Genomic DNA, 269,649 nt, shown 5'->3' with positions numbered 1-269,649 from the left:
TGAGCTCAATAGTTGCCGACAGGGCCGGATTAAGCTGTGTGGATGCCCCTGGGCAACAAACATGTGGGGGCCCTATCAATAAAAGATATATATATACACACACACAAACACGCATATATATACACATATAGTAGTTGTACCCTTTCTGCAAAGCCCCTGTAGTTGTACTCCTGCAATGCCCTCAGTAGTTGTGCCCCTTCTCCAATGCCCCCAGTAGTTGTGCCCTTTCTCCAATGCCCCCTGTATTTGTGCCCCTTCTCCAATGCCTTCAGTAGTTGTGCCCCTTCTCCAATGCTCCCAGTAGTTGTACCCCCTGCAGTGCCCCCAGTAGTTGTGCCTCTTTTTCAACACCCCCTGTAGTTGTGCTCCTTCTCTAATTCCCCCTGTAGTTGTGCCTCGTCAATGCCCCCTGTAGTTGTGCCCCTTCTCTAATGCCCCCTATAGTTGTGCCTCTTCTTCAATGACCTATGTAGTTTTGCCCCTTCTCCGTTGCCCCAGTAGTTGTGCCCACTGCAATTCCCCCAGTAGTTGTGCCTCTTCTTCAATGCTCCCTGTAGTTGTGCCCGTTCTCCGATGCTCCCTCTAGTTGTGCCCCTTCTTCAATGCCCCCTGTAGTCATGCACCCTAAAGTAGTGCCCCCAGTACTAGCTCCCCCTCCACGCCCACACCCCTGACTTACCTGTCTTTGCTCCACGCTGTCAGAGCTCCCGGGCCAGCCGTTGCTGCTGCTGCGTGCTGGATCTAAGTGGATCCAGTAAAGGAACGCAGGCTCCTCTCATCTCGGATGATGTAATGACGTCACCTGCGCAATGCATCACTGGGAAGTGTTCCCAGTTACCTACATGCAGGAGCTCAGTGAGCTTCCAGTAGATCGCGTCCAACCTTTTTAGCCGGACCTGACCAGGGGCATGTGGCCAGGGGTCGGGGACAGTGTGTGCAGGCCCCCTATGTGTGTGGGCCCCGGGACGACCGCCCCTGTCACCTTGCCTTTAATCCGGCTCTGGCTGCCGGGATTAAATGCCAACACCGCAAGCCTGACAGGAGAATCCCGACGAAGGAGGCAAGTCCCCGAACCCTACCCCCCACCTCCACTAACCCTAACCCTCCCTTAGGGGTGCCTAACCCTAAAACTCCCGGGGTGGTACCTAACCCTAAGTCCCCCCCGGGGGTACCTAAACCTAACCCTCTACCCCCTGAACCGTAAACCTAACCCTCCCGGAGGGGGTGCCTAACCCTAACCTCCCCCCCTAGTGACGCTTAACCCCCCCTTCCCCTAGCCTAACCCTTCCCAGGGGTAAGTCCCCCCCTCCCCACGGCTAAGTGCTAAGGATGGACGGACTTGCCTCATCCTTCGGCATTCCGGCGTCGGGATTAAGATAGGCGTCAGTATTTCTACGCCTATCTTAAGTTCCTTATCGGGCTTTTGCTGTTGGGATATAGACCGGCGGCATTTAGTCCGCAAGTCTATAAACTACATCCCGTTTTCACAGCCATTTTTTGCACTAAGATGTTTATTTGTGGAATCCTGCCACCGTGTCATACTTAGTCTACCTACCAAATTTGGTGACATTCTGATTGTTAGATCAAGCTACAGACGGCTCAGAATAGGGAAAGTTTAATTACAGCCACACTGTATATTGGTATAATGCATAATAGTGTGCAGACTTCATATAATATCCACAGCCTAAACACATTTTATTTAATTGAAAGTATAGATGAATAATGATTTTTACCAATATGTAAATTTCTGGTTCACACCTAAAACAGCCTGTGGAGCCCCACACCATGAGGGAAACACTAAATAGCACAGTAAATACCATTCTGACTCATTTCAATATCCTGAACAGGACTTTTTATATCTATTTTTAGTATGATCACACATAACAGAGTGCACCTTGTGTAAGGAATCCTCAGTCTAAACATTTCCTCCTTCTGCAAAACATGAACAGGACTTTTTATATCTATTTTTAGTATGATCACACATAACAGAGTGCACCTTGTGTAAGGAATCCTCAGTCTAAACATTTCCTCCTTCTGCAAAACATGCCTTATGCAGCTGCTGACATTGTGTAGGCCGATAACAAGTGGCTCCATATGTGCTACAAGTAATTTTAATATAGGGTTAGAGCAGAAATGGCTGGCACCGCGGCTTCTAAAGACTGCAGCCGAGGAGATAAACGGAAGCTTCCCAAATGACTTCCAAAGATGGCTATGGAATACAACGTAATCTCAAGGGCTAGCTTTAGTGCATATAAATGTTACTGTGTAAACACATTAAATGTGGATAAACAACAGCCTGCACAACCATGACTTTGTCTGCCATATGAACAACATCCTTCTTTACTCACTTTACATGAGCTGTGCACACAAGAAAATGAGAATTGTCCATTACAATAGCTCAGATGTGAAAGACAATTATTTTATTTTAAATCATACAGGGAGGAGGAACAGCCAGAGGTGTAGCCATGACACCAATTAAACATTAGGGGGTATATTTACTAAAGTGCTGGTTTTTAAAAGGGGAGATGTTGCCCATGACAACCAATCAGATACTACTTAACATTTATCTAACACCTTCTAGAAGACAATAGCTAGAATCTGGTTGCTATGGGCATCAGCTTCACTTCTAAAAACCTGCACTTTAGTAAATATATTTGTAGGAGTAGAATTGGATTATGGGTACGTTATATATTAATCATTAGGGTTAGGTTAGACTTTTATATTTTTTGTTTATAATACCTACTATATGCTAATTACCATTCATTTAAACCTTGTGGGGTAAATTTAATAAGATTCGTGTTGGTCCTGATTTGCATTTTTGGGTGATAATATCACTTTTTTGCAAATCGGGAATATACTATCATTAAAGTCGGGTGATTTCTTCATTTTTTTCAGGTTGAAATTGGGTGGTTTAATGCCCCATTTTGAACAGTAGAAATGATATCACCATCGGCTCAAATCGGAAGTACTTTTCAATTTTTTAATACAAATCGAGAATTTACCATTATTCGTTTTGCTAAAATTGCCCGTTTTACACTCAAATCGGGGACTCAATAGAAGTTTTAAATGCACCACCTCCTGAGCTGCGAGTTGCCATCGAACATACACAAATCAGTGTGATTTGTGTATGTTTCTGAATGGCAAGTGTGTTCTAAGGGTTAATTTAAAAAAAAATAATAATGTGAGGTCCCCCCCAAAAGGCTAACCAGCCCCGGATTTGCCAGCTTGTCCTGGTACCTAAAATTACAAAACGAGTAGAGTTCCACCGTACATTAGGTACCAGTACCAGGCTGCAGGGCAAGTCCTGGTTTTAATTATAGGGGGAAAAAATTGCGTAGGGGTCCCCCTATAATTAAAACCAGCACCGGACCCTTTCTAATGCGGGGCTGATGTCACAGCCAGAGGAGCCCTTTCACCGGGCCCCCCAGCCGTAGCATCAGTCCCAACCACTAGTCAGCCCAGGCCAGGGATCCCTGGAGAGTTGGGGACCTCCCAATAAAGAGGTCCCCCTCTCCTGGGCACTCCAGGCCTAAGCTGATAGTCTGGGACTATCCCTGCCATATTTCTGCACACATTTCACTGATATGTACAGCCTGCTTGTTCGGGAGAGAAATTCAGGTGATGAAATCGAGACTTCAAAACAGACAGGACCAAATACACCATCAATCAAAATGATCTTGTCAAAACCGGGAGCTTGGTAAATTCCCGATTTATTAAGTGTAAAAAATGTCCGTTTTTTTTTTTGATCGGGACCAAATTGAATCTTAGTAATTTTAACCCTGTGTGTCAACTAAGCTGACAAATAGTGCAAAAATTAGATTATCAAGAATCATAATGTGTATGATGCAAAATAATTAGCATTTATGAACTCACACTCTATCCCTCGCTGTGTGATTACATGGGGAGACTTGGAGATGCCGGAATGAAATCAATTGATGATTAGAAGTTTGAGAAGTGAAATGTGGAAGGAATTGGAAACCTGAAGATATGGCGGTAACTGTGACTTGTACACCGCTGGATTAATGACTTGAGAAATTGGGTAGGGACCAATGAATCGAGGGCCAAACTTCATAAAAGAAACCCTTAACCTCAGATTCCATGTGGAGAGCCAGATTTTATCCTTAGGTTTTAACATTGGAATAGTTTGTCTTCTGTCAGCGAACAATTTGTAGTGCTTAGAAGCCTGAAACAAACTGGTACCAACTGTTTTCCAATTTTCAGCAAATAAATGAAGTGCAAACTCAGGAGCTGGGAGCTGCTGTAAGTGGAGAAAATATTGGAACTTGGAGATGGAGCTTATTAAATGGTATAGCCTTGGAAGAGGTTTGATAGTGATTATTGTGGATGAACTCAGCCCGCGGTAACAGCTCAGGAACGGGTAGGATACTAGTTGTACTGGCAATGAGCAGATGCAACAAAAGGGTTTAAAAAGAGTGCTTTGGAATGTCATTGGTGATTCAAGTCATGTGGATTCTAGCCCCTCTACGACTGCAAGGAGTCAGCTGATCAATCAATCATGCAGCGCCCATGTAGGGTTGAATCCAGGAAATGGCACCAAACCACCAGGAGCTAACCAGACTCAGCATGCTTACGTTTACTGTAGTGGCCAATAGAGGCACCACAGCAGATGAAGCGACAGTACTGGGTCCGGTAAGATGGACTCAAAGTCAGTTGTGTGACAGCGCCAAAGATGGAACTTTCATAGTGATGACCAAGCCAGACCTTTCTGCTGCTCTGCCTCCACTCTGTCCCATGGTCGCCTCCTTTGAGTAATCCTTCTGCCTACAGGCCTGATTGGAATCAGTGTGCAGTGGACAGAGCCAGGCAGTTTGGATCATACTGGATTTTTGGTAGTTAAGATAAGTGAAGCATGATGACTTTGGGCTTGCATGAGGCATATAAAGAGACATTTAATGGCTGAGGGAGCTATGAGGCTGTCAGATAATGGGGTATGGCTGAGGGAGCTCTGAGACAGGAATATAAAAGGCTATGACTGAGTAAACTGAGACTGGCATATAAAGGGGCATGACAGGGGGCTCTGAGGCTGTCATATAAAATGAGTGGGCTCTGAGGTATGTAAAGGGGTATGGAATGAGGGTGTTGGCAAATAAAGGGAAACAATGGGGCTTTGGGTGACATAAAAGAGAATGAGGGGGCTTTGAGGCATACAAAGGGCATGTGTGGCTCTTTATTAGTGTGGTAAGAAAATGGCCTAAAAGCTGACAAATTAAATGGCTATATCTCTACTTCAGATATAGTTACGCCCCGTCTGGGAATCTGAAAATTAAAAAGTGGTAACTCTACTGACAGGATACAGATTTCAATGTGTACCACAAATGTTGCTTTTAAATCCATAATAAGTTCAGCAGGGACGCTGGCGCAGGAATCCCGACACCAGTCAGAATCTCAGCACCAGCACCCCGATGGTAAGTATTGGGGTTAAGGGGAGGGTTAGCTTTAGGGTAAGGGTTTGGCACTAGGGGGAGGGCTAGGGTTAGGCCGTGGGGGTGGAAGGTTTAGTTTAGGCTACGGGGAGGGTTAGGTTTAGGGGTAGGGTTAGAGTACTTAACGGCAGCTTTCGGTATGCTAACCCTGTCGGCATGCCGGCATCAGGATTCTGACCACCGGGATCCTGAGCACCGGCATCCCATACCCAACCCTTTCAGTACATGACCAATAATAGTAAAAGTAAAGTAGAAAAAAAAAATTCTCATCACTTTTTACATAATTTTTACATTTCAAACCAACCAAGCAGTTTTTTCTTTTTCAAAATGAAAATATAACTGCGAGAGGTATAACTATTACAGTACTTTTTTCTCTAAAGTCTTCAACATGGAGATTTCATGAAAATAGACACTGTGGCGTGATATAATATAGCAGCCGCACTAATAAATTAAGTCTTGCTGAAGTCAGCTTGAGGGGTCAATCCGCAATCATTCAGTCAGATGGAGATGCAGTCACCATGTCAGCAATCATATTGTCGATAGGCATAGTGGTATATTTACTAAATTGTGGGGTTTTAGAAGTGGGGTTGCTGCCCATAGCGACCAATCAGATTGTACTTATCAATTATCTAGCACCTTCTAGAAGATAATAGCTATAATCTGATTGTTTGCTATGGGCAACAATTCCACTTCTAAAAACCCACACTAAGTAAATATACCTCATAATTTCGATAACACAATGTTGACGGTTATGATATTGACATGTTAATATATCTACATGGAATATGTCGACATCTGCAAAATGTTGACTTGTTCATAATCTCCCCATCGTCTGATATGTGCCCCCTCCTACCAACCTGAGTAAAACATCTTAAACCTTAACCATAATGAAATAAAGATACAGAGACATTACTTAAGGGGAAAGGAAGGTCAGCTTTATTGAATTTATAAACTATTTAACTGTTTAACCTACTGTTAGGTTTTAACTAAGTAAAGGTATAAGAAGGAAAGGATAGACACAGTATGGTGGCGCAGAAAGAATGGCCACACTAAGCAATATCAGCATATGCACACTCACTCAGATCTTCCAAATGGGAGGCGAGCAGCCAGCCCATTACCATCTTCAAGGTATCCACCTCCCACCCCAATGACACAACATAAGGCGGTGGTGGTTAGGTGGTTCCCACTGACCCCAGTAGGGTAGAATCAGCCTAAGCCATGTATTGGAAGGGAGAGCACCTCAAGCTGCAAAGACAGATAGCAACTGCAACCGTTCTTTCCCGCCAACAGCGGTTCCTACAAAACTGCACCGCCACCATATGCTACTCTACAACCCCTTGAATACCCCTAGCTAAATCCTCAATAAAAATAAAGGAACCCTCAGCATTCAAATGCACACCATCTGACCTGAAAGATGGACATCTCAGAACCTGATCAAAGGATGTGGTATAACTACTCCAAAACCCCAGACTGTTCACCCAACCACCACATTGATCCCCCTTCTCACCACATCCAGAGCCCCAGTGGAAACACAACCTCTCCAAACCCGCCGAGGAATGAACTCAGACCACAAAACCCTACAAAAAGGTCACATGCCCACAATTGCCTCCATATCTGCCGAAATGGAACACCTCAGATCCAAAGATACACGGGACGTAAAATCATTGCAGACCAAATGACAAGAACTAATGGAAACCCAAAGCTTCTAACTGACCTAAATAAGAAATCCATCAACGAAGCCCAATGCATGCCCCGTACCTCTAACCATCTAATCCTATCCAACACATGGAATAAATCCAAATGCTGTACAAAAATGGGCCGGCCGGCCCAATAAACAAAGAAATGCCCTACAATCCAAAAAGGACAAACATCAACTTGAGCAACTTTAAATTGAAATAAACAAATCATTAGACAAAATTAAGAAAGAAAGAAGTAGTGAAGAAACAGAAACCTAAGACAGTAAGAGGAGTGTTAGATCCTAACTTGACCTGAGGTAAAACACAAAACATCCTCTAGCTGGCATGCAAACGAAGTTAAAAACTAGTGGTAAAACAAATTTCCTCAAGACCCCCAAATATGACGAGTAGCTAGTCCTCAAATTAGGATCAACAAAAATTTTAGCGAAGTCTGATGTATGATTTATATGCCGCAGACTTCCAGCGGCCGAGGTTCTTAATCCGGTCTACGAAAAAACACAACGCAGCAGCCGACATAGCCATCCCAATTCTGAATGAATGGGTACCAAAATCACCCGTGGACAACCCAATTGTCACCACGCACCACTTTAAAACCCAACCAAATTGGGACCCACTGGGGAACCATCTGCATGCTGTAACCATGCCCCCTTAGTGGCAGGACAATGATCATGATAAAGCTTGGCTCACAACACAGGACAAACCTCCGCAGCAGTGCATGCCCGCATGGAAACCCAGCGACCCCTTCCCAACTGATCTGTCTAAGATCACTGAATGCGACACAGCACAGCCGAATCTTCCACAAAATCATCGGAAGACAAGATGATGGAAGATCTCATTTCGAAGGCGTCACCAATTCTGAAACATGCAATGCTCCATGAAAGGCCATAACAAATGTCAAACTAAATAACTGAGCCTCAAAATCTTAAAAACAAATGGTTATCAAAACACGCAATAACCGCGCCAGAAGACACAAATCAATGGGGCGTCACATGTCGGGAGGAATTGGGGCAAGCCTAGCCCACCCTTTGAAAGCCTTTTTGACCCAAAAAATTCTTTGAAAGATCCTCCAAACTTTTTACCCCAAAAAAATGGGACAAACCTGCTAACACCTGCCTGATTCATACAAGCTCCACACAAAAGTGAGAATTAGCTTCTGACTGGCCTTACCTCGGTTTTCCGTGCAAGCCATGAAACGACGCCATTCCAACCAGGCAGTCTGATAGCTTTGCAAGGTCCTAGGAGCTAACGAACGATGAGTTAGCCCCTCCATATCGGCTCGATAACCTGCCATACATAAGATGGGCAGGACTCACCGTTCTGAGAAGCACCCAAGGCTAACTTATGAAAACGCAACCAGTCAAACTGCGACAATGCGTCAGCAATCTCATTCTTAACCACTGGAATGTGCTGCGCCTGAAACAGGATGTTAAATTGTAGGCAACGCAATACAAATTGGGCAAGTAAATGCAGTGCCGGCAAGGAAGCAGCCTGCTGTCAATTAACAGCGTGAACTACGTCAAGATTATTACACCAAAAAATTATGCTGCGATTACTCAAAAGGGGACCCCAGAGTTTGAGGGAAACCATGATAGGGAAGAGCTTGAGAAGGAGAAGATCCCTTGTCAAACCCCTGTTCACCTATTCAGCGGGCCAAGGGGCTGTGCACCATCGGCCGTCCAAATAAGCCCCAAAGCCCGAGGAGCCACCTGCATTCGTAAATAACTGGAGCACGCAACTGGATTCCCCTGGCGAAATCCAAATGCATACCCCATTAAATGCAGACACAAATTCCACCCAAACCTTGAGCTCCACCGAAAGATGGGGCCCACCAAAATGAAATTGTCCAAGTAGTGAGCCCTCCGCGCTCCCCGTCTGACTTGTTATGCACCAGTGCAGAAACATGCTGAATTTTTTTTTAAATAAGCACACAAAATCGAACACCCATGGGAAGGCATCTATCCACATAGAATCTGTCTCGCAGCCGAAAACCCATGAACCAAAAATAATCCGGATGCAATGGTAACAGCCGAAAGGCAGATTCAACATCGATCTGGCCATGAGGGCCCCAACCTGGAAGGCCCTGACCATATCTAAAGCCTTGTCAAATGACTGATACGTCACCCGACATAGGTCCTCCGGGATCGCATCGTTAACCGAAAAACCCTCAGGCCAAGACAAATGCTGGATAAGTGGAAGTTTTCCTTTAACCTTCTTCGGGACCACCCCCACCGGAGACAACACCAAATCTGTTAGCGGTGGCTCCGAAAAGGGGCCAATCATCCTCACTAAACTTGTCTCCTTCATGACCTTCTCTCGTAAAGCTGCTGGGAATTTGGCCGCGGAACGGAAATTCCGCGGTGAGCACGTGCGCACCTCGACAATGATTGGGAGCTGAAAGCCATGAAGAACACCATCCCGCAACATAGCCACTTCAGTACACCTGGGGTAGATGTCAATCCAACGGGAAATGGTGGCTACATCTACCGGCATAGGAGCCCTACTTCGTACCAGGGCCCCCAGGCTGACTAACCAACAAAGGACCCCACCCCAGGCAGTTGTTGGATGACTGCAGTCTTTCCTTGGATGAGATCCCCCACAGCACAGGCATTGGTGCCAAAAGCAACATTTCGACCCAAAGGGTCCGATGAGGATTCCATGGAGGAAGAAGATGACAATCCCATAAGCCCTTTCTTGGACCTCCGCCCCCTACGCCTGCGTTTCAGAGTGTCCCCCCTCCCTAGAATTGCAACGAGAGATCCTTGAGGACAAATCTGATGACCCCGAATTAGAACTGCCAGCTTCAGCAGAGTTCGCCTCCCTATCTGCATCAGATATAGACCCTGACTCACCAGAACCAATTGCCCGTCCACCATCTCCAGACTCCACGGTCACCACACCATCCCTGGTGGGAACACCAGTCTCCAGAACCGCAGCCCCAGCATCTGAAAGAGGAACCAACAAGGAGCAACCGAACCAGCCACAACAGAGACTGCACTATCCCTAGAGGGGGCAGATGCTACAGCAGTCTCACTAGCCATGGAAACAGGGGCCCACCCTTAAGAGGCCAATGACACACCCCCTGCGGGCACCAGACACCCTTGTAAACTTAAAGTCGGCGCTAAAATCTACAGAAATTGCAAAGCCAGAGGTACAAGCTGAGTCCCCAGCTGCTGTAAATCAACCGCCCGTGCAGATGTCCCAGCCACTGGCACCTGAGAGCCCGCAAGTAAGGGCGCCATGGCAGTAGCCATAGCAGACATTAAAATAGAAAGTGGAGAGGAAGCAGAAAATGCTGTACCCGCAGGATCAGATGTGGGGACCACCACGCCAGGTGCCGGAGGTGGGGGGGGTGCCAAATAGGCTGCCACAGATACACCTGCCATCACCTGGGCATATGTCAGCACCCTCTCCCCCATGAGTCCTGAAGACCCCATCGCAGCTCCAGGGAGTGCAGCACCCCCCTCCCCCATGAGGGCCAGATCCTAATGGAGACTGCCCCACAACATATGGGTCAGATGCCCTTTGACCCCTAAAGCGTGTGTGATGGGACCCCCCTAACGAGTCCCCTGATCCCAACCAGTCCCCTGATCCCAGTGCACTGCAGGACACCCTGCGACGGCTGGGAGCAGCAATTACAGCTGCATCACGGGCCGCTATGCACTGACCGCTGGACCCACGAGACCACCGGGCAGCTTAAGAGGAAGAGCTCCCTTTCTGGTGCATGAACGCGCCTGCCCCCGGACCCGCCGAGCCGATGAACCTGCTTCTTCCCGGTCCGGTGACATGCGGGCATCCTCTGGCCACCGGGACTCCATGGGCACCCTCACCACCATTATCGTCGCCCTCCAGATAATGGGCGGGAAGGGAAACATGGTACTGTGGGTGGGACATCGCACCAACCACAGGATAGGGACAGAATGTAAAGCAGGGAAAGGTTCAGATAAAGAAAGAAGAAAAGAGTGAGGCAAAGAAATAAGATTAGATAAAATAAATCAGAATATAGTGAAGCAAATGAAAGAAAACAGAAACAGCCGAAAAGAGGCAATAAATGATATATAACAATCCACAACTACCAGACCTGCTCCAACCGATTTCACAGTAAAAAAACACATTAAAATCGATGCTGCAGTAATTCTAAAATGGCCATGAAACCCATCCCCCAACACAATTCCATAGGCTGAAAAAATCCTCCTAACCCCACCCCACATTATCTCACTAAAACATTGGCCCTCATTCAGAGCCACTCGTTAACAGCAGTACGCTCGTTGCGTTCCGATGTTCAATAACCGCGCATGCGTCGGAGTAACACTGCGCATGTGCGTACTGCAGATTGCGAGTTTTTTGGGACTCGTTCCTAAAATAGCGTACAGGAAGTGACATGTCAAATGTGATTGACAGAACAGGGCGTTTTAGGGTGTTGACGAGGGTGGAGATGGAAAAACGCAGGCGTGGCGAGGCGTTTTTGGGGCGTACATACATTAGCAGATGCGAGCGTAAAATGTGTACGGACCGACTCCTACGTCACTGGATGATCCTCTTTCCCTTCCAAATGCTCGCACAGCTTAGGGTCTGGATTACTCGACCACATTGGCGATGGCCTTCTCCTCCGTCCCTGGACTCCACGATGTTGTTGCGATTAATCGCGGGCGGGCAGAAAAGCAATTAGTGTTGGATTGAGAACCGGCTTGGTATGTGTTTTGAAATCAGTTTTTTGGGATAGCACAAAACGTACGCAGGTGGAACTCAGAGCTGCTAATGTCAGGATGACACAGTCAATTTGCGTACATTTGGGGGGGTTTATTTGGGCAGCAATTTGGTGGTTAGGGCCTATTGTAACAATAATGTCATCATGTTTTCAGTTTCGCACCATTTTATTTGTGCCTCTTGAATTTGCCGAATTATATGAATTTTTAAACGTTCCTTAAAGCGCCCTTTTTTTTTTTTTTTTTTGGCCGAGTTTTTGCCTTTTGGCCCAGGATTAAATGTAACCCATTTGTACAATAATTTCACAATCCAATGTCATTGTTTAATTTCCAATTTATTGCTCAAACAAAAAAAGTTATTTTTAAAATTTTGGGGACATCTTTTTTGCCCAAAGATGTGTTCCCAAATCAAACAAATTGGCCCAACATAACTGTTGACATAAACATACATCAAAAAAATAAAAACATTTTACAAGAAAGGAGAGGGAAGTTTTGACCCAAAAGGAATATGAGCCAAGCACAGAAGGATTGTGGGAAAAGTCACCATTGCTGTCACCGTTTTTTCACCCGTTTGGATGGGGGAGGGAGGGCGCCAGACCGGGTCCGGGATGTCATCGGGCTGGCCTGTCCAGAGGCAGATGTTGTGGCCTCTGGACTAGGCACAGGGCTAGGCACATTTGGAGGATTGGCTGATGTTGTGCCAGAGGTGGAGGATCCTGATGTTCCGGCAGGAAGGGAGGTCGGCTCCACCATGTGCTGGCGAACGAGCTGCTCCAGGGCATTGGCGATGCGGATGTTGGCCCTGGTATTTTCCGCCAGGGCCTGACCAATGGTCTCGTTGGCCGCAGCATTTTGCTCCAGGGCCTCAGCCACCCGTAGCAGACTGGCGTCCATCCTCTGCAGAATCTCCGTATGGGAATCCGATTTGAAATTGAGTTCTGTGAGGAGGGCCACTGCCTGCGAGGGGGATTGTCCTGGACTGGCTTCTGCAGGGTCCTCAGCCGGATGTACTGGTTCCTCCCCTGCAGAGCCAGCAGAAATTCGGCGGCTAAGGCTCCCCTCTGGAGCAGACTCATCCGCCTGTGTCTCTGTTAGGAAAAAAGAGAAAAGCCTCACATTACAATCTACATATTGGCACAATAACATTTCAGAGTTGATGACATCCAAAGATTTACCTGGGACAACATGAGGAGCCGCAAAGTCTGGCATGTCCGTATCCATGTTGGACACGCCAAACACCTCCACAGGCTGCACACACCCCTGTGCCAGCTCTTCTAAATCCGTCAACTCCAATGACACAGGGGTGGGACCCCCACCTGTCCCCCTTGCATGCCTAGCCCTGTCCGCGAGTTTTTGTTTTAAGCGATATTTGAAGTCGCCCCATCTGTGGGAAAAAATGGAAGCCATTATCCTTTGGTTTAAAATGGGGTTTGTTTTTAGGGGGGGCAAGGGTTTACTTACCGCCGTTTGACATCCCGGGCTAGACGGACATAATCACCCACCCTATTGACAGCAACGGCTACCTCTTCCCACATTCTCCACTTCTGGCTTACACTCATATTCCTGTCTGCCTGTGGCAGGATGTCCACACACTTCTGGATCAAAACCTCCATCTCCTTTCTTGTGAAATGTGGCTGCCTTTTTTTTTTGGCCGCTTTGGCCGGAATACTGGGCCCAGCAGCCTCTTCCATGTCATCCTCCTCACCTATTTGTGTAAATTTACAGAATTCACAAAATCACAACTTCCCTAATCTTATGTTTCAAATTAATCGTTGATAGAAAATGCATGAAAGACTTACCGCCTGACTCTTGGGCATTTTTTCCCTGGTCTGTCGCCATGTCTGAGGTCCAAACAAGAAATACAACAGAATTTGAATGTGTTTTCGTGACGTATTTATACATGCGTCCTTATTTTGCGGCCGCATCATTGATTGTGCGGCCCTATGATCCCTCCTTAATTTGTGCGGGAAACGAAACACTATTTATGGCTTGGTGTGTCTCAAGTCGAGGTGGCGTTTTTGGATTGTTGGAGGTTATCTTGGCTGGAGTTTATTGATTGCGTAGAAAGGAGTTGGCGGTTGTAGATTCGTTTGTTGGTTTGATTTGCGTTTTTTTTTTCCGTTATCTTTGTTGGTTTATATTTTTGGGACCTCGTTTCTTGATTTGGTAAGTTTTGTGAAGTCTAACTTTTGTTCAATTGTTGTTTCATTGTGTTTCTTATTTTTTTTTAATTTTGGATCCATAATTTCTTCTATTTTAGATTTTGTTTATTTTCGACCCAAAAGACCTTTTGTTTTTGACTCTTATATATTTGCTCTTGGTAAGTCCATTTTTTATCTTGTATTTGCGAACTAATTAGCGCATTTTTAGTAGTTACTCTTGTGACTTGTATTAGCGAACTAATTAGCGCATTTTTAGTAGTTACTCTTGTGACTTGTATTAGCGAACTAATTAGCGCATTTTTAGTAGTTACTCTTGTGACTTGTATTAGCAAACTAATTAGCGCATTTTTAGTAGTTACTCTTGTGACTTGTATTAGCGAACTAATTAGCGCATTTTTAGTAGTTACTCTTGTGACTTGTATTAGCGAACTAATTAGCGCATTTTTAGTAGTTACTCTTGTGACTTGTATTAGCGAACTAATTAGCGCATTTTTAGTAGTTACTCTTGTGACTTGTATTAGCGAACTAATTAGCGCATTTTTAACAGCTTAATAATCATTCTAACTTTTTGGTGGTTTCTCTTTCGCTTTTTGGGCCAACATTTCGACCCATTTTGATGTACTGTGTTAAATGTCGCTTTGCTGTTTTGCTAAATGGGTGTTTGGCATATTTTAACTTTGGTCTAGCACAAAATTTGTAAACAAAAAAGCACAGAGTGAAATGTGTCAAGTAATTTTGGTGTTTATTTTCAGTTTGGACGTATCATGACAATACCCCGGCATGTAAGCAGCAATGGATGGTATCATCAAGCTAAGTTGTTTTAATATAGTTTTGGGGTGGGTCAAAAGCCTTACTTTAAAATCTTTGAATTTCAGGTTGATCTGGGGCGGATTGTTCTGGCCATGCTCCCGGAAGCCGACCAACCTCAATCTCGTCCCAGGCGTAGGCATCGTAGGCATGCAAGGCCCCAGATATTTCGAACACGTGTCACCCTTTTTGGAATGCCCGATGATGAGGTTTTAGGACGCTACCGTCTACCTCCCAAAATCATCATAGACACTCTCTCATTAATAGAAAGTGATCTTGAGCGGCAAATTGACAGTCCAACAGCAATACCACCACTTACGCAATTTATGGCGGTGTTACATTTCTGTGCCTCAGGATCGTTTCAAACAACGGTGGGAATAGTGGCGGGCATCTCCCAATCCTCCTTTTCCCGGATCCTGAGGGCAGTGATTGAGGCACTTTTCAAGCACCTCCATCATTTTATTCAAATGCCTTTGGATATGGGTGCCCTTAGTGTGGCCAAGGCCAATTTTTACCAAATAGCTGCCTTCCCACACATCATAGGGGTTGTGGATGGTACTCACATACCACTTCAGCCTCCAGCCCGGCTGGAGGCCATATTTAGAAACAGGAAACACTATCACTCCCTGAATGTAATGGTGGTATGTGATGCCTCCCTCCAGATCCTGTCCCTGAATGCTAAATTACCCGGAAGTGCACATGACTCCTTCGTCATCCAGCAATCAGGGATATGGCACAAATTAACCAACCTACAAGCTGGTGATGCGTGGCTTCTGGGTAAGTGGAGACCTTTAGTACATGTTAAGCTTGATACACAGTGTTCCTGATGTTGTCAATTCTTTTCCAAAGGAGACAGTGGATATCCTTGCATGTCCTGGCTGCTCACTCCTTATTTGGCTCCCACACCAGGGCCACAAAGTGAGTATAATTCCGCACTTACAGCCACCAGGCAAGTGGTGGAGCGCTGTATCGGCCTTGTAAAAGGCCGATTCAGATGCCTCCACCGCTCTGGTGGCGAGCTCATGTATTTGCGGGATATGGTGTCGAAAATTGTGGTCCTGTGTGGGATATTTCACAACATCGCCATAAGGAGTGGTGTCCCAATGCAGCCAGAGGATGCCTTACCTGAGGATGCCCCCTCCGAGGTTGGTCGGAGGTCAGTATGTGGGGGGGGGCCATACGCGATGATGTGGTGGGCAGATTTTTTAGGTAAGTTTGAACAAAACAGTGTTTTAACCTAATGTGTATGTGTTTGTTTGCGAACATCTAATTTTGTTTTCTTTTTTTCAACATCTTCGGTTTGTTCACATAATTTTTGGCCCTACAACGCTCACTACTTCATGCTACCCTTACCAAACCTGGATCTGCTCATTTTGGGAATATATTCTGGAACCTATATCGCAACGCCATGTTTGTGGAATCATTTTGGCATGGTCCTTCCTCAACCAGTTCTTGATTTTTTTTTTTTGGTTTTTTTTTTATTGGGTATGTGTTGTATTTGAGATTCTCACTGTGTGTTTTTTTTGTGAGTGACCACTTTGATTTCTCAGTTATGTGAATAAATGTTTGGAGAGTTAAATGTTCTTCCTTTTTTTGGACGTTACCAGCAAGTTTAACCAGGTTAACACACCTTACATTTGACTAAGGGATAATCCAGTACTGACGCCAGTTGAGCAAAAATGAAATATGTTTTCAGGTTCCCAACCCACACCAAAAGGAAGCCTGTCCAATCATTTGGCTTTGTAAGATTCGCCTAAGCAGCTTGCCCACCAACTAGGAACCTGTAAAATGTAGAAATATCTAATTGCCACTACACACAAAAAGGGAAATGACATTGTTACTGTTATGTGTTTCTTGAGGGTGTTTTACATACAAATACAACACCCACTCTAATTTTTAAAAAATGCAAAACCTTGCAGGAACAGTCTACTTATGTCAGGGTTAACTATCTTTGGTTTTGAAAAAACGAATGAGGCAGAACGTATATTAGAAATAAACAATTTATTTTGAAAAATATAAAAACAAAAAAAAACTACTGGCGAAGGATGCCAGACAGCCGGTCAAGGGCCACAAGCACCCCAATTACATTTTGGCGCATGTGTGCCACACAATGTTCGACCTCTTGCCGACGCCTCTGTTCCTCTGTGGGTGAGAAAAGTGTGTGGATTAATCAAACAATAGGGAATCCACATTAAAAAAACAAAAACACAACGAAATCACTCCAAAACCAAAATTTAAAAAAAAAGGGGTGCTGCAAAAATTACAAGGCCTATGTAGAAATACCCACAGGTGTGATATGTGTATGTTGAAATCAGCAGGAATAGGTAAAGGCAAACTGCTAAATCACCAAAAAAGAACCCAAAAATCACGAATAAAGGAACGACACATGATTACATACAAACAGTTTGTGGTTAAAAAATACGCAAAATAAAAACATACCGGTAGCCAAAACGGCAGATCCCGAAGTCCCTCCATCTTCATCCTCGGAGGAGCCTTCATTCCCCAAAGAACGGGGCGGGGTTATCACGGACTCCGGGGAGGGGGTAATTGGAAGAGGGGTGGTTGGAGGAGAGGGGGAAGGGGGACGGAGGGGAAGGAGGCCCGACAGTTCCGGGAGAGGCTCTTGGAAGGCTTGGGAGGAGGGGGGAATAGGGGAATTATTTGGGGTGGAGTGTTGGCTGGGGGTGGGTGAGAGTGGGCGGGACCGCCGTCTGGCCGGACGGTGACGGCGTAGTCTTGCCTGTCCCCCTAAAAGATGTCAAACAAATTGTGGTTAGTTTCTGGCCAAATCCTGCCCAAATAACATTTTAAAATCACCCACCACCAACAAAAAACATGCAAATATGAGTAGAATGAATATATCAGAAATAGAGGGAAAACATGGTCATGCAGATATGAGGAGAATGAATAAATAGGACAGACATAAAAACATGCACACGCAGATATGATGAGAATGAAAAAATAGGACAGACATGAAAACATGCACACGCAGTTTGCACCACAAAGACAAACATGAAAACCACAATACATAACACTTACTTTCCAATATCTGCATGCGAAAGCATGCCAGCAAGCGGGGCGTTCGCCGTTGCAGGTCAGACCACCTGCGCTCCAGCTGGCCGATGTTGCGGCGTGAGCCGAAGGAGCGCAGGCGGGCCCATGCCTCCGCATACGCGGAACGCTTCTGCCGGTTGGTGATGGGTGGAGGCTGGCCGGTGATACGCCGATCCAGCACCTCCGTTAGCACCAGCAGCTCGCGCCTGGTGAATGCGGAGGCTCTCATGATGGCAATGGTGTTTTTCTTAAAATTCATTTTTGATAAAGTGTGGCAAAAATTTCAGATTGGCTAATGTAGCTTGGAAATTAACAGGAGCAATTTGATTGGTTAGTGTATGAGTCATGTGTTCGACAGGGCCAGAAATCTCTGGAGAGTTATGATAGGCTTGATGCAGTGACATGCGTAAGCAAATTTAAATAAAGAAATGAACCCCGGAAAATATGCGGGGATCCACAGCAATAGAACAATTGTTTAATTGTGGCTAACATGTTTTTTGAGCAATAAAAGCGAATGTTTAAGCCGTACGTATTCTGCGGGTAAACACAAACACGGACAAGAGTAAAGTTTCTTGCATTGTGTTGAAAAAAAAAAAACATTAAGCTAATTGATACATTGATTGGCATGATACGATTGATGGAGGTAGGCAGAATAAAGGAGCAGGTAATCGACATCTGACATGGCCTCTTCCGGTTTATACTTGTGCGTGCGTTCCCTTCAAGCCATTTCGGGGATGTACGCTCGCTATTTCGCACGCTCGTTAGTTAGAGGAGGGGTCGTCTGAGTTTGGGGAGGATTTTTAGATGCGATCGAAAATACGAGCGAGCCCTTGAATTTAAATATTTTTGTACGTACGCCTAACGTACGTGCGCCCGCTTGCGAGTGGCTCTGAATGAGGGCCATTAACCGCTAATTGTCTGGAGGCAGACCAACATACTCGGGGGTTTAATTAACTACTTGCATATAAAATGCATCCAATCTCTCTAAAGTTGATAAGTGAAATATTAGCATTTTGTTTAGGGCGTTACTCACCACCGGAACTCACTCTCATTTAACCGCCAGACACGGAAGACGCCACCAAAGCCATCGGCCAGTGGTGGGGAACCAGCTGTTGTGGAACTACACATCCCAGCATGCCCTGCCACTGGTTTTTACACGCCTTAAGAGCAAAACTGTGACAGGGCATGCTTGGGATGTGTAGTTCTACAGCAGCTGGAGGGACGCAGGTTTCCGACCATTTTTCCGACACTTCATCTATGTCAACATAGTCAGTGTAGACATGGCCAATGTCAACATGCGAAGCATATTGACATTACAACCATATCCACATTCTTATTTCAACATTACGAATGCTGACAAAATATATGGAATCTGTCAGATGGGGTTAGCTTACACTAATGATCATCATCATTGCGTCTCGTTGCACAAGCCTCCAGTACGCGCAACATATACAGGTCTACATTAGACGCAGTTGGACAACCCTGCCCTCGCTGTGCTTATACCACATCTATAGTTGTACAGAGTAGTGAATGTAAAATTAAACAAAATCTGTATACACATTTGTGAAGAGTATGCACAAAATGGAAAAGAATATTTGAAGCTAAAAAATATCAGAAATATGTCTAACTCTATATGAACCAGGTGCATTAGAACATTTTCAGGTTGGGGGGCAAAGATATAATCTCATTTTGGCATCCCCAAAACGTTAAATGTAGCCCTCTCGGGGTTTATGCCTCATCGGTAATTAATTATGTTTTCATCAAATGTGATAAAGTAACCGACAAAAATCGATTTTTATTAGTAACAGAATGACATAATGTACAGTGAACACTTCAAAATATACGTGAAATAATGCATATCAAAATATGTATGCAGCTTTGTAAAATAAGTCGTTAAGGTTTGCCAAAGACTGACACTCTAAATATATTTTTAGATATAAATTCATTAGAATAACGTTCTTTTTCAGTTCTTAAACTTGCAATGGGTAGGGGGTGTAGAAAACAGAGGTGTTCATGATAAATATTAAAAGCCCAGACAGTCGGGGCCCTTGATAAATATTAACAGCCCACACACACGGGGCAATTGAAAAAAATTAACATCCCACACAAACGGGGCACTGTATGAGAGCAGTGTGATGTGTAATGTCACTGCTGGTTCTCTTTAGGAAACTGTCACACTGTCTGAGAGGAATGTGATGTGTGATTCCCCATCACTGCCGGTGCTTTGGAGGCTGTCACACACTGAGAGGGGTTATCTCTAAAGATGTTCGCCGACCCTCGTGTTTTGGTTTTGGATCTCGATCCCCCCTGGTTTTGGATCTGGATTGGTTTTCCCAAAACCTCACCTCCGTGTTTTATTTTCGTGTTTTGGTTTTGGATCTGGATATTTTTCTTAAAAAATCATAAAAACAGCTAAAATCACATAAAATGGGACTGTTTGTATTCCTACAGTATAATTAACCTCAATAACATTTATTTCCAGTAATTTCCAATCAATTTTGACCACCTCACAATATTTAGTTAAGGCCAAAAGGTTGCATCCAGCTAGCTGGCTGACTAAGCTAAGTGACACAGTGGGCGGCACTAACATGTGGCAGTTCAGCTTCTAATTTCCAACTTGGATACAGTGTGTTATACAGTGTGGGTTGGATACACCAATAGTGCACTTACTGTGACAGGAGTGTTGGCAGAGAGGGGTTGCTGACGGTATTCTCAGTTGTACATGGAATGGTAGTGCTGCGGTGCTGGCAGTGTCCTCAGTGAAGGGTACCGGTGATGTCGGCAGTGCGGGGGTGCCAGCGGTGTCTTTAGTGCAGGTTTGCTGGCTGTGTCGGCAGTGCGGGGGTGCCAGCGGTGTCTTCAGTGCATGTGTGCTGACAGTGCCGGCAGTGCAGGGGTGCTGGTGTTGTCCTCAGTTTGGGAGTGTTGGCAGTGTGGGAGTTGTTGACAGTGTCCTCAGTACATTGAGCAGCAGTGCAGGAGTGTCGGCAGTGGTGGTATCGGCAGCGGGGGTTGCTGCCAGTGGGGGTGCCGGCAGTGTCAGCAGCGGGGGGTGCCGGCGGTGTCAGGCGGTGGGGGATGGCGGGCGCCATCTTCTTTTTCCCTCTCTGTATGAATTTTCAATGAGCTTAATGCTGATTGGCTGAGAGCCCTGACAGATGGCTATCTAAGCCAATCAGCGTTAAACCCGCTCAAAACAAAACCTTGCCATCCGACAGCAGGGTCGCGAGGTTTTGCCTCGGGTGAGGCTTTGCTCGGATCGCCCTGGATCCCTGAAATTCAGTGGGTTAGGATCTCTGAGGTCCAAACCAGCTCATCTCTAGTTATCTCCCTTTCACTACTGCTGCAAGCACCCTGCTGGGAATAGAAGAGACTCTTCTAGTTTTTCTGCCAAGCCAGAATGGCTGTGGCAGCGTGGTGGGCTGGAAGACAGTAACGGTCAGTCATAACTAGGGTGGGTTGAGCGGGGCTCATGCCCTGGATGCCGTGGCAAGCCCTGCAGAGGGGGGCACCACTGCCCAGGGCATCGTACCCACATGCACTCCCTCCACCACCATTGTGTCCTCAGTCTAACTTCTTTAACGAGCAGGCAAGAGTGCCTGCTAGCATGGTGCTGGCTGGGCTGCCTGTAGGGGAGCTGCTGAGGAAGCTCTATCCTGACCTGGACTAGAGCTGCCATCTACGCCAGTTGAAGAGTGATTGTTCCTTCCTTGGCGCTCTCTGTCTCCGCTCACTGGAGGTGGGTTATTGGGGGGGGTTTGCTAAGCTGCCGTGTGAGGGCAGGGGTGGGTGGATGGCTAAGCTGCCGCGGGAGGGGTGTGTGTTAATTTTTTATGTGTGGTGCCAGGGGAGGGGGGATGTGGGGGGGCTGCTGGCTGTATTTGTGTGAAAGAAGTGTGTGTGTCTGTATAGGCTCTCAGTGTGTATATGTCAGTGTGTGTGTATATGTGTCAGTGTGTGTGTGTGTGTATATGTGTCAGTGTGTGTGTATATGTGTCAGTGTTTGTGTCAGTGTCTGTGTATATGTGTCAGCATGTATCTATGTCAGTGAGTGTGTGTATATGTGTCAGTGTGTGTATATGTGTCAGTGTGTATGTTTATATGTGTCAGTGTGTATCTATGTCAGTGAGTGTGTGTACATCTGTGTCAGTGTGTGTGTATATGTGTCAGTGTGTATGTACCAGTGTGTGTGTGTATGTGTCAGTGTGTATGTGTATATGTGTCAGTGTGTATGTATGTCAGTGTGTGTAAATGTGTCAGTGTATATGTGTGTTAGTGTGTGTATATGTATCAGTGTGTATGTGTATATGTGTCAGTGTGTATCCATGTCAGTGAGAGTGTGTGTATATGTGTCAGTGTGTGTTTGTATGTGTCAGTGTGTATGTATATGTGTCAGTGTGTGTGTTAGTGTGTATCTATGTCAGTGAGCATGTGTGAATCTGTAAAAGTGTGTTTGTATATGTGTCAGTGTGTATGTGTCAGTGTGTGTGTATATGTGTCAGTGTGCATGTGTCAGTGTGTATATATGTGTCAGTGTGTATGTGTATATGTCAGTGTGTATCTATGTCAGTGAGTTTGTGCATATATGTGTCAATGTGTGTATATATGTGTCAGTGGGTGTGTATGTGTCAGTGTGTGTATATATGTGTCAGTGTATATGTGTACTATATATGTGTCAGTGTGTATATGTGCCAGTGTGTATGTGTCAGTGTGTGTGTGTATGTGTCAGTGTGTATGTACATGTGTCAGTGTGTATGTGTCAGAGTATATAAATGTGTCTGTGTACATGTGTATATGTGTCAGTGTGAATCCAGAGTATATGTATGTCAGTGTGTGTTAGTGTGTGTGTATATGTGTCTGTGTGTATGTGTATATCTTTCAGTGTGTATCCATGTCAGTGAGTGTGTGTATATGTGTCACTGTGTGTATATGTGTCAGTGGGTGTATGTATCAGTGTGTGTACGTGTCAGTGTGTGTATATGTGTCAGTGTGTGTGCCAGTGTGTATTTATGTCAGTGAGCATGTGAGTATCTGTGAAAGTGTGTGTGTATATGTGTCAGTGTGTATGTGTCAGTGTGTGTGTATATGTGTCAGTGTCTATTTCTCAGTGTGTGTGTATATGTGTCAGTGTGTATGTGTATATGTGTCAGTGTGTATCTGTGTCAGTGAGTGTGTGTATATGTGTCAGTGTGTGTGTATATGTGTAAGTGTGTGTGTATATGTGTCAATGTGTATGTGTCAGTGTATATGTGTCAGTGTGTATGTGTAAGTGTGTGTGTATATGTGTCAGTGTGTATGTGTATGTATGTCAGTGTGTATCTATATCAGTGAGTGTGTGTATGTGTCAGTGTGTGTGTATATGTGTCAGTGTGTGTGTATATGTGTCAGTGTGTATGTGTCAGTGTGTATCTATGTCAGTGTGTGTGTATATGTGTCAGCATGTATGTGTAATTTATGTCAGTGAGTGTGTGTATATGTGTCAGTGTGTGTGTATATGTGTCAGTGTGACTGTATGTGTCTGTGTGTATATGTGTCAGTGTGTATGTGTATATGTCGTGTGTATCTATGTCAGTGAGTTTGTGTGTATATGTTTCAGTGTGTATTTGTATATCTGTCAGTTTGTATCTTTGTCAGTGAGTGTATGTGTATCTGTGTCAGTGTGTGTGTATATGTGTCAGTGTGTGTATATGTGTCAATTTGTATGTGTACATGTGTCAGTGTGTGTGTATATGTGTCAGTGTGTATGTGTATATGTGTCAGTGTGTGTGTATATGTGTCAGTGTGTATGTGTATATGTGTCAGTGTGCATGTGTATATGTCAGTGTGTATCTATGTCAGTGTGTGTGTATGTGTCAGTGTGTATGTATATGTGTCGGTGTGTGTGTATATGTGTCAGTGTGTATCTATGTCAGTGAGTTTGTGCATATATGTGTCAGTGTGTGTGTGTATGTGTCAGTGTGTATCTATGTCAGTGAGTGTGTGTATATGTGTCAGTGTGTGTGTATATGTGTCATTGTGTATCTATGTCAGTGAGTGTGTGTATCTGTCAATGTGTGTGTATATGTGTCAGTGTGTATGTGTATATGTGTCAGTGTGTATCTAAGTCAGTGAGTGTGTGTGTATATGTGACAATGTGTGTATATGTGTCAGTGTGTGTGTGTATATGTGTCAGTGTGTATCTATGTCAGTGTGTGTATATGTGTTAGTGTGTATGTGTTGTGACACAGTCAGGATAGGGATCCCTCTCCTGGGGTAGATGGACTCCCTCTTTACACACACACAGCAGCTGCAGAAACAGGCTACAAGTCAGGGGTTCTCATACAAGCTGGTCGGTGCCAGTCTTTATTGTGCCAAATGAATGTAAACATAAACAAAACATAAACATAAGTCCTAGCCCGGCTGGGCACTAGCTACACAGCAGATTCCCTCTCTATAATAATGGTAGGGCCTATTGCCCTCACCATCAACAAAACACGTGCCAGTACTTACAAGGATTATCACCAAGTGTCTCTGAACAGGCTAGTCTGCCTGCTCTCCCACGTGTGAGACACTTAGCCACAAACAAACCCAGCTTACATTAGCCATAACCAGCTGCAAGCCCTAATGAGCCTGTTACCAGGCTGAAAGGCCCAAAACCTGGAGTGGCCTGTGGTTGGAGCCCTCCCTCTCCACACATCCACACCACCAGGACCCAAACCGGCTTTTCTCTAAAGCCGACATTTCTAGTCTGTTTTTCCCAAACAGACTTCTCCTGGGGGTTTCAGAACACATATGACGGGAACCTAGGACATACATATAAGCCATTCCACTCTTCTCCAGTCCTTCTATCACATATCCCCCCCCCCAACAACTGCAGCCCCCAAACAATGGACACGTGACAAAGCATCTGCGTTGGCCAGCTGGCTTCCTGGCCTGTGTTCTACCATTAAATTTAATGGTTTGTAATGCCAAGAACCATCACATTATTCTCGCATTACTGTCCTTGTTTTCTGACATCAACCTCAGAGGGGCATGGTCAGTGATCAATCTGAACTTTCTTCCCACCAAGTACTACCTGAGAGTCTCTAATGCCCACTTTATGGCCAATGCTTCTTTCTCGACCGTAGCATAGTTTCTTTCATGTACATTTAATTTCCGGCTTAAGAAGAAAATCGGCTGTTCTTCACCCTCTTTGCTTTGGGACAGGACCGCTCCGATGCCTACATCTGATGCATCGGTTTGTACAACAAACTCTCTGTCAAAATCAGGGGTCATCAGAACTGATTGGGTATATAACGCTATTTTTAACTCCTGGAAAGCCTTCTCTGCTTCAGGACTCCATTCCACCATGACTTTCTGTTTGCCTTTGGTAAGGTCAGTCAGTGGGACTGCAATGGTGGCAAAATTGGGTATAAACCTCTTATAATACCCAGTGATCCCTAAGAAGGCTCTCACCTGCTTTTTATTCAGGGGTCGTGGCCAGTTTTGGATTGCCTCAATCTTATTGAGCTGTGGCTTTATCAAACCTCTGCCAATGGTGTACCCAAGATATTTTACTTCTTCCATCCCCAGGCAACACTTTTTTGGGTTGGCTGTCAAACCTGCCTTATAGATGGAGTCCAACATTGCTTGTACTCTGGGCAAGTGAGACTGCCAATCAGGACTATGAATGACCACATCATCCAGATAAGCAGCAGCATACTGTCTATGGGGCCTTAGAATCCTATCCATCATTCTTTGAAAGGTAGCAGGTGCCCCATGTAGCCCAAAGGGCAATATTTTGTATTGAAACAACCCCTCTGGTGCAGAAAAAGCTGTCTTTGGTGTTCTCAGTTAACGGCACTTGCCAATACCCTTTGGTTAAGTCAAGAGTAGTTAAATATTTGGCTGTCCCCAGCCTTTCAATTAGTTCGGCCACCCTAGGCATAGGGTAGGCATTGAACTTTGATACACTGTTCAATTTCCGGAAGGCATTGCAGAATCGCACACTCCTGTCGGGTTTTGGAATGAGCACAATGGGACTTGACCACTCACTATGCGATTATTCATTTACACCCAACCCTAAAAAATTTTTAATTTCCTTCGACACTGATTCTCTTTGGGCTTCTGGTAACCTATAGGGCTTTAGGTTAACCTTAACCCCTGGGTCAGTGATTATGACATGTTTGATGACCATGGTTTTCCCTGGTAGGTCAGAAAACAGCACCCTATTTCTGATCAGAAATTCCTTAACTTCCTGCTGTTGACTGGCTGACAGGGTTTTTCCATGGTCACTTCGGGTACCATGGGCCCTGGGTTTACTGGAGGGGCTCAGACCGCTGACAGTGCTGCTTATCCTTCCAGTGTTTAATAAGATTTACATGGTATATCTGTTCTGGCTTTCTTTTCCCCGGCTGGTAAACTTTATAATTGACCTGCCCCACTTTTTCTAAGATTTCAAAGGGTCCTTGCCATTTAGCCAAAAGTTTACTTTCTACTGTGGGAACCAACATCAACACTCTGTACCCAGGAGCAAAGTTAAATAAGCGACCATTGCAGTTGTATACCGTCTGCTGTGCCTGTTGGGCCTGTTCCAACTGCTCTCTTACTATCGGCATCATAGCAGCAATTCTTTTTTGCATTTGAGAAACATGCTCAATAACTGTTTTATACAGACTGGACTGCCCCACCCATGTCTCTTTGGCAATGTCAAGTAAGCCCTTTGGATGTTTTTCCCGTACAACAAATCAAAAGGGGAGAACCCTGTGGAGGACTGGGCAACCTCTCTTATGGCCAACAGCAAATAAGGTAATAAGTAATCCCAATCTCTACCATCTTTGTCCACTACTTTCTTTAGCATGTGTTTTAAAGTTTTATTAAACCTCTCCTCTAGCCCATCTATCTGGGGATGGTACACAGAGGTTCTTCATTGGTCAATTTTAAACAGGCAGCATAACTCCTTCATGATTTTTGACATAAATGGGGTACCTTGGTCAATCAGGATCTCCTTAGGTATTCCCAACCTGCTAAAGACATGGACTAATTCTCCAGCAATGGTCTTGGCTTACGTATTGCATAATGGTATCGCTTCCGGGTACTGGGTAGCATAATCCATTATCACCAGAATATATTGATGGCCCGGCCAGATTTCATTAATGGCCCAACCAAATCCATAGCTATTCTTTCAAACGGAACCTCAATAATGGGTAACGGAACCAGGGGACTTTTGAAATGTGGCCTTGGAGCATGATACTGATATTCAGGGCAGGATGCGCAATAATCAGATAAATTTTTATGGACCCCGGGCCAAAAAAACCTCTGCACAATTCACTTAGTAGTTTTCTCTACCCCTAGGTGGCCTGCCATTATATGACCATGGGCCAGATCTAATACTGTTCTTCTGTATGCTTTGGGAACTATTAATTGTTCCACAATATCTTCCCCCTTCTTAGTCACCTGATACAACAAATCCTGACATACTGTGAGGATATGACAAAGGATTATCAGGGTCTATGGGTTTACCATTGATCACCTTGACATTCTCCCTGGCTTTTACCAGAGTAGGGTCATTCAACTGCTCCAGGGCAAAGACCTCTCTCCTGACCTCAAGATCAGGCAGGCGGTCCACGGGCTCAATAACACTCCCCACCTCAGTGGGAGGCACACCACTTGGCGAGCCACCATCAGGCTCTGCATTCTCTAGTTCACCAATCATACTAGAAAAAGGGAATATCTCTGACTCTGCTACTATGTCAGTAATGCTCTCAAACGAGTCAGGGTGATTTACCTCTGTGCAAAATTGGCTTTCCCACAACTTCCAGAAGTGAGCAAAGTCCCTACCCAATATTGCATCATACATTAAGCCCTGTACCAAACCCACAGAGACTATCGCGGAATCACCTGGTGTTTCTATGTTCACTTCTGCAGTATCATAATACCAGATATCCCCATGTATGCAGGCCACAGAAACAGTTTTCCCCTTACTCTTCAAGAGGTTGTCGAAGCTGGTTTAGTGGCTGAGACAGAATCAGTGTAAAATTAGCTTAGAGCGACGCCATCTTGCGAATGGCAACCAGACTCCATCTTAAAAATAAGAATCTGCAAGACGCGATTTTGCGACCAGCGCCATTTTAAGTTACAACTCACAAGCTAAGTACAGATGGCAATGTTTTTGATAATATTTTTAGAAACCATGACAGGCCCATTCTGGGGACAACCTTGCATAGAGAAAGACCAAAAAAAACACAGTATCAGTTAGCAACTAGAAAAACAGCTTCCTGAGAAAAGGAATTAGAAAACAACTATACACCAGTAACTGTGGGTGTTTTTGCATGTAAATGGAGAGACCCCACATGTGGACAGGCGTAGCTGTGGCAATTGTAATATGGCCCGGACACTTGAATTAAATCTGCTCTTTTAAACTCACTGTCAGACAGGCTGGCACCAGCACGGTTGGGGTCTCCATCCTGTTTGAGAGTGAAGCTCACTGCCCATAACACATTTGCATTGCAGTTTGAAAATGTTAGTAAGAAATTATATATATATATCTATATATTAAATCCATCATAAATAGAATCACATGACGCACATTAGCGAATGCACAATATCCTGCATGCGAACGCTGTTTATTAGCTGCATGCGTGCACATCTGCCCCAAATCAGATAAACCTAACTAGCATCTTTTCCCAAGCTCCTAATACTTACATAATGCACAGTCACATAAAAGGTTCCATAGCTTTAAAGTATAAGATCCAAGTTTTATTCATTTATTACAAATGCTGTGAAATAAAGGCTGTTTTGGTATCTAAGGTTTAATACGTGATAAGTAAGCCGTGTTTGGTATTATACTGATCTGCACTTTCTCAACAGCTTTCCGGTATCATCAGTGTGAAGATCACAACATGCATTCTCAACTTATGGACCGTAGAGCACCAAAATGTATTTTGTGAAACTAACAGTTTAGATTTGCATGCAGGGGGAATAGAGGAGACAATAGGCTGTCGGAGGCTGACCTGTGTCCATTTGAATCGACCTATGAAATATCCTGTAACAAATGCACCCGCACTGGGAACCAATGGGATCAGCAACAAACCTCTCTATTGTGCTGTCTGTTTCTGTAAGGGTATAAATGTGTGTGTTGTGACCCCAGTCTGGAGTCTTTTTGCTGATTGCTGATCGATGGAGGTTTCTTGCTGATGCCGGTATCTGGTCCAGAGCGCGTGCGTATGTATAACTGTATCTTGGGTCTGTATAATTCTTTGCGCTAAATTGTACTTAGATCACAGTGTGTAACTGACTATACTTTACTTGAATAATACTTTGTGCTTTGGAAACACATGTTCAAGGTGTAAAGTCTTTATTTTACTGTATGACTGCGTATGCAAATAGCGTCAATTTTAGAGGATTATCGGCAGGGTGTAGGTAGGTGCGTATAGAGGTTGAAATCCAGTATCCTTAGGGTTCACCAGTTCAGCTTTCATAAGTGTAACCAGGCTACCAGAATCTAACAGAACCTCTACTCGGTTGCCTTCTACAGTGAGTATACACATGTGCTTATCTGTCTCAACCTGCCGGTCAGCAGTACAGGCTGGTTGTGCAAAGAAAGACATCCTACGGTCGACATGAGCAGTATCACATTGCATAGGTTCAGAGGTAAGCAAACAATTAGCCGCAAAATGGCAGAAACCACCACATCGGAAACATTGAATTACATTAACATCTAGTCTTTTACGGGGTAGGAACCTTCCTGGCCTGGCTTGCCCATCTCCAGGTTCCACACCCCCAGTCTTGAGTACATTCCACCGCCCAGCACCCTTCTCCCCTGGAACAGTCTTACCAGTGTCAATGGGAGTTTGCCGATGCACCATCGTGGCTTGGTGGGGCACACTCATCAGCTCCTCAGCCACCACGTACCACTCCACCAGTTTGACTAGCTGGTCTGCGGACTTAGGATCTGCATGGCTCACCCACTTGCGCAGAGACGCAGGTAGCAATCGCAGATACCGGTCCATCACGACTCTTTCCACCATCTGTGGTCCTGTCAGTGTCTCGGGCTGCAGCCATTTTGTGGTTAGATGGACGAGGTCATGCATCTGCGAGCGTGGAGGTTTTTCCATTTGGAACTCCCAGCGGTGGACTTGTTGGGCCCAAACAAATGAGGTGACTCCTAAGCGGGTTAGGATCTCCCATTTTAACTTTGCATAGTCCTTGGCATCATCCAGGTATAAATCATAGTAGGCCTTTTGTGGTTCCCCAGACAGGAAGGGTGCCACAAGGCTTGCCCACTGCTCTTTAAGCCACTTCTCTCTTTCGGCGGTTCTTTCAAAGGCCGTAAGGTATGCCTCCACATCACCACTCTGGGTCATCTTTTGCAGAAAGTGACTGGCCCGTATGGTGTGAGTGTTAATTAGAAGAGCAGGGGAAGCATCTCCAGACTGGACTACAAGCTGTTGTACCACCTATTTTATGGCCTGGCTGTTTTCCGCTATGGCCTGGTGGGTTTCCTTGATGGTGACTTGTTGTTGCCTCTGGGCTGCCTCCAAGGCCAATAGTTGCACCTGGGTGGCTTCCTGCTGAGCCCTGGTAGCTTCCTGCTGAGCACTGGTAGCTTCTTGCTGAGCTCCCGTAGCCTGGAACAAGGCTTTAACCATGTCCTCCATTTTGTCCTGGGGTGTAGGTTGGAAGCAGAATCCAGCTTCCCTAAGCATCTGCGGACGCCACCTCTATGGACTTCAAAGGACACAACTCTATATCCACCCTGATGAATTGGTGTCTGTCCCTTTAAATTTTAATTGAAAATTTTTCCTTGCTGCAAACTTCAGTGTGTGATTGCCTGCATTCTCCACGAAATTTGACACAGTCAGGATAGGGATCCCTCTCCTGGGGTAGATGGACTCCCTCTTTACACACACACAGCATCTGTAGAAACAGGAAACAAGTCAGGGGTTCTCATACAAACTGGTCGGTGCCAGTCTTTATTGTGCCAAATGAATATAGACATAAACAAAACATAAACATAAGTCCTAGCCCGGCAGGGCACTAGCTACACAGCAGATTCTCTCTCTATAACAATGGTAGGGCCTATTGCCCTCACCATCAACAAAACACGTGCCAGTACTTACAAGGAGTATAACCAAGTGTCTCTGAACATGCTAGTTGGCCTGCTCTCCCAGGTGTGAGACACTCAACCACAAACAAACCCAGCTTATATTAGCCATAACCAGCTGCAAGCCCTAATGAGCCTGTTACCAGGCTGAAAGGCCCAAAACCTGGAGTGGCCTGTGGATGGAGCCCTCCCTCTCTCACATCCACACCCCCAGGACCCAAACCAGCTTTTCTCTAAAGCCGACATTTCTAGTCTGTTTTCCCCAAACAGACTTCTCCTGGGGGTTTCAGAACACATATGACAGGAACCTAGGACATGCATATAAGCCATTCCACACTTCTCCAGTCCTTCTATCACAGTGTATATGTGCCAGTGTGTATCTATGTCATTGTGAGTATGTGTGTCAGTGTGTGTCTGTGTGCAGAGAGACAACACAGGGGGGAGATGATGGAGTGACTAAGAGATGACGCGGGGGAGAGCTGAACGTGTGATTGAAAGATGATGCAGTGGGGGAGCTGATCGCGTGACTAAGAGATGAAGCAGGGGGGGAGGTGATGGTGTGCTGAGAGACGACGTAGGTGGAGGAGATGGTGTGCTGAGTTGATGTAGGGGGGAGATGATGGTGTGGCTGAGAGTTGACACAGGGGGGGAGGTGATGGAGCACTGAGAGATGATGCAGTAGGGAGATGAAGGTGTGCTGAGAATTGATGCAGGGGGGGAGATGATGGTGTGCTAAGAGTTGATGCAAGGGGGGAGGTGATGGTGTGCTCAGAGATGAGGTGGGGGGAAGTGATGGTGTGGCTGAGAGACAATGCAGGGAGGGAGATGATGGTGTGGCTATGCGGTGAGATAATGGTATGGCTGAGAGATGCAGGGGGAAGGAAGTTACACAGGGGGCACAAGTCTGGTTGAACCACTGTCGTATGATGATGACCTTGTTAATATTACTACACAAACAGACATCTTCCGGAAGATGTGACCTACATGAATATTGAATACCGACTGAAGACACCGTCATCCTAGGGAGGATATATTTCTTCAGAGGTTCCACATTGTGAGAAACCACCATATAGGTAAGGTGCATATGGAATGGAAAGAAATGTTCCCAGAGTGACAAGAAATGGGTGGCATGTCATACTGGCACGCCCATTTCCAGTAGCAACACCCCTTCCGGCACACCCATCATTTTTACACGTGCCGAAGGCGCGCTAAATATGTTTTGCTGTATTGTGGGGGGTGGGGGTGGAGCCAATCTTAATCTTGCCCTGTAGACCCTAGTTACACCACTGCCATGGGTACACTAATCCATCACCTTACCCGGCCACCTACTTTCTGCCGCCTTAGCAACCAGCCCCAGACTTCTCTGCCTGGCTGATATTGGAAAAAACAGCATGAGTTCCCCCCTATTTTCTTGTGACCAGCACCAGGTTGAACCAGTTGGGGGGATAATGCCATAGCAGGGAGACACAGAGCATGATGTCCCCCTGCCATGACATTACCAGCCCCAAACTGGACAGCCCAGGCCTGGAGTTTCTCGGAAATATGGGATCCCCTAAAAAATAAAATGGGGTGCCCCATCCCGAGCAACAACTAGCCCAGGGCTATTCCTCACACACCTGGTAGCTGTGGGTGTGGGACTAATTAAAATAGTAATATTGTTCTTTACGAGCGACCTACAGGTCCCAGCAAGCCAGCACTTGTGGAACAACATGTGCCAGCATGCCTGGCCATTAAGGGGCTGCTGGCACCTGTAATCCACCTGTAAAGAAAATATTAAAATAAAAACAAAACATAGATACCGAATGTTTAAGTCATTTATTATTCAGGAAACTTCACTTGTTGGGTGGTGACCTTTAAGCTCTTTAGCTTACCGCCGCCCACCAGGACTTCTTTGGCATCCTTGGTATCCTCAGTGTCTTCATCTCTTCCCAGCTCCTCCTCTGTCGGACTGCCTATACCTGCCTCGCACTGGCGAATTTTAGCCCGTTCAAGCCACATTTGGCTCGCAGTACCAACCAAGATTGCTGCAGGCCAGATTCTATGGAGTTTAGTGGGGATTAATTAGATTCTGTTTAGTATTTTAACATGCATTTTGGTATGATTAGTACACTGCAACATAGTAAAGGATGTAAAGTGAATGGATTTCCATTGCTTAGGAGTGAACGTTTGTATAAAGTCTGTTTTCCATGGTAATTGAATTGGAAAGTACTAGCAGAAGATAACGCATCGGGACGAGAAAGTGGTTAGATTGGCCAGTATCTGGTTAGGAGGTGTATAAAAAACAGCTTTGAGAAAGACACTTTGAGAAAGTCTAATCACGTGGATGAAAAGCGTAAGTGAGCTTCTCCCCTTTAGCAGACCAGGCTTCACAAATTCACCTGCAGCCAGCTTTCACCTCTGGTCCTGCATCATGATCTACATGATTGCCCCCGGACATATGCATATGTTCCTGGCTTAGATCAGCGGCCGCACAGCACACTTCAGCACAGTCTATCAGAACTGCTTAGAAATTAAGGCCCTCATTCAGAGCCGCTCGTTAACAGCAGTACGCTCGTTGCGTTCCGATGTTGAGAAACCGCGCATGCGTCGGTGTAACACTGCGCATGTGTGTACGGCAGATTGCGAGCATTTTTTCACTCGTTCGGCAAATTGCGAACAGGAAGTGACATGTCAAATGTGATTGACAGAACAGGCCGTTTTTGGGCGGTGACGGGGGTGGAGATGGAAAAACGCAGGCGTGGCGAGGCGTTTTTGGGGCGTACATAAATTTGCTCATGCGAACGTCCAATGTGTTCGTACCAACTCATACGTCACTGGCTGATCCTCTACGTTCAAACTGCTCGCACAGCTTAGGGTCTGGATTACTCGACCACAATGGCGATGGCCTTGTCCTTTTGCCCGGGCCTCCACGATGTTTAATCGATTTATCACGGCTTGTCAGATAAACAATCAACTTTGGATTGAAAACCAGCTTGTTTTTTTGTTTTTTTTAATTTTGGAATAGCACAAAACCGTACGCAGCTGAAAATCTCGCCTGCTAATTCCAGGATTACACAATCAATTAGCGTTTTTTGGTAGTAATGTATTTTACAATTTGGTTAGTATTTTTGCATTTTGTAACAAGATTGTATTCATCTTTGTGTGTATTGTAACCTTTTGCCTTTTTTTGGCTTTTTTGAAAACATTTCTTCCAAAGTGTTTTTTAAAGTAACAGTTTGTTTTAACCCTTGATTTTTTGTAAGTCCCAAACTCAGATTTCGTTTTTACCTTGTGTGCCAGAATTAACTATAAAACAATTGACAATTAATGTCACAATACAGTTGAGTACAATTTGTATGCTTTATTTGCCAAACACATTTTGAAACAAATCATGTGCATTGTCATGTACATTTTTGGGGTCCTTGTTACCCACTAATATTGGACACATTTTTTCGAAAGAAATTATATTTTTGGCACACAATCGAATTAAAAAAATAAAAACAATTCACAAGAAAGGAGAGGGAAGTTTTGGCCAGAAAGGAATATGGGGCAAGCACAGAAGGTGTGTGGGCAAAGTAGCCAGTGCTGTCATCGTTTCTTTCCCCGTTTGGCTGGGGTAGGGTGGGCGCCAGACCGGCTCCGGGATGTCCTCTGGCTGGCCTGTCCAGAGGCAGATGCTGTGGCCTCTGGACTAGGCACAGGGCTAGGCACATTTGGAGGAATGGCTGTTGTTGTGCCAGAGGTGGAGGATCCTGATGTTCCGGCAGGAAGGGAGGTCGGCTCCACCATGTGCTGACGAACGAGCTGCTCCAGGGCATTGGCGATTCGGATGTTGGCCCTGGTATTTTCAGCCAGGGCCTGACCAATGGTCACGTTGGCCGCCGCATTTTGCTCCAGGGCCTCAGCCACCCGTACCAGACTGGCGTCCATCCTCTGCAGAATCTCCGTATGGGAATCTGATTTAAAATTGAGTTCTGTGAGGAGTGCCACTGCCTGCGAGGGGGATTGCCCAGGACTGGCTTCTGCAGGGTCCTCAGGCGGATGTACTGGTTGCTCCCCTGCAGAGCCAGCAGAAATTCGCCTGCCAATGCTCCCCTCTGGAGCAGACTCATCCGCCTGTGTCTCTGTGAGAAAAAAGAGAAAAGAGGCACATTACAATCTACATATTGTCACAATAACATTTCAGAGTTGGTTACATCACAACATTTACCTGGGACAACATGAGGAGCCGCAAAGTCTGGCATGTCCGTATCCATGTTGGACACGCCAAACACCTCCACAGCCTGCACACACCCCTGTGCCAGCTCTTCCAAATCATTCAACTCCAATGACACAGGGGTGGGACCCCCACCTGTCCCCCTTGCATGCCTAGCCCTGTCCGCCATTTTTTGTTTCAGGCGATATTTGAAGTCTTGCCATCTGTGGGTGAAAAAGTAACCATTATTCCTGCATTTTGTATTTTTTGGGTTTTAGGGGGGTCAAGTTTTTACTTACCGCCGTTTGACATCCCGGACAGACATAATCACCCACCCTATTGACAGCACTGGCTATCTCCTCCCACATTTTCCACTTCTGGCTTACACCCATATTCCTGTCTGCCTGTGGCAGGATGTCCACACACTTCTGAACCAAAACCTCCATCTCTTTTCTTGTTAATTGTGGCTGCCTTTTCTTTTTCCCTGCTTTGCCCGGAATAATGGGCCCAGCAGCCTCTTCCATGTCATCCTCCTCACTTATTTTTTTAAACGTTGAGAAATTTTAGCTTGCAAACCTTCACTATATTATGTTTTAAAATTATCCTTGTTTGGAAATGCCTGAAAAACTTACCGGCCGCCTCTTGGCCATTGTTTGCCTGGTCTGTAGCCATTTCTTAGAGCAAAACAAGAAATACACCAGACCGTTTTTTTTGGGTCGTGACGTATTTATACATGCGTCCTTATTTTTCGTCCGCATCATTGATTGTGCGATCCTATGATCCCTCCTTAATTTGAGCGGGAAAATAAACACTATTTATGGCTTTGGCCGTCTCAAGTCTAGGTGGCGGGTGTTGGTTGTTGGAGGTTACGTTGGTTGGAGTGGATTGTTGGCGGGAATTGTATTTGGCGGTGTTTGGCGTTTTTTTCTGTGTTTTTTTGGAGTTTATCTTTCCGTTCGCTTTTTTTGGTGTGGTTCTTTTATTTGTCGTGTCTTTTTTTGGTAAGTTTTTGGCCGTCTTCCTTTTGTTCAATTTGTGTATCCTTCTTTTTGTAAAATTTTGTTCTCTAATTTTTTAACAATTATCCTTTGGTAGGTTTCTTTTGGCTCTGCCCCAACGACCTTTTTATCCGGTGACTTATATATCCTGTATTGGTAAGTTTGGATTTTCACTTGTTTATTAAATGTTCATGTCATTTATATCGCAACTTTGTTTCACCTTACAGTTTTTACCTTTGGTTTTGTGTTTCCTAAATGTCTGAACTAATTAGCGCATTTTTCTCTGCTTCTTTTCTGTATTGTAATTGCGTACTAATTAGCGCATTTTTGGCTGGTTATTTTCTGTATTGTAATTGCGAACTAATTAGCGCATTTTTGGCTGCTTCTTTTCTGTATTGTAATTGCGAACTAATTAGCGCATTTTTGACTTCTTCTTTTTTGTATTGTAATTGCGAACTAATTAGCGCATTTTTGGCTGCTTCTTTTCTGTATTGTAATTGCGTACTAAGTAGCGCATTTTTGGCTGCTTCTTTTCTGTATTGTAATTGCATACTAATTAGCGCATTTTTGGCTGGTTATTTTCTTTAGTTAAATTGGTTGAGATTTACCGTTAGCAATTTTTATTTTTTGGGGGGCCCAAATTGTGGTAGTCTGCGCACTGTCATTTTGCTCTTTGGAGAAATGTGTGTTTATCCCCTTTTATGTTTTGTATTGTACCCAATTTAGAATCCTAAATGGCCACCCTTAATTTTTGCATTGTTCTTTTTTTTTTTTTTAGACTTGGTAAATCATGACAATACCCCGGCATGTAAGCATCATTGGATTGTATCGTAAAGATAAGTATTTTTTCTTTTTTGGGGGGGCCAAAAAACCTTACATTCAATTCTTGCCATTTCAGGTTGATCTTGGTCGGATTGTTGTGGCCATGCTCCCGGAAGCCGACCAACCTCAATCTCGTCCCAGGCGTAGGCATCGTAGGTGTGCAAGGCCCCAGATATATCGAACACGTGTCACCCTTTTTGGAATGCCCGATGATGAGGTGTTAAGACGCTACCGTCTTCCGCCCCAAATCATCATAGACACTCTCTCATTAATAGAGAGTGATCTTGAGCGGCAAATTGACAGTCCTACAGCAATACCACCACTTACGCAATTTATGGCTGTGTTACATTTCTGTGCCTCAGGATCGTTTCAAACCACGGTGGGAATAGTTGCGGGAATCTCCCAATCCTCCTTTTCCAGTATCCTGAGGGCAGTGATGGAGGCCCTTTTCAAGCACCTCCATGATTTTATTCAAATGCCTTTGGATATGGGTGCCCTTAGTGTGGCCAAGGCCAATTTTTACCAAATAGCTGGCTTCCCACACATCATAGGGGTTGTGGATGGTACTCACATACCACTTCAGCCTCCAGCATGGCTGGAGGCCATTTTTAGGAACCGCAAACACTATCACTCCCTGAATGTAATGGTGGTATGTGATGCCTCCCTCCAGATCCTGTCCCTGAATGCAAAATTACCCGGGAGTGCACATGACTCATTCGTCATCCGGCAATCAGGGATATGGCAAAAATTAGACAACCTACAAGCTGGTGATGCGTGGCTTCTGGGTCGATTCAGATGCCTCCACCACTCTGGTGGCGAGCTCATGTATTTGCCGGATATGGTTTTGAAAATTGTGGTCCTGTGTGGGATATTTCACAACATCGCCATAAGGAGTGGTGTCCCAATGCAGCCAGAGGATGACTTGCCTGAGGATGGCCCCCCTGAGGTTGGTCAGAGGTCAGTATGTGAGGGGGCCATACGCGATGATGTGGTGGCCAGATATTTTAGGTAATTATTGGCACAAAAGAAGTTCTTTGACACAATGTGGTAAGGATTTTGGGATACCATCTAATTAATTTGTTTATTATTTCCCATCTTCTGTTTGATTTCATAATCTTTTGGACTGAAACGATGACTACTTCCTGCTACCCAAAACAAACCTTCATAGGGACACATTGGATATATATTCTGGACCCAATATTGCAACGCCACATTTGTGGAATCATGTTGGCATGCTCATTCATCAACCAGTTCTTGATTTTTCTTTACTTTTTTCATATGGTGTTTGAAGGTTTTTACATTTTTTTTATCACTGTGTGTATTGTTTGTGAGCCAACACTTTGATTTTCTTGTTATGTGGTGAATAAAATTTTTGAATTTGGCAAGCCCTATATTTTCTTGAACATTACAAGCAAGTGTAACCAGGTTCACCCACGTTAAATTTGCTTAAGGGTTAATCCTGTAATGTCGCAATTTGCTCAATATTTAACTATGCTTTCTGGGTCCAAACCAACACCAAAAGGTATTATGTAGAATCTGTATGCTTTGGAATCTCGGGCTAAGCAGGTTTCCCCCAAAAATGGAACATGTAAAATGTACTAAGTGAAAAAATTTTAAACAAAAAAATGCCCCAAGCCGATTGTTAGTGTTAGCTGTTTCATGTGCCTGTTTTCTAAAAATCAACAACACACAATCTTAGTGACCATTAGTTGCAAATACTTTCTGCAAGAGTCTACTTATGTAAGTGTAAACAATCTAAGATTTGGAGACAAGGAATGAGCCTGAACTCAAATTTTAACTTTTTAATTATGAAAAATAATTTGGCTCTAAAATAAAAAAATTATGGACGCAGGATCCCTGCCATACGATCCAGGACCACCAGCAGGCCGATCACGTGGCCCCGCATCACTTGGATGCACCCGGCTAGGTCCGCCAAACGCCTCTGGTCCTCTGTGGGTTAGAAAATTGTGGGGCTTACTACATAATTTAAGAATCACCAAAAAAAAACAAGCAAAAGAGAGCTATCAAAAAATGACAATAGTGTGACCAAAAGCACATTTTTCTGAAAAAAAACCCCCACAAAAAATGGTCAGAAAAAACCCCCCAAAAAAACAAAAATAAAACAAAAAAAGACAAGTTGGACTGTTTTGCCATGTGGGATATGTGTATGGGGAAATCAGCAGTAAAAGGTAAAGACAAACAGAGATATAACAAAACTTTTGTCAAACCAAAAAAAGGAAAAGGCACAGACACAGGATTAGATCAACACATTTTAAACAACAAAAAAGGATAAAAGGGAAACATACCGTTCAGAATGACGGCTGGCACAGAACCAACTCCCTCGTCCTCCTCGGAGGTGGCCAAATATCCCAACAAGGTGGGAGGGGTGATGACCGATTCCGGCGATGTGGTAGTCACGAGAGGGGTGGTTTGAGGGGAGGGGGAATTGGGATGGAGGGGAAGTAGCACAGAGGGATGTGCGACAGGGTCTGGGCAGGCTGGGGAGGAGGGGGAATTTAGGGTATTTTGGGGAGAGGATGTTTGGCTGGGGGTTGGGGAGAGGGGACGAGAGCGCCGTCTTTGACGGCGATGACGCCGGAGTCTTCGCTCTGCCCCTAAATGATGGAAAACAAATTGAGGTTAGTTTAGAACATCACCTTGTTAAACGCTAATTGTTTAAGCCCAAAAAATTAAAACATGCACATGCAGATATGAGTACAAAGAATAAACAGGCCATACATGAAAACATGCACATGCAGATATGAGTACAAAGAATAAACAGGCCATACATGAAAACATGCACATGCAGATATGAGTACAAAGAATAAACAGGCCATACATGAAAACATGCACATGCAGTTAGGGCCACAAAGATAAACATGAAAAACAAAGTAAAAAAAACGTACTTTCCGCTATCTGCATGCGAAAGCATGCCAGCAAGCGGGGCGTCCGCCGTTGCAGGTCGGACCACCTGCACTCCAGCTGGCCGATCTGGCGGCGTGAGCCGAAGGAACGCAGGCGGCCACGTACCTCCGCATATGCGGAACGCTTTTCCCGATTGGTTATGGGGGGAGGCTGGCTGGTGATCCGCCTGTCCATCACCTCGGTTAATACCATGAGCTCGCGCTTGGTGAATGCCGAGGCTCTCATGATGGCAATGGTGTATTTTTATTAAAACAATTTTAATAAAGACCAGAAAAAAATTTTGATTGGCTAATGTATTTGGGTAATTAACAGGACCAATTCTATTGGTTAGTGTATGAGTCATGTGTTCGACAGGGCCACAAATCTTATTGAGAGTTATGATAGGCTTGATGCAGTGACATGCGTAAGCTAATTTAAATAAAGAAATGAACCCAGTAAAATATGCGTGGGGAAAAACACAGAAAACAAATGGATAATTGCCTCAAACATGTATTTTGACAAATAAAAGCGAATGTTTAAGCCGTACGTATTCTGCGGGTAAACACAAACACGGACAAGAGTAAAGTTTATTGCATGTCAAAATAAAAAATAAAAAAACTTGTGACGAGCAATTAAGCTCATTGATATATTGATTGGCATGATACGATTGAGGGAGGTACGCTGAATAAACGAGCAGGTAATCGGAATCTGACAGGCCCACTTCCGGTTTGTACTTGTGCGTGCGTTCCCTGCAAGCCACATTGGGGATGTACGCTCGCTATTTGGCTCGCTCGTTAGCTAGAGGAGGGGTCGGTAGACTTTGGGGAGGAAGTTTAGCTGCGTTTGAAATTACGAGCGAGCGCTTAAATTAACATATTTCGGTACGTACGCCGAACGTACGAACGGCCACTTGCGTCCGGGTCTGAATGAGGGCCTAAGATCACTACACTGACCTCTACACTGACCTGCCTGGTGCTGTAACTCACAGGTGGCCCTGCAGTACATTACACCAGGGCCGGATTAAGGTCTGTGGGGGCCCCTGGGCGCCCCTATATACCACCGTTTCTCGTCACCCTAGGATTTTTTTTTCTTTCTATTCACCTTAATTCCCCACTTGCAATGCCCACTGTAGAAGTGCCCCTTATGCAATGTCCCCAGTAATGGTCCCCCCTATGCAGTGCTCCTTATGCAGTGCCCCCTGTAGTAGTCCTCCCTATGCAGTGCCCCCTGTAGTAGTGCCCCTTATGAAGTGCCCCCAGTAGTGGTCTTCCCTATGCAATGCCCCTTATATAATGCCCACAATAGTGGTCCCCCCTATACAGTGCCCCCAGTAGTTGTCCACCTATGCATTGCCCTCAGTAGTATTTCCCTCTATGCAATGCCCTTAGTAGTAGTTGTCCCCTATGCATTGCCCCCAGTAGTATATCTCCCCTATGCAGTGTCCTTTATATAGTGCCCCAGTAGTATTCCCCCGAAAGCATTGCCCCCAGTAGTAGTAGTCCCCTATACAGTGCCCCCAGTAGTAGTCCCCCCATGCTCTGCCCCCAGTAGTAGTCCCCCGGTATACAGTGCCCCCAATAGTTGCCCCCCCTATGCACTGCCCCTAGTAGCACACCCCCCCCTATACAGTGCCCTCATGAAGTGGCCTCCCTATACAGGGACGCCTGTAGCGCTCCCCCCTATGCAGTGACAGTGCTGCCCCACATGCACACGCACACAAAAAAACCCAAAACTTACCTGAATCCCCGCTCCTGACGCGAGTCCCGGCTCTTTTGTTGCACAGATGGGAGAGACATCAGCGTCATGACGTCTCTCCCATCATCACCAGCTGCGGGGGGTAGCCGGAAGGTGGAGCTCATGAGTGAGCTCCAGCCGGCTCCCTCCGTTGAAGCAGCAGCCAATGAGAGTCTGTGTGACTCTCATTGGCTGCTGTAATATACACACAGCTGCTGCCGCCGGCTGTGTGTATGTCACTGTGTAGTGTGGCCGCGCTCACTGCGCGATCTACTCTACACTAGTGGAGGGGACACTAGCGGTGGCCGCAGACAGCGCACCGCTGCTAGTGGGGGCCCCTCCGTGTGTGGGGCCCAGGGACGACCGCCCCTGTCGCCTCCCCCTTAATCCAGCCCTGCATCACACCACCGCATAACCAAGCCGCACACCACCAGCCCGGCTATTTAGAAGAGCGGCACATATATCATCCAGGTGACTGTGGAAGACCTCATGCATCCGGGTTTACTATTGCAATCTGGAAACCTACCTCAAGGATAAGCTAAGTCCTTTAGAGACCGGACTCAGAAAGATCATCCTAGGATGGCCAGCTTTTTTATGTCAAGCATTATTTGAGTCCTATATGCCATAATACTAATCGACTGTGCTCTCTGAGCAGAGTTATATGTAGTGTACGAATATCAGGCTGTCACATTTTTACCTGCCTTTATTTTATCCAGATCACTTCTGGAAGGTTTTTTTTTTTCGGTATTGCTGCATCCTCTGATTTTATAATTTTTATTTCTTTATATTATATGTATTGGTGGTTTTTTTTGTCAGTAAGGGGTCCGGACCACACATGTATGCATAGATAGAGCCCACTTCAAGTTCAAATAACCTTTGCAACATCTAGTTACACTGTAGCAATTGCTACAGTGTGATTGCGGTCATTGGGACATATACAATTATCTGCACTTGTTCCTATGAGGTTTTATAAGGTGTACATTTTTTTTGCGCATGTATATTTTTTTATTGGTGAACTAGTACAAATAAAATATGCAAGAATTATATATTATACACTCGATGGGCCTGATTCAGAGCGCTTGCTCTGAATCAGGGCGGCCGCTTTTGTTTGAAAACCACCCACCGCTTTTGTTTGTTACCACCCACAGCTTTAGCGAGCGGCCAGGTAATGGTCGTGATGGTCGCGACCATCACGACTAGCGGGGCTTGCGACGAGACCCTTGCGGTAGGGTCTCGTCTGCCACAAGCCCCAGTGAGCTTCTGGCTCTAATAGAGCCGGAAGCTCACTACTGGCATCACTCGTGATGTCAGTAGGGAAGCCCACAAATGGCAGGTGTTCCTTCAGGAACACCTCCATATGGCCAGCCACCCCCCCTCCCCGCCTACAAAATGGGGCGAGCTATCGATCAACATCGACAGCTGCCCCCGTTTGTAGCGAACCCCGGAGCAAGTGAAGTTCTCACTCGCTCTGGGGCTTGCCCGACAATCAACCCACTTGCGAGCGCATAGCGCTTGCGAGCGGATCTGAATCAGGCCCAATGTCTGATTGAGAATATTACTATCCCTTACTACGATCCAGCTCTGATATTCTATTCTTTGAAAAAGTATGAAAAACAGCAGCAGTGGTATTTGTAGTCTTCACTCAATGTCGGATCTGGAAGTACTGAATTAGGTGGAAGGCTCCAGGCCAAATTTTATGCAGAGATCAAGAAAAGGGAGAAACAAAGCAGGAGAAAACAGGTTCATAAGACCATACAGATCCACTAGGAAACATGGAGGTGTAGGAGCAATTTATTCTAAGATCTTAAGAGAGAGCTTTCTAGTAGGTAAAGTGATGTCAAATTGGGTCAGGTTGGCACCCCACAGCTTCAGGGTACCCGAGATGGCCATAGGAAGGAGACAATACTTTAGTCTAAGCTATCTAGGGGTTCAAAGCAAGTCTGGGATAGAAAAACCTGAAGTGAGAGCACACCCCAGGTCCACCCAGGGCTTCAAATGGTGGGAGCGGAGGGGGGACCAATTCCTCAATTAAGAAAGAAGAGCAGCTTTGCAGTATCAGGTAAGGTCAGGGAGGGTTTTGCCACCTTGTTAATTAGAGCGCACTATGCATCCAAATGCAAGATGATGAGGTTTACATTTCCAAAACTATAAAAGCATACATTTTATCAGAGAATCTAGAGTTTATGAGGTATTACATAGGGAATAGCACAAAATAAGTAGATACATTTGGAAAGTCTAAGCGTGTCCCCAAAAGCCATCTTCTTGAAGCAGGGGTGTCTTTAGAGAGGAGGGGGTCCGTGTGCATTTTCCATCATGGGCCCCCTCCCCTCACCCCGGTGGCCGGCAGCCGACTGACACGTCTGGACGGCCACTGTAGAACCAGTAGACTCTGGGCACTAGAGTGTGCCCAGAGTCTACTGTGCATGCGCAGATCGCTGTATTCCCGCCGATTACCTCACAGCGCATGCGCAAAATGCCGGAACAATGGCTACGGAAGCAGTTTCTGCTAATCACACTACACGTCAGACAGGCAGTCCCAGAGGGAGGTGTCTACCCCCCCCCTGGGACTGCCATTGCTTTTATTATGTGAACTTTATTCAGTTGCTTGGAGCTGCAGTAGATGCAGCCCCTAGCCGATGCAGTTTTTTGCGCATGCATGTTTTTTTCTTTTGTGTGTTTTTTTCTTTTTCTCTTTCTCGCGCATGCTCAAAGGAAAAGGAGGACCATGCATAGCCACTGCAGCACAAAAATGAGGTGTGGACTGCAGCCCAGGCAGCCCCCCCGTAAAAAAAAGGTAGGAGCCGCCGCTGCTTCTACGTCTCTTCACTCTCCAACCTCCTTCCAGAATGTAACGGCCCACTCTCCTTATGTAGGTACAAGTTATTTATGTAAATGACAGGTTCATTATTAATTATGTGTAATTTATGGTCTATAACCATCCTGTGTGTCACCTTTATACTTTTATAATGTTATTGTCCCCTTTAAACGGCATATAGAAACAGTGATGTGCGGTGAGATTGAGAAGGCACTGACCAGCATCAAAGCCAGATTTACAGATACATAAATTAAGTTGAGGGTTCCTGTGGGCATATACATATGTGCAGGAGTATATAGTGGTGGACATTTGGTGAGTTTTGATTAGGGATGTGCAGAAAAAGTAGACAGGGGAGGCAGTGCCTCACCTGTCATACACTTTTTACTCCAGATCTTTGACTATAAAAATTATTAGAATAATATAAAAAATATATTTTTTATATTTTCTTTATTTTTTCTTTATTATTTTTATAGTTAAAACTTTGGTGTATACTGAAGTATGACAGCACATCAAAGCTTAGAAATCCTTGTTGTGTCATAAAAATAATAAAAAATAAAGAACTCAAGATTCACATAACAAATAATTAGTATAACTTGTAGATTTTTACAAATATATATTAGTGAAATTTAGAGATGTGCGCCTACTCCCGTGTTTTGGTTTTGGATCTGTATCTCCTCTGGTTTTGGATCTGGATTGGTTTTGCCAAAACCATCCTTCCCTGTTTTGTTTTGGTTTTGGAACTGGATTTTTTTCTAAAAAATTCCTACAGTATTATTAACCTCAATAACATTCATTTCCACTAGTTTCCAGTCAATTTTCATCACCTCACAGCTCACAATATTGATTTTTTCTTCTAGTTAAGGGCCAAAAGGTTGCATCCAGCTAGCTGGCTGTCACGATTCCTAGGCGGAATCAATACTGAGTGATAAATAGAGTTGACTACTATGCAAAGATAATGGTTGGGGTACCGCCTGAGGATTGAAGAATTGATAGTTGATAATTGATAGTCACTGACTGAAGGAGGGATTGATAGTTGATAATTGGTGCAGCCATTGGCTGAAGTAAGAATTGATAGTTGATAGTTGGCGCAGCCACTGGAGGAAGTAAGAATAGTTGATACTTGATAATTGGTGGAGCCACTGGCTGAAGTAAGAATAGTTGATTCTTAATAATTGGTGCAGCCACTGGCTGAAGTAAGAATTGATAGTTGATAGTTGGCGCAGCCACTGGCTGAAGTAAGAATATTTGATACTTGATAATTGGTGCAGCCACTGGCTGAATTAAGAATAGTTGATACTTGATAATTGGTGCAGCCACTGGCTGAAGTAAGAATAGTTGATAATTGATAATTGGTGCAGCCATTGGCTGAAGTAAGAATAGTTGATACTTGATAATTGGTGCAGCCACTGGCTGAAGTAAGAATTGATAGTTGAAAGTTGGTGCAGCCACTGGCTGAAGTAAGAATAGTTGATACTTGATAAGTGGTGCAGCCACTGGCTAAAGTAAGAATTCATAGTTGATAGTTAATTGTTGATGCAGCCTCCGGGCTGAGTAGTAGTGGAATAGAGGGCTATGATTAGGAACCAGCCCTGCAACAGCCATGAGGCCTGAAACTCTTGGCAAGTCGCAGCCGTTACAGCCTTGTGGGCTGGTGAGAAGTGACAATAGTTTGCCTTTGGGCCATGAAGCAGGATGCGGCCTTTGGACCATGTTGCAGCCTTAATGGTTGAGAACTCTTGGCGGGATGTGGCCTTCGGGCCATGTAGTAGGATGCGGCCTTTGGGCCCTTTAGCAGCCTTGTGGGCTGAGAACCCTTGGCTGAATGTCACTGTTGTGCAACTTGTGCCACTGGGTTGACAGAAGCACCAGTCCACTTGATTGTGCACACTTCATGCTGATGTGCGCCTTGTGCCGCCAGGTTGACACAAGCAGTAGTACGCTGGCTTGCGTACACTTGACGCTGATGTGCGGCTTGTGCCGCCGGATTGACACATGCAGCAGTACACTGGCTTGCGTACACTTGACGCTTATGTGCAGCTTGTGCCGCCGGGTTGACACACGCAGCAGTACACTGGCTTGCGTACACTTGATGCTAATGTAAGGCTTGTGCCAGCGGGTTGACACAAGCAACAGCACACTGGATTGCAAACACTGGGTGCCGAGGTGCAGCTTGTGCAGCCTGGATGACACAAACAGCAAGTGACTGAAGTGCGGAACGTGCCGCCTGGATGACACAAATGGCAGGAGCAAAACAATGCAGGCTGGGGGAACTGGATACTTGACTTGAACAGGAGACTCACAGTAGAACCGGAAACACATGTGAACGCTTTCACCGGAACCTAAGCAATGCATCAGCAAGGTAGAAAAAGGAGGATGGCCACCCCATCAATTTGGTGGTTCCGAAATTTCTTTAAAAAAAATGAAAGGGGCATGCAGGAGATGCTGTCTGTGACAATACAATTTATGGACATTCATAAACCATAAAATTAAAAATGTCAGGCAGCAATGCCCCAAACAGCACATAATACAAAGAAAAGAGGTGCAAGATGGAATTGTCCTTGGGCCCTCCAACCCAACCTTATGTTGTATATATGAAACAGGACATTCACAGTTTAACAAACCAATCACTTCAGCGACAGGGACTGCCATATGTGGCTAAAATTATTGGTTTGTTTGGAACTCCCACAAAACAAGCTGCCAATTCGCAGTGGACATTGATGGCAATGATCCCATACACAAAATGGCTTTACAACATAGGTAAGATCAGATGTTGTCATCGTCATCCCCATCAGTGTGTGCATCCTCCTCTTCTTCACACAATATTAATTCATCCCCACTGGAATCCACAGTTACAGATGCTTCTGTATTTTTTTTTACTTAATTGCTGGTAAAGGTCTTCCTCGTGGAATTTGTAATTTATTTTGATGAACATCATCTTTTCCACATTTTGGGGAAGTAACCTACTACGCTGATCACTGACAAAGTTCCCAGCTTTGCTGAAAACTCTTTCAGAGTACACACTGGAGGGTGGGCAACTTAAGTACAGCAAAGCCAGTTTGTGTAAGGGACTCCAAATTGCCTTTTTCCTGCCAGTAGTAAAATGGACTTTCTGACATGCCTATTTGGATGCTATCCCTAAAATAATCTCTGAATGGTGACCGTATCAGACAAAGTCACGGTAGACATGTCACTCAATGTAGGCAGTTCTTTCAGACCCAACAAGATGTCATTAGGTTTTGTAGACTGATCTGCATCACCACCAGCAGTGGGTCTCTTAAGAAAATTAAATTTTTTCCTGGCAGCCGCAGAAAATGAAAGAGGAGATGCTGCCGTGTCAGCTGCCGCTTGAGTTGACAATTTTTTTCACCAACAGCTCTTTGCATCTTTTCAGAGTTATGTCCATCAGAAAGAAAGACACAAGGTATGACTTAAACCTAGGATCAAGTATGGTCGCCAAAATATAGTGATCTGATTTTAAGAGATTGACGACCCTTGGAAGTGAATGATCTACAAGTCTGACATACGAAGCAGAATCACTCCATTTCAGCTCCTCCTTCAGTTTCTCTAGCTGCTTTTGCAAAAGTCTGATTAGGGGAATGACCTGACTCAAGCTGGCAGTGTCTGAACTAACTTCACATGTGGCAAGTTCAATGGGTTTGAGAACCTTGCACAACACAGAAATTATTCTCCACTGCACTTGACTAAGGTGCATTCCTGCTCCTTTCCTATGTCATATGCTGTAGTGTAGCCTTGGATGGCCTTTTTCTACTCCTCCATCCGCTGAAGCATATAGAGGGTAGAATTCCACCTAGTTACTATTTCTTGTTTCAGCTGATGACAGTGCAAATTCAACAGTTCTTGTTGGTGCTGCAATCTTCAACACGCAGTTGCTGAATGTCGAAAATTTCCAGTATCTTATGGGCCACCGAGAGCATGTCCTGCACACCCCTGTCATTTTTTTTAAAATGTTGTACCAACAGATTAATTGTGTGAGCAAAACATGGGATGTGATCAAATTCACCCACATGTAATGCTCACACAATATTGCTGGCATTGTCAGAAATCACAAATCCCGAGGAGAGTCCAAGTGGGGTAAGCCATTTTGCAATCATTTCCCTGAGTTTCTCTAAGAGGTTCTCAGTGGTATGCCTCTTACTGAAACCGGTGATACACAGAGTAGCCTGCCTCTGAATGAGCTGGCATTTATTAACTGCTACTGCTGTTTGCACTGTTGGAGGCAATACACCCACCCAGTGAGTTGTCACAGTCATGTAATCTTTAGTTGGCCCTGTCCCACTTGTCCACATATCTGTGGTTAAATGGACAGTGGGCACAATGGCAATTCGGCGGACATTAATAAGATTTTTTTTAATGCCCTTGTAGAATTGCTATTCTAGAGAAGTGGAATCTAGAAGGCACATTGTAGCGGGGACGCAGGACCTCCATTAACTGTCTAAAACACACTGCATTAATGGTGGACATTGGACACACATCTAATACCAGCATAGCTGTTATGGCATCAGTAATTCACTGTGCAGCTGGGTATTTGCTGTCATACTTGTTCGCCAATGCAAAGGACTTTGTGACAGTCAATTGTTTGGTTGAACTCTCTGAACTACTAAAAGTAGTCTTCTTCCTGGTCCCCTTCTGGGATAAAGATCTACTTATAGCAACTGCAGCAGCAAGCGTAACACTCAAGGCTTCTTCTCAAGAACAATGGATAGGAAAGGAGTCAGTCCTTATGATATTGGATGCAGGACTACTTCTGATCATGAATGAGGATGTTGATGATGATGATGCAGGTATTGGTGGTGGATATTGCAGGCACTTGGATCCAGATAGAAGGGAGCAGCTTGGTGACACTGGACTGATTGTTGCTTTTTTGTCCCCAAAGTTTCAATACCCTTTCCAATTTGATGAATTCACTGCAAGTGACGTAACAGGGAGGAGGTTCCAAAATGGTTAAGGTCCTTACCTCTACTCACTGTTACTTGGCAACGGTCACAAATGGCTTGGCAAAGGTTGTCTGGATTTGGATGGAAATGATTCCACACATGAGAAGTGGGATTTTTTGGTCCTTTGCCCAGGCATGGCAACAATGGGATTTTTCCCACCATGGGCAACAACTGTTGCCTGATTTATAGTTTTTACACAAACATCCTCGCCATCAACATCCTCATCATCCTCGTTTTCGCCAACTAGATAGATATCCTCCTCATCCTCCTCATGCAATTCCACAGAAGCAGCCTCGATTTCTACATCAGAAGGCACACAATGGTGGAAGGAGGATCCTCTTCAAGTACAGGCTCACACATGGCAACAGCAGACACACTTAGATTCTCCTCTGGGATTTGTGATTTTTCAGAGCGCACAGTTTGTTCCGGTGTCTTACTCGTCTGAACAATTTACTTTTTTTTGTACCTCTCCTACAAGAAGAGGGGCTTAAATTATCATTAGAACCATCAGTCATACATACAGGCCAATGCCCTATCCTTTCCTTGCCACTTCGTGTAGTGAATGGCATATTGCCAGTTTTTGTTTCTCTAAAGCTGACTTAGCTTTAATTTTTTTTGCTTTAACACGGTAAAAGTTTATTTTTTTAGCCTGACTTTTTGGCCTGACTTAAGCCCTGGTACATTGGCCTTCATAGTGTCACGATTGGTGTCTGTGAGTTACCTGTCTCAGGTAATGAGCGGGATTCAACAGAGACCGGCATGACTGGAACCACAGATGCTGTAGATAGCTCTGTTGCAAGATTTATGTGGCAGTGAGAACTGCCTTTGATGATAAATGACAGGAACTTGGAACTTGACTCTGGACTGCAATAACGTGGATTGAACTGATGAACTTGGAACTTGACTCTGGACTGGAATAACGTGGATTGAATTAATGAACTTGGAACTTGACTCTGGACTGGAATAACGTGGAGCGAACTGATGAACTTGGAACTTGACTCTGGGCTGGAATAACGTAGATTGAACTGAAGAACTTTGGAACTTGACTCTGGACTGGAATAACATGACAATGGCTGAAGGGAAATCAGCTAATGCTGAGACAAGGGCTAAACAGGGTAATCCGGAAATGCTGTGACAAAGGCTGGAACTCAGGTGCAGGCTGGATTGGGTAATTGGGAATAACAGGTTCAGGAAGGAAAGGGTAGGTCTGGGAGTTTAGGCTCAGGGAGGGAGTGGGTAGGTAGAAGGAGCAGGAGTTGATCCACAGCAGGAAGCAAGGCAGGGTAACACGATGCAGGTTTGCAGGGTGCCAGGGATCAACCAGGAGTAGGGCTAGCAGCAGAGCACAGGACTAAGGTCAGGAGCACAGAAACTCACCTTATAGCTGATGCTGAAAATACAGGAGTTGCACTGGCCTGGGAACTAGCAGGATTACTGGATTGCCAGGTATTGCTGTAGCAGGATGTCTGGATTGCCAGGTATTGCTGTAGCAGGTTTTCTGGATTGCCAGATATTTCTGCAGCAGGTTTTCTGGATTGCCAGGTATTGCTGTAGCAGGTTTTCGGGATGCACCAGGGGTTGCTGTCAGCAGGAGACAGGGATACACTTGTACACAGAAACAGCACGAACCATACACCACGAGAAGTAACGAGATGTTCAGGCCCAGAATGCTATCAGGGGAGGATATATATATTATTCGTAAAGGGAAAGGGGAAGTGGGAGGAATCGAAGCACCGACAATAGTATAACTGTACCGATAAAAGGGACCGCTATTGTATTGTAATCTATTATGAACAAATGATAAATGTATATATATCTCAGGTTGCGGTGGTGCTCACTAGAGTAGAACAGTAATATCAAAAATAAAGAAAAAAATAAACTCTATTTTGTGAGCACTCTTATATCAGATATTATTACTTAAAACATAGCTTTAATTGGCATATTAATGCCTACATAACTCACAGTATGGACAAACAACAATAAACAAAATAGTACAACATAAAACATATATTACCGATTACTAATGTGTTAAACAATTAATCGGGAGAGAAAAAACATGTGCCTCTTTTTGATATGCTTCAGTGAGATAATGAATATGATTTCAGATTAGCATAAGAGCAAGGTATGTTCCTAATAGTGGCAAAATATAACAATCATTCATAACTATCATATACAGCTATAATAGCTAAATTGAGCTAGTACTAGTTTGTATAATGACATCATATAAGATAAACAACATATATCACCGTATTGGCCGAATATCCAATAATGCCTATAGGTGTAAGTAACACCTTGGAATATCAGGAAAGTCAGGGGTAGAGACACTGTTACACTAAAATCTACTGCTCCTCACTTAGCATATAGCCATCAATGAGGAGTGAGAGATTATTCGGGAGCAGTTGCCCCCTAGAAACAACAATGTAACCGCAACGTTACTCAATATTTCACTTCTGCTGTTATGGGTCTTACATAATGCATAGGACCCCTAATGAGAGAGTTACTCTGATTGAGATAGTCATCAGTTAATAGAGTGAACATATATAGACAACAGATATCAGCATTATTTGGAGAAATATTCATATAGTAATCTATTATTTTGTGGTAGTTAATATTATATAGCCCATGCTAATGAACCAAGAAATTGCCATTAAAAATCAAGATGTCTCCATTCTCAAGTAATTAATCTACATTAATTAGTTTAATTAGATCAGCGAGAGATATGATCATGCATTTGCAATAATATATTAGGACAATTTTCTGCTTATATATAATAACAGAATAAAATGCAAGTGTGAGTACTGTTGCAAAACATCCATCCAACCCTGCTTTATAAATTCAACAGGTCCGTAATTAGAAATAATTTATAGACTATGCTAATAATCCAAGGGTTTGTCACTACATATCAAAATATATCCTTTCTCAAATGATTAATCCACATTAAATGGTATAACTAGAACAGCAAGAGATATGATCATACATTTGCAATACTATGTTAAAACAGATGTCTGCTTATACATTTATGACAGAATAAGTGCAAATGTAAATGCTATTGTAGTTTAGAAATAGCCTAGTTGAAAAATAGAGAAGTAATGGTCATATAAATAATTGCTGAACACAGGTCAAAAGCCTGTCAGTAATACATTTAAGATGATATGCATAATTCCGGATCAATAGAGATAGATATAATATCTAAATAGCGAACTATAGGCTAACATATATGGGCCACTAGACAAAATGAAAGCACCTGTCAGACAACAGTGTGCAGTCGTGCCGAGTGGTCCGCCTATGCAGATATTGCGTCCGGACCAACATACAATAAAGTGTGAAAGATAAGTATACAAACTAGAAGAAGGGGTGTCCTGTGCTGCGCAGACACAGGCACCCGTCTGTCCCGTCCAACGCGCGTTTCGCCAACCAGGCTTGTTCACGGAGGTGAGAGCACAGTGCTAACACGCACGCAAAAAACATTATTTTTTTTATTTGAACATTGTTTAAGAGACCTGGTGTATCAGCAATGAATTGTCTTAAGCGGCTGCTCTAAGACGGGGTGTCCCTGTTCCTTAACACGTTTCTCCGCTGTTTAAGGTAGCGGTTTCCTCAGAAGGCAAGAAAATAGGTGTAGAGTATCACAGATCTACTCTGTAGGAGCAGCAGACAATTATTATTATAACTAAATTGCAGATTACTTTTATTTATGTTAAATATATAATATATATGTGCCTGAAATGTATTTGTTTTGTTTGTAACAATGGAACTCGACTGTGAACAGAAACAGGAAACACATGAAATGCTATCACCGTCATGGAGTGAAGGGCTGGCTGAAATTTAATAGAAACAGGGCCCAACCAGAGCAAGCCTCCCTAATGGGAGACTATTGAGAAACTGGGCTGTGCACAGACAGGAGAATCAATTAGTGCGCACCTGATACTGCACACAGACAGGCAGTAATTAGTGCAGAGCCTCAGCAGCAACCAAGACTGGAACTGCAAACAATATGCTGCTACCACAGATCTTAACAGGGGGAAGGAGGAGACTTCAGCTAACACTTGCCCGGCATTCACCCCGCACAGCATAGGCAGCGGGACTGCTTGTGGCACCTGCTGTCCAGCCTTTTTTTTCACCACCTCACTCCCCTGTTAATAAATCCAGTGTTGCACCCTACTGCTCAGCCTTTTATTCCTATCACCCCACTCCCCCCCTGTTATTAATTACAGTCTTGCATCCTGCTGCCCAGACTTTTTTCCCCATCACCTCACTCCCCCAGTTATTATCTCCAGTCTTGCACCTTGCTGCCCAGCATTTTTTTCCATCACCTCACTCCCCAAGTCCAGTCTTGCACCCGGCTGCCAAGCTATTTTTTTCCCATCACCTCACTCCCCCCCGTTATTAGTTTTGCACCCTGCTGCCCAGCCTTTTTTTTCATCACCTCACTCCCCCGTTATTAAATCCACTCTTGCACCCTGCTGACCAGCCTTTTTTTCCATCACCACACTCCCCCCCATTATTAAATCAACACTTGCACCCTGCTGCCCAGCCTTTTTTTTAATCCACCTCACTCCCCCCTCCCCCTGGTTATTAATTCCAGTGTCTGCGCAACTTTTTTTTCCCACTCACCCCCCCCTTATTGAATCCAGTCTGTGCACCCTGCCTTTTTTATCACCTCACCCCCCATTATTGAATCCAGTCTGTGCACCATGCCTTTTATTTTTTATTACCTCACCCACCCCCCCCTGTTATTGAATCCAGTTTGTGCACCGCCTGCTGACCAGCCATTTTCCCACTTACCTTAGTTACATTAAGAAGGATCCGGCTACTTCCTCCACGGTCCACCAGCACTGCAGATTTGGCTGCTCCTCTTGATACGTGGCTCCACCAACATCAACCTCACCTCTAGCGGCGCACCGTGATGTCATGACGGCGCGCCGTGACATTATGATGTCATGCGGGCTGACTGTAAAACAGGCTTTATTGTTTTGAAGTCTGTCACTGTAAGCTTGTGGAGGATCAGCCCGAGCGGGCCCTGGCTGCTTCCTCCAGCTCCCTCTGATGTGATCTGCTAATGGGGACTGGGTTGGCGGGCGGTAGCAGTGGCGGCCGGGCCCCTTTCTTCTCTTCAAGGGGGTAGTTCAGGCTGCAGGCTCTGCAGTGGTGGCAGTAGTGGGCATTCAGCCAGAGGCCGGGCCCAGGACTTCACCCAGCAGGCAGCAATTAGAGATGGTTGTAGCTTAGATTATCTCTGCACCCAGATGCCCTGCAGCAGAATTCTGGTGAGAACAGAATAATCGGGGCTCATGAGATGGCACTAAAACTCGATGCAGGTAAAGACTGAAGCTCTAGAGGCGGCCTGGGCCCAATTGCAGCCCCATTCACGGCACCTACTATAGCTTCGCTCTTGCCTGTAAGTGGCATTTGGTCTGCCAAAGATTGGAGGAGTGTATACAGTGAGACAATACTTTCAGTACATTGTTTCAGCAGATGCCGATCTGAGATCTGGTGCAAAATTGGACAGGTGTTTAGGTATACATTGAGTTTGAAAACTGCATCCAGGTGTAGAAAAGGATTGTGTCAAGAATCTAGTCTGGATTTGGATCCCCAAAGAATTGGAAAAGTATGTACTTATCGTACATCATACAGTGTCTAGAGATGAGCCGGTCCAGTTCCCCGAGAACCTGGGATCCGGGGTGAGAACAGAGTCTGGTTCGGGTTTTCCCGCCAGACTCGGATCTCAAAACGAGGCGAAACATCATCCTCCCAGTCGGTTTCTCGTGGGGTTTTGGATCCTATAAAGGTACATGCGCTCACCGCCATTTTCATTCCGGCTGTGGAGAGTGAAAAGGAAGCTAGGGAGGGGCTGTGCTGTTGTATTCTATAGCAGCTGTGCTGTTGCTTAGCATAGGGGCTGGCTGCTGTTGTCATAGGGGCTGGCTGCTGTTGTCTATAGAGCCTGGCTGCTGGCATTGTCTATAGGGGCTGGCTGAGCTGTTCTGTTGTCCATAAGGGCTGTGGTGTTGTCTATAGGAGCTGTGCTGAAGACAGAAGAAGAGGTGGGATTTAGTGGCTGCTGTGTCACTGCAGTCCATAAAAAGGTGCTGCTGTGCTCTGTCCATCAGGGGTGCTCTTAAACCCCAGTGTGAAAAAAAAGGTGTTCTTTTATTATGTGTGTGTGTGCGCGTTAGCCACACTTATCAACAATGTAGCTGTGCCAAGCGTGCTGCCTGCGTTGTTAATCAAGGGGCTGCTACCTTGTACAGGAGTGCTCTAACCCCACCCCCCCCAAGTGCAAAAAAATTATTGATAAAAGTGGTTTTTTTTCTGTGTGTGTGTTTGCACTAGCCACACTTATCAGCAACGTAGCTGCGCAGACATGCTGCTTGTGTTGTTTATCAAGGGGCTGCTGCCTTGTTCAGGGGTGCTCTCCCCCCAGTGTAAAAAAAATAAAAAATACATTTCTGTGTGTATGTATGCCTTAGCCACACTTATCAACAATGTAGCTGTGCCAAGTGTGCTGCCTGTGTCGTTAATCAAGGGGCTGCTGCCTTGTTCAGGGGTGCTCTCCCCTCCCGAAGTGCAATTTTTTTTTTAAATAAAAGTGTTTGTTTTTTTCTGTGTGTGATTGCATTAGCCACACTTATCAGCAATGTCACTGTGCAGGGGTGCTGCCTGTGTCATTTACCAAGAGGCTGCTGCCTCATTCAGAGATGCTCTTCCCCAGTTTTAAACAATGTTTTTTTGTGTGGTTGTGTTCATTAGCTGCACTATAATTGCTTGGGGACACTGCTGTGTATGGAGGACAATCACATGACAGGAGAGCAGGAACCACATACCAGTCTTGTAACTGCCGGCATGCTCCTGTAGAATTGCACCAGGAGGATGAGGATGATATTCCTGTAGTAATTGGCGCTGCCGCTAATAAGGATGATGGGGATGTTGCTGATGAGGATGTTGATGCCGAGGTGGATGTTGTTTGTGCAAATCAGACAACAGTTGTGACCCATGGTTTGAAAAAGCCCATTGTCATGCAGGGGCAAAAAGACAAAAAAATCCACCTCTCATGTGTGGAATTATTTCCACCCAAATTCGGACAACTGCCAGCCATCGGTAAGGTTTGCAAAGCAAGAGTGAGTAGAGGTGAGGACCTTAACCATCTAGGAACCTCCTCCCTCTTGTGTCACTTGCAGCACATTCATCAAAACTGTTTGCAAAATGTAGACAGATTGGCTAACAAAAATGTAACAATGAGCAGTCCAGTGTCACCTAACTGCTCCCTCCTCTCTGTTACATCCAATCTCCACCACCAACACCTGCATCATCAACATCCTCAATCTTTATCGGAAGTAGTCCTGCATCCAATTTCTGAAGATGAATGACTGACTCAACTCCTATCCGCGATTCCTCAGAAGTATCCTTGACTGCTACACCTGTTGCTGCTGTTGCTGTGAGTGGATCTTCATCCCAGAAGGGGACTAGGAGGAAGACTACTTGTAGTACTTTAACAAAAAGAGAGCATTACAGAGCTGGCGAATTCCAGCACGTCCCATGTTTTGCTCATACAATAAATTTGGTGGTGCAACATTTTTAAATAAATAATAGGGGCGTACAGGATATGCTCTCGGTGGCCGGAATAATTTCGGGGCATTTTCGACATTTAGTGACTGTATGTCGAAGATTGCAGCACCAGCAAGTACTGTTGAATTTGCCCTGCCTCAGCTAAAGCAAGAGGTAGTAACTAGGTGGAATTCTACCCTCTATTTGCTTCAGCGGATGGTGGAGCAGCAAAAGGCCATCCAGGGCTACACAATGGCCTATGACATAGGCCGTGGAGCGGGAATGCACCTTACTCCAGCGCAGTGGAGGATAATTTCCGTGTTGTGCAAGGTTCTCAAACCCTTTGAACTTGCCACACGTGAAGTTAGTTCAGACACTGCCAGCTTGAGTCAAGTCATTCCCCTAAGTATGTCAGACTTGTGGATCAAGCCCTTAATTCACTTCGCCAGGATCCAAGGGTCGTGAGTCTCTTGAAATCAGATCACTATATTTTGGTGACCATACTTGATCCTAGGATTAAGTCATACATTGTGTCTTTTTTTCCGATGGACATAAATCTTAAAAGATGCAAAGAGCTGTTGGTGAAAAAATTGGCAGCTGACACGGCATCATCTCCTCCTTCAGTTTCTGAGGCTGTCAGGAAAAAACTATATTTTAATAGGAGACCCACTGCTGGTGGTGATGCAGATCATTCAGCAAAACATGATGATGACATCTGGTCAGATCTGAAAGAACTGCCTACATTTACTGACATGTCTACCTGGTCACCATTCAGAGTATGGTTTACAACTATTTTAGGGATAACATCCAAATAGGCATGTCAGAATGTTCGTTTCATTTCTGGCAGGAAAAAGAGGCAATTTGGAGGACATTACACAAACTGAGCTTGCTTTACTTAAGTTGACCACCCTCCAGTGTGTACTCCGAAGGAGTTTTCAGCGCAGTGAGGAACCTTGTCATCTATCGGCGAAGGAGATTACTTACCCAAAATTTGGAAAAGATGGTGTTCATTAAAAAGAATTACAAGTTCCACGAGGAAGACCTCTACCAGCAATTCACTCAATAAAATACAGAGGCGCCTGTAATGGTGGATTCCAGTGAGGACGAATTAATATTGTGTGAAGAAGAGGATGTATACACTGATGGGGGTGATGATGACGATGACGATAATGACATCTGATCCACCTTACCTATATTGTAAAGCCAGTTTGTGTATGGAGATCATTGTTGCCAATACCCATTGTGCATTGGCAGCTTGGATCATTTCTGTTAATGTCCACTGCGCATTGGCAGCTTGTTTTGTGGGGGCCCAAACAAACCAATCATTTCAGCCACAAGTGGCAGTCCCTGTCGCTGAACTGTGAATCGGAGGGCCTAAACGACAATTCCATCTTGCACATCTTTTCTTTGCATTATGTGCTGTTTGGGGCATTGCTTCCTGATATTTTCAATTTTATAGTTTCTGAAACTGACATTCTGTCAACCACTGCAGTGCCACTCTGTGACATGTTGAACTGCCACATATTAGTGCTGTCCCCTGCTGTCGCTTAGCTTAGTCAGCCAGCTAGTTGGATGCAACCTTTTGGCCTAAACTGGATGAAATCAATATTGTGAGCTGTGAGGTCATCAAAATTTACTATAAATGACTGGAAATATAGGTTATTGAGGTTAATATTACTGTAGGAACAAAAAAAGACCCAAATTATGTGATTTTAGCTGTTTTCATGATTTTGTAGAAAAAAATCCAGATCCAAAACCAAAACCCCAAGGGTGGTTTTGCAAAAACCAAATCAAGATCCAAAACAAGAGGTAGATACAGATCCAAAACCAAAACACGGTGGTCCGCGCACATCTCTAGTTTGTAAGCTGGGTACACACTTGTTCTATCCTCCAGGGACTCAAGACCAGACTGTTGACACAATCCTTTTGTACACTTGGATGCAGTTTTCACACCCAATGTATACCTAAACACCTGTCCAATTTTGCAGTAGATCTCAGATCGGCATCTGCTTAAACAATGTAATGATAGTATTGTCTCACTGTACACACTCTTCCAATCTTTGGCAGACCAGCTGCCACTTAAGCTCCCATTGACAGATACATTGGCTGATCAATTGATCGGCCAATGTATCTGCTGCCCATCGGCCAGTGTGTACCTGCGATATGTCGGTGAACGTCGCCGTTCACCAACATCGCATTGGCTGTGCTGCACAGCCGATAAACAGATATGTCTGCAGACCGTCCGTATACTCACAGTGGCAGCCGCGAGGAGGGGGGTGGGACATACCCTCGACATGCCCCCCGGCTGCTGGGTCCCACCCCCCCCAGCCACCGGGACCCGAGGGCACAAGCAGATGATGGCCATTCAGTGTGTATGAACGACCATCATTTGCAGATATATCTGCAGATCACTCTATCTGCAGATATATCTGTCAGGTGTGTAACCACCTTTACAGGCAAGGGCATATTTATAATAGGTGCAGAGAATGGGGCTGCAATTGGGCCCAGGCCGCCTCTAGGGCTTGAGTTTGTACCTGCACCGAGTTTCAGTGCCATCTCAATGTATAACTAAACACCTGTCCAATTTTGCAGCAGATGTCAGATTGGCATTTACTTAAACACTGTACTGAAAGTATTGTCTGACTGTACATCTTTGGCAGACCAGCTGCCAGTTACAGGCAAGGGAGTATTTATAAAAGGTGCAGAGAATGTGGCTGTAATTGAGCCCAGGCTGCCTCTAGAGCTTCAGTCTGTACCTGCATCGAGTTTCACTGCCATCTAATGAGCCCTGGCTCTTCTATTCTCACCATAATTCTGCTGCAGGGCATCTGGGTGCAGAGATAATCTAAGCTACAATCTTCTCTGGCTGCTGCCTGCATGCATAGTGATGTCACAATGCAGGTCACAGTCCAATGTAAAGGATGCCCAGCTACTGGCAGCCATTTTATGGTGACATTTAGTCTTGCATCGATACTGTCTGAATAGTTCCAGCTATATTTAAGCGACTTTTGATAATAACTACAAATATAGACTTTGGATTACATCTTTCAATAAGGTCCTGAACAGCAACATATTTGGAAAAAGAATCTGAATAACATCTTTAGGTAAAGACTATGGGGCCTATTCATCATTACTGAAAATTTGACAGAGGTAATAAGGTTTAGAACTCGCATGGAGTTCTACCTAATTACCGGAGGAATTCATCATTTCTCCTCTCCATAAATATTGATTCAGAAAAACTGTCATTTTTGATGAATAGCCTAATTTCTACATCCCCATACTAATGTATGGGGAGTGTAGAAATTAACGCAGGTGGACTTAATCAGGAGATATCAGTGATATCTCCTGTGTTAAGTGTGTTAATGAATACTAAAATAACTGTAATTAAGGAAAATGTCCTTAAAACGTTATTTTGGTGTTGATGAATAGTCCCCTATATAACAAATTTTGTATTGTCACCCTTACCACTTCAGAAACCTGCTTCCATTATATCTGCAGCTTTTAATTTAGAAACAATGGATAAAGCAAATTATACTTCACATATGACACTGCATGACGTAAGATAAGTACATACTTGTCCAATCCTCTGGGGATCCAACTCCAAACTAGACTCTTGACACAATCCTTTTCTACACCTGGATGCAGTTTTCACACCTAATGTATACTAGAGATGAGCAGGGGATTCCAGGGCGATCCGAGGCACCCCTCGGATCTCTCCTCCTGCCGCGGATCCCTAATCGAGGCAAAACCTGACGATCCTCTGTGTCAGATCTCGAGGTTTTGCCTCGAGCGGCCATTTTTAAAATGCCTTTGCCTTCAATGGGTAAAGCGCTGATTGGCTGACAGAGCCGTCTGTCACGGCTCTCAGCCAATCAGCGTTATGGTGGCCATTTGCATAGATCATGTACAGATGCATGTAGCACGTACCCGGGAGATCCGTGCTACATGCATCTGTGTGATTGACACAGAGCATGGTGGGTCAGAGAAACCCGTCTGTGCTGCTGTGTATGTCAATGACACAGATGCACGCATGGACCAGGAGATCCGTGCTACTTGCATCTGTGTCATTGACACAGAGCACTGACGGGTCCGCGAGACCTGTCTGTGCTGTCGGGGTAAAAAAAAAGAAAAAAAATGGCATGCCCTCCCCCCCAAAAGAGCAACCAGGTCCCCTGTACTTTAGCACAACCAGCACCGGGCTAGTCAGAATCAGCCCTGGTTGCCAAAATACGGGGGACAAACGATGTAGGGGTCCCCCGTATTCTGCACGACCAGCACTGGACTCTGATCTGGTCCTGGAAATACAGGGGAAATAAATGAGTACGGTTCACCTGTATCTTTCAGAACCAGCACCGAACTTTTTCTAGCGGATGGCTGATGCCACAGCCATGGGAGCCCTTTCACTGGGCCCCCCAGCTGCAGCTTCAGCCCTGACCACTAGTCAGCCCAGGCTGGGGATCCCTGGGGAGCTGGGGACCCCCCGCCCTGGATCCCCGAAGTTTTGGTGGGTCCAGTTCTCAGGGAACCGGATCCGCTCATCTCTAGTCCAAACAAACCAATAATTTCAGCCACAATTGGCAGTCCCTGTCGCTGAAATTATGTGTTTGTTAAACTATGAATGTCCTGTTTCATATACAACATAAGAGTGGGTGGGAGGGCCCAAGGACAATTCCATCTTGCACCTTTTTTTTTTCATTGCATTATGTACTGTTTGGGGCCTAGTTTTTCAAACTGCCATCCTATCTGCCACTCCTAGATGGGCCACGTGTTTGTGCCACCCATTTGTGTCGCTTAGCATAGTCATACAGCTACCTCGGTGCAACCTTTTAGCCTAAAAACAATATTGTGAGGTATGAGGTGTTCAGAATAGACTGGAAATGAGTGGAAATTAATGTTATTGAGGTTAATAATAGCGTAGAAACAAAAAAAACTCAAAATTCTGTGATTTTAGCTGTTTTTATGCTTTTTTCCAAAAAAATACAGATCCAAAAGAAAAACCTGGAAGGGTGGTTTTGGCAAAACCAATCCAGAACACAAAAAGTGGCCGGTGCACACTTACAGGCAAGGGCGTCGCTATAGTAGGTGCAGAGAATGGGGCTGCAAGTGGGCCCAGGCCACCTCTAGGGTTTGAGTCTGTACCCGCATGGAGTTTCAGTGCCATCTCCTGAGCCCCAGCTATTCTGTTCTAACCAGTGCTCGATGTGTGCCGGTATGCAACAGTATGACATACCGGCACTTCATTCAAGCACTAAATTTTTTTTTTCACAGTTTCAGGGTGGTGGAGTGGCTTGAGCGCTGGCATGTCAGGGGACCAATCAGCGGCCTCCCGCTGGCAGCCAATCAGCAGCCGGCAGCAGTTGCACGCTGATTGACCACCGTGACCGGACATGCTGCAGGAAGCTGAACAGGAGAGGAGTGGTGGTTAGCAAGGACCGTGCGCAGCCGCAGAGCTATGCTGCGGCTGCGTTACCTGATGCTCCTGCCCGGTATATACTGCTCCTAGTGGAGTACGTGATGTGCAGCTCTGTGCTGAAGCTGCTGAACACCCGGCATGACGTCTGGCATACAGACGTTATGCCGGGTGTTCAGCAACTTCAGCACAGAGCAGCAAGTCACGACCAGCATCCCAGTACCCAGGGGCGTAAGGATGGCGGAGCAAATGGAGCAGGTGCTCCGGGTTGTAAAGGGCACTGTCCGGACGGCTGGGGACCACACACATACTGACTGTTGTCAGTGTATCCACAACACGCCTATAGACCACTTCTGAGTACTGATTACTCCATACAAGTTCGGACTAGCCAGGGGCGGAGCCAGAACAGGATATCCCCAGAGGATCCCACAAGCCTAGATCCATAACCCCACCCTCCACTGCAGAGGAATAGGGCTGTGCCATCCATAAATTTATTATTATTAGGCAGGTGGTCTGTAGATTGTCTGTCTTTGGACAGTGCTGCTGGCTGGATAGATAATTTATTTGTAATGCACTGCAGGAGTCAGACTGCAATTGATGGCCCCTCCTCCCATAATGCAGCAGGACCCTCCTCCACACACAGTGGCCATGACATGCTGTATGGGGAACACCAAAGGAAAATAAAGCAGCTCAGCAATAGGTAAGTGACCCTCTTGACTCTTGTAAATGTCTTCTTCCCTATCTTATGTTTTTACAGTACTGTATGTTTTTTTTTGTATTTGTAATAATTTATAAACAATTTACAATAGAGAAAAAAGATGCCATCCTATTAAGCATCTTTTTTTGCTTGTATCATACTTGCCGACATTCTACTGGAGGGAATATCCAGGTTGGCACAGCAGGAGCGTGGTGGTGACATGATGCTGCATTGGGGGCAGAGTGGGGGGGTATGACCGCGCGATCACATCATTGTGTCTCCCTCCCCACTACGCAATGCAGAGATTACCGGCATTGTGAAACAAGGGGTGGGGCACCATGACACGATTTGGCCTCCCTGCTGCGGGGATGTGTGTGGGGTGGGTGCAGGGGGTCCAGGGGTATACAGGTGGGCGGCACATTTTTGGAGCCTCCCGGCTGTTCTAGGAGACTAAGCAAGTATGGCTTGTATGTAACGGGTTGGCTACAGGATCCCGACAGTCAGGATGCCAATGGTCAGAATACCGAGAGCGGAATCCCAACTGCAAAAATTCAGATGGATTTAGGTAAGTATTGTAACCCTTATCCTAATCCTCCCCCTAGTCCTAAACCTCCCCTCCCACTACCTAACCCTCCCACTAGTGCATAACCCTCCCCCTGACCGTAAACCTAACGCTAAGCTCCCCTGGACCCTAATACTTACCTCTGCAGTCAGTCAGGATTGTCAGCTGTCGGTATTTCGACCATCGTCATCCTGATCATCGGGATCCTGACCACATCCAGTGTGGAACATTTATTTGATAATCTGTTTATAAACTTTTTTTTAATTATAGCTTTTTATTACATTTTAGTTAACAAATAATTATTGTTTCTTTCTCCTAGGGAAAAAAGTGGAGGAATTAAATTTTTATGTTCTTTAAAAAATGACTTGCTGATAGCTGATATTTAAAATATTCATTTCTATGCATATCCTAGAAGGAATAAATATGCAGAGCACCTATAGCACCCAGCACCTCTGACAAAGGGTCATATTTTTTAATTATCGGGTTTTATGGATCGCTGGACTGTATTAAAAAAATACACACACAGGGACAGAGGAACAAGTCCCTTCAGTGTAAAAGTAAAGTGATCATTAATGCGATCACTTTACATTCTGCTTCTAGGGCCTCCAACTTTAGTAAAACTCCGTACTGGGTGGGGCGCCAAAGCGTAGGCATGCTCCGCTTGATGTGGCTCCACGCTACACCTCTGCCAGTACCCAGCCTCTGGCTGCACTCACACGCTGTGAAGCACAGCTCAGGTGAGGGCGCTCGGTTGTGCTGTGTACAGAAGCAGTATGTGTGTGAATGGGGGGAGAGAGACGGCCTATTAGATATTTGGTAGTATGTGGTGTGTGGATGGGACACGGAGCAAGACGTTGCATATAGTAGTTCTCATATACTGGTATCATTACCCCAGTGGGAGACTCCCGTGACCCATCCCCTGCTAGACTGCACCTGTCCTGGAACACAAAGTAAATGTAACCTTCTTACAGAGCAGGTGTCAGTGAGCTGTGATTCTGCAGCAGAGCAGGAACCAGCACTCCCAGACAGCTTCCTTATTCCATTAAATGCACGAATTGTATTTAGAGAGGAATGCTCCAGGACATTCGGGTGACCTGTCATGCTGACATGCACTTGTTTGAAGTGGCCATGCCAATTTGTTTGCGCAGCAGAGGCGGGCACTAATTTTCATACTAGTCACTTTTAGATATTCCATACCCCCACTTCAAAATTCCCACTTCGACCACTGATTCTAACCATAATTCTGCTGCAGGGCATATGGGTGCAGAGATGTCCAATCTGTCTGGTGGGAAGGAAAATCTGGAAATGTATGGTAGCAAATACCAATAGAAATTGGCTCCAAAACCCTGGAAGACAGACCAGATTTTCCTTTCACTGTTGCCCCTTCAGAAACCTCCTTCCATTATATCTGCAGTTTTTAATTTAGAAACAATGGATAAAGCAAATTATACATCAGATATGACACTGCATGACGAACTATGGGTACACACTTGTTCAATCCTCTGGGGATCCAACTCCAGACCAGACTGTTCACAAAATCTTTTTTGTATAACTAGTAGAGATGAGCGATCTCAGAGATCCGAACCCACCCGAATTTTGAGATCCGGGGCAAGAACCGAACATGCGTTCGGTTCCTCCGCCGGCCCCGGATCTGAAACAGAGGCAAAACCATAGAGACGAAATCTTGCGGCTCGCGAGCTTTCGTCTCTATGTGTATAAGGGACCACGCAGCGGCCGCCATTTCACTCCGGCTGTGGAGACTGAACAGGGAGGGTGGGTAGTGTAGAGCTGAGAGAGGTAGTACTTACCTGTGCTGGTGCTGTGCTGTCTGCTGTGTCCTGGGCTAGTGCACTGCTGATCCATTTGGTGCTGCCACTGCTCTGCTGTCTGCTGTGTCCATCTGGGCTGGTGCTGTTGCTGATCCATCTGGGCTGGTGCTGTGCTGTATGCTGTGTCCATCTGGGCTGGTGCTGTGCTGTCTGCTGTGTCCATCTGGGCTGGTGCTGTTGCTCATCCATCTGGGCTGGTGCTGTGCTGCCTGCTGCATTCATCTGGGCCCAAGTTCTGGACCCGAAAAACAAAAAATATTGGCCCTCATTCAGAGCCGTACGCTCTGAGCAGAGCGCACGCTCTGCATGAGGGCCGGGCTCCATTTTCATGGAGCGTCCTCCTGGACGCTCGTATAGCTGTGGGTCACCACCCACAGGCTATACGAGCGTGCCTTTTGATGGCCGCGATGGTCGTGACCATCGCGACCATCGAAATTGCGAGCCGGAGCCTGCGGTTGAGGTTTTCAACCGCAAGCTCCGGAGTGATTTTGGCTCTATCAGAGCCAAAATCACTCCCACTGACATCACTAGTGATGTCAGTGGGCCGGCTTCTGACGGGAGGCGTTCCCGTGGGAACGCCCCCGTCAGGGAGGCACGCCCCCGGCACGCCCACCAAAGGGGGCGTGCTGTCAATCAACATTGACAGCACGCCCCCTTTGATCGGACACAACGAGCGAAGGAAAGTCCTTCGCTCGTCGTGTCTGGCGCATGCGCACGACGGAGCTCCCTCCGTCGTGCGCATGCTCAGTGCAGACCATCGACCCACTTGCGAGCGGACAGTTTTTTGGGGTAAAAGTAGGTACCTCGGCTTATATCCACAAACTGGCTTTGTATTACTTAAGTTGCTCACCCTCCAGTGTGTACTCCGAAAGAGTTTTCAGTGCAGCTGGCAACCTTGTCAGTGATCGGCGTAGGAGGTTACTTCCTCAAAATGTGGAAAAGATGATGTTCATTAAAATTAATTACAAATTCCACGAGGAAGACCTCTACCAACAATTACATAAAAAAAATACAGAGGCGCCTATGGTGGATTCCAGCAGGGATGAATTAATATTGTGTGAAGAAGAGGAGGTACACACTGATGGGGAGGATGAGGATGACAACTTGTAATGTAAAGCCAGTTTGTGTATGGGATCATTTTCATTTCCATGTCCAATGCACATTGGCAGCTTGTTTTATGGGGGTCCAAACAAACCAATCATTTCAGCCACAATTGGCAGTCCTTGTTGCTGAAATGATTGGTTTGTTAAACTGCGAATGTCCTGTTTCATATACAAAATAAGGGTGGATCAGAGGGCCCAAGGACTATTCCATCTTGCACCTTTTTCCTTTCCATTATGTGCTGGTTGGGGCATTGCTGTCTCACATTTTAAATTAATGCTATGATTGGTTTAGGAACCAATGATTTGTTTTTAAATTAATTATTCAGCCAGGGGCTGCACCCAATGAATTGTTTTTACTTTTTTAATTAAATTATTAATTATTCAGCCTGGAGCTGCACCAATGTATTGTTTTTTAATTAATTTATTATCAATTTAACAGCCAAGGGCTGCACCAATGAATTTATTTTTATTATTAATTATTCAGCCCGGGGCTCCACCAATGAATTGTTTTTTAATCAAGTTATTATCAATTTTACAGCCAGGGGCTACACCAATTATTTTCTTTTTATTAATAATTATTCAGCCCGGGGCTGCACCCAATGAATTGTTTTTTAATTAATTAATTTATTTTACAGCCAGGGGCTGCACCAATTATTTTCTTTTTATTAATAATTATTCAGCCCGCGGCTGCACCAATGAATTGTTTTTTTAATTTATTATCAATTTTACAGCCAGGGGCTGCACCAACTATCAATTCTTCAATCCTCAAGGGTATCCCAACCATCATCTTTGCACAGTCCTCAACTCTATTAATAATAATATAAATCAGTTTTGAGCCAGCAAGCTGGATGCAACCTTTTTGCCCTTTAACTAGATGAAAAAAATCAATATTGTGAGCTTTGAGGTGGTCAAAATTGACTGTAACTGAGTGGAAATAAATGTTATTGAGGTCATTAATACTGTAGGAACAAAAAAAGGCCCATTTTATGTGATTTTAGCTGTTTTTTTTTTTTTTAAGAAAAAATCCAGATCCAAAACCAAAACCCGAAAACAAAACACGGAGGTGAGGTTTTGGCAAAACCAATCCAGATCCAAAACCAGGGGAGATCCAGATCTAAAACCAAAACACGGGGGTCGGCGCACAGCCCTAATTTGAACTAAATCTCAGAGGTGCTCTGCCAGAATTCCAAACAGCAACTTTCCAGCTTCCTACTCCTAGACTTAAGTGGTAATTATTAGGTCATTTTACAATCATTGAACAGTCTAAGCCTCTCTATCTTAGCTTAACAAATTTGTCTTCTCTGGAGAAGGTGAACAAGAGTTATGGGGTGACATAAAACTATTACTCATACATAGCGGTCTAGTTTTGAAAGGTGAAGTGGCAAGTAACAATCTGAGGACAACGAAGAGGAGTGCCTGGACATCAGAACCTGCCCTTTTAGTATTTGCCAGTACCTTACATACCTGAAAGTCTCACTCAGTGGGGGTGATGCAGAGGTGGACGAAGCTGCAGTAGCAGCTTCGACTTTTGTCACAGCCACTACTGCGTCTTTATGGTAATGCCATGGCTGATGGGCATCCAATTGAGATGCCCACCAGCTGCATCGCAATTCTTCTGATGTGTGCACACAGATCTCCATGCAATTTTGATCTGTCTCTCCCAGCGGCAAACATCAGGGCGCATGTGCAATGTGTCTTGGATGCAGAGGTGGCCGAGTCTTTACCTGGGCCACCTCTGAATTACCCAGTGTCTATTGAAACTCAGGGGTAAATTTACTAAAGAAGAGATGTTGCCCATAGCAACCATTCAGATTCTACTTAACATTTAACTAGCACCTTCTAGAAGATAATAGCTAGGCTTTGATTGGTTGTAGTGGGCAACATCTCTTCTAAAACTCACTTCTAAAAAACTCTCACTTTAGTAAATTTACTCCTCAGTCTTTTTATTTAGTATCTGAACTAAGGGCCTGATTTATTGACGGATGCAATGGCATTTTTTAAGCAGATCGAGTGATTTTTTGCTAATGTGCATGCGCAGTGATTGCACTGTGATCACACACGCACAGCGGACCCACTCGCAAAGTGAGTGACAGGTAGTCTGCCTTTGGGGAAGGTAACAGGGAAGGGGGGTTAGAAAAATGCAGGCGTGTCTGACCATTTAACGTTATTGCGTGGGTGTGCATAAGTTAGCCATTGGGATCTCCTGTGCAGCCTATGAGCCCTCTGTGTGCAGCCTGAGAGCCCTCTGCGTGTCAAGAGGACTGCAGCGTTTGCGGCTGGTCAGACTTGACTTGCATGCTGCGTGACTGCCCAATGTGCGTCGATGGTACCGATGTTTACGCTGTTGCACATCGTCGGATGGATGTGAGAAGGCAGCAGTGGGCATCCCTATGCTCGGCTGTGCTTTGGAAGACATTAGCCCATTTTAGCAATTGCGATCCATGAGCGACTACAGGGCCTGATTCAGACCCGGTCGCAAGCGCTGAACGCTCGCAACCGGGTCGTTGGTGGCCCAGAGCGCATGCGCATGACGGAGCCGGCGCCGTCGTGCGAATGCGTGAGACCCGGATAGCGACGGGTACTCCGTCGCTCCGGGTCTCGCACCAAGGGGACGAGCTGTCGATGTTGAGTGACATCTCGCCCCCTTTGGGGGGCGGCTGCCCAAATGGAGGCATTCCCATGAGAACGCCTGTCATTTGGGGGCGGCCCCACTGACATCACGAGTGATGTCAGTGGAGAGATTCCGGCTCTTTTAGAGCCGAAATCTCTCTGAGGCTTGCGGCCACGAGACCCTACCACAAGGGTCTCGTCGCAAGCCCAATGGTTGCGATGGTCTTGACCATCGCGACCATCATCATGGCTGCTCGCTGCAGCTTTGCGAGTGGCCAGGAGGCCGTTCTAAAAAAAAAAAAAACGGCCCTGATTCAGAGCTTTTGCATTACCGTCAGTCTTTGAATCAGGCCCTAAGCTTGTGCAGCTGCTTGCAGGTTCAGGACTGCTTTTTGCAGGGTTCCATGAGCCTGGTCGAATCCTCAGAGAAGTCCAATGAGGATTTTCATTACAAGAGCATGTATGGGCACAGTAAAATCATTACAAGACAATATAATGGCAGTATAAAGATTTATTCCCCATTAATGACACTCCTTTTCTCTTTGTTATGTATGTGTTCTCATTGTTGTTCTAAGGAACCAATGAAGTATGGGGTCCAATCACTGTAAATGTCATTTGTCTGCATACTTTTTTTTTTTAAACTAAACTTTTTTTTTGACAATATTTTTTTTATTGACGTATAATGTAAACAGTTTAAAATGTCTCATTGCTACAAAATAGGAAGACTTATTTACAGGACATGACTCAGGAAACATGAATAACTGTTTACCCTCTGACAACATTTCCTTTCCAAGTTCATGTAAAGCAGCAGTTACTGTAGGAAGACACCACAGCATGTTGCAATGATGGGATTCAGCTTTCTGCTGCTAAGTATTATTAGTACCATTTTGTGTTAGGGGACTTTCCATATGCCAAAGAAACAGAATTTGCAAGAAGGCAAAGACTGAAAAAAGACAAATAAGTCTTTATGGGGCACTCTTGAAACAAATGTCAATATTGAAAATATTAAAATATACTTTAATTAATTGCCTTAGCTAAAATAAAGTCTAATTCACAACAAACTTAATTAAAGACAAACATATACAGTAAATGTGTGACACGCAAATGCACACAATAAACAAACAATAATCAGGATCGCATGGTCTGTGGTAGCATGAACATGAGGTTGGTATATCCTGTGAATAGGTAAATCGTAATTACGATCATATGCTCTGTAATAGTATATATGCAAGGTTAATATATCCTATTAAATTACATAACTCATAGTACTATGTCTACCTCTAGGAAAATCTGAGTATCAGTAACACAAATTGTGTTATTATGTACTGATAATTAGATCAATATAAATAGGCGAAAATATAATGATTTATAGGGTCCTAATAAGTTACCCACGAGATAAATTTCTGTAAGGTACAAGTAAAAATATATCACACACAATAAATAGAATGATGATCAATAAGTCAATAAATTGCACAATAGAAATCAAAAATTACTTGTTTACCATGATCACATCTATTAGCATAACAGAAAAACTGTTAATCATGCAGCATATCCTAAGATCTAAAATTCCATAATCAATAAGTACATCTGATTTATTTTGGTCCGATGAAAATTCCAATGGTAAGGGAAGGTAACCAGTTTACAAGTAGGTATGAGATATCATACAATAGTCAGATCATAATTAGTGCAGTATGTATCCACGATCTCAAAATAATAAAGGCATAACATTACACTTAATAATGCACATAATCCTGAACCCAATAAAATCACAGGTTATATCCTGGCATTGTCAATAATTCATAGAGACACCAACCTTATATAATACCAATATTAGTTAAACAAACAATTTTATAATCTGCACGAGGAAAAATAATCCCTTGATGGGTCAGTGCAAAGAAATTAATTATAATGTAATAACGTTGTATGTATGGTCTACAAGTTATTATTAATGCACTGTTATAGTGAATTCAGAGTAATCACATTAGATGAAGGTCCAGTATCACATGGAGATTATACTGGTGTATGTGCCAAGGGATATGACTGATGTATAGGGTCAGGGATGAAAAAAGTAAGATCTGTGGTACTGGGAACGCATACCCACTTCTGCTTTCCCTGGTCTGGTTCTGACAAGAGATGAGAGAGTGGGACAGCGTGACACACAGATGAAGTAAAAGTTATGCACTTCTGCTGTTTGAGGAGAAGCTGTGTCTCTCCCCTGTTACCATAGGCATTGCAGGGGGAGTCACACGCAGGGAACTCAAATGAGAGAGTGCTTTGAAAGGATGGTGAAGTACCTGGTTAGGAAAGGAGGAAGGACCACGGCTGCAAGTGCTGTGTGTGAGGACCCTGGTGCTGTACACTGTTCAGACGCGTGTTTCGCCGGTATGGCTTGGTCACCTGATCAGACTTTCCATATGCATTAGGTATAAAGAAACACATACATCACTAACTTATAATTCACCTCTATCCAGTGGTCGAAGTGGAAATTTTGAAGTGGGGTTATGGAAATATCAGGGGGGCTTTACTTAGGCAGGCCCAATCCTGAGTCTCCCAGCTCACCTGCCCTCCCAGCTCACATCACAGCTCACCTGCCCTCACACCTCCCAGCTCACCTGCCCTCCCAGCTCACATCACAGCTCCCAGCTCACCTGCCCTCACACCTCCCAGCTCCCCTGCCCTCCTATCTCCCAGCTCACCTGCCCTCCCATCTCACAGCACAGCTCCCAGCTTACCTGCCCTCACAGCTCTCAGCTCACCTGCCCTCCCACCTCCCAGCACAGCTCCCAGCTCACCTGCCCTCCCAACACAGCTCCCAGCACATCTGCCCTCCGACCTCACAGCACAGCTACCAGCTAACCTGCCCTCCCACCTCCCAACACAGCTCTAGGCTCACCTGCCCTCCCACCTCCCAACACAGCTCCCAGCTCACTTGCCCTCACACCTCACAGCACAGCTCTAGGCTCACCTGCCCTCCCACCTCCCAGCTTACCTGCCCTCCCAGCACAGCCCCAGCTCACCCGCCCTCCCAGCTCACATCACAGCTCCCAGCTCACCTGCCCTCACACCTCCCAGCTCACCTGCCCTCACACCTCCCAGCTCCCCTGCCCTCCCATCTCACAGCACAGCTCCCAGCTTACCTGCCCTCCTATCTCACAGCTCACCTGCCCTCCCACCTCCCAACACAGCTCCCAGCTCACTTGCCCTCACACCTCACAGCACAGCTCTAGGCTCACCTGCCCTCCCAGCTCACATCACAGCTCCCAGCTCACCTGCCCTCACACCTCCCAGCTCCCCTGCCCTCCCATCTCACAGCACAGCTCCCAGCTTACCTGCCCTCCCATCTCACAGCTCACCTGCCCTCCCACCTCCCAACACAGTTCCGAGCTCACCTGCCCTCCCAACACAGCTCCCAGCACATCTGCCCTCCCACCTCACAGCACAGCTCCCAGCTCACCTGCCCTCCCACCTCCCAACACAGCTCTAGGCTCACCTGCCCTCCCACCTCCCAACACAGCTCCCAGCTCACCTGCCCTCACACCTCACAGCACAGCTCTAGGCTCACCTGCCCTCCCACCTCCCAACACAGCTCCCAGGTCACCTGCCCTCACACCTCACAGCACAGCTCTAGGCTCACCTGCCCTCCCACCTCCCAACACAGCTCTAGGCTCACCTGCCCTCCCACCTCCCAACACAGCTCCCAGCTCACCTGCCCTCACACCTCTCAACACAGCTCTAGGCTCACCTGCCGTCCCACCTCCCAACACAGCTCCCAGCTCACCTGCCCTCACACCTCACAGCACAGCTCTAGGCTCACCTGCCCTCCCACCACAGCTCCCAGTTTACCTGCCCTCCCACCTCACAGCACAGCTCCCCAGCCCTCACATCTCAACTGCCCTTATACCTCCCATTACAGCTCCCCTGCCCTCCCATTACAGCTACCCGCTCACCTGCCCTCGCACCACAGCTACCAGATCAGCTCCAAGTACCTCCCAGGTCATCTTCCAGCACACATCACTCCACACTGCACCCTGCTTACCAGTGCCGCGTTGCACTCTTCTGACCGGCACTGTTCCCGCCTCTTCTCTTCACTCCTCGGCAGTGGCGCAGCATGATTGGCTCGTGGCCGTAGCAAAGTGTAAACAGGCAGTGCAGCCGCTTGTTAACTGGCGGTGGGACAGTGACAGTCCCAGCGCTGGGTGCCGAAGTGAAGTGCCGGTATGACATACTGGGAATCAGGAGACCACTTGCAGCTGGGAATCAGGAGACCGCTTGCAGACCTGGGTGTCGGACGGACACCGGTCACCTCACAGTTGCCTTCTGGCCTCGTGTGCTAAGAGGTAATTGCGGCTCCGCTGGTCGTTTCCACGCTGCAGTGGGGGACTCCCACACAGCCACATGCTGGTTCCAGCACAAGCTCCGGCGCTCTACAAGTGGCAGCCAGACGTCCCCTATACACCACACCACTGCTGGACACTTTTTATCATCTATGTGGAAATATGGTGGTGAGCATTTGAATCCTATTTTACCTTTTGACTCCAATTAATATTCAAGGATATTAGTGGAACTATTATATGCCATGAAAATCTTTTAATGGTCCTTAGAGTTGTTGCAAAAATATTGTGATTTTATTTGTATTCAAGAGATACATTCTAACTAATTATATGTTATTGTTTGTTCAATAAATGTTTCATATGATTCAGAGAGGCTTAGGTGTTTTTTCAAATCAATCAAGTACTTACCAATTATACAGCCACAGCAGCGCAACTTTTTCTTTCTTTTGTTCACTAGGTGTAGTTATGGCAGAATAGCAACTGACACAAGTTTTGCAGCGCTGTGACCTGTATTATTTTACAAATATTCATTTATTTTTTATTCTTTAATAATTCAATCATTTACCTTATTGGTGTTCTTCTGAGCGCCAGGAAACTGAGGGTGTCTGGTTGACTCACCTCAATCTATTTATACTGTTTCATACCGGCACACTTCGACCACTGCCTCTATCTTTATACTGTACAGCCATGGCCAAGAGTTTTGAGAATGACACAAGTATTGGTTTTCGAAAGTTTGCTGCGGCAGTGTTCTTAGGCCTTTTTGTCAGATGTTACTATGGTATACTGAAGTAAAATTACAAGCATTGAAAAAGTGTCAAATGATTTTATTGGCATTTACATTAAGTATATGCAAAGAGTCAATATTTGCAGTGTTGACCCTTCTTATTTAAGACCTCTGCAATTCACCCTGGAATGCTGTCAATCAACTTCTGGGCCACATACTGACAGATGGCCACCCATTCTTGCCTAATCAATGCTTGGAGTTGGTCAGAATTTGTGGGTTTTTCTTTGTCCACCCGCCTCTTGAGTGTTGACCACAAGTTCTCAATGGGATTAACGTCTGGGGAGTTTCCTGGCCATGGACCAAAAATTTTGATGTTTTGTTCCCCGATCCACTTAGTTATCACTTTTGCCTTATGGCAAGGTGCTCCATCATGCTAGAAAAGGAATTGTTCATAACCAAACTGTTCTTGGATGGTTGGGAGAAGTTGCTTTTGGAGGATGTTTTGGTACCATTCTTTATTCATGGCTGTGTTCTTAGGCAAATTTGTGAGTGAGCCCACCCCCTTGGCTGAGAAGCAACCCCACACATGAATGGTCTCAGGATGCTTTACTGTTGGCATGACACAGGACTGATGGTAGCGCTCACTTTTCTTTCTCCGGACAATTGTTTTTCCAGATGCCACAAACAATCTGAAAGCGGATTCATCAGAGAAAGTAACTTTACCCCAGTCCTCAGCAGTCCAATCCCTGTACCTTTTGCACAATGTCAGTCTGTCTCTGATGTTTTTCTTGGACAGAAGTGGCTTCTCTGCTGCCCTTCTTGACACCAGACCATCCTCCAAAAGTCTTCGCCTCACTTTGCGTGAAGATGCACTCACACCTGCCTGCTGCCATTCCTGAACAAGCTGTGCACTGGTGGTGTCCCAATCCAGCAGCTGAATCAACTTTAGAAGACAGTCCTGGCACTTGCTGGACTTTCTTGGGCGCCCTGAAGCCTTCTTCACAACTATTGTAGCTCTCTCCTTGAAGTTCTTGATGATCCGCTAAATGGTTGATTTAGGTGCAATATTACTAGCAGCAATATCCTTGCCTGTGAAGCCCTTTTTGTGCAAAGCAATGATGACTGCACATGTTTCCTTGCAGGTAACCATGGTTAACAGAGGAAGAACAATGATTTCAAGCTCCGCCTTCCTTTTAAAGCTTCCAGTCTGTTATTCTAACACAATCTGCATGACAGAATGATCTCCAGCCTTGTCCTCGTCAACACTCTCACCTGTGTTAACGAGAGAATCACTGACATGATGTCAGCTGATCCTTTTGTGGCAGGGCTGAACTGCAGTGGAAATGTTGTTAATGGTATTAAGGGGCTGATTCAGACCCGGTCGCTAGATGCATTCACACGCAGCCAAAGTATGCAAATCTCGCGATCGCACGGCAAGGCATTAGCACACCCACTATGTCTTGGCGTGCGATCACGGTGTTTATTTAGACGCCCACCAGCCTGTCACAAGACTCCCACTTTCCGTGAGTGTTACACGTCATCTCCAGAAAGTGTAGGCAACAATTGGTAACATTGAGTAACATCTGATCCATACGCAGCACTTGTGGCTGACCATACCCTACCGCAAGCGCTGCGAGTGCTTCAGTGTGTAATTCAGCCAGGTCATGTGTATTATGATGCTGCGTCTTAATTATGCATGCCTCTAAAACGGCGTCAAGACTCTCAGACACACCTGCGTTCGCACCACCACACCCCAGTTTAAATCGACCATTCCCAGTCACCACCCACAAACGGCTCGTCCTGTCACACATTCTAGCAAGGTGGCTATGCACTGCGAGCGAACGCTTCCCGATCGCATGGACTAGTTCACGCACGCGCACTGCATCTTATATGCATGCGCACATTGCAAACATCGGCAGGCTACGTGTGAACACAGCCTAGCGAGCGGGTCTGAATCAGGTCCTAAATTCATTGCCATGGCAAAGAGGGACTTTGCAATTAATCTGATTACTCCAGGCTTGCCGACTTTCTGGCTGCTCCATCCAGGAGCCCCCCCCCCCCTTCTCCACTGCGGTGATTTCAAAGGTAATTGTGTGGGGGATAAGGGAGGTGGGCGGCAGCCGGGAGGATTGCCTGCCTTCCCGGGAGGTCGGGAGCGCCACCCGATATTCGGGAGGCTCCCGACCAAATCGGGAGGGTAGGCAGATATGGATTACTCTTCATGAAATTCTGGAGTATATGCAAATTGCCATCATAAAAACTGAAGCAGCAGACTTTGTGAAAACCAATACTTGTGTCATTCTCAAAACTTTTGGCCAAGGCTGTATATCTTTGATATAGCAAAAAAAACAGATCAGGCTGTTCTACATGATGAGAATAGAAAAACTTGCTGTGATTTATTGCAACCATTTAAACTGTAAGCGTGTAATCTGAACCAGCAGACTTTCCTATTGGCAGAGTGGAGGGCAACAATGGTCAGACAGTCCTGGGCAGAATAATTTGCACACAGCAGTCCTATTCTGATTTAGCTAATGCAGACCATTATTGCTCATTATGGTGCAATGTGTACTGAGAAATAATGTATAGGAAAATACATACATCACAAAATATAGATATGTGAAATCCCAAATTACAAAACCCGCCCCAATATGCCCACTTTGGATAACACTCCATCCATTTTGAATTTTAGCTCCGCATCCTTAGAAGCATTTAATTGGGTCTGTCCAGCCAAAATTGGGACAGGTGAGAGGTATGGAGGATGTTACGTTCCACAAGTAATTCTATTTATTTTACAGGGTGGTCATTTATTTTGTCTTTTTTAACACAAATATAAGGCTGTTTGTAATTTACTTCATACAGTCAAACTTTAATAACATTGTATACAATTTATAGATTATGACAGAAATAGAGGGAATATGTATTTTACAAGTAACATTGTACATAAAAATCAGTTTTGCTTGCTAGACAGAACGCACCTATATACTGTACATCTTCCTTGCTTTCAGTGATTTTTCCATTTGTAGGTAGTTGTATTATAAATAGTTAGGTGATGGTACCTATAGATCAAACAATTTTCCATAGATATGTCTAAAAACCAGCGTTTATAGATAGCAATTTATATAGAAAAATAAAATAAACATTCAGAGAAACGGATGCATACAATGTCATATCACATTTATTACATATAAATAAATATAAAAAATAAATGTCTCATAGGAGCATAAATGTTAATAAATTAGTGTTTATTAGCTTTTCAGCTGCTAGGAGGGCTACTGATTAGATGGTGAATTAGACACTAGCTGTGTTCAGGACTTAATTTCAGGAAAAAGTAATTGCAAAGTTCATGCACAGCAAATATGTACCAAGTGGAATATTCTTTGTATAGCAGTCCAATTAGCAGATAACCGCAAAGAAGAGTCCACTTGTAGCTGTATCTTGAGTCCCATAGGACATTTAATTGTCCTAACAGCATGTATAGTGTGTCCAAAGTCCACAAAGCAACAATGGGAATCGCTTAACACGTTTCGCTGAATAATGTGCGTCCAGCTTTATCATGCTGTTCGGACAATTCCCTTTCCTATTGGACTCAAGATACAGCTACAAGTGGACCATTGAATTCAACTCTTCTTTGCGGTTATCTGCTAATTGGACTGCTATACAAAGAATGTTCCACTTGGTAAATATTTGCAATTACTTTTTCCTGAAATTAAGTCCTGAACACAGCTAGTGTCTAATTTACCATCTAATTAGGAGTCCTCCTTGCAGATGAAAAACTAATAAACACTGATTTAACATTTATGCTCCTATGAGAGTAATTTTTTATATTTATATTTGTATATGTAATAAATGTGATATATGACATTTTATACATCCGTTCTCTATAAATGTTTTTATATATATATATATATATATATATATATATATATAGCTGTCTATAAGCGCTGGTTTTTAGACATATCTATTTGCATATCCCAGGGGCTGACAACCTCTAACTGGCTGCTGATTGACAGCGCACTTGGGGGTAAATTTACTAAAGTGAGAGTTTTTAGAAGTGATGTTGCCCATAGCAACCAATCACATTCTACTTAACATTTAACTAGCACCTTCTAGAAGATAATAGCTAGAATCTGATTGGTTGCTATGGGCTACATCACTTTTAAAACTCACTTCTAAAAACTCTCACTTTAGTAAATTTACCCCTTGGTGTTTCATTATATAATTTTCCATAGATACCTTCAGTGAATAGGCAACAGATGTCTTCTAGGCAAGTCTTTTGCAGACTTTACACACATTCATTAATAAAGCACAAAAATATTGGAGTTTATGTAATAATTGATTACACAATGTTATAATATATTTTAAAACTTAAAACTAGCTCCAGATACTTTATTGTTCCTGTTATGTTAGACTATTAATTGTCCAATTATGTTTATGAGAAAAAGCCCATCAGCCATGCTTTACTAGGGCCCAGGCTAGATATTAACATCTGCTGGATTGGATAAACACATATCTGTCAACAGTCCTACTTTTTGGCAGCCAAAATAGTCGTCATATCACTTGAAATGGGTGTGGCCTATTTTGTCTATTGCGGAAGATATGCATATATTTATTACATGTCAAAATATTGTTGAAATAATAAGAAGAAAATTAAAGCACTAATGTGTTTATTGGAATTTACCTTAATGCATACATCTTATTTCACTTATCTGGCTTTGGAGTCACATGATAAAGATTGTTACTGGTTTCCTAAAGTTGCTAAACTTTTTTTTTTTCTTTTTAACTACCTGGTGTAAAAGATACATATGTACAATCAGTGAGACTCATTTGTCTGTCTGATGAATAGCTTCCCAAACCTCTAACACAAACTCAGCAGGGAAGGCAAATTCTCCCAGCACAGTGTCCAGTCCCCGGCTAAATTCCTCAGGGCTCTGCTTCTCCTTGGCTGTCTCCACAAGAGTCGTAGCTAGAAAAAAGACGAAGAAATGCTGCATTCAAATCCAAGCCAAAGAACAGTGTCTGTGTTTTGTTATATCCTCCGCATAAACATACAATACCATTGCCCAGAGAATAAAGTGCAAATAAAAACCTCAAAGCATAAAAAACACCAAGTGACTAACTTAGAGAGTCTATGGCCTGCAGTGTGGGATAAAGAGATGAACGTAACATAGTAATGCGGAAATCTATCTGTCACAGCAATTGTGCTCCTGGTTTGCAGAATTGTAAGCATCTGTAACTAACTAAAGCTGGGAGCACAGCTTCCCAGAGAAAAATACAGTGAAACAGCATGCTAAAATACACATACAGAGCTGGCTTACACCTTTTCTTCCATCTCAGTAAAATATTTATTTCACTTATTTATACATTTTTATATAATAGTGACGGCATATATGTCAGCATTTTAGAAGTGGGTATAAATACATTAATAAAACAAGACCGGTATTAAGACAAAGTGGTAAGAGACACCTGCTCTCATGCCTGCAATCTACATGAAAGTAGGAGTTTTACCCATGGAGTTAAGTCTCGTTACATCAAGGAGACTACTGAATGGGTGGGACAGGGGTGTGATGGTGCCTTACTCTGCCAATTACATCATCGTAGTGCCAAATCTTCTATGCGATAACTAATTAGAAGTATTGTGCAATGGGGCCATTGTCAGGGAGCTCAATAGGTATCCCTAAGTATGCACTGATTATTCTCAATACCAATTATTTTATTCACTTTGACTGCAACACACTGGCATCAGAACTGTGATAGCATTGATCCCCAAGTCCTGATGTAACAAGGGCAGAGTCGAATATAATATACTGAATATTCCAACTCTCTGCCCTTTGCACTCTACATCTCTCTTCTGCCACTACCCTTGGTAATCAAAGGAGCCACAGGTACCCAAAACATAGACAAACATGTGTTGCAATTTCAAATAAAAAGAAAAAAACTTACAGAATATAGCACACAGCTTATCCTGCCTGGGAGGAATGGCAGGAAATTTAGGTACAGGCTACAACATAGCATTGATCCCTTGGTCTGACATAGGATACCTTTTATCACCTGTTCCTACCTCCTAGTGACATGACCAAGTCTCTGATGACTGGCTGACCAGCTAATTAAATCAGGGTCCATCCCAGGACTGCCCACATATTTATTTTAACTTTAGTACAAATAACTGTATTATTACCCTGTGTAATAACTACATAAAATATGGTATGCTCAAATTGAGCCCCACTATTTAAGCTATGAGTGCAAGCACAACGGCAATCTGATGTGGGATTGGTTATATACGTAATTTTCCTGAAACCATAAATCCTAGTGATTCCCAAATCACACCTAACCTGTGTATAGACTTCAGGTATATTTCTATCCTAGCTATTGTGGAAATACCAATTTTCTGTCAAAAGAGATAACATGGTTGGGGTATTTTTTCTCTGTTTAAAGTCTGAATACATCTTTTGGTAGACAGCTGAGAGTTAATTCCTGCATAACCCAGCAGTTTTCAGTGCCAGCGTTACAGATACTAATATGCGAGCATGGACAAAAGGCTGTGTTTACTCATCCTTTTTCAGATAATTGCTTTACCTGGTCACAGGTTTCCTTAATTAAATGTACATTTTAATTAAACTAGACAGGATCACCTCAAGATTGAAACTTCCTATTTATCTGTTTGGACAATAATGATATATAACATAACAAAACCTCATAAAAGGACTTAAATGATTAAATGCCCTCAATGACCTACAGTTACAAAAACCTGCTCATAAATATAGTTATCATTTGAGCAATGTGTGAATTATTAATGGAAAATATTTCCCTCTCTATGCCTATTTTCTCTACAGCAATGATGACACAATTTTCATAACCCCCCAACACTGGCAACCTCCCTCTCCCCTCGTGAGATACAGAAAGTTGCCAGTCTTGGTTAAGTCATCAAAGAAAAAGTATAATACCCCTAAGTGCGCAAAATAACATGTCTGTTAATTTTTTATCTTTGTTATACAGTATATATGTTTTTTCATGTATGTTTATTACTAATTAAAATGTAATACTTATTTCCCCAATAATTTGTGGGTAATTCTTGTCAAATTGACCTATTTAAGTTACTAACAAGCGCCAACCGAATAACACGTTATATATATTTTCGAGTCTTGGTTAAGTGTCATACAGTATATTGCATATGGGTCCAGCCAGATTGTAAGAATAAAAGTGCTTCGTATGTAAAAACTTACATTCTAAAAATGATAGTAATAGAAAAAAGAATAATAGTGAACTATATGATTAAGTTACACAGCAATGTTGTTTGGGCTACAGATGGTTGTTTCATTATAGAAAGATAATACATGTAAGCTTTGCTTCAACTGTATATAGGTGTGATAGGGCGGTTAAGGGATTAGTTTTGGAAATGGATAATTTTTTCTGAAAATGCTTGGTTTTTGGCTAGAGGAAAGTCTTGTGGTTTGAGTAAGGGAATTCAACAGACTGTGTGCAGCCCTAAAAAATAAGATTTTTGCTCACCGTAAAATCTCTTCCTTGGAGTCCATAAAGGGGTTTCCATTACTTCTGGTTTAGGCGTAGTGAGCTGTGCAGTCGGACACTAGCTCAATAAAACTGGCTCCCCCCCCCCCAAAGCCGGTCCTAACCAATGAGGTGCCCTAGGCAAGATTTTGGCTGGTGCCCCCATCAGATAATCCCAGGTTTTCCCATCACAGCACCCCTCTCACCTTACAGCACACTGCTATAACTAAAGCAAAAAGGGACAGGTGTTAGGGGAAATTTCCTTATACCCCCACCAGGCATTCTGTAGGGCACATTCTCCCCTCACAGCACTCCTCTTCCCTCACTGCACAGCACCCGCCACCCAACACAGTACCTCTAACAGCACAGATTACAGCACAGCACCCCTCACCCAGTACCTCTCTGCCAGCACAGCACCCCTCACAGCACAGATTACAGCACAACACCCTCACCCATCACAGCACCCAGCAAAGTACCCCTCACAGTTCAGATTGCAGCACATCACCTGTCACCCAGCACAGCACCCCTCACCCAGCACAGCACCTGTCACCCAGCACAGTATCCCTCACAATACAGATTACAGCACAGCACCCCTCACCCAGTATAGCACCACTCTCCCAGCAAAGCACCCCTCACACAGCACAGATCACAACAACTATCACCCCTTACCCAATATCACTCAGCACAAAACCCCTCTCCCAGTATAACACCCCTCACCCAGCACAGTACAGATCACAGCACATCATCCATCACCCCTCACCCAGCACAGTACCCCTCACACACAGCACCCATCAACCCTTGGCCAGAACAGCACTCCTCACAACACAGATTACAGCATAGCACCCATCACCCCTCAGCCAGCACAGCACCCCTCACAGAGCACAGTCAGCACCCATCACTCACAGTACAGGCTGACCCCCACACCACACTCGCTGCATATAATTTTGCAGGGAACCCATATAGGCTGTTGTAGCACATCAGTAGAATAGTAGCCGATGATTGCAGCTTGTTGTTACCCCCTACCTCCTATCTTGGTGACCATCATCATTACCAGTCCAGTCCACACACTGAGTTCCTTCTTAGCAATGTGGATGATGGGAGTCTACCCATGCCCATGCCCCCTGGGCCCTCACTCCTAATATATCTCCCCTTCCCCACCCATAGCAGAGTCATAAACACCCTGAGCCCCCACTCGCCATATGCCTCTGCCTCCTACCCTCCCCCAATAGCAGTGTCATCAGCCCTGAGCTCCCACACCCCCTTATCTCTGCCACCTCTTTCCCCCATAAGTGTTATCAGCTCCCAGAGCCCCACTCCACATATATATCTGCCTCCCCTATAGCAGTACCACTACCTCTCATTTACCCCACTCCCCATATGTCTGTTTCCCCCTCCCACAGCAGTGTCATCAGTCCCCACTCCCCATATGTATCTGCATCCCCTCATCCAGCTCTTACATTTTTTTATGTGTGGCTGGGGCAGGGTCCTGCAGCTCCACGCATGTTGTATGGCTTCCTCTGCAGCTGCTCAGTGCTCAACCTTGGCTCAGGCAGAAGTGAAAGTAAACACACTTCCTGCCTGTCTAAGACTGAGCTCCGGCTCTGTGTTCAGCCACTGCAGCCTCCTGACTTCTCCTCCTGGCTGGCTCAGAACGCTGAGATAGCAATCAGCACCCGAGCCAGCTCAAAGACAAAATATTCTACCGCTGGCTCTAGGCTTGGGATGTCCCTAGGCATTCCAGGTGCCCCTAGGCATTTGCCTAAAATGCCTATGCCTAGGGCCGGCCCTGCCCCCCCTATATAACCCTTCCCCTTCTGCAATAAGCTCAGTCTATGTTTAACAAAGCCAGAGAAAGACCCACGGAAGAACTGAGAGATCTCGGCATCCCCCAGATGGACTCCAAGGAAGAGATTTTATGGTGAGTAAAAATCATGTTTCCTTTTTCATCCATCTGGGGGATGACATTACTTCTGGGATATACCAAAGTAAACCAATTAAGGGGGGGCAGGGCGCTTTTGAACCGACTGCTCTAAGAATTTTCCGCCCAACACTGGCATCCCTTGCGCCAAATGTATGGAAGTGGTAACATTTTGTAAAAGTGCGTACAGATGACCAGGTAGCTGCTTTGCACAGCTGCTCAACAGAGGCACCATGCCATACAGCAAGAAGCCCCGAAAGCATGAGTTGAGTGGGCCTGAAATGAGGCTAGAACCTTCACATTCAAAAACAAATATGCCTGCCGGATGGCAGAAGTGACCCGTCTAGCGATGGATCCTTTCGAGGCTGGCCAGCCTCTTTTTGGTGTATCAATCAACACCAACAGGAAATCCATACACCTCAAAGACGCAGTACAGTCTAAGTAAATGATTAACGCACATATCACATCCAACAGTGCTAAGGAAGAAAGCTTCACTAGTTACTGAATCCTGGGGAAAATCCGACAGGACAATATCCTGGTAAATGTTTAAAGCCGATACCACCTTCGGAAGAAAGGAAGGTTTAGTGCATAACACTACCCTATCATCATGAAAAATGAGAAGCGGAGATTTACAAGAGCTGCTAACTCAGATACCCTTCTGGCCGAGGCAATGGCCAAAGGTAAAAATAACCTTTAAAGTAAGATATCGCAATTCTACAGATTTCAAAGGCTCAAACAGTGCCTTTTGAAGTGCCTCAAAAAACTAAATTCAAGTCTCAAGGAGGAACCGGCAAGAAGATCTGAACTTCAGGAATGGTGGCCAATTTCCTTTGAAACAGGATCAATAGGTCCGAAATTTGTACTTTAAGAGAAAACAATCTAAGACCCTTAACCAACCCCTCTTGCAGAAAAAACAAGAGACAAGAAACTCAGAACCTTTCACGTTTGAACTTGTGTTGTTCACACCAAGAATATATATATCTTCCATATTCGATGATAAATCTGGGAAGCATACTGGTTTGCAAGCCTATATCATGGTTTTCACCACAGATTCTGAAAACCCTTTGGCCCTCAAAATATTTGATTCAAGATCCATGCAGTCAAAGCCAAGCAAGGCAAATTATGGTAATACAAAATGTAATTGATGTAGATCACCTTCTAGCGCTCCCCTATTCCCAGGTACACATCAGTGACATATAAATGAAAAGCAATAATCACCATAGATAGACTCCACTTGATAATCGGAAATCAAATGGATTCACCGACTAAGGGCCCTTGTACCCAGGGGATTAAATGGTGATTTCGAATTGAAATGTTTTTTAAATTAATAGTACTGCCCTGGTATTTTGCCTGTTTATTTATTCTGTTAGGTATTTATTTATGTGATCATTTATTTTTAAACCTGTAATTTTAATACATATTTATTGATTTGTTTTATGTCACCTATGAATGGACATTTTATGTGGACTTGATTCGATCCGCTGCTGCTAATTATGATTGCCAATTTCTGGATGACACTATGGAGATATTCCCCACTATGACATGTGGCAACCAGGTGGAACATAATATCGATTGGACAGCGGGTAATGGACTTGAGAGGACCTTAAAGCGTAGAGGGCACGCTGTTTCCGGGTCTGCGGAGGTTGTGGAATGCACAGCCATGTTACCTCTTGCTTAGTGGACCTGAGAGGACTTTTGAAACGCAGGAATTATGTTGCTTCCGGGTTCGCGAAGGCTGTGGAACGCACAGCAATGCTACTTCCTGGTCTGGGGAACGCACGGCCATTGAACTTCCGGGACTGCGACTACAATGCGAATGTGCAGGCCCCAGTTAATGGTGATTAGTGGAGAATGGTTCTAGGTGTGTTGTCTATTAGATAGGGTATATATACTGCATGAAAAGAGCCTCAAACACGCTTCTGACTAAGGACTATTAGGTCGGAAACGCGTTAAGCGTGGGCTCTGAGGACTACATTTGTTTCTGAGTGGTGGAGCACCTGCTTAACTTGCTTTATCCTGTGGCATATCACTGCATCCGGAGCTGGGGGTTTTGCCTTTCTTATACCATCCAAAGGAATATCAGGAGAGAGCTCGTATTAGTGCTGCGGCTGTGCCACTTTGAATCGATTGTTAATGCCTGATTTTTTTCTAAATTTTGTGAGTGCAACTTATCATTAAAATTTATTGTGTTTTAGTTTGATCTACACTATGTTTATATTTCTTTCTTCCTGTATCTGGGTTGCTGTGATCAGCGCATAGAAACTGGAGGCTAAGAGAATCCACTTCCATATGCTATTAAAGACCGCAAGATACTCTATATGGTTATTCTTGGATGACCTATTATCAAGTGGAGTCTATCTATGGTGATTATTGCTTTTCATTTATATGTCACTGATGTGTACCTGGGAATAGGGGAGCGCTAGAAGGTGATCTACATCAATTAAATTTTGTATGCTCTTTTGAGTAGTGGATGTTTACTCTATTGTATTTCTACCTCTTGTTGCACCTCCTATTTTTACTGCACACTAATTCTCAATATTTCTTCTATCAAATTAGGGTAATGGCATGGACCCTGAAGTAACAGATCTGGATGCAGGGGCAGACGATACGGAACATCTACCAATATGGTCTGAAGAATTGTGTACCAATGACAGCATGGCCAGTCCGAAGCCAACAGAATGACCGGCCGTGCCACTGATCGAATCCACTGAATTACCTTTGGTAACATTACCAGAGGGGGAAAGATGTATCCCAGCTGGAACACTCAAGATGCTGTCATGACATCCACCAGAGATGCCTGAGAATCCCGGCACCGACATCCGTACCTTGGAAGCTTTTTGTTGAGAAGAGAAGCCATTAGATCTATGTCTGGAGATCCCCATCTGGCAAATATTTCCGTAAACACCTCCTGGTTGCACACTGGGTCTTAAGAAGTCCGCCTCCCAGTTGTCCACCCCCAGAATGTAAATTTCCGAAATAGCTGAACCCAATTTTCTGCCCAATGAAGGATGTGAGATACCTCCCTCATTGCTTGCCAGCTGTGTGTGCCACCCTTCTTGTTTATATAAGCAACTGCTGTGGCATAGTCTGATTGGATTTGCACTGGTAGGTTCTTTTGATGGCATTGAGCCTGAACCAATGCATATCAAATTGCCCTGAATTCCAATATATTGATGGAAAGTGAGGCTTCCTGGACAGACCAAAGACCCTTTAGGTGTCTGTCTAGAACCACTGCCCATAATGTTAGGGACGCCGGTATAGAGGAGCCTTGACATTGGCCCGGCGCTTATTCATATATTTGCAAATGTATGTAACCAATACCTCTGAATTTCTATCATTATGTAGGATTCAAGTATTTTTGATATTGCTGCAGTGTGCTTGAGGGAAAATCCCATTTTTCTGTAGAACCACTGACCCCAGCCTGTGAGGCTGGCATCTGTGGTGACAATTGTCCAATTTGTTACTGACAATTGGCAACCCCTGTTCAGATTTGAATCCTCTAGCCATGACCTGAGAGACTGCCGGGTCTGCAGAAATAATCTGAACATCTACTTGTTTAATCGAGGGTCTGGCTTCACCCATTGATGAAGCAATTGGTTTTGTAGTGGATGGGCATGAAATCAGGCGAAAGGAACGGCTTCGAATGAAACCACCATTTTTCTCAGTATCTGCATAGCCCTGAGAACTGAGATATGAGACATCTGTAAAATGGCCCTTATTCTGGATTGAAGATCCTTAATCTTTGATTGCAGAAGAAACACTCTGAGACATATGGTATTGAAGAGAAGACCCATAAATACCATCCTCTGAGATGGAATTAAATTTGATTTGGAAAAATTGATGATCCAGCCGAATCTCTGGACATGCCAAATGTAATCTGAAGATGTTGCAATAGGGCTATTGCCCTTAGCAACAAATCATCCAGATAAGCCAACACATTTATCCCCCCACTAGTGAGTAGGGAGATCATGTGTGCCATAACCTTTGTAAAGACTCTGGGAGTGGCAGCCAAACCGAATGGCAGAGCCTGGAACTGAAAATGCCGATGCCCCACTGCAAACCGCAAAGATGTGGAGGACCCCTCCCCATATAGGAATATGGAGGTAGGCATCCTTGATATCTATGGAGGCCATTAATTCCTTAACCTCCATGGAACAAATTACTGACCTTATTGACTCCATTTTAAATTTTTAGAAATGGAGATAAGCATTTAACCCCCTGAGGTTGAGAATGGGGTGAAACGACCTGTCTGGTTTATATACCAAGAAAATACTGGAGTAGAACCCCAGGCCTTGCTTTAGTACTGGAACCAGAATAATAACTCTGGAATCGGAAAGCACGGAAATTGTCTGTATGAGAGCCGCCCTTCTGCAACCATCCACAGGGAGAGGCATGGAAAACAATATTTTTGGAACTGGACCCTCCAAATCCAAAATGTAACCCCTGGTTACTAGTTGGCATGCCCAAAAATCTCTGGGAACCCCTAGACACACCCCAAGAGACCTGAAAGCTTCAACTGCCTTGAGTCCAAAAAGGAACGACACATAGGGAATTTTGTTTTTGGTGTAGTTAAAGGAAGGTAAGGACTTTTTCCTCCTGTAACCTGAGAAATAATTTTAGTTAATTCTGGACCAAGCAAAGCACCTCCTTTAAAAGGCAATGCCTCTAAGGCATTCTATGTCTTCCTTCCATATTTTAAGCTACAACGAACGCTTGGTGGAAATGGCCAAAAAAGATACTATTCAGGTACAGTCTCAAATTTCTATTAAAGCATCACATATAGGTTAGAGCTTGCAAAATCTGATCAGCTAAAGAGCTAGCTTCAGATACATCCCCTGATTGAAAACCAGTAATTATCTGGTTCATCCAGGAATAGATAGCCTATCACCCATGCACTGGCCAGAATTGGGTGCAGCGAGACTCCTGATAAAGTGAATAAAGATTTAAGTACAGCCTCATTCTTCCTATACATAGGATCTTTAGGAGTTAGACTGCTTTGTGGAAATAACAGTATTCCTAACCATTTTAGCAATAGGAGCATCCACCGTGGTTGGAATTTCCCAAAGCTTGGTAAAAACACTTAATTTTTTTCATATTACATTTGGAATCGGGTTTTAACCAGGCTTCTTTTAATATTTCCTCAAAATTTGAAAATTCTAGGAAAACAGATACATGTTTCGTCTTACGTTTAAAAAAAGAAACTGAACTAGTCTCTGGAATAGCTGTTTCCTACAGATGCAAAGTCTCCCTGACCGCATCTATCAACATAGAAACTCCTGAATCAGAATGGGAGTCACCCTCCCAGTTTGAGGTGTCTTCACAGTCATAATCCAAATCCCCTTCTTCCTGGGAAGAGGTTGTTGAATGTCTCTTAGCGGCTGTGGTCCCTGCAGATGTTACCTTTTTTTTAGGGACGTTGCCATCTGAGCGAGACATCGTCCCATATTCTGGGCCCATCTAGGCTCTACCAAGGGATCAGACAAAGTAGGAGCTTGAGCACAGGGTATCATATAATTTGCCTGAGAGTGACGTAATTCACCTATGGCCTTCAATCATAGATCTGGCCCAATCAGGCATCACTGGCTGCTCAGCTGAACCTCCCGGTAATGAATCCCCCTGTGAACAACAAGCACAGAGCGACCCTGAGTAAACAGTAACTGATCCCTGTTTTTTGGAACCCTTGTCTGGCTTCAGGGCCGGCTCTAGGCACATTCCACCTGAGCAGCCACGCAGGGGCGCCACCCACAGTGAGCGCACCAATTTCCTGATGCTATTTTCCCTCTGCTTGGCCCTTTAACTTAAGTGCGCTGCTGTCTGAATCCCTTTTGGGCTTTGCGTGCCTCCCGATGCACGCCCCCTTCCTGGCTTGATGACACACCAAGCATATTGTCAGCCAGCTAGGATTGGACATCGCTAGGCAAGGCGGGAGTGACATCACATGCTGTCCCTGCCTGCGCAAAGTGACTGATCCACCTAAGGCGTGGATGGTGGTCCGGGCGGGGGGGTCAGACAGTGTCATAGTGCAGGCGGCAGCGGGAGCTGTCTGTAACTTCGGCTACGGCAGCTAACGGCCGGTGTGGTGCGGCCCGCGGGAACTGTAGAATGTGGACTGGGGAGTTTGGCTGCAAAGTGCCTGACTGGTGACTATGCCTAAGCTGCTGAAATCCAACTGGAGAGGGACCCGGATGAGTCAAGAGACAGTCTTAGAGACTCTGTGAACCAAGGAGGGGGAATTAATGGAGGCTAGTGTGGTGGTGGTCACTGGAAACTGGTGAGAGGTGCCTGCAGGGTGAGCCTGGGTGTGTAAGTGAACAGATAGCGTGCAACAGCAGTGATTGAAGTGTGCAGTGAGCTCAGCTAGTCAGCAGGTGCTGAGCCTGTGGGAGGAAGGGGGCTAGCTGAGCACTGTCTGTTACTGACTGCAGTGAGCATTTGCTGAGTCTGAGGGTGGGGGGCTGAAGAATGGCTGAGGGAGGGCTGGCTGAGGAGCAGTGTGTGTGACTGCAGTGAGCAAGTGGAGTGTGTGCACTGGCGGATCCAGGGGAGGGCGATTGTGGCAATCTCCCCCCCCTAGAAGTCACCTCCTAGCAGCACAGACTCCGCTGCCGCTGGACAGTGCTCCGCGTCCCCATAGAATCCAGCAGCTGGTCATGTCACGCTGCTGTAGGCACTAGGGGGAGGTCTGGGCACTAGAGTGTGAATATGTATAGTAGCAGGTGTCCCCTTTCTGTGTGCAAGAGTTAAGGAGCAGTGGCCATTTTCCCGAGGACCATCTCCCATCAGGGTAGCATGCCCGGCTCCCGAGTCCCGCATGCTGAACACACCAATCCCCCTTCCTTCCTCTCTGTTAGGTGAGGTCCAGGAGCTGTGGGAATCGAGCTACTAGTGAGACTGAAAGAGGGAACTGATTGGGGAGAGTGCTGGGGAGGAGACAGGAAGAGTGCAGGCTGTGGAGGTAGTTAAGTACATCACAGGAGAGCACGCGGCTCAGGGATAACGTGGTACCATAACAAGGTAATAACAGCACATTTCAGTGTTGGTATGTGGCTGTGTGTATATATGTGGCTGTGTGTATATGGTTATCTGTGTATATATTAGGGATGAGCTGGTTCGGATTTCTGAAATCCGAACCCCCTCGAGCCCCCCCGATCCGAGTCGTATCCGAGTCAGGCTCGACTTTTCCCGCCTGACTCGGATCTGAAATCGAGGCAAAAACGTCATCATCCCACCTTTCGGATCTCGCAGGTTTTGGATTCTATAAAAGGTCCCCGCGTCGGCGCCATTTCTCACTCCAGCTGTGGACAGTGAAGAGGGAGGGTGGGAGCTAGGGCTGGCTGGGCTGTGTTGTGCTGCTGTTGTCCATAGGGGCTGACTGGGCTGTGTTGTGCTGCTGTTGTCCATAGGTGCTGGCTGGACTGTGTTGTGCTGCTGTCATAGGGGCTGGCTGGGCTGTATTGTGCAGTCAGCTGTCCATAGGGGCTGTGTCCACTCCAAAGTCTATAGGGGCTGGCTGGATTGTGTTGTGCAGTGTCCCATAAAGGCTGTAGTCCTAGAGGGGTGCTGTAGTGTTGTCCAGGGGGTGATCTGTGCATCAGGGGTGCTCCCCCAAAGTGCACTCCGAAAAAAATTATTATTTTTTCTGTGTTTGTGAATTGTGTGCGCAGTAGCCGCACGTGCATCAACAAAGTAGCGCCAACCGTGCGCCTGTGTCATAAATCAAGGGCCGGCTGGCTTGTCCGTTAAAGGGTGCTGTAACTCTCAAAGTGCACTTCAAAAAAAAAAAAAATTATTTTCCATGTTTGTGAATTTTGTGCACGTGCATCAACAAAGGAGCAGCGCCAAGCGTGCGCCTGTGTCCCATAAGTAAAGGGCCAGCTGATCCTTCTCTTAAAGGGAGGTGTAAGCCCCCGAAGTGCACTCCAACAAAAATAAAAAAATATTTTCTGTGTTTGTGAATTGTGTGCGCTGTACCCGCACGTCCATCAACAAAGGAGCAGCGCCAAGCGTGCGCCTGTGTCATAAATCAAGGGCCAGTTGGCTCGTCCGTTAAAGGGTGCTGTAACCCCCAAAGTGCACTCCAAAAATCTTTGTGATTTGTGTGCACTGTATGTGCATCCTCAAAGCAGCAGCGCCAAGCGTGCGTCTGTCTATTAAAGGGTGGTGTAATCCCCAAAGTGCACTCCATCAAAAATAAAACATTTTTTCCTTCTGTGTTTGTGACTTGTGTGCACTGTACGTGCATCAACAAAGGAGCAGCGCCAAGTGTGCGCCTGTGTCCCATAAGTCTGTTAAAGGGTGGTGTAACCCCCAAAGTGCGCTCCACAAAAAATAAACAATTCTTTTTTTCTGTGTTTGTGTGCGAGATGTATGCGCAGTAGCCACACGTGCATCAACACAGCAGCAGCGCCAAGCGTGCGCTTGTGTCATAAGTCAAGGGGCCAGTTTGGACATCTGGTCCGGACTGAAGGACGTGCCAACAATTTCTGACATGTCTACTGTTACTGCATATGATACTGTCACCACTGACAGAATGGTGGAGGATTACATTGGTGACAGCATCCAAGTAGGTATGTCAGACAGTCCGTACCTGTACTGGCAGGAAAAAGAGGCAATTTGGAGGCCCCTGTACAAACTGGCTCTATTTTACCTGAGTTGCCCCCCTCCAGTGTGTACTCCGAAAGAGTGTTTAGTGCAGCCGGGAACCTTGTCAGCGAAAGGCGTAGGAGGTTGCTTCCATAAAATGCGGAGAAGATGATGTTCATAAAAATTAATTATCAACTCTTCCAGGGAGACCAGCCTCCAGAACGTACAGGGGGACCTTTGGTGGTGGATTCCAGTGGGGACGAATTAATACTCTATGAGGATGAGGATGTACACAACACTGAAGAGGGTGAGGAATCGGTGGATGAGGACGACATCTTGCCTCCGTAGGGCCAGTTTGTGCAGGGACAAATTAATTGCCAGCTTGTTTTGTGGGGGCCCAAACGAACCAATAATTTCAGCCACAGTCGTGCGGCAGACCATGGCGCTGAAATGATTGGTTTGTTAAAGTGTGCATGTCCTGTTTATAGTACAACATAAGGGTGGGTGGGAGGGCCCAAGGACAATTCCATCTTGCACCTCTTTTTTTTCTTTGCATTATGTACTGTTTGGGGCCTAGTTTTTCAAACTGCCATCCTGTCTGCCACTGCAGTGTCACTCCTAGATAGGCCACGTGTTTGTGCCGCCCACTCGTGTCGCTTAGCATAGTCATCCAGCTACCTCGGTGCAACCTTTTGGACATAGAAACACTATTGTGAGGTGTTCAGAATAGACTGGAAATGAGTGGAAATTAAGGTTATTGAGGTTAATAATAGAATAGGAGCAGAAAAACTCACAGATTCTGTGATTTTAGCTGTTTTTATGCTTTTTTTAAAAAAAATACAGATCCAAAACACTAAACCCAGAACCCAAAACACGGAAGGGTGGTTTTGACAAAACCAATCCAGATCCAAAACACAAAAAAACAAAAGTGGCCGGTGCACACCCCTAGTATATATGTGGCTGTGGGTGCACATGTGGCTGTGTGTATATATGTATACCTCCCAACTGTCCCGCTTCCAGCGGGACAGTCCCATTTTTCTGGGACTGTCCCGCTGTCCCGCCCGTGGGCCGCAGTATCCCGCGGTGGGGGGGAAGTTGGGAGAGCACAAACCGCTGCCCTGCATAGCAGAACAGCGGGTGTGCAGGAGGAAAACAGATGCTGTGCGCATCTGTTAGTACACAGCCATCCCCCTGTATCTGCTGTGAAACTCTTCCAAGCATAACTCCAGTCGCTCTCATCAGCTGTACTGTTGCGTGGCTCTGAAGCCGCGTGAGCTGCTGCAACTGAAATACCTAGGGGAGACGTGTCTGGGCACACTGTCGGCATCCTGTTTCACCCAGGACACCTGATGTAATCCTAGTCTCTGGCGTTCAGATCAAGCCTCTCCCACAAAAGCCAGCAGCATGTTGCTGCTCTGTAATACCCTCCAGCGGTCCTCTAAGTGAGTCAGTCATGTGAGTAATAACATACCCGGCTGCTCTGCTCAAAAGCAGTGTGCTGGGAAGCAGTACATAGAGGCAACAAGGTCTTCTACATATATCTGTAAAGAAAAAAAAAAAAAAAAAAGTTACCTTCTCTTTGCCAGCGGCCCACTCAGATGTGTGTCTGGTATGGAGAGAGGCCCAGGGACTATGTAGTTTGGTGACTCTCTCAGGGGCTGTCTTTAGAGTGGGATACACGGTTCACACATACCTCTATCTACTCCCACTCTGCTAGTGCTTGTAGCCTGTTGCCAGGAACTACGTACCCAAACAAAACAGTAAAATAAGGGATTAAACCCAGAGGAGTAGCGTGGAACCATGGTGCCCGGAGAAAGTGCATGTCACTCTGGGCATTGAGGTCCCATTGGGGAAATAGAATGCTTCGGTGATGCATCTGACATTATGGAGTAGCTCCTTTGGCACTGCTTTATTTATGTATAGCACCTAGGATCTGACTTTTGCTCCTTTGAATCATTGTTATTAGTCAATAGAGGAGATTGTATTATAATATTCTGATCATTTAACTTAAATTGACAGAATACATGGGCTACAGTGAGATTCCACAGGGTGCACATCTTATTACTGCAATTACTGCCCCAAGCAGCTGTCACTGGAGTGGGAACACCTATGGGAAGCTCCATTCTCAGCTATGCTCCTACTTCGCAAATATACATTGCACCTATATTAATGTGAATACTACTAACTATGGCCCTCATTCAGAGCCGTACGCAAACAGCAGTACGCTCGTTGCGTTCCGATGTTGACTAACCGCGCATGCGTCAGTGTAACACTGCGCATGTACGTACGGCAGATTGCAAGCTTATTTTGTCTCGTTCGTAAAAAAGCGTACAGGAAGTGACATGTCCAATGTGATTGACAGAACAGGGCGTTTTTGGGTGTTGACGGGGGTGAAGATGGAAAAACGCAGGCGTGTCGAGGCGTTTTTGGGGCGTACATACATTAGCAGATTAATCTGGATTAATTAATTAGTCTGGATTAATCGACCACATTGGCGATGGCCTTCTCCTCCATCCCGGCACTCCACGATGTTGCAGCGATTAATCGCGGGTGGTCAGAACAGCAATTAGTGTTGGATTGAAAACCGGCTTGGTATGTGTTTTGAAAGCAGTTTTTTGGGTTAGCACAAAAGCGTACGCAGGTGGAAATCATAGCTGCTAATGTCATGATTACACAATCAATTTGCGTACATTTGTGGGGGTTTCTTTTGGGCTCAATTTGTTGGTTAGGGCCTATTGTAACAATAATGTCATCATGTTTTTTTTGTTTTTACCTTTTTCTTTTGGCCTGTTGAATTTGCATCGTTATGTTAAATTTTAAACGTTCCTTAAAGAGCCCTTTTTTTTTTCATGTAAAATGTGGTTTTTGCCAGTTTTTGCCTTTTGGCCCAGGATTAAATGTAACCCATTTTGACAATAATGTGAGAATACAATGTCAGACTTTTTTTTTATTTTTATTGCTCAAACAAAAACTAAAATAAATAACTGATTTTTGGCAAAGTTTTTTTGCAGGGTTCATTCCCAAAGTTACAATAACTGGGCCAACATAAAGAAAGGAGAGGGAAGTTTTTACCAGAAAGGAATATGAGCCAAGAACAGAAGGAGTGTGGGAAAAGTCGCCATTGCTGTCACCGTTTTTTCACCCGTTTGGCTGGGGGAGGGAGGGCACCAGACCGGGTCCGGGATGTCATCTGGCTGGCCTGTCCAGAGGCAGATGTTGTGGCCTCTGGACTAGGCACAGGGCTAGGCACATTTGGAGGATTGGCTGATGATGTGCCAGAGGTGGAGGATCCTGATGTTCCGGCAGGAAGGGAGGTCGGCTCCATGTGCTGGCGAACGAGCTGCTCCAGGGCATTGGCGATGCGGATGTTGGCCCTGGTATTTTCCGCCAGGGCCTGACCAATGGTCACGTTGGCCGCAGCATTTTGCTCCAGGGCCTCAGCCACCCGTATCAGACTGGCGTCCATCCTCTGCAGAATCTCCGTATGGAAATCCGATTTGAAATTGAGTTCTGTGAGGAGGGCCACTGCCTGCGAGGGGGATTGCCCTGGACTGGCTTCAGCAGGGTCCTCAGCCGGATGTACTGGTTCCTCCCCTGCAGAGCCAGCAGAAATTCTGCAGCCAAGGCTCCCCTCTGGAGCAGATTCATCCGCCTGTGTCTCTGTTTGGAAAAATGAGAAAAGACTCACATTAGAATCTACATATTCGCACAATAACATTTCAGAGTTGGTGACATCACAAGATTTACCTGGGACAACATGAGGAGCCGCAAAGTCTGGCATGTCCGTATCCATGTTGGACACGCCAAACACCTCCACAGGCTGCACACACCCCTGTGCCAGCTCTTCTAAATCCGTCAACTCCAATGACACAGGGGTGGGACCCCCACCTGTCCCCCTTGCATGCCTAGCCCTGTCCGCCAGTATTTGCTTTAGGCGATATTTGAAGTTGCCCCATCTGTGGGATAAAATTGGAACCATTATCCTTTTGTTTAAAATGGGGTTTGTTTATAGGGGGGGCAAGTGTTTACTTACCGCCGTTTGACATCCCGGGCTAGACGGACATAATCACCCACCCTATTGACAGCAACGGCTACCTCTTCCCACATTCTCCACTTCTGGCTTGTACTCATATTCCTGTCTGCCTGTGGCAGGATGTCCACACACTTCTGAATCAAAACCTCCATCTCCTTTCTTGTGAAATGTGGCTGCCTTTTCTTTTTGGCAGCTTTGCCCGGAATACTGGGCCCAGCAGCCTCTTCCATGTCATCCTCCTCACCTATTTGTGTAAATATGCAGATTTCTCAACTTCACAACTTGCACAATATTATGTTTCAAATTAATCATTGAGACAAAATGCATGAAAGACTTACCGCCTGACTGTTGTCCATTGTTTCCCTGGTCTGTAGCCATGTCTGAGCTCCAAACAAGAAATACACCAGAATTTAAATGTTGTTTCGTGACGTATTTATACATGCGTCCTTATTTTGCGGCCGCATCATTGATTGTGCGTTCCTATGATCCCTCCTTAATTTTTGCGGGAAACTAAACACTATTTATGGCTTGGTGTGTCTCGAGTCGAGGTGGCGTTTTTGGATTGTTGGAGGTTACCTTGGTTGGAGTTTCTTGTTTGCGGATTAAGGAGTTGGCGTTTGGAGTTTATTTTGTTTGCTAAAGTTGCATTTTTATTTTCCGGTCGCTTTTTTTTTGGATTTTTTTTTTCCTCGTTTCTTGATTTGGTAAGTTTTGTGAAGTCTAACTTTGGTTCAATTGGTGTCTCCTTCTGTTTGTTATTGTTCTTAATTTTTTTACCCCTAATTTCATCTCTTTTAGGTTTTTTTTTCTTTCGGCCCCAAAGACCTTTTGATTGGGAATCTTATATATTTGCTCTTGGTAAGTCCATTTTTTTACTTGTATTGGTGAACTAATTAGCGCATTTTTCTCTGTTTGTATAGTGACTTGTATTGGCGAACTAATTAGCGCATTTTTCTCTGTTTGTATAGTGACTTGTATTGGCGAACTAATTAGCGCATTTTTCTCTGTTTGTATAGTGACTTGCATTGGCGAACTAATTAGCGCATTTTTAAATGCTTATTCATCCTGTAAAATTGTTTGTGTTTTCCCTTTAGCATTTTTGGCTTACATTTGACCCCAATTTGACGTACTGTGTGCAATGTCGTTTTGCTCGTTGCCCAAATGTGTGTTTTGCCTATTTTATGTTTTGTCTTGCACCAAATTTAGAAACATAAATGCACAGACTAAACTTTTTTTTTTTTAATATTGGGAATATTTTCCGTTTGGACGTATCATGACAATACCCCGGCATGTAAGCAGCAATGGATGGTATCATCAAGCTAAGTTGTTTTAATTTTCTTTTGGGGTGGGTAAAAAGCCTTACATTCAAATCTTGCCATTTCAGGTTGATCTGGGGCGGATTGTTCTGGCCATGCTCCCGGAAGCCGACCAACCTCAATCTCGTCCCAGGCGTAGGCATCGTAGGCGTGCAAGGCCCCAGATATTTCGAACACGTGTCACCCTTTTTGGAATGCCCGATGATGAGGTTTTAAGATGCTACCGTCTTCCTCCCAAAATCATCATAGACACTCTCTCATTAATAGAGAGTGATCTTGAGCGGCAAATTGACAGTCCAACAGCAATACCACCACTTACGCAATTTATGGCGGTGTTACATTTCTGTGCCTCAGGATCATTTCAAACAACGGTGGGAATAGTGGCGGGCATCTCACAATCCTCCTTTTCCAGGATCCTGAGGGCAGTGATGGAGGCACTTTTCAAGCACCTCCATCATTTTATTAAAATGCCTTTGGATATGGGTGCCCTTAGTGTGGCCAAAGCCAATTTTTACCAAATAGCTGGCTTCCCACACATCATAGGGGTTGTGGATGGTACTCACATACCACTTCAGCCTCCAGCACGGCTGGAGGCCATATTTCGCAACCGTAAACACTATCACTCCCTGAATGTAATGGTGGTATGTGATGCCTCCCTCCAGATCCTGTCCCTGAATGCAAAATTACCAGGAAGTGCACATGACTCCTTCGTCATCCGGCAATCAGGGATATGGCACAAATTAACCAACCTACAAGCTGGTGATGCGTGGCTTCTGGGTAAGTGGAGACCTTTAGTACATAACAATGTTAAGCTTGATACACAGTGATCCTGATGTTGTCTATTCTTTTTCACAGGAGACAGTGGCTACCCTTGCATGCCCTGGCTGCTCACTCCTTATTTGGCTCCCACACCAGGCCCACAAAGTGAGTTTAATACCGCACTTACAGCCACCAGGCAAGTGGTGGAGCGCTGTATCGGCCTTTTAAAAGGCCGATTCAGATGCCTCCACCGCTCTGGTGGCGAGCTCATGTATTTGCCGGATATGGTTTTGAAAATTGTGGTCCTGTGTGGGATATTTCACAACATCGCCATAAGGAGTGGTGTCCCAATGCAGCCAGAGGATTGCCTACCTGAGGATGGCCCCCCCGAGGTTGGTCAGAGGTCAGTATGTGGGGGGGCCATACGCGATGATGTGGTGGCCCGATATTTTAGGTAATTATTGACCAAACAACAGTGTTTATACCCAATGTGTTACGGTTTGTTTGCGTTCATCTTTTTTTTAATTAATTTTTGCCCCATCTTCTGTTTGTTTGCATAATCTTTGGCACTCCCACGATGACTACTTCCTGCTACCCTTCAAAAACCTTTATGTGGAAACTTGTGGAATATATTATGTCACCCATATTGCAACGCCATATTTGTTGAATCATGTGGGCATGGACCTTTGTCAACCAGTTCTTGATTTGTTGTGTGTTTGTTTCCTGTTTTTGGTATGTGGTGTATTTCTGATTATCACTGTGTATTTTGTTTGAGAGTGACCACTTTGTTTTTTGATTTCTGTTGTGAATAAATATTTGGAGAGTGTAATTTGTTTCCATTTTGGGCACGTTAGAAGCAAGTGTAACCAAACTCACAAACGTTAAATTTGCCTAAGGGGTAACCCAGTAATGAAGCAAGTTGAGATAAAATGTAATATGTTTTCGGGGTACAAACCAACACACCAAGGAATCCTGTACAATCAGTTGGCTTCGTAAGATCGGCCTAAGCAGATTGCCCACCAAATAGGAACCTGTAAAATGTTGTAAACTATAATGCTGCCCACCCCAAAAAAGGAAAATGACATTGGTACTGGTAGGTGTTTCTTGTGCCTGTTTGCATTCAAAATACAACACACAATCTGTTGTGAGATTAATTGGCAATCCTTGCTTGAAGAGTCTACTTATGTCAGTGTAAAGAATCTTGGATTTACAAAAAACGCATGAGACAGAGTGTTAATTAAAACTGATTTATTTTTAAACAATTTGTAAAAAAAAAAAAAAAAAAACTAATTCCTAAGGAGGACCGCCAGATGGTCAAGGCCCTGCAGCAGCCCGGTGACTTGCTCCCGCATACGGGCCACACACTGACAGATTTCTGCCCGACGCCAAAAACCAACATTACACGGATAAAACCCAGCACCCCAAAATGTCGTAGGCCAAAAAATACAAGGGCCCAAAAAAAATGCACACAGGTGTGATATGTGTATGGTGAAATCAGCAGGAACAGGTAAAGACAACCCCCAAAAATTCAAAAAAGGCGACAGAAAGCCCACAGAAATGGGGACGACACATGATTACATACAGTTTGTGGTGCACAAAAAAAAAAAAAAAAACATACCGTTCTGCAAAACGCCAGAGCGAGAAGCCACTCCCTCGACCTCCTCGGAGGTGGCTACATTCCCAAACCTAGGGGCAGGGTGTTTGCAGAATCCTGGGAGGGGGTATTTGGAGGAGGGGCGGTTGGAGGAGAGGGGGAATTGGGCTGGAGGGGAAGTAGCCCCAAAATCTCAGCCACAGGGTCTGGGGAGGAGGGGGTAATTGAGGAATTGGGGGTTGGCGAGAGGGGCCGTGACCGGCGTCTTGTCTGCCGATGACGCAGTAGTCTTTGCTGTGCCCCTAAAAGATGTAAAAAATATTGTGGTTAGTTTCAACATGAATCCAAAAAAAAAAAAAAAAAGAATACATGCACATGCAGATATGAGTACAATGAATAAATAGGACAGACATGAAAACATGCACATGCAGATATGACTACAATGAATAAATAGGACAGACATGAAAACATGCACATGCAGATATGACTACAATGAATAAATAGGACAGACATGAAAACATGCACATGCAGATATGAGTACAATGAATAAATAGGACAGACATGAAAACATGCACATGCAGATATGAGTACAATGAATAAATAGGACAGACATGAAAACATGCACATGCAGATATGAGTACAATGAATAAATAGGACAGACATGAAAACATGCACACGCAGTTAGGGCCCACAAGATAAACATGAAAACCACAGTCCATAAAACTTACTTTCCGCGATCTGCATGCGAAAGCATGCCAGCAAGCGGGGCGTCCGCCGGTGCAGGTCCGACCACCTGCGCTCCAGCTGGCCAATATGTCGGCGTGAGCCGAAGGAGCGCAGGCGGCGACGTACCTCCGCATATGCGGAACGCTTTCTTTGATTTGTGATGGGTGGAGGCTGCCTGGTGATCCGCCTGTCCATCACCTCCGTGAGCACCAGCAGCTCGCGCCTGGTGAATGCGGCGGCTCTCATGATGGCAATGGTGTATTTTAAAAAAATTAATTTTAATAAAGCACCAAAAAAAAATTTGATTGGCTAATGTATTTGGGAAATTAACAGGACAAATTCTATTGGGTAGTGTATGAGTCATGTGTTCGACAGGGCCAGAAATCTCTTGAGAGTTATGATAGGCTTGATGCAGTGACATGCGTGAGCAAATTAAAATAAAGAAATGAACCACAGAAAATTTGCGGGGATCCAAAAAAAATGGAACAATTGTTTAATTGGGGCTAACATGTCTTTTGAACAATAAAAGCGAATGTTTAAGCCATACGTATTCTGCGGGTAAACACAAACACGGACAAGATTAAAGTTTATTGCATTGTGTTGAAAAAAAAAAAAAAATTAAGCTAATTGATACATTGATTGCCATGATACGATTGAGGGAGGTAGGCAGAATAAACGAGCAGGTAATCGGAATCTGACAGGCCCACTTCCGGTTTGTACTTGTGCGTGCGTTCCCTTCAAGCCATTTCGGGAATGTACGCTCGCTATTTGGCACGCTCGTTAGTTAGAGGAGGGGTCGCCTGAGATTGGGGCGGATTTTTAGCTGCGTACGAAAATACGAGCGAGTGCTTGAATTTAAATATTTTTTTACGTACGCCGAACGTACGTACGCCCACTTGCGAGTGGGTCTGAATCAGGGCCTATGTTCTGTATACCACCATTATTATTATTATTTCAGGTCTCCTAATATTTTTTAAAAGACCTTTCAAATAACACTTTGTGGCCATGTCTGGGAGCACCTCATTACTTTATATAGCAAATCAGTGACTTTTTTTAAACTCATACCTTATAATTGAAGTTTAGGATTTTACCTCAGATGTGTCACTTTTAAACCCATTGAAGCACAGAATGAGGAGAGAAGGATGGAGGGGAACATAGAGGAGAGGGGAGAGGAAAGTGCCGATCAGAGAGGGAAGGATACAGAGGCCAATAAGAAAGGAGTGGACAGGGGCAAAGAGCCAAACACAGGGTAGAGGGGAGGGAATTAAAGAGGTGAGAAGTGAATGTAATCAATCTGACAGGAAAGGGGAGGTGACAGAAGATGATCACAGAGGAGGGAGGGCCTGAGGGGAGGCAATCACGGCAATTTGAAGGAGTACAAAATGTAGAAATGGATCTCATATCCGTAACTTACTTAGGATATAGAGCAAGCAAACCGAGATAAAACTTACAGGCGGCCGTCATTCTGTGCAGTGCCCCATGAATTCCGGGACCCTGGATGGTGCCCTCCATCCATTTTGGTGCCCGGTGCTCGTGTTCCACTGGAACCGCCCTCGCTACTCCCCTGATTAAACCGAACTAAAACCTAGGACCTAGCCAGTGCCTTACTCCAAGGCACTAAAACAAGACTAAGCTTAGGGTGGAAGGGGAGGGATTATATAGGGGTAGGAGCCAGTTTCAGTTAGCTAGTGTCCAACTCCACACCTCACTACACATAACCCAGAAGAATTGTCATCCCCCACCTTTCATTAAATTTATACATTGAGGGGGATTATCTAAAATTGAAGGGTTTTCAAGTTTTATTAATACAGATTTATTAAAGCACAATGATGAAATCCCACCAACACAATATTATTACATGTGAAAAAAATACAAATTAAAACGCGGTTTGATATTTTGTAGGAAAACCTGTTGGCAAAAAGACAGATGCGGGTAGTTCCAGTTGCAGTATCCCCCTTTTCAACATGTGATAAAAAAAAAAAAAATCCTCCTCTCTCCTTCATTACTGGGCTATTTAGCATAGGTTCCAGTCTTCCAGGGGCAGGTTCATATTAATTTGTCATTTATTAGAGAGGATATGCACAAAAAGAGAGACCAAAAATCATATCTCCATGTTGATAAGGCTTCCCCTGTACAGGTTCATTTGACATCTTGGGAGACCCAAATGGTGGACTGCTAGCAGGAAGCTTGTAGATATTGAGGGGCGACTATGTGAGAACAACATTTGCTTGGTAGATTTGAGTGAAGATTGCAGGCTCTGATCCTAAACCATTCCTAGAACCCTGGTTGATTGCCTCAATTGAATAGGCTTGTTACTATATTTCGATTTTTTTTTACATTTGGCTATTCACCTTACTGTTGCACACAGAATTACTTGAACTACGTGAGAGGTTGGAGGGACATCTACCGGCAAGCTGTTTATACTGTATGTTTTCAGTGGAGAAATAGAATGTAATATCCTGGTTTATTTGTTATTCCCCATATGTTAAATGTATCATTGTGCATGGGCTCAATGATACGGTTAAAAAGTCCTTGGTCCTACGACAACTCAAGGCTTAGGCCCCTGGTATAGTTGGTCTCCTAGAGATTCATCTGATGGGAGGTAGAATTGTGTTTTGTATCTCATAATTTGCAAGTGGACCCCTTGAACGCTTTATTTTCCCTATCGGCTCAATACATGCCTCCACCTTTGTCTTGGTAATGGTGTATATTCTCCCACATCAGAACTCTGAGATACTTGCCTAAGGCTGTGAGTTCCTATATGAATTCCCCTCGATTCCTGTAATTTGTGTGGGTAATTTCACCACAGTATTAGATGAAACTTTTAATAGATGGTGGAAAGGCCCACACCTCTGTTGTGATGACCCCTCCACCTTCACCCAGCTTGTTACAGAGATGGGGTTAGTGGACGCTTGGAAGCAAAACTATCTAGAACACATTGCTACTCCTGCTTTTCTTCCTCACGCCACGCATTTTCGAAGCTTCTAGCAGCTTCCGATTTTTTTTTACTGATAAACCTACTGTAGATAATCCTCCTTTAGTTTAGGACGCTTTTAAGATGTTTCTACGAGGCACTTTATTTTCTAGAGCTGCTAAAATTAAAGTTTTCCACAGGAAGTAGGAGGTGGTGCTGGAACAGAGGAGTTGAGCCTTGGAACAAAAGTATATAGTTAATCACCTTGAAAGTCATAGAAACTAATGGCTTGTCATTCACAGGGAGTGGACTGACTTCCTAAAAGCTAAATTAAAATGCAGGCTCCTCTTTTCTGCTCAAAATTATTACACACAGGCGGACAGGGCAAGTAATTTTATGGCCTTTATGGCTAGAGCTGAATCTACTCTTCCAACTGTGCGCGAGCTGATTTATACCAGTTACCCATACTTCTACACAACCCCTAGCTTTGGCGTTTTATAATTATTTTTGCAGTTGTGTTCCCAGTTGCCAGGGTCACTATTCTCTGACAGACTCAACTTCTTATCTGGATCAGATCTCTTTGCCTACCCTGACAGCTGCTAGTTGGGCTTACTTGGACTCCCCCCATCTTGCCTGAGGTGGAGGACGATGCTATTAAGTTGTTCTTTGGTGGTTAGGCATTAGGGATTTATGGATTTCCTATTGAGCTATATAAGAACTATCTTGGATTTTTTTTATACCCAAACTTAGGGAAATCTTTGTTGCGTTATCTGATACTGGATCACGGTCATTCTCTATGGCGGAAGTTTCGATAGTGGTTCTCCCCAAGCCTGGTAAGGACATTGCTTATGCCTCTAATCGCTCTAATTCCTTATTGTCCACGGATGTTAAAATTCTAGCTAAATCCTAGCATACACTTAGATGGGGTTATTCTACAAATTGCCCTTATCATACCGGTTTTATGCCGGGAAAGTCCAGGTCCTTTGCCCATGTTAGAGCCTGATTTAGAGATGGACGCAATGCTGATGTTTATGTAGTTGAGCGATTAACGGTGGTCTGCACATGTGTCAAGTATCATTACCAATCTGGCTCGCAGAGGATTGACAGGCAGGGACAATTTGTGGGCAGCAACAGGGGGTGGTAACTCAAACTCAAGTTTGTCACACTTGTTTTGGGGGGTGTCTCTGAGACTGAGACTGCAAGCCTGTAGGCAGTATAAATGGCTCTGTTGTCTCAGTTCTAGGTGCCAACATGCGCCACAATAAGGTTACTCACAAGTCCAATAATCAACTGGTCTGTGACAGATGCTGATCTTTGTATGCAGATGCTTTGGATTGCGGAGCCAGAGTACACAAGTGCCTCAATACAATTCCTGGCAGTTGCGACATTTGCATATTTTTGCACAGCCACAGCTCTGGTGGCATTAGCGTACATCTCTGAATCAGGGCCTTAGTTCTGATTTTGATCTTCGTAAAACCATGCTTTATAGATTATCGCAGCTTTATCATGCGCTATGGGCACAAAGGAACGGGAGAGCCCCTACCTTGATAAAATCACTACTTCTTGCGTTAGTGCAAAACCTCCCCTTTAAAAAATGCACCTCCAGTAACTATACATCCATTCTGTTCGCAGCTGGGGGTGGGGGACTGCAGCTCTGGCGGCATAAGTGGGAGTATGATTTTGGTCACCTCTCAGATGAGGAGTGTGGCTTTATGATGGTCTCTCCCATTATATATACTCCACAGAGTGTATTGGACACTGGTGCATCTTGGGAAACTTGTAGGGCTGGCTTCAGCTTTCTGTAGTAAATGTGGTGCACCTACTGCTGGCTTCTGGCATCTGCTGTAGTGCTGTCCTGCCTTTGGTCCCATGTGTTGGGTTGCTTGACTGAAACTGGGGTCAGAATGTCACTCTATGGGCCTGACTCAGAGGTGGACGCAATGCCGATTTTTGCGCAGTTGGATGATGTTTTCTGTATTGAGCATGCTTCTGAGTCACGCCGCGCATGCACCCTGCTGGCTTGGAGATAGCAGTCACAGTGTGGATTTGGATGCAGATTGATTGACAGTCAGTGACTATATGTGGGAGGTACCGGAGGTGGGTGGAGGGGGTTAGTTATCGAAGGTATTTGTTGGGCCTATCATAGTCAATGACTGCGTCTTTGTGTCTTTTACTGGCCCCACTGGCTTAGTTCCGATGGACATTCTGAGCAACCATAGGGCTGCTCAGAAGATCAATGGTGCGACTTTACATGCAAGTGGCAGATCAGAAATGCCAGCGGTGTGCGTTTCTGTACAAATCCCGGTGGTTCTGGCATAGTCACAAGCCATCATAGCATCTTGTTGGACTTCAGTGTAACAGGCGGCTCTCGTGCGCTTGTTACTAGGAGACGAGGACACTGGGCTGCTACCTGCAGGTCCTTCCTTCAGATTGCTCCGTCACCTCCGCCTTGCTCCGATTGGATCCTCTTCCTTTTTCACCACTGCTGGTTTTCTCCTCTGATGCCGGCTACAGCATCTAGAGCGTGTCTTCCGTTTCCTGTGTGTGGAAATCACCCTCGTGCATTTTATTAGATCAAGCGGGTGTTCCAGCAATGTCAGTCACACTCCAGTGTCAGAGTGTATCATCTGTTACTAGCAATAGCGGCAGCTCTGCCACACTACAGCGTCTGAGCGGGTAGCTGTTACCAACATCACGGCAGTCTCAGCCGTACTACAGCAATAGAGTGGACTTTTATTTTACTTCTACAGTCTCAGTCGCATTTCAGCATCAGAGTGCCTTAATCTGTTTCTACATCACGGCTATCTCTGTCATCCACCAGCAGCAACAAAGTCTCTTGTTATTTAGACCCTCGCTGCATCAGGCCGCAAGGCTGCAACCAGCAAAGTATACTTCAGCCCTCAAGGCTACTACCAGTCAAGTACACATCAGCCCTCATGGCTGCAACCAGCTAAGTATACATCAGCCTTCAAGGCTGCAACCAGCCAAGTACATATCAGCTCTCAAGGCTGCAACCAGCCAAGTACACATCAGCCCTCAAGGCTGTCACCAGCCAAGTTCATGTCAGCCCTCCAGGCTGCCAAAGTTGCACAACTAGCTAGCTCTCACCCAGTGTCCTGGAGCTCTACTACCTCTACATGTGAATCTTCCCAGGGATTCATAACAGGCATTAGTATATGTTCTTAGTACCACTGAGTACAAAGACATTGCGGCGGCGGAATTTGCGTCCACCTTTAAATCAGGCCCTCTGACCCAAAAATATGCTTATATTGTTTTGGGTCTTACAAATTCATCAAATCACTAGATACAAACTTATATTGCTTTTTTTAAAAAAAAAAAAAGCACCAGTTTCATTTTCATAAGTATTTGTGCCCCTATATCTATTTTCATGAGTAATAGTCCCCCTTATTATTTTTTGTAAGTGATAGTATTGCCCCTAAATGTTTCTGTAGTGTAGTGGTATCATTAATTACTTACCTACCTACAATTCTTGATCCAATGTAATACATTGGGTTTAAAAAGAAAACACCACTGAAGCAAGATGGACCACTCACAAGGAGCCCCCCACACAACTTGAGTTAATGCCTGCTGTGACTGCCTACTTAGATGGCCAGCCAATCTGTTTTAACTACAAGATCTACTGAGGCACTCTTTTTTACTTGGATAGGTGACTTCATAAAAAATAGTAATCATATGCGGGACATCAGGTCTAAAGATAATTCCAGTATTTCCACAGCATAAAAACACCACTTCACTGTATTCTTCTTTTAACGCCACTTAGGTATGAAATCCACATGTAGGCAAAAGAGAAGCATCTCATAGTGTAAGAACTTAAACACAATTTATTTGTACATTTGTAAAAACAACAACACAGGTAAAAAATGGCCTCGTACCGCAATGGACCGTTTGAGAAAGGCACATGAAATAGTGTCATGCCTTCAACCTAGGGTTTGTGATGTTACACTAATTCACATTAGCAGCCCCACCTAGTGGTCAGGACAGCAGCAGTTTAAATCTGATCTATTTTGTCCTTCTTATCATTCCATAGCAGTCTAGCAATGCATTCTGGGCTAAAGGAGCTTTAAGCAGCCATTTGTTTTTTCACATGGTCCCAGACAGTCATAATTACATATGCTCAACCTGGTACAGCATCCGATGGTGAGTTCTAAGCTTCAACTGTGCCATAGATCTGCTTAGCCATGTTATGTTATGCATGTTAGCTGTACTATGTGACACTACAGCCTATAATTTGCATACTGTATGTTTCATGTTGTCTGCATATCCCATGTTATGTATATGTTTGCCTTGCATTCCCATGTACATACAGCAATTGCTTTTCATTATTTGTTTACAGTTTTACCATTATCATCACATCACACATGCGCACACACATGCACACTTGTTTATACGCATCGATCTGTGTACATCCACGCAAGTTCCTCTATCGAATAATAAACTCAGTTCTTCAGATCACATCTGACTGGTTTATTGGAAGATAGAGTATTGGTTATGCTGGCTGCTCCAAATTTGTCAGACACTTAGGGCCTCATTCAGAGGTGGTTGGAGGATGCAAGCGGTCGCTCAGAAACTGGGCGGCCACTTGCATCCTGACCGCCCGCCTCTGTTGCGGTCGTTAGGCTGTGGGTTAACACCCACAGCTCTAACGACCGCTCGGGTGATGGTCGCGATGGTCAGAGACCATCGCGGCTTACGAAGAGAGTAGGTCTCACTTGTCGTAAGCCCTGGAGAGCTTCTGGCTCTGTCAGAGCCGGAAGCTCTCCACTGACATCACTAGTGATGTCAGTGGGGCCTCCCCCAAACAGGCCTCCATTTGGGCTGCCACCCCCCCGGCCCGCCTTCCAAACGGGGTGAGCTGTCAATCAACATCGACAGCTTGCCCCCTTTGGAAAGAGACCCGCTACGACCAGCGCTGTTGGTCGTAGCGGGTCTCACGCATGCGCACGAGGGAGCCGGCTCCCTCATGCGCATGCGCACTGGCAAAACATCGAGGCGGCCGTGCGGTCGCCTCTGAATAAGGTCCTTAGTGCGGGGCAGTACAGTAAAACATCGGGCTCCCAGCGTGTGATGCATATATCTGACTTCATCAGCAACATTTTCTGTCAGCAAGTGGGACACATACTGACTCACAGATCTGTTACACTGCCAGCCAGAGCTATCTGCATATGACAGCACAAGAGTTTCTATACAGTCTAACCGTGGCAGCTCAGCAATAGGAGTACCGCCATTGACTACACAGGAATTTCACACTGTCAGTACAGCCACCTGCATATGGCAAGACAACAGTCCCTGCACAGTCAAACAGCCTAACAACAGTCCCAAGACCCTGACTACTCAGAGACCTGCTATAGTGTCAGCTCAGTTATCTGCACATTACAATACAGCAGCCTCTACACAGTCAAGCATTTCCATTCCATCATCATGTCACAGAAAATGACATCTTCATACAAAACAAAGTCCCAAGTCTCTAATTCCTCCAAATCTTTATCTGTCAGCAATGCAGCCATAATGGCACGCGCAAAAGCGGAAGCCGCAAAAGTGCGGGCCACCTTTGCTGAACAAGAGATGCAATTAAAAATAGAAAAATCACGTTTAGAAGCAGAGAAAGGAATAGAGAGATCACATCTGGAAGCAGAAAGATCACATCTGGAAGCAGAAAGAGATATGGAGAAACAGCGCTTAGAAGCAATAAGTGAGAAGCTCACTGCAGAGAAGGAAGCGGCAGCTGCCATGGCTGAAGCAGATTTCTTAGAGTCTGCAAAACTTCTTAATATAAGGAGGATCAATGTGCTTGACGCAGAGCTTGGATCGCAGAATTCATTGCAACGCACATCAGAATATGTCAATCAAGCATCCAAAATGAGCAGCAAACCTCAATCAGTACAAAGCATGCATTCAGACTGTCAGTGAAACAAGCCAAACACACTATGCAGTGCCTCCACTAGTCAACAGTGAACTGCAAACTTGCAAACAAGAGAATTCTAGACACAGGGAACCCATGAGGGACAACCTTCCCCCACACCAGGTGTCTGAATCTGCAAACTACAACAAAGACACAACTACCCGCACACAAAAGTGGTATGATACAAGCCAACAGGAACCATACAATCCTAACAGGTATGACCACGCACCATTTACTCACCATGTTAATGCACAAACATCTCCTAGAGCCAATCAAGTCACATTAGACTTTGTCAAGTTTCTTGCTCGCCGAGAGCTGATCACAGAAGGACTCTCAAAATTCAATGATCATCCCGAGAGCTTCAGAGCCTGGCAATCCTCTTTCAAAAATGTAATTAGAGGGTTAGGCCTTTTATATAGCGAAGAGTTAGACCTTTTAATTAAATGGCTTGGGAATTAATCCACTGAACATGCAAGAAGGATAAGAGTGATCAATATTAACCACCCTGAGAATGGCCTTAACAAGATCTGGGATAGATTAAATGAGTGCTATGGCTCACCAGAGATAATAGAAAGTACACTATTCAAATGAATTGATGATTTCCCTAGGTTACCTAACAAAAGCTACCAGAGAGAATTAAGTGACTTACTAATGGAGCTTCAAGTAGCCAAGTGTGAGGGTGACTTACCAGGACTTGCCTTCCTCGACACAGCCAGAGGCATTAACCCTATAGTGCAAAAGCTACCTTACAATCTGCAGGAGCAATGGCTCACCCATGGTTCCAAATATAAGCAGCGGCACAACGTGCCATTTCCACCATTCTCTGTTTTTGTGGAATTCGTGCACCTATAAGCTAAGACCAGGAATGATCCTAGTTTCGCCTTTACACTGACCAGCTCATCCCCTATTCTAACCCCCGCAAAATGTCAGTCGCAGTTCACAACACTAATGTGCATTATACAAATTCTTCCCACAGGTCTACCTATTCTACTCATCAAGAGAACAAAGACAAAGATCCTGCCAAGCAGTGTCCCCTTCATAACAAACCGCATCATCTCCTGAAATGTAGAGCCTTCAGAGAAAAGTCCCTGGAGAACCGCAAAGCATTCCTAAGAGAAAACGACATCTGCTACAAGTGCTGCTCTTCTACAACCCACCTTGCCAAGGATTGTAAGGTTAGAGTTAACTGCATAGAATGTCACAGCACAGAATACAACACAGCTCTACACCCTGGACCTTCCCTATTGACTTTACAACACAGTTATGGTGATACAGAGCATGGCGGAGAGCTCAGTGTGGAGCAAAGAGACACTACTGCAGTCATACCAGAGATAACTTCAAAATGTACTGAAGTCTGCAAAGACACTATTAGTGGCAGATCTTGTTCCAAAATCTGTTTAGTCAGAGTCTACCCTAACGGCCAACCAGAGAAAGCCGTCAAACTTTATGCAATCCTAGATGATCAAAGTAACAAGTCTCTAGCCAGATCAACCTTCTTTGAGACCTTTAACATAAAAGGACCCAGCACTCCATACTCCTTAAGGACTTGTGCAGGGAGTTTTGAGACAATGGGGAGAAGAGCAATCGGCTATCAAGTCGAGTCCTTAGACGGAAAGACATGCCTTCCCTTACCCACTATCACTGAATGCAATGAGATCCCTGATAATAGGTCTGAAATCCCTACACCAGATGCAGCTATCCATCATGCACATTTGAAATGTATAGCACATCTGATTTCAGAACTGGACCAACTAGCTCAGATAATTCTACTCATTGGGAGAGATGTCTTACGAGTCCACAAAGTCAGAAGTCAGATTAACGGTCCACACTATGCTCCTTATGCTCAAAGATTAGACCTAGGATGGGTCATAATAGAAGAAGTATGTCTTGGAAAAGTGCATAAACCAGTTACTGTCAACAGCATGCTTACCTGTACTTTAGAAAACGGACGCCCTTCTCTATTTAAACCATGTCACAATCACTTCCTCATAAAGGAACTACCACACTGTCATAGACTCTCCTAGTGACAACCACATCTGTGACAGCTACCAAGAACATTTGGGGTCCACAGTCTTCCAAAGAACAAAAAGGGATGATCAAGTCGCAATGTCCATAGAGGACAATCTATACCTGGAAATAATGAAAAAGGGACTAGTCAAAGATGATGCCAACAGCAGGGTTGCACCTCTACCCTTTAAAACACACAGACAGCGCCTACCTAACAACAGAGAACAAGTATTTAAGCGCTTCTCTTCACTAAAATGCAACTTCCACAGGAAGCCAGAAATGAAAGATCACTTCTTCTCTTACATGGACAAAATATTTCAGATTGGTCATGCTGAGATAGCTCCCATTCTTAAAGACACAGATGAATGCTGGTACTTACCAATGTTTGGAGTATACCACCCAAAGAAACCAAGTCAGATCAGAGTCGGGTTTGATTCCAGTGCCAAGTTCGAAGGCATCTCCTTAAATGATGTTCTCCTGACAGGACCAGACCTTAACAACAAACTCCTCGGAGTACTCATACGTTTCCGTAAGGACTCTATTGCCTTCACAGCTGATATTCAACAAATGTTTAATTGCTTCCTCGTGAGGGAAAGTAACAGGAATTTCCTAAGATTCCTTTGGTTCAGAGACAACGACCCCTCTAAAGATATTGCAGAGTACCGCATGAGGGTACACATCTTTGGTAACAGCCCTTCCCCTGCAGTTGCCATCTACGGACTCAGACGTTCAGCTCAAGAGGGTGAGCTAGAGTATGGTTCTGATGTTAGACAACTTGTCGAAAAAAAATTCTATGTAGATGACTGTTTAAAATCTATGCCAATGGATGAGACAGCAATCAGCCTCCTCAAGAGAGCTCAGGACATGCTTGCCTGCTCTAATCTCAGGCTTCATAAAATAGCTTCCAACAGCAAAAGAGTCATGGAAGCCTTCCATTCTCAAGATCATACCAGTGACTTAAGGGATTTAGATTTAGGAACTGATTCTCCACCAGCTCAACGCAGTCTTGGACACCGATGGGACTTAAAATCTGACTCCTTCACCTTCCAAGTAAACAGTGAGGAAAGACCCTACACCCGCAGAGGTGTCTTGTCTGTTATAAACAGCTTGTATGACCCCTTAGGATTTGCTGCTTCTGTCACTATCCAAGGTAGCCTTGCTCAGAGACCTAACCTGCAAGTCATCCGACTGGGACGCATCACTGTCTCCTCAGAAAAGAGATTTGTGGGAGGAGTGGAAAAGTTCTCTGTCCACCTTAACCAACCTTTATATTACACGTTCATATGCTCCTGTGCCTTCTACAGAAGTACAAAACCAGAGACTATGTGTATTTTCTGATGCTTCAATCCAAGCAATTGCCGCTGTTGCATATCTTAAAACTGTGGATATTAGAGGCCAGTGTCATATTGGGTTTGTCATGGGCAAAGAGAAGTTAGCACCACTTCCAGAGCATACCATACTCAGGCTAGAACTTTGTGCTGCAGTGCGAGCAGTGACAACGATCCATACCATGATCTCAAATTGTCAACTTGAGCCACACAGATTCCAAAGATTCTCTACTTGGAAGTCACTTCTTAGAGCAATTACCTGCCTAACTCATATAGCCCGTTCATTTAAACGTGTCAAATTTCTAAGAGTGACTGAATGTATAGGTTGGCATCACTGTCAAAATATTTACGCAACCAAAGAGCTACAAATTCACTCAAACATCAACACTAAAGGTGTAGAGAGATACCTCAGTGAGCAAAGTTGTACATGGACTTTCAACTCGCCTCATTCTTCTCATATGGGAGGTACATGGGAAAGGATGATTGGCATTATATGCAGAATCCCTGATCCCATATTCCTACAAGTAGGTACTGCAAGACTTACTCACAAGAGTTTAACAACTTTCATGGCTGAAGTCTCAGCTATCGTCAATGCTAGACCTTTGACTTCAGTTTCTAAAGACCCAGAAAATCCGCTTCTACTTACTCCTGCTACTCTTCTTACTCAGAAGACCGGGACTATCTATGCTCCTTCTGGAGAGTTCACCAACAAAGACTTATTCAAATGATAATGGAGGCAAGTTCAAAGCCTAGCAACACCTTTTGGGACAGGTGGAAAAGACAATATATTTCTACCCTGCAGCCAAGGACCAAGTGGCAAGTTGCCAAACTCAACCTAAAACCTGGTGACATTGTGCTTGTCAGAGATTGTCAGTCACAACGTAACGAGTGGCCTTTGAGTATTGTCACCAAGACGTTCCCAAGCAAGGATGGGATAGTTCGTAAGGTCGAAGTCAAGATCTGTAAGCAAGGAGAGACTAAGTTGTTTCTCAGACCAGTGTCTGAACTGTTCTTATTGTTACCTAGTTAGAGTTTAAATTTGTGGTATCAACGATACCAGACGGGGAGTGTCATGCCTTCAGCATAGGGTTTGTTATGTTACACTTATTCACATTAGCAGCTCCACCTAGTGGTCAGGACAGCAGCAGTTTAAATCTGATCTATTTTGTCCTTCTTAACATTCCATAGCAGTCTAGCAATGCATTCTGGGCTAAAGGAGCTGTAAGCAGCCATTTCTTTTTTCTAATGGTCCCAGACAGTCATCATTACATATGCTCAACCTGGTACAGCATCCGATGGTGAGTTCTAAGCTTCAACTGTGGCATAGATCTGCTTAGCCATATTATGTTATGCATGTTAGCTGTACTATGTGACACTACAGCCTATAATTTGCATACTGTGTTTCATGTTGTTTGCATATTGCATGTTATGTATATGTTTGCCTTGCATTCCCATGTACATATAGTAATTGCTTTTCATTGTTTGTTTACAGCATCACTCATCACATCACATCACACATTAGCACACACGTGCACACTTGTTTATACACATCGATCTGTGTACATCCACGCAAGTTCCTCTATCGACTAATAAACTCAGTTCTTCAGATCACATCTGACTGGATTATTGGAAGATGGAATATTGGTTATGCTGGCTGCTTCAAATTTGTCAGACACTTAGGGCCTGATTCAGAGCCGGACGCTCTGACAGAGCGCTCACTATGAATCAGGGCCGGCCCTCTGATTTTTTTGAGCGGCCTCCTGGCCGCTCGCATAGCTGTGGGTGACCAACCACAGCTATAGCGAGCGGCCATGATGATGGTCGCGATGGTCAAGACCATCGTGACCATCGGGCTTGCGACGAGACCCTTGTGGTAGGGTCTCTTTGCCGCAAGCCCGAGAGTGCTTTCGGCTCTAACAGAGCCGAAAGCACTCCCACTGACATCACTTGTGATATCAGTGGGGCCGGCCCCAGCCTCCGTCTGGGCAGCCACGCCCCCGGCCCGCCCAGCAAAGGGGGCGTGCTGTCACTCAACATCGACAGCACGCCCCCTTTGGTACGAGACCCGGAGCGACGGTTTGCCCATCGCTATCCGGGTCTCGCGCATGTGCACGAAGGAGCCAGCTCTGTCGTGCGCATGTGCACTGGGCCACCATCGACCCGCTTGCGAGCAGGTCTGAATCAGGCCCTTAGTGCGGGGCAGTACAAATAGCATAAGAAATTAATGGAGCCCTGGTGCCCTTCACTCCCTTCTGCCTGTACTCAGCTCCTTCCAAGGTCCCTGCAGCACAGAGCCATTTTTCCAACCACCATGTCATTTTAAGAGAGGAGGTGGGCCCGTAAGCAGCCTACATTTGGGCCCCCTCCTCTCTGTCAGCGCACTGAGCGAGGTAAATTCTGGCTTCATGCTACTATGCATGCGCGGATCTCCAAGAAAATGGCACCCACGCCTACTTTCCCAGGGACATTTTTTCTGCGCATGCGCAGATTACTGGGAAAATGGCTGCCACCATTTTCCCAGTGATTTTTTTCTGCTCTGCAGCACCAGTCTGGCGCTGCGGCGCAGCACATTGGACTCTGCGGAGAGATCAGTATATAAACTATGGGTGCAGGATGTGCGATGTGGGCAGGGCCGGTGCAAGGTTTCTTGGCACCCTAGGCATAGCTTCAGCTTAGCTCCCCAACCGCCCCCCCCCCACCTCACATACACAGCAACCTCTTCAGTTGTAAGGGTCCAAAGTGCAGATGCACTTTGACCCTTGGACAGATGCAAGTGCAGATGCATTTGCGCATGCTTATTTTCTGAGCATACACAGTGTAAATTCACACAACATATTCTAAACAGGTGTACATTTAACCCCACATCAGCACCATAGTTCATATTGATTATTAGATAGATCATAAAGTTATGATTCATCCATTGTTCAATGCAGGGGCTGGCTGGCAACTTTTAGTCTGGGGGGCACATGCAATCAAGTGGCCCGGGCGGGGGGCGTAGACTTAGGCCTGGCACCGTAGATGCAGATGGAGGGCCGGGCCCTGGGATGGTCCGGGCCCCATAGAATCTGCAGTTACTGCACCTACGTATTGTCCAGCATGCCCGTCCGATGCGATATTTCCCGGTAAACTGTCGGCCGCATCGGGCAGTGTATGCCCAGTGCAGCCGACAGACAGACATTTCCTGTGTTCCTTCCTACGGAAGGAACAGGGAAGTCTCCTCCCCCGGGGGCGGAGCGCGGATGTCTGCCAAATACACTGTGAGAGAAATCTCACAGTGTATGCCGGCGACTTCTGCGGCTGGCAGCCGGTCTGACAGACATTTTATCTGGTAGTGTATGCCCAGCATTATACCCTGTGATTGTGTTCTCTGTTACTCTATCTGCTACTTTGTGGCAGGTCACTAGGTGAGGGGTCGCCCAGTGGACCTGGTCTGTTCACTCCAGTTCCAGTGCAGTATCCATGCATATCACAAGTATGTGGTTCCTACACCATCACTAGTGTACCTATACTCCTGTTATGTCCATGCACAAGAGTTACATTAAGCTTCCTCATTTCATCTGCACCTACGTTCAGTCCAAGGGTTACAGAACCGGATCAACAGAATGCTCAGACCGTGACTTCATGACATTGGAATGTGAAAATTGTGGCACCTGTGAGTATGCAGTGTTTTATACTGATGAGGGGATCTGGATGGATCATCGCTAGTCATGTTTGCCCACTCTTTCTGATTGTCAGGGAGACTCCCTGAAGCAATCACCATGACTCCCTGAAGAGTCTAGCAGTCCCCCTGATTGCACCTTATCCCCATTATAAAGCTGTTATATACTTGGGGGGAAAAGAATTTAAAGATATATACATTCAAATGGTATAATCATTGTCATTTCCTTGCATTGGTTATAAGGTACTATGGGCCTGATTCAGCTGATCACAAATTCCCGATTATCGAGAATCTGCACATGCACAGAACGGTTCTGCAATCCCAAAGATTGTCAGTGACTGACAGTCTGCTGCCGTTTTGGGCAGGAAGGGGGCGGCAACAGTCTCTGTTTCCCTAAATAGAGGCGTCTTGCCACCGTTGGTGGGGAGTAAAGAGGCCAGGATCTCCTTCAGCTGACTGAGATTTCCTGGCCTCTTTTGTACATCTGCGGTGGCCGGCTTGCGTCCACTTTACCACCGCTCTCATAGGTGTTGCTTTCACATCTCCATGAAGTGCTTTTTCAAAAGTAGGTAAGTATGTCACTAGTAGGATTCATTTACCTCATTTTATTCACACATTAAAAATGCCACATAGGGCCTTATTCAGATTCAGAAGTAATTTGCGATTAGCTTCTGGAATAAATCATGTTGAATCAAATGCAAGGTGACAACTTGATGTTCATGACTGCTGTTTAAGAATATTAAATTCTCTGCTCATGTATAGACCACAAGTAGGCTATGAATCAACTCAATTGATACAGTGTAGTTCAATCACTGTGAATGTGTGGTTTTCTCCTTCATCCACTAGGGGACACTGGAGGACTTCAAGACAGAGGGGTATAGACGGTGCTGAGTGGAGCTGGCACTTTAAATTTAAATGAAGTGTGACTAGCTCCTCCCCTCTATAGGCCAGTATTAGTTTGTGCCCGAGTGGGAGCAGGTCACGAAAAAGACTTCTCCTACTCTAAGGGCTAGGATAGTTTTTAATAAATAGAATCTGAGGACAGACGAGCAGTAGCTGCAACTGCCTGTCTGCTACGCGGGACGCTGCCGGAGGGAACCCACTTGCAAGTGCATGCACTCAGCCTGGGGTCTCCGACACCCGAGACCTCAGTCTTCAGGGGGGGGGCCACATGCCGCTGCGTGCAGCGCACATCGCGGACCCCCCACAGTGAGAGCTGCACCGGCAGCAGCAGCACGAAGCCTCCTCAGCATCTCCTTGTGAGTACAGCTGGCTCCCTGATTAGCAGGGCAGCCAGCTTATTACTACATGAGGCAGCCCCACAGTCAGATCTGCGCCGGCGGCACAGCCACCAGCGCGTGAAGTGCAGCTGGCTCCCTGATTAGCAGGGCAGCCAGCTTAGGGCAGACAGAGGCGGGCTCACAGGACCTCCCAAAGAGCGCGCCGACGGCAATAGAGCTAGTGCGTCTCTCGCTCTGTGTACAGCTGGCTCCCTGATTAGCAGGGCAGCCAGCTTAGCCTTGTCAGAGGCGGCTGCATAGACCCCCCACAGAGCACGCCAGCGGCAGCTCAGCCGCCAGCGCATCTCTATGTACAGCTGGCAGGGAAGCCAGCTTATGGCTAACAAAGGCGGCATCACAGATCTCCAGAGAGCGCGCCGACGACAGTACAGCCAGCGCGTCTCTCTCTCTATTTACTGCTGGCTCCCTGATTAGCAGGGAAGCCAGCTTAAGGCTATCAGAGGCGGCTTCCTGTGCGCTCCGGCTCCTTGACTAGCAGGGTAGCCGGTATTATCCCTGCATTAGGCGGCTCAGCAGAATACTGCACAGAGGCAGTATATACATATAAATGAATATACTGGGTAAAGCGCCAGTTTACAGAACGGCACTAGAATGCAGGGGGCAGAGCTTAGCTCCGACTTCCCTCTCCTGCCTCCCATCATCCCCAGCGTTTCTCTGCAGACTGCTGGCGGCCATTACAGGGTGAGGCAGCGCTGAACAGCCTACGGACCTGTATGTATCACAGCAGGGGTTTAGGCTGATGTAAAGTGAGTTTTGGAGCAGAATAGTAATTAAGCCTTTGCCTGGCATTCTGGCTCTGCTAGGAGCACTGTTGTGGGCAAGTGTGGCTTGTCTCCAATCTCTCTGTACCCCAGTATATTCTGTTTTTTCTTACCCTGTCACTTAACCTCTTGTGGTTTGTCTGGGGTCTGTATGTAGCATGACTGGCAGGTCTAAGGCTTCGCAAAAGTTATTTAACTGCAAAAAGTGCGGAGTAAAATTTACACAGGGACAGTCATCTACCTCCAGATTGTGTGACAGTTGTTATACGGATCAACAATCTGCAGAGATGTCAGAACCACAGTCTTGGACGCAGGTTACATCTGTTATGTCCTCTCTCTCGGCTGAACTGGAGGCTTCTCGTAGAGAAAGTGAGGCTTATAGATCAGCTGCTACAGAGGAACCAGCATGGGCGAGATCCCTAGCTGTTTCTATGGAGGGGATTTCCAAAGCCATGACAATGGCGTCCGCTCCGCAGGTCTCTAAAAAGAGACTGTTACCCTCAGTCCTCCATTGGGATGACCCAGAGGAGGAGGAGGAGGATATGCCCGAATTAGAAGAGGGTGAATATGCCCCAGATGCCCTAAAGAGTCTCTGGAGTCTGATCCTGAACAGGTATCAGAGGGAATAGAAGCCTTGATTGGTGCAATACGACAGGTATTGCATATACAGGAAGAGGACTCAGGTCCTGCAAAACAGTCTTTCTTTCTTAAGAAACAAAGACCAGCTACGGCTTTCCCTATATCGGAAGAGCTGAATTCCCTTCTAACGACAGCCTGGGAACATCCAGATAAAAAATTTCAGATGTCCCGGCGTTTATTATCTTTTTACCCTTTTCCAGCAGATAATAGAAAGGCTTGTGAAACTTCCCTTATGGTAGATTCATCTGTATCGCGATTGTCAAAAAAGACTTTGCTCCCTGTTCCTGGAGTCACGTCTTTAAACGACACGTCCGATCGGAGACTGGCGAGCACTCTTAAGTCCATTTACACCGCTGCAGGGGTGACTCTTCGTCCAGCGATAGTTAGCTACTGGACTAACAAGGCTATCGAAATTTGGGCTAAGCAATTGGCGGACGGAATGAAAGATCAACTACCTATGGAGGAACGCATTCCATTAGCAGAACATATAGGTGAAGCGGCAGCTTACCTTGTAGAACCGTCTAAGGATGTTTGTTCTATTGCCTCCAGAGCTTCAGCTCTGGCAATTTCAGCACGGCAGGCGCTGTGGCTCAAAACTTGGCAGGCTGATGCGGAATCCAAAAGGCTGTGGAAGCACTTCCTTTCACTGGACATGTACTATTCGGGGCGGAACTAGATAAATGGATATCTCAGGCTACTGGAGGTAAATCCACTTTTCTACCATCTGCAGCTCCTCCACCTAGACGATCTTACTCAGGACCTTCGTTTCGGTCCTTTCGGGCCCCGGGTCGTTCACGTGGTCGTTTCAGAGGATCATCAACGTCCCGTGGTACCAGAGGTCGTTGTTTCGGTTCATGCATGTATCCGACTTCTGGGGAAGATGGTGGCAGCCTTCGAGGCTGTCCAGTGCGGTTGTTTTCACTCCAGACCTTTTCAGCTAGATCTCCTATCACAATGGTCGGGTTCCCACCTGTTTCTTCACAAAAGAGTCAGATTACAACCCAAGACTCGGATTTCCCTACTGTGGTGGCTAAACTCAGTTCACCTTGCGGAGGGAAAGAGATTCGGAGAGTGGGATTGGACGCTTCTTACCACGGATGCGAGTCTAAGAGGCTGGGGGGCAGTAATTCTGGAGCATCACTTCCAGGGACGCTGGACAGCACAGGAATCGAGTCTTCCAATCAACATATTGGAGTTAAGAGCAGTTTTCTATGCATTACAGACAGCAGCTCACTTTCTGAGGGGCCGAGCAGTCAGGGTCCAGTCCGACAATGCCACAGCAGTGGCATACATAAACAAACAAGGAGGCACCAGAAGTCGTGCGGCCATGAAGGAAGTCAGCAGGATTCTGATCTGGCCGGAAAGCTACGCAAGGTCGATTTCGGCAATCTTCATTCCGGGCGTCGAAAATTGGGAGGCAGATTACCTCAGTCATCAGGATGTACATCCAGGAGAATGGGCTCTACATCCACAGGTGTTTCAGCAGCTGATCCAACGGTGGGGTCTTCCGCAGGTCGACCTCATGGCATCCAGGCAGAACCATCAACTGCCCCTTTACTGCTCTCGAACAAGGGATCCACAAGCGGTGGCTGTGGATGCACTGTCAACACCATGGCGGTTCCAATTTATTTATCTGTTTCCTCCATTTCCCCTTCTCCCTCGAATCCTTCAACGCATCAAGAGGGAACAGGCCAAGGTCCTGCTGATAGCTCCGGACTGGCCTCGCAGAGCTTGGTACTCCAACATTCAGCTCCTGTTGGTAGACAATCCGTGGCCCTTACCACTCAGAGAGGATCTGCTCCTTCAGGGTCCTTTACTCTATCCAAACTTAAAGCAGCTACATTTGACGGCCTGGTTGTTGAAAGGGCCATCTTAAGACGTAAAGGGATACCCTTCCAAGGTGATTCCTACGATGCTTAGAGCCAGGAAGGAAGTTACTTCCAAGCATTACCATCGTATTTGGAAGGCATATGTAACCTGATGTGAACGTAGAGTTCTGCCTTCTACGGGGTTCAGTCTTCCCAGATTTCTGCTTTTTCTGCAAGCAGGTCTCTCAGCAGGCCTTCGGTTGGGATCTGTGAAGGTACAAATTTCAGCACTCTCTGTTTTCTTCTAAAAGAAATTGGCCTTATTACCGGACGTGCAAACTTTTCTGCAGGGTGTGGTTAGATTACAACCACCCTTTTTTCCTCCTACAGCGCCATGGGACTTGGACTTCATCCTGTCTTTCTTGCAGTCTTTGCTGTTCGAGCCTTTGGAGTCGGTGGAATTGAAGTATCTTTCATGGAAGTTGATACTTCTGCTGGCTCTAGCTTCCGCCAGGAGGGTGTCGGAGCTGGGAGCTTTATCATGTCATCCACCATATTTGGTATTTTATGAGGATAGAGCTGAGCTACGCACCAGAATGGATTTTCTGCCTAAGGTGGTTTCGGCCTTCCACATCAATCAACCTATTGTGGTTCCGGTTCTTCCACAGGATTCTCCTTCTTCTAGATCCTTGGATGTGGTTAGAGCTCTTCGCATATATGTAGACAGGACGGCAGGCGTTCGCAAGACAGATACTCTCTTTGTTTTGTATGATGCTGCTCGTCCGGGTTGGCCAGCTTTCAAACAGACACTGGCTCGATGGATTAGTCTGACCATATGACAGGCGTATTTGGCCTCGTCTAGAGAACCTCCATCTTCCATTACTGCACATTCCACTCGCTCAGTGGGTGCCTCGTGGGCGGCTGCTCGAGGTGTTTCTATGGAATCTCTATGCCGGGCAGCTACTTGGTCAGGTCGGCATACTTTTGTTCGGTTTTACAGATTTGATACCTTTGCGACTTCTGCAGCGCAATATGGTCGGTCTGTTTTGCAGGGTTCTCAGCGCTTTCCCACCCGTGATGGGAGCTCTGGGACATCCCCACTGTCTTGAAGTCTTCCAGTGTCCCCTAGTGGATGAAGGAGAAAACAGGATTTTGGTACTTACCGATAAATCCCTTTCTCTGATTCCACAGGGGACACTGGACGCCCACCCTGCGCTGTTCTTCCTGCCACACCTGTTATGCCTGTTGGCGACATGTTTGTTGTCTAGGGTGATGTTATGAATGTTAGAGACATGTTTGTCGTCTCTTGTTTCATTCTATTTTGCTTTGTTTTCACCTTTCAGTTGTTATGTGTAATTTCGCCTCCTCCTCTTCTGTCAATCTTTTTTCTCTGCTCCCCTCGGGCTCGGTTCTAATACTGGCCTATAGGGGGGTATAGAGGGGAGGAGCTAGTCACACTTCATTTAAATTTAAAGTGCCAGCTCCACTCAGCACCGTGTATACCCCACTGTCTTGAAGTCCTCCAGTGTCCCCTGTGGAATCGGAGAAAGGGATTTATCGGTAAGCACCAAAATCCTGTTTTTATAAGCAAACAGCCAATGGTAATTAAAGCCATGCTGATCTGATTTGCTACTTTCAGACAGGTCGAATATCTTTCATTTGTTTGTCTGCTCTGTTACTAGAAACCAACAGGGTTATATATATATATATATATATATATATATATACATACATATTATAAAAAAATTATACAGCAATTACTCACTATTAGTTCATGCTAGAACTGCTGGTTCTGGTACACTTTAAAATGAAAGGCACATTTGTATAATTAATTTATATACTATTATTATTTTTATTAGTAAAGATGCATATCATCAACCATAAATTTACAATACAATTTGGGATGCAGCAAGTTTTAAGTCTCCTAATGGGGCAGCATCTCAAGAGGGCATGTAATTACTGTAAAAAAGTTTCAGTTACTCATCCCTGACCTTCATTTCCAAGAGTAGTAGCTGCATGTTAGAAACAGCAGCGATTGTTGCCCAGCAACAGTTTGCTGCGTGTGTACGTATTGTGAGACCACTTTCATCGCTCAATTCCGTAACACTTCTCTGATGCATTGTGCAACCATTTGCACTTCTGGGTTACATACAGACACATCTCATTTGTGCATGCAATTTGACCGCTTATTCCTATTGTTTCAGCGCTTATTATACTGCCTATCTATCTATTATCTGACTGCTGTTGACCTAGTTTTTGGATTTTGTTACATTCTGGCTTTCTGACTTGTTCATTCTCGTCTGCCTCCTGCAATGAACCCGGATTGTTACCTGAGGACTGATTTCTGCCTGCCCTGACTACCTGCCTGTCTCTGAATCTTGTTTGTCACCTGCATTTCAGTTATCTGTTCTATCTTGGTGTCCTTAACTATTCTCACTGGTCATGCTAGTTACTGGAGTGCCACAACGTATGGGGTGCCAGCAGCAAAGTTTCAACCTCATTGCAGGGGTTCCTGGTGAACCCTCTGCTCCTCTGGCTTAGTTGTTCTAAACTGTACTGTCCTCAACAGAATCTACTGACCACTGGAGAGATTCATAACACTGCAACTACAACTTTCACTAAAATGAGGCTTTCATCTTGTTTTTCTTCACATGCATGGTAAAATTATGCAGTATATTGCACCTGGTCTCCCATCCAACTCTTGATGAGGAGTATACCATTTCCAAATGTACAGTAGGCTAATTCAAAAATTGTGCAGACTTAATTATACTGCAATAGCGTATTTTGTATGGTTCATAAATTATCTTCCCTACTATTAAAATAAATGCAAACAGCCCTCCCCAGACCAACCCAACAAAAAAAGAAAACCAATCTTTTAAAGACTACAAAAAAATGTCATCAATATTATTTGGCAGCAGAATTTCTCCTACAGAGCATTGGGTTTTCCGATTTCACTAGCGTAATAAAGTTGTTTAAAAATGCAGATAGCTCTTTAAGTCTGTATTTCTAAACAGCGATTACAACACTGGTAAAACGACTTCATATGTTCATAGCTGGGAAAACGCTCACCATGAATCATGTCAAAAACGCATTAGACATGAAACTACCATCAAGAACTAGGAAAGATCTATTTTTTTAGCATAATTATTTTTCAGCATAATATAACTTTAGGGACATAATTGACACATATGTTTGTGTATCACTGTGAGCTGGAAAAATAAATGACTTGTTTTCTCTGCATTAACATGTTACTTACTGTATCTACTTTGTAAAAGGTCACTAGCCTCTGCTTCCTATCACTTGTTTATTGTTGTTAAATCTAAATAAGTGAAATTACAGAAATCCTGTAACATGGAGTGGTGTGCATAGACATTAGACTGGAAAAGTATTTAATTGAACCTGACACCAAAATGTCATTTACTTTTTTTTTCCTGGAAAGTATGGTCAGTTGTGCAATTTCTCCATACAAAAATAGATTAACTGCATCCCCATTTCCTGTAATGTTGAAGTCAAGGAAACTTTGTTGCATAATAATACTAATGCACCACTTGACCAGTCACTGAATTGATCTGCATAAAAATACAATCAATTTTGAGGATTAGTTAAATAAGGGGCCTTATGTATTTATGATTTGCTATAAGGACTCAAAAAGCAACATTCCAGGGGGGGGCTGTTAAAAAATTAACACTTTAGGGCAGGGGTGGGGAACCTTTTTCCCGCCAAGGGCCATTTTGATATATGTGGGTAGGGGGGGTAAGGTGCGCTCTCCCTGCTAGTAGTGGTGATGGTGATGACTTGTGTGTGTTTGTGAGTGGGGTTAATTGGAATGTTTCTTCTGGTGGTGGTGGTGTTTAGGGAGTGAGAAAGAGGGTGTGATTGGGTATGGAGTGTAGTTTGGAGTAATGTGAAAAGGGGAATAACATCAAAATGAGGCCAGCGAGACACAGTAGTTTGGGGCAAAATCTTTTATTGAGTAGTCACAATGCTGCTCTGTTGAGATCCCGGCAGGTGGGTAGGGTTCAGTGCCTTGAAAAAGGCACCTGTGCCGAAACGCATTGGGGACCCTCACATCAAACCTGACACCGATCCAGGCTGACCTCCACTAAAGATCACCGTCCCCACCAGGGACCGCCAGTGCAGAAAGCCACCCACCCGCTGGTTCGCACCGCTCACACCTCCAGTGACCGGCTCCACACCGGACCAGCCTCTCTCCCCCCCCTCCCCCTTTCCAATCGTGCTCAACAACTGACTCCTGGCCAGGGTTGTCTCCACCGTCAATCCCCATTTCCACGAGGGACCGTCAGTGCAGAGAGCACCCCGCACATCTGGTCGCAAGTCCGCACAGCCAACATCGCCAGTGACCAGCTTCATCCCGGTCACACCTTCCATATCCCCCCCTCCTCCCCGGCTTTCATCCAATCAGTATCCCGGGCAGACCACCCCACCTCCCAGGGGTCGTCCTGCACACACGCTGCAACCCAACCATGTGTGCTCCGGTCGTTGACCTCCGCAGACCAATCAGAACAGCCGTGCACCTGCAGCATTCCAGCAACACGTTGATCCAGCTCACCAAATAACCTGTAGCTTCCAACCTACCTGCAACGGCCACGACGTCGACCTACATCACCATAACAAAAAACCTACCAGTAGGTAAGTGCTGCCAATTCTCGCACCAACACGCGGGATGCCGCACAGGTGTTCCAACCTACTCTGCAAATCCCCCCACCCCCCGAGACTTCCTAGACTGTCGACCATAGGTCCAGCAGGGGTGACGTGCAAGGTCACTGAACTGCACGGGAAGAAGCCCCCTGAAAGGGTCCACCTACCTCCCCAGTCTCACCACCACTCTACCCACCTGCCCGGGATCTCAACAGAGCAGCATTGTGACTACTCAATAAAAGATTTTTCCCCAAACTACTGTGTCTCGCTGGCCTCATTTTGATCCTATCTTATTCCCCTTTTCACATTACTCCAAACTACACTCCATACCCAATCACACCCTCCTTCTCAGTCCCAAAACACCACCACAAACAACATTACAATTAACCCCACTCACAAACACACACAAGTCATCACCATCACCACTACTAGCAGGGAGAGCGCACCTTACCCCCCCTACCCCATTATGTATTCAGTGCGGGAAAGGTACTCCCACACAAAGGTGCAGCACCCCAAAACCACAACACATCACCCCCTGGTCAACGAGAGCGCAGTTCTACTGCCCATCTCCATTTTGATATATGTAACAGTATTCGCTGGCCAAGTGCAGGCCACGCCCCCTCTGTGTGATGTCGCACAGGGGCGGGGCCACAATCGCTGGTGATTACAGCAATGCCCGGAGCATCCTGACGATGCATCGGGGAGCTGTAAGGGTAGCAGTGTGACTGTCTGAAGCGTCCTAAGGACGCCTAATGAGGCTACCATAAAAAAGCTCAGAGGGCCAGACCAAATGATTCCGGAGGCATTACATGGCCCCCAGGCCTGAGGTTCCCCATCTCTGCTCTAGGTGCTGATGCTGGACACGAGTACTGAGAAGAGCCTTCCCCGGCGATGATTAAAATGTAAAGTGACAGCTAACACTAAAAACTTTATTTCTGGGTTCGGACCCTGCCACACATCTGCAAAGCGATATCTACCTGCAATGTTCAGCCCACCCTGGAGGAATCAGAAGATCCCTTTCCAGCTGGGTTTCCCCATAGAGATAAGCAGGCTAACACACACAAGCTCTGAAAAGCCAATATTTTCGGAGCTTTTGTAATAGTCCAGGTAATTCCTTTCCCAAAGAAAACGATAGGGACTACTGCAGTGTGAGCGCTTTAATTTGCAAAGCAGAAGATATCTTTGGTTTATAGCCTTCATAAATAGCTGTAATACTTAACTCTACCATAAATATGTGGAAAAATATATTTCTTCATGGTTTAAGGACATAATTAGTTTCTGGCTGAGAAATGTTAGCCTGGGGGCAGGTACACAGCAATTGGCCCATGAGCACTGCTACAAAATTAAAAGTTGGCTTAGGTATAAAACACAGGTTGTATATATTTAAATATGAAAAGCCCTTTTTACTGGAGAAAGCGATCATTGTTGCCATCAAAAGGTATTGGTTTAATTTCACCCTATATATCAAGGATGAGGAACCTCCTGCCCAGTTGCCGTATAAGCCCTCGGGAATCATTTGGTCTGGCCCTCTGAGCTTTTTTCTGCTACCCTCATCTGGCTAGCAGGGTGCCTAGAATGGCACCGTGCAGCCAGAATCTATGCAGCAGTGCCGCCTGGACCGTCCTTAGGATGCTTGACGGTTACACCGCTGCCCTTACAGCTCCCCCCAGCATCCTCAGAAAGTTCCGGGCATGCTGTAATCACCGGCAATTGTGGCCCCACCACCGTGTGATGTCACGCGGAGAGGCATGGCCTGCACCGGGCCCGCGATTAATGTTATATATATCAAAATGGCCCTAGGCAGAAAAAAAGTCCCCCACCCCTACTATATATGAATATGTTATGGTGAAGCCTATTGTATTTATTAAGCATCGAGGCGTACACCCTGTTCTGCTACCTTCATCAGATATTTTTACAAGAGCAGAAATGTTTAAAAAAAAAAAAAAAAAACATTTCTCCTAATGCAATACAGTTTACACTACTTATAGCGATTTATTACAAAAAAGGTACTTGTTAAATATATGGTCATTTATATAAAAATATTCTCATCTTGCATCTCCAGGAGTTCCGTAATGCAATTACAGCAGTACTATCTCCAGAAAAGACTGAATTACTGTCTTACAGTATGTTGTATACATACATCTTCATGTAATAAATTTAGTTGTTCTTTTTAAAAACATACTACGTCTAATTTTTACATTCTATCAACAAGAAATATTGGTATTAAGTGGAGGTGATTTCCCCATGCTTGCACCAATCACAGTGATTTAACAGATAAACCCTTAATTATTTTTTTATGATATGTATTGTACCTTTAGTATATACCATTGCTTACACAAATTACTGCACATTTTGGCACCTTATGTTTACCTATTTACTGACTGCACAAACTAGTGTGAACGACTGGCTTCTTATGAAAACAAATATTAACTTTTGGTGCTCAGCGCCATTATATGAGACAATATATTGTGAATATATATTTCCAGGTAACCATAGGCGAAACTAGACATTTGGTAATGGGTGGTCCCAGTTCCAACCCCTCGCCAGAACTTGTGCTACCTTGGAAGTAGTGTTCATTGTAGGTCCAACGCCGGACCTAGAAAGAGGGACTCCTATGCACCCCGAAAAAAGGGGAGTGGCCACAGGAACAGGGGGCGTGTCTGTAAGGCACATCCCCTTTTCTTCGCTCTTGGGTGCCGCCGGGCTGCCCCCAAGCGCTGCTGTGTGTCCGGGATCCATACACCTGCGGTGACCGCGGCACCGCTATTTTCCGCACCCGCGGGACACTGCAGAACGCTGGTGGGGACAGCACCCGCAGGCTGTTTTAATGGGGCACCGCTAAGAGGGGCAGAGCGCATTCTGCCCTTTAGAAATCAGGCAGGGCGTCCCACTAAAACAGCCTTCCAGAAACGCTATTGGAAGTATGGCACTTTGTTTCATGACAATTAGTTAGGCAGCAAAGAGATGTGCCTGTTTAGTGGTGGAGGCGGGTACACTGTGCCTGTGCAGGGATGGAGGTGGGAGAGATGTGTAGTGGAAGAGGGGGTACAGTGTGCCTGTGCAGGGATGGAGGTGGGAGAGATGTGTAGTGGAAGAGGGGGTACAGTGTGCCTGTGCAGGGGCGGAGGGGGGAGAGATGTCTATGTAGTAGAGGAGGGGGTACAGTGTGCCTTTGCAGAGGCGGAGGGGGGAGAGATGTCTGTGTAGTGGTGGAGAGGGGTACAATGTGCCTGTGCAGGGGAGGAGGGGGGAGAGATGTCTGTGTAGTGGTGGAGAGGGGTACAATGTGCTTGTGTAGGGACAGAGGGGGGGAGAGATGTCTGTGTAGTGGAGGAGGGGGTACAGTGTGCCTGTGCAGGGGCAGAGAGGGGAGAGATGTCTGTGTAGTGGAGGAGGGGGTACAGTGTGCCTGTACAGAGGCGGAGAGGGGAGAGATGTCTGTGTAGTGGAGGAGGGGGTACAGTGTGCCTGTGCAGGGGCGGAGAGGGGAGAGATGTCTGTGTAGTGGAGGAGGGGGTACAGTGTGCCTTTGCAGAGGCGGAGGGGGGAGAGATGTCTGTGTAGTGGTGGAGAGGGGTACAATGTGCCTGTGCAGGGGAGGAGGGGGGAGAGATGTCTGTGTAGTGGTGGAGAGGGGTACAATGTGCTTGTGTAGGGACAGAGGGGGGGAGAGATGTCTGTGTAGTGGAGGAGGGGGTACAGTGTGCCTGTGCAGGGGCAGAGAGGGGAGAGATATCTGTGTAGTGGAGGAGGGGGTACAGTGTGCCTGTACAGAGGCGGAGAGGGGAGAGATGTCTGTGTAGTGGAGGAGGGGGTACAGTGTGCCTGTGCAGGGGCGGAGAGGGGAGAGATGTCTGTGTAGTGGAGGAGGGGGTACAGTGTGCTTGTGTAGGGACAGAGGGGGGGAGAGATGTCTGTGTAGTGGAGGAGGGGGTACAGTGTGCCTGTGCAGGGGCAGAGAGGGGAGAGATGTCTGTGTAGTGGAGGAGGGGGTACAGTGTGCCTTTGCAGAGGCGGAGAGGGGAGAGATGTCTGTGTAGTGGTGGAGAGGGGTACAATGTGCTTGTGTAGGGACAGAGGGGGGGAGAGATGTCTGTGTAGTGGAGGAGGGGGTACAGTGTGCCTGTGCAGAGGCGGAGAGGGTAGAGATGTCTGTGTAGTGGAGGAGGGGGTACAGTGTGCCTGTGCAGAGGCGGAGAGGGGAGAGATGTCTGTGTAGTGGAGGAGGGGGTACAGTGTGCCTGTGCAGGGGCGGAGAGGGGAGAGATGTCTGTGTAGTGGAGGAGGGGGTACAGTGTGCCTTTGCAGAGGCGGAGAGGGGAGAGATGTCTGTGTAGTGGAGGAGGGGGTACAGTGTGCCTGTGCAGGGGCGGAGAGGGGAGAGATGTCTGTGTAGTGGAGGAGGGGGTACAGTGTGCCTTTGCAGAGGTGGAGAGGGGAGAGATGTCTGTGTAGTGGTGGAGAGGGATACAATGTGCTTGTGTAGGGACAGAGGGGGGGAGTGATGTGTCTGTGTAGTGGTAGAGGAGGTACAGTGTGTCTGTGTAGGGACAGAGGGGGGGAGTGATGTGTCTGTGTAGTGGTAGAGGAGGTACAGTGTGTCTGTGTAGGGACAGAGGGGGGGAGTGATGTGTCTGTGTAGTAGTGAAGGGGGTACAGTGTGCCTGTGCAGGGGAGGAGGGGGAAGAGTTGTCTGTGTGGTGGTAGTGGGGATTTGTCTGTGTAGTTGTGGAGGGAGGGATCTGTGATTGTAGTGGTGGATCTGTGATTGTAGTGTACCTGTGTGTGGGGGGAAGGGATGTGTATGTGTAGTAGTATTGGGGTGAGTATAATGTGTCTGGGAAGAGGAGAGTATAATGTATGTATGGGGATGTATAATACAGAGGTGGAAGGGAGGTGTATAATTTGTGTATGGGGGTGTATAATCTTTGAGGAGAAATGAGGTGTATAATGTGTGTATGGGTGGGGGGAGGGGGTATATAAAGTGTGTATGGGTGGGGGAAGGGGTATATAATGTGTGTATGGGTGGGGGGAGGGGGTATAATGTGTGTATGGGTGGGGGAAAGGAGGTGTATAATGTGTGTTTGGGTGGGGGGAGGGGGGTATAATGTGTGTATGGGTGGGGGAAAGGAGGTGTATAATGTGTGTTTGGGTGGGGGAGGGGGGTATAATGTGTGTATGGGTGGGGGAAAGGAGGTGTATAATGTGTGTTTGGGTGGGGGAGGGGGGTATAATGGGTGTATGGGTGGGGGAAAGGAGGTGTATAATGTATCCTTATGTGGGGGAAGGGGGTATAATGGGGAGGGGGTATGAATGTGTGTGTGGGAGAGGGGGGTATAATGTGTGTATTGGTGGGAGAGGAGGGGTATAATGGGTGCTGGAGGTGTTAGGATCAGTGTACTGTGTCACCAGGGTCTCGCTGCTCCTCCCACCCGATTACTGACTAGTGCAGGTCTCAGACTCTCTCACACCACTCACTTGTCACCTGTCTCTGTCTGTGCCGTGTGTGGAGGTGAGAGGGAGCCGGCTGCTGCTCTGCTGCTGGTAAGTCCCCTTCACTGCAAGCTGCAGTGTTGGTAAGGCAGCTGGGATCGGGTACTCCTCCAGGTGTAGGACATCTCAGTAGCTCCTCACTACTAGAGCGGCCCAACGTCATGATGTCACCGCGCGCTCTGCAGCATGGAGGATGAATGTGATTGGTGCCAACACAGGGGAGGCGGAGATGCAAAAAATGTCCTCCCGGTCTGGGGAGCGCTGTGTGTAGTGCATTCTGAGTGGCGTTAACGCCTTCCTGACCGGGAGCAGACAAATTACATTTTAAAAATTGCGATTTGGCGGCAGAGGCTATTAGGTGGTCCTGTGCACCCCCGGACCACCCCTTAGTTTCGCCTATGCAGGTAACCTGTATTGTCAGCATATGTAAAGCTATAAACTTAGTTTGACTGAAGATATGCTTAGCCAGAATCACTGAGCTTTAAACTGTAGTAGCAGAGCTTTAGTATATGCACTGCAGTTGTTTTCTCGCCAAGAACTGGCCACTCATCATATTTACTCTAAAGGTGCATACACACTAGACGATATGCTCCCTGAGCGATATCGTCTAGTGTGTCCCCGGCAGGCTGTGCTCAATGTCGTTCATGACATTGAGCACAGCCGCTGAACGATATCATTAACGATATTGTTCAGTGCCGGGCTCTCTCCCCCATTCCCTGACATGCAGCAACCTGACGAGATCGTCAGGTTGGCCTGCATGTGAGCCCGATGAACGATGATGACGAACGACCCGCGGGAACGTGCGTCGTCGTCATCGTTCATCTTTTTGGGCTTAAAAATGGACGATAAAGTGGACGACTGAACGATAGCAATATCGTTATCGTTCAGTCGTCCACTTTATCGCCCAGTGTGTACGCACCTTAACACTTGACCTCTGTTTACACAACAACTATTTTATTAATGGTTAATTCCACCTTTGTGGGCTTAATTTAAATGTAAGGGGACAATTCTAGTCTGAGGGATGTGCCGTCCACCGGACGCCACTGTGATGTTGAGCTGCACACATACCACAAACACATGATTCTGTCTAAACACTTATGGTTGGCTCAGCCTGGCTACATAGAGTTAGCAGCACTATAACATACAGTAGATTTTAGGAATCTCTTACCAAGCTCCATATCCCGGATTCCCATGTAACTTTCAAGCAAGTCATCCACCTTACGTGACGCTTCCTCTTCCCCATCGCTCGGCTGCAAAACAAATAATGCTGAAACATTAGCGTGTGCTATAGTTTGCCATACTAATATGCTGCTGAATAATGCAAAAACATTTGTAGTGAATATAATAAATCTGCAATAACATGTGACCACTTAGAGGTTCCTTTACAAGGTTCACTGGTTGCGCCCTACAAAATGTTTTGGGATTAGACTTGTGCATGTAGATACTCCACCCAGGGCACTTTACTAAGCTCCGCTCTTAGGCCTGTCTTCAATTAGGCAGCGATAGTCCATGCTGGACTTTTTGCTCCACATCAGAGCTTTTCCTGGGATAAAGTATGAGGCGCGTGCCCGCTTTATCCCCGTATTCAATTAGGATGCAGCAAAAACGGGAGCCTGCGAAAAGGTATCAACAAAAATTCGGCATTTTTCGGGTTTTGTTCCTAGGACCCCCCTAAAGATGTCCAGACATGGGGGTTCACTCTGGGAAACCCTGTTTAGCCCTGCAGAATGTGTTCTGCATCTTTAAATAGCAGCGGCAGGTGTTTTTTCCCGACATTAGAACAAGTGATGCAGAAGAGCACTTAGGTTTATTTTTTATTTTTTTTAAGTGGTGACATCAAATTTGGGGTACATGAAAATGGGTACTAGCATATTTTTAAGTCTCTAAACTAATTTTTTTAAAATTCTGCAGCTAATAGCCTATTCTAGAAAACACCTGCCGCATACTTACAGAATACCCCTGAACCTATTGGACTATTTTTAAACACTGTTCCCCAATTATTATTTTTTTTTGTCCCAAAATTTAAATAATTTTTTTGGGGTGTCCCTATTTTATTAAACTTTTTTTGACACAGTTCGTTTTTAGAGGCTATTCCCAGGGGTGCAGGCTATTTTTTTTAAGCTTGCACCCCTAAACCCCAATTCTGCACTGTAAAACATGGTGAAAAGTTATTCCCGTTTTTTTTCAAAGACTTTTCGAACCTGCAAAAAGTCTTTGAAATTGAATACGGGGATACTTGAAATAGGCGAAAATTACATCATCGGCGACAGATTATCGCCGATTAAGAGTTTTCGCAGCCTAATTGAATACCCCCCTTAGGGACTGATTCAGCAGCGGATGCTAATGCAATTGCACCTGCGATTTGGCATGGAACGGAGCTGCAAAAATATGCTAATGGTTCCAAAGATTACCCGACCATAGGGACGCCCACTGTTACTCGGTAACATCGGCCAGTTATGCAGCATTTTAGACGAGTCTAACCAGCCACAAACACTGCAGCTCTCTTCACACAGAGACGCTACCATGCTGCGAGTACAATCACAATAGCTAATATATGCACGCCCATGAAACAGCGTTCAAACTGTCATACGCTTGCCCTTACCTAACCACTCCCCATTACCTCCTCCAAATGCTGACCACATGACACTTGCTTTGCGAATGGATCCTCTGTGTGTACGGAATTGCAAAGCAATTGCGATGGGTACGCATGCGCAATGGCAAATAATCGCTCGGTCTGCATAAATATCAGCATTGCATCCGCTGCTGAATCAAGCCTTTAGCACATGCCTCCATAAGCTAGAAATATGGCATGGTTTGCAAGGAGGTGGGAAAATCTCAAGTGGCATAACTGTGCAATAGTGGAAACATCACAGTGAATCCAACTGTTCACCTTAGAATCATAACTTTAATTAGATAAAACTTTTTAGTTTATTATTGTGTGTTTAAAGTTTTCCTTGCAGGGGCCTGGGCCAGCTATGGAGGAGGAGTAATGCCCCCCTTCATGGCATGCATATTATTTTTCATAAGTTTTTTTCGTAGCCACATCTCAGCTTTTGGTCATGCCCCCTTGTATCATATGGGCTCATTGCATGTCTCAGCGACCCTGCTTCCCAACCTCCGACCAATCCCAAAAGCAGGTTAGTTGGGAATTATGGATAATAATTATTTATAACAAGTTAACAACATATGTAGTTACAACAATGTGATTAACATATTATGGAGAAATCCTTTCGCTCTATATACAATCATTCATGTAGATATTGATAACATCTCAATGCTCTCACTCCACTAACAGTAACATGTTAAGTTTCAGATAGAGGGGGAGATGTATCAAACCTTTGAAAGAGGTAAAGTGGAGAAGTTGCCCATAGCAACCAATCAGCTTCTGTCATTGACTGTGCTTTTTAAATGAGAGCTAGAAGCTGATTAGTTGTAATGCTGAAATTATCACCTTTATCTCTTTTAAAGTTTTGCTACATCTCCCCTTAAAGTTCATAGGGGATGTTTGCAACACTAGCATTTTAGAAACGATCAGCTGAAGGAATAAAATAAAACAAAACTCATATACAAAAATGAATTACATACATAGAAGCAAAAATAAGAGTTATGGTATAACATACCTTTGTTAACTCTTTTTCTTCAAGGTCCATAGGGTCCACAGGAATTACCTTGGGGTATGTGGTTGGAGTGATCCATGCACCAAACAGTTACAAGCTTTAGCTCCCAGGATGCACTAGGCCCTCCTCCATATAGACCCCACCCCTGGCTACAGGCACTCAGTTTGTTACCAAGTCCAAGGCAGGAGAAGGCAAGAGGAGAAGGAAGGACAATTGTACCACAGAAATAAACACTCTCTAAGAGGAGGGAATCATTGAAATACAAAAGAAAAAGTATACCCAATAGCACCAGGTGCATTAGGGTGGGTGCCCTGTGAACCCTATGGACCTTGAAGAAAAAGAGTTAAAGGTATGTTATACTATTATTCTTATTTTCTTCTTCGGGGTCCATAGGGTCCACAGGAATTACCTTGGGGATGTCCTTAAGCAGTTCCCTTAAGGGTGGGGATGCTCCTGTTTAGTAAAAAGGAGTGTCTATGGAGAGACTCTGAAGGTCGGTGAACCAATGGCGTCTGAGCCAAGCAGGGGCTGTCAGTATTACTGCTCCGCCCTCCTGCTTGAATTTCCTGATGACCCTTGGGAGGAGGGAGAAAGGAGGAAAGAGATACGCTAGCTTGAAGTTCCACTTCACTGATAGAGCATCCACAAAATCGGCTGAGGGATCCTTGGTTCTGGACCCGTACCTGGGGAACCTGTGGTTGTGGCCTGAGGCCATGAAGTCTACCTCTGGAAGACCCCATCTGCCCACAAGGCTCTGAAATACATCGGTATGAAGAGTCCACTCCCCGGCGTGTATATCCTGCCGACTTAGGAAGTCCGCTTCCCAGTTGAGGACTCCTGGTATGAATACTGCTGAGATTGCGGTAAGATGACATTCTGCTCAGACCAGAATGTTTGTCACTTCCGCCATGGCAGCCCGACTTCACGTGCCTCCCTGATGGTTGAGGTAGGCTACTGCGGTGGCGTTGTCATACTGTATTTGGACAGGCCTGTCCTTCAGTATATCCTGTGCCTAAATGAGTGCTCTGAATACTGCATGCAGTTCCAGGATGTTTATGGACAGGAGACCCTCCTGGGTTTTCCATCTTCCTTGAAATGTGTGCCGACCTGTCACTGCTCTCCATCTGTGGAGGCTGGCATTGGTAGTGAGAAGCACCCAATCTGGAATCCAGGAGGGGTTTCCCCTGTTCAGACAAAACATCTGCAACCACCATGAGAGGGACAGCGGAACCTCTGGAGAAAGACAGATCATCTGTGACCTTAACTGGTACTCGCCGTTCCACCGGGAGAGGATCAACTGTTGCAGTGGTCTGGAGTGGAACTAAGCATATTCCACCATGTTGAAAGTGGACCCCATGGACTCCAGAATCTGCATCACTAAATGGTCAGAAACTGACTGACTGCAGAGCAATTGAAGGGCCACAATCTTGTCTTCTGGGAGAAATATCCTTTGTGCCAGAGAATCCAGGCGTGCACCTAAATGCACCATCATCAGTCTGAGATGATGCTGCAATACCTGTGGAGATTGTGCCAATATCAGGAGATCGTCCAAGTATGGCAGTATCCTAACTCCCTGAGGCCTGAGGTAGGCCGTCATTACTGCCATTATCTTGGTAAACACTGCAGGGCTGTTGACAAACCAAAAGGCAGCATCTGAAATTGGAAATGTTTCTGCAGTACTGCAAACCGCAGAAACCTTTGGTGGGAAGGTGTGATTGGCACATGCAGATATACGTCCTGAATGTCCAAAGACAGCGTAAAATCCCCCGGTTCCATTGCCAAAACAATTGACCAAAGGGTTTCCATACCGAACTTGGGCAACCGGATAAATGTGTTGAGACCTTTCAGATTCAGAATAGGCTGGTGGGACCCATTGGGATTTTGGATCAAAAATAGGTTGGAATAATAACCCCTTCTTTGTTGAACCACCGGAATCTGGATTATTACCCCCTGAATCCAGCAGGGAACGAATGGTCTGCTGGAGGGCCAAGGCCTTTGCAGACTCCGTTGGAGGAGTTGTGCAGAAAAACCTTTGCGGGGACTTCTCCAGAAAGTAAGGGCATACCCTCGAGAGACCACCTCCCTAACCCAGGCGTCTGTTGTTGTGAGATGCTAGGTATCTGAAAACTGAAGAAGTTGGCCTCCCACCCTGGGATTCCCTGGGGGAGGCCTGCCCCATCAGGCCATGGGTTTATCGTTTGATTTGGAAGTCGGATGTCTGTTTCCCCATGATCTCTTAGTTTGCAGTCTCTTACGAGAACTGTTTCTAGAAAAAGACTGACCTTTTGCTTTTCCTTGCAGCCAAAAGGCTCGAAAAGGATGACTGCCTAGGTCTAGGGGTAGACATTGAAGGCAGACCAGTCGCTTTGGAAGCTACCAACGTAGCTACAATTTTATCCAATTCTGTGCCAACTGGATGCCTCCCATAAATGGCAGGGTTTCCAGAGCCTTCTTGGACCCTGCATCTGCTTTCCAGTCCCTTAACCAAAGGGCTCTGCGGCCAACAACTGAGGCAGCTGACGCCTTAGAAGTCAGAATACTGGCGCCTAATGCCACCTCTCCCAGGTAGGAGGCTGCCTTCTTGATATAGGAGATAATTCTCAGCTGTTCTCTGGAAGCCTCTGGAAGAGTATTTTACAGTGCCCCTGTCCATTCTTCAATGGCCTTAGATACCCAGGCCATGGCCATAGCCAGGCGGATAACAGCCCTCAACAGAGAAAAGACAGCCTTGAGACAGGCTCCAAGTGTTCTATCTGTGGAATCTTTAAGGGAGGATGCAGATGGTATGGGCAATGTGGTGCTCCTGACCAGATGTGCCATATGAGCATCTACCATCGGTGGAACTTCCCACCTTGCGCATTCATCCGGCGGGAGGGGGTATAAAGCTGTAACCTTTTTTGTAACATGGAATAGTCTATCCGGAGAACTCCATGCTTCCCCCATAAGTTCAGAGAGATGCTCAGATTTAGGAAACTCAGCCTTAACAACCTTCTGGTGTTTGAACACCGAAGCCTTCTTAAGTTCTGGCTTTTCATTATCCAAGTTTAAAACAGCTTTGACCACCCTAATCAAGGAGGGAACATATGCTGTTGGAAAATGGTCCTCCTCTACTGAGAGAGACTCTTGAGAGGAGCCCTGTATGTCCTTACACTCATCCGAAGATGCATGAGAGTCTGCAGGCTGGGCGGAGTGATAGGAGGAAGCTGACCGCCTTCTAGTTTTAGGCTGTACCAGCCTGGCTGGTTGCAGTGTTTGATGATATGTAGCAGGGATCGGAGCCATACTCGGAGTTGAGTGGGCAAAAACATCCATCCAGGACGGATGCATAGAAGGCATAAAATATAGCAGGTTGTAGCTGCTGATGGTACCCCATAGTAGGGACCGGCATAAGAGCAGATAACCGGTTTACAAACTGCGCCATGAGCTGGGAAAAAGAAGCCCAAGGGGGTTCCTGCCAAGGAACTGGTAGACTTGACTGATGTGGTGACTCTTTGTAACAGTGACCACATAATCCATTTTGTATGAAATCCTGAGAGGACAATCCCGCCTGACAGGCCATACATGAAACCAGCACAGAGGCATTCGCCTCCTGCTTTTCATTTTCCTTGGACATAACAATACACACAATCAGGGGTATTCAATATGAAACGTTAACCTCGCTGTTGAAGTTTTCACCGCACATCGGAGCTTTTGCCGGCGAAAAAGTATCGCGGCGCCCCCGCTTATACCCGTATTCAATATGAAATCGGCAAAAAACGGCACCCGGCGAATGTGAAATCTGCGAAAACTTCGCTGATTTTTGGGGAAATCACCCTAACACCTCCAAAAAGATGCTCTGACAATGGGGATCACTCTGGATACCCCCAATTAGCCCTGTTGAAGGTTTTTGGGGTCTTTAAACGGGCTCAATAGCTGCTTTTTGGGGATTTGGGAAGGTGGTGAAGAATAGTATTTAGAAGATTTTTTGGCTGAAAATAAGTAGTCCCAGCAAATTTGGGGTACTTGAAAATGGGGGTGAGCATATTTAAAAGTTGCTCAAGTAAAATTTTTAAAAAGGTGAAAAATCCACCTGCAGCAAACACCTGCAATGAAAAAAACACCTGGGGCATACTTGGGGACCCCCCTAGATTGTAGTTCGCTAGTTTTTAACTTTGTACCCCCCAATTTTTTTTTTCGCCCCCCAAAATTAAAGTGCTTTTTTTGGGGTCCTCTGAGGTATTTTTCAAGAAATTATTTACACAGTTTACCTTTGGGGGACTGTCTGAAGGTTGCAGGGTGGTTTCCAAAATGTTGCACCCCAAAACCCCCATTCTGCACTTTTTTTCGCCACCCATTCCTTGGTGATACTTTTTTGCAGGGTCGAATGCAAAATACTTTTCGCACCAGCGAACAGTTTTCAAATTGAATACTTTGTAAAAGTAAAACCGTCGAAAATTACATAATCTGAGCGAAAACCTCGCAGAAACTGCGTTTTCGCTCCATATTGAATACTCCTATTTGTCATGCAAAGTAATATAATATGTAACAGTGTTCACCCCCAAAGTAACCCACACACCTGTAGCAGAGGGTTATGAGAAACAGCAGTGATCGTTATAACTGACAGTTATTCACACAGCAGACTTACACAAGTCACATACAATGCAAAATATAAAAATAGAAATGGAAGAGAGGGGGTACACCTTTGGTGCGCTACAACTTTGAATATTAATTGAATAGGAGCAATTTCCACCACTTAGGGGGATTTATTGCAATATTAGCTGTTGGTCAAACACAACCTTCTAGTTACTCTTCACATCACCATTTGTTTATGTTTTGAATATTATTCATAAAATAAAAGCCCTATGGTAGCCTATAATTCTTATACCTGAATATTTTATTCTTGGTATATCAACAGAAGTAAAAATATATAAAATAATTTACAATACAAATCAATACATAAATAGCATAAAACATCTTTTAGTAAACCTGCCCCAGTACAGAAGGATAGATGTTATCTGCCACCTACACCCTTACAGGTGTGAGCTCTTAGGTGGACCTCTTATGTGGTAGGTGCAGGTTTTTCAAAGCGATGACCCTACGTGTTTTGTCCACATACAGGACTTCATCAGGGGTAAACATAAAAATGGAACTGGTCTGAATAAACACTTGATGATATGGAACTGGTTAGAACACTCAGTGGTATAAGCTTATTTTCCGTCCCTTGATAGGGAGAAATTCCTAGAAAGGCTCTTAGAATCCAAGTAGTTCTTATAACGATTTTACTGGAACAATTAGGTGGATGTTTCTCAACCAGTAAATGTAACCAGATTCCTTAATAACAATTTAAATATGAAGACGTATCATATACTCCCAATGTGTAAAAACGATGAGACCCGGGACCTCATTCAGAGTCAGTCGAAGCGGCCGCACGGTCGTACGGGAAAAGTGGCCGGATATGCAAATGATTCCCTCGCAAGTTGCGTCCCTAAGTTCGGATTGTTAGCTGGCCAACCAAGGGGAGGAAGCGGCCGGAATTAAAAAAAATACGCCCCCTTCTCGTACGCATTACACGTCATCTCCGGGCATATAAGGATTAATCGAGGCCATCGGGAACCCTCGGAACTGGTCGTAGAGCTTAAGGTTGACCATACCCTCTCTTAAGCTCTACGATCATGTCAGTGTAAAAGCCTCCCATGTCACATGTGCCATGACGCTACTTTGTTAATTATGCACTCCCATAAACCGTATGCACTCCCATAAAACGCTGTTCGCATAATTAGGCACGCCTGTGTTCGGATCTCCACTCCCCCGTTTTCAAGCATCTTCCCGTTACCACCCACAAACGCCTCAATCTGTCACTCAAACTACCGACCTGGCTGTGTTCAAGGAGAGAGAAATTTCTGATCGTAGCGGCTAGTTTGCGCACGTGCAATGCGAACTTTACGCATGCGCAGTATAGCGAACATCAGTGGCGTACGACCGTGCGGCCGCTTCGACCGACTGAATGAGGTCCCCAGTGCCAAGCAAGTGGTAAAACTCTATTCAGTCCAATGAAGTGGATGTCTCCCTCTGTTAGCAGTATATATACAGGGGTTAAAGTGGGCAGGAACAGGGTGGAACTGAGTTCCGTCACCTCTAATGGTAGGTGGAACTAGTTCCACCTCCACCAAGTCCCTGCACATTAGTCCCACAGACAGAGCCACTCACTGTCTGCTTAGGGAGGCTCAATTTCTTCAGAGGTCCCTCATTTCAGAGAAACCAGCATATAGGCAAGGAAAGAATCAAGCGAAGGCAATACATAGGGGTTGCAAAAAAATATTAGGCATCCAAGTGACATAGACTAGACACGGCAGAAAAATAACACTGATGATATAGAACTTTTTTTTCCTTTTTAAGTGATCTAACATTGTAGTCTCAGCTGATGGCAGGAGTGCTAAAAAAAAGCATTGAAAATGTATTTCACACTGTCATAGCCCCAAAAGCTTCTGGGGCCTAGGTGGCCACCAGGCCCCCCTCCATACACTTTACAGCTACCTATACACAATAGTGTTTGTGTAAAGAACAGTTTTCACACTTGTTTTGGCCAGTCATACTAGTGTGGCTGGGGGGGGGGGGGGGGGAGATGAGTTTATATATGCTAAACTCTTAGTCAGCTACAAACAGCACAAAGGCCAAGTAGGATATCGAGCTCTGTCTGGCTGTCTCATATACAGGGAGGCAGGAAGGAGCAAACCCAGATGCGGGAAACCTAGTTTCTGGACCAGTGTCTGGGGTGGGGAAGGGGCTGCCGGGGAGAGCCTACCTCCCCTAGGCTGTATGGATCCACAGGGCATACTGACTTATACATGGCCACTGCTATTAACATCCCCGGCTTCCAGATTTCAAGCCCCGGTGGTCTAGTGGGGGAAGCAGTCTACCCTGGTTCCTCACAACAGCGGCCTCCGGCAGGTCTCCACCGCCAGAGGTACGGACTGCCACATGGTTCCCTGACGTCAGCGGCTAGCGGGGAACCACCTTACCTGCATCCCCAATGTCTCCAGCTGCAGTCCTGGGCTCAGCGCTCACTCCGCTGACGCCCGCTAAAATCACTGGTGTTGCGGTGCTGGCAGGGATAGATGGAGCAAAAGCATGGGCGTCCATCTGGACGCCTAGTGCTGCTTACTCATAGGAAAAAAAACTTTCTTGGGACTGCCAAGGTAGTCCACTGTTCACAAGGTGCACTCCTGCGCACCAAACAAAAAACTGAGCGCCTGTAGCCAGGGGCGGGGTATATAGAAGGAGGACCCAGTGCATCCTGGGCGTTAAAGCTTGTAACTGTTTGGTGCCTGGATCACTCCAACCACATACCCCAAGGTAATTCCTGTGGATCCTATGGACCCTGAAGAAAAAATTATGCCTTCACAATTGCATTACTTTGTCTGTATTTTAAATTTCTACTTCAGGGTCCATAGGGTATCCACAGGATACCTTGGGGTATAGGTGTGACGTCAGTCGCAGGGCACCAAAGAGTTAAGCTTTCAGCCTCCCAGGATGCACTAGGTCCCCCTCCTATACCCCGCCCCCGGGTCAAGGCACCTCAGTTTAGTTTGGTGCCCGGCCGGAGTCGGGTGCACCTGTTGGAGTGGGGGCTAGAAGAGCCCCTGAAGCTTTTTCTTCATGCAGCTGTGGCTGCACATCTGGATGAACAGCATGGACAGTCAGTCCTGACGTCCATGCTGTCTCCCCTACACCCCGCCGGTACCAGAACGCCGGTACTGATCCGGGGATGCTGGTGGGCGTCTGGGGTCACAGCTAGCGGTGACCCCAGATGCTCCGGACCATGGCCGGATTCAAGGGGGACAGAGGTAAGCAGCGGGGTCCCGCGGTGGGTCCCCGCTGATCACATGGTCCTAAGTCCCCAGGCAGGGGGCTCCCTGGGGACTGGCTGCAGCGTGGAGCCAGGCGACCAACCTGCGCTTCCACTACCCCCTGGGACAGCGGACCGCAGCAGAGCGGTAGCGCTGCGGCGTCCCAGGGGTTAAATGCATGCCAGGGGAGCGCGCCTTCCCTGTCTCACAGCCGGCGCCTCCCCCGCTGCACACAGCCCTCTCTGCATGCTGCCGACTGGTCCTGTGGCAGCGCTCCTCCCCCAGGCCAGCCTCCTCTCTGCTCCTCGGCGGCCATCTTCTCCAGAACGCATGGTGAACGCTGCTGGAAGCGCTGGACGGAAGCATCGTGGTCTGGGTCCCCCCGCATACCTCTCCTCCGCTGTGGCTCAGGTCTGTGTATGCAGCGCTGTGTCCTACCAGGCCCTGTGTCTGTGTAGTTGAGTAATCAGCGCTGTTAGTGCAGGAATTGTTATTTCTCTGCATTGTATGTGACTGTGCTAGCGCTGCTGCCTGTAACTTTTCTTCTCTAAACTGTCAGCTTTATTACTGTCTCTGTTCTTCTGCTAAAGCCCTTGCGGTGCGGTGCTGCAGGGTGGTCTCTCGCCTATTTAATACTTAATTGGTGAGAGAGGTCACATACGTGGTGCCATCATGTCTGAAAGTGATTTTCCCCTCCGGCTACAGTGTACCACGTGCAAAGTACCGTTAGCGGAGGGGGAGGGTAGCGCGGAGGGCCTTTGCCGGCAGTGTTTGTCCATGGCGCGGCCTATTACGGTTACAGCACCGGTACAGGAGCCGCCCTGGGCTTGTTTCGCTCAGGCGTTAACAGCTTTAGTGGGCCAGTTAGCTCCGCAGCCCGCGTTTACTCCGAGGGGTTTGTCCCAGCAGTCTGTGGTGTCGTCACCCATGCAGGGGTTCCCACGACAATTGGTGGTACCCCACAGTCTCCCTATTTCCCCGCTCCCGGGTTCTCAGGAGCCAGCGTGGGTTAACTCCCTGACGAGTTCTGTACAGCACTTGTCGGATGTGTTGCAAGGGGAGTCTGTGATGCGGCCTCATAAAAGGCCGGTGGCGTCTCTGTCCGCTCCTTATGAGGATGACGAAGGGACGTCTGATGATGGGGAGATTCTGGATCCTTACGATCAGGAACCTCTCCATACTAAGGACGCTGATGCTAAGTCCAAAGTATATATTCCTGGACTTATTCGGGCGGTCCGCACAGCCTTGGTGATTGAGGACGAAGTTCCCCCAGCGGCTAAATCTAAGTATGCCTTTTTCAAAGATGTGAAGGGCGATGCCACAGTCTTTCCTCTTTCGGGTCAGTTGGTGGACCATTTAGAGGAGGCGTGGAAACAACCTGGCAAAAGATACCAGCCGCAGAGACGCCTGGCGGTGGCTTATCCGTTCGCGGATAATTATTTTGCTAAGTGGGAATCCCCTCCACAGGTGGATTCTCACGTGACCCGTCTTGTCCGTAGTGCCACATTGCCGATGCCATCCATGTCCTCCCTTAAGGATGCTACGGACCGCAAGGTAGAAATCTGCCTGAAGTCCGCTTATTCCCTTGCAGGGGGGGCAGCACGGCCGGCTATGGCCATTTGCTGGGTTGCCAGAGCGATGGAGCGCTGGGCGGATTCATTAGAGGCTTCTTTTGAATCCGACTGTCCGGCCGAACAGGCGGAGTTGATTGGCAATCTCCGTGATTCGGCCACCTACATCAACGAGGCGGCTCTAGACATTAGTACTCTGGTGTCTAGAATTTCTTCAGCAGCGGTAGCTGCTCGTCGCACCTTGTGGCTGCGATCCTGGAAGGCGGACGCAGATTCCAAGAAAGGTCTGGAAGCGTTGCCGTTTACCGGAGAAGTTCTCTTCGGTCCGGATCTGGATAAGATTGTGGCCACGCTGGCGGCAGCCAAATCTGCTTGTCTCCCGTCGGCCGCTGCTCCTTCTGGTTCGGGACCATCGTCCTTTCGGTCATCTAGGGCCCAGGGCAGGCCCAAACCACAGTCGTTTCCTCGACAGGCTGGCCCTAAGAAATCGGTCAAGCCCCGGAAGCAGGCATGGAGTACCAGACGTCCGGCCCCCAAGCCAGATGACAAGCCTGCGGCCTGACGGTCCGGGCCTCCCTTTGGGGGATCCCAGGGTGGGAGGCCGCCTGCTACAGTTCGCCCAGTGTTGGTCGACCACTACGACAGACACTTGGGTTCTGGAGGTGGTTTCCCACGGATACGCCCTCTCCTTCCGGCACAGACCCCCGGCTCGCTTCTTCACCACGGGTCTCCCATCAGACCGGAACAAGGCTACGGAGCTGCGGAAGGTATTGCACACTATGCTCCAGGCTGGAGTTATAGTGGCTGTTCCATTCTCCCAGAGGGGCCAGGGTTTCTATTCAAATCTATTTTTGGTACAGAAACCCAATGGGTCATATCGTCCGATTCTCAACCTCAAAGCACTCAACAAGTCTTTGCGGGTCCCGAAGTTTCGGATGGAGACCCTACGGTCCATCATTCTGGCGCTGGAACCTGGGGACTACTTGGTGTCATTGGACATACAGGACGCTTACCTGCATGTCCCTATTCTTTGGCGCCATCAACAGTTCCTCAGGTTTGCAATCCGCAGCGACCACTTCCAGTTTCGGGCGTTACCTTTTGGCCTGGCAACAGCACCACGTGTTTTCACCAAGGTGATGGCGGTCATGGCGGCTTCTCTGCGGCTGCAGGGAGTCCGCATGTTGCCGTATTTGGACGACCTGTTATTGGTGGCAGGATCTCCAGAGCTCCTGTTACGCCACTTGGACCTGACCATTGCACTGCTGCAATGGCACGGCTGGCTAATCAACTGGCAGAAGTCCACTCTAATCCCGTCTCGGAGGATTCTGCATCTTGGAGCCTTATTGGACTCGGGACAGCAAAGGATCTTCGTGACGGAGGACAAGATCTCTGCTTTACAGTCAAGGGTGCGCAGTTGCCTGCACAGCCGCCGGGTGTCCTTACACTCGGCGATGAGGTTACTGGGCTCCATGGTGTCGGTGTTCGACATGGTGGAATACGCCCAGTTTCACTCCAGACCTCTGCAGCACCTGATCCTGTCCAAGTGGAACGGGCTGACTCAGTCTTTGAAGTCCCAGACGATTGTGCTCACCCAGGAGGTTCGCCTGTCCCTTGCGTGGTGGTTACAGACGACCCACCTCAACAAGGGACGTCCGTTCTGGGTTCCAAATTGGGTCCTGTTGACAACGGACGCCAGTCTTCGGGGCTGGGGAGCAGTTTCGGGTCCACACTTGTTCCAGGGCAGGTGGACGCCGACAGAAGCGGAGCTTCCAATAAATATCTTGGAACTGCGTGCGGTCTTCAATGCTCTCCAGCAGGCACAGCGGTTTCTCCAGGGTCGCCCGGTGCAGGTCCAGTCGGACAACGCTACCACCGTGGCCTACATAAACAGGCAAGGAGGAACTCGCAGTCGGACGGCTCTCGTAGAGGTCTCTCGGATCCTGGTTTGGGCGGAGCGCAATCTTCCGGCCATATCAGCGGTCTTCATCCCGGGAGTGCTAAATTGGGAGGCGGACTTTCTAAGTCGCCAGGACGTTCATCCGGGGGAATGGTCCCTGCACCCGGACGTTTTTCAACTACTGGTGGACAGGTGGGGTCTTCCAGAAATCGACCTCATGGCGTCCCGGCACAACAACAAGTTGCCGGTGTACGGGTCTCGCACAAGAGACGAAGGGGCGTCTCTGGTGGATGCTCTGTCCGTCCGGTGGACGTTCCGGTTCGCATACCTGTTCCCTCCGGTCTCCCTTCTTCCACGGGTAATCCGGAAATTCAAACAGGAAGGAGGGACGCTCCTGTTGATAGCTCCCGCGTGGCCCAGACGGCACTGGTTCTCAGACCTTCAGGGTCTGTCCGTGGACAGTCCTCTGCGGTTGCCGCTACGACCGGACCTTCTGTCTCAGGGTCCTTGCCTTCACCCGGACCTGACTCGGCTGTCTTTGACGGCGTGGCTGTTGAGACGGCCATGCTGAGGTCCCGGGGGTTTTCCAGCTCTGTGGTGCGTACCATGTTACGAGCTCGGAAACCGTCTTCCGCGAGGATATACCATCGCGTGTGGCATACGTTCTTCCAGTGTTGTCGACCGAGAGGTTATGCACCGCGGGAGTTTCGTCTGTCTCGGATTCTCGCCTTCCTGCAAGCGGGACTAGATCATGGGCTTCGCCTTGCTTCTTTGAAGGTACAGGTTTCGGCCCTATCTGTCTGGTTTCACCGTAGGATTGCTACAATCCCGGATGTGCGCACCTTTATGCAGGGTGTTCTCCGCATTCAGCCGCCCTTTGTTCCACCTGTGGCGCCTTGGGATTTGGCTGTGGTCCTGAGGGCTCTCCAAGGACCGCCGTTTGAACCACTGGGCTCAGTGGATCTTAAATGGCTAACAGCTAAGACTGTTTTCCTTCTGGCCATTGCTTCGGCCAGACGTGTTTCTGAGTTAGGGGCTCTTTCTTGTAGACCCCCTTTCTTGGTTTTTTATGGGAACAGGGCAGTGCTCCGCACTCGGCCCGAGTTTCTTCCCAAAGTTGTTTCCCAGTTTCATGTTAACGAGGAAATAGTTGTTCCGGCCTTTAACTCACCGGGTCTTTCCGTGGGTGAGGCCTCTTTGGATGTTGTGCGGGCCTTAAGGACTTATTTTGACCGCACTTCTTCGTTTAGGAAGTCGGACGCTTTGTTTGTCCTCTATGGCTTCCGTAAAAAGGGTTGGCCTGCTTCAAAGCAAACTTTGGCAGCCTGGATCCGTATGGCTATTTCTGGAGCTTATCTTCATGAAGGCCTACCGGTCCCTCCTTCTCTGAAGGCTCATTCCACTAGGTCTGTGGGTCCTTCGTGGGCAGCTCGACGTGGTGCCTCGGCAGTTCAGATCTGCAAGGCTGCTACGTGGTCTTCTGTCCATACCTTCGTGAGGTATTACAGGTTTGACACCTTCGCCTCTCAGGATGCTTCCTTCGGGCGGCGGATTCTCCTTTCTGCACAGGAGCGTCCCCACCCTTAAAGGATACTGCTTTGGGACATCCCCAAGGTATCCTGTGGATACCCTATGGACCCTGAAGTAGAAAATATGAGATATGGTAAGAACTTACCCTTGTTATCTCTATTTCTACGAAGTCCATAGGGTTCCACAGGACTCCCGCCATGTCGCACCTGTGCTGCAGATGGGCTTTGCTCTGGTCACCGGTTTTCCGTCTCCCTCTGGTGAGAATGTGATTCTTGTATGTGTCCAGATCTTTGTTCTCTCTCTTCCTTCTCCTCCTCCGGCCTATGGCTTGGTAACTAACTGAGGTGCCTTGGCCCGGGGGCGGGGTATAGGAGGGGGACCTAGTGCATCCTGGGAGGCTGAAAGCTTAACTCTTTGGTGCCCTGCGACTGACGTCACACCTATACCCCAAGGTATCCTGTGGAACCCTATGGACTTCGTAGAAATAGAGATAACAAGGGTAAGTTCTTACCATATCTCATATTTTTTTACATCTAAAGAATTATCTGAAGCATGTGGCAAGAGTGTTAGTGGTCTGTATTTTCCTTGTATTGCATTGCATCAGGGATGAATACTATGTAGAGAATGCCTGTAAACTGCAAAAAAAGCAATGTTATTTACTAAAGTGGTGAAAGCAGGGATTTGATTGTCTTTATTTATAAAAAAAAATTAACTTTGTGTATGCCACAGGGGGGGTTGTGCACAGGGTGACTGTCTCTGGCAGGGAGTGCGCGCTCACTCATTATATGTGAGCCTTCCCTCAGATGCTCCAGTTCCGTGCTGACAAGGTTATGACTGATTCCACGAAGATGCAGGGTCCCATGTTATAAAGGGACCAGTCCCATCTTTCCCACCCTGGTGCAGGGTACATATTATATATATATATATATATATATATATATATATATATATATATATATATATATATATATATGAAAACTTTTATCGTTTAGTTGTGGAAAAGATACACCTTCTTAGAGGCACATCTAAAGATACTATAACTCATAATTAAGTGCATCTCCAGGAACATGCTTAACTTCTCTAAGTACCTCCTTACTTAACTATTCACCTCCCCCTTACTGTATCTATGCAAACCCTTAATTATCTATTTACCTCCCCCTTACTTACTGTATCTGTGCAAACCCTTACTTATATATGCACCCCCCTACTTACAGTATCTATAACCAACCCTACTTATCTTTTCCCTCTCCTACGTATTTATGAACTCCCCTACTTATCTATGCCCACCCCTACTTATGTATGCCCACCCCTACTTATGTATGCACTCCCCTACTTATCTTTACACTCCCCTACTTATCTATGCATACCCCTATATATCTATGCACACCTTTTACTTATCTGTGCACACCTTTTACTTATCTGTGCACACCCCTAAGTATCTGTGCATACCCTTACTTAGCTATGCATGCTCACCCTTATCTATGCACTCCCCTACTTATCTATGCACTCTCATACCACCTATGCACACCCTTACTTATCTATGCTATACTGTACTCTAATTGCATGTGAATGCCAGTATCTGCCGCTTCTGGTGCAAGTTACATGTAACGCTAAATACGGATGCAATTTTTTGGCACATGTGCAGTACATCCAAGCACTTATGTCCAGTTCTAAATTAGGCCATATGTAAACTATGGAAACTGTTGTGGTCTAGAAAGAGGATTTAAACTGGAATCTATAGTGTGAAGACTAGCTTCTGCCATTCTGTCAGCAGAATTAGTCATATCCTAAAAAAGCAGCACACCTATCCTGTAGTACTGTACAGCTCATGAAAATTAAAGAATGTAACAGATGTACTAAGCTCTGGAAAGTAATAATTTGGAGGGTGATAAACTACGAACCAATCAGCTCCTAACGGTCAATTTTCAAACACAGCCTGTAACATGATAGTTAGGAGCTGAGTGGCTGGTAGTTTATCACTTTCCAATTTATCACTTTCCAGAGCTTAGTACATCTCCCCCAGTCATAAACTTGTATAAATGATTAAGAAACATAATTACCAATTCCTCCACAGTAGCCATGCCTGTATTCCGTAGACGTAGAGTTTCTTTCCCACTGGACATTTTCCCTTCACTGGGACTTTTGTTTGGTCTGCCTCTTTGTCCAATCATATCTAGGGAAACACAAAGAAACTACTAAGAGCTGTTTAACCATACACTGAAGTTTTAGGGTTGTTAAAGTGATGCCATTTTATATATTTGTGGATATAACAATTTACTATACTAATAGTACAATTATTGTATTTTCAGAAAAAAATTATTATAGAGACAGTAATGACTGTCCTGCAGATACCATATTGCATATCTTCTTCATTATTGGTCACATTACTTAATTTCACCCTATCTCTGGGCTTCCTTCATATAATGTGGATGGATTATATATGAGCAGGACTGATCAGTACGGCCTTACAACAGCTTCTAGGGGTAGACTACACAAGATCTTCCAACAGATCCTAATACAACATGTATTAAGAAAAGAAAATGGTAGCATACCCTGGGCGCTATTCAACATGCAAGATAAAAAAATATAGGATAAAAAATACTTCCCTTAGCAGATGGTCATTTGTACTACTTCCAGTGCATATGGAAATCTCCTATAAGAACCGGACTTTACAAATGACATACATCGCCTTGAAAAAGAGCTAGACGAGCTCGAAATGCGTCGGAGACTGCCAAATGCCACACCGTGACTGTGCACCCCACCATTACTAACAAAGTTACATTTGTTCATTCTAGTCCATTGGTATATGTGGGAAAATAAAATTTAAAATACTGTGATACCATAATAATCTTGTGTAAAGCAGTATGATAAAATGTGAAGGCACGAGGGTTAATAATATTCAAGATCTTCAAGCCATGTGCAATTGGTAGAAACCTACGATACCACTAAGGATTTGGCAACCAATACAGACTTTAAAATAAAAAGTAATTTTTATTTTACCCTAAAATAATGGAACATACAATGTAAATAGCAATATAGTCCACAATGGAGCATGAAAAACAGATGTACCCATACCAGAAGGTGGGTGGAAATCAGAGTGGGGATGCAAGCAAGATAGCTCAGAAACCAGCTCTGCGTTTCTCACAAGCTGTTAACGATCTTGGTGATGGTGTAGCATATGGGAGCCTCCAACGCATTTCCAGCTTCTCTAGCTCTTTTTCAAGATGATGTATGTCCTTTTTAAAGTCCAGTTCTTAATTCTTATAGATTTCCACGTGTACTGGAAATAGTGCAAATTAAGAAATGACCATGTGCTAAGGGAAGTATGTTTTTTCGTATATTTTTTTATCTCACATGTTGAATAGCGCCAGGGCACGCTACCATTTGCTTTCCTCATATAATATTTTCAAAACACACTGCTAAGTGGACAAAATAAAATCAAATTAATGCTTTTTTTTCGCAATGAAATCCACAAACACTTTTTTATTATTCACTGTTTATGTATTATGATTGTGTGTAAATGCTGTATAATAATGGATTTTTCTTCCTCCGAAGAAACCATATTAGTGCAATTTACATATCTGTTCATTGACCCTGTATAGAAAACAAGTTAGACTTCCTCTATACTGTACTATAGTATCCTCTATGCTGATGTGACAGTGGAAATGTCAATACTGTATGAAAGGAGGCATTGACAGCTATGTTCTGGCCAATTGCAATATGACAAAAAAAGGTCATTGAATAGCGCCATGAACAGGTTTGCCAGGATTGACCTATTACATTGTATGTTCATGCTGGCTGTAGCACTTTTATATGAATCCACAGGATTATCACTTGCAACAAGGGTAAAACTATTTTCTTGAAGTTTTACCACAATAAATACATTTTTCTTACATATCCAGAATTCATACCGTTTATGCACTTAGACTATACACATTAGTAGGACTATCGGTAGTTTGCACAGAAAGAAAAGATTATGTTGTACGAGTTCTTTTTAAAAATGGCAGATCAGCAACAAAGGATCCCTGCAATTTAATTTGCTATGTTGTTCTAGTTGCATAATAAGCAAGACTACTCCTACCATAAAGCTGGAGGGGAATGAAAACAACAACTTTGTTTGTAACTGATCATATAAACATTGGTACACAGCCATCAGGATAAATTGCAGTATTATTCTCTCACACTGATGCTTCATTTTGAATATTTGAAAAGCAAACAAACTCTGTAAGTCAAAGTACTTCTCTTTAAACTATATAAATAAATCTGAATTATTAACCAGTGTGCCTCCAAACCCAATCCATGCAGCATATTTTCCAGGGTACTTTTGTGATTCCTGGAGGGAATCGACTGTATAAATGTAGAGCCAACTGATGACAGCCTTGAAGGCTGGAATGTGAAGTACTAGTCGAGGCCAAGGGTTAAGGATTTGATGCAGCCTGTGGGCTGTAGGAGCAGCCTTGAGGGCTGTTTGTGGCCTTTATAGTCATGGCCAAGGGACTGATGATGTGAAGCAGTCTTTAGGCTGTTGCAGCAGCCTTGAGGGCTGATTGTGGCCTTTATATTCGTGGCCAAGGGACTGATGATGTGAAGCAGCCTTTGGGCTGTTGCAACAGCCTTGAGGGCTGATAGTGACCTGGGGCTCCAGGACCGTTGCAGCTTTTGGGCTGATGAGACTCAGGGGAGATATGCAACAAGAACGTGGAGCTGCTACCAGTGCTGCGAAGATGACACTGGCGACGGTGTGCTTAATAGCGCACCTGGAACGCAGAGTTGCTACCAGTGTTGCAGGGATGAGACTGGCGACGGTGTGCTGAATTGCGCACCTGGAACGCAGTGTAGCTACCAGTGCCGCCAGGATGACACTGGCGGTGGTGTGCTAGATTTCGCACCTGGAGCGCTAAATTGCGACTAGTGCCGCCGGGGTTGACACAAGCCGCTGGATGGCGACAGATGCTTCTGAGGTTGGAAACGCACTGTGCTACCCAGATAGTACAAGCAGCACGCTTGGATGAGATGCAGGTGAAGCCACTTGGATGGGAAAAACGGCACCAACAAAACACAGCTGGACTGGCTCAGGAACTCGACTGACAAGCAGGAGACTGGAAACCGGAAGTACAAAAACTATCACTGGCATGGAGTGAAGGGCTGACTGGAATTTAACTGAAAGAGGGCCCAACCAGAGCAAGCCTCCCTTAACGATGCACCTGTGCTGTGCACAGACAGGAGAATCAATTAGCATGCACCTGACACTGCACACAGATAGGCAGTAATTAATGCAGTGCCTCAGGCTGGAAGCTGCAAACAACATGATCTGCTTAACCGCAGATCCTGACAGGTACATAAAATAAGTGATAAAGGAACTTGTTAGATGTGCTGTTTAGTAAATACTCTACACTATACCAGTGGTTCCCAAACTTTTTTGAATTGCGGCACCCTAGTGCAGTGATTCCCAACCTCGGTCCTCAAGGCACACTAACAGTCCTGTTTTTAGTGATATCCATGCTTAAGCACAGATGGTTAAATCAAAATAACTAAGGTACCTATTAAGTCACCTGTGCTCAGTTATGGCTATCCTTAAAGCCTGGACTGTAAGTGTGCCTTGAGGACCGTGGTTGGGAACCCCTGTCCTAGTGCATCAGAATTGTTTTCACGGCACCCCTAAGCCAAATGTTTGTTATTGAGAAATTCAGTAAAAAAAATATAGTGAAGTAGTAAAGTGAAGTAACTTGTGTTCCCCTGTCATCCTTAGGTTAATTTATGTAGTGGGTGACAAGGTTTGTGCTTCTGTTTGTCCACATATTTATATTACATTGGCCATAAATAATTTAATTTGGTGCTGGACCATCAACCTGAGGCACCCCTGCAGGTGTCCCGAGGCACCCCAGGGTTCCGCGGCGCCCAGTTTGGGAACCAATGCCCTATACCCTAATTTAAATTCCTCAAATCACTATGACAATACTGACAATAGCAATAAGTCACTAAGTTCGCTTTAAATGACTGTCTACTTCAGGCCTGGCCAACGTAAGGCTCTCCAGTTGTTGTGAAACTACAAGTCCCAGCTTGTTTTCCGATGGTGTATCTGATCGTTCCTACCAGTGTTTCCTGCCTGTGTTTCCCTTCTGAACAAGCAGCCTGCACATAATGTATCTGTGAGATATGTGCAGGCTGCTTGTGTGTAATAATGTGTATTAAAGGGTTCATTTAAAAAAAATAATAATTTCATGGGGTTCCCCCCCAAAGCATAAAAAAGCCAGTCCTGGTTATAAAAATATGGGGGACAAAATGTGTAGGGGTCCCCCATATTTTATGAACTAGCACTGGGCTCTGTGAGGCAGTCCTGGTTTTCAAAATAGGGGGAAAAAAAGCCGTGGGGGGCCTCGTATTTTTAAAACCAGTACCAGACTATAACTTTCACCGGGTCACCCCATTAACACCTCAAACTAGTCAACTCAGGCCAGGGATCCCGGGGAGGTGCGTACCCCCAATAAAAAGGGATCCCCAATCCTCCTAAGCACTCCAGGCCTAGGCGGATACCCAGGTCTCTTCCCTGCACCCCTGGCCAATGAGTGCAGGGGTAATAATGTTGGTGATAGATATGTACTATTGTTTTTTTACAGTGGGACTACAGGTGCCAGCGTGCCTGTCTTTTGGCACTTGTGAAACTACAAGTGCCATCTTTCTGGAGGGACATGAGGAGGAGAGTTGCTGGGGGGAGTAATGTGTAAAGGGCACTACTATTGTGTGTAATAGTGTGTTATATGGGGCACTACTACTGTGTGTGGCATAATCTGTAAAGGCCATTATTATGTGGTATAATGAGTAAGGGGAATTACTGTGTGGCATAATGTATAAGGGGCACTAGTGTTGCATGGCATAATGTATATAAGGGGTACTACTGTGCAGGGGCAGATCTAGACTGTTCTTTTAGGGGGGGGGGGGCAATTTAATGATTAATTATGACTCCTCCTCTTTCCTGTACTGCCATCTCCCCTTTCTGGTCCCCTTTACAGGTTTTTTTTGTGGCCACATTGTAATAATCAATGTATATGTTTATGTATTCACTATGTGTGAATACACAGTGTTAGCACCAGCAGCCATCTCCCTGCTAATCCCTCCCTCAGCCATCTCCCTGCTAATCCCTCCCCCAGCCATCTCCCTGCTAATCCCTCCCCCAGCCATCTCCCTGCTAATCCCTCCCCCAGCCATCTCACTGCTAATCCCTCCCCCAGCCATCTCCCTGCTAATCCCTCCCCCAGCCATCTCCCTGCTCCCCCCCTCCCTCTGTCCAAGATCAGCAGAAGCCATGCCCCCCTCATCTGTGCAGGGGCAGAAGCAGCAGGGGCTGGCTGGCAACTTTTAGCCTGGCAGACACAAGTAAGTTGTCCGGTTTCTCCACCAGTGCATTGCAATGGGGAAAAGACACATGATAATAGCCTCTATAGGTAAGGTTTGCTTAATGGGGTGTGCTTAAAATACTCAATTAAATGTATAAAAAATTGTTATGTCAAAGAACTATAAACACGGACTACGACCAGCCCCATCCCAAACCAGAAACCAGGGGCTACCAGATAATGTAGAGAGGTTCACAGTGACAGCCAGATAAGAGAGCATCGCAGAGACTGCCATATAATACAGAGAGGCTCGCAGTGACCGTCAGATCAGAGAGCGTCGCAGAGATGTGCCATATAATGCAGAGAGGTTTGAAGTGACCGTCAGAACAGAGAGCGTCGCAGAGATGTGCCATATAATACAGAGAGTTTCACAGTGACAGCCAGACCAGAGAGCGTCGCAGAGATGTGCCATATAATACAGAGAGTTTCACAGTGACAGCCAGACCAGAGAGCGTCGCAGAGGTGTGCCCTATAATGCAGAGAGGTTCGCAGTGACAGTCAGATCAGGGAGTATCACAGTGACTGCCCTATAATGCAGAGAGGTTCGCAGTGACTGCCATATCAGGGAGCGTCACAATGGGTGCCAGATAATGCCAGATAACTCAGTAATTGCCAATTAATGCAGAGACCATCAGTGACCCGCATATAACACAGATATTATGAATATACCCCTCACACACAATCTTAATACCCCCCCATACACACACACCTCCCTCAGCACCTACATTATTAAAACAACTCCCTCCCTCCCTCCCCAAAATAAAAAAAACAACACCCCCCCATTGCATAAGTATTCCAACCCCCCTACCCCCCCTCAAATATAATTTAAACATTTTCACACCTCCCCTGGCACTTACCTGTCTTAAAGCTGTTCAGTCTCTGGTCCCTGCAGAGCTCCATGGTAAAGGAAGAGATGATACAGGATAGACTAGTGAAGGGGTGGAGATTCGGGGTGAGGGGGATCTGCAGACCGCCCGTATACACACAGCGGCAGCCGCGAGGAGGGGGGCGGGTCATGTCCCTGACCCGCCCACCGGGTCCCACCCCCTGGCCGCCGGGACCCGAGGGCACAAGCAGATGATGGCAGTTTACTGTGTATGAACGACCATCATCTGCAGATATACAGTATCTGCAGATCACGCGATCTGCAGATATATCCGTCAGGTGTGTACCCAGCTTTACTCACAAGAGATTTGATTTATCTCCGCTTCTTAAATAAACTCACAACTGTGGGTTTCAAAGGAATGTGAATTACAAACATCATAAGGTTAGTGTATTTTACATCAGGATCCACTTCAAACACCTGTTGTTTTGAAATAAATATTGTGGACTTCAAAGTTGAGGGTAACAGATAGAACCATATGTGAATATTCTTTACAAGAATTTCTGTAACATTCTTTGTCCACTTACATCTGGATGAAACTAGTTTATACACACTGTAGGTGCATGACTACAACATGCACACATTTGTGTGCATTTTTCTGTTGTACAAGATAAGTTTGAAGCCCTTAACCTTACCTGAGCACCTATATTTGTCTCTATGAAATATCCTCTTTGCTTTACCTCATTCTGATTAATGACTATGAGAATACGGAAATAAAAGGGAAGTTTATCTTTCATGTGTTTGCATAACATTACAATTCTCTGTGTGCCAAACCTCAAGCCACACAAGCACACTTATTGCAAATCCATCTTACACCACCTAAAGGAAGAATTAAGTCTGACTCTGGACTCGTTCCAAATAAAGTTGGGTACACACTAAACGATGTGTACCCAGCACAATATCGCGAGCGATGGGACATGGCAGTGGTGCCGGCATTTGGTAAGTGCATACACACTTGCAGGTGCCAGCAGCTATGGTACGATGGCGGGGGCCATGCTGCATTCGAAAGCATGTCCCCCGCTGACGATATTGCCCGTCGGACCAGCATGCATGTGCAACAGGTGATGTTGCCGATGACACTTGGGAGCGCACATAGTCAGCGACATAGCAGATACACACTGGCCGATGTGCCCAATATGTCGTCCAATCCACCGGATCGGACGACATATTGTCTAGTGTGTACCCAGCATAAGTCCTATGCTGGGTACAAAGAAACAATATAACAGACAAGCCTTCATGTCCACCTAGTTAATGCACTCGCTTTTTGCAGTGCCAAATTAAGGTCCACATGGGCCTGGAGCTGATATTTATGAAGGGCCTATTGTGTGCTGCCGCAAGGGGTATGACCAACATGGCAGGGATATGACTACTGTTGTGGGAGGATGGATCTGTACAGGGGATGTGGTCTGTGCCGTGGGGTGTGACTAATACCATGGAGGGAAAAGCTGCCGTCTATCGTCAACCACCACATTCTCTAATATACATTTTATATATACACATATCTATATAAGATATGTTATTAACATTAATGGTTAATAACAATACTAACACATTATGGTCCTCATTCAGACCCGGGCGCAAGCGCTGAGCGCTCGCAACCAGGTCGATGTTTATCCCCTGCGCACGCGCAGCGGCTGCACTGCGCGTGCGCAAGCCCCGGTGCGAAAGAGAAACTCTCTTGCTCTGGAGCTCAATACAAAAGGGCCGGCTGTCGATGTTGAACGACAGCTCGGCCCGTTTTGTAGGAGGGGCGGGGGGGGGTTTCACAAACAGAGGCCATTTTGTGGGCGGCTGCATTGACATCAGCAGTGATGTCAGTGGGGAGCCTCCTGCTCAATCAAAGCAGGAAGCTCCCTGGGGCTTGAGGCTGCCGAGACCCTTACGGTCTCGTCACAAGCCCCGATGGTCGCGATGGTCTTGACCATCGCGACCATCAACCTGGTCGGTCGCTAAAGCTGTGGGTGGTCAACCCACAGCTTAGCTAGCGACCAGGAGGCCGCACTAAGAAAAAGAAGTGGCCGCCCTCATTCAGAGAGAGCGATCACTTCTTGCGACCACCTCTGAATGAGGGCCATTGCACCATAATGAGCAATACTGGTCTGCATTAGCTAAATCAGAATTACTGGGAATAGGACTGCTGTGTGCAAATTATTCTGCCCAGGACTGCCTGACCATTGTTGCCCTCCACTCTGCTGGTTCAGATTACACGCTTACAGTTAAAATGGTTGCAATAAATCACAGCTTAGTTAGCGACCAGGAGGCTGCACTTAAAAAAAGAAGCGGCCGTCCTCATTCAGAACGAGCACTCGCTTCTCGCGAGCGCCTCTGAATGAGGGCCTATATCTATCTGGCATAGGCTTTATTCAATAAGTGCACATAATTTTTAACAAACATTCCAGAACTTTTATTCTAAACATATTGGCAGTGTACCTTAAGACACAAGGGGCCAAATGTAATAGGATGAGAGGTTAGAAAATGTGAGAGATTAGCAGTAAGCTCTCACACTCTTTAAACTTGGCCAATGTAAGTCTGAGAACAGAAAACTCATGTTTTTAGACTCAAAAAACGCTCACGATTTAAATTCTCAACCAGATGATTTCCCAGTTTGAAGATAAATATGGCCTAATGTGAGAGCTTACTGCTAAACTCTCAGATTTTCTAAACTCTCATCCTATTACATTTGGCCCAAGGGGTATGTTCAGTGGGTGCGTATTGGGAGTGTTATGGGCGTATCAAGGAAAGCACCTGCATACACAGATGCACAGCCACAGGCATAGGAGGCCATAGTCAGATGTAGACACTGCACCTGACATAGGGGTGGTGGAAGTTTAGAAGGTGCGACTGATGGTGGCATTTGGTATTAATGTACGGACGCTGAAAGTGGGTGTCTCAGTCCTTGTACATGGGTGCGCACTGATGTATACAAAGGAAGGAGCTTGTAGTAGCATTTGCATAGAGTCACAGATGAACCTATGGCACATCATAATGCCCCCAAGTACACATTGTGCCAAATAGTCATGCCCCAATACACAATACGCCACATAGTAGTGCCCCAAAATACAGTGTACCACATTGTAGTGCTCAGGGTACACACTATGCCACATCGTAGTGCTACCCCAATACACATTATTTCACATTTTTGTGCCCCCGATACACATTATGCCACATTGAAAAGCAAAAGCCACTTTATTAGGGGATTTTGCTTTATCAATCCAAGTTGGAATCCCTAGCCTGTGGCACACATCTCAGCCATTGACAGAAGTGTGTATTTGTTGGGCAATAAAAGTTTAAAAGCTTGACCCTGTATGTGCCCTTGAAGATACCTTACTCCTCATACCCCTTGGGAACATTTGCCACTGGGGAACAAGTGATCCCTGCCTGGGCTGTTCACAGATTCCGGGGCAAGTGGCGGAGGATTCAAGAGTCTCCCATCCCTACTGAATATTAAAGCTGTAGGCAACTATTGGGAGGTTACCCTGCCAGCACTACACCATCCTCTCCACTTAGGAAGCAGCCAGCGCTTGCACCTTGCAATGACTGATGTGGGGCAGGGAGATGGCTAGTAAAGAGCACTGCAGCAGGTAGATGCCCTTCAGCAAGCGCGCCCCCCCCCCCCTTACTTATATCTAGAGATGTGCACGGACCCGTGTTTTGGTTTTAGCAAACCCACCCTCAAATGTAACGGTTTTGCCAAAACCACCCTCAAGTGTTTTGGATTTCTATAAAATGTATAAAACAGCTAAAATCATGTAATTTGGACCTGTTTACATACTATCCAAAACCCAAGATTCGGTTTTAAATCAGAGTTCCAAACTTAAAGAAGACCTGCAAACATAAAGCGGAAGCTGCTCAATTTGCCAATATTCTTCAGGTGCATGAGAGGGAGGGAGTCATACTAAACAAAAAAAACAGAAAGAGGGGTATCCCCAAGATGTCCCCCAGTACACTTATTTCAGGCAAGTGAACTAAAAGCAAATGTTTTATTTTAATCCACCTTTTCCAAAATACACGAAAAAATAAAAATTCTATGGCAAGGTTTTCACAGACAAATCTAGACATTTTTTTTTTGTTTGCTTATAATTTTCACCAGTTTAAATGCTTACAGTATGTATGGATAATATGGTAGTCCAACAAGGTAAAAAAATATTGCTTTAAATAACACCAAACATTTAGCTTTTATGGAGACTCCCTTCTTTAAAATGAGTGGTCTCTTATCTATGTGACAAGATGGGGGAAATATAGGGACTTAAATTCCTCTCCACTCCTTTTTCCAATTTGGTTTTTTTCCACAAAAGTGATGATTTTCCCACCAGTCACCTGGACTGGTGGGAGACGGGTCATTTCTTTTTTATTTGGGAGGTGCCAGTTGCTGTGGAGGACAAGCAGGGCTCGTCCTCTGCCTTGAAGGTTTTTTTTTTTGTTGTTTCTCATTATATTGCATAATTATATTTTAATGTGTCTGAAAATGTGCACCTACTTAAAAAAGGTGTATATATCCAAATTCTTAATATTTTGAATGTTTTACTGTACTTAAGAAATATATACTAATTTCAGCTGCAGTGATTCTGTAACACAAACATTTTGTTTGTTCTAAAGATCTGCTACTATATGCCATTTAAAATGGTTATAAATCCATAATATTCTTGGCATTTCACAAGTTCCCATATTTTGTCTGCAGAATTTGGCCTTACGTGTTCTCATTTAACAGTGGCACACATTCAAATCAATTGACTATTATAGTCCCAGTTCTATTGTGGGAGTTGTGGGTGATGAAGACAAGAAGGAGGTGATGGGGGAAGTGGCACATAATCACGCCATCTTGGCTCTTCCTCATGCTATACAAAGCAGAGATACCTATAATTACAAAGTTGGGGGGCAGAATGACGCAATACAGTGCAAATCGCATAATTAAGCCACCCATCCTGCCCACTTCACTCAGGAAGTGGGCGATGTCTACGGGTCTGTGGGAGACTTGTCTATTCTTCCAGGTGTCCAGAAGAGCAATCTGGTATGATTCATAGGCTATAAATTTAGCAAAATGCAAACATACAAATATAGTGCAAAACGCCATTCTTCGGTGTGAACTCAAAATTTGTTTACCCAAAGCATTATACCTCTGTAACATGGGTACTCTGCCACAACATTGTATTTATGTGAAAACATTTTGCCACAACTTCACTCTTATCTTTGATCTGTGGGATAGGTCATCATGGTTGACTTGTCTAGTGCAACATTCCTCCCATTTCTCCTAGTTTCAGCAGGACAGCCAAAATTTGTGGGGAGTGTCCTTCTGTCCCACAATCAGCGTATTCATCCCAAATTGCAGGAAATTGTGAGGTATCTACTGTACAGTGTGTGCTGCAATAACATGGAGCTTCTGTGTAGGGGAGTGACTTTGATCAATACGATGCGGTCACACCACAAGATCACACGTGTCCCGATTCCAAGTTACTAATGTTTGGAGCTTTGTAGTGTAAACTCTTGCCTTCACTGCCATATAGGCTGTCATTACAGAATTACTTGAGCAATGAGCAGTGTATTGTACTGTGTACAGTGAAAGTAATCACACAAAACTAGCCATACATTCTTCATACTCAGTATTTCAATATCTTTCACAAGGTAAGTGCTCCACCTAGTGGCTTTGATTAATACATTTTACAGAACTTCACAAATAAATTACTTATATGACATTTGAATTTGTTTAGAACTTGCCAACAATAAAGTACTACTAATTGAAACATACAACAAACTTTATGTATTGTATACAGTAAATACAGAATATGGTATGAACATACCTGTTGATAATTATTTTTCTTCGAGGTCCATAGGGTCAACAGGAATTACCTTGGGATATATAGTTGGACAGCGTCCATTGCACCAGACAGCAAAGCTTTGAAGCTCCCCGCATGCACTGGTCGTCCTCCCTATATCCCTCGCCCCCAGCTACAGGCATTCAGTTCGTGACTAATCCTCACGACAAGGAGACAGAGGATGGAGAAGGAAGAAACATTTCACCAGAAACACTCTACATATGAAGAGGGAATCTTATGATATATAGTTTAAGAATAGGATCCCTCTGAGGCCAGGTGCGTCAGGGAGGGTGGCCTGTGGACCCTATGGACCTTGAAGAAAAAGAATTATCAACAGGTATGTTCATACCATAATTCTGTATTTCTTCTTCGGGTTCCATAGGGCCCACAGGAATTACCTTGGGACGTCCTAAAGCAGTCCTTAGGGGTGGGGACACTCCTGAGAAGATAGGAGAATCTGCTGCTCAAAGGAAGCATCCTGGGATGCTTAGAACTTTATATACGTACTAACAGAAGACCAGGTGGCCGCCTTGCTCAGTTGTTCAGCAGAGGCGCCCTTGTCTTACTGCCCATGACGGTCATACGAAGCCAGCGAGACAACGCCTGCTTGTTGGCTGGCCAGCCTCTTTTGTGGAATCCATATAACACAAACAATGATTCTGTTCTCCTGACGGACTTAGTTCAGTCCACATCAAGTAGAGCTTCGCCTGTAGACAGGCCTGAAGTCTGGAAGGCCGGCACCACAATTTCCTCATTAATATGGAAACAGGAAACTACCTTTGGGAGACAGCCCACCTTGGTACGGAGGACAGCTCTATTCGGATGAAATACCAAGTAGGGGAGCTACATGACAAAGCTGCCAGATCAAACACCCTACGAGCTGACGTGATGGCCAGGAGAAAGTGTTTTCGCCGCCAGCCATCTCAAATCTACTTTATCCAAGGGTTCAAAGGGATGTGTCTGAAGCATCCTGAGAACCAGAGACAAATCCCACGGTGCAACGGTGGGATAAATGGAGGTTGCAGTCGCAGTACCCCCTGCATGAATGTTCTGACATCCGACAGAGAAGCATTTTTGCACTGAAACCACTCCGTCAAAGCCGACTCTTGAACTCTCAAGGTGGCCAGGTGGAGACCCAAGGCCAATCCGACCTGGAGAAACCCCAGCACTCTAGCCACCTTAAATATTTTAGGGTTATATTTCCTGTTATGACACCACAGGAAAAATGACCGCCAAACCCTGTGATATATGCGCGCAGAGGCCGGTCTTAAGCATTGTCTGCATCACAGATGAAAAAAAAACCCTGGCTTTTAACACGGAAGACTCAAGAGCCAAGCCGTCAAAGCCAGTTGGAGTAAATCCTGGTAACGACATGGACCCTGCTTTAGCAGGTCTTGTCGCAGAGGCAGTGGAAACGGACTGTCTAATGATAGACACTTCAGGTCCGCAAACCAATGCCTCCTGGGCCAGGCAGGAGCTATTAGCACTACCCTGCCACCTTCCTGCTTGAACTTTCTGACCACCCTTGCGAGGAGGGAGATCGGAGGAAACAGGTATGCCAGTTTGAAGTTCCATCTTACTGATAGAGCGTACACAAAGGCTGCTGAGGAGTCTCTTGTCCTGGACCCGTACTTGGGGACCTTGTAATTGTGAAATGATGCCATCAGGTCTACCTCTGGTAGACCCCATTTGTCCACCAGAGTTTGAAACACCTCCGGATGAAGAGCCCATTCTCCAGCGTGTATATCCTGGTGACTTAGGAAGTCTGCTTCCCAATTGAGCACTGCTGGGATGAACACAGCTGTTATCGCTGGAAGATGGCTCTTTGCCCACAACAGAATCCCTGCCACCTCTCTCATAGCCGCTGGTCTTCGTGTGCCTCCCTGATGGTTTATATAGGCCACTGTCGTCATGTTGTCGGACTGAATCTGGACATGTCTGCCCCGAAGAAGGTCCTACGCCTGAAGAAGTGCCCTGTGCACTGCCCGGAGCTCTAATACATTTATTGGCAGATGGCTTTCTAGGTTTGTTAATATTCCCTGGAAAGTGTGCTGACCTATGACTGCTCCCCATCCTCTGAGGCTTGCGTCTGTGGTGAGGAGCACCCATCCCGGGATCCACAACGGATGACCCCTGTTTAAATGAGTCACTTCCAGCCACCAGGCTAAGGAGAGACGAACCTCTGGCAAGATCAGAATCATCTGTCATTTTATATGATGATGCTGACCATCCCACTGCGCCAAGATCCACCGTTGTAGGACTCTGGAGTGGAATTGCTCATAAGCCACCATGTCGAACGTGGCTACTATGGAGCCCAGCAACTGTATGCCAGCTAGACAGATACTACCTGGTTGCTCAGTAGACTGTGTACTCGTGCCTGTAGGATCACAATTTTGTCCTCCGGCAGAAAGACCCTCTATTGCCCAGAGTCTAGTATTGCTCCCAGGTGCACCATCCGCTGGGTTGGTGATAGAGAAGAATTCTTCCAGTTGATCACCCACCGTGCTCTTGTAGGCAAGCTACCGTCATTCGTAGATGACACAGTAATGTCTCCTGCGACTGAGCAATTATTAGAAGGTCGTCCAGGTATGGCAGGATTCTGATTCCCTGACGCCTGACATAGGCCGTCATGATCGCCATTATTTTCGTAAAAACCCTTGGAGCTGTGGCTAGCCCGAAAGATAGTGCCTGGAACTGCAAATGCTGTTGATTTACTGCAAACCTGAGAAATATCTGGTGGGATTTTGTGATTGGGACATGCAGGTATGTCTGAATATCTAGTGAAACCATGAAGTCCCCTGGTTCCATTGCCAGCATGATTGACCGTAAAATCTCCATGCAAAATTTTGGTGTCCTGACAAACCTGTTGAAGGATTTCATATTTAGAATAGGTCTGTACGACCCATTGGGCTTTTGGATAAAAAATAAGGTTGAATAGTAACCCATTCCCTGTTCCGTCACAGGGACTGGGAAAACAACCCCTGCCTTCAGAAGGGCATCCACTGAATCCTGGAAGGCCTGAACTCTGACTGGGTCCCCCGATAAATCCGTAACCACGAACCTCCAAGGGGGGCGGCATCTGAATGATATGGCATAGCAGCGAACTACCATTTCCCATACCCTGGCATCCGTGGTCGTCCGATGCCAGGCCCGGGAGAACTGTAGCAGTCAGCCTCCAACCCTGACATCCTCCAGTGGGAGGCCTGCCCCATCAGCCAGGAGGCTTACCGTCTGGTTTAGAAGTTGGATGCTTGCTTGCCCAGGACTTTCTGGGCGGTCCCTTTCTCTGAGACTGCTCTTAGCTGAGGACTGTTTCTTTGCCTCTTGTGACCAAAAGGACCGGGACAGCCACTGTCTTCTGGACATAGAGGTAGTCGGTAATTCTGCCAACCTTGGTGTAGCCAGTGATGTCATAATCTCATCTAATGCTCGACCAAAGAGCACCTTACCTGTGAATGGCAAGGATTCTAGCGCCTTTTTAGACCCTGGATCCGCTCTCCAGGGTTTCAACCATATGGTCCTTCGGGCTGCCACTGAATTAGCAGACACTCTCGATGCCACTATACCTACATCAATGCCTGCTTTACCCAAGTATACAGAAGTCTCCTGTATCTGACCCAGCAAAAACTCTTGTTGGGTCTACAATCGTCTCAGCCAAAGATTTAGTCCAATCTTCCATTGCCTTAGCCACCCAGGCTATCGCCGTGGCTGGTCTGGTAATTGCCCATGATAAGGAAAATATTGTCTTCAGATAACTGTCCAGCCTCCGATCCACACCGTCCTTTAGGGAAGTCGCCGTTGGGATAGGCAATATAGCGCTCCTAACCACTCTAGTAATATGAGCGTCTATTGTGGGGGAAACCTCCCAGTGCAAATGGGTACCTAGCTGCAATCTTTTTAGTAGACGAAAAAGACTTGCAAGGGGTCTCCCATGCCTCAGAAAAAAGATTTGTTAATTGCCCTGAGTGCGGAAAATAATCTTTCGCCACAGCCTGACATCTAAAGACCACTTCTTTAGAGGCCGGTATATTGAAAACAGACCTCACTGCCTTCACCAAGGCAGGTACATCCATCCGGATGGTAATTATCATTCAACGAGCCTGACTCAGAAACCAGAGAATCCAGTTCTGATGAATCAACCGGGTCTGACTCTTGAGGAGACATATGATGACTCTTATGCCCTCTTTTCCTAGGCCCCTGAGAGGACCAAACCCCTTGATTGGGGCCACCCACCCCAGGCCAACCAACATTCATCGGTGGTATCCCCATAGGGAGAGCCCGCTGTGAGAACCCCATAGCCTGAGGTAACTCCATAGCTGGAGTCCGCCCCTCTGTGACCTTGATTATTAAGAAAGACAGTACCTCTGGAGTGACAGCCACCCAAGAAGGTTCCGCAGTAGTAACAGACCCACCAGGCACCTGTTTACTGCAATTTTTACAGAACCCTTCCAGATTCACATCCTGTTCTGATAAGCCTGTAACAGATGACTTACAAAACACCAGTACTGAAGAACTTAGGCCCTCATACAGAGGCGGTCGCAAAAAGCGAGCGCTCGCTCTGAATGAGGGCGGCCGCTTGTTTTTTTAAGTGCGGCCTCCTGGTCGCTAGCTAAGCTGTGGGTTAACACCAACAAGCTTTAGCGACCGACCAGGTTGATGGTCGCGATGGTCAAGACCATCGCGACCATCGGGGCTTGCGACGAGACCCTAAGGTTGGGTCTTGGCAACCGCAAGCTCCAGGGAGCTTCCTGCTCTGATCGAGCAGGAAGCTCTCCACTGACATCACTGCTGATGTCAGTGCGGCCGCCCACAAAACGGCAGGCGTTTCCGTTTGTGAAACCCCCCCCCGCCACTCCTACAAAACGGGTCGAGCTGTCGATCAACATCAACAGCCGCCCCTTTTGTAGTGAGCTCCGGAGCGAGAGAAATTCTCTCTCGCTCCGGGGCTTGTGCACGCGCAGTGCGGCCGCTGCGCGTGCGCAGGGCCTAAACATCGACCCGGTTGTGAGCGCTCAGCGCTTGCAACCGGGTCTGAATGAGGTCCTTAGTTCTTTATCAACTGACATAATTGAAAGAACAATGCAATACAAAGTAATGTGATTGTTTACTATCAGTGATGCACCATACCTTCAAACGGACAAGGGGAAACAAAGGAATAGTAATAACGCGGACAGTTTGTGAAACATAGGCAGTGTACATACAGCAGCTGACACACAGTCACATTCAATGCATGAAGACGCGCAACTGCGTCAGCAATGTGTACTCAATCAACTAAACCAACCCCAGAAGGAGGAAGGTAGGATATAAAGTATGCTATATACCAAACCCAAGGGAGAGGTATAAAGAGAGAAGACCCAAACCTCTGAGAACTCCGCTGCAGCCGCCGGGCAAACGCTAATCTGCGCACTTCTCATGCTTCTTATGAGTTTGCCCTTCTGCTCCACGGGAGGTTTCTGTCCTCCCTGAGGTCCTTTATACCAGACGCTGGAATCCTAGCCGGAAGTTAGCATCTGGTGGGAGGAGCGGCTGGGGGAGCGCCAGTCTGCCATAAGCTGCGTCTTTGACGGCCGGGTACGCTGCACTACAAAGTGGCTAGACGCCGATCAGTGCGCACTAGTGCATATTGCCACCCATCCCTGGCAACAGACGATAAGGCCCTGGCCGCCGAAGTGAGGAATCGGTTTTTCAGAACGTCTTTCACATGCAGCGGCCTCTGATGCGTCCCAACACCCGAGGCTGGGGACTGCTCGCGCATGATGCCCAGAAGGGAATCCTTACCTGACATCTCCGTTTCCCCGACTGCAGTCCAGGACCTCAGCGTCTTCCGGCCGCCAGCTAAGCCATGCTGAGGCCGGCCGAAAAAACACTGAGGGCACACAGCGATCTGGTGTATTGGCCATCGGCGGAGGTAGATGGAACCGCAGTAGAGCATCAATCCTGGCGTCGGTACTGCTAAACTCATGAAGTTTCATAACTTAAGGTAAGAAAAAAATAAAAATAGCTTAGGACTGTCTAGCAGCACCACTGTATAACAGGTGCGTCTTGCCGCGCGCCAAACAAAACAACTGAATGTCTGTGGCTAGGGGATATAGGGAGGAGGACCAGTGCATGCTGGGAGCTCCAAAGCTTTGCTGTTTGGTGCATTGGACGCCGTCCAACTACATATCCCAAGGTAATTCCTATGGACCCTATGGAACCCGAAGAAGAAATCTTAATTTCCATCAACACCTTCATAATATATTTCAAAAAGCTGTAGCTATTTTGTCATTTTTATGATCAACTAAGTGTAATGTGTATAAATTTTTACTATGCTTAACTCTCATGAAGCAAAAGCACCTAAATACTTTCCAACGCTCGAAGGTAGAAACTCTGAAAAACTTAGGCCATGTCTCAAACTCATTGAGTTTCCCTCTGATCCACCAAGACCCTGCCCCTTGAATGGTGGTTAATGCCACTTTTGGGTGCTAAAAAGTTGGACTCTTGTCAGGTACTCATGTGTTAATTTTTGTTAATGCAAATAAGGTGTATGCTCTGTGAACAGTGACTGTTTCCATAATATTTCCAGAAAAGAAAATGTTACTTTAAAAGATGTATTTTCAATTTAAAAGATGTTCAGATCCTTCAACATGACTTGTGTACTTGGTGGTGAATATGCTATATTCTCTCTACAATTACTATTGTAATGACCTTTTTTCAAACAGTTTATTCTAAAAAATAAAATCACCATTTACATTATTTCAGCAATAAAAAATCTAGCTGGATGATCGGAAGCAGAACATTTGTTCTGGTTGGAAGATTTCATTATAGAGGATATGTTTCTGGTCCCATTTGTATTGTACTATAAACACAGACATAGGTGGGACCTTATATAACAGAGATTTTGGTGATATATTATATTTGCTAAAGACAGAATTTACCTCCAAAGTAAGTAGCAACACCCATGGGGTAAGCTGGGATTATCATGGCATGTTCTGAATAATTAATGACACACAAAGCACCGTTAATGCTGTGAGGGCAATCCAGCAAGTTGAATACACTGTCAACATCTGAGGTCAAAACTTTCCACCTATGGGCATTGGACATTAACACACATAGGAGAATAACACACCTGCGGTATAACATGAAATTAAACGCAATGATTAGTAGTTGTAGTTTCACTCTTCTATTTATGGATCCTTGTTAAAATTCACTTAGAAACATTGGAGTTTTGAACTCTTCCTAAAGATACAAAAATTAAAATACATTTTTTTTAAATAATACTATTTACCCCCAAAAGAATGCTGATTATATACTACTAAGGGGCCATTGTATCAAGCTATTTGTTACAGAAAATTATGCAAAAGCTGCAGTTTCTGCATCAGTTTATGTATTGATTATATGTATATGGTGCGTTTGCACATTGTCATATGCCAGGGATATAACTCGCAGGGACAGAGGTTACTGCAACATAGCGGGGTTATTTTCATTAAAAATGAAAATATCCCTCTCCTCATACGTCTCTTCCCAAACTCTTTCAGATCTTGGCTGATTACGGTTCTCTATGGGCTACAAGATCAAGTTTTCTAAAAGTGAGTCTCTTGCCTTCAATATCTCACCCATGGCCTTGGATCTCTTAAAATAAAATATCTGGGAGTTTATATAACAAGTAGATATGACACCCTATATTCAGCTGATTTTCCCCCTATGCTTAAAACATTTAAACTGGACCTCCTAGATGACAGGATCTAATAATTTCCTGGTTGGGCAGGATAGTGGCAATTAAGATGAACCTTATGCCTAGACTACTCTACCTCTTCCAGACCCTCCCTGTTACTGTTCCTAAATCTACTTTTATTAATATTACACAGGTGGTTTGTCTAATGTGTATGGAATTCTAAACCTCCCTGTATCAGTTTTCTTACTCTTCGTTGCCCTACTACAAATGGAGGCAATGGGTTCCCTGATGTTAATCTTTATTATTATGCTACCCATCTAAGTCAGGTAATAGTTGGTTTGCATCTTCCCAGATACCTAGGTGGGTAAACATTGAAGCTAATTCTTGTGGTACCCCCTTCAGGGCAGCCATCAGAAATTGTAGGGCCCGATACTGACAAATTAGGCATGCCCACCCCCCTCCTCGGACTTCCACCTCCCCCTCCCTCCCCCTCTTTCTCCACTGCCTTTTCCTAGAAAAAAAAAAGGTTTTGGCCAAAAATTTTAAAGCCTGTCACCACGTTAACGTGGCATCTGCCCTGCCCAGCTTGTTCCCACCTACTTACCTTAAGTTATCTCCTTCTTTGAAGAGTCCACACCTTTCTTCTTACTTCTTCTCTACCTTTCTGGCAGCTCGCGCCGTGGCACCCACCCTCCAGTGACGTGGCGTGACGTCACGCGCACCTTTAACAGCGTGTCCTGTAGGTTAGTGGAGCGGCCCGGGTGGGCCCTCCTCCTTTAATGGGGAGCGGGTAGGAGGAAGTGCTGGTCGGCGGCAGGTCAGAACGCCTCCCTCTTTAACTCAAAGAAGCAGTACTGGTTGTGGGCTGTTCAGCGGCAGTAGAGCCGGGCGCCCTCCCCCGCACCCCCTCTATTTTCTCCTTAATCAAGGAAAGTGCATACAAGGTTTAGATGGTACCTGCCCATCTGCACAGAATGTATCATTCGCCTCTGACCGATGTTAGAAAGGTTGTGACGTGAGGGGTACCTACTTACACATATGGTGGACGTGCCCTAAAATAGCCCAATTCTGGGATGGGGTTGCCAGGCTCCTATCAGAAGTTCTTAAAAGTACCACTGACCAAGTCTCCCTGGTCTTTCCTCCTTGGCTGTCCACTTGAGGGCCTTCACAAACATGCTGATAAACTCTCGTCACATATTTTAAATGCAGCTCGATGTCTAATTGCTAAAGAATGGAAAGGCATTGACCCTCCTCGCCAAAAACTGATAAATAAAATTTGGCACGTGGCGGCCATGGAGAAGATATTGGCTCATCTGCACAATACCACTCATAAGTTTCTTATGGTTTGGTGTGACTGGTTCTTATATAATAGCAGCACACCACATGGGACCCTGCCCTCACGCTTCTCGGATCTCCTGCTTTAACGAATACAATGTATCCATTTCATTTTATTTTATTTATTTATTCTACTTATTTTTTCTTTTTCTTCATTCTGCCATGGTGAATTTCGTTTAGGTTTTTTCAAAGTGTAATATGGACCCGGATTCAGCCTCCTTTGTACTTACCATGCCCCACCCCCACCATCCTCTTCTCTTCCTTTTATTCTTCCTCTCTTTTTCTTCTCTCTCCTATCCTCTTTTCTATGCTCCTTCAATTTAGATTTGCTCTCTTCCTATGTTTTTTTATTTTCAGATCAATATATTGATAGATATACACGTATCTATATGTTACTATGCAATTCCGTATTTTGAATATTCCCAATATCTTTTTTGCCTATGGATGTATTGTTGTACTATTTTATCTTTGTAAACTCTAAAATAAATTTGTTAAAAAAAAAAAAAAAAAAAGAAAATATCCCCGGCAATATGGATAGAGAATAATCGCAGCTGGACCAAGATTATTAGTACATAGATCCCTGAGAACATTCACCATGCATATTTTTACCTACTCACCGAATGCTCGTTTTGGTTGAACCAGACGAAGTGTGAATGTCTCAGATTTCGGGAGCTCTCTCAGCATCTTTGCCACTTCATAGTGTCGGCATCCAACAATTGTCTGATCATTTATGGCTTCAATATTGTCCCCGACATTGACAGTCTTCAGTCGGTCAGTAATACTGTCCTCCTTGATTCTCTAATTAGAGCAACAGTAAGGAGGTCATAAAGCAGAAATTCAAGAGTACTTTTCATCCATTCAACCCAACCATTGGCATGATAGATGTTCTGATGTACCCTTCTATTACAGATATACTGTATAAATAAATAATTCACTTCCAGGGCTAAATTTCATAAATCTCTTCTAGCAAGGAAAAGTTTGTGTTTGGTGATGCCATGAACATACATTATTATTTTCACGGTTGCTTGTTACTATAGAGGATATTTACATTACTTGAGCATAACGGGATGTAGTCAGCATCCTGGTGTGCGGGATGCCGATGGGTGAAATAGCAGCGTCGGGAGCCCGTACCAGAATCCCGACCGTCGGCACCCCGAAAGCAAGTATCGGGAGTTAGGAGGAGGATTAGGGTGCGGGGTTGGGCATTAAGGGGAGGGTTAAGTTTAGGGTGCAGGGAGGGGGAGGTTAGGTTTAGGCATTCTGACTGTCGGGATGCCGCTGTCGGTATTCTGACCAACAGCATCCCGACCGATTGGATCTCATACCCAACCCGAGCATAACCAATAACTAGCAGCTGGTTAGTTCTAGATCTTATTCATATAAAACCTCCTTACATAACTAATGCAGACCCATTATACTGTATATTTGTACACAAAATGTTACAAAATGAGGTTACTTTAGCATCTACAACAAACAATCATATGATTACCTTTGCTATTTAATAATTATAACACATTATATAGGTCAGGGATGTGCAGTCTCCCCTGTCATACTCCCTCCCCTATTATACTCAGGGCCAGATTAGCAATGGGGCGGATGGAGCTACAGCTCCAGGCCTCCATATAAAAATAGGCCCATTGTCATGACAACATGATGTTGACTGGTCATCTGCTCTACACACAGTCGGCCATAAATCATAAGTATAAAAACTGTATTTCTATTTACCTCACAAAATTAAGCATTTTTTTTCTTTTACATATTTAGGGAGACATTGGGTCTGAGAGTATAGGGGTGTACATGCCCACATGGCACTGGCCACACCCACACACACCTCCTCTGCTTCTCATAAAAGGCCCTTGGTAATTTTCAGCTCCAGGCCCATGTGGCCCTCAATCCGGCCCTGATTATACTCCCTGTCATGCTCCAGAGTTTTGATTTAAAAACTGTGTTATCCCCAGCCATTGACCTAAAGTACATAAACACATAGCATATATACAAGTACATAGTAAATGAAGATCTTTGCAGATGCTATTACAGTATACAAATTTTACACTTTGAAGAAAATGTATCAAGCGGTGAAAAACACTTTTTTCTGCATTATCATCCAAAAAATGGGTTATTACTGCTTCTCAAAAATGTATTAAAATGCAGTCCATGGAAATATCAGAGATTTCTCCAGCGGCACCTTCTGGTTCTCTTAATTATTAAGTACCAAAAAGCTGAACTTTTCATTGCTTGTCTAATTACACATAGTGCCATCTGATGATGGTGCTATGGTTACTTACATGTTCCGCCACCGCATGTCCTCGTGTATGCATGGTTTACTTGTACTGAGATCTCATTCGGTTTTTCGAGATCCTACTTATGTGCAGTGAGGCTGCCCAGGAGACATTACGTATTATAGCAACACTAGATTGATGTGATACGGGCGGAACAGAGATCGTCAGACGGGTGATTTACCGCGACACCTCTCCGTGGCTTTCTTTTAAATATATTGCTGCACTAAGACATCCTACATCGCTGGCTACACACCCGCCCGATCTATATGCCGACCTGCCATCGCACCTACAGTGCGGCCAATCAGGTAAGCGACACACACTTACTGATCGGTCACTTGATGTGTCTGCGCTGACATCACAACTGGGCGGGCAATTTCACGAGCGGACCCTGCAGCAAGTGTATGGGCGGTCGGCGGGTCGCCTGCACACACAGCAAGATGAGATGAAATATATGTGCAGATATATCTGACATCGGCTGTGCTGCAGGAATAATATATTGTCCAGTGTGTACCCGACATAAGACATAACTAACATTTTAATACATCTCCCTTACTTAGCTATTGCTGAAAAAAAGAGGTAAAATATTGGAGCTACCCATGATCCCACTCTGTGGTCTCAAAACACAAACCTGTGAAGAGCTATACAGATGACCTCACTGAGACAGTGGCGTCACTGGGGTTGGTGACAACTGGAGTGCAAAATAGACCCCCCCTTACCCTTTGCCCGAAAAGGGGGCGTCCCTTCACGGGAAAAGGCGTGACATTGCGGCACGTCCCCAGTTTCATCCCTCTGGGGAAGATGCCAGGCTGCCCCCCAGAGGCTCTTCCCGCACTGCCGGCTCCTCTTGACCAGGTGCAGAGTGCTGCACAATAACATCACAGTGCAGCTCCCGGTCTCTGAAGAGGAGCCAACATTTTGGTGTTACCCCCTTGGAGGGTGACACCCGGTGAGATCCGCACCCCTAGTGGCGCCACTGACTAAGGAAGGTGAAATAATGACATGTTTTGGCATATTCTCCTGGGGTATAAAGAGAAAGCCTGAGGAAGGTGTTTTAGGAAGCATCTGTTTGGGAAACTACAAAAAAATGCTAATTAATGCTATTAATTAAAAAAATTTAAATAAATCGGTATACACCATTTCAGCTATGCCACCCATGGGAATATGTTGCCATTATATACTGTATTTTATTGAATCTTCTACCTTTACATATATTTTTACATTTATCACTTTAAACAATTTATTTATATAAACATTTATGACCTCATGTTTAGATAAAAAGTATGTAATGTAATACATTTGCAACATCTTACCTTTATAAAAGCATATCCTGCTCCATTATCAGTGATGGTAAGGCCCAGAGCATCTTCTGTCTTGGTTATCTCCACTTCTTTGGTTTCCCCTCTAACATGTGCAAAGATAAAATCTTCCAGACCAATCTGACCTCCAAGAAGCTTCTGCATATCCACTTTATGTGTGTTCAATGTGCAAAACAAGATCTGCGAGGGAGAAAATCCATAGCTTACTGACTTAGGCTCAGGGGACAAATTTGTTTCTACAAATTTCTCGTGAAATCTTCCCGATGAGTATAAGCGTAAGAGAAATCAATAGACAACCTGCTTCTTCCAAAATTCACCAAATCCACAGGTTTAACCTCAATCTTTAACACAAACATTCTGGCCCTGATGTAATAGCCTGCTATTAGTGGATAGTGGCGAAATTGATTTATAGTGGGCTTTTTTTTTGTTTTGTTTTTTTAAGGCAAAGCCAGGCTAGTTTTACCATTAAAAAAGAATAATTACTGCACATCGAGGAGAATAAATTATGTGAAACATAATTTCATTAATCTTGATTCAGTATATTACAATTAACTTTACTAATTAATGCTTCTATTATCCCATTAATTATTAATTACTAAGTGAGAATTGCCGTGCTCTGCTTAATTTACTACTTGTGTTTCATAAACGTAAAGGGTGTCTGTGGTCTGTCGCACTTTTACATTACTGGGCATTCATCATCAATGTCTCAGTTGGAGACTCCAAGGGATGTAGTCAGGATCCCAGTGGTGATGATCCTGACGGCCACAATACCGGCAGCAGAATCCCGACGGGCAAAATACAGATGAATCCCAACGTGAGTATGGTTATGGTTAGAGACTAGGGGGAGGGTTATGTTAGGTTGAGGTAAGGAATGGTTAGGGTAAGGCTGGGGGAGTGGTGAGTTATGGTTGGAATAGTCAATAAAATTTGTTGCCATTTTGCCCGTCTGAATTCTGTTGCCAGTATTGTGACCGTCGGGATGGTTATCGCCGGGATATTGTACCCAACCTGCTCAGTATATATCACTTCATTAGTATTTCCAGTTCACAGCATTAGTACAACAGCTTAAATTAATATAATTGATCTTCATTTGGTTTAACAGAAAAAATATTATAGAGGATATTAATTTTTTGCCATGGATAGTGACTAACATATCTCGATTGTTGCTATGTACTAATAGCACAATGCATGAGATTTCACAGAAATCTCTGGCAGAGTACCAATTAAAACTGCATATTGCAGTCCCCATTATTATCAATGGGGACTACGATCTTACCCCTATGTACCAAACTCCGAAAGCGTGTTTGCCCCTGTTGGTTTGCACCTTCTTCAGATGGCGTAAACCGCTTTAAGCCTATGGAGGCTAACAAGCAGCAGAGAGATCTTCTACAAAATGACGGGGATACAACACGCAAGGACAGCGATTACCAAAACCTGAAAAGACTCAGTTTATACTTGCATACTTCTTGTTTTTCAAACCCAGGAGAAGCCCAGGGAAGAGAAGCAGATGGGCGGTGATGGGGTGCAGTGCCAGACTTTTCGCGTCATTAATCCCTGCACCTTGGAGGTAAATTGCTGTGAATACCGCATATTTATTCATACTTGCTGAATATAAAAGAAAAGTACAAAGCTGTAAAAAGCAAAGACTTGCTCTCTACAGTGCGAGCTGGGTATACATTATGTTGCAGAAACGCTCATTACCACATTATTTAAGTAGAAATTTGATTGCTGAATAGGGCCCAAAATATCTTGTCAGTATGTATCATAGTGTTATCTTGTATTAATATCTAGGTATTTCTATCTCAGGCTGGCTGCTTAGAGAGAGCACAGAACAATGTAATTGCCACAGAAAAAATGGGAGATCAGAACAGATGGAACTAGGTCACGTTTTTATTGATGCCCACATTTTTGCCATGTTCACAGTGATAAATTAATTTATGTGCCCTTTTATCATGTAAGACATGCTGGGATAGTGCGTTCAATAGGAGGCTGTCCCAGCAATGACTTGTCCCCATCACAATATTCTTTACTGTATGCTTATCGCAGTGGTGAAGGAGATTTGTGTCCTGAGCATACATATGAAGATATCTCCCCGAGGAAACGCTAGCTTTCCAGAGCTTGGTAAATTGTCAATGACTGCAGTTCCTATTGAAAAAATTCTATCCTGTGTTACCAGAATTCAGTTTTCGTAAATAGAAAGTAAATTTAAATTATCACTACTGTTTCTGCATGATTTGCACGGAGAATAGGCATAAAAATAAATAGACCCCTATACAAGCTGGCAACTTAGCTCTTCCGTTTGAAGATATCTACCAAGCACACAGATGCTTCCTAAAGTCTTTCTATAGCGGTGCTCCGGAATCACGGAGCTGTCCCAAAAGCTGCATCTACAGTGCAGCTTCAGGAACAACGCTGCACATTCAGTGATACCACCTATAACTACCAATCAAATGACCTGTATATTGCTTATATTATATACTGTACGCCACGGGTGGCCAACCAGTCAGAGGCAAAGAGCCCCAAAATATCTGTAGTCAAGTTAAAGAGCAAATAGCATGCGCACGCTGAAGGCCACGGCCCATTTATGTGCGCACGCCTTTGGTATGACATGTGCAGGAGCATGACCTTGTGTCACACCCCCGTTTTTAGTCACAGTGGGGACGAGCCCAGCAAATTGAAAATACTGCATTCGTACCCCCTAAAGTAGTGCTCCCTGTATTTGTGCCCCTTATGCAGGACCCCCTGTATTTATGCCCCTTATGCAGTGCCCCCAGCCCATTACTTACCTGACCACGCTGGCTTTGGCTCTGGCTCCCGCTGCCTCTGACTGGATCTAACTAGGTCCAGCAGATGCGCAGGGCAGGCTCCTCACATCGTGGGTGACGATCTTTAGCCAGCGTTCACAGTTCCAGTGAGGGGAGCTGCATCACATAACCTCATATTTGCCTACCTTTTGCTTGTCCTCCCCAGGAGAAGCCTGGGGAGGACAAGCAGGTGGGCTGTGATGGGGGCGGGGCCTGACGGGTCACATCATTAAGCATAATCGCGTCATTAAGCCCAGTCCCCTATACGGGGACCCGCGATCGCCGCGAAAATTCTCCCCATTCTGCCCACTTCACTAGGAAGTGGGAAGAATGCAGGAAAAATGCCTACCCTTCCGGGGGTGCAGGGGGTTACCCGAAAAATTGGGAGCCTCCCGCGAAAACCGGGAGGGTAGGCATGTATGCATAACCTTAAGAGACGCGGGTTGGCCAACCATGCTGTACACCAACAAACAAGGAGCAATTTTAGACCCTAAGAACGGATTACTTATTGGGCCATGATCACAAATCACTGACTATTGCAGTAAAGCAAGGGTGGGCAATAAGCGGCCCTCCAGCTGCTGTTGAACTACAAATCCCAGTATGCATTGCAACATTTTTAGCATGGCCAAATATCAAAACTGTGGTAGGGCATGCTGGGATGTGTAGTTTTACAACATCTGGGGGGCCGTTTATTGCCCACCCCTACATTAAAGGATTGTCGTAAACACACAAAATTACAAGAATTCTTCTTTAGAAGAAAAACAGATTATTCCAAAAACTTGGATTCATTTATTGTTTTTCAGTGAAATAGCTCTCTCCTCAGAACTATCTGCCAAAGACTGCAACAGATTGATAATTGAAATGTTCTAATCCGCACAGATGGACAATATTGCAATCGTATGGTTTAGTGCACTTGTTTATGCGAATACAGTATAAGGTTTTATCTCTTCAACTTATACAGTTTGAGAATATTGCAAATGAATGGTGTATTAAACACTTGTGAATGTGGATTTTAATACAAACTTTAATATAAGCTTTAATTTTTTTGTAAAACAATTACCAAGTTATACCATTTATCAGAAAGGAAATGTGTTTTTGTGACTGAAGTGCACCCATTCACACCATTGTGCTTCACATTCTTAAAATTATAAAATTATTAGCCTGTGCAGGGAAGATCCACACAACTAGAGCTGCAACTATGCTCTGATTCTGCAAATGCAGTAATACTATCCATAAAGAAAACCCAGGGTAAACGCAGCTCTTTACAGCTTTTACTCAGGTTTTAACACAAAAGCTATAAATATGAGTAAATGTACAAAGCCTTGGAGAAAGATAAAGTACCAACCAATCAGCAGCCTGTAAAATAACAGTTAGAAGCTGATTGGTTGGTACTTAATCTTTCTCCAAGGCTTAGTACATCTACCCCATAGTACTCACGGGAACCTTATTTATTTATGTACTTGGTAACGAGCAAAGTCCGATTTTGCTTGAATCAATCTCACACAGCACTGAAAAGATTACTCAAACAGCTGGGTGGGACTAGAATTAGGAAGAAATTGACAAACTGAATATCTAGGTCCCCACAGATGGAATAACAACTATGTCAGCATTTCAGGCTGCTGGTTGGGGCCTATGAACATGTTGGGCATAGGTAAATCATGGATGGTTTATGTCAGCTGCGTGCGTCCTTTTTAGAAGATGCCAGTATCAGGGATGTGTGCAATGGGAACCGGATGAAAGGTCGTCAGTCAACACGTCAACATCAGATGGTCGACATACAATAGGTCAACAGGGACAAAATGTTGACAGTACAAAAGTTAGACAGGTTAAAATGGTCGCCACAAATAAATGGTTGACATGTCTTTTTTTCAACATTTTTAAGGTTAGGGTGAGGGATAGGCACATGGGTGTGGGTTAGGCTACAATTAGGTTTAGGCACTAGAGGGAGGGTTAGGCACCAGGGGTATAGGGTTAAAAGAAAAATAAACGTGTCAACCAATTTTGTGTTGACCATATGTGTGTCAACAATTTGAATCTGTCAACATTTAGTCCATGTCGACCTTCTTACTGTCAATCTTTTATACCACACCCGTGTGCAATAAATGAAGAATGTTCTATAGCCATAAGCATGATCAAATAAACAGGGATCCTCGGATTGAGACATAAAACAACTTATCTTATATTTAGTTAAATTGTCTTTAAAACCATTAATTTTATAAAAACATCTTTTCTTTTTCAGTTACAGTTGCAAATAAATATTGCTGGGTTGGAAAGTTGATTATGCAGGTTGACTGGTAAGTTTCAGAATTACTAATTTTAAATTGTTAACTTAATGCTCTGTGTTACTTTTCACATTACTATAGGTGTCCATATCGAGGTTCCAACCAAGGGCCTGATTCAGCAAGGATCGCAGTTGCTAATACACACGCAATCGGCCGATTGTTGTTTTCTGCGCATGTGTATGCATCGCAGTGCGCGACCTGGCCACTGCGATCGGGACTGCGCAGAGTGATTGACAGGATGTGCAGTTTGTGGGTGGTAATGGGGGGTTGGCCGAACGCAGGTGTGCCAGTGCGTTCGCACGCCGTTTCAGTGGCGTGCATATATTATTCACTGCGAAGCCATACGCAGTATGAGGTCTCATAGCGTGCGTGGCTGTTAGCAATTTCTGAGTAAGGTCAGGACTTGTGCAAGAGTGCGTTGGGGTCCGATGGTACTAGATTGTACCGATGGTTTCGCTCTTCTTCTACACATATTACGGATATGTGTATGGTAAAGTGGGCGTCCTTATGTGGTGCTGAGTTTGCATTGCGATCGCAGTGGTTTGGCTTGCTATCCCAGTTGAAATGCGTGCGTACGCAGTATTTTGATCCGTAGTGAATCAGGCCCTAGAATGGTTAGATATATTGGTTCACTTCCCCCCCGATGGCATGAGAAGAGCAAATGACGTGGCAGGATGTTAAAACTAGTTACAGTTATAAAACTATAACAAACTATTATGGAGCAATAAAAAAGGCACTATAAAACAAGTGGTGATAGTCAAACTGGTGATAGACAATAGGCCAACATAACATAATAAAATGTTGCATATCACACCACAAAGTCTACAAATCTGTCCATTATGAACTACTGGAGCAGTCCACTTCAGTTTCCCAGCTTCGCTTATGCCCACTGCTCTGTCATCATACAGTGTGTTAATAGGCACATAAACCTTATGTCTGAGTAGGACACAAAGTGGCTGTATTTGTGGGTAGTAGTGGAAGCTAGATAGACATCATTATATTAATGGGAGATTCCGTGCGGCTAATACGAGAAACTGTGTGTCTGCAAGAGGGGAGCCGGGCTGCCAGCTGATTTTAGGCCAAACATAGCAGCTGTCACCATTAGGATCTGCATTATCATCAGCCCAATGATAGGTGTCACAATCGTGGGATTTTGAGGCTCTGTTCCCGAGCTGGGCCTTGGACCTGTATTACTCGGCTCAGATGCTCGCTGGAGGAGACTTGGCTTGATAAAGTTTCTCCGCATGAGAGGGTGCAGAAGACTGTTAAGAGGATTTGGGTAATGCGGAAGGATATTGGTGCGGCTAAGGAGCCGTATCGGGACGTTGATAGCGTGGTAGTTGCTTGGAGCGGCTGCATAGCCGTGGGGAGAAGGTGGTAGTGTGGACGCTACTTGGAGCGGCTGGATAGCCGTGTAGAGAAGCTGGTAGCGTGGGAGCTACTTGGAGCGGCTGGATAGCCGTATGGAGAAGCTGGTAGCGTGAAAGATACTTGGAGCGGCTGGATAGCCGTGTAGAGGAGCTGGTAGCGTGGAAGCTACTTGGAGCGGCTGGATAAGCATGTGGAGAAGCTGGTAGCCTGGGAGCTACTTGGAGCGGCTGGACTGCAGTGTGTAGAAGCTGGTAGTGTGGGAGCTACTTGGAGCGGCTGCAACACCTACAGAGCGCAGTGGGGAGGCTCACTTAGTTGGACTAAGGGGCTTGTTGCACTGGCAAGTTGTGTCAGCAGTGGGGATCCTTTTATAGTGAATGCTGGGAGCTGGTAGGCTGAGAGAGAAGGAGAAGGCTCCTCATTGGTGGTAGTGGAGTCACATGGGCAAATCCAAGATGGCTGCGCCCATGGACCAGGATGTGAGCAGTGGGGACCAAGCAGTCAGCAGGAGCCGGCGTGGAGGTAGAACAGCAGCGGGACCCATCAGAGGACAACAGCGGGACCCGTCCCGAGGAGGAAGCAGAGCACAGCGCGGGAGCCGGAAGATACCGCGGGTCAGCGCCCACAAAGGTAAGTGACGGGGTCTGATTCTGGTGTCTCTGGAGCGACGTGTGACAGTAGGTGTAAGGGATCCGATTGAAACAGCCTTCCCTTCTCTGTACACATGACTCACAGGGAACTCCAGCTATACCCCTACCACAAGTCAGGACAGTTCCATGCAATTGCATTGACACCTCACAGTTCCCACCCAGAAACGCCCAATTTACTGACAGAAAAATTGGATGCCCAAGTTCCCTCTGGCTCATAAAAGGACATACATACGTAAAATGCGTAAATTCGCATCTGCGCATGAGCTGTATGCTAGAACTTGTCATTTGTGTTGGAATAACTCAGAATCAGCCCCAAAGCCTCATATTCTAGAGTGTCCATGCAACAATGAAATCAAAATCAGCACTGCGCAATAGCGAATCAGCTGATTCGCTAGTACTAGCAACGTCATAATCCTTTCTGTCATCTGGGATTTGCGCCTACCCCTGACCACAGCTTATGAGTACGTGACTGGCTCTCGTCCCACTCTCCAGCAATCTGATTCCCTTGCAGCAGATCCACTTTAGACTTGTCCATTAAAGCATTGTTACAAATCTGATCCCTTATCAGTTCATTACACCAGCACTGATTTTAGATAAGTTGTTTTTAATCTACATTTTTATATGCTATATTATTAAAGTTATTAAAATGTATGTTTAGCAACTTATCTGTAATACAAATTTTCTTATACACATTATTGCCTTGTATTAGCGCAATTATCACTACATACCATTTTTCTGCTGAGGGCCATTTTGATATATATAACATTATTCGCGGGCCTGGTGCAGGCTACTTGTGATATCACGCAGGGCTGGGGCCACAACTGCAGTGATTACAGCAATGCCCGAAGCATCCCGAAGATGTTCCGGGGAGCTGTAAGGGCAGCGGTGTGACCGTCTGCAACCGGCGGCACTGCTGCATAGATTCTGGCTGCAGGGTGCCATTCTAGGCACCCTGGTAGCCAGATGAGGCTAGCAGAAAAAAGCTCAGAGGGCCGAACCAAATGCTTCCGGGGGCCTTATACGGCCCCCGGGCCTGAAGTTCCTCATCCCTGCTTTAATGGGTCAATTTGTTTGCTGCATCAGGTACAAATGACAGCAGCACAGTACTGTAAATGTGTATGAAAGGCTAAAATGAAGTTTCCCAAGTTCTTCATCCTGCAATCCTATTCATTTATCCACAAGAGTGCTACTTCCAGATACAGAAACTATTGCAAGTGAGGTTGAAGAACTCCTCCAAGCTGCAATCAACATGGTTCCCTAGATAACTCTTGTAGCAGCAACTGCCTACCTGCAAGATACAGTGCCACAATACAGTGAACATCTGCCAATGACATTTATCCAGTTATCCAAGTCCATTTTTAAGATTTTCTTTTTACCAGCTTCTAATTCTTTTACTCTAAAGCAGACAGCACTTCAGTCCCCATTACACACCAAAAATGTGTGGTATGTGTGTCCATCGGCCTGTGACGATGCCAGGGAGCACACATTTGCAGTCATTGCAGGGGAGTAGTCACAGAGCATTACTGCATTTGGGCATTGAGGTCAGTATTTACACGTCAACTCGTGCTTCAATTCAATTAGCCGTGAGGGGGTAAGGGGTGGTTGCTGTTGCAACGGCACCTCCTCTCGCCATCCTCGCTACCCGATCTCGCCCTGGACTGAATAAGTTTTGCATGCAGCCCTATGGGTGAGACCGGAGCTACCGTAAGTATATATAGCCACACTTGGACCTGATTCAGAGATGAACGCAAATGCCATCGCTGCTGCAATCCCGTCCACAGCTGTTGTGCCAAAGTATGCAAATGTAACAGACGCTTAGGCATGTACTGGGATGCCAACCTGCGACTTTGCAAATCCAAGCAACTGCACACAAAGACGTAGAATCAATCACAGATTATGTGAATATCGGTCTTCTGAGTAACCCTATGGTCACGCAGAACGGCCACAGGAACTGCGACGCCTGAACCATTTTTATTGCATAAGGAATCGCAGATACAGGCTGTGACACACCCCGAAAATGGACGCGACACACCTGCGTTTTTTATTTCCACTGCCCGTTACCTCCCCCAAATGCTCCCTGCCTGTCAATCACACTGCGAGTAAATAGTTGCAGCGAGCAACTACTGTAATGTTCAGAATTGTGGCTCTTTCCTACACTGTAAAAGATATTCACTATGGGCCGCATTCAATTGCTGGCGAAAAGTCCTTGACTTTTTGCATGCCGGAGTTTTCGCCATCATCGCTTGTTTTGCTTCCGGAAAAGTATTGCGCTCGTCACCGCTTTTCGCCCTATTCAATTGCAAAGGACGCGAGAACGCGTCCCGGCGAAACTCAAATCGGCGAAAAGTCCTGTCAGAAATGGGGAAATCATCCTGACACCCCCAAAAGATGCACTGACATGGGGGATCACTATGGATACCCCCGGATACCCCTGCTGAAGGTATTTGGGGTGCTTAAATGATCTCAATTGGGGCTGTTTAGCGTCTTTGCAAAAGTGGTGAAGAATAGCATTTAGCAGTTTTTTTTTTTGGCAAAAATAAGTAGTCCCAAAATTTGGGGTACATGAAAATGGGTGCAAACATGGTTAAAAATCACTAAAGTGATGTTTTAAAAAACGTAAAAAACGCAACTTCAGCAAACACCTGCAATCCCCAAAAAAACTTGGGCATACTTGGGGGACCCACTGGAGTCTATTTCGCTAGTTTTTAACTTTGTCCCCCAACTTTGTTTTTTTCGCCCCAAAAACGAAATAACTTTTTTGGGTGGGGATCTTAAGTAAATTTTTTACTTTTTTTGACGCAGTTTACCTTTGGAGGACTGTACCAAGGCTGCAGGCGCTGGTTACAAGGCGCAGACTTTTCGCTCCAGCGAAAAGTCTTTGCAATTGAATACGGTGGACAGTTTCCGACAGGAAATGACGTCATCAGCGAAAACTTTTCGCCGGCAATTGAATACGGCCCTATGTCTTAAAAATACTATCAGAGCACAATATTGGTACAGGGGAACTTGCATTTGTTAACTGTGAGGGTTGTTTATTATCAGTGGTAAAAAGACTGGAGAGGGAGTTATAAATAATGCTGCATATGTAACTGTATACTGCAAAAGAGATGGTGTAGATTTGGAAGGAGTAGGTCACTAAAATTCTTGAAATAGGAATTGATGCATACAGTAGTTGCTTATTCTCCTGGAATGTTCGGGAGATTCCTGAAACTTGGGGAGCTCTCCCAGACTCCAGAGTGTAGCCCAGCATCCTGGATACACTCACTTGTCCAGAGAAATGTGCGATCCAGTGGCTCAATGATGTGATTCCCAGTGAATCAAATCATCGTGGTCCTACACACTGCTGCAAAATGCATCAATTAAATAATTCACAGCACCTTGCCTCCTTCACCTCCTACCTGGGACTCCCCCTTTGGCAACTCCCGGACCAGGTAAATAGTTAGCTAGTATGAATTGATGGGTTCACTTAAGGAACTGCAAATGCACCCTCTGAAGAATAAAATAAAGCAAACATACCAGTAAACATGACCTTCCTATTTTGCTTGGTCATACAGTGCTCTCAAGTTATACTGATTTCAACATAGCCCGGTCTCCCTCTGTCTATATTCTCTCTATGGGGGAAATGTATCAAGCCTTGGATAAAGTACCAACCAATCAGCTTGTCTTTTTTTCAAGCACAGCCTGTAAAATGACAATTAGAAGCGGATTGATTGGTACTTTGTCTCTCCACTTTATCTCTTTCCAAGGATTAGTACATCTACCCCTATGTGTAGCCCTCCACCCCTCCCCTCCCATTTGTCTCATCATCTTCATTCCTGTCCATTAGATTCTAAGCTATTACAAGCAGTCCTCTTCTCCTCTCCTATTCATTTACCTATGATTCCTTGCATCACACCTCATACCTCTTGCATGCGTTGTCACTTTGTCCTGTACCTTGCCTATTATGCCTTGTATATGAATTTGCTATTTTACAGAATTTCAATAATACCAATAAAAACTGCCATGGTAGGCAGCACTGTAAGTCCACTAGAATGTGCATGTAATGGAAAAGGATATAATGTCCTGTGAGATAGTTTATTTAAAGTTCTATTTACTATGTACTGCTTATGTGAGGATAATCTGATGCTTCTTTAAAACTGGTTACTTCTAACCTCCACTTAAAAGCACTCATTGTTCTGTTTAAAATGAGCTGCCAATAAATTTGGATTCAGAATATTAATGATAAATAATAGTAAAATTGCAAATGACTAAAAAGGCTAATGTTTCCTGTGTTGTTATACATTTCCTAATTTAAAAATTGTTCTTGCATAAATGAACGAAAATCTCACCTCTGTTGGGGAGATGTTAAAAACCTCTGCAATTTTGGCATAAAGCTCCTTGACGTTTGTGAAGCCCTCGATTCTGCCAGTTGAGCTGCCATGAGCCAGCTGAGTATGGAATACCAGCCTTGGTCTCACTCTTGGAGGGTGAGGAGGTCCTTGCTGGCCTTGTGCTGCTGAATCAGCCGGCACACTTTGTCTAGATTCTTTTGCCTTGTGTATTGTTTCTTTTGGCGCACTGCATTCTTTCTGGTCAGGGTCCACTCCGTTCTCCATGAATTCAGTTTCCGATTGCTCTCTTTCTTTTTTTACTCTTCTTCCTGCGCAACTTCCCCTCTTTGCCAAAAAGGTGTGTGAAGGAAACAATGACATAGCTAGGGAGGGAGAGATAAATAATTGATGCTGGGCTGCTCTTTTTGGAGCGTACACCTTGTAAAAGGATCCCTGGCTGAATATAAAAAAACCTAGTAACTGAAAACCACAGCTCAAGTTGTTCAGCAAAGGCTCCACCAGCTTAAAACTCATGGGTAAAAGAACACTGAGGCATGACTAAAAACTAATCCAGCTGGGGATGTACATGGAAAATTGCTCTCTCTGGAGACATGTCACCTTATTTTCAATTAGACGAACACTAATTAACTCTTTCAATGGTGGATACAGCTGCTTAAGGTGTGTCCTACATTGTGTACAAGTTTTTGTGTATCTTCTTTCTGTGAAATAGAAGATGCCCTCTGGGTGTTTACTTATGAACAACAAATCCTATCAGAAAGTCATATATTGAAGAAACCAGATAAAAAAAAAATATACAAAAAAAAATAATCATACATGTACAATATATGGTCAGGCTCAGAAACCTATAGGCCTATCTATAATACAGACAAAAGTGAGTACAGCAACCAGAAGAGCAGGTTGGTCACTAGTAAATTACAGTTATAAAAGCACAAAGTAAAAAATATATACGTGGAGAAACATGAAAGGCCAGGTAGAAAAAAAAAAATGCAAGACAGAACTATATCAGAAGCACCATGATTCCAAGACACACAGACATTATTTATATGTATAACGACACAGTGAACATAAGTAATATTACGATAAACCTTTATTAGTTTTGCATCTATACAATGTGATGTTTTCTATAAAATTACATTTAAACGTTAATATCATTCCCACTTAAACTCTGAGGGAGAGAATTAAATACACTTCATTAAACGTTTGATGGCTTTGATGTGCAATTACTAAAAGCTTATTTGAAAAATTTGTTCTTGTTGGGGAGATCAGGAATGCCCAAATACCCCATTAAGGGGAGTAATATTTTGCAGAATAGGATGGATTTATCCATGAATTTACATGTATGAATGGGAACCAAAAACACAATAATTTGCCGATCACAAAATGAGAAGCAATAGCATTTGTGCTGTTCACCTACGTCTACTATTAATGGCTTACTACGATAATTTTTATTATAAACCTGACTCCCCTCCCCCTCTCCCAACATTTGCTAATCCATCTTGTGTGCTGGGTTCTCCTTACAAAACAGCAGTGTCATTATGGTCAACAATGCTGGTGCAAACCATTGCAGCTTAAATTACATGATCGCTGCAGCAGTTTGCTTAACTGATGTAATGACCTTCTATAGTACTGCCTCTGTTGGAGGCACTATGTTAAGGCCCCCATACATCAGAGATTGATTCTGCAATCGATTGAAAAAGGGAAAGATTTTTATACACAATCGATTGCAAATTGCACGATTACTGCAATCAATCTCTGATGTATGGGGGCCTTTAGAGTACATTGTGACTTGACATTTTATCTGCAGATGTAAATACACTTGGAAATTTGTTTTATCAGCTCATTGAGTTTTTTTTTTTTTAATATACTCAAATTCCCAAACCTTTTAGCCAAGACTTAGGTTCCCTCTCTATTGATTCCAGCTTTGTATCAGTATAACTGCCCTCTCTGCTTGAATCCATACTTTTTGCTGCTAAACTGTTGAAGTCCATTTGGTTCATGGGGAGTTGGGCATACGCCAGACATGCCCAACTAATATTAAGTGCAAAACACACTACTATGCTTTATTACACTTATTATTAGTGGCACTTTAAATATTGAGGTAAAACCGGCCAAGAAGTTGCAGCTTTCATCGTAAATATAACCACTAAGAACTCATTGCTGTGTGTGTCCTGGAATCTATCTTGCCTGTATTTCTGGTCCTATTATCCCTTATCCCTACAGTTTGCATTGCAAGACTGCTGTTACGCTCTTGCGTTTCTCTAATTATTTGTTTTTATTATCATGTGCCTTGTTTATTTTGTTGTTGCTTTGTGCTTCTGGTGTTCTTTTAATTGTTCTTTTGGCTTTGCTTTTTTGGTTCATTAAAGTGCTAGTTTATCTATATTTGTGTTTGTCTAATGCTAGCACTGGTCTCTATGCTGAAAGAAGGCACACTGACGTTTTCTGTATGGTTTATAACTTGGGAGTAAAGTAACAGCAAATGATCAGTTCAAAGAATCATATCTTTGGAATATTCAGGATGCGGGACTCCGGTGTTCAGAATACCGACACCGGCATCCCGACCGCTGGGATCCCCAAAGGCAAGTACTGGGGTTACTGGGAGTTTTAGGGCTAGGTGCTAGGGGGAGGGTTAGGTTTAGGCTGCGTGGAGGGAGTGTTAGAGGTTCGGCTTACTTATCTGGAGGCGTTGGGATTGTATCCTGGACGGGATATGGAATCCTGTACCCATACCTATATATTCATATCGTTTTTACAAATCCCTGGTCTTTAACCACAATTAAAGCCAATTACCATATCTCACAGTGATCAGCCAGGAGACACTGAAAAGAGCTGTCCAGTCTGACTTAACAGAGACATCCAAAACAGGGTCATATGTTTCGAACATGAGTGACTCATTGGTTGAATAGAGCTCTCATCAATTTTAGACACATGATGTTGTATATTGTTATTTACACTCTTATTTAGGGTACCCTCTTTTCTGTTTGTGTCTATATGAGCTCCTTGAAGTTCAGGCCATAGGCATCTTCTATATAAGAGATTGCAGCCTGGTAGCTGTTCAATTTGGTGAGAGGCAACACACCATTCTGTTGGTGTAAGGTGTAAGATCTTTTCACAATAGTTGTAGCTGTTGGACAGAGAACAAATGGAAGAGGATTACCATCTTAGTTGAAACTAACGATTCTACAAAATACTGAGGAAGACCTAGCTTGAAAGGACCTTGCTGTCCCATGTCACAGCAGAGATGAACACTTTGACCTGATAGAGAGTTTGGACTGGCATTTTTTCAGGTCAACTTACTTACGGTAGAAAAAGCAACCAGGTGCGCTGTCAGCCAGAAAACAACCCCTTGAATAAACAGAGCATCTCACACATGCAGGATCTGCACCTGCTAAAATGGACAAGAGAAAAAAAGTGGAGTGGAGTGCTGGTTTAATCAAGTGACCACACTAATTAATGCAAATAATTTATTGCAAAAATAGAACAGTAAAATACATAAAATACATACAATTCAAGTATCTACACTGGCACGATATTGTAATGTGGATGAGCAGGTAAAAAGTGGAATTGTTGTAACATAGGACCACTCCAGGGTCCAATAGCTGGTAATGTCCACAAGCAAGCTCTGTGTATGTCCACTGTAATAGTATGCTGTCAGCAAGAACATGTAAAGCAATAATGCCAAAACGAATCCAAATGACCGGAGAACTGTAGTCACCTGTAATGTGAAGCCGGTACTCACACTGTATCGATAGCGTCAGGCCAGTGTCTGGAGTGCACCAGGATCCGTTCCAGACAGGGACCGGGCTCACCACGCTGGCGTAGCTAGTTCTGGGTGTGATGAAGGGAGCCGCTGGTAGTGGTCCTATTTGGCTTGTATCTCCATTGTCAGACTGGGGCATGAAGGGCCCACCGGGGGAATGCAGTGGTAGGGGCCCATGCTCAAGGGATGTGGTCATCCACCAGAGAGGGTGTGACCAGTCACCACAGATGCTTGGCTAACCATTAGGCAAATCTTGGTGTAGTTTCAATAGAAGGGAACCAAGCCCCCATGTTGGTAAGTGGTTCTTTACTACCAGGTAACTAAGCATCTAACAATATATAATTTGATGTCTGGAACCTAACACCTAAATGAGGGAGGAGGGCTCACAGGCATTGGGCTCACCAGGGATTTTCCCTGTACCGCTGTGGGCCAGTTCAACCCTGTGGATCTCAATATGCTTTTAAGTGTCTCTGACCTATCACTTTCTTAATTGTGGTTCTGTTCATCTCCTGTAAGGAGTGTCACAGTATTTGCAAGGACTCTTGCCGTGTTTTACATTTTATATAAACTTGTTCTTTTTAAACATCCTGCATGCATTATATGTATACAGCCTATATTTAGGTCAGTTTAAGCAGTGAAGCTAGTCATACTAGTGAATCAGTGGGCTAGCCCTGTTTTGGATTAAAAAGATCTCTTTGATTAGTGGCACAAGGGCACTTTCTGCCTTCATAGTAAACACTGCTGGCAGCTCTTACCAAGCCTATCAGTGCTCTCTAAGCTTACATTGTCTGTTATATGCAGGCAAATATAACGTAGTGTTAACACTCAGTCATCACACAAAGCAGTCATGCAACAACAATCTAACTTTAACCCTAAAATAAAAAACAGAAGTCACATCATAGCCATACTAGCAAACAATCATTCAGTATTATACAAATTAGCAGCAAAAGAAACACATTGGTCAATGTTACATACAGATAAGACAACGTTATTTGTCTAACAATATATTTTAATGCAATACATAACATTTGTAGACAAAACAATTTAGAGGAACAGCAATTAATAACTATTTGTCAAAATCACAATTCTCAGCTTTAAGTCCTGTAGCAAAAATTGCTGAGAAATACAAAACTAAAGGTTTTATGTAAGGTGCAAGGCACAATTTTCTATTGGTCCAAATTCCACTTTATATCTATGTCCGATTCCCACGAAGCTCCTCAATGTATTTAACATATAAAATAAAAATAGGGACTCGGCCTGATTTATCAGTGAATTTTATCACTCACTGTGGGGGAATGTATGAAGCTCTGAAAAGTGATATAGTGGAGAGTGATAAACGACCAGCCACTCAGCTCCCAACTGTCATGTTACAGGCTGTTTTTGAAAAATGACAGTTTGGAGCGGATTGGCTGGTGGTTTATCACTTTTCAGAGCTTAATACATCTGGCCCAGAGAGTGATAAAACTTGTTGCGTATGATAATGGTGCTCCAGCCAATCAGCTCCTAACTGTCATCTGACAGTTGTAAGCTGTCCAGACTCCCAAGAGTATACAAGAGAAGACTATAGTGTAATAATGGGGTTGGGTATGGAATCACAGCAGTCGGGATGCAGCTGGTCAGAATACCGACAGTGGCATCCCGACAGTCAGAATCCTGACACCCTTAGGCAAGTAAGGTAAGACTAACCCTTACCCCTAACCCTCCTTCTCCGGTGCCTAACCCTAACCTCTCGTCTTAGTGCCTAACCCTAACTTCCCCCTCAACGGAACCTAACCCTCCCTGCTTAGTGCCTAACTCTAACCTCCCGTCTTAGTGCCCAACCCTAACCTCCCCCTGACCGATGCCTAAGCCTAACTCTTCCCTTATACCTTCGGGATGCCGGAGGTCGGGTTTCTGGTGCTGGGATCCTGACGCTGTCGGTATTTCGGCACCGGTATTTTAACCCTCAACATCCCGCACACCGGGATGCTGACTAGATCCTGTAATAATGTATTTACATTTACACTGACATATTGTAGGTACATAAAGAAAAAAGTTATTGCACATAGTATCGCCAGCTGCCTAACGGTTGATATTAGAAGCGTTTAAAACAATGATGGACTGTTTCTGGACACATTCGTCCCACTGTCCACTTTAGTAGGTAGTCATCATTCCATCTATGTCTGCAGGAGACAGCCCGTGCTGGAGCAAGAGTGATCTCACTGACATGCTACCATTTGTACTTAAAATCTTTCTAAAAGTGGAATGTAAAAATGTTAATAAACTATTTTAGTCTTTTCTCTTTCAAACTATTGGGAGTCCTCGTTTCCAATATGGGAAGGTGATAAAGAGAAAAAGGAACCCTGACTATGGATCATTTAACACATGATTTGATATGCCTGTTATATATTCATGTAAGAGTACAACCAAAATGGGGAACATCTGATTCTTGTAGGTGTGGAACTCTGGATTTATGCTTAAAAGGACATTTCTCTCTCTTTATTACTGTACAGAAATATATTTCAGCATTTTTTTTTTCTTTATATGTGAAATACATTGAGGAGCTTGAATGGAATCAAACGTGGATAAAAAGTAGAATGTGGACCAAGGTTGTACCTTATGTAAAACATTTTACGTTATTTTACCTTATTCTAATGAGGTCGTATTAGAGGACCTTTTAGGTTCATCAGAGGCTGCTTACTAAAGAGTGTCCTTATACTACCATCTTTTATACACTACTATATATATATATATATATATATATATATATATATATATATAGCTGAGTACCTGCGATTTTCACAAAGTGATGTTCATTACATTGTCCCTTAGCTATTTCAAAACATCATCAGATTATATCATTTTGTATAAAACATTCACATGTATAATTCTGGAAAATGAATGCTGAGAGATATTGTGTCCTACCTGTGATTACTGGTCATTAGATGGTAGTGCTTAGTCATTTATGAGAATCAAGCACCTTCATTTTACAAACAATTGTGTTTACAATATTCAAGTGAAATGAAGTGTAAAATAAAACTGCTGACAATCATGTAAAAGTGATCTCACTAATATTAAACTGACTAATAGCGGAGTTTTGAGAAATTATTTTTCTAAAAATATAAAAAAAAAAAAAACAATATTCTATCATGTGCATACTAAAAGTTTATCCAAAATGAATTACAGTATTTTGCACACTACAAGGTATAGACAAATTAGACCGACAATTATCTCCTATGGAGCAGTAGCTTACATTATCATAGAACCACCACTGCTTGCTGGAGAGGCAGGGAGACGCAGTTTGTTGGCAGAGAAAGAGGCAGCGTCACTACTAGAATAACTATGAAACAGCTGCTTTCTCCTCTGATTTGCCAGTGAGACTGAGATGCAAGCAGTGACATCACTCCTCCACATCCTCTTAAAATAGATGCCACTGGCAGAATAAAGTAAGAAGCAAAATCAGTGCCACCTAAGCTTGTAACAGTAATATGCCGCCTGCATCTGTATTTGGAAGAATGAGGTCGACTACTTGCATCTCTCGAGCAGGGGGATATGGGTTGCAAATAGTGAAAGAGAGAACATTAAATAAGGTTTGCAAAAATAGAGAAGAAAAGTGAACAACAGAGAAAGGAATAAACCTGGGTGGCACACGTGACAGAGCCAAATGGAGATAAGTCTAACTGGTTGCTATGTTTTACAGATTCTTTGTATTTGCACAAATATTTTAAATAAATCATTTAGATACATTACTGAACGGTGCAATATCATTATAACTCCCTACACCAGCATTTTCATCAATAGGCACAATGTTAAAACTTATACTACCAAAGTAATCAGAAACTATGAAACTAGGTTATATATTTATCCAAATACATCCTTCAGAAACCAAACTGAACTTTCTTTTACATCGACTCACAAAATGCCATCATACATTTCTGCAGCTGCTGGGAATGTCCTCTGTTACAATTCGCTGGGTTTTCACCAGATGTGTTACATCTTGCTGAGCAGTCACTGTACATTTCTGGTCAGATCAGAGTGGGAAAGAGCTGTTTTTACAGGTGTTCACTGTAACATAACATACATGCGCTAATATTGGTTTAAGCAAACAAAAAAATATCTAAAAGTTAAATTTTATGGTAAAATAAAATTGGGAGCTACAGGATATAGTAAATTAAAAGGTTAATACAAATAATAGTAATATTTACATTGACATCATTTATAAATAGTCACACAAACAACATGTGTTTCTGTAAAGGTGCAGGCGACATACAACAATATTACTAATAGAAGCATTAAAAATTGATTCAGAAAGGAATGGGCTTTATTCGAGACTTAATTTTTTTGTAGCCTTTTTATTCACTTTCTTCCACAACAAAATGTGGGGGATGTTAAATACTGGACTTGATGGGTCTCTGATGAAGCATTGAACTTATAAAGATCTGAAGTTCTTTTTTTTACTAGTGTCCATAAATGTGGACTTGTAAATGTATAATTAAAATGTATTAACAATTCAATGGAGTCTCAGGGGTATATTTACCTAAGTGAGAGTTTTTAGAAATGGAGATGTTGGCCATAGCAACCAATCATTTTACTTAACATTTAACTAGCACCTTCTAGAAGATAAAAGCTAGACTCTGATTGGTTGCTATGGGCAACATCTCCACTTCTAAAACTCTCACTTTAGTAAATATACCCCTCAGACTGCTTCTCTGAAGGAGAGATAGGAAAGAAGATGATGTTATTCAACGTATACACTTACAGTATTCACAGCCAACCATGTTTCACTAAATCAAGAGATACAGACAGGGCTAGATCAACAATGGTGTGGATGGGACTACTGCTCCAGCTCTCCATATAAACATTGGCCTAATTTCATGACTGCATGATGATGAACAGCCATCCAGCTTGCTACATGGTTGGCCATAAACCATATAATCAAAAAGTATTAAAATTGTATTTATATTTTCCTCACAATAGTATGAATTTCTTTGTTTATCATTTAGGGAAACATAGGGGCTGATAGTGTAGGAGGTATGCACACCCACATACAGCTCCTCTGTGTGTCATAATAGGCCCTTTGATAATTTTCAGTCCCAGGCCCATGTGGTCTTTAATCGAGGCTACAGGCAAATTTAGTCATAACAAGTTGGATTAAATGCATCTTCTTAGTGTGGGTTCTTCTTTGCTCAATTAAAGAGTATTAACTGATATTAAGTCATAAATAAGCAAACTGACCTGTTAATTCTGGATAAAATCTCCTTTATCCGGATCACCAGTTTCTCATGCTGAGCTGGGTTACCCTCAATCACATTGTGAAGTTTAGCCATGTACAAATCGAGATTTCCCATTGTAGGAGTCTCCCCTGTACCTGCAGCGTTGGAAAAAAAAAAAAGTATAAGATGTCTAATTTAAAGTATTGCAAGGCAGAAAGGGTCATTTATGAACGATGATAAGCATGCTCCCTCAAAGCACAATCACTGTGTAATATTATGTGCCTAGTTTTGCACCAATGTGCCCCTTTATTCTAGAAGTCCATGTTAAAATGGATGCATATGTGGGATGATACAAATGTTTGCATCATCTGCTAGAGGGAGCTGGGCAGACAATTGCGGAAGACAATTATTCAGTTGAAGATCCCCAACAACTGACAACTTCTAAAATAATTGCATTACTTTAAGCTTTCTTTCATGCTCAAACCCCCCTCCTTGGTGACATCACAGAGGAATGCTTGTATGCAAAATTTCATTTAGAACGCTTTTATTGCCCTTCTGCCAGGTAATGGATTCATAAAATATATTACAACTTCTCTGGACATAGCAGAGATAAAGCACTACTTCCACTAAAGATATTATTTTTCATACTATACTGTACATAGGAAAAAAATGACATATCAATTTATTGGGGAGATACACTCAGAGATCACGTTATTATGTATACATTTCTAGCACTGTGACGGACACCCATTTCCTCCAGAACAGCCTGAATTCTTTGTAGCATGGATTCAACAAGGTGCTGGAAACATATCACACAGTTTCTACATATTTGTTGGCTGCACTTTCATGCGGCAAATCTCTTCCAGCACATCCCAAAGGTGCTCTACTGAATTGAGACCTGGCGACTGGGCCATTGGAGTGCACTGAACTCATTGTCATGTCCATGGAACCAGCATGAGATGAGGAGTGCTTTGTGACATGGCGCATTACACTACTAGAGGTAGACTTTATAAAATGGGTAGACTGTGGACATCAAGGAATGCACATGGGCAGCAACAATATTCAGGTAAGCTGTGGCATTTAAACAATGCTCAATTGGTATTACGGGACCTAATGAGTGCCAAGAAATCATTCACCTCACCATGACATTATCACTACCCCAAGGCACAATGGATTCATGTTGTTGACTCCAAATTCTGACCCTACCATTTGAATGTTGCAGCAGAAATATAGATGTCAGCCCAGGCCACATTTATCCAAACTTCAACTGTCCAGTGTTGAGGAGCTTGTATCCACTGCAGTCTCAATTTCCTGTTCTTAGCTGAAAGTAATGGAGCACAGGAGTGGTCTTCTACTGTAACAGACCAACCATTTCAACGATCAACTTGCTGTGCAGTCAGAGATGCTTTTCTGCATACCACTGATATTTATTTATTTTTTAAAAACTCAGTATTTAAAAAGTCAGACACAAATAACTGGTACAAACCAATCTATAGCGAATAGATACACAAGGTCTTTTTTATTTTTAAAAAACTGCAAATATGTGAGTCAATGGACCAAACAAAATCTGTACAGCAAAACTGAGACAGGAGGATAGGTAGGCTAGGTGTGACAAAAGGGGTGTTTGTTACATGTGGGATCTACAGTTCTACACCTCGCAGAAGAGGCAGGGTGCCCACACTTGAGAGGAGAACCGGTCTGTCACAGAGAGAGTAATTTATACCATGCAACATGTCAGATGTTTTTAACTTAATTCACATGCTTCCTTAATCCATTTAGCCTCTCCTTAGCAGAGTTAGGAGCGGGAGTTTCCCGGACGCTTGGGACAATTGTTGATCTGATGAGAAGGAGCAGCACAGTATAGACAGAGATTCTCAGATTGTAGCCTTCGGCGTTCTTCCTGTGATAGGCGATAACAGTTGATTTTCATCGGTTCCTCTTTAGGAGGAGAAACTGACTGAGGTAAGACTATCGCCTGAAGCTTAGGCATCTCAATAGCCTGTTCTTTAAAATGTAAGTCAACCTTGATGCACAGGAAGATCAAGTCCTCTAACTTGTCTGGGAGATCACAGGTAACAAGAACATCTTTAATTTTGTCGGATAAGCCGTTCCAGAAGGCTGAATAGAATGCTCCATCATTCCAAGAGAGTTCTGATGCCAGTATTTGAAACTGCACCAGATACTGGCCTACAGAATTTTAACCCTGACGCAGGCGTAGAAGGTCCGCAGATGCAGATTACACTCTCCCAGGCACGTCAAAGATTTGGCGGAATGCCGTGGCAAATTCTTTGTAAGATGTCAGGATGGGATCCGATCTTTCCCATAAGGGTGAAGCCCAGTCTAAGGCAGATCCCGATAATAGGGAGATGATATATGCCACACGGGTAGGGTCAGTAGGAAAATTGCTGGGTTGGAGCTTGCACTGTATTTGGCATTGATTTAGGAAACCTCTGCAATTTTTAGGATTTCCATCAAATTTTGAAGGAGTAGGAATGTGCAGACGAGGTGCCACTGAGAAAACTGTAACTGGAGGAATTGGATATAGTGGCAGTTTCTGAGCCTCTAAGAGTGGATTGGATGTTATCCAGACAGTTAGAGGAACTGACCCACCTGACCCTCTGCCGCCTCTTGGTGTTCTAGGCGAGCAAATAGATCAGGTGTAAACCCAGCAGCTTGTGCCTGATTCTCAGTTGAATCCAAAGGGCCAGTACAAATTGTCACACCTGAGGTTTGGAATTGGTCAGAACAGGCGTGGGAGCCAGGACTTCCTCATGTGTAATGTGAGGAGGTAGATGAACTGAAGAGGATGATGGGCCCGAAGGTGAGGATAGCAATGTAAATGTCTTCATTAAACAGCAGGTTGGAGTGAGAACTGGAGATGATGATACTGAAGAGATGTGCAGAATTGGATTGGGACAGATGATGCTGGATTACTGAGTAGAGGTGGTATGAGAACAGTGATGCTGAATTGAAGAGCTGGATCGGTTTGAGACAGATGTTGAATATATTGGATGAGACCGACGTTTGGAGATGTGGGACGGAACTGATGGCGGTAGATATGAACAAGTCTTTGTTATAAAACCACACTGGAGTACTAGATGGAATTGGAGACTTGACTACCAGACTTTGAACTGGAATGTTACGGACTGGAATCGTTCAGATACAGAGTACCTAGGAGCGCAGCGCAGAGCTGTAACTTCAGCAGAAGAGATGTTGTACTGGCAGCAGGAGCCAGTCAGGAAATTTTATTTATACGGATGGATCCCCAGGGATTGGATGCTGCGATCAGTTGGCCTGGTAGCAGCGTTCTGAGTGGAGGAAGAGCATCAGGTGACAGAGTCCAACATGGCTGCACCCATACTGTGGTTTTGGAGGGAACTCTTGGGCGTGCAGCTTGTGTACCATCATATAAATAGTAGAGACATCTGCACTTGTCTAATTAGGAACTTATTAAATGTAAATAAAGCTAAGTTTTTGTTGGTCAAATGATACATATGTATTGAAGATCAGGAATAATAATAAAAAAAACAAATGTTGTGTTGAGGTTACTATCACTTGTGCTTTATTATTTAAAATCAACTGTTTACGTGCTATTAATGGTATTAGAAATAGTTCAAGCTCTGTATTCTGAGAGTGGGAGAAGGATTGGTGGTATCTGTGCAATAATCTTTGCCAGTACCAATTTCAGTCTCTGATATAGGTCACTGTAAACAGTGATGTGAACTGTTACGCAGAAATTAAGTAAAGTCTTACTTAAACAAGATGCATCGTCCCGCACGTGTGGTCTAATCTTCCTGCGTTCTTTGTGTCCGTGACAGAGTCCTTCAATGGGAGCTCAGGAGTGATGATGTTAGATGCAGAGAATTATAGATGGTATCCCGTAGAGTCCGGACCTCTTCCGTGGCCCTGCATTCCGGTGGAGCGCAGACAGACGCTTACTGACTTGGTGCCAGAATGACCCGCGCTGAACCCTTAAGACTTCCGACTTGCAAGTCCCGCGGGATTGCGCTGTGTGCTTAGTAACAGATGGCCGTCTGGTAATTGACGTTTCTGTAGTGTCTACACCAGTAGATTTATAGCTGTCTCACCGTCCAACGCATAGCGGCCTTATGGCCTTCCTCAGGGACATAATGTTTATGCATTTCCTCTCCTCTTTAAGTATATACAGTTTTGGTGACGTCATCCACCCCCTGGAGTCCCGGTTGCTATGGTGATGTGACGTAGTTCATAAACAATGCCTCTGATTCGTGAATGTGAATCCTCCCACTAAAGCCGCATACACACTAGACCAGGCCTGGTCAACCTGTGGCTCTCCAGCTGTTGTGAAACTACAAGTCCCAGCATGCCTTGCCACAGTTTTGCTATTAGGGAATGCTAAAACTCTGGCAAGGCATGCTTGGACTTGTAGTTTCACAACAGCTGGAGAGCCACAGGTTGGCCAGGCCTGCACTAGACCACTCGGTCCTCTCCCGACTCCAAACAGTGCATGTTTCCCAGGTCTCCTCACAGAATCAAAAGCGAAATAATTAGCTCCACTTGTGGATCTTTTAAAATGTGTCAGTGAGTAATGACTACACCTGTGCACCTGCTGGGTGACCTAGAAAACGTGACCTGTGTGGTGCCCTGAGGACCGAGTTTGAGAACCACTGCACTAGACGATCTGGCAGGATGACTTCACTGAAAGATTCTTTAAAGATATATTTCAGTGTGTACACCGAATATAGTTTGTCCTGTACTACAGAAAGTTCAAGGGAAATCTTTCACCAATATCGTTCATACAGCACATAGTCTAGTCCAGTGGTGGAGAACCCTGACATTCCAGCTGCTGTGGGACTACATATCCCAGCCTGCACTGCCAGAGTATTGCCATCAGGGTATGCTAAAACTGTGGCAGTGCATGCTGGGATATGTAGTCCCACAGCAGATGGAGTGCCAGGGTTCACCACCACTGGTCTAGTCATACTTGCCTACTTTTTTTTTTTTCTCTCCTCCCTGGGAGAAGCTCGGGGAGGAGAAGCAGGTGGGTTGCGACGGGGGTGGGGCCTGATGGTTCGCGTAAAAAACCCCACCCTTCGTGGTAAATTGCTGCGAATGGCGCAAATTTAAATAGGGGCGGGGCTAAATTATGCAATTCTTGAAGAATCGCAGCATTAAGACTCTATGGACCCCGAAGAAGGAACACACTTTTTAGCTCCCATCTGCAAGTTCTAAAACCCCTTTCCCATTAACAACAATATCACTGTAATAATTAAATGCATTTTTATTTTCTATGAAACATTTTTTTTCATCATCATTATATGGCCTTCAATTGTTCGGTTATGAGCCAGAATTTTTTTTTCTACAATTTTAGTAGCTCTTCAGGAGGTTTCATTTTTGTAAAGTAGCTCACACTTCAATTAACGTTGGAGACCACTGCAATAAATCATCCACACCATTCATTCACTTTTCGTTCTAGGTCAGTGGTTCCCAAACTGTGCACCGCAGCACCCTGGGATGCCTCGGCACACTTGCAGGGGTGCCTCAGGTTGATGGTCCAGCACCAAATCAAATTATGTATGGTCAATATAATGTAAATATGTGGACAAATAGAAGTGCAAACCTGTCAACCACCACATAACTTGAGCATAAGGATGACAGGTAAGCACAATTTACTTAATTTTACTACTTCACTACATCTTTTTCTGAATAACAAAACATCCCACTTAGGGGTGCCGTGAAAACAATGCTGATACAGTGGGGTGCCGTGATTCAGAAAAGTTTGGGAACCACTGTTCTAGGTTAATATTCCCTCTAGTGGTTGAAGGTAAATATGACGTGCCAATACTAAATTCAATGATACAAGGTATATGTAATTTTAAAATTGTTGGGGTTAGTAACCTTTCATATAGTGAACAAATTTAATAGCACTACTTGTGTTTAATTTTCAAATTCTGCGCTTCAACACATCTTGTTTACCTTTCATATAGTGCCTTTAATGCTTGTAGAAATAGTAATATAGTTGCTGCAGCAGACAACAAATGTAATCACATAATTGCTTTTCTTTCGTCTAGGCTGGGGGGACACTGGACCATGGCTTGTAGGTGGGAAGGCGTGGATTTGGCACTAACCCTGAAATCTATAACTCCTCCCCTCTGCAACCCCTGATTTCAATGTAAATTTAGTACCTGTATAAAGAGGCACGTTGTTTCAGGGCTGCTCTGCAGCCCTGGTTTAGCTTAGGGATTTTTTCCCCTTAAATTGGGGAACTCAGAAATCGGGGAGAGCCACATCTAAGGGGGGGATGGCGCAGAGTTCCCCCATTTCACACACTCCGGTCTCTGAAGAGACCGTCTGGGCTGGGCATAGCGCGCTGCTGTTACCTGGTAGATGTGCAGGCAGTCAGCGTGGTCCTGGATGGCGGGCGCCATCTTGCCGGGTTTCTTGTCGGCGTCTCCTGTGGGGAGAGCGCCGACTACAGACCGACCGCAGGTGAGATCTACAGCAACACTACACTGGACAAGCTGATCTTGGAAGCTATGCAGTGTTGGGCCTGATTAGTGCTTGGATGGAAAAACTACCTGGGATACCAGGTGCTGTAGGAAAATGCGGGTCAGTCCAAGTGCTTTCCCCACTGAGGGGAGTAACACTTGAAGGAAGGAGCAGTGAGGCTCGCTTCAGTATGACGGGGGGAGGAGCCATGGCTGCTGGTTCCCCCCGCTTTCCAGTGGCAAAATGCAGGCTCCCAGGAAGTCTGATCACAGCATTTTAAAGGACACAAGCCTGAACAGCATGGAGGGAGGACAGAGCAAGCTCCTTTCCCTCTGCAGTATACAGCTAAGTAGTTTTCAGTATTACTGTAATCTGTTCTTGTGCCTGCTTGGAGTGTTTGCATATTCATTGCCACTTTTTTTATTTTTTTTTATTTAAATATAACAAGTTTTTTTGTTTTTTTTACCGGGATGACTGCTGCGGCAGGGCAGTGCAGTAAGGGGGTGCTCTAATGACGTATAAAAAGTGCACAAAGGGCCAGAACCCCACTCTGGCTATATTTTTTACATGTGCCCAGTGTCAAGCTAAATTGGCGTGTGGACAACTGGATGCAGGGGCTTTGTGTATGGACTGTCAGATGGGGCCCACGTGTGCACAGCCCTCTGGGGGAGCAACTCCGCTTAGGGAGGAGCCGGCATGGGCTCAGGCTATGAGCCGTTCACTCTCTGACTTGGTGACGTTGCTCTGCCGTAGAGAGGAATTAGCCCAAGCAGCGCCAGCGCTTGCTTTGCCCTCACCGCCTGCTGTTGCAGGGGGTGGTTACCAGGGTCCTGATCCTCCTTAGGTCCTTACCATGGAGCGCTCGGCAGTAGGGGTCGAGAAATTATCGGCCTTTATGGAACGCTTCTTTAGGAGTCTAAACTACGCACTACGCATAAGTGTCCTCCTCCATCCAGTGTCTTGTTGGAGTCAGATCCCGAGGGTGAGGAAGAAGAGGCGGAGGGGGAACTCCAAGAGGAGGTTCTGCCCGACGAGGAAGGTTCAGACTCTGCGTCAAGTCAGGGCGTAGAGGACCTTATTATGGCAGTATGACAGTCTTTGGACTGTCTGGACCTTGATGCCTCAGCTAGGGCGGAAGGGCCATTTAAGCGGAGGCGTAAGAGGCTCGTGTGTTTCCCAGTGTCTCAGGATCTTTCAGATCTGGTAGAGGAAGCCTGGAAGACCCCAGATAAAAAGTATGCTACTCCTCGTAAATTTGCAGCCCTTTATCCCTTTCCATAGGAGCAGGTCGCTAAGTGGGAGCTGCCTCCAAGAGTGGATGCGGCTGTGGCTCGTTTAGCAAAGTACACGGCTCTGTCGGTCCAAGGGGCGGCCTCCTTTAAGGATCCGCTGGACAAAAAAATCGGAGGGATGCCTTAGGAGTATTTTTATGGGCGCCGGAGTGGTTATTCGCCCATTATTGGCATCTGCATGGGTCTCTTAAGCCATGGAGAAGTGGGATGACAAATTAGTGGCAGGCCTTGCCGATGGACTCATCCAGAGAGGACTTACTGGTACTGGCGGAACAGATACGTGCGGCTGCAGACTATGTGTGTGAGGCCGCACAAGATGGAGCACAGATTTCCTCTATAGTCTCAGCCATGGCAGTTGCGACACGCAGAGCACTCTGGCTTCGCGCCTGGGAGGCGGACACCGAATCTAAACATGCTTTAGAGTCTCTGCCTTTTGGTGGAGGCATCCTGTTCGGCTCTGAGCTTGATACTATTATATCCCAGGCGACGGGTGGAAAGAGCACTTTTCTGCCTGTGGTGCCCCAGAAACTAAAGGGCTCACGTTTCCGAGTCTTCCTTTTGAAAAAGGGGAACGATTATAGGTCAGGGGGCCAGAGGACGCTCTTTTCGCAGTAGGGGTTCTGACCCCAGGGTAGATTCTCCGGCACATTCAGGCGCCCGGGTGCTAGGGCATCTGAGAAGCGGAGTACCTGACTGCATCTCAGCCCATCCGGTCTCAGGGAAGGTAGGGGGCCATCTCTTTTTCCGACAGGTGGGTAGCTTAGGGAGTAGATGCCTGTGTAAGGGGCATTGTCTCCCGAGGTTATGTGATCGAGCTAAGGGGGAAGCCGCCAGAACATTTCTTTGCTACAGCATTACCCAGGGAGCCGGAGAAGAGACGGGCCTTAAACCAGGCTATCAGTTCCCTCTGTTCAGAAGGGGTTATAGTTCCTGTTCCACAGTCTCAACAGGAACAGGGGTTTTACTCCAACTTGTTCCTAGTCCAGAAACCCAATGGCACTTATCTGCCAATTTTGAATCTACGAGCTTTGAATGCCAGCCTGTGGGTAGATCGGTTTCGCATGGAGTCGCTCCGATCAGTGATCCAGGCAAACGAGTTTCTGGCGTCTATTGACATCAGAGATGCATATCACCACATACCGATTTGGGCGGGGCATCAGTCTCTATTCAGGTTTGCGGTCGGAAGAGCCCCATTACCAGTTCCAGGCTCTGCCGTTCGGTTTGGCTACAGCTCTGCAGGTCTTCACAAAGATCATGGCAGCAATGGCAAGCTTACTGCATTCCAAGGGAATAACGGTGATTCCCTATTTGGACGATTTGCTAGTAAAGACTGATTCCGCTGCCCAACTTCAGCTCCACCTGGATCACACAGTGCAGGTGTTACAGCATCATTGGGGATACTGATTCTCGAGAAGAGTCGTGCCAACATCTTCGATACAGCACTGGAAAGGGTTTTCTTGCCCGAACCAAAAGCCCGGGCCCTTCAGGACTTAGTCGCTTCCATTCACCGATTCTCCAGTGAGAGATTCTCCGGAATTGGACGGGCCGCTCAGACGACCTTTCTTCTCAGTTGCTGGTTCTGTCAGACAGCACTCGTCAGTCACTTTGCTGGTGGCTGATTACCGATCACCTCCTCCAGGGTCTGTCCCAACTGGATTATTGTCATCACAGACGCAAGTCTCAGAGGTTGGGGAGCGGTGACTGAGAACCTCTGTCTTCAGGGGACCTGGTCGTCATCAGAGATAGGTTTCCCAATATATATACTGGAGCTCCGGGCCATTATTGGGCAATGTGCGGGGCTCAGACCCTTCTGGTGGGCCGACCAGTGAGGATCCAATCAGACAACGCCACGGCAGTGGCATACGTAAACAAGCAGGGCGGAACCAAAAGCGCACTTGCCATGGCAGAGGCAAGTCTCATTCTCTCTTGGGCGGAGACGTTCCTCCCAGCAATTTCAGCAGTCTTCATACCGGGGGTGGAGAATTGGGAGGCAGACTACCTCAGAAGGACTACGTTCCTGCCAGGGGAGTGGTCTCTCCACCAGGAGGTTTTCCAGCAGCTGGTTCAGAGATGGGGGCTGCTGGAGGTGGACCTGATGGCGTCTTGCCACAATTGCAAGCTCCCTCGATTTTGTGCAAGGTCCAGAGATCCTTTGGCATTTGCAGTGGATGCCATGACAGTCCCTGGAACTTCCGTTTGGCCTACATTTTTCCTCCAATTCCCATGTTACCAAGAGTACTCTGTTGAGTCAGGGAGCAGCAGGTTTCAGTCATCCTAGTGGCTCCAAACTGGCTGCGCCAGTCGTGGTTCGCCATGATTCTCAGGCTAGCTGCAGGGCCAGGTTGGAGTCTGCCTCTGCGTCCAGATCTTCTGCTACAGGGGCCATTCTGTCACGAGGGCCTACCTCAGTTGGCTAAAATGGCCTGATTGTTGAGACCGGGCTCTTGAGGGCCAGGGGTTTTTCCCTTTCAGTCATCAGGACCATGCTCTGGGCACGGAAGCAGGTTTCCGCGCAGAACTACCACAGGGTTTGGAAAAATCTATATTGTGTGGTGTGAGCAGTGGAGAGTACATACTGCCCAGTTCTGCCTGCCAAGGTTTTTAGCATTTCTGCAGGGCGGTCTTACGGCTTCAATCTTTAAATGGAAAGAGTCGAAATCTGTACCTTCACTTTCAGCAGCGTCTGGCTCTCCTTCCAGAGGTGCAGACTTTTTACAGGGAGTCTTGCGAATACAGCCTCCGGTTCAACCACCAGTAGCGCCATGGGATTTGCCCCTGGTTCTGTCGGCTCTTAAGCAGGCTCCGTTTGAACCTTTGTAATCCGTGGACCTTCGGTTCGTAACGTGGAAAGTGTTTTTTTCTTATGGCCATTGCCTCGGCGGGTCTCTGAGTTGGGGGCCTTGTCGTGCAAATCACCTTTTCTTGTTTTCCATGACGATAGGGCTGTGCTCAGAACGGTTCCTTCTTTTCAACCAAAAGTGGTTTCATCTTTCCACTTAAACCAGGAGATTGATTTTCCTGTTTTCTCATCTTCAGAGTCCTCAGGGGACCAGGACGATCTATCACTGTTTTCCGGGCCCTACGCATTTATTTAGACAGAACTTCGATCTTACGTAAGACGGACTCTCTATTGGTTCTCTACGACGCCCATAGACGGGGCTGGCCAGCCACAAAGCAGACCATTGCAAAATGGCTCCGCTCAGTGATTTCAATGGCTTACTCAGAGGCGGGGCGCCCGGCACCAGCTAGGGTGTTGGCTAATTCCACTAGGGCTGTGGCGGCCTCCTGGGCGGCGCGTCACGGGCCTCGGGTGAACAGGTTTGTCGCGCATCTACCTGGTCCTCTGTCCACACGTTTGTGCGGTTCTACAGGTTTCCAGCCTAGACAAAAGAGAAAATAGGATTTTTGGGTACTTACCGTTGAATCCTTTTCTCTGAGTCCGGCTGGGGGACACTGCGTTCCCTCCCTCACACTCAGCGGTATTGAGTATGAGTTATGATTTTGGGTCGTACTGACCGTCAATTTCATTTTTATTTTTCAGAGTGACGGCGTCACTGAGTATTGCATCTCCTTACCAGGCACTTTTGAAGTTGTACAAAAGTCAGGGGTTGCAGAGGGGAGGAGTTATAGATATCAGTGTAAGTGTCAAATCCACCTACAACCCATGGTCCAGTGTCCACAAGCCTTACTCAGAGAAAAGGATTCAACGGTAAGTACCCAAAAATCCTATTTTCTTAGACACCCATTTTCTTTTAATATTTTGCTTTGATTGAAAGTATTTCAAGACTTGTATGTACAACGTATTGTATTTTAATGCTAATAAGGACTTGAAATTAATACTAATAAGGATTTGGCATATATGAATTTTTTTAGTGCAAAATATCTATATTGGCTTATAACAATAGGGGAAAAAAATAGGGCAAGTAACGAGAGCAGGTGAGGTACAATAAGGACATCACAAAATACAAATGACAGATAAACATAATGATGATCTCAGTAAAAATCAAAATACACTATCAATGAACCTGCATAAGGTGTATGAACCTACATGTAAGATGGGGAGACAGGAGGAAGGGGAGAAGACACACAAGGAGAAGAAATGAGAAAGGAGGAAAATGAAAGAAGAAAAAGAAAAAAGAGGAAAAGAAGAAAAAAAAAAGAATGCGTCTAGAATCCAATTGAACATCACTGGAGATATCTGAAAATGGCTGTGCAACGACGCTTCCCATCCAACCTGATGGAGCTTGAGAGGTGCTGCAAAGAGGAATGGGGGCGAAACTGCCCAAAGATAGGTGTGCCAAGCTTGTGGCATCATATTCAAAAGGACTTGAGGCTGTAATTGCTGCCAAAGGTGCATCAACAAAGTATTGAGCAAAGGTTGTGAATACTTATGTACATGTGATTTCTTAGTTTGTTTTTATTAAATTTGCAAAAATCGCAAAAAAACTTTTTACACGTTGTCATTATGGGGTATTGTGTGTAGAATTTTGAGGACAAAAATGTATTTATTCCATTTTGGAATAATGCTGTAACATAACAAAATGTGGAAAAAGTGAAGCGTTGTGAATACTTTCCTGATGCACTGTATGCAAATAGGGACAACCAGTGCCTGTTTTCAATTTGTACCCAATATTTGGTTGTGTCCACTCTGGATCATTCTAGGACTCTAGTGAGAATACAAGCGTGGTAATACCCCTGAATATTAGGGAGCCGTAGCCACCCCCACAATGAGTCAGTGGATGATCCGCTTATTCTGAACAAATTTAGGATGGGAATAGGTAAGATTGGCTTCAGTGCGAAGTTTTCTCCTCCTTTTGCTTGGTGCAACATTGTAGATGCAATAGATATGATGTAAATATTGATAAATGTTGATCACTATCATACTAGCCAAGTTCCAGATGTTCATTAACAGGTTTGTAGGACATAACATTATTGGTGTAATTAAATTATTATTATGTACCTAATATGGGTTGGGTACGGGATCCCGGCGTTTGGGATGCCGGCAGTCAGAATACCGACAGCGGCATTCTGACAGTCAGAATCCCGACGCCAGAATGTGAGTAGCCTAACCCTAACCCCCCACACATCCGCAGCTTAACCCTTCCTCTAATGCCTAACCGCCTAACCCTCCCCTAATCCTAATACTTGCCATTGGGATGCCGGTGGTCGGTCTTCTGGAGCCGGGATCTGCTCTCCGGGGTTCCGGAGCTGGTATTCTGAGTGCAGACATCCCGCCTAATATTACAGTACTAGTGTACGAGTTTTTGCTACCCATGGAAGGAAACAAGTGGGAGGAAACAAGTAACAAAACGTCATGCCTCCAATACTCTATTCCGACTTTAGGTATTCAATTAATTGTATATATTTGTCAAAATATGCATAGTATTATGATTACTCCCTTTATAATTTAAAAGCTTGCAATGGAGAAAAAGTTTAAATACTGCGAAGAATGCGTTAAATAACACTTCACTGGCTAATTCTCCCCACACTGGTATTGATTTTCTTTAGAGCTAAACAGAAGAACTCAATCACTTAAAAAAGCTCGAGGCATTTGGAGAATTAAAAAACAAAGATAAAAATCTGGATATCATGAACAGTGCAGACAGAGGTCGAAATAGGCTTTATTCATATATAATTCTAATTGTAAGACAATTATTATTTCAAATTTCACACTTGAACATTTTAATACTACCGATTATTAAACTTTAAATGAGATTACCTTGCCCTGTAAATAGGTGATTGTCTGAGGCATTGATTGAAACAAAGTCAAAAAGGTTAAAGAATGTGTACTTTTATATCACTATTTTTAGAATAATTATTGTATATGTGTGTATATATATATATATATATATATTTTAAAGGTCCTATTCAGCTATAGTCACATAATATGAGCATTATTCATTCATGGCCCAGAAACTAGTTTGGTCGATTAGCATTTGAAGACATGTAGTCAGTGACTCTCACACTCAGACCACATTCTGCCTAAGGCAAAATATTACCATATCTACAGATGTAGCCATCTCACAAACAAAGCTTTTGGTTACCATCAACTGATTCAAAAGGCCATGAGCTTCTTGGCGTTTACAGTTAGGATACCTAACACTATAAGGTTTGAAACACCCCTTTCACAGCCACACCCCACAGGAACGAACACTCTCACAGGGACAGATCTCAGAACACTCTCTCTCACAAAGCAGCAAAGATGCAACTTTGATCACCAGGAGGCCTGAAAATGTCTCTTCTCAATCTATGCTAAGTATCAAACTATAGAAGGATAGATAATGGATTAATGACTAGATTGTTTATATGTGGTAGATTGTATGTAGCAAGTCTGTAGTACTTTGGTAGTGATTCATAGTGGAATCTTTGTATACACAGCAAGGTTATGCTGTAATGCTTTGGTTATGAGTTAAGAGTAATGGTTATTCTGTGAAACAGCACTGTGATAGTTTGTGAATAAACAGCAAGTAGATGCTGTTTATTGTGAAGTTCTGTAGTGGTCAATTATAATGTAATAGGCTCATAAGTACTATACACGGTCTGGTACCTCCCTTAGGCATTGATCCATGCACTTGATTCAAAAAGGGTTGTGAATTACTTGCCATATAATGATAGTATTGTGATCATAGTTATAATACTAGGGTATAATTGGTGTAATCGATTGTATAGTTCAAGTAGGTTTGTTATAATTAATAACCGTGTGGAATGGAGTCTGCAGTTTGTTAAGATGGCCGATTCCATGTGCTTTTTCACCCTCCCCCCCATTGAACCATGTGCTTGGAACAATAGCACAGCCTGGGAAGCATAAATTTGAGAATACTGGCTATATTCTGATAACATTGTGTGGTTTGTATTAAGATGGAATTGTTAGATATTGGAATCAACTTATATGTTATGCATTCTGGAATAATATATATATATTATAATAGTATTGCAAGGAATGCCTGATGAAGTTGGTGTAATGCAGGAGGTGAAAACCTTAGCTGGATAGATATGTGAATTACTGGAGGCATTACGTTGGTATAATGATAGTATTGTGATCATGTTATAATACTAGGTTTTAATTGGTGTAATCGATTGTATAGTTCAAATAGGGTTGTTATAGTTATGATCAATGATGGATATCAGTGTTGTAGGATGATTTACAGAGCTATAGCCTCATGGGAGTTTCCTCACATTCAAAAAGGAGTTTATCTTTGAACCATGAGACTTGGAAACAAAGGAATCCATGCTGTCTCCCATCCCCCTTACATTTCTCTGCGTGTGTGCGTGTGGCGAAAATAACTCTTATCCCCTGTAAACATACATCATATAGCACAACATGGACACACACCTCCCACCATGCTTTCTAGCAACAATCTTGAATTCTCTTTGTTCTCTTTTCCTACTTGACTCTCACACTTTCTTACATTGTATTCAACTTACTGTATGTGAACTTTATGAGCATCAATTTGTTTATATAAATACATTTTTACTTTAGTACATCTGGTGTGCAAATGTTTTATTGAAATTAATTTATCCTAATGATTTAAAGATATTAATTATGATCTGTTAGTAAAGAATAAATATAGAATATTTGCTTCAGACATATGAGATTAAAACAAGCAGCAATAGGAACAAACTGATAAAAAAAAAAAAACGTAACAGTCACAAATATTTAAAAATGACCAACCTGGAATTGGTAATGAGGAGAAACTTGTCAGTAAGATCTGTCGAATTGTTTGCAGCTGTTGCTGAAGGACCATTGTTTGCCTTTCTTCCAGTGCCAGCTCTTGCTCCAGCCTCTCTTTAGCACTATTCATACTCTCAGTGTGCCGCTGTAAGATGGTATTCTGCTCCTCAAACTCCATGTTCATTTTGCGCAATCTCCTCAGCTCTGCTTCACGGACTTTAAGTAGAATATTCATGCACACTTTAGACTTTTTATTAGGGAATAAAACATTTAAATACTGTACTTCTTTTAGGAATGATCATGAAACAAATAGGCTCAGAGGTTTTAAAAAAACAAAAATACAGTGTGGGCCATTTAGCAACACAAGTGTGCTGCCTTCTTGACTGAATTACAGGTTTCAAATGAGAAAATTAAGAGTTATGGTAAACTTATCTTTGTTAACGCTATTTCCATAGGATCCACAGGGATACCATGTGGTGTGTGTGGTTGGAGTGATCCAGGCACCAAACAGTTAAGCTGTAGCTCCCAGGATGCCTCGGTCCACCCCCAGCCACAGGCAGACCGTTTTGTAAACAAGCCCAAAGCAGAAGCAGGAAAGAGGAGAAGGAAGAACATTACTCTCCCAGAAGATGAAGGAATCAGTGATCAAGAGAAAAAATGCCCAATGAGGCTACTGTAGGTGTGTCAGGGTGGGCGTCCTGTGAATCCTACAGACTTAGAAGAAATAGAGTTAACAAAGGTAAGTCTACCATAACTCCTAATTTCTTCTTCAGGGTCCATAGGGGATCCACAGGGATACCATGGGGATGTCCCATAGCAGTTTCCCTAAGGGTGGGGATGCTCCTGAGCAGAAAGGAGAATCAGACGCCCAAAAGAAGCATCCTGAGAGGAAAAGGTATCAAAGGTGTAGAACCTGAGAAAGGTGTAGATGGAAGACCACGTGGCCACCTTGCACAATTGTTCAGAAGTGCCACGTCAAACCACCCCACGAGGGTCCCACAGACCGAGTAGAACGAGTTGTAACCCTGTTTGGAACAGGAAGATTAGCTTGCATGTAGGCCTGAGAGATTGTCATGCGGAGCAGTCATGCCAGAGTCTCTTTGTTAGCTGGCCAGCCTCGCTTGTGAAAGCCGTACAACACAAAAAGAGAATCTGATTTCCTCAAGGAATTTGTATGATTCACGTAGATCAGAAGAGCACGAACCACATCCAAGGAAGCTTCACCTGCAGAAAGATCAGAGGACTGGTAGGCTGGAACCACAATCTCTTCATTCAAATGGAAACGGGATACCACTTTAGGGAGGTACCCAGCTCTGGTACGAAGAACAGATCAAAAATGGGGAGCGACAGGAGAGCGCTGCCAAATCACATACCAAGGAGAAAGATCATCTTCGCTGTCAGCCACTTGAGGTCTACTGAGTCCAGAGGTTCAAACGGAGGAGCCTGTAGAGCCATGAGTACCAAGGACAAATCCCACAGAGCCAGCAGAGGGACAAAAGGAGGGTGAATGCGGAGAACACCCTGCAAAAATGTTCTAACATCAGGCAGGAGAGCAATCCTTCGCTGGAACCAGATTGACAGAGCAGAAACCAGAACTCTAAGGGAGGCCAGGCAGAGACCAAGGTCTAACCCAGCCTTGAGAAAGGCAAGCACCCGGGACACCCTATAAACTGTATGATCATAGCCTCTGGGGGAGCACCATTGAAAGTAAGAGTGCCAAACTCTGTAATAGATGCGGGCTGAGGCAGGCTTATGCGCTCGGAGCATCATTTGGACCACAGAGTGAGTGAAAGCCTTAGCCTTTTAGAGGGATGACGCAAGAGCCATGCCGTCAAAGACAGACGAGGTAGGTCTGGGCAAGGGCACTGTGTCAACAGGTCCTGCTGTGGAAAGGGAGTGTCTATGGAGAGACTCCATAGGTCGTTGAACCAATGTCGCCTGGCCTAGGCTGGGGCTATTATCATCACCGTGCCGCCTTCTTGCTTGAACTTTCTAAGTACTCTCGGAAGGAGGGAGATCGGAGGAATGTGGTATGCGAGATTGAATTCCCAACTCACTGACAGAGTGCCCATGAAGGAGGCTGAGGGGTCTCTGATCCTGTACCAATACCTGGGGACCTTGTAGTTGTGACGTGAGGCCATGGGGTCTACGTCTGGTAAGCCCCATTTGTCCACCAGGAGTTGAAAGACTGCCGGGTGGAAAGCCCACTCTCCGGCGTGTATGTCCTGGTGGCTTAGAAAGTCCGCTTTCCAGTTGAGGACTCTGGGAATGAACACTGCCGAGATTGCCGTGAGATGACATTCGGCCCAGACCAGGATGTTTGCCACTTCTAGCATGGCTACCCGACTTTGCGTGCCTCCCTGATGGTTGAGGTTCACTACCGCAGTTGCGTTGTAGGACTGGATCTGGACCGGCCTGCCCTGTAGAAGGTCTTGCGCCTGAGTGAGTGCTCTGTACACTGCTCGAAGCTCCAGAATGTTTATGGGCAGACTACTTTCCTGGGATGTCCACTGACCCTGAAAGGTCTGATGTCAGGTTACCGTGTCCCATCCGCAAAGGCTGGCAACTGTTCCCAATTTGGAATCCAGAAGGGGCGTCCTTTGTCCAGATGGGACGTCTGTAGCTACCATGTGAGGGAAAGTCGAACGTCTGGAGAGAGGAGGATCGTCTGGGACTGGATCAGATGATACTGTCCATTCCACCGGGAGAGAATCAGCTATTGAAGGGGCCTGGACAAGAACTAGGCGTATGCCACCATATCGAAGGTGGACACCATTAACCCCAGGACCTGCATTGCTGAGTGAATGGATGCCCTTTGATTGTGGAGTAAGCTGCACACATGCAAGTGTTTTGTCAAAATCTTGTCTGCTGGCAGAAAGATCCTCTGTAATAGAGAATCCAGGAGTGCCCCCAGATGTACCATCCGCTGTGTTGGAGATAGGGAGGACTTTTCCAATTGATGAGCCAGCAGTATCTTTGCAGACAGTCCACGGTCAGCTGGAGATGGCGTTGTAACACAACCAGTGAGTCTGCCAAGATTAAGAAGGTGTCTAGGTATGGCAGGATGCTGACTCCTGCCATCTGATGTGTGCCACCATAACTGCCATTATTTTGGTAAAGACCCGAGGGGCTGTTGACAGACCAAAGGGCAGTGCCAGAAACTGGTAATGTTGCTGCAGATCAGCAAACTGCAGGAAATGCTGGTGGGTTGGAGGAATAGGTAAATGCAGGTATGCATCCTGAATGTCCAGAGAAACCATGATATCTCCAGGCTCCACTGCCAGGACAATTGATCGTAAAGTTTCCATGCGGAACTTGGGCACTCTGATAAACCAGTTGAGGGATCTGAGATTCAGAATAGGCCGATGAGACCCATTCTGAATCAAAAAGAGAATGGATTAAAAACCAGTTCCTCTCTGAACCGAAGGAACCGGTATTATCACCTCTGAATGCAGCAGGGAGTGAATGGCCTCCTGGAGGGCAGGGCCTTGATAGGGTCTGGTCAGGGCATACCCCTGAGAGACCACTTCTCGGACCCAGTCGCGTCTGTTATTGTTTGACGCCGAGAGTCAGCGTATAGAAGTCGGCCTCCCACCCTGGGATTCCCCAGGCGGAGGCCCGCCCCATCAGACGGAAGGGTTGTTGTCAGGCTTGGAAGCTGGACGTCTGGCCGACCAAGGCTGCTTGACTCACAGCTTGGTGGTCTTGAGCTGCCTGGGAAAAGACTGTCCTCTCTCCTTACTCTGGGGGCGAAAGGACAGATAAGAGAACAGTCTAGGCTTAGGGGCAGTTCCTGCCACAGTAGCCACAATCTTGTCCAATTCTGCACCGAACAGCCTGTCTCCAGAGAAGGGTAAGGATTAGAGTGCCTTCTTGGATCCCATGTCCACCTTCCAGGACCGTAGGCCAAAAGGACCCAGTGTGCGACTACCGAGGCCGCAGATGCCTTAGAGGCAAGGAGTCCAGTATCTTCTCCCAAATAAGAGGCTGCTTCCTGAATATGGGAGATATAGGCCAGTTGTTCCCTGGTAGCGTCTGATGGCAGGCTGTCTTCCGGGGCACCTGCCCATCCTTCGATAGCCTTAGCCACCCAGGCCGCAGCCATAGCTGGCCTAGTGATAGTGCCAGAAAACGAATAGAATGGATTGAGGCAAGTTTCTAGTTTTCTATCCGTGGCCTCCTTGAGGGAGGATATAGACGGTAAAGGAACGTAGAGCTTCTGACTAAGCGTGCCACATGCGAATCCATAGTGGGAGGGACCATTTAGTACACTCCCTAGTAAGGAGAGGGTAAAAAGACGGTAGTCTTTTTGGGACCTGGAAGCTGCTTGCCAGGAGTACCCCAAGCTTCTCCCATAAGCTCAGGGAGATGTTCTGATTGAGGGAATTCCACCTTAACCACCTTCTGATGTTTAAACATCAGGGTTTTATGTTTAGGGGCCAGTTCATCATCCTCTATATTCAGGATTAATTTAACCACCATCACTATTGCAGGAACATCCACTGTTTATGGATGGTGTTCCTCGCCCGAGTGCAACTTGGCGAGAGAACCTTGTGCGTCATCTGCCTCCTCAGATGATGCGTCAGAATCCGAAAGCTGGGTGGACTGAGAGGATGACACAGTCCGCCTGTGTGCTTTGGTGGCTAATGGTTTGTCCGTCTGTAACTTTTGCTGAGACGTTTGAGCCATATTCTTATTGGCATAAACATCCATCCAAAGAGAATCCATAGGTGGTACAGACATAGTAGGTTGTAATAGCTGTGGGTACCCCATGGTAGGAGGCAGCATGGGAGTTGATAAACAATCCACTAGCTGCATCATAACCTAAAATAAGGAGGACACCCAAGGTGGATCATATACAGGGGCTGGTAAGGTGTATTGGTGAGCAGATTTATAGCAATTAGCACATAGACCCTCCTGCTGAAATCCTGAGAGGGCAAGCCCGCAAAACAGGATTTACATATAACCAGCACGGGGGCCTCAGCCTGCTGTTTATCCTTGCCTTTGGAAGACATAGATATAGCCAATAAGTAGCACACAATAAGTGCCTAGTTAATAATACAATGTGACACTTCACAAATACAAGTAAATGTGAAGTACTAATGCCCCTAAACACCTGGTAGTTGAGAGTTTTGAGAAAGAGCAGCAGGGATAGATATAACTGACAGTTAGAAAGTATAAGATATGGTAGGACTTGTGCGCTGTATTAACCTGGCCCCAGGGAGAGGTATACAGGGAGACTGGACCCAACACTCCTGAGACCTGTAGCTTCAGAAAAGCATTGATTAATGGCTACTGAGCATCATATATAGGAGGGTGAGTAGGAGGAGCAGCCCAGAAGCGAGAAAACTCTTGTGAGGGATTGCGCTCTGGGCTGGGGGAGGGGCTGCCGGGGGAGTGCTTACCTCCCCATTGCTGCATCAACCACCGGGGGGCCGCTGGCTTCTGTCTGGTCCCCGACGACAGCTTTTAACCTCCCCGGTGCTCTAGTGGGGGAGTGGACGCATCAGTCGCCCCACTACAGCGCCTTCCGGCGGGTCTCCACCGCCGGAAGGACTGCCAACAAGCGTGGAATCGCCTTATCTGATCTTCTCCATTGCCCGGCTGCAGCCCCGGGTTCCAGTGGAGCGGCTAGCAAAGTCCCGCTGGCGCCTGCCGAAATCACCAGACCGCTTACTGGTGTTGCGGTGCCGGCAGAGGTAGTTGGAGCAGTGGCACAGGCGCCCATTAGGACGCCTTGCTGCTTGCTCAGATGACAGAATTTTTTTTTAAATAAAATTAAAAGCTTGGGACTGCTAAAGCAGTCCCCGTTATAAAAAGGTGTGACTGATCCTGTCCAGCACCAAATGAAACACTGTCTGCCTGTGGCTGGGTATATGTGGAGGTGGACTGAGGCATACTGGGAGCTAAAGCTTAACTGTTTGGTGCCTGGATCACTCCAACCACACACACCCCATAGTATCCCCTGTGGATCCCCTATGGACCCTGAAGAAGAAAAAATACAACAATTAGCTTGCTCTGTGCATTACTTATTGTGTCTAACGTGACTCTGGAGTAATTGCTATATGGACAGAACTGTACCTCACATTAACCTACTTCCCACTAGTCTAGAGCACTGAGAGCACTGCCATAGAGGAAACAAGCCAGAAAGACTGCTGTCCAACTCCATGCCATTAAGAGTGTGCTACCTTCAGATCCTCTTCTAGGCAATCTTTTTCTAGCATTTTTAGCAGTGAATAAAGAGAGTTATGGTAAAACTTACCCTTGTTAACTCTCTTTCTTCGAAGTCCATAGGGTCCACAGGGAAGACAATGGGGTGTAGGTGGGACCTGGAGGACCGGATACCAACAGCAAAGCTTTTCAATCCCAGGATGCTCCGGTCCTTTCCCCTATACCCCGCCCACAGCCTGAGAGGGCAATTCAGCTTTATTAACAAGCCCAAGGCAGGAGCAGGTTAGGCGAGAAAGAAAACCGGTAAACTGAAGAATCACACTCTCACACAGAGAAGGAAACAAGTGACCAAGAGAAAAACCCATAGAAGCCAGGTGCGTCAGGGTGGGTGCCCTGTGGACTTCGAAGAAAGAGTTAACAAGGGTAAGTTTTACCATAACTCTCCTTTTCTTCTTCAGAGTCCATAGCTCCACATGGGAGACAATGGGGATGTCCCAAAGCAGTTGTTAAAGGGCGGGAACGCTCATGAGCTGAGAGGAGAACCCTACATACTGAGAGGCAAATGTATCAAAGGTATACGTAGAACACCTTGCAAGAAGGTGTGAACATCCGGTATAGGAGCAATTCTGCGCTGAAACCAGATGGACAAAGCAGAGACCTGCACTTTCAGAGATGCTAGATGGAGGCCTAGATCCATCCAGCCTGAAGAAAGACAAGAATTCTAGAAACTAAAGACTTGAGAGTCATCGTTTATTGGAGCACACCATTGGAAATATGTATGCCATATTCTGTGGTAAATTCTAGCTGAAGCCGGTTTACATGCTCTGAGCACGGTCTGGACCACAGAGCTGGAGAAACCCTTAGGCCGTTAGGAGGGATGTCTCAAGAGCCAAGCCGTTCAAGACAGATGGGCTAGGTCCGGATGTACAGTCAGGTGCATAAATATTGGGACAGTGACAGAATTTTCATATTTTGGCCTCTATTCACCACCACTATGGCTTTGAAATGAAACAAACAAGATGTGCTTTAACTGCAGACTTTCAGATTTAATTTGAGGGTAATTACATCCAAATCAGGTGAACGGTGTAGGAATTACAACGGTTTCTATATGTGCCTCCCACTTTTTAAGGGGCCAAAAGTAATGGGACAAACTAAACAATCCTAAATTTAACTTTCACTTTTTAATACTTTGTTGCAAATCCTTTGCAGGCAATTACAGCCTGAAGTCTGGAACGCATAGACATCACCAGATGCTGGGTTTCATCCCTGGTGATGCTCTGCCAGGCCTCTACTGCAAATGTCTTCAGTTCCTGCTTGTTCTTGGGGCATTTTCCCTTCAGTTTGGTCTTCATCAAGTGAAATGCATGCTCAATCGGATTCAGGTCAGGGGATTGACTTTGCCATTGCATAACATTCCACTTTTTAGCCTTAAAAAACTCTTTGGTTGCTTTTGCAGCATTGTCCATCTGCACTGTGAAGCGCCGTCCAATGAGTTCTGAAGCATTTGACTGAATATGAGCATATAATATTGCCTGAAACACTTCAGAATCCATTCTGCTGCTTTTGTAAGCAGTCACATCATCAATAAATACAAGGGAACCAGTTCCATTGGCAGCCATACATGCCCACGCCATGACACTACCACCACCATGCTTCACTGATGAGGTGGTGTGTTTTGGATCATGAGCAATTAATTTCCTTCTCCATACTCTTCTCTTCCCATCACTCTGGTACAAGTTGATATTTGTCTCATCTGTCCATAGGATCTTGTTCCAGAACTGTAATGGCTTTTTTAGATGTTGTTTGGCAAACTCTAATCTGGTCTTCCTGTTTTTGAGGCTCACCAATGGTTTACATCTTGTGGTGAAGTCTTCTCTTGATTGTTGACTTTGACACATATACACCTTCCTCCGGAAGAGTGTTCTTGATTTGGCCAACTGTTGTGAAGGGGTTTTTCTTCACCAGGGAAATAATTCTTCTGTCATCCACCACAGTTGTTTTCCGTGGTCTTCCGGGTCTTTTGGTGTTGCTGAGCTCTCCGATGCGTTCTTTCTTTTTAAGAATGTTCCAAACAGTTGATTTTGCCACACCTAATGTTTTTGCTATCTCTCTGATGGGTTTGTTTTGATTTTTCAGCCTAATGATGGCCTGCTTCAAAGTGACAGCTCTTTGGATCTCATATTGAGAGTCGACAGCAACTGATTCCAAATGCAAATGTCACACCTAGAATCAACTCCAAACCTTTTACCTGCTTAATTGATAATGAAATAACGAGGGAATAGCCCACACCTGTCCATGAAATAGCTTTTGAGTTGATAGTCCCATTACTTTTGGCCCCTTAAAAAGTGGGAGGCACATATAGAAATCGTTGTAATTCCTACACCGTTCACCTGATTTAGATGTAATTACCCTCAAATTAAATCTGCAGTTAAAGCACATCTTGTTTGTTTCATTTCAAAGCCATTGTGGTGGTGAATAGAGGCCAAAATATGAAAATTCTGTCAATGTCCCAATATTTATGCACCGGACTGTAGACATGGACCCTGAGACAATAGGTCCACTTGAGAGGAAGATGAAGAGGAACGTCTATGGAGACACTTTGAAGTACCAATAGAGTCTGGGCCAAGCCGGAGCTATTGACAGGACTGTGCCCCCCCCCTTGTCTGAACTTTCGAAGCACTCGAGGAAGCAGGATTATTGGAGGGAAGAGATATGCCTAATGGAAGTTCCATTTCACCAACAATGTGTCTATGAAGGCTGCATCAAGGTCCCTGGTCCTGGCTCCATAAACTGGAAGTTTGTTGTTGTGTCTTGAGGCCATGAGATCCACTTCCGGTAGACCCCATCTGTCCACCAGAAGCTGAAAGACTTCTGGATGTAGAGACCTGCATGCACGTCGTGACAGCTGAGGAAATCCGCTTCTCAATTGAGAATCCCCAGGATGAATACTGTGGGACACTTCTGTCATTGCGGACTGACTTCGAGTGTCCCCTTGGTAATTGAGGTAGGCCACTGCCGTGGCGTTGTCGGACTGTACTTGTACTAGGCTGTTCTTCAGAATATCCTGAGCCAGAGTGAGAGCTCTGTAGATGGCTCGAAGTTCTAGGACGTTGATTGGCAACACTGCCTCGACTGGGGTCCATTATCCCTGGAAGGAGTGCTGGCCTGTTACTGCGCCCCACCCTCGGAGGCTTGCGTCCGTGATGAGGAGAGCCCAGTCCGGTATCCAAAAGGGATGACCCTTGAACAAATGGGATGTCTGTAGCCACCAGGCTAGGGACTGGTGAACCTCTGGGGGGAGGCCCATCGTCTGGGATCTGAGCAGATGGGATAGCCCGTTCCAAATGGAGAGGATCAGTTGTTGTAGGGGCCTGGGACCATTGATCCCAAGGCCTGCATTGCAGAGTGAATTGACACACTGCAATTGTGGAGCAGTCTGCGCACCGTGCTGTATTGCTGAAATCTTGTCCTCTGTTAAGAAGATTCTCTGAATGCGAGAGTTCAGGAGGGCTCCCAAATGGACCATCCTTTGAGAGGTGTCAGGGAAGACTTTTCCCAGTTGATCAGCCAACCGTGCATTTGTAGAAATGCAATGGTTACCTGCAGAGGGCAGTGAAGAATCTCTGGGGAGCTGGCCAGCAGCAAGAGATCACCTAAGTATGGGAGTAGTCTGATCCCTTGACGACAAAGAGAGGCCATCATAACTGCCATGATCTTGATAAAGACCCGAGGGGCCATTGAAAGGCCGAATGGCAGAGCCTGAAATTGTATAATGGGGATGGGGAAGTAGGGAAAAGTTGATTGCACAGGAATAATCAGGTCGTGAGAGTAGTCGATTTGCAAAATATATAGACAAAAGAGGTGCACCCTGGGAGTAGACTGTATGTATCAAACAAAGAAGAGAAAAGAGAAATACTCCATATTTGGGGCACACTCCTATCACAGTTTAGGAGATAATGTATATATTAAAACTCAAAATGTTATTAATATTCATTAAAAGATAATGGCTTGAATAAACACCTATCAGATTATATAATTTTACAATATAAAACAGACAATTCTCCATTCATAGGAGATCTACTGAGACATTCCTAAAGATATCGTTGTTCATAATTATTATTACCCTTTGGAAATTCATGCAGTATCTACATATACAAATCTTAATCTGCAGTATTTATCAGATTCCAATGAAAAACAACAGATGATATAGTGAATAGTCGCAGTTTTACATGTATTTCACCAGGGCTTTGTCCTATTTATTTGACCATTATTATTATTTTGCCCTTTTTTCACTTCAGAGTGTTATTCCTTTTCCTGAGAAATATGCATACGATGATGCATATACTCATATGCAGTTTTGAAAACCTTTGACTAAAGAAGCTTTGTACACAGGGTAAAACTGCGAATATTCAGTAGATCATCTGGTTTAAACGATAAAAGGTAGTTTTACCAGAGTTTCCTCACTCTGATCACATGAGAGAGGCATGGAAATGCCCAGTAAAGGTTTCAGGTACCAAAACGTTCTCCCCGTTGCTGATTGCACTATATGAGAAGTTCCCCCAGCAGTGGATTCTCAAGTAACTTGTCTGGTCAAGAATGCTACCTTACCCATACATACTGCAACCTCTTTGAAAGAAACTACAGATAGAAGGATAGATGCTTGCCATAATTCTATATACTCTTACAAGAGCTATTACTCGTCCTGCTAGGGCTACGGCCTGGGTGGTAAAAGCCATTGAGAGTTGAGCAGAGGCCCGAGAAGAGACATTTCCCCCTAATGCTTCGAGTGAACAGCTGTCCTACATAGCTTACAATAGGGTTGCAGCCTCCTACTTAGGTGAAGCAGCTATGGATATGGCTCTTATAGCCTCCAGGGTATCTGCCACTTCGGTAGTGGCCCATCGTATTGTCTGGCTCAGTTCCTGGAAAGCAGATTCAGATTCTAAGAAGGCTCTGGAATCTCTGCCGTATTCTGGAGATATCCTGTGTGGCCCGGAATTGGATAAAATTGTGACTACCTTGGCAGCTTTCAAGACGGCGTTCCTGCCATCTGCATATAATGCAAAGCCTCGGACGTAATCCTTTCGCCCTCAAGGAAAAGCGAAGGGTCAGTCCTTTCCGAGGCATCAGGCATCAACGGAGGCCTCCAAGCCTAGGACTAAACAGACCTGGGCTACTAGACGTCCATCTGCCAAATCTGCTGACAAGCCTACAGTCTGACGGGATGGGCCACTCCCTGGGGGCTCCCAGGGTGGGAGGCTGACTTCTTCAATTCGCCCAGTTTTGGCATCAAACCACGTCAGATGCCCAGGTAAGGGAAGTGGTCTCTCACGGATACGACCTCTCATTCCTGAGGCGCCCCTCCCAACAGTTTTTTTGCGCAGGACCACCATTGGACCCAACCAAGGCCCTGCTGCTCCAAAAAGCCATTCAGGTCCCCTCCTCACAACGGGCAATGGCTATTATTCTACCCTTTTCCTAGTTCAGAAGCCCAATGGGTCTCATTGGCCTATCCTCAACCTCAAATCAGGTGGTTAAATCAAATTGATTGAGGTACTAATTAAGTCACCTGTGCTCAACCATGGATATCTCTAAAACCTGAACTGTTGGGGAGCCTTGAGGACCGCGTTTGGGAACCTCTAGTTTAAACAGTGGCTGTTTCGGCTTAGGAGCGGGATGCGCCTCTTCTATTTGTAAAATAGACTTTACAGCTCTCACCAGGGCCAGTATATTTAATGTAGAGGGTTGCTCTTCGTGATAAGGAGTCAGAGTGAGAGAGGTCTGCGTCTTCTGCCTCCCCAGAGGATACATGAGAATAAGATAACTGGGTAGACTGGGAATATAACACAGCACGCTTAGTAAGTTTACTAGGGAGAGGCTTCTCTTTTTGCAGCATTTGCTGAAAAACTGTAGAGGTATTGGGCAAACACTGTACTGATGTAGAAAGTACATCAACCCATGGGGAAGGCAAAGGATTTGCAGGGAGCACCGTTGTGGCCATCCCATAGGGGGAGCTACCACAGGGACCGCTAGGTGGTCCACAATTTTTGCCAGCACCTGTGAAAAGGTAGCCCGCAGTGGTGGTATAGCAATTTGTACAAAAAACATCTTGAATGAGGTCCTCTGGAGCTAAGGGCCTGATTCAGGTTTTTTCGTAAGGCTGCGTTCACACGTAGCCAGCCGATGTTTGCATTCTGCGCATATGTGTATAAGACGCAGTCCGCCTGTGAGAACCAGCCACAGCGATCGGGTAGCGATCGCATTGAGCACGCAGAGTCTTCATACAGTGATTGACATGAAGTGACCTTTTGAGGGTGCTGACGGGAGGTTGTCAGAGAAACGCAGGAGTGCCTGGGCGTATAAACGCCATTACAGGGGCGTGCATAATTAAGCCCCTGCGATGGCATACGCTGGCAGAAGTCTAAATGGCGACAGGAAGTTTAGCAGTTTCTGTGGTAGGGTCAGGTCAACCACAACTGTGTTTGGTTCCGATGTTACCGATTGTTTCGCTGACTTGCAGATGCATGTCATGGGAAGTGGGTAGGCTTTATACAGTGATGGGCGTCTTGGTATAGTGCTGTGGTTGCCATGCGATTGCATTCATTAGCATATTTTCGCAGTGAGCGGGGTGCGTGCGAACGCAGCCTTGCAAACCAACCTGAATCAGGCCCTAAGCCCGCTGAGCAGGACTTACAAGACACCAAAGTAGGAGCAGCAGCATCAGCAGCGTGCTTGTTATTCTTTCCTCTGACAGCCATAGCCACAGGGATAATAAAATATACAAACCCACACAGTGCAGTGAGCAACAATATGGCACAGTGTAGTGAGCAACCGCGTAATATAGTATGTGATAGCCCTCCCAAATCTATGGGAGATGTGAGGGACAATTAGTACCTTAGTATGCCAGGGTTATAGTAGAATAAAAGGAAAGGTATAAGTTTGACAGTATAGAAAGTAAAGATCAGCGCTAGCACAAGTCACATACAAACACAGAAAAACGCTGTATAACCTGGCCTTTGGGAGAGGCATACAGGGAGACTGGACCCAGCGTTCCCGGAGATCTGCTTGCCGAAAATGGCTTCCGCGCGTCTCTGAGGGGGCGGAGGATGAGAGAGGAGCAGCTCAGGGCACATCAAGATCACAGTGGAATGGTCGCCCTGAGGTGGGTGAGGGACTGCAGGGGGAGCGCTTTATTACTCTTGCTAACGTTAACCACCAGGTCCCCTAGCCTGTAAAATATGCTTCTGCGCCAGTATTATAAATTCCCTGGTGGTGTAGTGGAGTCGTGGGCGAACCAGTGTCCAATCAGCGCCTCCGGTCTGTCTCCTGAGATCGGAGGCAAGACTGCACCAAGACACGGGATCCGCCTTACCTGTCCCCTTGATTCTGGGCTGCAGTCTGGGGAGCCTGCTAGCTAATCCCCCTCAGAGCCCCGCCTGGAGTACCTAGCCAAGGGCTGGTGTCACGGCGTACCGTAGGGGTGATGGAGCAGCAGTGCAGACGTCCAAGAGACTGTCTCGTGCTGCTGCTTAGTAAAAAAATACTAGAATTAAAAAATCAATCATAAAAATAAGCCTGGGCTGCGTAGAGCAGCCCCACTGTTAGAAATGGTGATCAAGCTCCTGCCAGACACCAACAAAACAGAGTTGCCCTCAGGCTGTGGGAGGGGTATAGGGAGAAGGACCAGAGCATCCTGGAATTGAAAAGCTTTGCTGTTGGTGTACGGTCCTCCAGGTCCCACCTACACCCCATTGTCTTCCCTGTGGAGCCCTATGGACCCTGAAGAAGAAAAGTGAATTATAAATGAATGAAAACCCTATGTTCTACTGTATACGGATTGTCTTTAGGGATAACACCTACATTAACATCAACATTTACAAGGAGTCACCTTTGTTTTGATCCAAAAATTCCTCCGTAAATATAGGAACATCAAAAGTTGAAAATCCATCACTCTGGGAATCACCAGCCTGTCGAGATAAATGGACAATGTTTCATTTTGGCCAGGAACAATCCAAGTGAGGAGTGGGAAAATAGAAAATAATAAAAAAAAAAAAAAAAGTGTGTTACAATAATAAAGTTTTATTAGAATCCTATAGGAAAGCACATGTTGCAACTTTAACTTAAAACTGCTTGTATGAGGGGTGACCTGGAAGTAGTTTTAGCTTGATCAATCGGATGCTTTACTTGGACTTTAATAGGTTTCTCCTGTAAAAAATATATTGCCCATTGTCCCACAAATTTATGACAGACTTATAAATTGGAAATTACTGCCAATATGCTTTGAACTAGGAGAACAGTCTGTTTTTCAAAGTTAATTGCAGAAACTGTAAAGCCAATCTTTCTCCTGGACAGCAGGAAAGGCACTTTTAGAATAGACAGACAACAAAGATCAAAACCGGTTTATAATGGTGTATAATTCAACTAGGTCATTCCATGTGACTCACATTACATTTCATGTTAATATTTAGGGCTGTATTCAATTTGAGGCGGAAAGTCAGTTTCCGCGCAGCTTTTTCGCCGATGACGCCTAGGCGGAAAGTCAATGCAATGTACTAGGCGAAAAAGTTTCGCCTATAAATAGCAGGCGGAAAAAAGTGCAGAATTGCGGTTTTGGGGTACAACATTGCGGGAACCCCTGTGCAGCCCCTAAAGGTAAACTGCATCAACAAAAGTTTAAAAATATTCGGGACACCCCAAAAAAATATGTTTAATTTTGGGGTAAAAAAAAAAAAAGTGCCAAACTATCTAAATTAATTCAGGTCGGGTCCCCATGTTGCGGCAGGTGTTTTCTTCATTGCGGGGACAAGCGGCAGGTGCAATTTTGCAGATTTGTAAAAATAACTTTAGGTACTTAAAAAAATGCTTACCCCCAATTTTGATAGGAATAGTTATTTTCCCCAAAAAAATAATCTAAGTGCTATTCTTTACCACTTCTTCATAGCCGCAAAATTGCACCTTGCGCGGCTATTACAAACCCCGACTTCCTTCAGCAGGCAAAAATGGGGGTACACAGTGATCCCCCATGTCTGGACATCTTTAGGGGGGTATATAGAAAGACACACAGAAAAAATGGGCGCTCCAGAAAAGAAAAACTGAGAACTGCAGATATAATTGCAGCTCACCACTTAAGGGATAGGCAAATCCCTCATGTAACTAATTGAAGAGAAAGACAAAACACAGGTGTGGGAGCGCTAACAATATATCATAGAATGAATCTAATAAAATGTTATGAATGGATAAATACACATTTAATAATACAAATACACAAATATAAATCAAAAAGAATTCTGTTCATGAACATCGGATAAAAATAAAAAATAAATGCGCATATTGTCCTAATAGAAAAAGGATATCATAACAAGTAAAAAACAAATACTGAATAATGAATAAAACAATTAGTCCTCGAGATGGACAAATAAAGAGTGCTGTATGGAATGGAGATATTGAAGCAAAAATAATATAAGTAATAGTCCAGAATCCAAATAGCCAGATATTGTTATAAAAATAAAGCCAAGTGAACGTGGTGGATATTTCCAGTGGCTTACCCGTTCGATGCAGTTTATAATGTGGGTAATCGGTAGCAAAGGATCTGGGTGAAGTCTCTGCTCGTGAGTCTCGGCAAGGAGAGCAGCTGATTGTGGAGTCTCGTAGTGTAGATAAGCAGTGCGGCTCTGTGACACCGAGCGGCTAGTAAGTGTGCCGCTCTTGCAGCTAGCGACGTCTCGCTAAGCTGTTATTAACCATCTGGAGTCACCTCTTAGTTAGCCGCGGCATGTGGAGCCGGAATCAGTAAGATTTAAACAGGGCATATGCAGAGAAAAGCCACTGGTTGATGTAGTAACCGCTTCTTGGGGCAAGCTTCTTAGCCGTGGTCAGTGGGACCTTGAGCAGAAAAAAGTGTGTATAGATGGGAGCACCTAACGCGTTCTCGGCACTGGTAATCTGGCCGTTTCGACAGAGGTATGACAGACGGTGTCACAGAGCCGCACTGCTTATCTACACTACGAGACTCCACAATCAGCTGCTCTCCTTGCCGAGACTCACGAGCAGAGACTTCACCCAGATCCTTTGCTACCGATTACCCACATTATAAACTGCATCGAACGGGTAAGCCACTGGAAATATCCACCACGTTCACTTGGCTTTATTTTTATAACAATATCTGGCTATTTGGATTCTGGACTATTACTTATATTATTTTTGCTTCAATATCTCCATTCCATACAGCACTCTTTATTTGTCCATCTCGAGGACTAATTGTTTTATTCATTATTCAGTATTTGTTTTTTACTTGTTATGATATCCTTTTTCTATTAGCACAATATGCGCATTTTTTATTTTTATCCGATGTTCATGAACAGAATTCTTTTTGATTTATATTTGTGTATTAGTATTATTAAATGTGTATTTATCCATTCATAACATTTTATTAGATTCATTCTATGATATATCTTTAGGGGGGGTTCCAGGCATATTTCCCGAAAATTCCCGGATTTTTTCGCCGATCCAAGTTTCGCCTGTTCCCGATTTTTCAGGCGAAGGAGGTGAAAAGTCTGGACTTTTCGCCTCAAATTGAATACGGGCCTATGACGTTTAAATGCACCACACAGAAAAATGAAGCTGAAAGTCGACATTTTAAATATGACTACCTACCCCTTATATTATTGTCATAATGCTTAGCAGCAGAAAAAAAATGTACACTCATAGTTTTGTTTAAATGTGTGACTCACGTTGCAATGGAATAGACATAGCAACTGATATTTATATTTATTTAAACCTGTTCTCCTAATTAATATGATTGTCATACTATACAATTATAAGACCCTAAACTTATGATTGACACACAAACAAGAAACTGAATGTTAACCAAACTATACTTAAAATCAGACTCATGTTACATATGAATGTGACTCACGTTATATTTCTGTACCCAGTCAAAGGCCTCTGATACAAATTACTCAAACTTACAGAATCCACGTGAATGAATCAATGTAGGCCTGTTTATCTTCCTGATTAACTGATGATGGGCATTTCCAGTTGCTGCCAGCTTGCTCCATTAATGCCGTGTAGTGTGCACCGACCTCTGCTAGCGACGGGACCAGGGGTGGGTGCTGGCATCGGCAAGTGCATACACACTTGCCGATTCCGGCAGCGACGGAATGACAGTGGGGACTATTTAGCAGCATGACCCCTGCTGACGATACTGCCCGTTGGACCTACATGTAGGTCCGACAGACTAGGTCACTGAAGATGCGCGTGAGCACGCATAGTCAGTGACATAGTGCGTACACACTGGACGACTTAAATAATTTGTCATAATAAACGGTCATCGTCAAATTCATTTAAAATGTCGTCTAGTGTGTACCTGCCTTTAGTATTCATCATATCTGATGTCCTTGATCTCACCTGGGTAGCTCTTTCCATCATATTAAACATAGAACCAGTCACCAACATTAACTACATCATCTGAAGTCACTGTGACAGTTACATTAAGTTAATCAGTAGAAATAAATGAAGTTGAAAAGGTCTTGGCATCTGCTGTGATACAATATAATTTTCATCCATTGTGTACTATATTTCATGGAATGACCCATCTGATGCTCACCTTTCCTAGCTCTTTAACAGATCCTGCTGGCTCCCAGATTTGAATAAATCTACATTAATTTGTCCACCTCTGAATTCATGTTTTGGAGAAACCACATAAACAGCCACTGTTCATAGGACTGAGATGTACGATATGATTGAAGTATCCCCTTTTTCTACTCTGATGAATACACAGCATTGACACACCAAATGCATCTAATTCTCCCACAGACAAGAAGTTTTAGCAATGTCCACTAATATTTAGAAAATGTGTTGCCTTTGCACTCCTTTATCAAATATTGATTAGCACCCTATTAGGTTTTCCTTTTTTTGTGTGTTAGAGAAATGATCCAGTCATTATTGTTTCCTCAGTTGTTACTTTGGACTTGACTTCCAGTGTTAAATATTACTTGTTTTAATACAGCAATCAAATGACATACATGAAACTATTCTACTTTGGATTTAAGGCTTATGTATTATTTTAAGCTTTGGGTGGGATGGAGACAGATTGAGGGACATGTTTTTCAAATGTGCTTGTTTATGTGATTTTTTTTTTATTTTGTTAGGCTTTTCCCCAAACATTAGTATTCTTTAGCTATAATATATAGGGTGATATGTACTAAGCTTCAAAATGCAGACAAACCTCAGAAAACTGCAGTTTTCAGAGGTTTGCCTCAAGCCCCATATGTATTAAATGAAACCAAAGAAAATAAAACGAGGCTGCGTAATAGCAGCCCCTATAAAACCGTGCCCACTCCTTGAAAAACTGTTCATCTAGTGCTGGAGGCAGGGTATAGGGGAGATGGAGTCTGTGCTGCTGGGAAAATAAGAGTTATGGTAGACTTACCTTTGTTAACTCTTTTTCTTTGAAGTCCATAGGGCCCCCAGGGATACCATGGGGATAATGTGGTTGGAGTGATCCAGACACCAAACAGTCAAGCTCTTCAGCTCCCAGGGTGCCCCAGGTCCTCCTCTACATATTCCCAGCCCCTGGCCACAGACATTCAGTTTTGTAAACAAGCCGAAGGCAGGAGAAGGAAAGAGGAGAAGGAAGAACAATCGTACACCAGAAACACTCACAGAAAAAGAGGTAATCCATGACCAAAAGAAAAATTACCCAATGCAGCCAGGTGAGTCAGGGTGGACATGGGGATGTCCTAAAGCAGTTCCCCTAAGGATGGGGACGCTCCTGAGCAGAAAGGAGAATCCGCCGGCCAAAGGAAGCATCCTGAGAGGCAAAAGTGTCAAAGGCGTAAAACCTAAGAAAAGTGTGGACAGAAGACCTTGTGGCTGCCTTGCACAATTGTTCAGAAGCACCATGACGGAACGCCCACAGACCGGGTAGAATGTGCTGTCGCCATATTTGGGACAGGGAGATCAGCTTGTGTGTAAGTCTGAGTGATAGTCATACGTAATCATCGAGCCAGAGTTTGTTTTGTTAGCTGGCCATCCTCGTTTGTGAAAACCATATAACACAAAAAGAGAGTCTGATTTTCTGAAAGAGTCTGTACGATCCACATAGATACGGAGAGCACAAACCACATCCAGGGAGGCTTCACCTACAGAAAGGTCTGAAGACTGAAAAACTGGAACCACAATCTCTTCATTCACATGAAAAAGGGACACTGCCTTAGGAAGCTAACATGCCCGTGTACAGAGAACAGCTCTATCCTGGTGAAAAACCAAAAAGGGGGTGCGACAAGAGAGCGCTGCCAAATCAGAGACTCTGCGTGTAGAAGAGAAAGCAAGGAGAAAGTGTGTCTTCGCTGTCAACCATTTCATATCTTCCGATTCCAGAGGTTCAAATGGGGGAACTTGCATCTCTTGAGAACCAAGGACAAATCCCACAGTGCCACCGGTGGAACAAAGGGTGGCTGAACTCAGAGAACACCATGTAAAAAATTTCTAACATCCGGCAAGGAAGCAATCCTTCGCTGGAACCAAATTGACAACGCAGAAACCTGTACTTTCAGGATGGCCAGGCGGAGACAGAGGTCTAACCCAGTCTGGAGAAAAGAAAGTACCTGAGAAATCCTTAAAACCATAGGGTCATACTTTCTGTGGGAATACCATTGACCAAAAGAATGCCAAACTCTACTAGATATGGGCAGAGGAAAGTTTTCGAGCCCTTAGTATCGTTTGACTCACAGAGCTGGATAAATATTTGGCTCTAAAGATGGAAGATTCAAGAGCCACGCCGTCAAAGACAGACGGGGTAAGTCCGGATGCAGACAGGGACCCTGCACTAACAGATCCGGTCGTAGAGGAAGAGGAAATGGAGTGTCTATGGATAAATTCCATATGTGTAGTTTTTTTTTTACCCCCACACGCTGGTGCACCCGGGACTATCATCTACATCATGATCCCACTGAATCTTCAGCTGACCGTGGCTCCACCACAGGATGAGACTGCTGATTTTCTAGTCAGCACGCGGCATGCAATTATGGCAATAATATTGCCACGCTGCTGGTACCATGTATGATATGGATAAAACTGAGTGCAGTCATATTCCTTTTCTGTTTAGATTCTATATGTCGGTGAACCAATGGCATCTGGGCCAAGCAGGAGCTACTAGTATCACTGTTCCGCCTTCCTGCTTGAATTTCCTGAGGACCCTTGGAAGGAGGGAAATCGGAGGAAAGAGATACGCCAGCCTGAATTCCCATCTCACTGCCAGTGCATCCACGAATGCTGCTGAGGGGTCTCTGGTCCTGGACCCATACCTGGGAGCCTTGTGATTGTGACGTGAGGCCATGAGTTCTACATCTGGTAGGTCCCATTTGTTCACCAGGATATGAAACACCCACGTGTGGAGAGCCCACTCTCTGGTGGTGTTCTGACGACTTAGGAAGTCCGCTTCCCAGTTGAGGACTCCCGGGATGAATATTGCAGAGATAGCCGGAAGATGACGTTCTACCCAGATCAGAATGTTTGTCACTTCCCTCATGGCTGTGTGACTTTGCGTGCCTCCTTGATGATTGAGATAGGCTACTGTAGTCCCGTTGTCGGACTGGATCTGGACAGGCCTGCCCTGGAGCAGGTCCTGTGCCATGATAAGTGCTTTGTATACTGCTCGAAGTTCCAAAATGTTTTTGGGCAGATGACTTTCCCGATTTGTCCATCTTCCCTGAAAGGTGCAACGACCTGTCATCACCCCAATCCGCGAAGACTGGCGTCCGTGGTGAGGAGCACCCAATTTGGAATTCAGATAATCCTTTGGTAGCCACCACGAGAGAGAGAGACGAACCTCTGGAGTGAGAAGGATCCTCCGGGACCGTATTCTCTCCAACGGGAATCAATTGATGCAGAGGCCTGGAGTCCAACTGAACATATTTCACCATGTCAAAGGTGGATACCATTGACCCGAAGACTTGCATTGCTTATAGAATGGATACCCTTCGATTGAGTAGCAATTTGCATACTCGCAATCATAGGGCAGCAATCTTGTCCCTTGGTAGAAACACCTTTTGTGCCTGAGAATCCAGAAGTGCCCCCAGATGTACCATCCGCTGTGTTGGAGAAAGAGAGAATTTCTTCCAATTGATGATCCAGCCGTGCGTCTGTAGGCAGACAATGGTCAGTTGGAGATGGTGTTGTAAAACAACTGGAGACTCTGCCAATATCAGAAGGTCGTCCAGGTATGGCAGTATTCTGAGGTAGGCCGTCTTAACCGCCATTATTTTGGTGAAGACACGAGGGACCGTAGATAGACCAAAGGGCAGTGCCTGAATTTGGTAATGTTGTTGCAGGACAGCAAACCGTAGAAATTGTTGATGGGATGGTGTAATAGGTACATGCAGGTACGCAACATGAATGTCCAAGGAAGCCATAAAATCTCCAGGTTCCATTGCCAAAATAATTGATCGGAGAGTCTCCATACGGAACTTGGGTACACGGATAAACTTGTTGAGGGTTTTCAGATTCAGAATAGGGCGCTAAGACACATTTGGTTTCTGAACCAAAAATAGATTGGAATAATAACCCTTTCCTTGTTGAACCGGGATTATCACCCCTGCCTGCAGCAGGGAGTAAATGGCCTCATGTAGGGCCCAGGCCTTGATAGGTTCCGATGGGAGAGTTGTACAAAAAACTTCTGGGGAGAATGCCTCCAGAAAGTGAGAGCATAACCCTGAGCGACCCAGGCATCTGTTGTTGTTTGATGCCAGTAGTCCGCAAATTGAAGAAGTCTGCCTCTCACCCGGGGAGGAGGAGGCTCACTCCATCAGGCAGAGTGTTTTCACCCGGCTTAGAAACTGGCCGGCATGGACCTTTTAGTTTGCTCTTGATAGTCCTGCGAGAACTAGACGGCCTGGATGAAGACTGTCCTTTTGCTCGTCCCTGAGGACGAAAAGGACCAAAAAACAAGAGATATGGTAAGAACTTACCTTTGTTATCTCTGTTTCTACGAAGTCCATAGGGTCCACAGGGTTGACCTTGGGGTATAGCTGGATCTGGATCCATGGGAACCACGCAGTTAAAGCTTTAGCTGCTCCCAGGATGCACTTGGGTCCGTCCTCCTCTATACCCCGCCCCCGAGCCGCAGCACCTCAGTTGGTAAGCAGCCAAAGCCGGAGGAGGAGACTAAACAGAGAGAAGGAAGACTGGAACACACAAGAAACCATACTCACAGAAATGGGAGACGGAAAACCGGTGACCAGCCACACAGTCCATTTGAAGCCAGGTGCCTCAGGGCGGGCGCCCTGTGGACCCTATGGACTTCGTAGAAACAGAGATAACAAAGGTAAGTTCTTACCATGTCTCTTGTTTTCTACTTCAGGGTCCATAGGGGGTCCACAGGGTTGACCTTGGGGATGTCCCAAAGCAGATCAACTAAGGGCGGGGATGCTCCTGTGCTGAAAGGAGCACCCGGCGCCCAAAGGATGCATCCTGAGAGGCGAAGGAAGCAAACGCATAGAACCTCAAAAACTTTTGAACTGAAGACCAAGTGGCTGCCTTACACAGCTGAACAGCAGAAGCGCCACGTCTAGCAGCCCAAGAAGGACCCACAGAACGAGTGGAATGAGCCTTAACAGAGGCTGGCACAGGTAAACCCTCCTGTGCATAAGCCTCACAAATAACGGAACGAAGCCAATGGGCTAACGTTTGTTTGTTGGCAGGCCAACCCCTCTTGTGAAAACCAAAGAGGATAAACAAGGAATCAGACTTCCTAACCGAAGCCGTCCGGTCCACATAGATTCTAAGTGCCCGGACCACATCTAAGGAAGTCTCACCAGCTGAAAGATCAGGGGACTGAAAAGCTGGCACAACAAGTTCCTGATTAATGTGGAACTTCGAGACCACTTTGGGCAAAAACTCAGGACGAGTGCGGAGCACCGCTCTGTCCTGGTGAAAAATCAGGAAAGGAGGGAGACAGGAAAGCGCCCCCAATTCAGACACCCTCCTGGCCGAAGCAATTGCCAGGAGAAAAACAGTCTTAAATGTCAGCCACTTGAGCTCCACCGACTCAAGAGGCTCAAACGGAGGACCCTGCAGGACCCGTAGAACCACCGCCAAGTCCCAAAGAGCCACAGGAGGCACAAAGGGAGGCTGGATCCTGAGAACACCTTGGAAAAAGGTGTGAACATCCGGCAGTATTGCAATCCGCCATTGAAACCACACGGCGGACACATGAAGCTTCAGAGATGCAAGGCGTAAGCAGAGGTCCAATCCTGATTGAAGAAATTCCAAGATCCTAGAAACTTGGAACACCTGAGGATCATAATGTCTGGACTCACATACTGAAAGTAAGTGTGCCACACCCTGTGATAAATCCGTGCTGAAGCAGGCTTGCGTGCCCTGAGCATGGTACCAATAACCGAACTGGAGAAGCCCCAAGACCTCAAGACGGCTGTCTCAAGAGCCATGCCGTCAAAGACAGCCGACCCAGATCTGGGTAAAGGCAGGGCCCTTGAGACAACAGGTCCCGACGCTGAGGAAGAAGGTACAGCGCGTCGATGGAGACACTCCTGAGATCGGAGTACCAAGGACGTCTGGGCCACACCGGAGCCACCAGCACGAGCGTGCCGCCGTCCTGCTTGAATTTCCGCAGAAGCCGAGGAAGTAGGGATATCGGAGGAAACAGATACGCCAGGTGAAAAGTCCATTTCACCGACAGCGCATCCACCACACTTGCGCCTGCGTCTCTTGTCCTTGAACCCGTAAACGGGCAACTTGTGATTGTGACGGGAGGCCATCAAGTCCAGCTCCGGCAGCCCCCACCTGTCCACAAATAGCTGAACCACCTCTGGGTGAAGCGACCATTCCCCGGGATGCACGTCGTGACGGCTGAGGAAGTCCGCTTCCCAAATGAGGACTCTGGGGATGAAGACCGCTGAGATCGCTGGAATGTGACACTCCGCCCAAGTCAGGATGCGAGACACCTCCGACATCGCTGCCCGACTGCGAGTTCCTCCTTGGTGGTTGATATACGCCACCGTGGTGGCGTTGTCGGACTGCACCTGTACCGCCCTTCCGTGAAGAGCGGGACCGGACGACTGCAGGGCCCTGTATACTGCCCGCAGTTCCAGGATGTTGATGGGGAGAAGTGCTTCTTCCGCAGACCAACGACCCTGTAGAGACAATGAGCCGGTCACTGCCCCCCAACCCCGGAGACTGGCATCAGTCGTGATCAGGACCCAGTCCGGGATCCAAAAGGGGCGCCCCTCGACCAGATGAGCTGTCTGAAGCCACCAAGCCAAAGATTGCTGAACCTCCGGAGACAACACCAGCACCTGAGAGCGGATCCGGTGAGGTAACCCGTTCCATTCCGATAGAATCAGCCCCTGCAGGGGCCAGGAATGGAACTGGGCAAATTCCACCATGTCGAATGTCGACACCATGGACTCCAGAACTCTCATAGCCGAATGGACCGACAGGCGGCAACTGCTCAGGCAACTGCGTATCCGCAGCTGTAGGGAGGCGACCTTCTCCAGAGTCAGGAAGATCCTTTGCTGACGCGAATCCAGCAGGGCTCCCAAATGAACCATCCGCTGTGATGGAATCAGGGAGGACTTTTTCCAATTTATCAACCACCCGTGTGCTTGCAGGCAAGCGATCGTCAGGTGGAGATGTTGAAGCAGTACCTCCGGGGAGCTCGCCAGCAACAGGAGGTCGTCCAGATACGGCGGTAGCCGTACATTCTGGTTCCGAAGATGTGCGGCCATGACCGCCATAATCTTCGTGAACACCCTCGGTGCCGTGGAGAGACTAAAGGGTAGCGCCCGGAACTGATAGTGGTGTTGAAGGATAGCGAACCTCAGATACCGCTGGTGCGAAGGTGCTATCGGAACATGGATATCCAGGGACACCATGTAATCCCCCGGTTCCATCGCCAGAATGATGGAACGCAACGTCTCCATCCTGAACTTGGGAACTCTGAGGAATTGGTTCAGAGACTTCAAGTTGAGGATAGGGCGATGAGAACCATTGGGTTTCTGCACCAGAAACAGAGACGAATAATACCCCGTCCCTCGTTGTGATTGAGGAATGGGAACAATGACCCCTGCTTTCAGCAAGGACTCTATAGCCTCCTGAATCTGTAACGCCTTGGTCTTGTCCTGAGAAGGACTCGTGCAGAAAAACTGATCGGGTGGTCTGTGCCGAAAAGACAGGGTGTACCCCTGGGAGACCACTTCTCGAACCCAGGCATCCGTGGTGGTATTGTGCCAGCACTGGGCAAATAGAAGTCGGCCTCCCACTCTGAGGTCCCCCAGAGGGAGGCCCGTCCCATCAGGCTGCAGGTTTATCTTCCTGCTTGGAAGAAGGGCGCCGAGCACTCCAGGCTTGCTTCTTGGGTTTAGAGGCAGTCTTACTCGCCGACTGTCTCGGGAAGGACTGACCTTTTGCCTTACCCTGAACCCGAAAGGAATGAAAAGCCGAACTCCGAACCTTAGCAGGCAGTGCTGCCGAAGGGAGGAAAGCCGACTTGGATTTAGCCAGGGTATCCACTATTTTGTCCAAGTCCGGACCAAATAGTAATTCCCCATTGAAAGGTAAGGCCTCCAGGCCTTTCTTTGAATCAGAGTCCGCTCTCCAGGACCGCAACCATAAGGATCGGCGGGCAGACACCGCTGCAGCCGATACCCGCGAAGTCAGCAGACTAGCATCTAAAGAGGCTTCCCCAATGTAAGAAGCAGCGTCCCTCATCTGTCCCAACAACGCCCTCTGGACATCCGGAGCGTCGTCCAGGAAGGTATCTTCCAATGCATTGGCCCACCCCTCAATGGCCTTGGCCACCCAGGAGATGGCCATGGACGGTCGGGCCACCGCCCCGGAGAGGGAGTAAATAGACTTTAAGCAAGTCTCAACTTTCCTGTCCGTGGGATCCTTCAGCGAGGATATAGACGGTAATGGTAAGGTAGCGCCCCGAGTTAAACGGGTGACATGGGAATCCACCGCCGGTGGAGCTTCCCATTTTTTACAATGTGCCTCAGGGAAGGGATAATTAGAAGCCAACCGCTCTTACTGGGCGCCTGCCAAGCTACCGCCATATGATCCGTCATCTGATCCGACAGGGGAAACACCGCAGAAGCCACCTTAGTTTTTTTTAAACTAGGATACTTCGACTTAGGAGCCGGTGCCTCATCCTCTATAAGAAGAATGGCTCGCACCGCCCTAACCAGTGCTCGCACATTAATGGACAACTTGGTATCCATTTCCTGGACCAAGGCGACCGAGTCAGTGACATCAGGGACCTCCCCATCATCTGAGGAACCCTCTGACTCCGATACCTGAGCCGCCCGCGCCATGAGTAGGCGCTTTGAAACCCTAGAAGGCATGTCAGTCTGCAACATTGACTGAAAAGTCGAGGATGCGGCCGCCAAATTTTGCACGGAGTTGGAGAGCACATCCACCCAGGGTGGAGGAGTCGCCATAGGGGCCTGAAAAGGTACCACAAGCTGCTGCGGCACCGGGGAAGCCTGTATATACATAGGCAACCCCGTATATGGACCCACAGACTGAGACCCAAGAGGACTCCGCAATAACTGCGGGACACCCGGGGAATGGGGGATGGTCGGCTGGGGTAACACCCTAGTAGGGAGAGCAGTCAGGACCGACAGACGGTCCGCAATAGACACCAGCACTTGAGAAAACATCGCCCACGGTGGTTCCTGCATCAGAGAAGGTCTGGATGGGCCAGGAGCCACCTGGCACCGACTACACAGGCCATCCTGTGACAAATCCTCCCTATCCACTCCTGCAGAACAGCGTCCACAGGAGGCCAACACCGGAGCCACTGAGCGCTCAACCTCCTCGTCTGACATGACAGAATATATTATATAGACAAAAAAAATATATCTGGCAACAGGGCAGAAGTAAACGCACTCACCGGAGTGTTGAACAACAGCCCACAATATGGCACTGTGTAGCACACAACTGTATGTGACGAACCTCACAAATACGTGATTTATATAGGTGAGGTCTGTAGAAACGCCCCTCCCCCACACACCTGTAGGGCTTGTAGGTGAAGTAAAGGGACAGGTATAAGCTGACAGTAAGCGGAAAATAAGCACAGACAGGCAGCACTAGCAAAAGTCACATACCATGCAGAGAAGATATACTCACTGCACCTTCCCACCACAATCAACCTGCCCAGATTGAGTGTCTGGGAGGGCTATAGTGCTGTGTACGCTGTCCTTAAATCGGGGGAGAGGTACACAGGGGGACCGGTCCGCGTGCTCTCTGAGATCTGCGTTGCCACAGAGAAAATGGCCACCAGAGACCTCAGAGGCGGAGTGGCCGAAGAGTCTGCAGCTCAGCGACACCAGACTGCGTGCTGAAAGGCGCGCTGAGCTGAGGGGAGGAGCCGCAAGACAGGGAAGGCTTCCTCCCCTGGCTAGCCTATTAACCCCAGGGCTTGCCGGCTTGCCAATATATCCCTGGTGGTCTAGTGGTCCCACGGGGTATTCCTCCTCAGAGGGGGAGCCCACCACCACTGCTAGCAGCCCCCGGTCTGTCCCCTAGGACCGGGGGCAAAGGACTGCATTTGCAGGCTTACCTTATCCCCGGCGACTCCGGCAGCAGTCCAGGGAGGTACCCAGAGTCCGGCTAGTACGGACTCTGGCCCCCACACCGCGATCCCCAGTGCAGTACTGGCATCGCGGCGCCAGCGGAGAAGGAGATTGGCAGCGTGGGCGTCTGCATAGACAGCCCGTCGCTGCCACACTAGAGAGCCTCTGTTTAAAAAAAAAAAAATCTAACAGGCTCTTTTTTTTTTTTTTTAAATAAAAAGCTTTTGGGGGCTGCTCCTGCAGCCCCCTGGCACAGGTGACCCGACTCCGGCCGGGCACCAACTCAAACTGAGGTGCTGTGGCTAGGGGTATAGAGGAGGACGGACCCAAGTGCATCCTGGGAGCAGCTAAAGCTTTAACTGCGTGGTGCCCATGGATCCAGATCCAGCTATACCCCAAGGTCAACCCTATGGACCCCCTATGGACCCGGAAGTAGAAAGAGGACTGCCTAGATTTTGATGTAGCTGTTGATGGCAGACCTACAGATTTTGAAGCTGCCAGAGTAGTCACTATCTTATCTAACTCTACTCCAAAAAGTATAACTCCAAAAAAAGGTAAGGAATCCAGAGCCTTTGACCCCGTATCTGCTTTCCTGGACCTTAACCAAAGAGCTCTATGAGCCACAACCGAGGCTGCTGATGCTTTAGAACAGGGGTGTGGAACCTTTTTTCTGCCAATGGCCAATTTGATATAGATTACATTATTCGCGGGCCTGGTGCAGGCCACACCCCCTCAGTGTGATGTCACATGGGGCGGGGCTACAATCACCGGTCATTACAGAAATGCCCGAAGCAACTGAGGATGCTCCGGCCAGCAGTGTGGCTGTCTGAAGCGTCCTAAGGAAGCTTCAAGCGGCACTGCTGTATAGATTCTGGCTGCAGTGTGCCATTCTAGGCACCCTGCTAGCCAGATGAGGTGAGCAGTAAAAAGCTCAGAGGGCCAGTCCAAATGATTCCGCGGGCCTTATATGGCCCCCAGGCCTGAGGTTCCCCATCCCTGCTTTAGAAGCTAGGAGCCCCGCATCTATATGTCAGATATATGTCAGCTGTTCTCTGGTAGCATTTGGTAGAGTATCTTCCAATGACCCCCATCCATTCTTCAACAGCCTTGGATACCCAAGCCCCAGCTACAGCCGGACGAAAAACAGCTCCAAACAATGAAAATACTGCTTTAAGACGTGTTAAAATTTTTCTATCTGTAGAATCTTTAAGAGAAGATGCTGACAAAATAGGCAACGTAGCATTCCTGACTAAATGCGTCACGTGAGCATCCACAGTAGGAGGGATTTCCCACTTAGTACATTCAGAAGCTGGGAAAGGATACAAAGATGCCAATCTTTTCGTAACATGGAAATGTTTATCCGGGTTACTCCATGCGTCTTCCATAAGTTCAGTGAGCTGCTCAGATTTAGGAAACTCAGCTTTTACCACCTTCTGGTGTTTAAACACTGGAGCCTTCTGTCTAGGAGCCAGCTCATCATCCTGTATATTTAGGATTGATATGACCGCCCTCACCAAAGAAGGGACATCCACTGTAGAAGGATGGTCCTCCTCTCCCGAGATAGACCCCGGAGAAGAACCTGGTGCATCATCTGATTCCTCAGACATTGCGTCTGAATCTACATGCTGAGCAGATTGATAAAAAGATTACGCACGCAGCCGAATGAGCCGTATTCTGACTTGAGTGGGCATAACCATCCATCCAGGAAGGATGTATAGGGGGAGCAAACATAGCATGCTGAAACTGCTGTGGGTATCCCGTTAAAGTAGGCTGCGTGGGAGTAGCCAAACGATCCACTAACTACTTCATCACCTGAGACAAGGAGGACACCCAAGATGGCTCCTGTACAGGGGCTGGTAGATTGGACTGGTGAGGTGGTTCTTTATACAGGATGGTTTGTGTGCTGTCTGTTATAAAGTCCTGAGGGGACAAGTCCACCAAACAGAATTTACATGAAACCAGCACAGGGACCTCCCCCTCCTGATTCCCTTTATTTTTTAACATATCAATTATAAAGGTAACAATACAATGTAATGTGACAGCCTTCACAAATAACTAGTAAATGTGAAGTATAAGGTAAAAACCCCACACACCTTAACAGAGGTATGAGAAAAAAAACCAGTGATAGTTATAACTGAGAGTTTAGAAATAAAAAGCAGTATCAACACAGCAGCTAGCAAAAGTCACATACAATGCATATACAATTTAGTTGCAATGGGCTATGAATCAACTGCTCAAATCATGGTAGGATATAGAGCACTATATACCTGACCCAGGGGAGAGGTATACAGGGAGACTAATGGTGCATACACACAGTCAGATTTTTCTTCAGATCGGAACGATAACGATTTAAAAAATCGTTCAATCGTTCATATCTGAAGGAAGATCTGACATATCTGTCAGATGAACGATTTGAACGATGCGCGTTCCCGATGGTCAGATAACGATATCTGACATCTGATGTGTTTGCAGTCAGACTTGGACGATTCCATTCATTTTAATGCAGTCGAAAATCGTTCAATCGTTGAAATCTTTGGTAAAATCGTTCATCGGACAGATCTGACAAATCTGAGCACAGATAGTGAGCTGCGAGTGTCTCATATGCACATGGAGGGTAGGAGGAGTGACCCAGATGCGCGAAAACCCTTGATGGATATGCATCTGAGTCGGGGGAGGAGCTGCCAAGGGAGAGCCTACCTCCCCTAAACTGCGTCAACCGGCCGGGTACTCTGGCCTCATGGCAGCAGAAGCATGTGCTGCTGATCCTTGGCGTCAGACAATAAGGTCCCGATGGTATAGTGAGGGAGCGGACGGCCCCGGGCCATCACTGCAGCGGCTTCCGATGCGTCTCCAGCGCCGGAAGGACTGCCACATGCGATTCCCCGTAGGTGAGGAATCGCCTTACATGATATCTACGTGCGTCCGGTTGCAGTCTGGGAACTCGGGGTCGCCGCTAGCAAGCTCTGCCGTGACACGCCGAAATCACCATAGATGTTACTGGTGTTGCGGCCCGGCGGAGGAAGATGAGGTCACGATGCAGGCGTTTATTATGCTCAGCACTGCTACCTCTATTACATAGAAATAAAATACAACAAAAAATTAACCTTGGGACTGCCTGAGCAGTCCCCCTGTTAAAAAGGTGCTTCTGAATCCTGCCGCACCAAATGAACAAGTGAATGCCTGTGGCCAGGGGCGTGGTATATGTGGAGGAGGAGATTGTTTGGTGCCTGGATCACTCCAACCACATTATCCCCACGGTATCCCTGTGGATCCCTATGGACCATGAAGAAGAAAAAAAAAAATGAACTGTTTGGTGCCCAGACTCCAGCTCACCACCTATACCTAGCATGATCCATGTGTTCCCCATTGAGTAAAAGGGTTCTGGACTATAGATAGACAATAAAAAGTTTGACACTGTCTTGATAGACACCAGATGTTAGACAATCGATAGGTCGACTGGGACAAAACAAATCGACACACTAAAAGGTAGACATGTAAGAAGGTCGACAGGGCGGCATGAAAATGGTCTACACATGATTTTTTTGCTTTTTAGGGTTAAGGTTAAGTTTAGGGTTAGGCACTTACCCCGATGGTTAGGGTTAGACACCACAGAGGGAGGGTTAGGCACTTACCGGAGGGTTAGGGTTAGGCAGTAGAAGGGACGGTAAGGGACAGGCACCTACCCTGACGGTTAGGGTTAGGCACGAGGAGGGAGGGTTAATCAGTGATCGCATTGAGCGAAATAAAATGTGAGTCCCAGGGACTCCTAACTTTAAAAAACGGGGGTCCTACACCATTATTTCTTGGTCCCATCACAATTTATGTTTTTGAGCTCCCCATATGCCATCAGACCGTCCCACTTACCTTCTACATTGTATACACTATTGAAAGTCACACACATTTTCAGTTAAGTACAGATAATGCTTATAAATACATTTCGTTGATCTCACATAGCCATCAGGTACAGTGCTGGGGGCAGTTAAAAAGCTTGGGAAGTGCTGGGGACAGGGGACAGTTGGTGTAGAATTGTGGGTTGAGGCAGACAGTATGTGGGATAGAACTGGGGGTATAGGGGGTGTAAGGGCAGGCAGTGCTGGAAGGGAGGTCTCAGGCAGCAATAAAAACAGAACAAAAAATTATATGGAGTGCTGTTCACATAGACCTATATGTATTATATATGTTTAAACACCTATTTACACCCCCACCTGACAGCAGCAGGGGGTGGGCGTTCCTGATGATCACCACAACTTCTGCAGCTGCCTAATACAAGGGAGGGGGACACTTAGCCGGGGGAGATGCAACTGTGGCAGGGAGCTCAGACTGTGATCAGCGCAGCACTGCTGATCACAGTCTGTCAGTGTGCGTGACCAGCCGGGTAGCCGTGGAAAAGGGAGACTGGGCTGGGGGAGGTGCTGCTGCGGGCATGGAGCTCCGACTGTGATCAGCGCTGATCACAGTCAGTGTGACTGAGCAGCTGGGTCGCCATGGAGAAGGGAGGGGGACACTGGTCCGGGGGAGGTACGGCTGCGGCAGGGAGTTCAGACAGAGATTAGCCCAATCTGGTGTCAGTGTGACTGGCCCGGCGGTTAGATTTTCGGCAGCCACCAGGTTCAGGAGACCATGCCTGCCCCTCTGCTCTGCTTCCACTACAGCCACAGTTTAAAGCAGCCGCGGCTGCCCAGTCGGCTACACTGACTGATTGCCCTTACACTGCGGCTGGGGAGGAAGCAGAGGGGCTGGCGCAGTCTCTTGAGCCCGGTGGCTGCCAGGCTGATAGAGCCTGGCCATGGTATACGTTACAGCTAGCCGTAGCCTTCCTCATGAATGGTCAGAGAATACCTTGGCATGGCACTTGATCTGTGCGCCTCCTCTAATTGGTCTGCTCCACCGGACCCAAAGAAATAACAGGAACAGCAGAGATCCAAGTGCCAGTCAGACTGAAGATGGAAAATGCTGTTCTACAGACGACACTGGGGAGTGGCTAGACGCTTTTCTTGGCCAATGGAGAACCGTTCAGGGTAGAGGCTGGCGATTGGCTAGGGAGATGCAGTAGGCTGAAATTGGCTGGAGAGTCACAGTGCGTCCTACAGAACCCGCTGATTTTGTAAAGTCCCTCACTCTCTGTAGCGCGTATAACTCGCTATAGCCCATATTTTGCAATCACTGTTAGGCACTTACCAGAGGGTTGGGGAGTAGAAGGGACGGTATGGGACAGGCACCTACCCGGACGGTTAGGGTTAGGCACGAGGAGGGAGGGTTATAGACAAAGGGGAGGGTTAGGGTGAAGATTAGGGCTAAAAAAAAACAAAAACAAAAACAACACAATGTGTCGATCATTTTCATGTCGACCATTGTACCTTACATTCTATTCTTCTATTGACTGTCTAACATCTGGTATCTTTCTAGACACTGTCAAACTTTTTACTGTCTATCTGTTAATCCACAACCGGAAGAAAGATAAATGTTTTTCTAAGCCTTTCTCTTATATTAGAACCGTTAGAAACTGTTAAGTAACAAAGCAATGATATAAACATTATCGAATACAAAACACATTTGTTAAATATATGTAAAACAGTAGATGAACAGGTATACCTAATTAAACATTTACTATTGTATACACTAATTGTAGTTACTATTAATCATAGTTTTGCCTATAAAACTGTCTATCTCTTAAGGCCCCAATACACCTACCGACTGATCCCCGGATCCTGTGATGGGATGAAATGCTGATCCGCCTGTCAAAAATACCGACTGATGGCCATCGATGTTCCGCGATCCATCAGAGGATCGTTGAAATTCTTCATGTTAAATTTCACCAATCATGATCATATTTTGATCGTGATTGGCAAAACAGTGAAATCCAACAAATTTTATGGGCCCCACTAGTTATAGATTGATTTACTCTTTACAGCTGCTGCTAATATTATGTGCTGACAAATGATTGGTCAGCTGGAGAATCAGACTATAAATCATATACCCCTGAGAATGTCACACATCTGTGAGGAAACAAGTCAAGCGATTTCACTGCTAAGCTTGTCTCATAATATACGGCATTGGTGGGACCATTGTTAAGAGAGCAATTGGTATCTCATACCACCATAAGAACGGCGAATACAAAAATGTATCCGGAGTGCTCTTTAACGCTACTGGTTAGTCTTTGCCATGTTTAAATTATAAATATGTATGTGTATTGCATATTTCATTGCTCCAAAATAATGCACCATCAAAGCAAGAAATTAAAGCGGAAACGGACAGAAAACTTAATTGTTGGCATATTCCAGCAAACCTGCTAAACAAGACCATTATGTCACCAACCTTTTGCATGTGTCCATTCAACAAAGTACTAACAGCTGATGCACCAGTTTCTTCTGTGGAATGGAAAAGGATACAGAACATTAATAAATCCAAACTTTGATGGCCTAAAACCTATTAAAATACATTAATTGGTTGTTAATGTTATTAAGACAATACTACTGTATATAACAGTGTTTCCTAAACTAATTCCTCAGGGAGCACTAACAGTGCATGTTTCCCAGGTCTCCTCACAGAATCACAAGTAAAATATTTTGTTCCACCTGTGGATCTTTTAAAATGTGTTAGCCAGTGATGATTACACCTGTACACTAGCTAGGAAAAATGAAAACCATGCACTGTTAGTGCTTCCTGAGGAATGAGTTTAGGAAACACTGCTATATAATACTGTTAACTTACTAAAAGGTTACACATCAGCACAACATATTTTCAAATTCAGTGTACACATGACTGGAGGTCACTGCATTTCAAGTAGCCTTTTTTTTTCTCTCAGACATTAATCCCCTTCCTTAAATGGAAAAACCAACGGATTCCCATTTGTAACATTTCAGAAAGCCGCTGAGAAACTCCCCCCTGCCTCGGCAGAAAATGGTTATAATCCTGGATTTTACACCCTGGAGACATTTGAATGAATCCACTGTTCAGTGCAAAACAATCAAAGTCTTGATCAGCCAACTGCTCTGCTCTCCGACTAGCAGTCATGTTGCTTTAAGCGGTGGATTCATTTAAAGTTCTTCCAGGTGACTGACTTGCAAAGGCGTTTTTGCTGAAACATTGGAACAATGCAGTCCTGACAGAGGAGGGATGGTGAGATCTTGAGGAATAAAAATAATAAAATAATGGTACACATTGTAGGCATCTGTATTAATACTTTCTACAATGGTATCTGGATGGAATATCGACAGTAAATAGATTGAAGGTCAATAGATCGACACCACATGGTCGATAGGCAATAGGTCGACCTGGTCAAAAGGTCGACAGTGCAGAAGGTTGACAGGGTTAGAATAGTTTACTTTTTTATGGTTTTTCAACATTATTAAGGTTGGGGTTAGGCACAGGCACTAGGGGGAGGGTTAGGATTAAATAAAAAAAAAACAATAACCCACAAAACATGTGTTGACCATTTTGTGTCGGCAATGTGTGTCAACCATTTGAACCTGTCTACCCTCTGCACTATCGACCATTTGCCAGTTGACCTTGTCAAACTATTGTTTGTCAACCAACTGATATCGACCTATTGATTGTTTATCTAATTACTGTCGATCCATTATACCACACCCTTCTACAAGGCACTGACTGTACTTTAGTTCTCATGTTTCGACAACACTAAACAATGAATACAGGTTACTTTCAATTGTGACGTATAGCTAGGCTTGCCATAATATCCCTTTAAACCGGCATGAGTTACATAGGTTATGCGGCTAATCAATAGCAGTTGAAATCATGGCTTGAATTTAGTCAACCACAGAATCTGTGTAATTCAAAATGTTGGGGACTGTAGAGAAATACAACACTTTAGGCCAGAAGTTCCCAAACTAGATCCTCAAGGCCCTTACGGTCCAGGTTTTAAGGATAACATGCTTGGGCACAGGTGACTGTGTGGTCTATTTACTAAGCAGTGTTAGGAGACAGAGTGAAAAGTGATAAGATGCCAGCCAATCAGCTCCCAACTGTCATCTCTGTGGCTGTGTTTGAAAAATTACAGTTGGGAGCTGATTGGCTGGCACCTTATCACTTTTTTATCACTTTTCACTCTGTCTCCTAACACTGCTTAGTAAATAGACCCCTTAATTAGTACCTCAGTCTTTTGATTTAACCATCTGTGCTCACCCAAAGATATACTTAACACCTGAACCATTAGGGTGCCTTGAGGACCAAGTTTGGGAACCTCTGGCCTAAAAAGTGTTGGAGTTCATTGCAATCCCCAAATTTTTAGAAGACAATAGACAGATAAGCTTGTTGAATAATCCTTAGTGTGTAATATATATCTACCAGCACTGTTCGTTTGGCACTCCTCTTGCAATATTTACAGCTGCTCCGATGCCTTCTGCAGATAAGACAACTGTAGAAATAAAAAGACAGCGGCACTCGGAGTATGAATCAGGTGAGTATATTGTTAAATCCCGATACCAATGTTTCAGGGATACATTGCCCTTTTGTCAAGGTAACGGTTACCTTGACAAAAGGGCAATGTAGACCTGAAACGTTGGTATCAGGATTTAACAATATACTCACCCGATTCAGACTCAAGAGTGCCGCTGTCTTTTCTTCAGTTGTGTATAATTTGAATGCTCACTACATGGGGGTAATCAGAAGCCTAATCAAAATCTTAACCCCTCCCTTAAGCTGGGTACACACTAGACGACCTGTGTACTCAGCCAACGGCAAATGTGACAGAACGACATATAGTATGATCTGGACACACCACGCGATCTGGTGAACGGCCGATATGTTGTTTCTCCGTCGCATCCAAATGCATGGGGTCGCCTTCAGAGTGGTCTGCATGTACGGCAGATCTGAAGATGCGATGGGCGACCCGCGGAAGCACGCAATAGTGCGTACGCATTAGACCGATTTGCTGTTCTGATCTGTCCGTAAACAGCAAATTGTTCAAAATATCGTCTAGTGTGTACCCAGTTTTACATGCACTTGTGATGGGCCAATAAATTGATTGAGCACATACTGTTCTGAGTATCATTAATCACAATCTTGGTAAAGTTTTCTTCTAAGTATTTAATGTCACAAATTATTATTAGAATATTTTATTACATTTATTTGCATGTGGAATTAAAAATAAAATCCATTAGAGAGAAAAACTAGTGCAAAATTGTAGTACATGCAATTGAATTGCAAAATCCACTTAATATTTGCCTGTTCATGGGGTTTTAAAGCTTTCTGACTACTTCCCATGGTCATGCATTACCACTACCCCGACACAACCCCTCTAAAATAGTAATATTAAATAGTGGATTAGTAGAGTTGGGAGAAGAAAGGAATTACTTGCCAAATATAGAGTACTTGTCACTAAACATGCAGATTAGTGCAAAAACAAGATTTAATTTTGTGGAGTGAGACCATGATATCAGCTAAAACTGTGTAGCCTAGAGCAAGAATTTTTAAAGCGTTTCTGGCTGGCCAAAAGGCATATGCCCACCTTCATTCCATAAAACAATTAAATTTTTATACCGGCTATGACTGGCAGAGATCAGGGGAAGGGGGGAGGTATTTATCAAAGCTTGGAGTGTGTTCAAATTGGCAAAGATAAGCTGGGTACACAACGGCAGATATATTACAAACAAGTTGGCAGGTGTGTACACCTGATACGTCTGACATATTGCATTGGCTATGCAGCACAGCAGATGGCGGATACATCTGCTAGTGTGTACGGGTGACCTGCAGAGACCCGGTGGTGAATGCCAGCTCTACTGGTGGGTACATTTAAATACCTGTACAGTTGCGATGTCAGGCCAATCAAGTGTTGACTTGAGTATTCCCACTAGGCTGTTTTAGCGGTGCGCCTTGCTCTGCCTGATTTTAAGACAAAATGCGCCCTGCCTTATGAGCGGTGCCCCGCTAAAACAGCTTGCCCTGAGCCTTGGAATAGTTGCGGTGAATGATCACCGCCGGGTGAATAGACGCAGTGCGCATACGCATGGCATTTATTCACCGTGAGGGGAGAGCTTGGTGAGAAGCCCAGCACCTCCATAAGTGCTGGGCATGCCCCCCAGTGTGACAACTTGGAGGTGCACGCACAAGCTCCCTGCCGTCACCCACAGCGCCCTGCCCTGGCCACAGTCTAGCGGGAATGCTATAGTGATATTTCCAAGGCATTGACATGACAATCAATCAGCAATAGCTAATGTTATGCAATACATAAATATTAAAACTGATAAAAAAGCATTTTCCTATCAATACTGTAATGCTGGGTACACACTATGCGATATATCGTTTGTACAACGATAGAACTTTAAGTGTGTTGGCTTGTGTGTACACACAATATATCTGAAATAAGTTGTTCACAGATATCGCGTCGCCCGCGCAGCACGGCAGGTGCGATATATCTTGCAGACATATCGTACACATCTGACGGTATTTATCGACCCAGGCACTGGCCGCAGGAACTGCCGACACTGACATCACAACTGGGCCGGCCAGACATATTGAGCGTCCGATGGGCAAGTGTATGTGCTTAGCAAAAATCGCTTGGTCAGTATATGGGCGGACGATCGGCTGGCCGCTGGGTGGTGTACCCAGCATAATAGAAATCATGCATTTCACAAATGTAAAATAACAAAAATAGCAAAAGAAACATATTATATTTTCAACTTCATTTATTTTATTTTATAAAGAGGAAGAGGGTTTACCTTTTTTTATCTTTTTCTCCTGTATCTTCTCAGCACACATCTTGTAGGCCTCAGACTGCTGGTACTCTCTTAGCTCCTTCATGTACTGCTGTTTGTCCCTCTCTGCGTCATCCAAATACCTCTGAATGCAAATATTAGACTCTATATTACAGTATATCTTAAATAGGTGTTCATCATTTACAAGATTCCAAACCAAGGCATGAAGTTCATGAAACAAAAGCTATACGTCTGTATAAATCAGTCTGGAGTTCAAAGAGATGTGAAAATCACCAATGTCATATCAAAGCATATATCAAATAAATGTTTAAACCAGCTATACTGTAATGCACAGTGTCCAATGAGTAGTACTGCAATAGTACAGACATAATGCTGTAATACTTCTTATGGTCATTAGAAGCAATACATATCTCTGAAAAAGGTTTCTAGAATATACTGAATAGGAAATCAAGCCCCGAACAAACACTTTACATCCTCGTACCAGGAAGCTTTTCTTTATCATAGCCAAGAAACACAAGAATCAATTCTAATAACAAATAAAATAGATTATATTTCTCCAGCAAAATAAACCAGTGTAATATAAAGCTGTGTTACTTTCCGATTGGTTGATTATTTTTCTGAAATAATGCACAACTTTATTTTTTAAAGACCTGTTTCAGCTTTGGCTTGCTTGCTGACCTGTACTCATAGTTACTGATCTAATTTGTTACACAGTGGTCCTCACCAGCATATATGCACACTTGTGTATTCTGAAAGCAACTTCAGTTGGGTACAAACCATACGATGGCGCGACCCAGTGATGTGTTGTAATGATACATCGTGCCCGTAGTACACACACCACACAATCTGGCGTATGACGGCGCAATGTACCATTACTTGCTGCATGTGACTGCACCTTGTGATTAATTGCATTGTCCCTTCTGCCGTGCAGAGCACATGGGCAGATGCAATGAATGACCATTGGGCGCACACATTATACGATGTGTATGATATAACGGTCCGATCCGAACGATATATCGTACAATACATCATTTAGTGTGTACCCAGCTTTACACAGAGAAGCAGGTGACATAAATGCCATATATGGCTGCTAATATTTGACCTAAATGGATAAATCACTGACTTTGGTTTAGCTGACCACCGCTAGAGGTGTACCTTCCCGCATATGTATATTTCTAAGCCCTGTTAGGAGGGCAATAAAAATACACTTAGTAACGATTTTTTTCTATGGCTGAATTTCAACTTTAAAAAGGACTTCCAATTTATTGCAGATTAGATTGTAATCAACAAGACCTGCTTTTCAGGAGCTGCCAAAGTGCTCCATTCAGCCCCCAACATCTTGGTGATCTCCGGGAAAGGTAGGTCAGGATGCTGTGACCGAATCTGCTCCCTGCGCTCATTCAGAAACCGCACATAACCAGTAACAGGGGCTTTAGGTCCATTGGGTAGGATTTTTTTTCTTTTCTTTCCTTTGGGCCATCCTCTCTTCTTTACTGGCTAAATTGAAAGAAAATGTGGTATTTTAATGCTGTTCACTTTAAAACATGTTTAGTTGCATACACCAATACCTTACTAACATGTACCATTGTCAGTGCTATGCATAAGAAATTAGAGCTTCACATTATATTATAGTTTTAAACATAAAAAATTACAAAATAGTTACAGAAAGGCACAAGCATTTTACCTCTTCCTCATGGGCTGTGTTCTTCTCGCCACTTGTTCTGGGCACTTCAACTTTCTCCTGTTTGACTGCAACCAAAAAATTGCCACTGTGTGTTTTGGCAACTGGATGTCTAAAACAGAGAATTAACCACATTTGTGCATAAGAATCGTCAATTGAAAAGTTTTAAATAAAGTTAGAAGTGTAAATTATATAGTGTCCACTCACAATACTCCAGTCAGATGCTTAGTGGTTTGGGACATGGTCTATGGATATCTGCTGTAACCTTTTGTCAGAAAAAAACAAAAGACAAACATGATCAGAGTTCAATAAAAAAAAATTCAAATGGCACATCAGTTTAGTGGCATGGATATTACACATATCCAAGGAATGCTCTACATAGTATTGCGTTTCCATTAGATAATGTATGCAGAGTACTCTTTCCCTGGCATGACACCCTCATTCTACATCATTGTTTCATCATGTAGGAGTAATTTAGCATTAAGGTCCACGTACTACAACAAAGTGAGAATATATTACCTATAGTAGAGATTTTCTTTGCTTTAACACACAAACCTTTATTCAGTGTTGTTATTTCTGGGACGGTCCAGCCCTCCTCCACTCTGACCCCGCCCGGCCCTGTGACGCGCTGAAGGTCGCGCTATGAAACGTCAGCGCCGCACGACATGTTACTCGCGTCACCGGTCGGGGGGAGGGGGTCAGGCTTGAGGGCGGAGGATAATATCCCCATCCCCAGTATAAAAGGAAAGACGCGAGAGCGTTCTGCCTGCGTGCTCTCTGCTTTTTTTTAGCCACTGACGCGACCGAATGTTTCTTACTGGACCTTCTGTGTAGCCAGTTAGTGGGGCAGTATCAGTGCAGCCAACAAGTCTGGTTATCTATGTCCAAACAGCAAGTTGGGCGGTATTTGGCCGTTGTTAAAAATAAAAATTGTGTCCAAAATGCAATTAGGCAGTATCTGGCTGCTGTTAAAAAAAAAAAAATGCATCCGAAAAGCAATTGGGCAGTATCCGGGCTGCTGTTAGAAAATGCATCTGTGTTTAGCCAACTGTTACCCATAATGAGTAAAAATGTAAATCACAAAAGTTTCTTTAAGAAATGTGTGTACAGGTTTGGCGATATAGCAGAGCTTCTGTACACACCAGTGGATTCCTTCCAACTATGAACAGTCCAATTATTTAACCAGTGGCATGGTTTATTGGTTTTATATAATGTACAGTCATGGGCATAGGGAGGGCGGTTCCAGTGGAGCGCAATCTCCAGGCACCGATGATGTCCAGAGGGACCGAGGGCTGTTGCTTCCCCACTGCAACTGAACGCTGGCCTCTGCAGTGATCGGAGGCTAGCAGGATCGACAGCCCGGACAACGGCTATGATGGATCAGGTAAGTAGGGGGGGGGGGGGGGCACTACTTTATGGGGCACAACTACAGGGGCACAACTTTAAGGGGCACTGTAACAGAGTGTATATCAATATCACCATATATAGAGGAATATTAAGAAATCAATATATATATGTAAATGAATTACCCAGGATCTCAGGAACAAGTTTATCAGGGTCATTTATTATTATTATCCTTTATTTATATGGCGCCACAAGTGTTCCGCAGCGCCTTACATAGTACATAAAACTAATAAGTGAACAAAAAACAAACCAGTAACTTACAGTACAGTGAAGGACATTATATACATTGCTGCAATAGTGATTAAAACACAATAAGCAGCAGGGAGTTGGCAGAGACATGTTAGGTGCCCTTATGAGGAGTAAGGAGTAGAAGAAAGTGTAAGGAGAAGCACATGAGGGAAGAGGTCCCTGCTCATGAGAGCTTACATTCTGAAGGGGAGGGGCAGACAGACGTGACACAGAAGGGGAAGATGGGGAGGAGAGTGTATTATGTGTGTTAGGATGAGAGCTGGAAGGCCTTGATGAAGTAGTGGGTCTTAAGAGCCCGTTTGAAGATATGCAGTGAGGTGGAGAGTCTGAGAGGGAGACAGTTCCAAAGGTAGAGAGCAGCACGGTCAAAATCTTGGAGGCGGGAGTGGGAGGAAGTAATCAGTTGGCAAGAGAGGCGGCATGCATTTGTTGAGCGAAGTGGACGGGCGGGAGTGTGAAGGGGAGAAGGTCAGAAATGTATGGGGGGGAGGATTTAGTGAGGGCTTTGTAGGCAAGTGTAAGAACCTTGAATTGGCATCTGAAGGGGAGCCAGTGTAGGGCTTGAAGAAGAGGGGAAGCAGATGTAGAACGTCTGGAGAGAAAGATGAGTCGAGCAGCAGCATTGAGGACCGATTGTAGTGAGAGAGGTGGGAGGCCAGCTAGGAGAGGGTTACAGTAGTCCAATCTGGAGATCACCAGTGAGTGGATGAGGGTTTTAGTGGCATCCTGGGTGAGGAAGGGTCTAATTCTGGAAATATGTTTTAGGTGGAAGTGGCAGGACTGCGAGAGGTGCTGAATGTGTGAATTAAAGGAGAGGGAGGAGTCTAGAATACCTCCAAGACCGCGCACTTTGGGGATAGAGGAGATAGTTGTGCCATCAATAGATAAAGAAATTGTGGGAAGTGAGGTAATGGAAGAGGGTGGGAAGATGATCAGCTCAGTCCTAGACGTGTTAAGTTTAAGAAAGCGCTGGGACATCCATGAAGAGATAGCAGAGAGACAGTTGAAGATACAGGTAAGAAGCAAGGGGGAGAGGTCAGGGGTGGAAAGGTAAATTTGAGTATCATCAGCATAGAGATGAGATTGGAGGTCAAAAGAGTTAATGAGTTCACCTAGAGAGGACGTATATAGGGAGAAAAGGAGGGGTCCAAGAACAGAACCTTGGGGAACTCCTACCGTTAGTGGAAGTGGGGGGGAAGAGGAGTCCTGAGAGGAGACAGAGAAGGAACGATCAGAGAGGTAGGAGGACAGCCAGGAGAGGGCAATGCCACGGAAAACAGGAGAGTGAAGGATTTGCAGGAGGATAGGGTGGTCTACAGTGTCAAATGCAGCAAAGAGGTCAAGGAGAATGAGCAGAGAGGTAGTGGTCCTTGGATTTGACAGCAAGGAGGTCATTGCTGACTTTTGTGAGGGCAGTTTCAGTGGAGTGGAGAGAACAGAAGCCAGATTGAAATGAGTCAAGGAGTGAGTGGGAAGAAAGAAAGGTGGTAAGGCGGTTGTAAACAATAAGGCTCAAGGAGTTTGGAAGCAAAAGGGAGTAGAGAGATGGGTCGGTAGTTGGAGAGTATGTTAGGATCCAGGGTAGGTTTTTAAGAATGGGGGAGACAAGGGCATGTTTGAATGCAGAAGGGACAGTGCCAGATGATAGGGAGAGATTGAGGAGGTGGGCAAGATGGGAACAGGCAGCAGAGGAGACGGGAAGGGATAGGGTCAAGGGGGGAGGTGGAAGGAGGGGAGGGCCATGACTTCCTCTCCAGAAACAGGGGAGAAGGATGTCAGAGTTGGTGAGACAGAAGGGCAGAGGTGGTCAGGAAAGGGAGGGGCAGGAGTGCTGGGGGTCTGATGGGATAAGATGTCCTCACGTATGGAGTCAATTTTAGATGTAAAGTAGGTGGCAAAGTCAGGGGCAGAGAGTGGGAGTTGAAAGTGGCAAAGAGACGTCGGGGGTTTGCGGACTGGGAGGAGATGAGGTTTTTGAAATATGATTGTTTGGAGAGGGACGGCAGCACTATAGGATGAAAGAATAAATTTGAAATGGAGGAAGTCTGCCATAGAGTGCGATTTCCTCCACTGGCGCTCAGCAATTCTTGAACACTTCTGCAGGTATCTGGTGCATTTGGAATGCCAGGGTTGTGGTGTGGATCTGCGAGGGTGAGTAGTTATTGCCGGAGCAACAGAGTCAAGAGCAGAAGTAAGGGAGGCATTGTACAAGGAAGTGGCTTGTTCAGTACAAGAGAGAGAAGGGATAGGTGAAAGAAGCGAGTCCAGCAGAGAGGAAAAAGCAACAGTGTCAATAGCCTCAATGTTACGCTTAGTAATGGTAGCCTTAGGAGGTAACGGAGGGGAAGGAGAGAGGGATAAGTTAAAAGAGAGAAGGTGATGGTCAGAGAGGGGGAATTGGAGTAATCAGAGATATCACAACAGTGAGTAAAGACCAGGTCAAGTGAGTGCCCACTCACATGGGAGGATGATGAGGTCCATTGGGCGAGACCAAAGGAAGAGGTGAGAGTAAGGAGTTTAGCGGCAGAGGATTCTGTGGGAATGTCAATAGGAATATTAAAATCACCCTGGATAATGGAGGGAAGATCTGAGGAGAGAAAGTGACGGAGCCAGGAAGCAAAGTTATCAAGGAATTTGGAGGGAGAGCCAGGGGGACGGTAAATGACAGCTACTCTGAGGTTTACTGGTTGGAAGAGACTAATAGCATGAACCTCAAATGTGGGGAATGTAAGGGATGGTTCAGAGGGTATTAGCTGGTAGGAGTAATTGGCGGAGAGAAGGACCCCAACACCACCCCCCATAGCGTCCCCCAGGCCGGGGGGTGTGGGAGAAGGTGAGGCCCCCAGAGGAGAGAGAGTGGTATCAGAGGGTGAAATCCAGGTTTCAGTAATGTCTAGGAAATGTAGAGAGTTGGAGATGAAAAGGTCATGAGTGGGGACCAGTTTATTACAGACTGACCTGGCATTCCAGAGGGTACAGGATAGAGAGATAGCGTTTGTGGGGGAGATGTGAATAAGATTATCCGGGTTGCTGTAATGTGGAGGTAAGATTAATTTGGGGGACCGATACGAAAAGAGGTTAGTGATGGTGCGGGCACCTGAACTAGAAAGGGAACCTGTAGGAGGTGTGCAGGGAGGGAGATGTGGATGGCAGTGGGGTGAAGTGATAGGGAGAGGAGAGTAGGAGGAGGGATTAGTTGTGGGGTAGTAGGACAAAAGGGTGGTAGAACAGGATGAAAGTGGAGTAATGGGAGAGGAGGAGGTGGATGAGATAAGGGGGAAAGGATAAAGGTGGAAGTAGGGGGCTAAACAGAGGGTATGCAGTTGGGAAACCGGCTGCCTTAATACCGACAGCCGGCTTCTCGGCTGCTTTATCCCGGCATGGGATAAATGACCGGCGTCTATATCTAGACGCCTGTCATTTACCCGACACCGGCGCCCGGCATCCTGATTGAAGGGATGCCGGGCACCGCGAGCGGACAGCTGCGGGGGGGATGGTTAGGTTTAGGGCACCCGGGGGGGACTTAGGGTTAGGCACCCCCCCCCTGGGAGGGTTAGGCTAGGGGGAGGGAGGGATAGGCTCCCACGGGGGGAGGTTAGGGTTAGGCAACCCCCTGGGGGACTTAGGTTTAGGCAGCGGGGAAGGGGGCGGTTAGTGTTAGGCAGCCCTAATGAGGGTTACTGGGTTAGGTTAGTTTATACTTACCTTAGGGACGATCAGGATTTCCAGCGCTGTCGGGCTTCCGCTGCTGGGCTCTGCTGATCTGTCGGGCTGCCGGTAATCGAACTGCCGACAGATCAGCAGCCGGGATTCCATACCGATTTCGAACAGAGGATTAGGTAGAAACTGAGTGAAGGAGGGAGTTGAAGAAAACCTAGTCATGGTGTTACGTAAACTAGAGGGTTGAAAATTGGAAATATAAATGAAATATGAACGCAAGAGATTTGTAGAAATACAAGTGAAAGAACAATGTTGGTAAATATGTATGCAGATTAACAAGTTTGTTATTGAGTGGATTAAAAGTGGGGATCAAATGTGTGCAAAATTTGAATTATAATGTAGACTGTAAGCAGATAAATGGAAAAGATTTCTGGACTGCACAACCTGACTATATATGTAATGGGAGGTGCTACCTGATGAGACTAATTGCAGGCACAGAAACAGACAAATCTCAGGTGCACAACTCCAAATTATTAATAATATATATATAAATGCAATAAAATTTTGCAATCAATAGAGGTTTTTAGCATTATCATGGCGAAGGTTATGGGCCTACCCACCATATCCAGGTAACCTCTTTCGGGTAGGTCCCTAACATACTAAGGTTCAAATTCAGAGCGCAGGACCCCCCAAAACCGGCCCAGCTAAGCCGCCCCAGGGCACCACCATAGTAAGAAAAGTGCAGATTTGTCTGTTTCTGTGCCTGTTAGCAGATAAATGTAGACTGTAAGCAGATAAAGGAAGTGAGGCTGGGCAAGAGAGCTAAGATAAAAGAAAGTATTTCCAAGTGGAAAAAGGCAAACTGACATGGGCACAAGTATGCATTGAGATGTACAGTATGTAAACCTCAGAAGGCCAGCATTATTAGTAGCAGTAGAACTGTTGATTTCTTTACGTGACTGCACAGGGGGCCTGATTCAGAGCCGGACGCTATTTGCGGACGGTCGTTCTGAAAAAGGGGCTGGCTATTTAAATTGAGCGCTCGCTGTTTGCGGTCTGTTGACGCCTCTATGTCTGAACGAGCGAACGAAACATGCGCTCGCTATTTTGTAAAGACGCCCCCTGGCCGCTCGCATCATACGTCATCTCCGCTGTTAGATTAATCGAGTACATCGAAAGGCGTATGAACTGCTCGCTATTCTTGTGGTAGCATTTTCCTACCGCAATCATGCGAGCAGTTCAGGCTAAAAGACAACCAAGTGACGTGGTCGATGACGCTGCTTTGTTAATTATGCACACCCTTAAAATGCCCGTTTTGACCGTTTGGCACGCCTGCGTTCGGATCTCCACTCCCCGTTTTCAAGCACCTTCCCCTGTTACCACCCACAAACGCCTCATCCTGTCACTCAAATTAGGAGGCATTCGCTATTTTGCGAGCACACGATTTCCGACTGGTTGGCGCATGCACATTACAACCCATACGCATGCGCAGATGTGCGAACATCGCTCGGAGCGAACGAGCGGCTGCTTACGAGCGGCTCTGAATCAGGCCCAGGGAGTCCAGGTGTAACAGTCCTGAATATGTAGACAGCAGTGGTTTGTAGATTGTTGGAATTTATCCTCCTTCTTTCATTTACATATCAACAGACATGGTTTAGCACAAACCGCCTTAGCAGTTCACACATATTGGCCCGTATTCAATTTGGAGCAAAAAGCCGAGATAGGTAAAAAAGTTTCGCCGATGACGTCATTTCACCAGGCGGAAAAGTATCGCCGTATTCAATTTGAAAGACTTTCCACCTAGGCGGAAAGTCAGTGCAGTGTAATAGGCAAAAAAGTTTCTACTTCAGGGTCCATAGGAAACCTTGGGGTATAGGTGTGACGTCAGTCATCGGGCACCATAGAGTTAAGCTTTCAGCCTCCCAGGATGCACTAGGGTCACCCTCCTATTCCCCGCCCCCGAGCCAAGGCATCTCAGTTTAGTTTGGTGCCCGGCCGGAGTCGGGTGCACCTGTTGGAGTGGGGGCCAAGAAGAACCCTTGAAGTTTTCTTCATGCAGCTGTGGCTGCACATCTGGAAGTACAGCATGGACAGTCAGTCCTGACGTCCATGCTGTCTTCCCTACACCCCCGCTGGTACCGATCCGAAAATGCTGGTGAGCATCTGGGGTCACAGCTAGCGGTGACCCCAGATGTTCAGGACCATGGCCGGAATCAAGGGGGACAGCAAGGTAAGCAGCGGGGTCCTGAGGTGGGTCCCCGCTGTTACATGGTCCAGAGTCCCCAGGCAGGGGGCTCCCTGGGGACTGGCTGCAGCGTGGAGCCAGGTATATAACCTGCGCTTCCACTACCCCCCTGGGACAGCGGACCGCAGCAGAGCGGTAGCGCTGCAGCGTCCCGGGGGTTAAATGCATGCCAGGGGAGCGCGCCTTCCCTGTCTCACAGCCGGCGCCTCCCCCGCTGCACACAGCCCTCTCTGCAATACGCCGACTGGCCCTGTGGCAGCGCTCCTCCCCCAGGCCAGCCTCCTCTCTGCTCCTCGGCGGCCATCTTCAAGAACGCATGGTGAATGCTGCTGGAAGTCTGGACGGAGGCATCGTGGTCTGGGTCCCCCCGCATACCTCTCCTCCGCTGTGGTCTGGTCTGTGTATGCAGCTCTGTGTCCTACCAGACTCTGTGTCTGTGTAGTTGATTTATCAGCGCTGATTAGTGCAGGAATTGAGTTTCTTTGCATTGTATGTGACTGTGCTAGCGCTGCTGCCTGTACTTTCCATTTCTGACTGTCAGCCTTATTACTGTCCCTGTTCTTTCTGCTAAAGCCCTTGCGGTGCGGCGCTGCAGTGTGGTCTCTCGCCTTTTTAAAAAAATTGGTGAGAGGGGTCACATACTTTCTACCATCATGTCTGAAAGTAACTTTCCTCTCTGGCTGCAGTGTACTACGTGTAAAGTACCTTTAGCGGAGGGGGAGGGTAGCGCGGAGGGTCTCTGCTGGCAGTGTTTGTCGTTGGCGTGGCCTATTACGGTTACTGCACTGGTACAGGAGCCGCCCTGGGCTTGTTTCGCTAAGGCGCTTACAACCTTAGTGGGCCAGTTAGCTCCGCAGCCTGCGTTTACGCAGATGGGTTTGTCCCAGCAATCAGTGGTGTCGTCACCCATGCAGGGTTTCCCAAGACAATTGGTGGTACCCCGCAGTCTCCCTATTTCCCCTCTCTCGGTTTCTCAGGAGCCGGCGTGGGTTAACTCCCTGACGAGTTCTGTACAGCACTTGTCGGATGTGTTGCAAGGGGAGTCTGTGATGCGGCCACATAAACGGCCGGTGGCGTCTCTGTCGGCTCCTTATGAGGATGACGAAGGGACGTCTGATGATGGGGAGATTCTGGATCCTTACGATCAGGAACCTCTCCGTACTAAGGAAGCGGACGCTAGGTCCAAGGTGTATATTCCTGGACTTATTCGGGCAGTCCGCACAGCCTTGGTGATTGAGGACGAAGTTCCCCCAGCGGCTAAATCCAAGTATGCATCTTTTAAGGATGTGAAGGGTGACGCCACAGTCTTTCCTCTTTCGGGTCAGTTGGTGGACCATTTAGAGGAGGCGTGGAAACAGCCTGGCAAGCGATACCAGCCGCAGAGGCGTCTGGCGGTGGCTTATCCGTTCGCGGATAATTATTTTGCTAAGTGGGAATCCCCTCCACAGGTGGATTCTCATGTGACACTTCTTGTCCGTAGTGCCACATTACCAATGCCATCCATGTCCTCCCTTAAGGATGCTACGGACCGCAAGGTGGAGATCTGCCTGAAGTCCGCTTATTCCCTTGCGGGGGGGGGCAGCGTGGTTGGCTATGGCCATTTGCTGGGTTGCCAGAGCTATGGAGCGCTGGGCGGATTCGTTGGAGGCGTCCTTCGATTCCGGCTGAGCAGGCGGAGTTGATTGGTAATCTCCATGATTCGGCCACTTATATCAACGAGGCGGCCTTAGACATTAGTACCCTGCGTCTCGAATTTCTTCAGCAGCGATGGCTGCTCGTCGCACCTTGTGGTTGCGATCTTGGAAGGCGGACGCTGATTCCAAAAAGGGGTTGGAGGCGTTGCCCTTTAACGGAGAAGTTCTCTTCGGTCCAGATCTGGACAAGATTGTAGCCACACTGGCGGCAGCCAAATGGGCATGTCTCCCATCGGCCGCTGTCCCTTCTGGTTCAGGACCATCGTCCTTTCGGTCTTATAGGGCCCAGGGCAGGCCCAAACCACAGTCTTTTCCCCGACAGGCTGGCCCCAAGAAATCAGCCAAGCCCTGGAAACAGACCTGGAGTACCAGACGTCCGGCCCGTAAGCCAGATGACAAGCCTGCGGCCTGACGGTCCGGGCCTCCCTTTGGGGGATCCCAAAGTGGGAGGCCGTCTGCTGCAGTTCGCCCGGTGTTGGTCGGTCACCACGACAGACACTTGGGTTCTCGAGGTGGTCTCCCACGGGTATGCCCTCTCCTTCCGGCACAGACCCCCGGCTCGATTTTTCACCATGGGTCTACCATCAGACCGGAACAAGGCCACGGAGCTGCGGAAGGTCTTGCACACTATGCTCCAAGCTGGAGTTATAGTGCCTGTTCCATTCTCCCAGAGGGGCCAGGGTTTCTATTCCAATCTCTTTTTGGTGCAGAAACCCAATGGGTCGTATCGTCCGATTCTCAACCTCAGGGCTCTCAACAAGTCTTTGCGGGTGCCGAAGTTTCGGATGGAGACCCTACGGTCCATCATTCTGGCGCTGGAACCTGGGGACTACATGGTGTCATTGGACATACAGGACGCTTACCTGCATGTCCCTATTCTTTTGCGCCATCAGCAGTTCCTCAGGTTTGCAATCCGCAGCGACCACTTTCAGTTCCGGGCGTTACCTTTTGGCCTGGCGACAGCACCACGTGTTTTCACCAAGGTGATGGCGGTCATGGCGGCTTCCCTGCGGCTGCAAGGAGTCCGCATGTTGCCGTACTTGGACGACCTTCTCTTAGTGGCAGGATCTCCGGAGCTCCTTCTGCGCCACTTGGACCTGACCATTGCGCTACTGCAATGGCACGGCTGGTTAATAAACTGGCAGAAGTCCACTCTAATCCCGTCTCAGCGGATTCTGCACCTCGGAGCCTTATTGGACTCGGGACAGCAAAGGATCTTTGTGACGGGGGAAAAGATCTCTGCTTTACAGTCGAAGGTGCGCAGTTGTCTGCACAGCCGCCGGGTGTCTCTACACTCGGCGATGAGGTTACTGGGCTCCATGGAATATGCCCAGTTTCAGTCCAGACCTCTGCAGCGCCTGATCCTGTCCAAGTGGAACGGGCTGCCTCAGTCTCTAAAATCCAAGACGATAGTGCTCACCCCGGAGGTTCGCCTGTCCTTTGCCTGGTGGTTGCAGACGACCCATCTCAACAGGGGACGTCTGTTCTGGGTACCGAATTGGGTCCTGTTGACAACGGACGCCAGTCTTCGGGGCTGGGGAGCAGTTTCGGGTCCACACTTGTTCCAGGGCAGGTGGACTCCGACAGAAGCAGAGCTTCCAATAAACATCTTGGAACTCCGAACGGTTTTCAATGCTCCCCAGCAGGCACATCGGGTTCTCCAGGGTCGCCCAGTGCAGGTCCAGTCGGACAACGCTACCACCGTGTCCTACATAAACCGGCAAGGAAGAACCCGAAGTCAGGCGGCTCTCGTAGAGGTGTCTCGGATCCTGGTATGGGCGGAGTGCAATCTTCCGGCTATATCAGCTGTCTTCATCCCGGGAGTGCTAAATTGGGAGGCAGACTTTCTCAGTCGCCAGGACGTTCATCCGGGGGAATGGTCCCTGCACCCGGACGTTTTTCAACTTCTGGTGGACAAGCGGGGTCTTCCAGAGATCGACCTCATGGCGTCCCGGCACAACAACAAGTTGCCAGTGTACGGGTCTTGCACAAGAGACGAAAAGGCGTCTCTGGTGGATGCTCTGTCCGTCCGGTGGACTTTCTGGTTCGCTTACCTGTTTCCTCCGGTTTCCCTTCTTCCACGGGTAATCCGGAAATTCAAACAGGAAGGAGGGACGCTCCTGTTGATAGCTCCCTTGTGGCCCAGACGGCACTGGTTCTCAGACCTTCAGGGTCTGTCCGTGGACAGTCCTCTGCGGTTGCCGCTACGACCGGACCTTCTGTCGCAGGGTCCTTGTTTCACCCGGACCTGACTCGGCTGTCTTTGACGGCGTGGCTGTTGAGACAGCCATGTTAAGGTCCTGGGGGTTTTCCAGCTCTGTAGTGCGTACCATGTTAAGAGCCCGGAAACCGTCTTCCGCGAGGATATACCATCGCGTGTGGCATACGTTCTTCCAGTGGTGTCAACCGAGAGGTTATGCACCGCGGGAGTTTCGTCTGTCTCGGATACTCGCCTTCCTACAAGCGGGACTAGACCATGGGCTTCGCCTTGCTTCTTTGAAGGTACAGGTTTCGGCCTTGTCTATCTGGTTTCACCGTAGGATTGCTACAATCCCTGATGTGCGCACCTTTATGCAGGGCGTTCTGCGAATTCAGCCGCCTTTTGTTCCACCTGTTGCTCCTTGGGACTTGACAGCCGAACAGCTGTTGATCAGACTTGTTACCAGTGGGTCCTGGGAGATGCATGCATACACATTGACAGTTATGGTGACCACCCTGGCTTGGCTAAGTACATTACTATAATGCTATGCCTCACCTGTGTATTGGATTCCACTTCTTGCTGACATCACTTTTGTTGCTGCTATATTTATGATGATGTCGTTGTATCCTGTTTATTAACACAGATGACTTTTTTGCATTTACTATTGGATGTGCTTGTTCTTTGTGCAAAATATTTGACTATACCTTTATGTGCCTAGCACTCCCCTGCTTTTAGATTTAAGAGTGCTACTGGGTTTTGATTTTATATATATATATATATATACAGTCAGGTCCATAAATATTGGGACATTGACAGAATTTTCATATTTTGGCCTCTATTCACCACCACAATGGCTTTGAAATGAAACAAACAAGATGTGCTTTAACTGCAGACTTTCAGATTTAATTTGAGGGTAATTACATCCATATCAGGTGAACGGTGTAGTAATTACAAGGGTTTCTATATGTGCCTCCCACTTTTTAAGGGGCCAAAAGTAATGGGACTATCAACTAGGGGTGAGCGGGTTCGGATTTCTGAAATCCGAACCCCCCCCGAGCCCCCCCGATCCGAGTCAGGCTCGACTTTTCCCGCCTGACTCGGATCTGAAATCGAGGCAAAACGTCATCATCCCGCCTTCCGAGTCTCGCGGGTTTTGGATCCTATATAAGGTACCCGCGTCGGCGCCATTTTCTCACTCGGCTGTGGACAGTGAAGAGGGAGAGTGGGAGTTAGGGCTGGCTGGGCTGTGTAGTGTAGTGCAGAGTAGTGTTGTGCTGTGCTGCGCTGTGCTGCTGTTGTCCACTACTTCAAAGTCCATAGGGGCTGGCTGTGTTGTGCTGTGCTGCTGTTGTTAATAGGGGCTGTGTCCACTACTTCAAAGTCCATAGGGGCTGGCTGGACTGTGTTGTGCAGTCAGTTCTCCATAGGGGCTGTGTCCACTCCAAAGTCCTGTGCAGTGTCCCAGTCCTAAGGGGGTGCTGTAGTGTTGTCCAGGGGGTGCTCTGTCCATCAGGGGTGCTCCCCCCAAGTGCTAAAAAAATAATATTTTTTGTGTGTTTGTGAATTGTGTGCGCAGTAGCCGCACGTGCATCAACAAAGTAGTGCCAAGCGTGCGCCTGTGTCATAAGTAAAGGGCCGGCTGGCTTGACCGTTAAAGGGTGCTGTAACTCCCAAAGTACACTCCAGTCCAAACCAAAAAAAAAATTATTTTCTGTGTTTGTGAATTGTGTGCGCAGTAGCCGCACGTGCATCAACAAAGTAGTGCCAAGCGTGCGCCTGTGTCATAAGTAAAGGGCCGGCTGGCTTGACCGTTAAAGGGTGCTGTAACCCCCAAAGTACACTCCAAACCAAAAAAATATATATTTTCTGTGTTTGTGAATTGTGTGCGCAGTAGCCGCACGTGCATCAACAAAGTAGTGCCAAGCGTGCGCCTGTGTCATAAGTAAAGGGCCAGCTGGCTTGACCGTTAAAGGGTGCTGTAACCCCCAAAGTACACTCCAGTCCAAACCAAAAAAAAAATTATTTTCTGTGTTTGTGAATTGTGTGCACTGTGGCTGCACGTGCATCAAGAAAGGAGCAGTGCCAAGCGTGCGCCTGTGTCCCATAAGTAAAGAGCCGACTGGCTCATTTCTTAAAGGGCGGTGTAACCCACAAAGTGCACTACTCTCCAGCAAAAATAAAAAAATATTTTCTGTGTTTGTGTGCGCTTTAGCCGCACGTATCTATCAATATAACATAAATGGAGGACCAAACTTTCTCCGATAAAAATAAAATAGGGAAAGATCAAGAAGCACTTTCTCCTAGTGCTAGTGCTGTTGCTGCTGCTGGGAGTTGTTCATCATCCCAGAGAGGAAGTAGGAACATCTCTACTTTTACTAAACAATTGACCCTCCAACAGTCCCTAGCGATGAGGATGAAGTACGACAGCAGTCATCCTGAAGCAAAACGTATAACTGAGGCCTTGACTGCTATGTTGGTGTTAGACGTGCGTCCGGTATCCGCCATTAGTGCAGTGGGATTTAGACAATTGATGGAGGTAGTGTGTCCCCGGTTCCAAATCCCGTCTAGATTCCACCTGCATCCTCAAAGCAGCAGCGACAATCGTGCGTCTGTCTGTTAAAGGATGGTGTAACCCTCAAAGTGCGCTCCACAAACAATAAAAATATTCTTCTTTTTTTTTCTGTCTTTGTGAAATGTGTGGGCTGTAGCCGCACCTGCATCCTTAAAGCAGCAGCGACAAGCGTGCGTCTGTCTGTTAAAGGGTGGTGACACCCTCAAAGTGTGCTACACAAACAATAAAAATATTGTTCTTTTTTTTCTGTCTTTGTGAAATGTGTGGGCTGTAGCCGCACCTGCATCCTTAAAGCAGCAGCGACAAGCGTGCGTCTGTCTGTTAAAGGGTGGTGACACCCTCAAAGTGTGCTACACAAACAATAAAAATATTGTTCTTTTTTTTTCTGTCTTTGTGAATTGTGTGGGCTGTAGCCGCACTTGCATCCTCAAAGCAGCAGCGACAAGCGTGCGTCTGTCTGTTAAAGGGTGGTGTAACTCTCAAAGTGCTCCAAAAAATAAAAAACTATTTTTTTTATGTGTTTGTGACTTGTGTGCGATGTAACCGCACTTGCATCCTCAAAGCAGCAGCGACAAGCGTGCGTCTGTCTGTTAAAGGGTGGTGACACCCTCAAAGTGTGCTACACAAACAATAAAAATATTCTTCTTCTTTTTTCTGTCTTTGTGAATTGTGTGGGCTGTAGCCGCACTTGCATCCTCAAAGCAGCAGCGACAAGCGTGCGTCTGTCTGTTAAAGGATTACATCGGTGACAGCATCCAAGTAGGCATGTCAGACAGTCCGTACCTGTACTGGCAGGAAAAAGAAGCAATTTGGAGGTCCCTGTACAAACTGGCTCTATTTTACCTGAGTTGCCCCCCCCTCCAGTGTGTACTCCGAAAGAGTGTTTAGTGCAGCCGGGAACCTTGTCAGCGAAAGGCGTAGGAGGTTGCTTCCACAAAATGTGGAGAAGATGATGTTCATAAAATGAATTATCAACTCTTCCAGGGAGACCAGCCTCCAGAACGTACAGAGGGACCTGTGGTTGTGGATTCCAGCGGGGACGAATTAATACTCTGTGAGGATGAGGATGTACACAACACTGAAGAGGGTGAGGAATCGGTGGATGAGGAGGATGAGGACGACATCTTGCCTCCGTAGAGCCAGTTTGTGCAGGGACAGATTAATTGCCAGCTTGTTTTGTGGGGGCCCAAACGAACTAATCATTTCAGCCACAGTCGTGTGGCAGACCCTGGCGCTGAAATGTTTGGTTTGTTAAAGTGTGCATGTCCTGTTTATACAACATAAGGGTGGGAGGGCCCAAGGACAATTCCATCTTGCACCTCTTTTTTTTCTTTGCATTATGTGTAGTTTGGGGCCTAGTTTTTCAAACTGCCATCCTGTCTGCCACTGCAGTGCCACTCCTAGATGGACCACGTGTTTGTGCCGCCCACTCGTATCTCTTAGCATAGTCATCCAGCTACCTCGGTGCAACCTTTTGGACATAAAAACACTATTGTGAGGTGTTCAGAATAGACTGGAAATGAGTGGAAATTAAGGTTATTGAGGTTAATAATAGCATAGGAGCAGAAAAACCCACAAATTCTGTGATTTTAGCTGTTTTTATGCTTTTTTTCAAAAAAATACAGATCCAAAACACAAAACCCAGAACCCAAAACACGGAAGGGTGGTTTTGGCAAAACCAATCCAGATCCAAAACACGAAGAAAGATCCAGATCCAAAACCAAAACACAAAACATGAAAAGTGGCCGGTGCACACCCCTACTATCAACTCAAAAGCTATTTCATGGACAGGTGTGGGCTATTCCCTCATTATTTCATTATCAAATAAGCAGGTAAAAGGTCTGGACCTGATTCTAGGTGTGACATTTGCATTTGGAATCAGTTGCTGTCGACTCTCAATATGAGATCCAAAGAGCTGTCACTATCAGTGAAGCAAGCCATCATCAGGCTGAAAAATCAAAACAAACCCATCAGAGAGATAGCAAAAACATTAGGTGTGACCAAATCAACTGTTTGGAACATTCTTAAAAAGAAAGAACGCATCGGAGAGCTCAGCAACACCAAAAGACCGGAAAACCACGGAATACAACTGTTGTGGTTGACAGAAGAATTATTTCCCTGGTGAAGAAAAACCCCTTCACAACAGTTGGCCAAATCAAGAACACTCTCCAGGAGGTAGGTGTATATGTGTCAAAGTCAACAATCAAGAGAAGACTTCACAAGAGTGAATATAGAGGATTCACCACAAGATGTAAACCATTGGTGAGCCACAAAAACAGAAAGACCAGATTAGAGTTTGCCAAACAACATCTAAAAAAGCCATTACAATTCTGGAACAACATCCTATGGACAGATGAGACAAAGATCAACTTGTACCACAGTGATGGGAAGAGAAGAGTATGGAGAAGGAAAGGAAATGCTCATGATCCAAAACATACCACCTCATCAGTGAAGCATGGTGGTGGTAGTGTCATGGCGTGGGCATGTATGGCTGCCAATGGAACTGGTTCCCTTGTATTTATTGTTGATGTGACTGCTCACAAAAGCAGCAGAATGAATTCTGAAGTGTTTTGGGCAGTATTATATGCTCATATTCAGTCAAAGGCTTCAGAACTCATTGGACGGCGCTTCACAGTGCAGATGGACAATGACCCGATGCATACTGCAAAAGCAACTAAAGAGTTTTTTAAGGCTAAAAAGTGGAATGTTATGCAATGGCCAAGTCAATCCCCTGACCTGTATCCGACTGAGGATGCATTTCACTTGATGAAGACAAAACTGAAGGGAAAATGCCCCAAGAACAAGCAGGAACTGAAGACATTTGCAGTAGAGGCCTGGCAGAGCATCACCAGGGATGAAACCCAGCGTCTGGTGATGTCTATGCGTTCCAGACTTCAGGCTCTAATTGCCTGCAAAGGATTTGCAACAAAGTATTAAAAAGTGAAAAGTTAGATTTAGGATTGTTTAGTTTGTCCCATTACTTTTGACCCCTTAAAAAGTGGGAGGCACATATAGAAACCGTTGTAATTCCTACACTGTTCACCTGATTTGGATGTAATTACCCTCAAATTAAATCTGAAAGTCTGCAGTTAAAGCACATCTTGTTTGTTTCATTTCAAAGCCATAGTGGTGGTGAATAGAGGCGAAAATATGAAAATTCTGTCAATGTCCCAATATTTATGGACCTGACTATATATATATATATATATATATATATATATATATATATATATATATATATATGTATATATATCTTATAACCTGAGGTTAGTTATTTGATAAGAAATAGAATATGAGGTAAAACTGGCAATTACCTGTGGTGGCCTGAAGTTACAAATAAACAGAACAAAGCACAAAAGGAGGGAAGACTAACGTACCCCTTCTCAGGCACAGCTACTGGGGGCACTGCATATGGGCACCTCTACAGGGGGCATTGCATATGGGCACTACTACAGAGGGCCCTGCATAAGGGGTACTACTACAGGAGTGAGGAAGGAGGCTGGAAAGCTGAGGCAGGAGGATGGAGAGACAGGGGGATGAAAGCGGAATATATTTAGCCCTCCATGCCCCACTTTGATGCTGCTCCTAATCTTTATTTTTACTTCTCTTTACTTTAATCCCATATGGACCCATCTCCCCCCTGGAACACTTGGGGAGGAGGGGCCGCCATAGCACGCACGTGCTCCGGGTGCCCTGGCTACATGCTACACCTGTGTGTACAGTCGTACTCAGTTATACACCCGCTGGTTGGGATGTCATGCAGTTCACCAGCCGCTGAATGTATGTTCTTGCGGGTAATTGTGCAGGATGCTGGAAATGCTTTGTATGCAGGTAATCACAGGTCACTACTATCTCCACTGTGGCGCTGTGACACAGTGACAACATGGTGCAGTGTATGAAAATTACTTAGATAAGCGGCCATCTTGGAACAAGGAATGTAGCCTCCCTGGAAGATCATGGAGTCTGCACAGCAGCACACTTCACTTTCAACACCACCCCTCACTACAAGCTTCTCCATGTTACACAAACATTCAATGAAATCTTCTTGGTAGCAACCTGAAAGGGAAACAGGATTAAGCACATAAGAAAACATCAACATATCATGTGACTTTGGCCTATTCTTCTTATTAGACACATCAGTAAGAGTCCCCTCACTAACAGCATGGACTTATAACAGTCTCTGAACTCATGACTCCTGTCACTCTAATGATTCTGGATGTCTTGCAACTTGCAATGTCTTTTACCCTATCTTGGACTTCCACTCACACCAATTGGATATTGGCTTTGCTTCTTGCATGTTCAGAGGATCACTGAATGCAATGTTTGCAAATTCTTAATCATATCTCCTACGTCACTTTCTGATAATTGATCTTGAAGAAGCCCTTTTCTGTGGCTGAACGTCCACGGAGGTAGCCTCTGGTTCAGATACATCTCCAGTTGCTGGCATGCCCAGTGACACATACTTGCTCTGTGTATCAAAGTCCAGCTTTTCTCTAATACCGCGTGTCCACTTGCCGATAGAGGAACGACAGTACGATTACAACATTGTAATCGTACAGTCGTTCCTCATCCTGTAATGTGCCTACACTGAACGATATGTCTTTCAGTGCAGACACCCTCCCTCATCCCCGAACATGCACAATCTGTCGTTATCGGCAGATTGACCTGCATGTTCAGACGATGGTTGATGTCGAAAATGACCAGCGGGAGCGGCATTGCTGCTTGGTCTCAATATTTTCATGCCCGATTTGTGAAGGATTAATGAGCAATGGAACGATAATGATGTAATTATTGTTCAATCGCTCATTTTAATCACCTAGTGGATATGCACCTTAACTTGCACTGTTTCTTTGAATATGATATCTCTAGACTTGACAAGTCTTCTGGTACTTGGAATCCATAATCTGTAGCCTTTACTTTCATGGCAGTAGCCAAGCATGATACACTTTACTGATTTTGAATCCAACGTGCATCTTCTTTCCTTTAAGAATGTGTACATAGGTAGTGCTTCCAAAAGTTCTGAAATGTTTTACACTTGGTTTTCTGTTTGATCACACTTTAATAGGTGTTATGTTCTCTCGGGCAATTGTAGGAGAGCTGTTGTTTTAGATAAACTGTGGACACAGCTAGCACTCAAAACTGCTTGTCTAGGCCTGCGCCCTTTAGCATGCATCTTGCTCTCTACTAGTGTATGGATTCCTCGTTCACTGAGACTGTTTTGCTCAGGAGTATAGGCAATGGTTAATTGATTCTTTATTCCATATTTTCTCAGGAATAATTTCACCTCTCTGTTTAGATATTCTCTACCATTATCAGATCTCAGGGTCTTGTGTCTGTGAACAGTTTGATTCTTTACAAGCCTCTTGTAAAGAATCAATCTATTTTGCTACTTCAGATTTCTCTCTGATGAAGTACTCATCATTCTTGTAAAGTCATTTATTAACGTTACAAAGTATTTGTTCCAATTTTTAAACAGGTTTTAATTGTTCAACTTTTGTAGTCTGACTTGA

At 45.6% G+C, this 269,649-nt stretch overlaps 2 protein-coding genes and 1 pseudogene across 4 annotated transcripts; 1 reads left to right on the top strand and 2 right to left on the bottom strand.

Annotated features, from left to right (window-relative positions):
* Positions 1–78,274: 78,274 nt before the first annotated feature.
* Positions 78,275–186,022, bottom strand: GIPC3 (GIPC PDZ domain containing family member 3). Its single transcript, XM_088452984.1, has 6 exons — positions 185,611–186,022; positions 174,170–174,355; positions 171,198–171,378; positions 149,568–149,680; positions 132,235–132,316; positions 78,275–79,106 (listed from the first exon to the last, which is right to left on the bottom strand). The coding sequence occupies exons 1-6, from the start codon at positions 185,971–185,973 to the stop codon at positions 78,964–78,966; spliced, it is 1,068 nt and encodes a 355-aa protein (XP_088309110.1). The 5' UTR covers positions 185,974–186,022; the 3' UTR covers positions 78,275–78,963.
* Positions 186,023–192,164: 6,142 nt separating this feature from the next.
* Positions 192,165–250,771, bottom strand: HMG20B (high mobility group 20B). Of its 3 annotated transcripts, none has more exons than XM_088452957.1 (10): positions 250,671–250,771; positions 250,323–250,380; positions 250,119–250,227; positions 249,728–249,931; positions 248,438–248,558; positions 244,077–244,129; positions 224,057–224,135; positions 209,998–210,213; positions 194,588–194,720; positions 192,165–193,417 (listed from the first exon to the last, which is right to left on the bottom strand). In XM_088452957.1, exons 2-10 carry the CDS (start codon positions 250,355–250,357, stop codon positions 193,405–193,407), a joined length of 963 nt encoding a protein of 320 aa, XP_088309083.1. In that variant the 5' UTR covers positions 250,358–250,380; positions 250,671–250,771; the 3' UTR covers positions 192,165–193,404. The 3 variants fall into 3 exon arrangements, with proteins under 3 accessions (XP_088309083.1, XP_088309084.1, XP_088309085.1); XM_088452958.1 differs by having other exon boundaries at positions 192,165–193,373; XM_088452959.1 differs by having other exon boundaries at positions 250,635–250,749.
* On the top strand, positions 200,959–202,940 carry LOC148481819 (lamina-associated polypeptide 2, isoforms alpha/zeta-like; annotated as a pseudogene).
* Positions 250,772–269,649: the final 18,878 nt, after the last annotated feature.

Source organism: Taudactylus pleione, unplaced genomic scaffold (genome assembly GCF_031769625.1).
Source record: "Taudactylus pleione unplaced genomic scaffold, aTauple2 ptg000560l, whole genome shotgun sequence".
In the NCBI taxonomy this organism is placed as follows: domain Eukaryota; kingdom Metazoa; phylum Chordata; class Amphibia; order Anura; family Myobatrachidae; genus Taudactylus; species Taudactylus pleione.
The sequence above is the reverse complement of the archived record's forward strand: the minus strand, read 5'-3'. Positions and strand labels throughout refer to the sequence as shown.

Bases quoted from the DNA above. Each gene is read 5' to 3' on its own strand.
- GIPC3 (XM_088452984.1), bottom strand. From the start codon at position 185,973: ATGTCATTGTTTCCTTCACACACCTTTTTGGCAAAGAGGGGAAGTTGC. The intron at 149,681-171,197 runs GTGAGTAGGTAA...GTGTTTCCCTAG, and splicing joins TCAACCAAAACGAGCATTCG to ATATGATTGGACAAAGAGGC. The intron at 79,107-132,234 runs GTAAGAGATTCC...TCTTTTTTCTAG, and splicing joins AATCCGGGATATGGAGCTTG to CTACGACTCTTGTGGAGACA.
- HMG20B (XM_088452957.1), bottom strand. From the start codon at position 250,357: ATGTCCCAAACCACTAAGCATCTGACTGGAGTATT. The intron at 224,136-244,076 runs GTTGGTGACATA...TTATCTCGACAG, and splicing joins TGAATGGACACATGCAAAAG to GCTGGTGATTCCCAGAGTGA. The intron at 210,214-224,056 runs GTGACTCCTTGT...TTCTACTTAAAG, and splicing joins ATTTTTGGATCAAAACAAAG to TCCGTGAAGCAGAGCTGAGG.